The sequence below is a fragment of the Haliotis rufescens genome, unplaced genomic scaffold (genome assembly GCF_023055435.1).
Source record: "Haliotis rufescens isolate VD_foot unplaced genomic scaffold, xgHalRufe1.0.p SCAF_30, whole genome shotgun sequence".
In the NCBI taxonomy this organism is placed as follows: Eukaryota; Metazoa; Mollusca; class Gastropoda; order Lepetellida; family Haliotidae; genus Haliotis; species Haliotis rufescens.
Window position 1 is genome coordinate 4,086,337 of NW_025964002.1, and position 288,358 is coordinate 4,374,694.

The 288,358-nt window shown below is 41.2% G+C and overlaps 4 protein-coding genes across 10 annotated transcripts; 2 read left to right on the top strand and 2 right to left on the bottom strand.

Annotated features, from left to right (window-relative positions):
* The first annotated feature begins 33,078 nt into the window (after nt 1-33,078).
* On the top strand, nt 33,079-172,792 carry LOC124147253 (glycine receptor subunit alpha-2-like). Of its 6 annotated transcripts, none has more exons than XM_046517912.2 (12): nt 33,079-33,204; nt 97,280-97,379; nt 147,581-147,651; nt 148,238-148,305; nt 152,058-152,180; nt 152,640-152,663; nt 157,760-157,986; nt 160,304-160,386; nt 161,609-161,755; nt 162,168-162,568; nt 165,057-165,077; nt 171,076-172,792. In XM_046517912.2, the coding sequence occupies exons 1-12, from the start codon at nt 33,186-33,188 to the stop codon at nt 171,223-171,225; spliced, it is 1,434 nt and encodes a 477-aa protein (XP_046373868.1). In that variant the 5' UTR covers nt 33,079-33,185; the 3' UTR covers nt 171,226-172,792. The 6 variants fall into 6 exon arrangements, with proteins under 6 accessions (XP_046373868.1, XP_046373873.1, XP_046373866.1 ...); XM_046517910.2 differs by lacking the exon at nt 33,079-33,204 and adding an exon at nt 75,083-75,169; XM_046517915.2 differs by lacking the exon at nt 33,079-33,204 and adding an exon at nt 86,986-87,606.
* Nucleotides 172,793-193,609: 20,817 nt separating this feature from the next.
* Nucleotides 193,610-232,151, bottom strand: LOC124147250 (tyrosine aminotransferase-like). Of its 2 annotated transcripts, none has more exons than XM_046517908.2 (12): nt 224,041-224,125; nt 218,203-218,367; nt 209,529-209,633; nt 208,455-208,522; nt 206,646-206,804; nt 205,251-205,442; nt 202,583-202,665; nt 201,566-201,632; nt 200,285-200,413; nt 198,890-198,973; nt 197,624-197,722; nt 193,610-194,642 (listed from the first exon to the last, which is right to left on the bottom strand). In XM_046517908.2, exons 2-12 carry the CDS (start codon nt 218,348-218,350, stop codon nt 194,502-194,504), a joined length of 1,275 nt encoding a protein of 424 aa, XP_046373864.1. In that variant the 5' UTR covers nt 218,351-218,367; nt 224,041-224,125; the 3' UTR covers nt 193,610-194,501. The 2 variants fall into 2 exon arrangements, with proteins under 2 accessions (XP_046373864.1, XP_046373862.1); XM_046517906.2 differs by lacking the exon at nt 224,041-224,125 and adding an exon at nt 232,076-232,151 and having other exon boundaries at nt 193,611-194,642.
* Nucleotides 232,152-232,349: 198 nt separating this feature from the next.
* Nucleotides 232,350-248,291, top strand: LOC124116288 (cytochrome b5-like). Its single transcript, XM_046477563.2, has 6 exons — nt 232,350-232,535; nt 238,314-238,350; nt 239,901-239,992; nt 240,945-240,971; nt 244,754-244,788; nt 247,019-248,291. Exons 1-6 carry the CDS (start codon nt 232,419-232,421, stop codon nt 247,110-247,112), a joined length of 402 nt encoding a protein of 133 aa, XP_046333519.1. The 5' UTR covers nt 232,350-232,418; the 3' UTR covers nt 247,113-248,291.
* A 15,694-nt stretch (nt 248,292-263,985) lies between these two features.
* Nucleotides 263,986-270,080, bottom strand: LOC124116296. Its single transcript, XM_046477572.2, has 6 exons — nt 270,045-270,080; nt 269,286-269,475; nt 267,984-268,097; nt 266,529-266,571; nt 265,639-265,793; nt 263,986-264,153 (listed from the first exon to the last, which is right to left on the bottom strand). Exons 1-6 carry the CDS (start codon nt 270,078-270,080, stop codon nt 264,083-264,085), a joined length of 609 nt encoding a protein of 202 aa, XP_046333528.2. The 3' UTR covers nt 263,986-264,082.
* Nucleotides 270,081-288,358: the final 18,278 nt, after the last annotated feature.

A 288,358-nucleotide genomic window follows, 5' to 3' on the forward strand; every position in this document is an offset into this window, starting at 1 on the left:
TACGCTTTATCATCGCACAACGCAAAATGTCCTGCGTACCGCATTAACTTCCCCGGCGGGACCGACGTGTTGATCGACAGGTCACGCGTTAAGTAGCTGTCCTCAATACATGTCCTTAAATTCCTCTATTTTAAGTCATGTCCACCCATAAAAGGAGGCTTTGTTTGTCGTATGAGGCGACTAACGGGATCGGGTGGTCCGTCTTCCTGACATGGTTGATGCATGTCATCGTATCCCAATTGCGTAGATCGATGCTCATGATGTCTATTTCTAGATTGTCTGGTCCAGATTAGTTACAGACCGCCGTCATATAGATGGAATATTGCTGAGTGCGGCGTTAAACAACAAAACAAAAATTAAGTCGTAAAAACGAAATCATTAATTTTTAGTAGGATAGGATCAAATCGCCTCAAGGGGATTGAAGCATTGGGTTGTCGTGTTGGGTGAAATGTATTTGTAACGCGGATCTGGGATCGGAAGCGCTGAAATGGGTCTTGCAGTGCTGTTTGCTGATATTAGAAAACATATCGATTAACACTAAGGGATTGGAAGCAAGTTCAATGTGTTCTTGATCGTTGTTGGTTAATATGTTGGAATTGCCCTTCCCCACGAATTACTTTCAAGCAATTTCCTTCCATGCTAAGGCCAATTTTCTTGAGGAACTTGAGTGAGTGAGTGAGTGAGTGAGTGAGTGAGTGAGAGAGTGAGTGAAATCCAGTTGTCACATATCAAAACCAACCAAAGTATTCTCTGAAAACCTGTGATTCGCAACATATGTCGGACATGTTAAAACGTTGTGATACAAAAGAACAACGACCTTCACCTATCATGAGGTATGATCAATGTCGCCCTGTCATCTGATCTGTCCCGGATATACTGAAATGAATGTTTACACAATAATCTCCTGTTACACCTTGATATTTGCATCGATCACTCTCAGCATTGTTATTTGTACCCGCATCCTTCCCGAACAGTGTCAATATGACAGCAGCCGTTGTAATCAAATGCGAATGTCGCTTATAATACACAGCACAGTACCAAGGCCGTAGGCCGTAGCTAACCTTTTTTGACAGGAGGAGGTGGTGGTGGTGGTGTGTGTGTGTGTGTGTGTGTCCGGGGGTGTGGGGGTGGGTGGGGATGTGTGTGTGTGGGGTGGGTGGGTGTTGGGGTGTGTGTGTGTGTGTGTGTGTGTGTGTGTGTTGGGTGGGGGGGGGTGTTGGTGTGTGTGTGTGTGTGTGTGGGGGGGGGGGGGGGGGTGTGTGCAAATATTTGTATTAGTATCACTTGTCCCCAGCTTGTATTTTCATGATTCATATAATGAATCGCCAAACAGCCCAGTAGTTAAGGTATCACAAGGACAAGTAGACATTTACCCTTTTTAAGGGTTTTGCTGTATGTTATCATTATAAGGACATCTGGGAAAAATGGGATACTTTCTATCGTGGTATAGATGCTACAATGGCTGTTTATGGACCAAATTCAGTGCTTAAAGACCCCTATATCGATATGTCGTAAATACAAGCACATCCGTAGGAGTTGACAATCAACCTGACATGTTGCAGAGTTTATTATCTTCAGCTTCATCTCTGACAAAGATCGAATATTGTTGTTACTAATGCCATCATCATCTAATGTGAAGGTCATGGCTCTTTATAGAACATATTGACGCCTTTCTTTTAAATATAAGTAGACAATTTTTATCAACGTAAACAGCTGATTCACTGCTTGAAGATTTCCCATATGACTTCACATCGCTGTTAATATAAGATGACTTCATACAAGTAATTAGGGCGGACTGGTAGCCTAATGGTTAAAGCGTTCGTTCGTCACGCCGAAGACCCGGGTTCGATTCCCGACATGGGTACAATGTGTGAAGCTCATTTCTCTTGTCCCCCGCCGTGGGAAGGCTGAAATATTGCTTGTAATGCGGCGTAAAACCATACTCACTCATACAAGTAATGGCGCGGGAAGTGGACTGTTGCCAAGTGTGTGTTATTTATCACACCCTAACCTGCCGACTGCACCATCGTCAAGGAAACCTTCACTCATAATCTGTCTATGTAATAACTAAACACAAGAATATAGACGTAAACATTAGATGGCGATTGGCTGGCTGTGTTTATGGCAACACGATTGGTTTGTTGTTTAACGCCGCACTCAGCAATATTCCAGCTACCGTATTTCCTCTATTAGAAGCCCGGGCTTCTATTTATTTCGGACAAGCCTTTGAACCGCCGTCTATTAGAGGCCCGGCTTCTATTTTTTGCACTGAACTATTGACCCGGCTTCTATTAGAGGCCGGCGTCTATTAGAGTCTCTAATAGAGGAAATACGGTACATTACAGCGGTTTATGCCAACACGCATACAAGCGAACTGCAATATATTGATTTTCGTAGATTATTTAGAATTAGTAATGGCAACTATATTTTTAAACCTTCGGCTAATTGAATAGTTTTCAGTCTCGCGTAGTTAGAGCGTGACTGTTGTTGCTAGTCAAATAGTCGTATTTAGTTTTGTAGAATACGCTGGGGGTCCAAGTGTGAGACTATTGTCGGAACGTGAATGATTATAGCGGTGCCTGAATAGCAGCTTCACAGCCATCCTGATGACACGAGCTTCATGACTTAAACCAAAGACATTTACACGACCCACAGAGCTGTCCATGCATGGACCTATCCAAAGCGGCGTTGACAAGTTACAGCTGAATAAACAGCTGGGCAAAACACGCGATCAACCAGGTTTGATGGTGGCTTAAATGAATCAAGAAATGGTTATTCAATGGTGATGTATTTGATATGGGTATCTTATACGGGTATCATAGTTGTGTTTTGGACCTTACGTTTGCAGTGTTTCGGCTACCGTTATCCGCATAGTGACGTTTTGATAACTTTTGTAATTTTTGGGTCAAATTCAATTTTGAAGTGTATACTTTCTTTTAAACGGCAGTTTGGAGTGAGTGAGTATGGTTTTACGCCGCTTTTAGCAATATTCCAGCAATATCACGGCGGGGGACACCAGAAATGGGCTTCACACATTGTACCCATGTCGGGAATCGAACCCGGGTCTTCGGCGTGACGAGCGAACGCTTTAACCACTAGGCTACCCGACCGCCCCGGCAGTTTGGAAGATATCAACATCACGCTAACGATAGTTCTAACAAATGATATAAAAATATCACGAGTCGATAAATTATGATACCTAAATCTAATATCTAATGCTTTAGTATTCCTTCTGGTAGTTGCTGTCGACAAGGTCTGTGTAATTACTGCTTCACAGCTGGCGCTCTGTATTCACGTGTTGGAAGCGGTAGCAGCGCCCTCATACTCCCGAGGCAAGTGTGTCCACTAGCCTATATCAAAGCCAAGTAAGAAGGAAGACCTTGGTAAAAAGGCTAGTGGACGCTCGGGAGGATGTAGCACCCCGGTTTCCAGCTGTTCGGGAATTACTGAATCCACTCATTCACATCTTAGGCTTACAACAGTAAAAGGCAATTAAGTGTATACCATCATGTAAATACGTCCTTTGAGTACACACTAATCACTGTGATTACACTCAACGACATCCAGCTACATTAGCCAATAGAATACACGGCATCCCAGAACGTACTTTTTTATTTGAAACAAGATGATACGTTTCGGACATTCATGAGAACGCTTTTTAATTTTTCCGACACTTAAAACCAAATGTCAAACTCGCTCGTGTGTTAAACTCTTTCTATACAGCGTTGCATGGTAACGCATGCAATATCTGTATCAGGTGAGGTGAAATGGGGTTTAACGTCGCGTCCAAGATTATTGCACTTTTATAGCGACGTGCATGTACGTGTGTGTGTTTGTGTGTGTGTGGCTGCTTGTACTAGACCGGACTGATGCCGATTTGTAGTGCTCGCTCACTGAGATACCATGCCACAGTTTAACATGAATACCCCACTCAGACACAGTATACTGACTCCGAGCCGACCAGTCCTTGTTTTAGCCCCTTAATGCCGAGCGCCAGACAGGGTAACAACAAGTACCATCTATTAACGTCTTGTGGTATGACGCGGCCGGGGATCGAACCCCGGACCTTCCGCTCTCCGGGCGGACGCTCTACCACTAGACCACGAAGGCGGTCCAATAACTGTATCATGTCGTGCTCACAAGTACAGATACATATTTCCTATGAACTTTGATTGTGTGACAATATCAGATCTGCCGCACGGCCGCCACTGGGTTTGGTGTGGTATCTCGCCGGAAATATGAACAGGGTCTATTATAAAGAGACAAGCATATGACGTCATACGAAACATTATGAGTTTGTTTGTTTGTGTGTGTGTGGTGTGTGTGGTGTGTGTGGTGTGTGTGTGTGTGTGTGTGTGTGTGTGTGTGTGTGTGTGTGTGTGTGTGTGTGTGTGTGTGTGTGTGTGTGTGTGTGTGTGTGTGTGTGTGTGTGTGTGTTTGTTTGTGTGTGTGTGAGAGAGAAAGCTCATGCGTGTGTGTATGAGTATGTGTGTGAGAGAGAAAGCTCGTGCGTGTGTGTATGTGTGTGAGAGAGAGAAAGCTCGTGCGTGTGTGTATGAGTGTGTGTGTGTGTGTGAGAGAGTGGGTAAGTAGGTATGGGGTGTGAGAGCGAGTGACTGTGCGTGGGTGCGCGAGTGTGTGTATTAGTGTGTGTGTGTGTGTGTGTGAGAGAGAGAGAGAGAGCGTGTGCGTGTTTGTGAAAAAGAGAGAGAGAATAAGCGAGCGTGTGTATTAGTGTGTGTGTGTGTGTGAGAGAGAGAAAGCTCGTGCGTGTGTGTATGAGTGTGTGTGTGTGTGTGAGAGAGTGGGTAAGTAGGTATGGGGTGTGAGAGCGAGTGACTGTGCGTGGGTGCGCGAGTGTGTGTATTAGTGTGTGTGTGTGTGTGTGTGAGAGAGAGAGAGAGAGCGTGTGCGTGTTTGTGAAAAAGAGAGAGAATATAAGCGAGCGTGTGTATTAGTGTGTGTGTGTGTGAGAGAGAGAGAGAGAGCGTGTGCGTGTGTGTGAAAGAGAGAGATTTTTTAAGCGAGCGTATGTATTAGTGTGTGTGTGTGAGAGAGAACGTATGTGCGTGTGTGTGAAAGAGAGAGAGAGAGAGAGAGAGAGAGAGAGAGAGAGAGAGAGAGAGAGAGAGAGAGGGAGAATAAGTGTGCATGTGCGTGTCCGTGTGCGTTTGTGTGTAATTGTACATATCATCGACGCTGATCTTCTTGCACCGATATTCTCTGCTTCACCATCACTGCCAATTATTTCGACAAAAAATTCCATTTCTTCTCATTAAAGTAATGTCAAATAGATCCTTGCGCTCCATCGTTATCGAGCGTCTGGAGGACCCGCACAGTTTAACATTGATCATACCATCCTCTTAAGTTACCAGAGCTTTCCGTAAAAACTCATTTCGTCTATTAGGATATATTTAGAAATATCTCATCATTTACAGGACAAAAAATCACTTCCTTGTGGAAGTAACTTGAAGTGTTCTCTGTTTGGGAATCACATCACGGCCGAACTCTTCCATTACCTGGCTTAATCAAATCAGTGTGAATGGTGCAGAAAGGAGAACGCGTTAAGTTGGCCCTAAAGGTTTTACCCCGAACACTGTAGTCAATCTGGCTGAAGAAGCCCAACCTGACATTTCCCGTATAATGTAACTGTTCCCAACAGCCGAGGTGTCACCTGTCTGTGCATCGGGGACTACAGGTCATCGCGGAATGGCCAACGCCGAACATATCGAATTAACTTGTTTTCTGATCAATATCTTAAAAATTTGAGCGGTATCTTTCTAGCTTCTAGGCAACAGGTGTTTTTTGCAAAAAATGTTTTCTAGATCGATAAAATTTGAGATATTGGTGTTATACGGTACTGTTGGATTATGACTGTATTCACATGGTTTATTGTTTCCAAGTTGACCGAACGAATTCGATATGTGTGGAGGTTGGAGGTATAGGAGACTCTTTACCAAGATACAACTACCTATACACATGTAGGAACTATCGTTTACCAACATACAGCTACCTATACACATGTAGGAACTATCGTTTACCAACATACAACTACCTATACACAGGTAAGAACTATCGTTTACCAACATACAACGACGCATTCAAATATTTTTACTGCTGTTAACCAACATACAACTATGTCTTGTTTATACTGTTGTTAAACAACAGACAACTCCGTATACACATGTTTATACTGATGTTTTAAACACACTACGCAGTCACATGTTTATACTGTTGTTTACCAACGTACTACGACGCAAAAAACATTGCCAATCTGTGTAGATAGACTACGGTAATGCTACACCGCCCCACACAGTTAACAACAGTATTTAACCACGTGCAGTGATATAACATTGTCACTCTCTGTAGATAGAGTACGGTAATGCCACACTGCCTCACACAGTAAACAGCAGTATGTAACCCAGTACAGTGATATAACATTGCCACTCTCTGTAGATAGAGTACGGTAATGCCACACTGCCTCACACAGTAAACAGCAGTATGTAACCCAGTACAGTGATATAACATTGTCACTCTCTGTAGATAGAGTACGGTAATGCCACACTGCCTCACACAGTAAACAGCAGTATGTAACCCAGTACAGTGATATAACATTGTCACTCTCTGTAGATAGAGTACGGCAATGCCACACTGCCTCACACAGTAAACAGCAGTATGTAACCCAGTACAGTGATATAACATTGCCACTCTCTGTAGATAGAGTACGGTAATGCCACACTGCCTCACACAGTAAACAGCAGTATGTAACTCAGTACAGTGATATAACATTGCCACTCTCTGTAGATAGAGTACGGTAATGCCACACTGCCTCACACAGTAAACAGCAGTATGTAACCCAGTACAGTGATATAACATTGCCACTCTCTCTAGATAGAGTACGGTAATGTCACACTGCCTCATACAGCAAACTGCAGTATGTAACCCAGTACAGTGATATAACATTGCCACTCTCTGTAGATAGAGTACGGTAATGTCACACTGCCTCACACAGTAAACAGCAGTATGTAACCCAGTACAGTGATATAACATTGCCACTCTCTGTAGATAGACTACGGTAATGCCACACTGCCTCACACAGTAAACAGCAGTATGTAACCCAGTACAGTGATATAACTTTGCCACTCTCTCTAGATAGAGTACGGTAATGTCACACTGCCTCACACAGTAAACAGCAGTATGTAACCCAGTACAGTGATATAACATTGCCACTCTCTGTAGATAGAGTACGGTAATGTCACACTGCCTCACACAGTAAACAGCAGTATGTAACTCAGTACAGTGATATAACATTGTCACTCTCAGTAGATAGAGTACGGTAATGTCACACTGCCTCACACAGTAAACAGCAGTATGTAACCCAGTACAGTGATATAACATTGTCACTCTCTGTAGATAGAGTACGGTAATGTCACACTGCCTCATACAGCAAATTGCAGTATGTAACCCAGTACAGTGATATAACATTGCCACTCTCTGTAGATAGAGTACGGTAATGTCACACTGCCTCACACAGTAAACAGCAGTATGTAACCCAGTACAGTGATATAACATTGCCACTCTCTGTAGATAGAGTACGGTAATGTCACACTGCCTCACACAGTAAACAGCAGTATGTAACCCAGTACAGTGATATAACATTGTCACTCTCTGTAGATAGAGTACGGTAATGTCACACTGCCTCACACAGTAAACAGCAGTATGTAACCCAGTACAGTGATATAACATTGCCACTCTCTGTAGATAGAGTACGGTAATGTCACACTGCCTCACACAGTAAACAGCAGTATGTAACCCAGTACAGTGATATAACATTGTCACTCTCTGTAGATAGAGTACGGTAATGTCACACTGCCTCACACAGTAAACAGCAGTATGTAACCCAGTACAGTGATATAACATTGTCACTCTCTGTAGATAGAGTACGGTAATGTCACACTGCCTCACACAGTAAACAGCAGTATGTAACCCAGTACAGTGATATAACATTGCCACTCTCTGTAGATAGAGTACGGTAATGTCACACTGCCTCACACAGTAAACAGCAGTATGTAACCCAGTACAGTGATATAACATTGTCACTCTCTGTAGATAGAGTACGGTAATGTCACACTGCCTCACACAGTAAACAGCAGTATGTAACCCAGTACAGTGATATAACATTGCCACTCTCTGTAGATAGAGTACGGTAATGCCACACTGCCTCACACAGTAAACAGCAGTATGTAACTCAGTACAGTGATATAACATTGCCACTCTCTGTAGATAGACTACGGTAATGCCACACTGCCTCACACAGTAAACAGCAGTATGTAACCCAGTACAGTGATATAACTTTGCCACTCTCTCTAGATAGAGTACGGTAATGTCACACTGCCTCATACAGCAAACTGCAGTATGTAACCCAGTACAGTGATATAACATTGCCACTCTCTGTAGATAGAGTACGGTAATGCCACACTGCCTCACACAGTAAACAGCAGTATGTAACCCAGTACAGTGATATAACATTGCCACTCTCTGTAGATAGACTACGGTAATGCCACACTGCCTCACACAGTAAACAGCAGTATGTAACCCAGTACAGTGATATAACTTTGCCACTCTCTCTAGATAGAGTACGGTAATGTCACACTGCCTCACACAGTAAACAGCAGTATGTAACCCAGTACAGTGATATAACATTGCCACTCTCTGTAGATAGAGTACGGTAATGTCACACTGCCTCACACAGTAAACAGCAGTATGTAACTCAGTACAGTGATATAACATTGCCACTCTCTGTAGATAGAGTACGGTAATGTCACACTGCCTCACACAGTAAACAGCAGTATGTAACCCAGTACAGTGATATAACATTGCCACTCTCTGTAGATAGAGTACGGTAATGTCACACTGCCTCACACAGTAAACAGCAGTATGTAACTCAGTACAGTGATATAACATTGTCACTCTCAGTAGATAGAGTACGGTAATGTCACACTGCCTCACACAGTAAACAGCAGTATGTAACCCAGTACAGTGATATAACATTGTCACTCTCTGTAGATAGAGTACGCTAATGTCACACTGCCTCATACAGCAAACTGCAGTATGTAACCCAGTACAGTGATATAACATTGCCACTCTCTGTAGATAGAGTACGGTAATGTCACACTGCCTCACACAGTAAACAGCAGTATGTAACCCAGTACAGTGATATAACATTGCCACTCTCTGTAGATAGAGTACGGTAATGCCACACTGCCTCACACAGTAAACAGCAGTATGTAACTCAGTACAGTGATATAACATTGCCACTCTCTGTAGATAGACTACGGTAATGCCACACTGCCTCACACAGTAAACAGCAGTATGTAACCCAGTACAGTGATATAACTTTGCCACTCTCTGTAGATAGAGTACGGTAATGTCACACTGCCTCATACAGCAAACTGCAGTATGTAACCCAGTACAGTGATATAACATTGCCACTCTCTGTAGATAGAGTACGGTAATGTCACACTGCCTCACACAGTAAACAGCAGTATGTAACCCAGTACAGTGATATAACATTGCCACTCTCTGTAGATAGACTACGGTAATGCCACACTGCCTCACACAGTAAACAGCAGTATGTAACCCAGTACAGTGATATAACATTGTCACTCTCTGTAGATAGAGTACGCTAATGTCACACTGCCTCATACAGCAAACTGCAGTATGTAACCCAGTACAGTGATATAACATTGCCACTCTCTGTAGATAGAGTACGGTAATGTCACACTGCCTCACACAGTAAACAGCAGTATGTAACCCAGTACAGTGATATAACATTGCCACTCTCTGTAGATAGAGTACGGTAATGCCACACTGCCTCACACAGTAAACAGCAGTATGTAACTCAGTACAGTGATATAACATTGCCACTCTCTGTAGATAGACTACGGTAATGCCACACTGCCTCACACAGTAAACAGCAGTATGTAACCCAGTACAGTGATATAACTTTGCCACTCTCTGTAGATAGAGTACGGTAATGTCACACTGCCTCATACAGCAAACTGCAGTATGTAACCCAGTACAGTGATATAACATTGCCACTCTCTGTAGATAGAGTACGGTAATGTCACACTGCCTCACACAGTAAACAGCAGTATGTAACCCAGTACAGTGATATAACATTGCCACTCTCTGTAGATAGACTACGGTAATGCCACACTGCCTCACACAGTAAACAGCAGTATGTAACCCAGTACAGTGATATAACTTTGCCACTCTCTCTAGATAGAGTACGGTAATGTCACACTGCCTCACACAGTAAACAGCAGTATGTAACCCAGTACAGTGATATAACATTGCCACTCTCTGTAGATAGAGTACGGTAATGTCACACTGCCTCACACAGTAAACAGCAGTATGTAACTCAGTACAGTGATATAACATTGCCACTCTCTGTAGATAGAGTACGGTAATGTCACACTGCCTCACACAGTAAACAGCAGTATGTAACCCAGTACAGTGATATAACATTGCCACTCTCTGTAGATAGAGTACGGTAATGTCACACTGCCTCACACAGTAAACAGCAGTATGTAACTCAGTACAGTGATATAACATTGTCACTCTCAGTAGATAGAGTACGGTAATGTCACACTGCCTCACACAGTAAACAGCAGTATGTAACCCAGTACAGTGATATAACATTGTCACTCTCTGTAGATAGAGTACGGTAATGTCACACTGCCTCATACAGCAAACTGCAGTATGTAACCCAGTACAGTGATATAACATTGCCACTCTCTGTAGATAGAGTACGGTAATGTCACACTGCCTCACACAGTAAACAGCAGTATGTAACCCAGTACAGTGATATAACATTGCCACTCTCTGTAGATAGAGTACGGTAATGTCACACTGCCTCACACAGTAAACAGCAGTATGTAACCCAGTACAGTGATATAACATTGTCACTCTCTGTAGATAGAGTACGGTAATGTCACACTGCCTCATACAGTAAACAGCAGTATGTAACCCAGTACAGTGATATAACATTGCCACTCTCTGTAGATAGAGTACGGTAATGCCACACTGCCTCACACAGTAAACAGCAGTATGTAACCCAGTACAGTGATATAACATTGCCACTCTCTGTAGATAGAGTACGGTAATGTCACACTGCCTCACACAGTAAACAGCAGTATGTAACCCAGTACAGTGATATAACATTGCCACTCTCTGTAGATAGAGTACGGTAATGTCACACTGCCTCACACAGTAAACAGCAGTATGTAACTCAGTACAGTGATATAACATTGTCACTCTCAGTAGATAGAGTACGGTAATGTCACACTGCCTCACACAGTAAACAGCAGTATGTAACCCAGTACAGTGATATAACATTGTCACTCTCTGTAGATAGAGTACGGTAATGTCACACTGCCTCATACAGCAAACTGCAGTATGTAACCCAGTACAGTGATATAACATTGCCACTCTCTGTAGATAGAGTACGGTAATGTCACACTGCCTCACACAGTAAACAGCAGTATGTAACCCAGTACAGTGATATAACATTGCCACTCTCTGTAGATAGAGTACGGTAATGCCACACTGCCTCACACAGTAAACAGCAGTATGTAACTCAGTACAGTGATATAACATTGCCACTCTCTGTAGATAGACTACGGTAATGCCACACTGCCTCACACAGTAAACAGCAGTATGTAACCCAGTACAGTGATATAACTTTGCCACTCTCTCTAGATAGAGTACGGTAATGTCACACTGCCTCATACAGCAAACTGCAGTATGTAACCCAGTACAGTGATATAACATTGCCACTCTCTGTAGATAGAGTACGGTAATGTCACACTGCCTCACACAGTAAACAGCAGTATGTAACCCAGTACAGTGATATAACATTGCCACTCTCTGTAGATAGACTACGGTAATGCCACACTGCCTCACACAGTAAACAGCAGTATGTAACCCAGTACAGTGATATAACTTTGCCACTCTCTCTAGATAGAGTACGGTAATGTCACACTGCCTCACACAGTAAACAGCAGTATGTAACCCAGTACAGTGATATAACATTGCCACTCTCTGTAGATAGAGTACGGTAATGTCACACTGCCTCACACAGTAAACAGCAGTATGTAACTCAGTACAGTGATATAACATTGCCACTCTCTGTAGATAGAGTACGGTAATGTCACACTGCCTCACACAGTAAACAGCAGTATGTAACCCAGTACAGTGATATAACATTGCCACTCTCTGTAGATAGAGTACGGTAATGTCACACTGCCTCACACAGTAAACAGCAGTATGTAACTCAGTACAGTGATATAACATTGTCACTCTCAGTAGATAGAGTACGGTAATGTCACACTGCCTCACACAGTAAACAGCAGTATGTAACCCAGTACAGTGATATAACATTGTCACTCTCTGTAGATAGAGTACGGTAATGTCACACTGCCTCATACAGCAAACTGCAGTATGTAACCCAGTACAGTGATATAACATTGCCACTCTCTGTAGATAGACTACGGTAATGTCACACTGCCTCACACAGTAAACAGCAGTATGTAACCCAGTACAGTGATATTACATTGCCACTCTCTGTAGATAGAGTACGGTAATGTCACACTGCCTCACACAGTAAACAGCAGTATGTAACCCAGTACAGTGATATAACATTGTCACTCTCTGTAGATAGAGTACGGTAATGTCACACTGCCTCACACAGTAAACAGCAGTATGTAACCCAGTACAGTGATATAACATTGCCACTCTCTGTAGATAGAGTACGGTAATGCCACACTGCCTCACACAGTAAACAGCAGTATGTAACCCAGTACAGTGATATAACATTGCCACTCTCTGTAGATAGACTACGGTAATGTCACACTGCCTCATACAGCAAACTGCAGTATGTAACCCAGTACAGTGATAAAACATTGCCACTCTCTGTAGATAGAGTACGGTAATGTCACACTGCCTCACACAGCAAACAGCAGTATGTAACCCAGTACAGTGATATAACATTGCCACTCTCTGTAGATAGAGTACGGTAATGTCACACTGCCTCACACAGTAAACAGCAGTATGTAACCCAGTACAGTGATATAACATTGCCACTCTCTGTAGATAGAGTACGGTAATGCCACACTGCCTCACACAGTAAACAGCAGTATGTAACCCAGTACAGTGATATAACATTGCCACTCTCTGTAGATAGACTACGGTAATGTCACACTGCCTCACACAGTTCACTGCAGTATGTAACCCAGTACAGTGATATAACATTGCCACTCTCTGTAGATAGAGTACGGTAATGCAACACTGCCTCACACAGTAAACAGCAGTATGTAACCCAGTACAGTGATATAACATTGCCACTCTCTCTAGATAGAGTACGGTAATGTCACACTGCCTCACACAGTAAACAGCAGTATGTAACCCAGTACAGTGATATAACATTGCCACTCTCTGTAGATAGAGTACGGTAATGTCACACTGCCTCACACAGTAAACAGCAGTATGTAACTCAGTACAGTGATATAACATTGCCACTCTCTGTAGATAGAGTACGGTAATGTCACACTGCCTCACACAGTAAACAGCAGTATGTAACCCAGTACAGTGATATAACATTGCCACTCTCTGTAGATAGAGTACGGTAATGTCACACTGCCTCACACAGTAAACAGCAGTATGTAACTCAGTACAGTGATATAACATTGTCACTCTCTGTAGATAGAGTACGGTAATGTCACACTGCCTCACACAGTAAACAGCAGTATGTAACCCAGTACAGTGATATAACATTGTCACTCTCTGTAGATAGAGTACGGTAATGTCACACTGCCTCATACAGCAAACTGCAGTATGTAACCGAGTACAGTGATATAACATTGCCACTCTCTGTAGATAGAGTACGGTAATGTCACACTGCCTCACACAGTAAACAGCAGTATGTAACCCAGTACAGTGATATAACATTGCCACTCTCTGCAGATAGAGTACGGTAATGTCACACTGCCTCACACAGTAAACAGCAGTATGTAACCCAGTACAGTGATATAACATTGTCACTCTCTGTAGATAGAGTACGGTAATGTCACACTGCCTCACACAGTAAACAGCAGTATGTAACCCAGTACAGTGATATAACATTGCCACTCTCTGTAGATAGAGTACGGTAATGCCACACTGCCTCACACAGTAAACAGCAGTATGTAACCCAGTACAGTGATATAACATTGCCACTCTCTGTAGATAGACTACGGTAATGTCACACTGCCTCATACAGCAAACTGCAGTATGTAACCCAGTACAGTGATAAAACATTGCCACTCTCTGTAGATAGAGTACGGTAATGTCACACTGCCTCACACAGCAAACAGCAGTATGTAACCCAGTACAGTGATATAACATTGCCACTCTCTGTAGATAGAGTACGGTAATGTCACACTGCCTCACACAGTAAACAGCAGTATGTAACCCAGTACAGTGATATAACATTGCCACTCTCTGTAGATAGACTACGGTAATGCCACACTGCCTCACACAGTAAACAGCAGTATGTAACCCAGTACAGTGATATAACATTGCCACTCTCTGTAGATAGACTACGGTAATGTCACACTGCCTCACACAGTACACTGCAGTATGTAACCCAGTACAGTGATATAACATTGCCACTCTCTGTAGATAGAGTACGGTAATGTCACACTGCCTCACACAGTAAACAGCAGTATGTAACCCAGTACAGTGATATAACATTGCCACTCTCTGTAGATAGACTACGGTAATGTCACACTGCCTCATACAGCAAACTGCAGTATGTAACCCAGTACAGTGATAAAACATTGCCACTCTCTGTAGATAGAGTACGGTAATGTCACACTGCCTCACACAGCAAACAGCAGTATGTAACCCAGTACAGTGATATAACATTGCCACTCTCTGTAGATAGAGTACGGTAATGTCACACTGCCTCACACAGTAAACAGCAGTATGTAACCCAGTACAGTGATATAACATTGCCACTCTCTGTAGATAGACTACGGTAATGCCACACTGCCTCACACAGTAAACAGCAGTATGTAACCCAGTACAGTGATATAACATTGCCACTCTCTGTAGATAGACTACGGTAATGTCACACTGCCTCACACAGTACACTGCAGTATGTAACCCAGTACAGTGATATAACATTGCCACTCTCTGTAGATAGAGTACGGTAATGCAACACTGCCTCACACAGTAAACAGCAGTATGTAACCCAGTACAGTGATATAACATTGCCACTCTCTGTAGATAGAGTACGGTAATGTCACACTGCCTCACACAGTAAACAGCAGTATGTAACCCAGTACAGTGATATAACATTGTCACTCTCTGTAGATAGAGTACGGTAATGTCACACTGCCTCACACAGTACACTGCAGTATGTAACCCAGTACAGTGATATAACATTGCCACTCTCTGTAGATAGACTACGGTAATGCAACACTGCCTCACACAGTAAACAGCAGTATGTAACCCAGTACAGTGATATAACATTGCCACTCTCTGTAGTTAGAGTACGGTAATGTCACACTGCCTCACACAGTAAACTGCAGTATGTAACCCAGTACAGTGATATAACATTGTCACTCTCTGTAGATAGAGTACGGTAATGCCACACTGCCTCACACAGTAAACAGCAGTATGTAACCCAGTACAGTGATATAACATTGCCACTCTCTGTAGATAGAGTACGGTAATGTCACACTGCCTCACACAGTAAACAGCAGTATGTAACCCAGTACAGTGATATAACATTGCCACTCTCTGTAGATAGAGTACGGTAATGTCACACTGCCTCACACAGTAAACAGCAGTATGTAACCCAGTACAGTGATATAACATTGCCACTCTCTGTAGATAGAGTACGGTAATGTCACACTGCCTCACACAGTAAACAGCAGTATGTAACCCAGTACAGTGATATAACATTGTCACTCTCTGTAGATAGAGTACGGTAATGTCACACTGCCTCACACAGTAAACAGCAGTATGTAACCCAGTACAGTGATATAACATTGCCACTCTCTGTAGATAGAGTACGGTAATGTCACACTGCCTCACACAGTAAACAGCAGTATGTAACCCAGTACAGTGATATAACATTGCCACTCTCTGTAGATAGAGTACGGTAATGTCACACTGCCTCACACAGTAAACAGCAGTATGTAACCCAGTACAGTGATATAACATTGCCACTCTCTGTAGATAGAGTACGGTAATGTCACACTGCCTCACGCAGTAAACAGCAGTATGTTACCCAGTACAGTGATATAACATTGCCACTCTCTGTAGATAGAGTACGGTAATGTCACACTGCCTCACACAGTAAACAGCAGTATGTAACCCAGTACAGTGATATAACATTGCCACTCTCTGTAGATAGACTACGGTAATGTCACACTGCCTCACACAGTAAACAGCAGTATGTAACCCAGTACAGTGATATAACATTGCCACTCTCTGTAGATAGAGTACGGTAATGTCACACTGCCTCATACAGCAAACTGCAGTATGTAACCCAGTACAGTGATATAACATTGCCACTCTCTGTAGATAGAGTACGGTAATGTCACACTGCCTCACACAGTAAACAGCAGTATGTAACCCAGTACAGTGATATAACATTGCCACTCTCTGTAGATAGACTACGGTAATGTCACACTGCCTCACACAGTAAACAGCAGTATGTAACCCAGTACAGTGATATAACATTGCCACTCTCTGTAGATAGACTACGGTAATGCCACACTGCCTCACACAGTAAACAGCAGTATGTAACCCAGTATAGTGATATAACATTGCCACTCTCTGTAGATAGACTACGGTAATGTCACACTGCCTCACACAGTACACTACAGTATGTAACCCAGTACAGTGATATAACATTGCCACTCTCTGTAGATAGAGTACGGTAATGCAACACTGCCTCACACAGTAAACAGCAGTATGTAACCCAATACAGTGATATAACATTGCCACTCTCTGTAGATAGAGTACGGTAATGTCACACTGCCTCACACAGTAAACAGCAGTATGTAACCCAGTACAGTGATATAACATTGTCACTCTCTGTAGATAGAGTACGGTAATGTCACACTGCCTCACACAGTACACTGCAGTATGTAACCCAGTACAGTGATATAACATTGCCACTCTCTGTAGATAGAGTACGGTAATGCAACACTGCCTCACACAGTAAACAGCAGTATGTAACCCAGTACAGTGATAGAACATTGCCACTCTCTGTAGATAGAGTACGGTAATGTCACACTGCCTCACACAGTAAACAGCAGTATGTAACCCAGTACAGTGATATAACATTGTCACTCTCTGTAGATAGAGTACGGTAATGCCACACTGCCTCACACAGTAAACAGCAGTATGTAACCCAGTACAGTGATATAACATTGCCACTCTCTGTAGATAGAGTACGGTAATGTCACACTGCCTCACACAGTAAACAGCAGTATGTAACCCAGTACAGTGATATAACATTGCCACTCTCTGTAGATAGAGTACGGTAATGTCACACTGCCTCACACAGTAAACAGCAGTATGTAACCCAGTACAGTGATAGATAGATAGATAGATCATCTTTATTTCCTCCAGTTGATGAAGATACATTGATATGAGATATAAATATATATATATAACAGCTGATATATTGTATGTACAGACAGTTTCACATCGTTATCAAATAATGTTTCTTAGTAGGTTTTTCCACATTTTAACAGTTTTACATACACGAAGCATGATATTTGCCCATAGATTGTATTCAATTGCCATAGTACTTTCTGTTGGCAAACCGCCAAGTAAAAAGGACAGAAAGGTATCGTCATCATCGTTCCAGATACTAAAAAAAGTTGTCACATCTAGCAAATCAATAATAGACTCAACAAGAATATTTCTTTGTTGTTGAGTCTTTTTACAATACATAAACACATGTTTGATAATATCAAAAGCAAATGTGCCGCATAAACATTCATCAGATTGTATACTGTAGGTGCTAAGGCATAATAAATATGCTAAATCATAGAAGTGTTCCGGCCTTTCAATTGTTAGTAACCAAAGTCTGTGTACCTTAGGTGATCGTATAAGAGAGTATCGTTTTAGGTTTTCTCTTGAATGAATCTCTGCATGAATTATGTTATGGTCACCTACGCTTATTTGTTCTTTAACTCGACTCGCCCATGCATGTTTTGAGGGGAAATGAGAATAAATGGTATATGTGTTTATGTCATTATTGAGTTCATACTTGTTTACAAGTGAAAGCATGTGGTACAAGGGTGACATTTTACATTTATCATCTTTTTCTTTAATTGTATCGAGTTCAAACTGAACAAGTCTGTGCTGAAATAGTCTTTTAAATGCAAAGTTAATGTCACTATTACATAGTCTTCCCAGAAATAAGAGAGCTCGTTGATCAATGTACGCCTGGAGAGAAATTAAACCCAGACAATCTCTGGTGACGACGGAAGGAGTGCGTCTAGACAGTCCTTGAATCTTTTTACAAAAATAACGTTGAATAATTTCAAGCATTTCGTATTCCTTCGGTGACAGTTTACCCCATACACTACAAGCAAATAATCCACATGGTAAAATTACCCTTTCCCATATACGAACAGCTGGGATAGGATTTAAGCCACCAAAGTATAGTCCATGATTATAATTTATATTGACTAACATTCTGAGTTTTTCACATATTAGATGGGTACGTTCTAAGGTTTTCTTTGATGTACTTAGAAGCAATCCAGCATAAGTTACATTTTCCTTTTTAGGAAGTACTTGTGAACCAATGTAGACACATTGATAGACAGATTTGCGAATATTCCCAAACAGTAGAAATGCACTTTTACTGGCATTATATTTCAAATGCCATCTATTAGCATAGGTGTATATATTATTCAGTAGACATTGCAGTCCGTCAGAGGAGCTGCTCAACAGCGTAGTATCGTCTGCTAATAGGATGCCGGGTGTATTACCCCATGGAAGACACAAGCCACGCCCTAAATCATCAAGTGAATACAACAAGTCGTTAATATATAGAGTAAAAAACCATGCCGATAAAACGCGACCTTGGCCAACACCTTGCTTAACATGAAACACATTTGAGGTAAAACCTCCAATGCTTACACATGACTGCATTGAGGTATATATTGTGCGTAGAAGTCGCCATAATTTTCCATTAATACCAAAGTTATACAGTTTGAAGAAAAGACCATTAAGCCAGACTCTGTCAAAAGCTTTCTCGTTGTCGAGAAAAGCGCAGTAAACTGGAGACTGTCTTTCGTTATAATAAGCTATGCTTTCCATTAATGTAAACAGGGCAGTTTCTGCCCCAGCCCCTCTCCTAAATCCAAATTGAAAGCGGTGGGGGAAGCCTTTATATTTGTTTGCCCACTCATACAGCAGTATGTAACCCAGTACAGTGATATAACATTGCCACTCTCTGTAGATAGAGTACGGTAATGTCACACTGCCTCATACAGCAAACTGCAGTATGTAACCACGAGCAGTGATATACTATTGCCACTCTCTGTAGATAGAGTACGGTAATGCCACACTGCCTCACACAGTAAACTGCAGTATGTAACCCAGTACAGTGATATAACATTGCCACTCTCTGTAGATAGAGTACGGTAATGCCACACTGCCTCACACAGTAAACTGCAGTATGTAACCCAGTACAGTGATATAACATTGCCACTCTCTGTAGATAGAGTACGGTAATGCCACACTGCCTCACACAGTAAACAGCAGTATGTAACCCAGTATAGTGATATAACATTGCCACTCTCTGTAGATAGAGTACGGTAATGCCACACTGCCTCACACAGTAAACTGCAGTATGTAACCCAGTACAGTGATGGAGTGACCGGGACCGGATTACGGAACCAACCCTCATCAGGAGACGTAATCAGAGTGGACATATAACTATACATCATGTGGTTGTTCAAGAAAGGTAAGTGGTTTCTGGTGAACATTTGCGTGAAGCGTGATGCCTTTGCTGAGATGCTTCACTTAGTGATACGTTGATGACGTTAACTATTGGGTGTATTGTAAACAGTGTGTCACCTCTCTGTCACATCAGCTGTGTCGTGTTCAGTGGGCCGTGTCCCAGATGGCTGAGTGGCCTTCACATGGCCATGTGTATTTCAGTTGGTTTAAGATAATATATGTTTGTTTTCGTATAAAGGTCAAACTTATTATAAAAGGGAACAATGTAGTAGAACAGTTAATTATAAAACACAGCGATATAATTGTATCTTTCATTGTGTTTGGGATGGAGTTTGATTACAAGTCTTCAATCTGGCCATGTCAGAGCGTTTAGAACTCGCGACGTACAGGTATTGACCGCGGTGGGTGTACAGGGCTGGGATGTTCCAACTGTGGGGAAATATCAGAGGTCTCCGCACTTGTATGTGGAGCGTTATATATCTGTGTCAATCACACCTCATTGGCTTTCTCGTGCTTGCTTCCAGGAAATAGAATATGCACGCATTGGTATATAGCATTGGAAGAGTAGAAACGTTTACAGCTTCGTGATATTTACATTGAGTTCCTTCTCGACTTACAATTAACAACAGATTATTACTCGCCCATGGAAGATACCACTGTTTAATAACAATAAGCTGGCACTTCAGTGTTGAATACCAACGCGCGTGCTTATTTACTGCAGGAACAAGTTTCACTGACAAATATTGAAAACTAACATCTCTGAGCTTATTCAATGGCATTACGTGTAGAGATGATAGATCACAGAGAGGTGATTATATACACCCGATGACCCCAGCAACAGGTTTTTGGTTAAAGTCACATGTCATATTTTCAATTTCACAAGTTACGTCACAAAGTACTGTGACTTGTTTGGTAAGCTTTGAAGTGCAGGGCCCCCTTCCACAAAGCGGCCCCAGCGCAACTTCAGTCGTAAGTCTATGTTAAAATATGGGAGTTACGGCCACCTCAGCGTTACTGTTGCTTTGTGGAACGGACCCCTGAATTATAAAGATAGGCAGTTGTGTGGTATTAAATGAATACTATCAACTTTTAATATGTTTGAAGTATTATTCTGTAAACTGAATTGGATTATGCTGAGCATCGTGTGGATATATATCTGCCAACTATTAAACACGATAGTAACATGGTAAAAAATAATAAATATAATGCTGAACTCGCCCCCGCGTAATACCAATTTTAACAAACGAGTGGATTGTTGTGGTATCTGACGAGCGAAAGATGAACAATACGTCAACTGTAATTCAAGTTGGCTGTTTTAACACGGGGAAAGGGTAAGTTAGGTGTCAGGTATTGTGACAGATGTGGTCATTGTTGGTGCTTACCTGGACCAGGTGAAACTGACAAGCGTTGTTCATTACTGGAGGAAACATTGATTGATTGATTGATCAGTGTATAGATATCAGTGACATTCAACAGATGTGGTGTAACCTTGACGTTAGTCATAGTCGTGATGATTTGTTATACACCAGTATTGAGTAATCAATAAACATATTAGATAATAAAAACCATAATCTCATATTTATAATACATGTTCAAATGACATCGTGTTTGGATGACGTTATGCTAGCCACAGATGGAAAGGCCCTTCCCAAAACCTCACAGGCTTGATATATAGATGACGTCATTATTATTTAATCCTGCTTGCGTTTTATTAAATACTCGGTAACAGAGCTGTTCACCATCAATAAATAATTCATTAACTATAGACTCCCACTGGCACACTGGCAGACAGGGGTAGCAGTGTATAATGGGTTGCATTCTGTTGATTGTAATGTTATGTAAAGAAAGACACATGAGGAAATATGACACTGGTATGCTGTCATTTGAAAAGATCCGTATCCATGTAAAAGACTTATCAAAAACACATTACTTGTATATCCTTTTGTCTGAGTGCTACGTGTTATTTGAGTAGATCGTATACTGACGAGTCGAGCTGTGCTGCTTTTTTCCATCACTCCTTCAATATATTCTCTCCTGATTGTATCTCGTATATTATATTGTCCGCCATATGTTTGTTCGAATTTCTATATTTGTAAACTTAATATTAAAACGAAACTGATATCAGTTTAAAATAATACAAAACAAAATATCAATACAATTTGTACACGTATACCAGTAGATAAGTTTGGGTGAAAGATTATTGCAGTTATATAGCGACGTGCATGCCCGTGTCTGTGTGGCTGCTTGTACTAGTCCGGACTGATGCCGATTTTATTGTGCTAGCCCACTGAGACACCATGCCGCAGTTGAACATGAATACCCCACTCAGAAACAGTACACTGACTTCGAGCCGATCAGTCCATTAAACCCTAAATGCCGAGCGCCAGACAGGGTAACAACAAGTACCATCTTTTAACGTCTTTTGGTATGACGCGGCCGTGGATCGACCACTAGACCATTAGACCACGCGGTCAGGCACAAGTAGATAAAGCACTAGGAGAAGCTTATTGTACGGTATGTTTTTTCTTATTGTTGCATATTCTTATTGTTGAGCCAAAACGTGGAATACCGACTGACATGAAAGAAGACATTGCATGAATCATACTAGTTAATACAAAACAGCGTCTAATGCAGAGCTAAGGCTTCACAAGGATGCTTATAGAGGTACTAATGATACAGAGGCTTATAGAGGTACTAATGGTACAGAGGCTTATAGAGGTACTAATGGTACAGAGGCTTATAGAGGTACTACTGGTACAGAGGCTTATAGAGGTAATACTGGTACAGAGGCTTATAGAGGTAATAATGGTACAGAGGCTTATAGAGGTACTAATGGTACAGAGGCTTATAGAGGCACTAATGGTACAGAGGCTTATAGAGGTACTAATGGTACAGAGGCTTATAGAGGTAATAATGGTACAGAGGCTTATAGAGGTAATAGTGGTACAGAGGCTTATAGAGGTAATAATGGTACAGAGGCTTATAGAGGTACTAATGGTACAGAGGCTTATAGAGGTACTAATGGTACAGAGGCTTATATAGGTACTAATGGTACAGAGGCTACTTGGACCGCCAGCCACCCGGGTATACAGATTTGTTCACACCTTTCATGACCCCCTCAAGTCGGTCTAAGTGCGCCTTCAGCTATTCTAGGCCTCCCTTCTGCATCAATGCCACCTTGATAAAGCATCAGTATTGTTGGAAAATGCGTTACTTCCAACTCAGTAAATCAGGCCTATTGGACTGACAGAAAACCCAATCTGGGAACTCTATGTACGTGTGTTAGCTAAGAAAGGTTTATGTCAGTATGGAAACCCCATGGGACACAACACAACACGTCACCTTAATCGCAATTAACACCCCTTATCGTTGCCGTTTCCCAGCACTGAAACAATTCAAATAGAGTGCTATCGAATATGTGTTGTTTGGTTTCAGGGCAAAGGCATGTTCTTTGCTTTCATCAATCATAAACGCCTTCCAGCATGAGCGACAGTTGAGTGATGACGTCACATCCATGACCATTCGCATCTTAGATCGATGACGATTCTGTCTTAGCTCACATGGGTTATAGTTCAAGAACGGTTTCGTCAATCAACACAATATCACTCTACTGAAACTTTACCCCATCATCACTGAAATACTATCTGAATGTTTGACACAGTAGGACGATTCTCCTGGCCGACTCCTGGTATATGTAGCATCCTTGAGATTCCTGGAAGCACACTGTGCAAATACTGGCCAGCCCGCGCTGCCGGTAAGGTGAATTCAATACAGCTGATGTATGCCGGTCATGTTTAGATTGTTTTGATAACTTATCCTTATGGCATTAAAGAGAGCCTTGCCTGCCAAATCAATTCCGACTGTTGTGTGCACGTAGCAACGGAAAGTGGAATACCACTTAAAGCTATAACGGTTAATTGCTGATGTTCCATGACAGACTCTATATACATATATAGGTGACCATGGCTATGGGTATTCTTAGATTTGTAAAACCCCAGAAATGTTACGTCGTGGTATATCCCCATTGAGGTCGTGCTGGGAACAGACGGCTGTTTGTTATTAGAAAACACATTCAGTTCCACAAATGCATCACACTTCATCCTGGATTAATGAACACATTGCCCTTTTACTGTTTATTTGGGGGTAGTCAGAGGCGGGTAGTGGGGGTAAGAGAGGGGGGTAGCGGGGATGAGAGAAGTCTATTTTGGTATCGTGAGCTGTCCCTGAAGACAACGAGGACCGCCCTTGAGAGGCCTCATGAATACATTGTCTTCCGGGAAAGAAGAAGGTCCGGGATTCGCCCGTCTGGTCGCGTCAAATCAAAAGACGCTTAAGGTCTGTATGGCCCAGACGCGATTATTAGCAGGCCGCTGTAATATAGACAAAACATAGAATGTTTTCTGATTGCGGCGTAAAACGTCGTACGTTCACTAACTCACATGTGCAGTGTCGGGTAACATCATCTTACTCAAGGGCTGCCTTGCTGCATTCGAGATGGGGGTTCCATTCCAAATATTTGTATTTACTTTCGTCATGTGATACAATCTAATACGAGGATAGGCATTGATTTTCACTCGAAAACATAAGACAGTTGACACAAGACAATAAATGACACCGATTTTCTGTTTTCAAAGATTACTAATCTGACTAGGGCAATCACAGGAATCTGAGATGTGCACTGGTATGCACAGTTCAGTACTTCATAGATAAGGTTGAGGGATTGAGTGATTAAGCATGGATATGCTTACCTTTTCAATCATCGTGTACTTTCCCTTTCTTTGTGGAGATGAAATCCTATAACCCGCTTTATTGAATCTCCGCCAACCTGTGTTGTACAGATATACAAAATTCTGTGAGTGTCATCGGAGGTTTCGCAAGGGTATATATTATCCATACGGATTAATCCTGTATTTCTGAAAAAAAACCTGTAAATAATCTATAGTTTAGCACAGGCCTTATCCAAATTAATGACATGTGGATTTCATGCTTCATACCTATATAAACAGCAGTCTGTAACCACTTGCAGTGATAAAACGTTACCACTCTCTGTAACACTACACTGCTTTACACAGTAAACAGAAGTCTGTAACCACTTGCAGTGATAAAACGTTACCACTCTCTGTAGATAGACTAAGGTAATGCCACACTACTTTACACAGTAAACAGCAGTATGTAACCAAGTGCAGTGATAAAACATTGCCACTCTCTGTAGATAGACTACGGTAACGCAACACCGCATCACACAGTAAACAGCAGTATGTAACCAAGTGCAGTGATAAAACGTTACCACTCTCTGTAACACTACACTGCTTTACACAGTAAACAGAAGTCTGTAACCACTTGCAGTGATAAAACGTTACCACTCTCTGTAACACTACACTGCTTTACAAAGTAAATAGAAGTCTGTAACCACTTGCAGTGATAAAACGTTACCACTCTCTGTAACACTACACTGCTTTACACAGTAAACAGAAGTCTGTAACCACTTGCAGTGATAAACCATTGCCACTCTCTGTAACACTACACTGCTTTACACAGTAAACAGAAGTCTGTAACCACTTGCAGTGATAAAAAATTGCCACTCTCTGTAACACTACACTGCTTTACACAGTAAACAGAAGTCTGTAACCACTTGCAGTGATAAAACATTGCCACTCTCTGTAGATAAAATACGGTAACGCAACACCGCATCACACAGTAAACAGCAGTATGTTACCACGTGCAGTGATATACTATTGGCACTCTCTGTAGATAGTGTACGGTAATGGTACACTGCCTCACACAGTAAACAGCAGTATGTAACCCAGTACAGTGATATAACATTGTCACTCTCTGTAGATAGAGTACGGTAATGCCACACTACCTCACACACTTAACAGCAGTATGTAACCCAGTACAGTGATATAACATTGTCACTCTCTGTAGATAGAGTACGGTAATGCCACACTGCCTCACACAGTAAACAGCAGTATGTAACCCAGTACATTGGTATAACATTGCCACTCTCTGTAGATAGAGTACGGTAATGCGACACTGCCTCACACAGTAAATTGCAGTATGTAACCCAGTAGAGCGATAAAACGTTGCCACTCTCTTTAGATAGAGTACGGTAATGCCACACTGCCTCACACAGTAAACTGCAGTATGTAACCCAGTACAGTGATATAAAATTGCCACTCTCTGTAGATAGAGTACGGTAATGCCACACTGCCTCACACAGTAAACAGCAGTATGTAACTCAGTACAGTGATATAACATTGCCACTCTCTGTAGATAGACTACGGTAACGCAACACCGCATCACACAGTAAACAGCAGTATGTAACCAAGTGCAGTGATAAAACGTTGCCACTCTCTGTAGATAGAGTACGGTAATGCCACACTACCTCACACACTTAACAGCAGTATGTAACCCAGTACAGTGATATAACATTGTCACTCTCTGTAGATAGAGTACGGTAATGCCACACTGCCTCACACAGTAAACAGCAGTATGTAACCCAGTACATTGGTATAACATTGCCACTCTCTGTAGATAGAGTACGGTAATGCGACACTGCCTCACACAGTAAATTGCAGTATGTAACCCAGTAGAGTGATAAAACGTTGCCACTCTCTGTAGATAGAGTACGGTAATGCCACACTGCCTCACACAGTAAACAGCAGCATGTAACCCAGTACAGTGATATAACATTGCCACTCTCTGTAGATAGAGTACGGTAATGCCACACTGCCTCACACAGTAAACTGCAGTATGTAACCCAGTACAGTGATGGAGTGACCGTGACCGGATTACGGAACCAACCCTCATCAGGACACGTAATCAGAGTAGACATATAACTATACATCATGTGGTTGTTCAAGAAAGGTAAGTGGTTTCAGGTGAACATTTGAGCGCGATGCCTTTGCTGAGATGCTTTACTTAGTGATACGTTGATGACGTTAACTATTGGGTGTATTGTAAACAGTGTGTCACCTCTCTGTCACATCAGCTGTGTCGTGTTCAGTGGGCCGTGTCCCAGATGGCCGAGTGGACTGCACATGGCCATGTGTATTTCAGTTGGTTTAAGATAAAATATGTTTGTTTTCGTATAAAGGTCAAACTTATTATTAAAAGTAACAATTGAGTATAACAGCTAATTATAAAACACAGCGATATAATTGTATATCTATCATTTTGTTTGGGATGGAGTTTGATTAGAAGTTTTCAATCTGGCCATGTCAGAGCGTTTAGAACTCGCGACGTACAGGTATTGACCGCAGTGGGTGTACAGGGCTGGGATGTTCCAACTGTGGGGAAATATCAGAGGTCTCCGCACTTCTATGTGGAGCGTTATATATCTGTGTCAATCACACCTCATTGGCTTTCTCGTGCTTGCTTCCAGGATACAGAATATGCACGCATTTGTATATAGCATTGGAAGAGTAGATAAGTTTACAGCTTCGTGATATATACATTGACTTCCTTCTCGACTTACAATAAACAACAGGTTATTACTCGCCCGCAGAAGATACCACTGTTTAATAACAATAAGCTGGCACTTCAGTGTTGAATACCAAAGCGCGTGCTTATTTACTGCAGGAACAAGTTTCACTGACAAATATTGAAAACTAACATCTCTGAGCTTATTCAATGGCATTACATGTAGAGACGATAGATCACAGAGAGGCGATTATATACACCCGATGACCCCAGCAACAGGTTCTTGGTTAAAGTCACATGTCATTTTTTTCAATTTCCCAAGTTACGTCACAAAGTACTGTGACTTGTTTAGTAAGCTTTGAAGTGCAGGGCCCCGTTCCACAAAGCGACCGTAGCACAACTTCAGTCGTAAGTCTCTGTTAAAATATGGGAGTTACGTCCACCTCAGCGCTACTGTTGCTTTGTGGAACGGACCCTTGAATTATAAAGGTAGGTAGTTGTGTGGTATTAAATGAATACTATCAACTTTTAATATGTTTGAAGTATTATTCTGTAAACTGAATTGGATTATGCTGAGCATCGTGTGGATATATATCTGCCAACTATTAAACACGATAGTAACATGGTAAAAAATAATAAATATAATGCTGAACTCGCCCCCGCGTAATACCAATTTTATGAAACGAGTGGATTGTTGTGGTATCTGACGAGCGAAAGATGAACAATACGTCAACTATAATGCAAGTTGGCTGTTTTAACACGGGGAAAGAGTAAGTTAGGTGTCAGGTATTGTGACAGATGTGGTCATTGTTGGTGTTTACCTGGTCCAGGTGAAACTGACAAGCGTTGTTCATTACTGGAGGAAACATCGATTGATTGATTGATCAGTGTATAGATATCAGTGACATTCAACAGATGTGGTGTAACCTTGACGTTAGTCATAGTCGTGATGATTTGTTATACACCAGTATTGAGTAATCAATAAACATATTAGATAATAAAAACAATAATCTCATATTTATAATACATGTTCAAATGACATCGTGTTTGGATGACGTTATGCTAGCCACAGATGGAAAGGCCCTTCCCAAAACCTCACAGGCTTGATATATAGATGACGTCATTATTATTTAATCCTGTTTGCGTTTTATTTAATAGTCGGTAACAGAGCTGTTCACCATCAATAAATAATTCACTAACTATAGACACCCACTGGCACACTGGCAGACAGGGGTAGCAGTGTATAATGGGTTGCATTCTGTTGATTGTATTGTTATGTAAAAAAAGACACATGAGGAAATAGGACACTGGTATGCTGTCATTTGAAAAGATCCGTATCCATGTAAAAGACTTATCAAAAACACATTACTTGTTTATCCTTTTGTCTGAGTGCTACGTGTTATTTGAGTAGATCGTATACTGACGAGTCGAGCTGTGCTGCTTTTTTCCATCACTCCTTCAATATATTCTCTCCTGATTGTATCTCGTATATTATATTGTCCGCCATATGTTTGTTCGAAATTCTATATTTGTAAACTTAATATTAAAACGAAACTGATATCAGTTTAAAATAATACGAAACAAAATATCAATACAATTTGTACACGTATACCAGTAGATAAGTTTGGGTGAAAGATTATTGCAGTTATATAGCGACGTGCATGCACGTGTGTGTGTGGCTGCTTGTACTAGTCCGGACTGATGCCGATTTTATTGTGCTAGCCCACTGAGACACCATGCCGCAGTTGAACATGAATACCCCACTCAGAAACATTATACTGACTTCGAGCCTATGAGTCCATTAAACCCTAAATGCCGAGCGCCAGACAGGGTAACAACAAGTACAATCTTTTAACGTCTTTTGCTATGACGCGGCCGTGGATCGACCACTAGACCATTAGACCACGCGGGCAGGCACAAGTAGATAAAGCACCAGGAGAAGCTTATTGTACGGTATGTTTTTCTTATTGTTGCATATTCTTATTGTTGAGCCAAAACGTGGAAGACCGACTGACATGAAAGAAAGACATTGCATGAATCATACTAGTTAATACAAAACAGCGTCTAATGCAGAGCTAAGGCTTCACAAGGATGCTTATAGAGGTACTAATGGTACAGAGGCTTATAGAGGTACTAATGGTACAGAGGCTTATAGAGGTACTAATGGTACAGAGGCTTATAGAGGTACTACTGGTGCAGAGGCTTATAGAGGTAATGCTGGTACAGAGGCTTATAGAGGTAATAATGGTACAGAGGCTTATAGAGGTACTAATGGTACAGAGGCTTATAGAGGCACTAATGGTACAGAGGCTTATAGAGGTACTAATGGTACAGAGGCTTATAGAGGTAATAATGGTACAGAGGCTTATAGAGGTACTAATGGTACAGAAGCTTATAGAGGTAATACTGGTACAGAGGCTTATAGAGGTACTAATGGTACAGAGGCTTATAGAGGTACTAATGGTACAGCGGCTTATAGAGGTACTAATGGTACAGAGGCTTATAGAGGTACTAATGGTACAGCGGCTTATAGAGGTACTAATGGTACAGAGGCTACTTGGACCGCCAGCCACCCGGGTATACAGATTTGTTCACACCTTTCATGACCCCCTCAAGTCGGTCTAAGTGCGCCTTCAGCTATTCTAGGCCTCCCTTCTGCATCAATGCCACCTTGATAAAGGATCAGTATTGTTGGAAAATGCGTTACTTCCAACTCAGTAAATCAGGCCTGTTGGACTGACAGAAAACCCAATCTGGGAACTCTATGTCCGTGTGTTAGCTAAGAAAAGTTTATGTCAGTATGGAAACCCCATGGGACACAACACAACACGTCACCTTAATCGCAATTAACACCCCTTATCGTTGCCGTTTCCCAGCACTGAAACAATTCAAATAGAGTGCTATCGAATATGTGTTGTTTGGTTTCAGGGCAAAGGCATGTTCTTTGCTTTCATCAATCATAAACGCCTTCCAGCATGAGCGACAGTTGAGTGATGACGTCACACCCATAACCATTCGCATCTTCGATCGATGACGATTCTGTCTTAGCTCACATGGGTTATAGTTCAAGAACGGTTTCGTCAATCAACGCAATATCACTCTACTGAAACTTTACCCCATCATCACTGAAATACTATCTGAATGTTTGACTCAGAAGGACGATTCTCCTGGCCGACTCCTGGTATATGTAGCATCCTTGAGATTCCTGGAAGCACACTGTGCAAATACTGGCCAGCCCGCGCTGCCGGTAAGGTGAATTCAATACAGCTGATGTATGCCGGTCATGTTTAGATTGTTTTGATAACTTATCCTTATGGCATTAAAGAGAGCCTTGCCTGCCAAATCAATTCCGACTGTTGTGTGCACGTAGCAACGGAAAGTGGAATACCACTTAAAGCTATAACGGTTAATTGCTGATGTTCCATGACAGACTCTATATATATATATAGGTGACCATGGCTATGGGTATTCTTAGATTTGTAAAACCCCAGAAATGTTACGTCGTGGTATATCCCCATTGAGGTCGTGCTGGGAACAGACGGCTGTTTGTTATTAGAAAACACCTTCAGTTCCATAAATGCATCACACTTCATCCTGGATTAATGAACACATTGTCCTTTTACTGTTTATTTGGGGGTAGTCAGAGGCGGGTAGTGGGGGTAAGAGAGGGGGGTAGCGGGGATGAGAGAAGTCTATTTTGGTATCGTGAGCTGTCCCTGAAGACAACGAGGACCGCCCTTGAGAGGCCTCATGAATACATTGTCTTCCGGGAAAGAAGAAGGTCCGGGATTCGCCCCTCTGGTCGCGTCAAATTAAAAGACGCTTAAGGTCTGTATGGCCCAGACGCGATTATTAGCAGGCCGCTGTAATATAGACAAAACATAGAATGTTTTCTGATTGCGGCGTAAAACGTCGTACGTTCACTAACTCACATGTGCAGTGACGGGTAACATCATCTTACTCAAGGGCTGCCTTGCTGCATTCGAGATGGGGGTTCCATTCCAAATATTTATATTTACTTTCGTCATGTGATACAATCTAATACAAGGATAGGCATTGATTTTCACTCGAAAACATAAGACAGTTGACACAAGACAATAAATGACACCGATTTTCTGTTTTCAAAGATTACTAATCTGACACGGACATTCTGAGGAATCTGAGATGTGCACTGGTATGCACAGTTCAGTACTTCATAGATAAGGTTGAGGGTTGAGTGATAAAGCATGGATATGCTTACCTTTTCAATCATCGTGCACTTTCCCTTTCTTTGTGGAGATGAAATCCTATAACCCGCTTTATTGAATCTCCGCCAACCTGTGTTGTACAGATATACAAAATTCTGTGAGTGTCATCGGAGGTTTCGCAAGGGTATATATTATCCATACGGATTAATCCTGTATTTCTGAAAAAAACCCTGTAAATAATCTGTAGTTTAGCACAGGCCTTATCGGAATTAATGACATGTGGATTTCATGCTTCATACCTATATAAACAGCAGTCTGTAACCACTTGAAGTGATAAAACGTTACCACTCTCTGTAGATAGACTAAGGTAATGCTACACTGCTTTACACAGTTAACAGAAATCTGTAACCACTTGCAGTGATAAAACATTGCCACTCTCTGTAGATAAAATACGGCAATGCTAGTCCGCATCACACAGTAAAGCCGCAGTATGTAACCACGAGCAGTGATATAACATTGCCACTCTCTGTAGATAGAGTACGGTAATGCCTCACTGCCTCACACAGTAAACAGCAGTATGTAACCCAGTACAGTGATATAACATTGCCACTCTCTGTAGATAGACTACGGTAATGCCACACTGCCTCACACAGTAAACAGCAGTATGTAACCCAGTACAGTGATATAACATTGCCACTCTCTGTAGATAGAGTACGGTAATGCCACAATGCCTCACACAGTAAACAGCAGTATGTAACTCAGTACAGTGATATAACATTGCCACTCTCTGTAGATAGAGTACGGTAATGCCACAATGCCTCACACAGTAAACAGCAGTATGTAACCCAGTACAGTGATATAACATTGCCACTCTCTGTAGATAGACTACGGTAATGCCACACTGCCTCACACAGTAAACTGCAGTATGTAACCCAGTACAGTGATATAACATTGTCACTCTCTCTAGATAGAGTACGGTAATGCCACAATGCCTCACACAGTAAACAGCAGTATGTAACCCAGTACAGTGATATAACATTGCCACTCTCTGTAGATAGACTACGGTAATGCCACAATGCCTCACACAGTAAACAGCAGTATGTAACCCAGTACAGTGATATAACATTGCCACTCTCTGTAGATAGAGTACGGTAATGCCACACTGCCTCACACAGTAAACTGCAGTATGTAACCCAGTACAGTGATATAACATTGTCACTCTCTGTAGATAGAGTATTCCACAATGCCTCACACAGTAAACAGCAGTATGTAACCCAGTACAGTGATATAACATTGCCACTCTCTGTAGATAGAGTACGGTAATGCCACACTGCCTCACTCAGTAAACTGCAGTATGTAACTCAGTACAGTGATATAACATTGCCACTCTCTGTAGATAGAGTACGGTAATGCCACACTGCCTCACACAGTAAACTGCAGTATGTAACCCAGTACAGTGATGGAGTGACCGTGACCGGATTACGGAACCAAGCCTCATCAGGAGACGTAATCAGAGTGGACATATAACTATACATCATGTGGTTGTTCAAGAAAGGTAAGTGTTTCTGGTGAACATTTGAGCGCGATGCCTTTGCTGAGATGCTTCACTTAGTGATACGTTGATAACGCTAACTATTGGGTGTATTGTAAACAGTGTGTCACCTCTCTGTCACATCAGCTGTACCGTGTTCAGTGTATTTCAGTTGGTTTAAGATAATATATGTTTGTTTTCGTATAAAGGTCAAACTTATTATTAAAAGGAACAATGGAGTTGAACAGCTAATTATAAAACACAGCGATATAATTGTTTATCTATCATTTTGTCTGGGATGGAGTTTGATTAGAAGTCTTCAATCTGGCCATGTCAGAGCGTTTAGAACTCGCGACGTACAGGTATTGACCGCGGTGGGTGTACAGGGCTGGTGTGTTCCAACTGTGGGGAAATATCAGAGGTCTCCGCACTTGTATGTGGAGCGTTATATATCTGTGTCAATCACGCCTCATTGGCTTTCTCGTGCTTGCTTTCGGGAAAGAGAATATGCACGCAGTTGTATATAACATTGGAGGAGGAGATACATTTACAGCTTCGTGATATTTACATTGACTTCCTTCTCGACTTACAATTAACAACAGGTTATTACTCGCCCGTTGAACTGTAATGCATGTTGGCTGTTTTTACAAGGGGAAAGAGTAAGTTAGGTGTCAGGTATTGTGACAGGTGTGGTCATTGTTGGTGTTTACCTGGTCCAGGTGAAACTGACAAGCGTTGTTCATTACTGGAGGAAACATCGATTGATTGATCAGTGTATAGATATCAGTGGCATTCAACAGATGTGGTGTAACCTTGACGTTAGTGATTGTCGTGATGATTTGTTATACACCAGTGCAACTGTATGTATGTGGTTGAATGACAGAGTAGTGATGACGTCAGCAATGACAATAACAATAACAAGGATGATGATGATAATTATGTACAGATGATCATTTTGTGATGCATTAAATGTTGGTGTGTTGATGATGATGATGATGTAGAAGAAGATGCTGATGTTGACGTACGTGTGAGGAAATCAGCAATGATAACTACAAAATTAACAAGGTTGTTATCAATGACGATAATGATGCAAAAGTGCTGGTATGATGACGACGACGTCGATGATGATAATGACGGTCTTGATGTGACAATGATATTCATGTGACGACGTCGATGATGATAATGACGGTCTTGATGTGACAATGATATTCATGTGACGACGTCGATGATGATAATGACGGTCTTGATGTGACAATGATATTCATGTGACGACGTCGATGATGATAATAACGGTCTTGATGTGACAATGATATTCATGTGACGACGTCGATGATGATAATGACGGTCTTGATGTGACAATGATATTCATGTGACGATGTCGATGATGATAATGACGGTCTTGATGTGACAATGATATTCATGTGACGATGTCGATGATGATAATGACGGTCTTGATGTGACAATGATATTCATGTGACGACGTCGATGATGATAATAACGGTCTTGATGTGACAATGATATTCATGTGACGACGTCGATGATGATAATGACGGTCTTGATGTGACAATGATATTCATGTGACGATGTCGATGATGATAATGACGGTCTTGATGTGACAATGATATTCATGTGACGACGTCGATGATGATAATGACGGTCTTGATGTGACAATGATATTCATGTGACGACGTCGATGATGATAATGACGGTCTTGATGTGACAATGATATTCATGTGACGATGTCGATGATGATAATGACGGTCTTGATGTGACAATGATATTCATGTGACGACGTCGATAATGATAATGACGGTCTTGATGTGACAATGATATTCATGTGACGATGTCGATGATGATAATGACGGTCTTGATGTGACAATGATATTCATGTGACGACGTCGATGATTATAATGACGGTCTTGATGTGACAATGATATTCATGTGACGATGTCGATGATGATAATGACGGTCTTGATGTGACAGTGATATTCATGTGACGACGTCGATGATGATAATGACGGTCTTGATGTGACAATGATATTCATGTGACGATGTCGATGATGATAATGACGGTCTTGATGTGACAATGATATTCATGTGACGACGTCGATGATGATAATGACGGTCTTGATGTGACAATGATATTCATGTGACGACGTCGATGATGATAATGACGGTCTTGATGTGACAATGATATTCATGTGACGATGTCGATGATGATAATGACGGTCTTGATGTGACAGTGATATTCATGTGACGATGGCGATGATGCTACTGATGACGAGGATGGGGACGACAACGCGTGTACACGAATGTTGTGTTTAAAGCACGTCCAAATACCACCATCTTTTCTCTATTGAAGCTCCATGAGGGTTAAGTTGCAGCCTGCTCTAATATGCATTTTACATGTTTATAGCTAATTGTATACTTCATATTAATCTTAATCGATAGTTTAATATAATAAGAAACAAAATATCTATACAATTTGCAAACCAGTAGATAATGCACCAGGAGGAGTTTATTGTACGGTATGTTTTTCTTATTGTTGCATAATATCCTCTATATCCTGGAATACCGACTGACATGAAAGAAAGACATTGCATGAATCATACTAGTTAATACAAAACAGCGTCTGATGCAGATCTAAGGCTTCACAAGGATGCTTATAGTGGCAATAATGCTACAAAGGCTACTTGGACCGCCAGCCACCTCGGTATACAGATGTGTTCACACCTTTCATGACCCCCTCAAGTCGGTCTAAGTGCGTCTTCAGCTATTCTAGGCCTTCCTTCTGCATCGCTGCCACCTTGATAAAGCATCAGTATTGTCGGAAAATGCGTTACTTCCCACTCAGTGAATCAGGCCTGTTGGACTGACAGAAAACCCAATCTGGGAACTTTATGTACTTTGTTAGCTAAGAAAGGTTTATGTCAGTATGGAAACCTCATGGTCGTAAGGTCAAGTACACCCGACAACACGTCCAATAAATCGCAATTAACACCACTTATCTTTGCCGTTTCCCAGCACAGAAACAATTCAAATCGAGTGCAGTCGAACACTGTTGCATTGCAGTGCAATCTTTTGTTTTCATCAAATATTTTATTTTCTATTTTATGGTCTCTGTTACAATGAACCATAATTAAACGCCTTCAAGCATTCGAAGATATATTATTTTTTATTTTCACACTTAAATACATCTCACATACACGGATGACGTTTGTGTCTCATCACCCGACACCACACAGGTGGTCCAGCATGTGGTATGGGTTGCTGTGGTAGGAGGCGACGCGGCCCTGTGTTCAGGATCCAATACTGACCCGGCCACGATGATAACGGTAAATCGTGTCCGCGCCTTATTAACATGATGTGATTTGTCAACCAACTGAGTTAGTTCTCCCAGGGGAGCAGTCTGCATCATTAGCATTCCAGCGTCCGAGATGTTATTAAATCATCAGCCGATGATTCAGACAGTTCCTGGCAATACCGTAACGTGCCTTGAAATATACTTCTCAGGTTAAGGATAACAGTTATCCTACTGTTTTTATTGTTTAACGCCGCACTCAGCAATATTCCAGCTGTATAACGGCGGTCTTTACATAATTGAGACACTCCAGTGATTGACATCATGAGCATCGATCTATGCAATAATTATTGGGATACGATGACATTCATCAAGCAAGTCAGCGAGGCTGACCACCCGATCCCGTTAGTCGCGGATAATGATGAGTGAGTGAGTGAGTGAGTATGGTTTTACGCCGCTTTTAGCAATATTCCAGCAATATCACGGCGGGGGACACCAGAAATGGGCTTCACACATTGTACCCATGTCGGGAATCGAACCCGGGGATAATGATGAACCTCAGATCAGCGTCTTGTTTATTTACACCGAGGTCACGTGTTTAGAAGTCTCCGTATTGTTTACACTCATAGAAACTAGATTCATTAGTTTCCGGGTTCTCCCCGAATACGATCATATGTACGTCAGCCCATGCTGTGTCGGCTGGCTATGACCGTGGGTTCGAATCCCGGTTCACCTTGATAATGTTTCTAGTTTTGTCAGCACCACCCCCGTGCTCGTGGGTATGCATCACTCTGGCGTCCCTCCCACACTGAGCTGACATGCCGTGATATAACTGAAAACAGTGTTATGCCAAATGCACTCACTCACTTATGACGGATGCGGCTTCTGTGTCTGGACGATGAGGGTTGTGGTCTGCTTGGTCTGTTTGACATTCAGTTGTACCGCCGTGTGGTCAGAGTAACTGCTTGCCTTATGAGGCGATTGACTTGGAGACGTGGTTGATCATTGCACACCGACGACTTGGGAATTTGCTTATAATATCAACCACTGGTTTGTCTGGTGTCGATTATTGACCGTATTGATATAGATGGAATACTGCTCACTAGGGGCTTTAGAATCATTGCCCCAGTCTCTGTTGCCAACCAATGTATGTATGTATGTATGTATGTATGTATGTATGTATGTATGTATGTACTGAAGTACTGTTCAATGCGGCGTTAAACCTACCTCACTCAGTCACAGTCTTAAAAGTGGCGGTCGGCTAGCCTAGTGGTTAAAGCGTTTGCTCGTCACGCCGAAGACCCGGGTTCGATTCCCGACATGTGTACAATGTGTGAAGCCCATTTCTGGTGTCCCCCGCCGTGATATTGATGGAATATTGCTAAAGCGGCGTAAAACCATTCTCAATCACTACAATCTTAAAATCTGCGTCTGTGGTGCATATAATATCGAGTATATCTCTCACATAAACAAGTTTTTCTACCGCAATGGCCATGCCGCTATAAAAGTAAGTTGAACATCCCATGACTGTCTAAACATAGTTAGGGGTGGTCGGGTAGCCTAGTGGTTAAAGCGTTCGCTCGTCACGCCGAAGACCTGGGTTCGATTCCCGATATGGGTACAATGTGTGAAGCCAATTTCTGGTGTCCCCCGCCGTGATATTGCTGGAATATTGCTAAACGCGGCGTAAAACCATATTCACTCACTCACTCTAAACATATTTGGAGGACGACCCGAATCAACCAAAGACGGAACCCTTCGCGGATTCAAGTGAACACATATGTATTACAGTAGTCGCGACACGACATTAGCGGCATAAGTTGAATTTAAATTGCACACGTTAACCATCGTATCGAGCTGATATTAACATCAGGACATTAGAATATTCGGAACACGCATGAATTTGTAATTGTTCAATTTGCCGTTTACAAGAGGACAACTGTGACAGGAATCGTTTGATCTCGGAGCGTGGCAATATCATGATTATTCATTTGCATTATGTTACAGCAATGTACTTCGATCAACTCGACGTGAAATTGTTACACATGATCCCAACTGAAAATTATAATTGAATATGGCAGATACGACACACGCATCTGAATGCATAGCCTTATTGGTGGCCAAAAAAATAGCTGACAGTTAGATATGTAAATTTATAGCCGCGTCTCTGTTATATAACAGTGAATTCGACTTGTATGCCTCCTATGTGAATATATTGAAAACAGTCACGTGACTATATTGTTCCGTTGGTACAATTGAATACGTTGAATTAATAAATAGCTATTAGGCCAGTCGATAATGCGCTTGTTTGTATTAGATATACAAACAGGTATAGATATGAATCCAAATATTGGTAAACAATAGCAAACCTTTGGGTAAGATGTAATTACGGCCGCAATATCGCCACCATGAAATGCACTCAAAATATACCCGATCTTACAAGATGTGTACAAGACGTCGTTGTGACGTCATTTCCATGCGCGTTCATAAACGGTGACGTTATGTTGGAAATAGCAAAACAATTGGAAGGAGGCGTTTTTAAGATGAATATATCAAGTGGAACATTCGCACAGAGCTCACTATAAAAAACAACCTTTACTCTACAAACATTTATATATTAAGATCTTTGTTTATAGTTATTAGGATATGTAATTGCCTGAAACAATTGCTTGTTCATTATATATTGTGTACCATATGTAAATATTTCAGGAGATTCCAGCAAATTGGTGAATAAAAAGTCTTGTGACTGTTTGCCGTGACACCCGATAATGTCTTCGTATTAGAGTTGACATAAATCGAGTAATTTCCGTCTCCAAGGCGCCTGAATTCAGTATGGTTTCCGTTAGAGGATTGTATTACACCAGAAACAGTCACATTATTGATCCCTTAGGGCGAGATCGAGTGTGATATAATTTACGAAATTGCAAAAAAACATCCTTCAAGAAAATTGGGTCTTCTTTAAACCCACATGACGTGACACGAGGTTGAGTTAAAGCAAGAACACAAAGCTGTCTAAAAAATTAATTGATAGAAAAGTATTTTGAAAAATGGACCTGATATAATGTTAAATGACTATGTTTTGTATTCTTTCTAGGTTAAAGTCCTGATAATATGTGCAGGCAAGCAAGACATACTTCACGTTTCAAAATTTCTAAGTGCATGCAAATTCAAGGATGTCGAAATTAAAAGATATGCTCGTTTCAAGTATTTATTAATGGCATAAAATGTTTTTCCTTCTCTGCTGATCATACACATTAAAAAATAACTGTTTCACAGCAGCTGAGTAGCGCATCTTGTCAGTCAACAACGACATGTACTATGTAGCACGTGCGGCACCTGTTTGCGCTGTTCCTCCTACTGTTGTGCCCCCCTCCGTTCAAGATGGCAACTTGTTCACGTAACACCATGATAGTTTTTTAAACAATTTTTTTCCAGTGATGGGAATAAAAGTGACAAACAGCAGATATTGTTGGGTACAGGGTGTTCATTGCCGGGTATCGTGTTGACATTTAATAGATTATTCCCGATTTGGAGGAATTTTGCAATTCATATTTCTCATTTGGAGACAAACGGACTTTACATATATTTTCAGTATTATGATGAACTGTAATTTATTAACAAAAAAGTAGATTACCGTAAAGCAAAGATCCGGCTGCCGATATAACCATTATGGCGACTTATAGACAATAAATACTTCAAGGACGACTTTTCACATACAATTAACGTTTCATGGTTTTCTATGCTGAATATTTGAAAAGAAGAATTGTAAAAGAAACGTTTCATGTTTGTTTGCTTGTTTTTAACGCCGCACTTAACAATATTCCAGCTATATGACGGCGTAAGAATAAGATATTATGGATGAACAACTTCTTGATTACAATTAGGAGCAACGTTTCGGTGTAAGTTCTAACGCCGTTATCAAGCCAGTAGAACGGCGTTAGGACCTACACCGAAACGTCGCTCCTATTTGTCTATTTGTCGAATTTCAACTGGTAGGAGACTTTTACCCTACACAATGCCAAGGCTCGCTTAGCACAATTTATATTCTAAATATATCATACTTACTGTAGGGAACACACATGATCCCTATTTAATTCACATTAATGACATATACGGTTTCACCTGTGAACAGAGGCCAGAACAGTGTTCTTCGTTGTTTTAACAACAGGGAAACATTCATCCATTGTCACCAAATTAGGGAGAGGTTTGTTTTGGTATCATTTCCCCTTGCTTGAGATAACGCTGAGATTTGAAGATTGCCTTTTAAGAAACACGGTATTTGACACGCGTCAGATATTGTCAATCTCCAGCTATCATTAATTCTCATGTTTTAGTGCTGGAGAGAAGGATCCATCACACACAACCGGCACTCGGTAAAACGTCATTAGCTTCTGGCAAACAATTTTTGTTTAAAAATCGACATAAATTGTCAATGAAACGTGACGTGATTGAGGTACTGCACCCCAGGGAACTGGTACTATTTGTTCTGTCAAGGAATTCATTGCCAGACCAATCCCAGATGGTATGGAATTGGTCAACTGTTATTGTGTTTTTGTTGTTTAACGCCGCACTCACAATATTCCAGCTATATGACGGCGGTCTGTAAATGATCGAGTCTGGACAAGACAATCCAGTGATTGACATCATGAGCATCGATCCACACAATTGGGACCGATGACATGCATCCACCAAGTCAGCGAGCCAGACCACTCGATCCCGTTAGTCGCCTCTTACGACAAGCATAGTCGCCTTTTATGGCAAGCATGGGTTGCTGAAGACCAATTCTACCTCGGATCTCCACGGGTCACAACTGTTATTGCATGGATGTGATCACAACAGCCTCAGTTTTGTAATTTACAGTTTTGTAGGTTTCATGTTGTTTCCAATTAACAAACTATTGTGTTGTATTATAAAAAATATTTTTTTAGTTGCGGTGTATCCATTATAAATGAGGCACCAGTAGACGGCTTTGAAGTATTCACGTGAATGTGTTTAGCCACTAACCTGTATTGTAGGACTCAGTCGTATTCTTTACAGTATTATAGGATTCTCGTGGTGTTTTCAATCAGAAAGCCGATGTTTTGCAGTTGTGATTGGAGATAACTGTAGTTAAATAATCTGAATGGATCATATTTACACATTTAGACTTTCAAATATTCGACGCGCACCGCACTGTAACTTATACAGATTTAATGACAACTTACTATGCATGGACCAATCATGGCCCGCAGATCCATCCACGCTCTGCGTCAAACATGGTAAACGTTGTTATAGTACAGGAAGAAAAGCTGTGAAGGTCCACACTGGAATTGTGTATGGTATACTATCCCAACAGACATCCTACGCATGGTTCTGCGTTGTGTAATTCTCTGACGTACGTATACGTATTCCAGAAGCTCATGCACTATTTATATGACACTGTATACCAACTAGAGGGGTTGTACTCGACAACGTGCAGTGTAAATATCATGTATAGAGAATATATCATGTAACCTTCATTAGATTTACGGACTGACAACATCAATGCAGCCAAGAATGATGGTCCATGTTCTGTTGGGATTTTCTGCTGTGTGTTTAGGTAAGGAAATCGTATGTCTTTGTTCCTGTTCAACTGACGAATTGACATGTCCATCACAACAGTTTGTATTGACTACATTAGTTTTATACAAGGTCCCGGGTGACAGAAAGTGGTAATTGAGAAGCAGCAATACGTTGTATAAGCTTCCCTTTTCTCTGGCTATATATCTGTTCCAAGTTTAACGATGTGATTCCCTAATAGAAACGCAGATGGTGACTCAGAACCAACAGGTACAGAACCAACTTGGGAGATAGATAAATGACCACACAAAGTCAATAAACAATGAATGAATTATATTTAAACACACTTTTAGATTTGCAGTACAAAACGCAATACAGTGGGCTAAGAATTAATGTTAGTGTCAAGAATGTCCAGTGAACTCAAGAATGTCCAGTGAACTCAAGAATGTCGATAATATTATCATTCTTTGTTTGAATTGAAAGAGGCCTGTCTCAGTTCTAGAATCCAGAATATTGTTGGACTCTTGGTATCCAGTCCGCACTTGGCCAGTAAATAAGACACAAGTCAGGCCGAAAATGCTTCGAAACGTCCTCTTATCGCCCCTATGTGGTAAGTCAGCCTTAAAGAAACATCTAGAACGACCAAGTCTGGTCCGTTCAGGTGAACCAGGGCAATGCTCAATGGTATTTTCGTAATCTCTCTGTGTTCTGTGTTGTCCCGCTTGAACGTGGTGTCAGTATGTTCTGTTCTCTAAAGTAGGCCTATACACTCTGTAAATATCTACATGAACTGTAAGATATCCATGAGTCCGATGCTATCTTGCTGTTCTGGTATTCCCATGTTGTAAGTCATTCATGTATCGCATGCTACACCTCTATTCCATGTGATGGTTTTATTGTCATGTGTTTTTATTATATATATGTATATTCTTTACTGGGGACACGAGCTGCCCATTAGCCATCAGCATTGCTATTTCCTGTGCGAACCTTATTTGTGATTTGATTATCATGGGTTTGAACCCCAGATTCTCATTGATTGTGATTCTGGGTTTGTCAGCACCATTTAATTTGTCTTGAATTTTGCATTAAGGTTAATTGTTACACCAAAGATTCGATACATAACTTTGATGCTTGTGCTCGTGGGTTTCACCAAAGTGGACATTGTCAAAGGGTGTTTACCTTCACGCTGAGGTGATATGCCATGACATAACAGACATGATTTCAAAAGCTCACTCACTCACTCACTCACCCACTCGTTCACCGTAGCCTCCTGCCATATAGTTGTCCCTCTGTTGAATGCTAATTCTATACTAGTATATATTCTGCCCTCTTTTCCTGCTATCTTTTGTCCCATGATATCATTTTGTTCTATGAGGACAGACTGGTGAGTTCTAGGCCTCACACAGAAGGAATTGCGTTATAGTGAAATATTTTATCGTGAACATTACATGATGTCATACAACTTGGGCTGGTGTGAAGTCAGTAAAATAAACAGGGGTCTTTGCCCTTTGGTAAACGGACCAATTTGAGGAATGTGCAGTGATTAATTATTAGTTATTAATTATTATTATCTCAGAAAAGAACCAAATACAATTATGCCAAAGCGTTCGACTTTGTACACAAGGTGGAACTGATACCACGTGAATTCTTAAAATGAATTTGCTTGAATATTTTCAATCTATAAAAAGAACGTAGTTCAATTATGTAAAAACATTTGAATTTTCACCTTTGTAAATCACTATCCCACACCATTTGATACCACTTGAAATTTCGTTAGGATTACAATTACCAGAGTAAATATATTATCTAATTTCGCCTGTAAACGTTTATCATACTCCACACAACCGGCATATTATAAAAGTGACAGAACTGTTTCCATAATCATACAAAATGTCTACTGGAAGCAGAGTCCATGTACCATTCCGAGTATATCACACGTAAGTATGTATATAATAATACGGCTTTTGTTCAGTACGTTTTTACTGCTGCAATAAACTCTTATCCTCATGTCCGTCTCGATTGGGCACAATGTGTCAATAACGAACGCTTGGAGAAACGTGACTGATTGTTGTTATCAGAACACTAATAAATTATAACAAAAAATGAATTGAATCAAAGCAACGGTTGCATGTACGAAAACAACTTTTTCCAAAGAAGCGAGTTACAAAATTTATAAGACGTCCAAATAGCCGCAAAGTAAAAATAATTATTTCATAATTCTAAGGATGCTTTGAACAAAAATATTGAAATCACTCCTGGAAGATTCCCGTCGGCTGCTGTGACTGATTTAATGAAAGTCAGATCACAAGAACCGTGGATGTACAGAAAACTACGGTTATAACGAACTCAAAGGGACCACTTATTTAGTTCGTTATAACCGTAGTTCGTTATAAGCATATATATATATATATATATATATATATATATATATATATAAAGCATATATACAACAAATGGCCGGGACTAAAAATAAGTTCGTTATATCGGTCAGTTCGTTATAAGCGTGTTCGTTATAACCGTAGTTAACTACCAATGTCTCAAAGCGTTCTGCGTCGAACAAAGACACAAAGACACAGATACTAACCCAGGAGAGAAACAAGAGGCAGCTTTCATGTGTTTATGGTGGAATCTGACTACAATTTACTCACAGATTTGTCAGCACCATTTAATTTGTCTGGAGCTTTAGCTTTAATGGTCATACCAACGATTCGACACATCAGCGTTGATACTCGTGCTGGTGTTAAACCTGGTCGTACAATGTTGCTGTCGAATTATTTGAAACGAAGTCGACAACTGTTTCCTGGTGTGTAGGTCGGCAGTGGAGGGCAGTTACAGGACACCACACTGTTGATGGTCGCCCAATAGATGTTCTGTGTTTATGTACGTAATGTTTTGAACTCTTCATTGCGATCTTAGCATTCATAAAGCGCATGAACAAACGTTCAGTTTTAAGGATACATGGTGTATCTCTCTGTCCGTGTAGTTGTGAGTGTAGTGCTTATTTTTCACTTTTAGGAAATCTAAACGCGAACAAAACTTTGTCCATAATCATAAGAGTTTCCATAACCACGTGTTTATGAATCACTTTTAAATAGTGATGACACCAGATGCTCGCGCCAAGGTTGGCGTATCCTGCCCATATTAATATTTCTGCTTTTTTCCGTGTACTACTATTGGCTGTCGAGCATCCCGTCATGCGCCATGGACACACTATATGTAGAGATACGAGACTCGTATGATCAATCCGGTTAACACGTAACACATGGAGAGTACACATATGCGTCACATGTTGTCCTTACAGACTGCACAAAGTTTAATGATGTGATATGTGCATAACTAGCATATTGCACAATAACTGATTACTTTCAAGCACACATTAAAAAGCCATAACTGGTCCCGAGGGATGCTGCACTGTTGGTACCTTCCAGGCATTCAGCGCCAGAACAATTCCAGGAACTTGATTCCAGCTGGTGTGGAATTGGTCAATTGTTATTACATGGCCATGAAATATTCATTCAGATGTGTTTGGACAATGCGCTTCTTCTTTCATTGTAGTGTCATAACAAACTCATATATTTCTTTACACCTTTCACACGATCTATTACAGTTTCCCCTTGGGAATCGGCTATGAAAATGATTGTAGTTGTGTACCCTACCATACCTCATCTGGTTAGATCCGTTTGCATATTTATAAACATTTTACAATCTTAATGCCGGTGTGTATGTTGTCGCAACACAAGGAGTATTTAGCATAAATCCTATCATTCATATGGTATCAATCAGCGTCAAGTCTATTAGTGTACAATGAGCATTACAAATATTTTCTCTACTCTGTCAACCTGAATCAGTTCCATTGACGCTGCTGCTGGTGTATTTTGCCCATAATACCGCCCCTTAATTACTTTACAAGATAATGATATCCCGGTAGCAAAGCTGGTGAAAGTTGTAATGTAGGACTTGGATTAATCAAGTATTATTTTGTATTTACGAGATGACCTGAGGCTCGCGCACACCACGTGTCTGGTTGCCTCTCGCCTCTTCTGTGACGTTGCGGAATGACTATATATATATATAGCATTATTAACAATTTGACACAGCATTTTTTCTAAGCGTAAAAATTTGGACAGGCCTTGATCATGTAGGATCGAGGAAGGTGTTCTGGCATGAAAGTTGTTAACACCATATTTATGAGCAATCATAGAAGGATAAGCTAATAATAAAAGAATAAACAATACCAAACTATAATATTGTTATCATTATATTGGAGAAACATTGTAGTTTTTCTTTGGCAATAGAGTCAAAGTGATTGGAAATAATCAATAATAACACACAGTCAGCATTCTATGTAAGATTCAAGGCATCCTGTAAACCAAAATACGATTCCCACTTTCTGTTATAAGTACAAAGCTTATTATTAGTTTTTGCTGACAGATATTCTAAATAAATAGCATCTTTTAATACTTGTTTAAAAACGTCCATTGAGGGTTTCCTTTTCTTTTAACTAGAAATAAAAATGTGTCTCTTAGCTAACATGGGCGGTCGGGTAGCCTAGTGGTTAAAGCGTTCGCTCGTCACGCCGAAGACCCGGGTTCGATTCCCGACATGGGTAAAATGTGTGAAGCCCATTTCTGGTGTCCCCCGCCGTGATGTTGCTGGAATATTGCTAAAAGCGGCGTTAAACCATACTCACTCACTCACTCACTTAGCTAACATAATAATATGATTATTTGCAGATTTTGCACTTATTTCTCCAAAACATACATTAAATCTTGTAAAAAGTGTATGACAAGTGACAACAGAATTAAAAAAAGACTCCAAGTTCTGCCAGAATTCAAACACATATTCACAGTCATAAAATACATGCATCAATTTTCTTTCTCTATCTTGCAAAATTCACATAAATCATCATCGACAAGTTTCAATTTATACAGTTCTTTTTTTTTGTATATATCATTCTGTGCAGGTGCGGAATGAGTGTTGTTATTGTCGTTGACGTTGTTGACCACTGGTCAGCGGGAACATCTGTAACAACAGATGGATTATTGTAGCTGTGGCCTGATATGCATCCGACGAACCAAAATTTTATTGTGATACCTATTCAATAATGGATATTCTGAAATATACAGAAATTGCAAAATGGCCTATTATGACCATCCTATTATCAGCATATGGCTCACTATAAGGTCATTTTAATACTAGAAACCTATTATATAATTTGGAGGCTGGTTGATTCTGGTTAGGATATACATTTGTCTGAAACAGTTGTTCATCAATTATGTCATGAATATATATATATCACTAGAGATTCTGTGTATGTGACAAATTCCCGCGTTAATTCAGTATCGTTTTCGCTTGAGGATTGTACTCCATCAGAAACCCCATCCTTTTACGACGAGATCGAGTTGGGTAGATTTGGCAAAATTGATAAAAGATGCAAAAGAAATTAAGAAGTTAACAAAATGCACACAGGCAATCGTTTGAATTTTATTACAGAAATACATCTTATAAACAAACGTTACGCGTATGTCTCATGTTACGTGTTACGTGAACAAGCTAATACATACATTTTTTTATATTTCCTATTTGCGTTCGAGACAAATGCACAATAATTTACGATTTCACGTTATATTGATGCAATGATCTATCCTATAATAGCAATATACTCTCCCAGTTATCAGGCGACATTTCACAACATGTATCCGCATAGCTTTTCCCCACGGCATGGATCCCTGCATACTGATCACTGGATTGTCAGGTCCAGACTCAATTGCTGCCAGGCCGTCAGGTGTTTCTGGGTGCGGCGTTAGGCAACAAGGGAACGCTCACTTTGTCAGGACAATTGTGTAAGTGCTGATTTGGAACAAAGTGGAAAGTTGAGGTCAGTTGACTGCTGGAAAGTCCCTCTTGTCAAGAGTCTTGTCGATATGTGTTTGTTGCTTTATGCGGTCAAAGAATAATTCTACAGGGTTTTATGTTAAAATTATAATTTGATTTAAAACCTTTTAAGATTATATGAAGTAGCATAGTACACAAATTCCTACGGGTATCTTAGACATCGTATATTTGCAAATCAATAATTTTGGTACAAATTTACAAAATTTAAACATGATAAGGGGACATGTGGTTGCAAATTCATTTCTTACCCCAGTCTTCATTGAACCAAAATAGTTTTTGCACAAAATTACCCTGCCACAGATTACTTTTTAGAAACTGTTGCAGGAATGAGTGATGGTTAAATAGACATAATCAAATTTAACAACTGTTCTTTCAATATTCAAATACATAAAATAACATCTTCCCGAGGCAAGGGAGTTAACTCACTATGGAGGTCCAGGTTCCACCATTGCCAAACTAGGCTGGAATTTCTGGGCTCGATCGTAGCGCCACCAGTGGCTATTATGCCCCTTCTATGTTCCTCCTATTGACCAATCAGATTCCACCTCTCTTATCACTTGCATTTGCTTCAAACAAAATGACGGCGTTCAGTCAAGACGATCTGATCGACAATCAAGATCTATATTGTAATAAAACGGGTCTTATCTCGCGAAATGCATCAAATGACTTGAACAGGCTGATTAATACATGAAAAAATTTGGAAAATATCTATTGATGCCTTGCAAATCCAGTAATCGACCGCAATCTTCACAACATTTGCTATGCGCTGTTTGATAATATAGCAAAAGTTCCAGTCTAATTCGGCAAGGGTGGAAACTTGAATTTATAATCAGTTAACTCCCTTGCCTCGGGAAGATGATACAAATAACCACGCTGTACTTTCTTTTGTCCCTCCTCAGTTGTGTAAGTCGGTGGAAGGGAATTGTTTATTTCACCATCATTGAACGATTTTAGGTAATCGATATACCCCAAGCTTAAGTTGAACTTCTTGGTCAAATTCCCCAAGCCTTGTTAATATTTTGTCAATCCGAGCAGAAATTCTGACTTATATGCTCAACGAGAAAGACCAGCAGGACGGGGAGTACAATAGGTGCCCACGGGAAACCCGACTTCTTGCCTGAATGTCCTGTCCACAAATGACACATATAGGTTATTTATGAGGACGTCCAGCATATCACAGATGGTTTTGTCAGTAAACTTCAGATGGCATTTCCTTTCATTTTTGACAAATTGTCCTGAAACTCTGAAGATGGTCATGTAACTGTATCTATGATAACAACGTTTACATCCTTTGATCTTTGATAATCTACAAGCTAATTCTTCGTATCTCAAATGCGTCATATGAGTACAGACATAAAACGTCAACGCTAGAGAATAATCAGTCGCGATTATCTGCCGAATCAGATTCCGCTTGGCATAAAAGGCAAAATGGCCGTGAAAATTATGTGAATCACCGAAAATCTGTCATGATATCAGATCGTTCTTCCTTGATTGTATTTAGGGTTATGATTAATTTGTGAGACAGAGGGGGGCACGGGTGGCCCAGTCGTCTAAGGCGCCGCGATTCGCGATTGCCCTGATTATGTTTCTAGGTTTGTCAGCACCATACCCATGCTCGTGGGTTTCACTGAAGTGGTAAACGCCTGAGACCTGCGTCACTTCGGGCTTTCCTCCCACATTAAGCTGACACGTCGTGATATAACTGGAATACTGTTAAAAGCGGCGTCAAACCCAACTCACTCACTCACTCACTCACTGTGACGGAGAGACTTGTTAGCACATTTACAGGACCCTGCAATGTATTTCTGTTTTCACGATTTTTTTATGGAGCTTTGGAATCCAGAACGAAAGAGCAATGGACATGTCTTCGGTCCGTTCTGGTTTTAGCGTCAAGCCAAAAGTTGATAAATAAGACTTAGTGATGCCCGATGTTTTCCTCGGTTAACGTACTGGCCTTACATGTGGCATTATTTGATATGTCACACATAATAAGTTCTTTGATCACACAAATAATGTAGTGATGATAATGTAAAGGATTTTGTCGCTTTTATTTACATATAATAGTTATGGTATTTGTGGCCTTGTCAATGGTAACAACTACAAACGTTTGATGTAGGGCAGTCTTTGGATGAAAGCTGGCTGGGACAGAATGGGTGTATTCGAATTCTGTTCGTCTTTTCAGTTTGTGAATTCTACATCACGCACTGACCGGACCCACTCCGAAAGGTTTATGTTCTCGATTGGCCCATTTTTTCTTAATTTTTCTTTTCATAATTGTCGTGCCCTTCCCTTGTACCAGCGTGCAGGTAACGGCGTCTGTCGTACATGTCAACGGCGTTGTGTGACAGTGTTGTCCAGGGGATTACAAGACATTTGTAGAAATTCCTGAGATAAACCTCAAAGATTAATCGATACGTGTCAGAGGGTCGTTCGCCCGTCAGTAATTCTAAACTCTTGAAGGTGGTCCTCACATTGACAAGCTTACATCCCCACTTGAGTTGACTAATACTGAACATACTTCAAGCGAACATTCTTCAAGTAAACACACTTCAAGCGAACATACCTCAAGCGAACACACACCAAGCGAACTGAACATACTTCAAGTAAACACACTTCAAGCGAACATACTTCAAGCAAACACACACCAAGCGAACTGAACATACTTCTAGTAAACACACTTCAAGCGAACATACTTCAAGTAAACACACTTTAAGCGAACTGAACATACTTCAAGTAAACACACTTCAAGCGAACATACTTCAAGTAAATACACTTCAAGCAAACATACTTCACGCGAATATACTTCAAGCGAACACACACCAAGCGAATTGAACATACTTCAAGCGAACAGGAATCAGTCCTCAAGAATCTCTGGAAAGTATTTTCCAAACAATTTTTGGAAAAGCATCGCAATTGCCCCAAACATAAGAACATAAAGTGCAACAAACCTAACGTACACTGCAATATGATTGACTGGTCCTCTTGAACGCTGTGTTTTCAGTGTGTTGAGTATTTGGTGAATGTGTACTAAATGACAGCAGTCATATACTTCATTCCGAATATCAGTTTCTCCCATGGCCTCCGACTGCTCATGCCGATGCTGAAAACAAACAGGGCCCGGAAATCATCTTATGTTATCTCATCTCATCTCATCTCATCTCATCTCATCGCTGCGGTGGGGTAGCCTTGTGGTTGACGCGTCTGCTAGTCACGTCGAAGACCCGGGTTCGATTCCCGACATGGGTACAATGTGTGAAGCCCATTTCTGGTGTCCCGCGCCGTGATATTACTGGAATATTGCTAAAAGCGGCGTAAAACCATAATCACTCACTCACTACCTAACAAATCATGTAGCACCTATAGTGAAACCGACGTCAAAATGTAGACAAAGATCAATTTAGTTGAAAATATTAAAAATCAGCAAAGCAACCTTAACATATTGCCAAAGATTAATCAGCCCTTATATACATAAATAAACTACACGAATATCGAATTATCATGTATTATTCAGAATTGACTCATTGCCAATGCACTTAACTCTAGGTTCTGTGACAACGACAATAATCATCCTCACGGACCACGAGTGTGCTGCTGATTGCCTGTCAATGATAATTGAGACAAGCGTGCAGCTATGATATTTAACAGTAAACTGATTCCACAAAGGACTGTTTGATGATCTGACACAGCCATCATATTCCACAGTAACGGGATTCTTCTTTTACAGTTAATGTCAGGTATGGTGTCGCTTGTGGAAACGAGTTACTGAAATAATGGTCACATTGCATTAAACATAACTTCAATCATTATCTCCAATGCAGGGAGCGGTGTTTATCTGAATCCATCCACACTGCCTGAGATATTCTTGTGTCACGTTTCCACCATCACCAGTAGATGCTAACGTTCCCGTTACCATTGACTCTGAAATACTGCTCCACTGGGAACAACTAGTGTTTGATCTAACCAGGGCTCCAGTGCCAGAATCATTCCAGATTCCACAAAGCTACAACCTGATACTTGATAGCAGCTTGAGTTCATTGGTTCACCGTTATTGCACAGCCACGGGGTATTCACTGGGACGGGTATACCCACGAGCTAATGCTTGTTTTGCAGGATCATAAACCGATTATGTACTGTAATTTACGCTTTTACATGTTTCAAGGTGTTTTCAATTGAAGATGGAGCCTTCAGTTTTTAAAATGGCGATTGCAGCTGTGGCGTTTACCATCGTTAAGTATCTCAATGGATCATGCTGACGAAAAAACATAAAATATAAACCGTTATAGATTTGTAGCATTGTTGGGATTTGAAACATGATAGTATAGCCTTAACAGACATGTCATCGGGATGTAAAAGGATTAATGTACTGTATAATATTGTTTAATGAACGACATACAGCTTTTACAATACATTACACGCCCTTCCCGATGGAGCCACATATGACTTGAAGCTTCATCCACGCTTAAAGTCGAGTATGATACTCATTGGCTAAAGAAAAAATGTTTGTTGAGTGGAGGTCAATAGTGATAGTGTATATGGACTGTTATCTCAATAGCTACATTGTTTAATTCTCTTAAGTATATATTTGTATTCAAGAGATTGACGCCCATGCACTGTATTCTTGACAATGCACACCAATTAGAGAGCCTGCAATATCAATATCATGTACAGGGAATAGATTGTGTAATCTTCATTAGAATTCTTGGCATACACACTTTTCATCACTCCAGCCATAGCATGGTGGCACGTGTTTGGATGTTGTTTCTGTTTTAATAGGAAATCAGATTAACTTTGTTATGTTAATTCCCTTTCGAATGAGGAATAAACATGTCGATCTCACAGGATATGTGGGCGACATTAATGCAATTTTGTATCTTTTATGAGTCACTGTGAAATGAAATAGTTGAGTGTAGTGGCCATTCCATTGAAGTAATGATTCCGGGACATGATATTAGGTACGGAGCCACTGAATGAGGCCCGAGTGGACACAATGGTTGCCGGTGTGGATAGTCCGAAATTAGGTCACCTTCAGGGATAACCAACTCTGACCAGTCTGTGAATTTCTTGAGTGTCCTGTGAAGATTCCGGGGTAGAATAGGTCTTCAGCAATCCATGCTTGCGTAAAAGGTGACTCTGCTTGTCGTAAGAGGCGACTAACAGGATCGGGTGGTCAGGCTCGCTTACTTGGTTGATGCATGTCATCGTATCCCAAATTGCATTGATCGGTGCTCATGATGTCAATCACTGGATTGTCTGGTCCAGACTCGATTATTTACAGACCGCCGTATTGTTGCTGGAATATTGCTGAATGTGACGTTAAACAACACACAAACACAAGAATTACCTTTACATGAGCAGGAGGATGCTGTAATTGAGCATTGATGATGCTAACAGCAGTGTAAAGCCTGCACTCTCACTCACACGGACCGCCTACGTGGGTTAGTTAAAAGAGCGTCTGCCCGGAGAGTATGAAGGCCGGTGCTTCGATACCCGCTCGCGTCATACCAATAGACGTTAGAATGATTCGTTGTTACCCTGCCTTGTGCTCTGCATAGATAAAACTGGTCGGCACGAAGTCAGTATATTGACTATGAGTTGGATATCCATTTTAACTTGTATCTTAGTGGGCTAGCACCACACAAACGCGACCTTAAACCCCATTTCTCTTCACCTCACGCCACACTGATTATTAGACATGGAAGGGGGATCCATTAAATGATGACTTCCTGTTGCAAAGTAAGATCTTCAAATGTATACTAAGATGGATAAGTATACGACGTGTACAAGGACAGATAGGCTTAGTTCCTTAGTATACCAAACCGACTATGTGTTTAATCGTACGAGCCTTATTTCCGCCGTTACACCGTGATTCCATAGGTAACATGGTCGTGGTTCCTGTAAGAAACGAGGCATAGATTGACAATTTGTCTCCAGAATATTCTGATAAAATATACCAAACTCTATATGTATAACAGGTGTAAACACATATGTTTGTTTGTTTGTCGTTTAACCCACACTCAGCAATATTCCAGCTATTTGACGGCGATGTGTATATAATGACTGACTATGGACTGACTATGGACCAGACTATCCAGTGGTTGACATTATGAGCATCGATCTATGCATTTGGGATCCGATGACTTGCATCAACCATATCACCGAACCTGGCCACCTGATCCTGTTAGTTGCCTCTTACGGTAAGCATGGGTTGCTGAAGACCTTTTATAACCCGGAATCACGGGGTAATAATATATGTAAAACAGAGAAAACTATCTTATAGAATGCATGTGAATGAGTGAGTTGGGTTTAACGCCGCTTTTAACAGTATTCCAGTTATATCGCGGCGTGTCAGCTTAATGTGGGTGGAAGTGATGCAGGTCTCAGACGTTTACCACTTCGGTGCTGACGAACCTAGAAACATAACCGGGATTCGAACCCACGATCATAGGTTTCTGGTGTGCCCAAGGGACGCAACTCTGCACAGCGAATCGCGGCGCCTTAGACGACTGGGCACCTACTGAATGCATGTAAGAGATCTGCTTAGTCGCCTATTTATGGACCTAACGTGCCTTTATCAGTATTTCATATATCTATCACAAAGTGGAAGCTGATTGTGGGAAGAATACCCCCCGTGATGGACTTACACGCATAACACTTGGATGAATCCCTCGAGCACGAGTGCTGTCAACGCACATATTACTCCGATTTGGTTAAATCTATCAGCTTAAAGATGTAGCCTTTACTGTTTACATAATCATAAATATTTAGAGGTGTAGGGTCATATTGCTTCAAGGGGATTGAAGCATTGGGTTGTCGTGTTGGGTTAAATGTATTTGTAACGCGGATCTGGGATCGGAAGTGTTGAAATGGGTCCTGCAGCGCTGTTTGCTGATATTAGAAACATATCGATTAACGCTAAGGGGTCGGAAGCAAGATCAATGTGTTGTTGATCGTTGTTGGTTAATATGTTGGAATTGCCCTTCCGCAAGAATTACTTTCAGGCAATTTCCTTCCATCCTCAGACCAATTTTCTCGAGATTGATCACGGATTTGTTTTTGCCAGTATGTCAAGTTACGGCAGATCAAATTATGTCATTGATTGATTGATTGACTGACTGACTGTACAACACCACACGTTAAAACATAGTATATTGTGCTATCGGGGCGTGAATGATGTATGCCCATAAAACCTCCACTGATACATGTGATGCTGTGATGCTGTGATGCTGAAGAAACCACGGCATATAGATCATGTTACAAATCACTCCACTCCACAGTCAACGTTAAGCTGTGGATAATCGTCAAACTCTGAAAACTATGGAATCACAGAAGGAACAATGTCGCGTTATTGCATTGTCGCGCTTAGAATAATATTGTTTTATTTTACCAAGGGGCGACAAAGCGATAATGCGACAAATGGCAACAATATCGCATTGTCGCATTGTCGCATTGTCGCGCTTTGGTTAATTTTGACAATGTACAGTATCGATGCCACGTGCAGTAATATATCAAGTAATCCTCATTAGACTTCTGAGTCCCGTGAAGATCCGGGGTAGAATAGGTCTTCAGCAACCCATGCTTGCTGTAAAAGGCGACTATGCTTGTCGTAAAAGGCGACTAACGGGATCGGGTGATCAGGCTCGCTGACTTGGTTGATGCATGTCATCGATTCTAATTGTGTGGATCGATGCTCATGATATCATTCACTGGATTGTCTGGTCCAGACTTGATTATTTACAGACCGCCGTCATATAGCTGGAATATTGCTGAGTGCGGCGTTAAACAACAAATAAACATTAGACTTTTTGACAGATAGCATTACTCCAGCTGAAGAATGACGGCACGGGCAGTACTGGGATTGTGTGTTTTATACTCAGGGTATATATTTAGATTTGTTTTTTTTTCAATTCAAAGTTTTCAATGATATACTGAGTCTCATACGTCAGGCTGTAGCACTGAGGGGCTGAGTCTCAGCCTGTTATACAACGTAGGTAATTGTAAGTAAGTTATTCCGCCATGTTACAGTCTGACGTATGAGACTCGATCCCACAATGTTACAGTCTGACGTATGAGACTCTACCCCACAATCTTACAGTCTGACGTATGAGACTCTGTCCCACAATGTTACAGTCTGACGTATGAGACTCTGTCCCACATTGTTGCAGTCGGAGGTATGAGACTGTGTCCCACAATGTTACAGTCTGAAGTATGAGACTCTGTCCCACATTGTTACAGTCTGACGAACGAGGCTCCGCCCCACAATGTTACAGTCTGACGTATGAGACTCTGTCCCACATTGTTACAGTCTGACGAACGAGACTCTGCCCCATAATGTTACAGTCTGAGGTATGAGACTCTGTCCCACATTGTTGCAGTCTGACGAACGAGACTTTACCCCTACAATGTTACAGTCTGAGGTATGAGACTCTACCCCACAATGTTACAGTCTGACGTATGAGACTCCGCCCCACAATGTTACAGTCTGACGTATGAGACTCCGCCCCACAATGTTACAGTCTGACGTATGAGACTCCGCCCCACAATGTTACAGTCTGAGGTATGAGACTCCGCCCCACAATGTTACAGTCTGACGTATGAGACTCCGCCCCACAATGTTACAGTCTGAGGCATGAGACTCCGCCCCACAATGTTACAGTCTGACGTATGAGACGCTGTCCCACAATGTTACAGTCGGAGGTATGAGACTCCGTCCCAGCAATGTTACAGTCTGACGTATGAGACTCCGCCCCACAATGTTACAGTCTGAGGCATGAGACTCCGCCCCACAATGTTACAGTCTGACGTATGAGACGCTGTCCCACAATGTTACAGTCGGAGGTATGAGACTGTGTCCCACAATGTTACAGTCTGAGGTATGAGACCCCGCCCCACAATGTCACAGTCTGAGGTATGAGACCCCGCCCCACAATGTTACAGTCTGAGGTATGAGACCCCGCCCCACAATGTTACAGTCTGAGGTATGAGACTGTGTCCCACAATGTTACAGTCTGAGGTATGAGACTCCGCCCCACAATGTCACAGTCTGAGGTATGAGACCCCGCCCCACAATGTTACAGTCGGAGGTATGAGACTGTGTCCCACAATGTTACAGTCTGAGGTATGAGACCCCGCCCCACAATGTCACAGTCTGAGGTATGAGACCCCGCCCCACAATGTTACAGTCGGAGGTATGAGACTCTGTCCCACAATGTTACAGTCCGACGTATGAGACTCTGTCCCACAATGTTACAGTCGGAGGTATGAGACTCTACCCCACGATGTTACAGTCTGACGTATGAGACTCTGTCCCACATTGTTACAGTCTGACGAACGAGACTTTACCCCCACAATGTTACAGTCTGACGCACGAGTCTACAGATACTGGATATATAGAGCCGTTGCACGTGAGGAAACCAATGCCAGATCTCCAGATACATGGCATCAGTATTCAGTAAATGATTTTTTTTGTTTTCTTGTTAACTTAGGTATGGTACAGACTGCTGTGAGTCAACGAGTTGAACACAGACCAAGACAGACTCATACAACGTGTGCTTCGACATGTTTATGGTGAAGCCGAACAAAGATCGACTTGATATATTATTACCTTAATCTAGACTAACTACTGTCGCAAATTTCCACTGGTGGAATTGCCGTCTAATGTCGATGTTGCGTGACATGTTGATTCCGTGTATCATTTCTTGAAATGTAGACTTGTTCAACCGTTTATTCTGACGTCAAGAGCAGATTCATCACACTTTCGATGTCGATGTATGCGGTGTATCTAATCCCTGTGCAGCTTGGTCTGTGTATAATGCTGGTGTTGCGGATGAAATGCTGTACAGACAGTTGATACGCAGCAAATACTGCCACGTTTGGCATGATCTGTCCGCCCTTGTCACACCATGTCAAACACCCTGTCAAACATTGTCACACCATGTGACACGCTATTACACCATGTCACACTGTCACACATTGTCACACCATGTCACCCGCTATCACACCATGTCACAACATGTCAAATCATGTCACACCATGTCACACCATGTCACACATTGTCACACCATGTCACCCGCTATCACACCATGTCACAACATGTCAAACCGTGTTACTATGACACACTCCGTCAAACCATGTCAAACAATGTCACACCCAGTCAAACAATGTCGAACCATGTCACACCCAGTCAAACAATGTCGAACCATGTCACACCATGTCAAACAATGTCACACCATGTCACACCCTGTTAAACCATGTCACACCCAGTCAAACAATGTCGAACCATGTCACACCATGTCAAACAATGTCACACCATGTCACACCCTGTCAAACAATGTCACACCATGACACACCATCAAACCATGTAACACCCTGCTAAACAATGTCACACTATGTCACACCCTGTCAAACAATGTCAAACCATGACACACTCCGTCAAACCATGTCAAACCATGTCACACCATGACACACTCCGTTAAACCATGTCACACCATGTCAGACACTGTCAAACGATGTCACACCACATCACACCATGGCAGACAAATCACACCCTGTACAGCTGGCTGCCATAAGCCTCAGTGCATGTTGTGATAGCATCAGACGCACTGGTATAGATAGCATCTGTTGGTGACATCTGTGCGAGCAACCACACACAAAATAGTTCATATTTCAGTCAAAGGGATATTACATTAGGAGATTCAAAAGAGATATTGTCTCAGATTTGCGACTAGGACCCCGCCATACGATTTCACATCCGTGATGTAAACCCCGTGTTGACATGTAGCAGCCTCCGCCACCGACACGGGGACACCGTCGACTGCCATGTAGTTACCCTCGTTCATTGGTTCCATCATTTCCCTAGATGGATATTTTCGCCACTAAATGTTTCTGGAGTACATATTCCATGGTAATAATAGCACGCTTCTTTGGGTCATGGTGAAGCACAGAAGATATTGTGTGACACCAGATGTCTCTCGTCAAGATCCCTGTTAAAATGCAGTTGTCAATCCTGATACTGAACACATTTACCAGCCGGTGTTCTGTATTTGAATATAAAACGCCAACACGCAAGAGCATAGTCGTTCTCCATTATCTGACGAAACAGATTCTATTGGACGTAAAAGATAACACAGTGATGGGAATTATATATATTGATCGCTTAAAATCAATGACACCAGGTGGTTGCGAAAAGGAACGTCGATCTAAAAATGCCTATTTTTGTCGGACATATTTAGTTCTCATCTGTTGATTGATGATTGCACCTTTCGTGACATTGACCATTTAAATGATGAAACCAAGAAACAACATCTTGAAAACTATGCTCGGAGCAGCGCCGTCACCATTCATTGTTTAAATCATAATTTAATTTTATAACAGTGTACGTATATGCGCTCCCCTTCTTGCTGATCTGTTCTTTATGCATATGAATCAGAATCTCTGCTCAGATTCGTAAGGTCAAAACAAGGTAATTAGGAAAAGAAGGTTAACTTAAGCTTCAGGTATATCAGTGATCTGATATCCTTCAATATCAATCAAATAGCCAATTCCCTCCCACTGATTTACCCACCTGAACCAGAAATACAGGAGACCAGTGAGACCGCTTTATCTGTTTCATATTTAGATCTGTGTATAAAGATTCAGAGAGACAAAACACTCTCCACAAGACTGTATGACAAGAGGGATGACATCAACTTTCCAATAGTCAACTTTCCCTTTATGTCGAGCAATATTCGTGCAGATCCAGCCCTTGGTGTCTACATTTCACAATTACCGAGGTACAATCAAACCTGCCCTTTCCAGCAAAACTTCAAAGAGAGTCCTACAATTCTCGCTCAGAAGTTCACGATTCAAGGCCTCAGTAAAGCAATTTTAAGAAAGGTTTATGGTGGACATGTTGAGGACGTTTCCAAATGTAACGCATCAGTGACAAAAAAAAAATGCCCGGTGAAATTCACTAGTTTGACGAGTACCATATGATCCCGTCTTTATTCAGGTGAACAGTTGACTTGCCCTTGCATGTGTTTGTGACGAGTGCCACCGGTTGAGCACCTTTTCGCGAACACCTGGTATCATCTCTATTTGATAGAGATTCATAAACACATGCTCATGATGTAGTCAGAATCGTACAATCAACTCTGTTTTTGACATAAATGCCTTATGAATATAGAAAAGGTTTGGTCGCTTTTATTTATATGCAACATGTTCTTTACAATCTCGTTCAAAAGAGGAAACCCACATCAAACCTACCTCTAAAAACACAAGATATTACAATCAAATCTGGAACGGTGGTTTAGTGGTCCGCCCGGAGAGCGGAAGGTCCGGGGTTCGATCCCCGGCCGCGTAATACCAAAAGACGTACATGATGGAACTTGTTGTTACCCTGTCTGGCGCTCGGCATTAAGGGGCTAAAACAAGGACTGGTCGGCTCGTAGTCGGCATATTGTATCTGAGTGGGGTATTAATGTTAAACTGCAGCATGGTATCACAGTGGGCTAGCACTTTAAATCGGCATCAGTTCGAGCAAGTACAAGCAGAAACATGTCGCAATATAAGTGCAATAATCTTGGACGCGACGTTAAACCCCTTTTCACCTCACCGCACAATCAAATCTCGAATAAGATGATATGAGTTTACGGTAAATACTTATTTAATAATAAATTGTATCATGACGTAATCTATGCTATCTTCATCTAATGCCACAAGTGAATCTGGAGGACGCATTAGTATTGTTGGAATCAAAGCTGTTCGTGACAAGACATCTGAAAATGGTTCTATGGTCACACGAAAACATAATCACAACGTTCCAAATGGATACGCAGCACGATAACATCGTCTTATATTTCACACAAACCCACACCTAAAACTGTGCCAATATTAGCCAGGTCACGCTGACCTCTAAGATCCCACGCTCATTCACACCATCTGACAAAACAAGCCTCGCTTCACCAGCTACCGGCGATATCATGTTTTCTGTGAATCAATAATTCATCATACAAAAGGTAGGTAATTTCGGGAATTTGGCGATTGTTTCTGATAGATTTTGAAAGTGTCCACTCATAAATATGACAACATGCCATTAGGTGTAGATTCTAATCGGCCCAACAGACTCTTCACGTCGTGTTTCATCCCCCGTACTTCAAACAGTGATGGTGATGGAAAAGAGATGCTGGTCCTGATACGTGTAACATTTCCAAACTCAAAGTTTAGGTGATAAAGCTTTTATCCCTGTTTGTAGTGCTGTTGGTGGTAGAGGTTATGTAATGTGAGGTAAGTGCGCGTCATGGGGGAGCCACTTGGTCATGCAATGATAACACGGGATTCACGCCTGAGCATCACAAGTCCTGTATGAGTTCTTCGGTTGATCGTGGTCTGGTTGATGTACTTTTTTCCTCTAACTCCATGTGTTAAGACGAGAATAGTGTGGTTCTTGTTGGTTCCTGGAACTTGCGACCCAGGTGTCTTTTGTGGAAAATGGATATACATGGACGCGTTTTGCACTGGAGTCACCTACTGTAGTAAGCAGTCTGAGAGTTACTGCCACTCGTATCGTATTGACAACTAAGTGAGTGAGTGAGTATGTTTTTACGCCGCTTTTAGCAATATTCTAGCAATGTCACGGCGGGAATCGAACCCGGGTCTTCGGCGTGACGAGCGAACGCTTAAACCACTAGGCTACCCGACCGCCCCTTGACAACTAAGGGTATTGAAGATGTGTTTGTTGTACAAGCGTCAAGCGCAGAACGTCCTGCGTTAAGCGTTGTGCTGTCACTGCATCTCGTCACAAGCGACGCTTCGAGATAAAGGTGACAAACGGTAGATTTAACCTTTGGTTAAACATACATCGAGATCGAGTTCAAACAATGGTAGAAGCGATGGAATTTTGGATAACTCGTATTCGAAATAGATTAATGTGAATGTTATGAATATAAAACCATGGTTTAACACCGTGTCGAATTACTCGAATTCGACACAAGAGTCTTCTCAAGGTATCTAGGTATCTAGGTAACTGTCGTGTTTCAAGTAAAGACATAACTGAAGTTTGTGGAACACACAATTACTAAATAACATGCGTCATGTATACATGTGTATTGTCATACAAATGCAGTGTAGCAACAAGTATTGTCCTCAACTCGTTGAGCCTAGGAACTGATCGACAGAACATTGTACTGTTAGTTCCCTAACCTTGTCTTTTAGTGGAGTGACTTCGTGTGCATAGCGTACCTGCTCAACGTGTTTCCCTCAGTCTCAGCGTGCACACCTTACAGCATCTGAGGTCACCCGGTGCACCAGCAACTCTGAACACGGTCACCCCGAGTTGATGACTGTACGTCTATAAATGGCAGCAGATTTGTGAATATGCTCAACAACATACATATATCTCGTGACATGGAAGATTTACCAAGTGTGGAACAGGCACCCGCTTGTGTTGACTGACCTTTATGAACAACACGATGTCAAGGAAAACGCCACTTGTCAGGAGGTTGTGTGTCCTGGGATATTGATTCGATATCACAACTCTGGATCGCCACCATCGGCTTCATAACACAAACGATCAACATGTTTTTCAGAGGTAGGTTATTTCTTCGGTTGTTGGTGACATACGTAACATACGTCGCCGTTATTAACGAAGTAGTTATTCCAATAGTATCTGCGTGTATATCTTAAACGTCGTCGGGAGTATGTATGATAACAATAATGTAATGTTAATATCGGTGGGTGAAGGATCCTACCAATATATACAGGTGGTGGAATGGTGGTCATATTTGAATAGTGTGTGTGTGTGTGTGTGTGTGTGTGTGTGCGCGCGCGCGTGTGTGTGTGTGTGTGCATCATCCCCCTCTCTTTCTCTCTCTTCCTCTCTTTCTCTCTCTCGGTCTCTCGGTCTTTCTCTCTCGGTCTCTCTCTCTCTCTCTCTAGTTCATCTCTATCATCCCCCCCTCTCTGTTTATGTATGTTCGTGTGTGTGTGTGTGTGTGTGTGTGTGTGTGTGTGTGTGTGTGTGTGTGTGTGTGTGTGTGTGTGTGTGTGTGTGTGTGTGTGTGTGTGTGTGTGTCTCTGTGGTTCCGAGGGGCGGTCGGGTTGCCCATTGGTTGAAGCGTTCGCTCGTCCCGCCAAAGATCCGTGTTCGATTTCCGAAATGGATACCATGTGTGAAGCCCATGTCTGGTGTCCCCAGCCGGGATGTTGCTGGAATATTGCTAAAAGCGGCGTAACATCAAACTCATTCACTCACTCTGTGGTTTGGGGTGAGTTTCGGGGGTGTTCCTTAGTGCGTCCGGTTAAAAAGATGTATCTGTGTTTGATATGCTTATTTTCATTGTTTCGTTCGGGAACGTATTTTTATATGAGAATTGACTTAACTATTGTAACCGTTTATGGATGTATAACCTTAAAACCGATGTATTGCGTTCAGTTGTCGCGCTTCGTGGTAGTAATGAACTACATGCGCTTATACACTTAAACCTCCGTTGTCCGGACCCTGTTAGACTGGAATCCCCTCCTCCCGGACATAAACTGTAAGTTTGGTCGTTTTACGAGGGTTCATTCCTGAGATCGGTTGGTTTGGTTGGTTTGTTGTTTTACTCAGCAATATTCCACCTATATGACGGCGGTCTGTAAATAATCGAATCTGGACCAGACAGTCCAGTGATTGATATCATGAGCATCGATCCACGCAATTGGGATCGATGACATTCATCAACCAAGTCAGCGAGCCTGACCACCCGATCCCGTTAGTCGCCTCTTACGACAAGCATAGTCGCCTTTTACGGCAAGCTTGGGTTGCTGAAGACCTATTTTCCCCTGGACTAGTTTGTTGTGGACGGTACATGAGGTCATCGAGGTATATCTACAAACACTTTTGTAAATGGAGCAAATCGTTTCACTGTGACAAGTCAGTAAACCACACACTGTCTGTGACCTTTTGAAAATTGACAAACTTGAGGAACATGTCGGATCTAGTACTTGCAGAAAAGTACCTAGCTCCAGAAGCCAAGCGTGGAGATATGAGTTCAACACTACGGAAGGGAGTGCCTTGAAGGCGACCACTGTCCTAGAAGGCTGTCACGTCAGCAACACCGGAAATGAACCAGAGAATCGACATCGAGATGACCGTCCACTATCACAGAAACTTTGGCAATGACGTATCAGCTCGTTGGGTTCTGTTAACATCTGATGAATAATGCACCAGGCACAACATATCTCGTGAAAATCTAGCTCTGTTTGAAGCTGATCCAGAAAGGTTCTTACAACAATTTGTTTCTATGGACGAAACCTGGGTTCACCACTTCCAGCTAAAGTCCAAACAACGATCAAAGTAGTGGAAGTGTTTGACATCACCACTACCAAAAACGCAAAGGCTGTCCCATCAGTTGGATAGGTTATGGCATCCATGTTCTGGGATGCCGGGGATGTCATCAAGGTGGACTATCGTCTAATAGGTCAGACAGTAAACGGAGCATATTATGCAGCACTTTTGAGGAAAGTAAGACATGAGATTATTCCTATGAGACGTGGGAAGCTGAGAAAAGGTGTGCTCGTCCATCGGGGCAATGCTCCAGTACAACAAAACGTCATTGCCATGGCTACAATCCATGAGTGTGGCTTTGAACTTCTTGAACACCCACCTTCTTCTCCTGACCTGGCACCTTCAACGTCCTTTGGTACCCATATATGACAGAAGGTCTAGTCGGAACCCCTTCAACTCAAACGATGACGTCATAGCAGCCGTGGAGAACATTTTGAGAAGAGGACTTCTCTCAAATATTTGGCAAAAGTGCATCATTGTTAATGTCTTTAGGTCGAGTCGTTTTGTATGAGGTTCAGACCTTATCAGTCACTCCTCGTACATATAAAGGGGGATAACTCCATACCTCTTATTCACTATTATTGAAAATATTAATCAGGGATAATTTCAACAGGAATGATACCGAATTAGAGGATTTCACTGGATAGCAATACGACTTCTGAAGTATTTAGGGGCACGAGTGGCTGGGACGATCAGTATGTTTGACAGGTGATGCAGGGGATGACTACAGGTGATAACTATGGTAATAACTGTGAAGTCCCTGGTGACGGGACCAGTATGCTCAGTTGTCTAAGGGGCGGTCGGGTAGCCTACTGGTTAAAGCGTTCGCTCGTCGACATGGGTTCGATTCCCGACATGGGTACAATGTGTGAAGCCCATTTCCGGTGTCCCCCGCCGTGATATTGCTGGAATATTGCTAAAAGCGGCGTAAAACCATACTCACTCACTTCAGTTGTCTAAAGTGTCGCAAGACACAATTTGTTCCTCAATTAGTGAGTGACATGAGTTTTACGCCGCTTTTAACAATACATCAGCAATATCACGACCAGGGACACCAAAAATAGGCTTTTCGCAGACACGTCGTGATATAAATGAAATACTCAAATCGGCGTTTAAACCAACTCACTAACTCACCACTTATTAATAATCAACGAAGAGCTCTTTATGGTCTGGCGATTTAATGACTGTCCCTTTGTGACCTCGGAGTCTGTTCCAGATGGCGTGTTCTCGCTTTGTGGTACATGATGGTTTGATGGCACGATGACAAAAGTCTCCATGTTATTCCAGCTAAATAATCAAACTAATGGATACTATACCTGTTCAATCCACGCTTGTTCATTTACCTCAATTTGACGCGTCATTTAATCTGTTGTTGTAAATGACAATGATCAATTTCATGGAAGACGTGATTTAGTTTACACACACGCGGAAATAAATATCAATATATATGTGTCCGCACTTCACAGCTGCACCGCGGTCGTTAATAGCCAGATGTAGACCTCATCACGGAACAACGTAGTTGATTTACAGATACAGACAGTTCAGGCACGAATGAAGTTAAAAAATCAGGCTGCATCATTGTATAACCTACGTTAAGCAGGCGATACTTCATGGCCACGCGAAACAGCTGTTCCTAGCGATAACTGGTGATCAGGAAGACGAATGATTAACAGAAAGTGGTCATCCGTTGGTTGGTAAAAACCACATGCATAACATACATAAATAACAAACGATGCTTGATGGTAAGCATAGTATTGAGAGTACACGGTCAATCCTTGGTAAAGAGTTATTTAGCAGCTATAATTATTACTCTTTTCATCCGCTGATTTTAACTTTTCGAGAATTATTTACTCATTCAATAGCTGATGGACCTTAATCTCGGCTCTAAATCTATATTCAATTTTTAATGTGTTTCTTGGTAATAATAATAATGATGATAATAATAATAATAATAATAATAATAATAATGATGACGATGACGATGATGATGATAATAATAATAATAATAATAATAATAATAATAATAATAATAATAATAATAACAACAACAACAACAACAACAATAATAATAATAATAATAAAGTCAATGTGTAAGGTTTATATGTGTACTTGTAACTTGGAATATATTTTACTTTTCATATGCGCCTCTGGGACTAGGGCAACCGCGTACATAAACTTTCTACCATCTTCTCAGTCAACTATTCATGTACTATAATAATCAATGTGTAAATCAGTGAACAAACCCATTATTTCTTTTTTATGGAGAGCAACAATTTGTTACTTTTTTCTATTCTTCGTCACGGCATTTCAGAGTCCCGTCATCAGGTTAATGCTTCGTAAGTGTTTTTGTTTCGTTGTTTGTTTATTTGTTGTTTCACGCCGCAATCAGCAATATTCCAGGTAAATTCAAACAAATGGCGAAAGAAGATCCAAGACAATTTTGGAAATACTTTTTAAAAAAATCAAGAGTTTGACAAAAATATATCAATTGACCAACTATATGCTTTTTTTTAAAGTATTTAACGCGAATGATGTTGATGAAAACAAAAAAATGAGTGAACACCAACTATAGATCTCCAATCTGATAATGAAGAACTTAATAGGCAATTCACGGTTACAGAAATATTACTGGCAATCAATTCACTTAAAAAGAGAAAAAGTGTTGGAATTGATAAGATAGAAAACGAGTACCTGACATGGAGTAAAGACGTAATGATTAACGTTTATCACGAACTGTTAAATTTAATTATTGAAAGTGGAAAATTTCCAAACTCATGGATGGTTGGTATGATCAGACTTATTTATAAAAAGCAAGGTGACCCTTCCAAACCTGAAAATTATCGCCATATTACCATATTATCGTGTCTTGGTAAATTGTTCGCTGCAGTTTTGAACAATCGCTTGACATCTTTTACAAATGATAATTATATTACTTCAGAAATACAAGCTGGCTTCAGGAAAGGTTACAGTACTGTTGACCACATTTTTGTACTCTTTGGTTTAATAGATATTTTAAGGGCGAGTAAAAAGAAATTGTACTGCGCATTTGTGGATTTCCAAAAGGCCTTTGACAACATTTGGCGAATCGGATTATGGCAAAAGCTCATATCATATGGTATCTCTTGAAGAATATTTAATCTTGTTCACAATATGTATTCAAATATAAAATCTTGTGTTGTTCATGATGGAGACATATCAGGCTATTTTACTTGTAACAAGGGAGTTCAGCAGGGTGAATATCTGTCACCATTACTGTTTGCAATATATTGAAATGATGTTGAAACCTTTTTGAGAGCCCACAGCTGTAAAGGTGTATCCCTTGAAGCTTCTGTTGGGGTTTTGCAACTAATGTTATTGTTGTACGCAATCGATACTGTAATATTTTCGGAAAACCCTATTGACTTAGAAAATAGTCTAAACGTCTTCGTAAAATACTGTGAAGAATGGAAACTGAAGGTTAATCTAAAGAAAACAAAGATAGTAATCTTTGGTTCTGGCACCCCCAAAAAGAGTAAACTTTGACATTAAATTTAGAAATAAAATAATCGAAATAACAGACTGTTATACATATTTAGGAATTGCTTTCAATAAAAACAGATCTTTTACACAAGCCATCAAAAGGTTAAGAGAACAATCTCTAAAAACCTCGTTTGCTTTATTATCCAAAGCCAGAAATGTATGTCTCCCAACAGAATGTCTACTGGTCGCCTTTGACCACATGGTAGCGTCTATAGCAATGTATGGTTGCGAGGTGTGGGGTTTCAGTGACCTCACTTGCGTAGAAGGATTTCATAAAATGTTCCTAAAGTATATACTCCATTTAAGAAAAAGTACTTCGTCATGGGGAGAATGGTAGCACCCCTCTAACAATTAGTATCAAGAAGCGAATGGTTGCTTTCTGGTACAAAACTGTATCCTGTACGAATAATAACAAGCCTACCGTAATCATCTATAAGATACTTTACCAGATGTATATCACAAACAATTACCATTCTAAATGGATCAGGTGTATCAAGAATATATTGGAGTGTTGTGGTTTAAGCTGTGTGTGGTTAAATCAAAGTGTTGGCAACAGACAATGGTTGTTGTCCACTGTAGAAAGTAGGCTTAAAGACCAGATTATACAGGGATGGCACAACGGCCAAACTGTCATCAAGAGGAAAATTGTACTCTTGATTCAAACCAGAGTTTGGCCTTGAACCTTATATTTATAGTTACCATTGACTAAGTTCAGAACCAGCAATCACTCTCTACCTGTTGAGAAGTGTCGATGGATAGATTTACCCTATGTTGATAGGATCTGTCCACGTTATAATACGTACCTCTGTCGGTGACGAGTTTCACTACTTGTTTGAGTGTACACATCTAGAAACGGAGCTCCAGCTCTATCTTAAAAAGTACCATTATGTCAAGCCCAATTATCATAAACTTCAACAACTATTTACTACTCCTAACGTCTCGGTGCTAAGAATCCTCAGCAGATTTGTATCCTGTATACTTAAAAACATTTAGTGTATATTCTCATACTTATAATCATGCGAATATCCTCTGTTACAAAATGACTTTCTTGCATTTATGTCCATGTACCACTGGTTAGTTATGGAATAAACTATGTCTATGTCTATGTCTATATGACGGCGGTCTGAAAATAATCAAGTCTGGACCAGACAATCCAGTGATTGATATCATGAGCCTGACCACCTGATCCCGTTAGACGCCTCTTGCGACAAGCATAGACCCCTTTTACGACAAGCATGGGATGCTGAAGACCTATTTTATCTCGAATCTTTACGGGTCGCTTAGTAAGTGCATATATATATAACGACATGTTTACACAACACAAGGTGGGATGAAAGTACAAAGATAACACTATAACGACACAGCCTATGACATAGGATTAATGTACAAAGATAGCAATGAAATGACGAAGCTGAAGGGATAGGATTTATGTATAAAATAAAAGAAGTTGCTAGCTATAAAAAATGTCATGTTCTCCCAACTTCTAAATGTCTACCAAGGCAACAAACTCGTGTTTGTTTTGTGTAAATAGCTCCTGTAACCTTTCTACGTGTGCTTGTTTCCACTGAAACAAGATGATTTTGCGAACATTCCCGAAAGAAGAAGGTGAGCTTCAGAGCCTTGCGGCTCTTTGTTCACCAGAGAAACAGTTGTGTCATTGTATTCATGAATGTTGTGAATAAAAATACTAAGTGAATGTAAGGAGCTGTTTTCAATTTACCCCCAAGGTAATTGTTTCGAAATCGAATTCTAGAAGTGTTTTCCTTTGAACTGAGCAGCATTGTTTTAGCGGAGATTACTTTAGATTATGGACTGGGTTTTGTCGCTTTTAAATGCATGGCCTGTGTCCTTAGGCTGACAACAACTAATATATCGATTTATAACACGGTGTTGTTACACAGTGCTGCAGCATCAGCTCCATCCGAACCACGTGGAGAGGCGAGATGTATCTTTTTTTATTTGTTTTTGTTGCTTGATGCCGCACTTACCAATATTCCTGCAGTATGACGGCAATCTGTAAGTAATCGAGTCTGGACCAGGCAATCCAGTGATTGTCATCATGAGCAGCGATCCACACGATTAGGATGCGATGACATGCTTCAACCAAGTCAGCGAGCATGACCACCCGATCCCGTTAGTCGCCTCTTACGACAAGCATAGTCGCCTTTTATGGCAAGCATGGGTTGCTGAAGACCTATTCTACCCCGGATCTTCACGGGTCCTCATGATGGAGTTATGGCTTGTGGCCAGCTTCATATTATACTATGTAAACATGCTTGGCTGTGACTGTGGCTTGGCTATTTAACATTGATACCTTTACCTGAGGTGAACTCGTGTCGTTTTATCACAGATTGCTTTCTTTCTTACGTACATTGCGAGTGGCGGGTGATACCTTTAGAGCAGGTAGGGCTGACCCTTTTCGCGAACACCTGGTGTCATCATTGATTTTCATTGACCCATTCATATATTTTTCACCACTGTTTTGCCTTTTGCGACCAATGGAATCTGTTCCGGCAGATAATCGAGACTGGTTATTATCTGGTGTTGACGTTTTCTATGTAACCCTGAGTGCAACGTTAAATGTGTCAGAGTCAATATTGAACTAAATTCCCGATTACGTACTTATGGCGGGAGTTTTGACACAACTCTATACAGTTGCGGGTCGGGAGAAGCTCATTGTAGAGAACGTTATCGAGTCTTATGGATCTTAAATTGAAATCAAACACAAACACACTCGTTTTAATTTGTATTGCCATGGTTACGGGGCGTTTGTCGCGATGTAGGATTGTTCCTGCAGGAGTGTGCCCATTACCCGGCTCCAATGGCTGTGAGATCGAATACTCCCAAAGCCGATTTCCTGACTTCTGGAATGAGTTTGTGTGTCTCTGCCGGAGCCCATCACGTCCCCTTTATCAATTGGTGTCCGTTTCTCCAAAGACTGCTTGGTACGTCAAGCATCAAGTGATCAGTCTGCTTGGGACGTCAAGCACCAAGAGATCAGTCTGCTTGGGATGATTGACGATTACCTCGGGTGACCCCATGACAAGGACACTGACAGTGTTCTCTGAACGGATCGTATAGCTTGTGATGTATATATGATCACGTCAGTCAGCCTGTTGATAGTGTACATACAGTTTAATTGTTTTGTTAGTTGCCTCTTACGACAATCATAGTAGCCTGTTATGACAAGCATGGGTTGCTGAAGACATATTCTAACCCGGATCTTCACGGGTCGTACATACAGTACCTATATTAATAAGTCATAATGCTGTATACACCTGGAAAAGTTAAGCGCCCCTTATTGTATATTTCCATGCACAATAGCCGTAGTAAAGCTTTCAAAATGTTTTATGGAACATGTGGAGGACATTTCCATCTGTGACAAAAACAATGTCTGATGCGATTACAGTCAAACGCCGTTGTGTCGAACTTTGATGTGTCGAATTTACGGTTGTCTCAAAGTAATAGCTTTGTCCCTGCGTGTTCCTTCTTTAGTAATTATTTTCTGTTGTGTCGAACCTCGCATAACTCGAAGTATTTACATAACTAGGTCCCTTCAACATCTTCGGTGTTTGCCTGTACCTGTTTTCCCCGTGTTTCATCAGGTGAACCATTGCCTTGCCTTTTCATGTGTTTGTGACGGGTGCCACATGTTGGGCAGGACACGCTCACCGGTTCGTGAGCACCCGGTATCATCACTAATTGAAAGTGATTCATAACCACAATGCTTATAATCTAATCGGAATCGTACATTCGTATGTTTTTTGTGATTAAAGGTTTTGTGGCCTTTATTTAATCGTATCCTGTTTGCCTTCATGAACCAAATGTGTTTAGTTGACGAGGTAACATGCGCATACTGAAATAAAAAAAACTGAAATTGATTTTGTAATGACATGTATTGTAATTGCTCCATGACAATAGTTAGTCGACTACGCTTTACGTTGTTTCGCCTTCTACTTTGCATACACCACATGCCTCAGTAATTGCGGCCATCTGGCGGACGAAAACTAAAATCAATCGGCCAATGTCATGTATATATTTCCAAAAGATCAACATTCGCAATATGTGAAAATTGATTCCATGACATTTGTTAGTCTAACGAAGCAACTGGTTTTGAGTGTATGCTTCCATAAACCGAATTATAGTTTAGACCACGCCACTGGCAGTCTAGTTTACTGACTGGGGGTTGGGGGTTGGGGTGGGTGTGGGTGTGGGTGTGTGTGTGTGTGGTGGAGGGGGGGGGGGGGGGGGGTGTGTTGGGGGGGGCTTGTATTGTATTGAACGATGTCACTGATATTGTGTCGTTGTCTACAGTTGTTTGTGTTATTGGCTAAATAAGGAGTCTGTGAAGTTATTATTGTTGATTTCAATCTCGCGGATCTACGCAGTGTGCGCACAGGGTATTACGATGATACCTAATATAAACGCAAAACAGTATTGAAGTCAATTCTTAAGGAGGTGGTAGAGCGTCCGCCCGGAGAGCGGAAGGTCCAGGGTTCGATCCCGGGCCGCGTCATACAAAAAGACGTTAAAAGATGGTACTTGTTGTGACCCTGTCTGGCGCTCGGCATTAAGGGGCTAAAACAAGGACTGGTCGGCTCGGAGTCAGTATACTGTGTCTGAGTGGGGTATTCATGTTAAACTGTGGCATGGTATCTCAGTGAGCTAGCACTATAACTCGGCATCAGTCCGGACTAGTACAAGCAGCCACACACACACATACACGTGCATGCACGTCGCTATATAAGTGCAATAATCTTGGACGCGACGTAAAACCCAATTTCACTTCACCTCACCTTAAGGAGGTGCTACTTCATCTAACAAGTTGTACATGTGGGTGAGTTAGGAAATGCTTCCGTAACATGCACACGTGGTATTGAGAGTCGTCATGGTCCACTGGGCAGAGTTGTCTCCCTTAGCCACCAGGATCCTCTTCCCATAGGTTCGTATCCCAAATAGTGATATGCGGCTAGTCAGTACCATGCCCGTGTTCGTACTAAGTGAAGATCGGCTTTACTTCTAGCCTTTCTAGCTCGCGCCTTGTAGCCCTTATACGGCTAAAATAATAATAAAAGTGACCCAAACACATTCACTCACTCACTGAGGCAATAAAAATGCCGTGACATCATTTTATTATAAAACCATTTTGGTCCGAATTCAAACTCACTCAGTCACGCGCTTATGTTCATAAAAAGTAGATTTTGACAAGGCTCATTTAATTTGTATTCAGATTCACGTTGATAAAATCACTTCTATCTTCTAAATAATTTCAATTTTGTGTCGTTCATCACATATAAACTGAAACGTACTTTTCAGAATCACATTCGGCATTCGCCACAGCGGTTAAGCAATTACTGCCCAAACTGGGTAATTATTCCGGCAGTAATTACCCAGTCCTTGGTGCTAATTACCTCCATCCCATCCTGGGTTGGATTGGTATCAATTCGCCTACACTCCATTGTGCCTACAGTCTCATAACGACACGTTATGGTCTGATAGTCCGCCTATAAACGGGGCGGTATTCCATCAATGGACGTTGTGACATCATATAGGTGTGACCATAACAAAAAATAGAAGATGTTATCCAAACAAAAGTGTCATGTATTCATGTTCTTCCAACCTCTGAGAGCGGTCGGGTAGCCTAGTGGTTAAAGCGTTCGCTCGTCACGCAGAAGACCCGGGTTCGATTCCCGACGTGGGTACAATGTGTGAAGCCCATTTCTGGTGTCGCCCGCCGTGATATTGCTGGAATATTGCTAAAAGCGGCGTAAAACCATACTCACTCACTCACTCACTCACTCACTCACTCCAACCTCTGAATACCAACTGACCACTTCAAAACGCAACAGGCGACCGAGTCAACGTGAAAATAGTTTGGTTATACAGCCAATTACTCAGATATCATCAGCACGTATTAATACCAGGGGAATAGCTCCACTTGGAGAAGATCGTGATTACTTTGAAGTTGTGTTCAATGTCCTCGGCTATTCAGTCAGTATAATGTGTAGAGCCAACCACGATGGAGTTCGGGAAGCCGTCGTATGTTGGATACTATCCACTTGTAATTTGACGTGTTTGAGGACTGCAGTCATCATTGATACAGCGTCAGACAAACCGGTGATTGATAGTATCAACAACGCCCCATCCTGGAGGGGTACGATGACACGTGGTCTACCAAGTCACCGATTTAGCCCCTCCTGTCGGGAGGGACCCATTTTGTAACGCGAAACCATTTCTTAACAGCACAAACATAGAATCACACAAACCCTACTAAACTGCCGGGAAAACGAAAGTAAACACCCTTGTTTGATGGTGACTACAAATGAACCAAACAATTAATGGTCATTCGATGGTGATCTATCTGATACGCGTAACGCAGTTGTGTTTTGGACCTTGAGGTTGCTGCTTTCAGCCTAGAAACGTTTTGATGACGTTTTTATTTTTTACTTTAAATCAAAATTTTAAGTGTATACTTTCTTTTGCCCGTCAGGTGAGACGGTGAAATGGGGTTTAACGTCGCGTCCAAGATTATTGCACTTATATAGTGTATGTGTGTGTGTGTGTGTGGCTGCTTGTACTAGTCCGGACTGATGCCGATTTATAGTGCTAGCTCACTGAGATACCATGTTTAACATGAATACCCGACTCAGACACAGTATACTGCCTCCGAGCCGACCAGTCCTTGGTTTAGCCCCTTAATGCCGAGCGCCAGACAGGGTAACAACAAGTACCATCTTTTAACGTCTTTTGGTATGACGCGGCCGGGGATCGAACCCTGGGCCTTCCGCTCTCCGGTCGGACGATCTACCATTAGACTACGGAGGCGGTCCTTTGCCTGTCAGTTTAAGTGGTGTTTGTATTTCTCACTGGCTATCTTCTAAATGACACAAAGAAGGCTGTGGAGGCTTTCACATCTACTTTTAAAAGCGGCGTTAACACAACTCACTCACTCACTCTTTCAGAAAGCGGTCGGTTAAGTAGGCTTGTGGTGAAAGCGTTTGCTCGTCACGCCGAAGTCCTGGGTTCGCTGCCCCACATGTGAAGCCCATTTCTGGTGCCCCCGCTGTTGCTGGAATATTGTTGAAAGCGGCGTAAAATCATATGCTCAGACTCCATCAGAAATTATAAATCAAATTATAAAAACCCGACACCCAATCAAGTAGTTAAACAAGCAAACTGTCTCGTTGTGATTGACTATTATTTACCCCCTACGGTGGCTTCGTGATCGCCGACATTGATCACCTTGATTTGTTGCATCACCGGGGCGACATCAGCAGCACACCTGCGACGCACGACACCATCCACGTCCTATTGGGAAGTCGGGGCAGCTGTTGTAGTGCTTCTGTTGTCGAGACTGGACATTCACTGAATTATCCGCGGATGTGTGCACAGTCGTTCTTCACAAAACATGGCTTCCAGTTACAGTTACAGTAACAGTAAGTTATATCCGTGTGTATTTTATGTTCACGGGGACTATGACATGTTCGTTGCAAAAGAATACGAGATTTACAGAAACTATATCTGGGTTTTTTATGCTATTAACACCCAGGTTGCGATCTGTCCTTGAAACTAGGTCTTGATCACTGCTGATATTACTCTTCCGACCTGGTGCAAGACAAGGACCAGATCACTATTGATATTATTTTTCCCATCCTGAGCAAGAGAAGGACTAGATGACTATGAGAGATTTGAGATTATGTTTGTCACCTGAGAGATTTGAGATTATGTTTGTGGCCTGCGAGATGTGACATTATGTTTGTTACCTGAGAGGTTTGCGATTATGTTGGTTACCTGAGAGATATGAGATTATGTTTGTTACCTGAGAGATTTGAGATTATGTTTGTCACCTGAGAGATATGAGATTATGTTTGTTACCTGAGAGATTTGAGATTATGTTTGTTACCTGAGAGATTTGAGATTATGTTTGTTACCTGAGAGATTTGAGATTATGTTTGTCACCTGAGAGATTTGAGATTATGTTTGTCACCTGAGAGATATGAGATTATGTTTGTTACCTGAGAGATTTGAGATTATGTTTGTTACCTGAGAGATTTGAGATTATGTTTGTTACCTGAGAGATTTGAGATTATGTTTGTTACCTGAGAGATTTGAGATTATGTTTGTCACCTGAGAGATTTGAGATATGTTTGCTACCTGAGAGATATGAGATTATGTTTATTACCTCAGAGATGCGAGATTATGTTTGTCACCTGAGAGATTTGAGATATGTTTGCTACCTGAGAGATATGAGATTATGTTTGTTACCTGAGAGGAGTGAAACATTGTCGAGATAAGTAGGTTTGAGGTTAGCGTTCTAGTTCTCAAGGTGTCAATGTTTCTCTCGATGTAAGTTACATATCGGGGGAGTAACATTGATTCAAACACTGTCATGCAAGGGTGACTACACTCAAAGCTGAAAAGAAATCTTAAAAATCAGTTAGTTCGTTCTTCTGAAATTCAAAGAAAACTCTACTCACATGACAACTGTTATGGCAAGCATCAGCTAAAACCTCCAAGTGCAGATTACGTGTCCTAACCGAACAGGATCAGCTGATCATGAATTCGAATCCTAGAATCGCCTCGTTTAAGAAGCTAGATCTATCTACTATACCGTTGCTTTCATAAAGCGATACTTGTTGATAGCTCGCGTCGTTTGGTGTTTCTACCTGGAGTTGTAATTGGAATAATGTTTAAAGCGGGGTTAAACACTCTCTCACTTCCTGATCCATCACTACCCCGTCTTCCACTGCACCACGCAAATGCCACGGGGAGGGATGCTACTACAGCTACTACGACTACTACTTCTACTACTACTACTACTACTATTACCGCTACTACTACTACTACTTCTATTGCTATTATTACTACTATTGCTTCACTCCTACCGCTTCCACCACCACTACTACCACTACTACTAATAATACTACAAATAAAACCAATAAAACTTCAACTACTTATATTACACAGACTACTACCACAACCACCACAATGATCACCATCACCATCACTACTCCTACTCCCAGACTACTACAACTACTACTGCTACTACTACTACTTCTACTACTACTACTTCTACTACTACAACTTCTACTGCTACTACTACTACTTCTACTACTACTACTGCTACTACTACTACTACTATTACTGCTACTACTACTACTACTACTTCTACTGCTATTATTACTACTATTGCTGCTACTCCTACTACTACTACTACTACACCACAACTACCACTACAACCACTACCACTGCTACTGTTTCCTACTGACTTGAGACTAGGGTACTGGCCTCCGGTGGAGGAATTTTGACGGCTAAGAATGAATGCAGTATCAAAACTCCATTCCCCGAGAAGCGTCGAGCCAACGTCAATATTATCGACTTTCTCGAAAAAAGGTTTTGTTACGAAAGTCGTAATTTGAGAATGTAATCATAAAGAGAAGGACTAGAATTCCCGGTTTATTTATCATCTCAAGTTGCAGCAACTCTTTTCTTTACATAACGCTTATCGTCGGCGATTAGATGGTCTGGCGAAAGGTCCATTTAGTTAGTTCTGAAGGAAATCGTTTGAGTGATCATAAACAACTTTGTATTCTGTGGTTGATTCTCAGTGTATGATATTGGAACATTGGATTTCGGGGTTTTTTCCCAGTGAAATGTTTAAATTACTTCGATGTTCTTTTGAATCAGTCATATATTCTGTGATATTTTGGGGGGATACAAGTAGAAGACATCATTATGTCATCAAAATACTTACACATGTAATATATTCCCGTTGTATCAAACTGATGCTCGTCGTGAGACGTAATGCTGAAAGTGTAGGCCCCGTTTCACAAAGCGATCGCAGCGCTGAGACGATCGTAACTCATATACTTTAACATAGACTTACGACTGTCGCAGCGCTACGATAGCTTTGTGGAATAGGACAAATGGATTGAGGGGGAAACGAGAATATGGGATTTTATGGACGATTCAAACAATAGACTGCGTTTCGTAGACGAGTACACTACTACTACTACTACTACTACTGCTACTACTACTACTACTACTACTACTACTGCTGCTGCTGCTGCTGCTGCTACTACTACTACCCCTGCTTATTTCATGTCATCGTATCCTAACTGCTTATATCGATGCTCATGATGTTAATCACTGTGAATTGCGGAGTGCAGCGTTGAACAACAAACAATGAAGTAAACAAACAAACGTGACTATAATAATAATAACAACAATAATAATCCCTACAATACTACCACTGTTACTAATGATACCACGCCTACTACCACTTATACTGAAACTACGTCTAATGATGCTAATGATGATTGTCCATTAATACAGCTATAATTTCATATGGATGAAGTGCTCTAGGCGCGTGACATTTCACTATATAGGTTAAAGGTTCAGATAGCGCATAATAGTTTATTCTCAACTCCCTGGGGACTATACAACTAAATGCATAAATTAGTCGCTGAATGGATTGCAGACTTTCATACACCTACAAACTCATTGGCACTTTTGAATAAATTCTGTTCGAGGAGGGTGCTGCCGGTAGAGCGGGAATGACACCCTGTTCGCGAACACCTGGGCTCACTGGCACAAAGCGATCTTAGCGCTAAGATGATCGTAACTCCCATACTTTAGTATAGGCTTACAATAGTCTTAGCGCTAAGATCGCTTTGTGCAAGTGGGCCCTGGTGTCATCACTGATTTTCAGTGATCCATTCATATAATTTACATCACTGTGTTGATTTTTAAGCCAAATGGAATCAGTTTCGGAAGACAATCGAGGCTGGGTCTGGTGTTAACGTTTTGAATGTTATTGTGGAATTCCGTAGGGATCCCGGATCCCTGGATAGTCAGTCAGTTGTTTTACGCCGCCTTTAGCAATATCGTGATAGGGGGCACCAGCAATTTGGCTTCATATGCATGTACTATACATACGTGGGATTCAGAACCCGGCCATGGGCGTGATCAACTCATTAACTCTCACCATGCTGGTCGCGTGAGTCGACTACAGGACAGTGGTCAGGATCGGTCAACTGATTGACTGCGTTGACTGCTTGACGTTGGCGTGCACTGTGGTGTAATGGTTTGTTTGTTTGTTTGTTGTTTAACGCAGCAATCAGACATATTCCAGCTATATGACGGCGGTCTGTAAATAATCGAGTCTGGACCAGACAATCCAGTGATTGACATCATGAGCATCGATTCACGCAATTGGGATACGATGACGTGCATCAACCAAGTCAGCAAGTCTGACCACCCGATCCCGTTAGTCGCTTCTTACGACAAGCATAGTCTCCTTTTACGGCAAGCACGGGTTGCTGAAGATCTATTGTACCCCGGATCTTCACGGGGAGGTATAATGGTATAATAGATTGCCTAGTTTGCTTTGTCCAAACTCGCCCGCCGGGATACAGATACACTAGTGCTGACTGTAGTAGCGTTAAAACATTCACCAAATCACTAACTCAGAGCAGATCAAGACCTTAGAGAGTGTTGCAGCACTTTTTCGCCAACTGCTTACATTGCTTAATCTCGCTTGTAGTGATAAATGTGCGCCTAGAGTATTTTATCATGTTTCGCTAGAGAACGACTAGCTGATGAAAATTCAGTATCAGTACTTCACTCGATATCTGATATAGATAAGTTTCAGAACGAGCAATATTTACACTGGTCGTGCCTTGTGGGTGTGAAACACTCATTAATATTTAGTGTGAAGCTGACAGGATTGGCCCCCAGCACCACCGCTGTCCGTAGGTGGTTGTCCCCTAGCCCTCACTGTAGACAGTGTTCATGAATTATTTACGGTGTGTGTGGGCTGGGACAGATTGAACTGGGACAGGCCCCTCACTCATTTATATATTAAAAATATATAGATATTGTGTGACCTAAATGTCGTACTAGTCAGTCTGGGAACCAGCCCACTACAACAAGGTCAAAACCCATCAGTCAGTTGATAAGAGATTTGTCGCAGATTTTACGAGCGCTTTCGGCTAATACGACTTCGCTCACTGTGATCGCATCGACGAGTGAAGGTAGTATTCTTCGACAAACATATTTTTGTTAGGTCGGCTTTGATTATCACAAAGTCAATACAGCAGTGCAAGACATGTTGACAGTTACCACAATTAACTTCAATTCATTTTTTTATTTTTTTATTTTATTTTAAAAACCAAACAACAACAACAACAAAAAACACTCCAATTCATTTCGTGCCAAATTTTAATAGCAATGACGTTAATAACCATCCAACGTTTAACTATTGTTTGGTCATATGATTTATGGCGTCGCTGAGAGTGGCGTGTACCGCAATGCGTAGTCTAGGTTGGGGGCTAAATTGCTTCTTAGTCTTGCTGAGAAAATGACATAATGATTATTTATGTAGTTTCCACACCGTGACAAAGGTCGTTGACATTTCGTAATTAAAAAAGACACAAGCACATGCACCCTGCTGGTATGTTAATGGAGACGGGAGTGTTTTCTCTCGAACCCGTTGTCTTCTATAGCCCCGAGGGTCTCGTCACAACATGAATGAAGTTGAAAATAATAAGTTAATATGTTTTGGGGGTAGGGATTGACAGCCCATTTAGTGTCTATGTAATGTGTAGTCTTTGTAGATTTGTACACGACGATGGTTAGGTTACCCTGGCGCCAGACATTTTGGCATGCGAGGGTTACTAATGAGCTTGATCATAGAAGCATCAAACGCTGGGATTTTTTATGCACAAATAAAAAGCGACAAAAACATTTCCAAAAACGTTTAACATTTCTAGAATTTCGCTATTGGTTGAAAATAGAAATTGAATTAACTTTCGTTTTTCTGCTTCGGAGAGTTTTGTTGACACCTTCATTGCAAAAATGTCCTTAATACGAACAACAGCTACTTCTTGGAACTGTTGCCGTTCTGAAATACCTCGATATAGAACGAGTCCTTAATACGAACAACAACTACTCCTTGCAACTGTTGCCGTTCTGAGATTCCTCGATATAGAACGGGTCCTTAATACGAACAACAACTACTCCTTGCAACTATTGCCGTTCTGAGATTCCTCGATATAGAACGGGTCCTTAATACGAACAACAACTACTTCTTGCAACTGTTGCCGTTCTGAGATACCTCGATATAGAACGGGTCCTTAATACTAACAACAACTACTTCTTGCAACTGTTGCCGTTCTGATATACCTCGATATAGAACGGGTCCTTAATACTAACAACAACTACTTCTTGCAACTGTTGCCGGTCTGAGATACCTCGATATAGAACGGGTCCTTAATACTAACAACAACTACTTCTTGCAACTGTTGCCGGTCTGATATACCTCGATATAGAACGGGTCCTTAATACGAACAACAACAACTACTCCTTGCAATTGTCGCCGGTCTGAGATACCTCGATATAGAACGGGTCCTTAATACTAACAACAACTACTACTTGCAACTGTTGCCGTTCTGATATACCTCGATATAGAACGAGTCCTTAATACGAACAACAACAACTACTCCTTGCAATTGTCGCCGGTCTGAGATACCTCGATATAGAACGGGTCCTTAATACTAACAACAACTACTTCTTGCAACTGTTGCCGCTCTGAGATACCTCGATATAGAACGGGTCTTTAATACTAACAACAACTACTTCTTGCAACTGTTGCCGTTCTGATATACCTCGATATAGAACGGGTCCTTAATACGAACAACAACAACTACTCCTTGCAATTGTCGCCGGTCTGAGATACCTCGATATAGAACGGGTCCTTAATACTAACAACAACTACTTCTTGCAACTGTTGCCGTTCTGATATACCTCGATATAGAACGAGTCCTTAATACGAACAACAACAACTACTCCTTGCAATTGTTGCCGGTCTGAGATACCTCGATATAGAACGGGTCCTTAATACGAACAACAACTACTCCTTGCAACTGTTGCCGTTCTGATATACCTCGATATAGAACGGGTCCTTAATACTAACAACAACTACTTCTTGCAACTGTTGCCGTTCTGAGATTCCTCGATATAGAACGGGTCCTTAATACGAATAACAACTACTCCTTGCAACTATTGCCGTTCTGAGATTCCTCGATATAGAACGGGTCCTTAATACGAACAACAACTACTTCTTGCAACTGTTGCCGTTCTGAGATACCTCGATATAGAACGGGTCCTTAATACTAACAACAACTACTTCTTGCAACTGTTGCCGCTCTGAGATACCTCGATATAGAACGGGTCCTTAATACTAACAACAACTACTTCTTGCAACTGTTGCCGTTCTGATATACCTCGATATAGAACGGGTCCTTAATACTAACAACAACTACTCCTTGCAATTGTCGCCGGTCTGAGATACCTCGATATAGAACGGGTCCTTAATACTAACAACAACTACTACTTGCAATTGTTGCCGTTCTGATATACCTCGATATAGAACGGGGGTCCTTAATACGAACAACAACAACTACTCCTTGCAATTGTCGCCGGTCTGAGATACCTCGATATAGAACGGGTCCTTAATACTAACAACAACTACTTCTTGCAACTGTTGCCGCTCTGAGATACCTCGATATAGAACGGGTCTTTAATACTAACAACAACTACTTCTTGCAACTGTTGCCGTTCTGATATACCTCGATATAGAACGGGTCCTTAATACTAACAACAACAACTACTCCTTGCAATTGTCGCCGGTCTGAGATACCTCGATATAGAACGGGTCCTTAATACTAACAACAACTACTACTTGCAACTGTTGCCGTTCTGATATACCTCGATATAGAACGGGTCCTTAATACGAACAACAACAACTACTCCTTGCAATTGTTGCCGGTCTGAGATACCTCGATATAGAACGGGTCCTTAATACGAACAACAACTACTTCTTGCAACTGTTGCCGTTCTGAGATACCTCGATATAGAACGGGTCCTTAATACTAACAACAACTACTTCTTGCAACTGTTGCCGTTCTGAGATTCCTCGATATAGAACGGGTCCTTAATACGAACAACAACTACTCCTTGCAACTATTGCCGTTCTGAGATTCCTCGATATAGAACGGGTCCTTAATACGAACAACAACTACTTCTTGCAACTGTTGCCGTTCTGAGATACCTCGATATAGAACGGGTCCTTAATACTAACAACAACTACTTCTTGCAACTGTTGCCGCTCTGAGATACCTCGATATAGAACGGGTCCTTAATACTAACAACAACTACTTCTTGCAACTGTTGCCGTTCTGATATACCTCGATATAGAACGGGTCCTTAATACGAACAACAACAACTACTCCTTGCAATTGTCGCCGGTCTGAGATACCTCGATATAGAACGGGTCCTTAATACTAACAACAACTACTTCTTGCAACTGTTGCCGCTCTGAGATACCTCGATATAGAACGGGTCTTTAATACTAACAACAACTACTTCTTGCAACTGTTGCCGTTCTGATATACCTCGATATAGAACGGGTCCTTAATACGAACAACAACAACTACTTCTTGCAATTGTCGCCGGTCTGAGATACCTCGATATAGAACGGGTCCTTAATACTAACAACAACTACTACTTGCAACTGTTGCCGTTCTGATATACCTCGATATAGAACGGGTCCTTAATACGAACAACAACAACTACTCCTTGCAATTGTCGCCGGTCTGAGATACCTCGATATAGAACGGGTCCTTAATACTAACAACAACTACTACTTGCAACTGTTGCCGTTCTGATATACCTCGATATAGAACGGGTCCTTAATACGAACAACAACAACTACTCCTTGCAATTGTCGCCGGTCTGAGATACCTCGATATAGAACGGGTCCTTAATACTAACAACAACTACTTCTTGCAACTGTTGCCGTTCTGATATACCTCGATATAGAACGAGTCCTTAATACGAACAACAACAACTACTCCTTGCAATTGTTGCCGGTCTGAGATACCTCGATATAGAACGGGTCCTTAATACGAACAACAACTACTTCTTGCAACTGTTGCCGTTCTGAGATACCTCGATATAGAACGGGTCCTTAATACTAACAACAACTACTTCTTGCAACTGTTGCCGCTCTGAGATACCTCGATATAGAACGGGTCCTTAATACTAACAACAACTACTTCTTGCAACTGTTGCCGTTCTGATATACCTCGATATAGAACGGGTCCTTAATACGAACAACAACAACTACTCTTTGCAATTGTCGCCGGTCTGAGATACCTCGATATAGAACGGGTCCTTAATACTAACAACAACTACTTCTTGCAACTGTTGCCGTTCTGAGATACCTCGATATAGAACGGGTCCTTAATACGAACAACAGCTACTTCTTGCAACTGTTGCCGTTCTGAGATACCTCGATATAGAACGGGTCCTTAATACGAACAACAACTACTTCTTGCAACTGTTGCCGTTCTGAAATACCTCGATATAGAACGGGTCCTTAATACGAACAACAACTACTTCTTGCAACTGTTGCCGTTCTGAGATACCTCGATATAGAACGGGTCCTTAATACGAACAACAACTACTTCTTGCAACTGTTGCCGTTCTGAGATACCTCGATATAGAACGGGTCCTTAATAGTACGAACAACAACTGCTTCTTGCAACTGTTGCCGTTCTGAGATACCTCGATATAGAACGGGTCCTTAATAGTACGAACAACAACTGCTTCTTGCAACTGTTGCCGTTCTGAGATACCTCGATATAGAACGGGTCCTTAATACGAACAACAACAACAACAACTACTCCTTGCAACTGTTGCCGTTCTGAGATACCTCGATATGGAACGGGCCATATACATATATAGTATAAAGATTCTGCGGTTGATTGGTTACCAAGTTGTATGTCGACATGTGCAATATTTGAACAGTTCGAAAACCATGAATGTATTACTGACACTTGGAATAGAATCCGCACTTAAGTCACTACAGACGAACGCACCAACCATAGACCCACCGACAACTGTCGAACAAGCTTGAAAAGAAAATTCACAAGATAGGTACAGGTAAACACACGTGCGAATGTATCTAATACTGGGTAAAACGGGAATGACGCTCATTCACCATCAACTTAAAAACCATTGTGTAGACGTTTCCGAATTAATTCAGAAAAGGATTTAAGGAGCAGAAATATGACCATGAGACGTTTCCATAAAGAGACATTGAATTATCTTATCTGAACTGCCTTCCATCAATGCAGATTTTGATAAGCTGGAGTCAAGAACGTGACCTGATGGATAATGAAAAAATATAATTCAATACTAGCATTCAGCGCGAACTTCTGGAACCGTGCAAGAAGATTCTATCACACAGTTTTTTAACATGTGGTCTCACTCTCAGTTAGCAAGCTTACGCTGCACAATGAAACATGTTTTTCGTTTAATAAATGGATACGTATGGTGCGTAGCATCAGTTTGTCTTCAGGATAAATGAGTTGCGAGTATCCCCAGGGATAAATAAATAAAGTAGAGTTTTTTCCTTTATCCAAACTAATTTAACGGAGATGATTGTCAGACTTGAGGATTTCTGGGACAAAACACGTTCACTAGAAGGAAACTGTCTCCTTGAACTCTTATCACACTAAGTCCCCCTCCAGAACTCACGTTGACATATATTTTGTAGCCTTCGCTTGTCATCTCACTGAACAAAGCAAAAAATATTTACAGGCAAAATTACAATTTGTCATCAATACATATGTTCGTGTGACTTCTACCCGCACAAAACAATAAAAAAATGTTATTACTTCTACGAGTAATTACATGTTATAGCGTTCATTGTTCAGCAACTCGGGCACGTATTTGATTGCTTCCATGTAAAGCTATCAGTTGGCCAGGTATTTTCTTTGATATCGCTTGTCAATCAACAGTTTGGACGCTGAACTGTGTAGGGTAAATGGCATGATGAAACCTGCCTATATTCCTGTGAGTGTACAGGCGTTCAAACCAACTGGAATACCTGCGAGCAATCTGTTTTAGTTGATTACTGACAAATACCTATGTTTGCAGTCGAACGCGGGTTTAAGCACTGATCAATACCTAGCTGACTTGATGAGATGGTTAACATTGGCACATACCCGTGGTAGTCATAGCAGAACGGTTTATCAGAACCTCAAAGTATTGCCCAGGCTACACAGCGCTGGATTAAGTAAATATGTACAAATAACAGGGGAATAAATAAAGCTTTTAAAAGCATGGACGCGTGTCATCTTTTTGCAAATGTTTGCTAAGTATAGGAGATTAATTATGGCAATGCGTGAGAAACTGTTTCCTCGTCTCCTCTGCTGTGTTTACCTCATGCCGCGAAGTGCAATCATCCAACGTCTAATTGATGCATTACGTAAACAGCTATACCAAACCAGCGTGTGATGAATGATTCAATAGTAATATCGTGTGTCGCAGATGCTGCGTCGTGGAATGAAATTAATATAGACGTCTGAGTCAGATACGATAGATCTACAGCTCATTTGAATCCCACGGGTCCGAGACACGCATAACCATTTAAGTAAAAGTACAGATCAAGCTGCCTATATGAGACACATCCCGATAAGGTTTTAGTCGAGACATATATATGTCTTCATTTACTGCATATTTGTGGAGCTATTTGAAGGTATTATCCCCATTTAAGCGGCTTAGCGAGGGATAGACTGACCGTTGAGGATGTGTTCGGTGTCGTGTAAACAACAGAGATGGGTAATCTTCTCAGTAAAACATACGACAGATACTACGAGATGACTGTGGTCAGACAACTACATCGCGATTGACTGATGCGGAGATTGCGTGCGCCTTTTAAGTCCTTGTTTATGAGTATGAAAAGACGGGATTCGTGCCTTATCTTGAACGTAGAGCTGCTGTAAGCTACTGTTGGCATTTGACGGTGGATAACATGAGAGGTAGTATTTAGGGGCAATATTTGTATTTCGTTTGAATATACATGTGCACGATTCTGATCTTATCTTTATAAGAATTACACGTATTTGTTAAACAAACTCATTTCTGTTGTCCCCGCCGCGATTGACTGGAATATTGCTAAAAGCGGCGTAAAACCATACTCATTCACTCAACTACATATATGACTGATTAAATGTCCTATTAAGATCAACACGATCTGTAGGCGTGGAACGTGAGGATTATTGGAATAACGCGATGCAATCTGGAGAAAGAACGGCACTGACAAGTTCACGCCAGGTTTTCTGCGTTCTCTGAACGCTCGCTGTCAGGTCTGTTATCCGGCGTCAGGTTCCCATTTCTCGGATTGTCGAGTATGGGAGTAGCTGCATCCTCATCTCAGTGCCAATCAGCTGTCGTGCTGGTGCAGATTCCATTGCTCCTGGAGCTGTGATGTTTATGTTGACAGTTCCGCATGTTCTGCGACCACGTGTGTGTCGAGTCCTCGTGCTCCACGCGCCGTTATCTGTAGTGCACTCTGTACGCGATGGAAGCCGTGGTGTATCCCGTGTGTCGGTGCACGCAGTGATATAACACTTGTGTCCGTTAAAGACGGTGTGTTGAACACTTGTGTTCGAATAGAAGCCGTGGAACCACATTGGAAGCAGATGAAAAACCTTTCCTGTATGCATGTATCTATCTGTTTAGGGGAAACCCGACAAAAGGATTATACAGGCAACAGCTACACGTGATTCTTCCTTCCTAGGAACAAGGGCACTTCTTTTGTTGTTATTTTATCGGAGAAGCGACCAGTTGATGCTTACGCTATAACGCTGGGGCAAGGTTGCGAGTTTATTATTTCACTGGACAATACACCTGTTTCATCACTAAGTGGACTTTGTTCTCCAGAACGTCTGCATCGGATTACTATTGTTTACCTCCATCCAATCAAGACAGGTGTGCTAGGTAGCATTGGTTCACACGACAGGTAAGCTAGGTGCTTCAGTGTGCAACTGTTTTATGTAGATTATGATTTTATTGAGTGTACGTTCTGGTTAAAGTAATGGGCTTCTTTATTTGTTGTTCAACGCCACACTCAGAAATATTACAGCTACATGACGGCGGTCTGTAAATAATCGAGTCTGGACCAGACAATCCAGTGATTGATGTCATGAACACCGATCCACGCAATTGGGATCGATGACATGCATCAACCGAGGGAGCCTGACTACCCGATCTCGTTAGTCACCTCTTACGACAAGCATAGTCGCCTTTTACGGCAAGGATGGTTGCTGAAGACCTATTCTACCCCGGATCTTCACGGGTGTAATTGTCATGTACCAGATTCAACGCTAACCCTAACGTGAGTGGACAAATCGTAGAAAGGGGAAGTTATGTCACAAAAAACATGTCGGAGTGTCATCGATATTGTCATCAGTGTAGTAACGCTCCCAGATAGTAAACTGGTATATTGGGAACTCCTAGAAATTTTTTAATTCATATATATAATACGCTCACCGTGATATGAAAACTGTTTATTGCCATTCTACCTGTACCACCAACATATGTGTATGTATATAAATATATGTAATATATAATTATTACAACACCAACAAATATCTCTTAAACGTCCCACGTATCTCGGTACCAGCTGTTCCCGCGGCCTGACTACTGGAAGCCTACATATAGCAAGTGTACAGGTCACAGATAGCAGATGTCAGCATATATATATATGCGTATTTTACCGCAGTGATATTGTAAGGTAACATCGGTAATGTCATTGCTTATCGTGGGCACGGGTGGCCCAGTCGTCTAAGGCGCCGCGATTCGCTGTGCAGAGTTGCGTCCCTTGGGCATGCCAGAAACCTATGGTTGTGGGTTCGAATCCCGGTTCGCCCTGATTATCTTTCTAGGTTTGTCAGCACCATACCCGTGCTCGTGGGTTTCACCGAAGTGGTAAACGTCTAAGACCTGCATCACTTCGGGCTTTCCTCCCACATTAAGCTGACACGCCGTGATATAACTGGAATACTGTAAAAAGCGGCGTTAAACCCAACTCACTCACTCACTCATTGCTTATCGTGGTTACACATCTGACGGAGGAGTTTTAAAGTTCACTGCGCTACCCCAATCCGTGAAGATCCGGGTTAGAATAGGTCTTCAGCAACCGTGCTTGCCGTAAAAGGCGACTACAGCCTTAATACCACATTTAATAACAATATCAATACTAATAATAAATACGTGGTAGCAGATACGTTTACATCAATATTAATTATTCGTATAGAATTAGTATTGGTATCAGTAACATATGAATTTTTAATATTGACATTGATATCGTCCCATCAGTCTGGTTTATTGGGACCTGTTTCAATGATTGTTCAAACACATCTCTTTCTGAACGAGAACCTTGGATAGGTTGATGCCCTAGGGGGATGCGGAGATCAGTGTCAGCAGCAAATAAGAGTCGCATAAGATCATTAACATATGAAATTACATATAACGAGAAAAGATACTTGTTAATAAGACATTCGGGATTAATTTTTATCGATTTCTCCGAAAAGGGTTATATTGTATGCCGCCTCTCACACGGCGAGGTACAGATAATCACTCCATCAAACTTGAATGTTGAAATTCAACAGCAATCCCACAAACCAGAACACTGACGATGCTTCTGAGATGGAACCAATACGTGTATTTACACAATGACCCACTTATGCCGATAACGACCTATTTCACGACTCGGTGAGTTGCAAAGCGACATCAACTCAACCTTATGGTTTTCACATTATCTCGTATGCCCCACAGTGCTTGCTTGTATTTCCACAATCATGGCGGAAACATTGGAAAAAAATGAAAGTATTGTCACAGCGGGTCGTGAAAACAAGCGTTATTTATTTTCCTGGTCTATCTATAAAGAAAACATTTCGATCCGGATCATTTCACTACCTACAGCACGTTGTACAACACAATGATCGTTGTTTACATGCTATACTACTCAAATGAAGTTAAGGAACTGCCCATTCTTTCATGCTGCTGTAGTTAATTTGCAATGTCATGACCCGATTTTTGATAGCATGACAGATTAACCATAGTAATATGAAAGAATCGGATTTTCTTAATTTCATGTAAGTAGTATATTATTTTGAAGATGGAGAGAGTTTTCACGCACCAACTCAATGATGAGATAGTCAAACATGTCTAATACCGTTTTTCCTGTAGGGAAATATATGGAATTTGCTTTGTCAACAATTGTTTTTCTTCACAACTTTGTGATTCCCTTAATGCATAAGGGTACAGCAGCATACATCCAATACATGACTGTTTTCTGCCCGGGTGCCCTTGTGTTGCGGTAACTGTGCCTTGAAGGCGGTTCGTCACATTTGACTAATGAATTGTCAAATTTCACATTTGACTACTGGTAATAAAGGATAAGTGGAATCAACTCACAAAACGCGTTTGAGACAAGTAGGCGGTGCATAGAATTTGGGCAAAGATATTTGGTTTGTCACAAGCACACGTGTTATGCACGTGCAGGTCATGACGGTGACATTGACAACGCTCACGTTGACACACGTGTTGCTCTTAATGCTATTAAGAGGTCGGTCTGACAAGTCGATGGCAGAATTTTCTTAAAGTCGTTAAAAAGAAGTAAATTACGAACGAATTAAGTCGAAGCTAGGTTGGCATGACCTAATCATAACAAACTCAGGCTCTAGAACTGGCCTATAATATCATACATCACATTATGATTAATTAAGGATTTTGACATTTAGTGAACTATCACTACGTTAAGGTCTCAGCCTTTGATGAATGACATGACACTATTTCATTATTGACCTCAACCTTCACAATCATTTGATGAATGACATGACACTTTCATTATTGGTCTCTGGGGGTAAAAAAATGTATTCCACTTTTACAGCAAATGACTTCCCTTCATTGTCACGATATTTCTCAATTGTTGTCATCTATGAAAATTTGCTGTCACCGTTTTCACAGCTCTCTGGCACCTCACATCTGCACGTCCTATTATGTGTTATTGAACTTGCCCCTAGAACTCGTTGTTAGCCGAGACAGGACACGCACTACTTGTCGCGGACCACCCGCTACCCCTTTCACAGTGGTAAACGCCAGTGGGCGGATCTCATACATCGTCATACGGGGTTAGTTGTCATGTGACAAATGAACACATCATGGCTTACCACTAGTTTTATGTCGCTGTTTAAATTTTTCAGTCTGTCAAATTGTAGTTTTATCACGGTTGACTTCACTCTTGATTGACCGCCTCCGTGGTCTAGTGGTAGAGCGTCCGCCCGGAGAGCGGAAGGTCCGGGGTTCGATCCCCGGCCGCTTCATACCAAAAAACGTTTAAAGGTGGTACTTGTTGGTACCCAGTCTGGCGCTCGGCATTAAGGGGCTAAACCAAGGACTGGTCGGCTCGGAGTCAGTATACTGTGTCTGGGTGGGGTATTCATGTTAAACTGCGGCATGGTATCTCAGTCAGCTAGCACTATAAATCGGCATCAGTCTGGACTAGTGCAAGCAGCCACACACACACACACACACACACACCTCTCTTGATTGTCACTTCAACCCTTTGCTATTGAACAATACACCTATCACGATTCATAGCCGCCCAGAATCGGACAAGGTTATCCCCTGACGTCATAACCTAAATTGTTACCCCCAAACTTGCATGTTAATTAGTGCCCGCGCCATTCTATACCGCACAGGATCAAGCAACGACAGGAACAGCACCATATACTTTTACCTGGGCACATCAGATCAGACTACACATGCACATATCTATCCATATACAGACGAACACAAAACGCCACTGTTACCTTTGAATAACAATGCGTTGTTCAGTACACAAGGGGCGGTCGGGTAGCCTAGTGGTTAAGGCGTTCGCTCGTCACGCTGAAGATCCGGGTTCGATTCCCGACATGGGTACAATGTGAGAAGCTAGAATATTGCTAAAAGCGGCGGAAAACCATACTCACTCACTCACTCACTTACACACTCAGTACAGAAATATGAGGTTATATCTAATTGTGACCCTGTGTTTTAGCAAGTAAGCAAGTTTGAGTGTGCGCATGCATCATGTACTTCAACACAGCTGGTTTGTAAACGCTTGGACTGAGGGAAATGGCCCGGACGTGTCTCCACAATGTGCGCGAACGTGAGTGTTGTTTGACGGCTCACTCAGCAATATTCTAGGTATATGACGAAAATTGAATCTGGATCTGGCGACTGATGGCGACGGCGTACAATGCCACGTTATGAACCAATTTAAACGTATTCGGATACACGGGATCACTTTGTGTGGCCCTTTGCCACCCATTCTAACACAATATCTCCAACCGACCGACTCCGCCTGTGTGTTTCAGTGACATCTGGAAGTATCTTCACAGCGGTATCTATAGCCTTTGTGTGTTTCTGTGACATAGGGACGTGTCTTCACAATGGTATCTATAGTCCTTGTCTGTGTGTTTCAGAAACATCGGGACGTGTCTTTACAATGGTATCTTTAGTCCTTGTCTGTGTGTTTCTGTGACATAGGGACGTGTCTTCACATTTGTATCTATATTCCTTGTCTATGTGTTTCAGTGACATCTGGAAGTGTCTTTACAATGGTATCTATAGTCCTTGTCTATGTGTTTCAGTGATAAGGGACGTGTCTCTACAATGGTATCTATAGTCCTTGTCTGTGTGTTTCAGTGACATCTGGAAGTGTCTTTACAATGGTATCTATGGTCCTTGTCTGTGTGTTTCAGTGACATCTGGAAGTGTCTTTACAATGGTATCTATAGTCCTTGTCTGTGTGTTTCAGTGACATCTGGAAGTGTCTTTACAATGGTATCTTTAGTCCTTGTCTATGTGTTTCAGTGACATAGGGACGTGTCTTTACAGTGGTATCTATGGTCCTTGTCTGTGTGTTTCAGTGACATCTGGAAGTGTCTTTACAGTGGTATCTTTAGTTCTTGTATGTGGGTTTCAGTGACATAGGGAAGTGTCGTTACAGTGGTATCTTTAGTCCTTGTCTGTGTGTTTCAGTGACATCTGGAAGTGTCTTTACAATGGTATCTTTAGTCCTTGTCTATGTGTTTCAGTGACATAGGGACGTGTCTTTACAGTGGTATCTATGGTCCTTGTCTGTGTGTTTCAGTGACATCTGGAAGTGTCTTTACAGTGGTATCTATAGTCCTTGTCTGTGTGTTTCAGTGACATAGGGACGTGTCTTTACAATGGTATCTTTAGTCCTTGTCTGTGTGTTTCTGTGACATAGGGACGTGTCTTCACATTTGTATCTATATTCCTTGTCTATGTGTTTCAGTGACATCTGGAAGTGTCTTCACAATGGTATCTATAGTCCTTGTCTATGTGTTTCAGTGACATCTGGACGTGTCTTTACAATGGTATCTATAGTTCTTGTATGTGGGTTTCAGTGACATCTGGAAGTGTCTTTACAGTGGTATCTTTAGTCCTTGTCTGTGTGTTTCAGTGACATCTGGAAGTGTCTTTACAATGGTATCTTTAGTCCTTGTCTATGTGTTTCAGTGACATAGGGACGTGTCTTTACAGTGGTATCTATGGTCCTTGTCTGTGTGTTTCAGTGACATCTGGAAGTGTCTTTACAGTGGTATCTATGGTCCTTGTCTGTGTGTTTCAGTGACATCTGGAAGTGTCTTTACAATGGTATCTTTAGTCCTTGTCTGTGTGTTTCAGTGACATCTGGAAGTGTCTTTACAATGGTATCTATAGTCCTTGTCTGCGTGTTTCAGTGCCATAGGGACGTGTCTTTACAATGGTATCTTTAGTCCTTGTCTGTGTGTTTCAGTGACATAGGGACGTGTCTTTACAATGGCATCTTTAGTCCTTGTCTGCGTGTTTCAGTGCCATAGGGAAGTGTCTTTACAGTGGTATCTTTAGTCCTTGTCTGCGTGTTTCAGTGCCATAGGTAAGTGTCTTTACAGTGGTATCTTTAGTCCTTGTCTGCGTGTTTCAGTGACATAGGGACGTGTCTTTACAATGGCATCCATATTCCTTGTCTATGTGTTTCACGGACCTCTGGAAGTGTCGTTACAGTGGTATCTTTAGTTCTTGTATGTGGGTTTCAGTGACATCTGGAAGTGTCGTTACAGTGGTATCTTTAGTTCTTGTATGTGGGTTTCAGTGACATCTGGAAGTGTCTTCACAATGGTATCTATAGTCCTTGTCTGTGTGTTTCAGTGCCATCTGGAAGTGTCTTTACAATGGTATCTTTAGTTCTTGTATGTGGGTTTCAGTGACATCTGTAAGTGTCTTTACAATGGTATCTATAGTCCTTGTCTGTGTGTTTCAGTGACATCTGGAAGTGTCTTTACAATGGTATCTATAGTCCTTGTCTGTGTGTTTCAGTGACATCTGGAAGTGTCTTTACAATGGTATCTATAGTCTTTGTCTGTGTGTTTCAGTGACATCTGGAAGTGTCTTTACAATGGTATCTGTAGCCTTTTTGTGTTTCTGTGACATCTGGACGTGTCTTCACAATGGTATCTATAGTCCTTGTCTGTGTGTTTCAGTGACATCGGTACGTGTCTTTGCAACGGCATATATAGCCTTTGTATGTTTCGGTGACATCTGGACGTGTCTTCACAATGGTATCCTGAGTCCTCGTCTATGTGTTTCACTGACATCTGGAAGTGTCTTTACAATGGTATCTATAGTCCTTGTCTGTGTGTTTCAGTGACATCTGGAAGTGTCTTCACAATGGTATCTATAGTCCTTGTATGTGTGTTTCAGTGACATCTGGAAGTGTCTTTACAATGGTATCTATAGTCCTTGTCTATGTGTTTCAGTGACATCTGGAAGTGTCTTTACAATGGTATCTATAGTCCTTGTCTGTGTGTTTCAGTGACATCTGGAAGTGTCTTTACAATGGTATCTATAGTCCTTGTCTGTGTGTTTCTGTGACATCTGGAAGTGTCTTCACAATGGTATCTATAGTCCTTGTCTGTGTGTTTCTGTGACATCTGGAAGTGTCTTCACAATGGTATCTATAGTCCTTGTCTGTGTGTTTCAGTGAAATCTGGAAGTGTCTTTACAATGGTATCTGTAGCTTTTTTGTGTTTCTGTGACATCTGGAAGTGTCTTTACAATGGTATCTATAGTCCTTGTCTGTGTGTTTCTGTGACATCTGGAAGTGTCTTTACAATGGTATCTATGGTCCTTGTCTGTGTGCTTCAGTGACATCTGGAAGTGTCTTTACAATGGTATCTGTAGCCTTTTTGTGTTTCTGTGACATCTGGACGTGTCTTTACAATGGTATCTATAGTCCTTGTCTGTGTGTTTCAGTGACATCTGGAAGTGTCTTTACAATGGTATCTATAGTCCTTGTCTGTGTGTTTCAGTGACATCTGGAAGTGTCTTTACAATGGTATCTCTAGTCCTTGTCTGTGTGTTTAAGTGACATCTGGAAGTGTCTTTACAATGGTATCTATAGTCCTTGTCTGTGTGTTTCTGTGACATCTGGAAGTGTCTTTACAATGGTATCTATAGTCCTTGTGTGTGTGTTTCAGTGACATCTGGAAGTGTCTTTACAATGGTATCTATAGTCCTTGTCTGTGTGTTTCAGTGAAATCTGGAAGTGTCTTTACAATGGTATCTGTAGCTTTTTTGTGTTTCTGTGACATCTGGAAGTGTCTTTACAATGGTATCTATAGTCCTTGTCTGTGTGTTTCAGTGACATCTGGAAGTGTCTTTACAATGGTATCTATAGTCCTTGTCTGTGTGTTTCAGTGACATCTAGACGTGTCTTTACAATGGTATCTATAGTCCTTGTCTGTGTGTTTCAGTGACATCTGGAAGTGTCTTTACAATGGTATCTATGGTCCTTGTCTGTGTGTTTCAGTGACATCTGGAAGTGTCTTTACAATGGTATCTATAGTCCTTGTATGTGTGTTTCAGTGACATCTAGAAGTGTCTTTACAATGGTATCTGTAGCCTTTTTGTGTTTCTGTGACATCTGGAAGTGTCTTTACAATGGTATCTATAGTCCTTGTCTGTGCGTTTCAGTGACATCTGGAAGTTTCTTTACAATGGTATCTATAGTTCTTGTCTAGATGTTTCTGTGACATCTAGACGTGTCTTTACAATGGTATCTATAGTCCTTTTCTGTGTGTTTCAGTGACATCTGGAAGTGTCTTTACAATGGTATCTGTAGCCTTTTTGTGTTTCAGTGACATCTGGAAGTGTCTTTACAATGGTATCTATAGTCCTTGTCTGTGTGTTTCAGTGACATCGGTACGTGTCTTTGCAACGGCATATATAGCCTTTGTATGTTTCAGTGACATCTGGACGTGTCTTCACAATGGTATCCTGAGTCCTTGTCTATGTGTTTCAGTGACATCTGGAAGTGTCTTCACAATGGTATCTATAGTCCTTGTCTGTGCGTTTCAGTGACATCTGTAAGTGTCTTTACAATGGTATCTATAGTTCTTGTCTAGGTGTTTCTGTGACATCTGGACGTGTCTTTACAATGGTATCTATAGTTCTTGTCTGTGTGTTTCAGTGACATCTGGAAGTGTCTTTACAATGGTATCTATAGTCCTTTTCTGTGTGTTTCAGTGACATCTGGAAGTGTCTTTACAATGGTATCTGTAGCCTTTTTGTGTTTCTGTGACATCTGGAAGTGTCTTTACAATGGTATCTATAGTCCTTGTCCATGTGTTTCAGTGACATCTGGAAGTGTCTTTACAATGGTATCTATAGTCCGTGTCTGTGCGTTTCAGTGACATCTAGAAGTGTCTTTACAATGGTATCTATAGTTCTTGTCTGTGTGTTTCTGTGACATCTGGAAGTGTCTTTACAATGGTATCTATAGTCCTTGTCTGTGTGTTTCAGTGACATCTGGAAGTGTCTTTACAATGGTATCTATAGTCCTTGTCTGTGTGTTTCAGTGACATCTGGAAGTGTCTTTACAATGGTATCTATAGTCCTTGTCTGTGTGTTTCAGTGACATCTGGAAGTGTCTTTACAGTGGTATCTATAGTCCTTGTCTGTGTGTTTCAGTGACATCTGGAAGTGTCTTTACAATGGTATCTATGGTCCTTGTCTGTGTGTTTCAGTGACATCTGGAAGTGTCTTTACAATGGTATCTGTAGCCTTTTTGTGTTTCTGTGACATCTGGAAGTGTCTTTACAATGGTATCTATGGTCCTTGTCTGTGTGTTTCAGTGACATCGGTACGTGTCTTTGCAACGGCATATATAGCCTTTGTATGTTTCAGTGACATCGGGACGTGTCTTCACAATGGTATCCTGAGTCCGCGTCTATGTGTTTCAGTGACATCTGGAAGTGTTTTCACAATGGTATCTATAGTCCTTGTCTGTGCGTTTCAGTGACATCTGGAAGTGTCTTTACAATGGTATCTATAGTTCTTGTCTAGGTGTTTCTGTGACATCTAGACGTGTCTTTACAATGGTATCTATAGTTCTTGTCTGTGTGTTTCAGTGACATCTGGAAGTGTCTTTACAATGGTATCTATAGTGCTTGTCTGTGTGTTTCAGTGACATCTGGAAGTGTCTTTACAATTGTATCCTTAGTCCTTGGCTGTGTGTTTAAGTGACATCTGGAAATGTTTTCACTATGGTATCTATAGTGCTTGTCTGTGTGTTTCAGTGACATCAGGCCGTGGCTTCATGGCAGGACCAATCATGCCCGTGCTGGTCAACTTGACCCTCTTCTCCTCGATTCCCCGGATGTCCTTGGGTCAGGCCAGGTAGGAACAAAACCTATTATCCACGTCATACCATGTGCTAATTTTCAGCCAAGGATCCAATGACTCACTTTAACATTGCTTTTTGAACGAGGAAACGCAGATAATAACCATGCCAGTGAAACATACATCCGACCACACGACGCATCTATTGTATTTATTCTGAAGTAGTAAGTATATAAACTTCTTGGTAAAAATACATTATTGAGACAACGCTTAAGGGAAACTAGTTTTTTAATGTCCTGCAGCTTAGCAATATCCTCGACAGTATTTACGTCTTCTTTGATAGGCATACAGAAATATTTACTTCTTCTTTGATAGGCATACAGAAGTATTTACTTCTTCTTTGATAGGCATACAGAAGTATTTACTTCGGCTGTTGCTGTTGATCTTGAAGGTGATATCTAATGCTGTGTCTAGGCAAGCTGGCCTTCAAAATATCAAAGTACTAGGTTATGTGCAAGGTTTATCTTCATCTCATCTTCATCAACTGCAAGTCTGTCTTCAGGGATGATATATAGGTTCACGCCAGCAACTTATGTTATACAAACTGCAACTCGGTTGAAATAGGACTAGGATGGATTGAATTTTTTTTATCCACAATCCACATCGTGTTTAAGTTAACTTGTCGTAAAATGAGCTTTACAAAACTCTTCAAAGCATCTGCATTAGAATAACAACGCATCAACACTGACTGAATATTGCATTACGCCGCATCAGGAATCATGCTTGGTGTGTCTTCTACGTACTCTGAAGGCGAAGGTCACCCATTATCGATTAGTGAAATATCACGGTCACAATGTTTTGTGTGTTTATGGTAGAAAGCAATATAACGAAACGGGATCTATTATCAGGCGGGATCAGACGCTGATTTGATATTGGTCAAGGTCAAGGTTACCTGAGGTCAGAAATAAAACAAGGCGCAAATTCACCCAACAAAGGTTGAGTCGACCTAATTTCAAGGTTGAGGTCAAGGTCAATTAATAGTTTCTGGTATTTCATTTCGTGTGTTTAAAGGTGAAGGTCGGTAAATGTTTCAGGTTTTTCTACCATTACGAATCCAATTTTGTCTGCGTATTTCACTTAATATAAATCTGTTTTTCGGGTCTGTTCGGGACAATATCAATTACTGCATACAAAGCGTGTAATCAATATAATACATATGAGAAAACATATCACGCCAATATGAATATAAAATAAACACATTCACATTACGTCGTACAATCAGTATTAATAATACATGTTTTGCTTTATACAAATATGTATTCCAACATGCAGGAATCCCCCATGATGGGAGTTCATGTGTCAAAACATTGCCACCACGTTACAATTAACAGAGCATAGATGTTCGCATTTCGATTAGATCTCGACCTTTGTTGTCACACAGTAGTCCCCGGAGACAGGAGATTATTGCCAGACTTTAGCCATCGATTCCACCCTTCACAACGTGACTATGACTAATAGCGATGCATTATGTGATGAGTGCTATAGTGGGGATCCATGTCCATCCCATGCCGTTGTTAACAAAAGACACAATACATCAGAAGTAACGGTAGTTTAGTCCGTTTAACAATATCAACATAAGCTTTATTATATCGTAAATGATTTGAATAGCATAAGCGTTGTATTCAATTGTCTGTTGACATAATAAACGAGGAGCATTAACAGCTATATGTTGGACCTGTTGCGAACATTTTCACATTTGACGCCTCAGTGAGAAAAACGATTTCCGATGTAATTCCCTGATTTGACTGTACCATATGACCCGTGTGTTTCCAGTTGAATAATTGACTTGCCTATGCATGTGTTTGTGACCCTTTCTGTTGGATGGGGCAGGATAGGCCCACCTTTCCGCTACCATCTGGTATCAACACTATTTGATAGTTATCTATTAACACATGCCCATGGTTGTTTGTTTGTTTGTTGTTTATCGCCGCACTCAGCAATATTCCAGCTATATGACGGCGGTCTGTAAATATTCGAGTCTGGACCAGACAATCTAGTGATGGACACCATGAGCATCGATCCACGCAATTGGGATATGATGACATGCATCAACCAAGTCAGCGTCCCTCCGTTTAGTCGCCTTTTACGGCAAGCAACCTTTGATTGTACAATGACGGAATTGCAGACTCAGCTTTTGGTGGATATTTTGACCATGGAAATGTTTTTGTCTTGTTTATTAGTACCGAAGTATTCCATTTAAAAACACTTTGAGCAGAGATTTCTGATGATTATGGAACAGGTTTTGTCGCTATTGTTTTTGTAATAGAACTGCGACTATGATTCCGTTATGCTCCCGGCGTTTTAATGCCCTGTTTGATGTCAAGTATGTCCTTATAAAACATATGCTTGTGAACGTTGACAATCAATAATAATTTTGACATTTTAATTTCTAAACTTTATATTTTACCCAAACTACCAATATTTAAAATGAAAACTGAGTGAATGGTTATATCACTTGAAATAACTGTACCAAGAACCCGTTATTTATGATCAAACTCAGACGGTTTCCTTGATCAGGACGTCGTGGACTCAACCACGTCGTGGCTCAGGATAAACCAGTCACCAAGACCCTCAAGTCTATTCTGTGAGTGTGCGGCCAAGGGTCATCGTTGATCAGTGAGACTAAATACGTTGTTCAAAGATCGGCTATTTTCATTACAGTCAGTGATGTGAGCGCACGCGCCTAATCCAATCTGCGGACACGTGAGGGATGACCACTGCATCACACTAATGATTATCCCGTGGCTGTACATGAAGCGTGGCGCATCAGTGTGGTCACCAGTCGGCTGAATCATCTTTCATCTCAACCATCACTTGCATCCCCAATGTTATCTCCATCATAATTCTGATGACAGTTTACACGCCGCTGTCTAATACGACACTTAACGTTGCGTATGTTTGAGAACGTGCTCGTATATGGTGTCACCACAATGAAATCTCATCATGATGAGCTTATATGTCGAGCGGCCATTTTAGGTTGAATTTTGTTTGATCGATATTCAATATTGATGTAGTTTGTAGTTGTCGAACGGCCATTTTAAAATGGATTGAATTAGAGTTTAGAGACCACGAAGCCACTTAACTTAACCCAAGAGGGACAACATGTCTATAAAACCATTTAGAAGTATTCTACGATACATTCTACAAAATACCGTTACTTTCTCACCTCCAAATGTTAATGCGTTGTCGGCGTGGCACAATGATCTATTTCTGAAACGCTTTTAGAATAACGATGATGGATTAGTTGTGAAATATCTCTTTGTGACAGTATACCACAATTATTATCTTACCATCCGTGCATGATCCTTCTATAAGTAGTCGTTGTCTAAGGTCTGTATGATATTAGGTATATAGTTATTGTACAGAAATGTACGTCAAACATACAATGAAATTACAGTATATGCTCCTATTCAGGGATGAACGTTACTTAATGTTTGAAATACCACGTTTGTAAAGTGTATTAATAACATAGATTTTACTGAATACAATCTGTCTGTTATGTAATAGTTTCTTTAAAATTAGCGGAACAGGCTATACGTTACAACCGATCATTATATCTCAGTTGTAAACAGTGAGTGAGTGAGTGAGAATGGTTTTTCGCCGCATTTAGCAATATTCCAGCAATATCCCGGCGGGGGACACCAGAAATGGGCTTCACACATTTGTACCCATGTGGGGAATCGAACCCGGGTCTTCGGCGTGACGAGCGAACGCTTTAACCACTAGGCTACCCGACAGCCCCCAGAGTTGTAAACAACACTTTAAAGCATTTACGAAGTCAGCTCAAAATAACTATTCCAATGAAAATGTGTGCAAACATATTTATCATAAAGATTCACCGCGTACAAATAATTCATGCATGTTGGAAAGAAGGAATCATTTTGTCTGTTCGAAAATACAATATATTACCTCCCCAAGGGGCGCTGCTATCAATGATAAGGATTTCGCCCGGGACTGTCAATACCTTCCTAATTTGCTCAGTATAACTACAGGCAGTTCCCCGGGGTTTCGTATCATTCTGACCAATCAAATTAACTGTCGACAAACCACGTTACTTGAGAGCATCTGTCACCATATCGCCGTGCTCCACACCCGCTGGGTCACGCCGAGCCACGCCCATCTCAACAACACGGCATAATGTAATTGGTGAAAGATTTATTAAGGTGTCAATGTCATCTCCGAGACCGTAAATTATATTATTTCAGTGTCATCATGTCACTCGAAAGGGTTTTATTTTGAAAGAAAAAATGCGAAAAAGAACTAGCTTTATTTTGGGGACGCTTGGCATCCACCGAATGCAGAATAGGACTTAAACAATAATTAATACCATGTTTTTCGGGTTTTTTAACATTCCTCAGACAAGTGAAGGTCCGGGGTAGAATAGGTCTTCAGCAACCCATACTTGCCGTAAAAGGCGACTATGCTTGTCGTGAGATGCGACTAACGGGATCGGGTGGTCAGGCTCGGTGACTTGGTTGATGCATGTCATCGTATCCCGATTGCGTGGATTGATGATCATGATGTCCATACTCGATTATATACACAGGCCGCCGTCATATAGCTGGAATATTGCTGAGTGCGGCGTTGAACAACAAATAAACAAACAAACAAATAATATTCCTCACATTGATCTTCTTATTTAATTTATGTTATTTGATTTAAATTAGTGAGAATAATTTGCTACTTAACAATCTGGCAGGAGCGTCCTCTCGACTGATTTTATCATTGTAGGTGTGGTGTGGTGTGCAGAAATTATACATTTGGCGAATGCGATTTCCTTCTGCTAGAAATGACCATTCAGGAAAGACCATTACATTTTACAGTCAGCCCGTCTATCATTACATGCACAGTAAACTACGGTTATAACGAGCTCAAAGGGACCACTAATATTTGTTCCTTACAATCGTAGTTCGTCATAAGCATATATACGGCATAACTACAGCAAATAGTCGGGACAAAAAAATAAGTTCGTTATATCCATCAGTTCGTTACAAGCGTGTTCATTATAAACGTAGTTTACTGTACATACAGTCTTGTGGTACATGTACTTTCATTGTTCTGTCTTTAAACTATTCGACACACGCTGTCCAACAAACATGAACCCGCTGCACAAAGCTATCTTAGCACTGCGGGGGCACGGGTGGCCCAGTCGTCTAAGGCGCCGCGATTCGCTGTGCAGAGTTGCGTCCCTTGGGCACGCCAGAAACCTATGATTGTGGGTTCGAATCCCGGTTCGCCACGATAATGTTTCTAGGTTTGTCAGCACCATACCCGTGCTCGAGGGTTTCACCGAAGTGGTAAACGTCTGAGACCTGCATCACTTCGGGCTTTCCTCCCACATTAAGCTGACACGCCGCGATATAAGCCTTCGCAAGGGTTAGAATAGGTCCCTAGCAACTTAGTGGATCGGGTGGTCAGGCCGGATGACTTGGTTGACTGCGTGGTTCGTTGCTCATAATAGCAATCACTGGATTGTCTGGTCCAGACTCGATTATTTACATGCCGTTGTCATATAGCTGGAATATTGCTGCGTGCTGGGGGTGAAATAATCAATAAACATTTTGTCAAATGTGGTAGTGTCTTAATAATAATAATAATAATAATAATAATAATAATAATAATATCAAATCGGCCCAGAGTGAGTTTTTCAAGGAGAGGCTATCTGAACGACCACTACATCGTGTCTATGTGCAGTGTGTTGAGAGGGTCAGCAGCCCTGCAGAGTCCTTCGCTTGGATGAGGTCGGCTTGCCTGGAAAGTGAAACAGAAGGCTTTCTGTTTGCTGCTCTTGGCCCCGTTCCTCAAAGCGATCTTAGCGCTAAGGTGATCGTATTTCCTATACTTTAACATAGGCTTACGATCATCGTAGCGCTAAGATCGCTTTGAGGAACGAGGCCCAGGACCAGTCACTTCCGCCTTGAAACCGTCAATGTGTGATTTTGCATCAAAATGTGAATATGAAATGTAGATTATGTAATGAATTTAATGAGACTGTCCAACACATCGTCAGTGGATGCCCAGCTTTGGCACAGACACAGCATCTTAAGCGACACGATGGCGTGGCTCGATCATTTTATTACCGTTTAATGTTTTATTACTTGTGGTTTTTACACAGAGGTCCATTCATGGTACGACCCGGAATATGTAGAGGGAGTCATGGGAAATGATAAATACAAAATCCTTTTGAATAGGCCCGTATGCAGCCTCAGACGTATCCAGGCCAACGAATCTGATCTTGTCCTTTTTGATAAATCCAATTAAATCATTTATGTCTTTGAATTTTCTGTCCCTTTTGACACTAATGTGATTGACAAGATTGAGGAAAAACATGGGAAATATGCAGACCTCGCTTTCGAAAGGTCACGCTTGCAACCCAAGTACCAAGTTGTCCGACTCCCAATTGTTCTCGGTGTCTCAGTTTGGTACCTCCCAATCTGTTGACTGACATTGGGAGAGTACCCGGGTTTGCTACCAGGAATACAGCCCTTCTGACAATCTGGGTAATGCAGAAGGCTTCAGTGTTGGGTAGTCTTCACATTCTCCAAATGGTTCTGGGTGGGTTTGACTTGGCAGCGCTTCCTAGGAGAAATCCCATTCGCTGCGTGTAGAGGGGGCAAGGGCCCTGAGCTGATGATGAGCCTAACCAGTCTGACTGTGCCAGAATCACCCAAACCCTCTTTGCTGCATTTTTTATTTTTAATCTGTAAATAATAATAATAATGATGATGATGATGATGATATTAAAAATAATAAATGAAGCAATCTTCTTGAAGCCATCTCCTTTGTGATTTTATGAATCGCTGGTACTTGACTGTAAAGCAAGACATAAACTATTCACCATAATTCCGTGCCACATTAATGAGTACAGTATATGTAAATATAGTGTAATTGGTTTCTCCTTACCGCGTAAAGGTGTAGAGATACGCAAGAAATAGCGCCCGTGTCAAGTAGTGTGTCTGGCTTACCGACAGCAATCGTATGATGGAAGAAACACACTAATGACGAGTGTACATGGCCTATCAACGCAACCATGACACAGAACCACTTAAAGAGATGTAGTAGTGTTCTATTAACACCAGCTTGTTACGTTGTTCGTTGGATGCTTAATTAACATATCGAGTGTCAGGAACACGGGGTAATGATGACAAACGATGTGAGTGTGTATCGAGAAACAGTGTTGATAGATGTCATGCTCGCACAGAGTTTAAGGGCTGGCACTTCATCTAATGCTATTACATACTATACATATCCTGGCAGTCTCTACCTGCGTATGGCATATCGGTCCCGACATCTACAATAAGGTCTACAGATACCGGGCATACCAGTAGGGCTGGCTGGGATACCGGGAGTTAATAATCAGCTCCAAAGTATCAAATATACATCATCAAGCAGTCCGTTTTTAGTAAATGCCACACACATTTGTTTGTTTGTTGTTTAACGCCGCACTCAATAATACACCGACTATAACTGTCTGTAAATAATCGAGTCTTGGCCACAAACCAGTGGTTGATATTATGAGCAACTACTCCAACACCGTCGGGGTACGATTAAGCGCAGTCATGCACGTCATCGAACCAGACCACTCGATCCTTTAAGTCTTACAACAAGCATATACTTGATACCAATGCTAACTCGGAATCCTAACGGCGACATACTATTACATGTTTTGTTTCTTGCTCTCATTGTAGATCGCGGAACCAGTTTATTTTAACTGACCATCATATGGCTGAAATCTTGATTTAGCTTGTAAGCATGCTGTTTGACTCGTAGTGGTTGAGTTCAAAGTCGGGATATCGCTGGCCATTATTCCAATCACGGAACTCTGGATATTGATGACTATTTGGGTCCGTCCAATCTCACCCGTCTGTCAATCTATAACAGTTCTAGGTGTGTGTGGTAAACGTCTGAAACCTGCATCACTTCGAGCTTTCCTCCTACATTAAGCTGACACGCCGTCATGTGAGTGGAATACTGTACAAAGTGACTTTAAACCCAACTCACTCACAATGCAGTTAATATTTCTACACTTTGTTACTCAGAAATCAGGTTAAAGTCACAAGACTTTGGGGGGCACGGGTGGCCCAGTCGTCTAAGGCGCCGCGATTCGCTGTGCAGAGTTGCGTCCCTTGGGCACACCAGAAACCTATGATTGTGGGTTCGAATCCCGGTTCGCCCCGATTATGTTTCTAGGTTTGTCAGCACCATACCCGTGCTCGTGGGTTTCACCGAAGTGGTAAACGTCTGATACCTGCATCACTTCGGGCTTTCCTCCCACATTAAGCTGACACGCCGCGATATAACTGGAATACTGTTAAAAGCGTTAAACTCACTCACTCACTCACTCACAAGGCTTTGAATACCCCTCTACATGCACACACTCGCCCTTTGACAGAAACAGCCATTACGTGTACACAGTAGCAAGAAGCACGTAGTTTCATGGTCAGCTGATATCGATGCTCTGTCTGTATTAACTAGTGCCATCAATGTATTGTGTTCATTAATACTAATATCAAATAACAGTTATACAATGACCCAGGTGTGCCAGGTTTATTGCACTCAACTTTCGGCATAGTCAGTTAGTCGAAGTTGCAATCATATACGGTTGGTTTGACTTTCCTGACAGCATCGTGAATGTATTGGTCTGTATGTAATGAAGGGCTTCATCATGGGAGGACATACACTCCTCAAAAAAAGAAACGCGCAGGTGGTATGTAGTTCATTGTACCTGACTACACAAAAAATCCGGTATAAAAATTGGATAAATGTTATTGGACAATATTAGTGGTCAGATATTCGACAAACGGTGCGTCAAAATTGTCGATTTGCAGTGTCTTAAACGGCATTGTTTTCACACTTGTTAAAAAAATGTCATGGAGGAAAACAGTAAAATGCACGTGCAAGTTATGGCATTCGTAACTCGTGGTAGTGGCTATAAAAAGGCAAGCACTCCCACAACTGGCCAACGCGTTACAAGCAGAATGGCGCACACTTCGTACACTTATCCAGTCAGTGCCGCGAGATGCAGAGCCGTGATTGCTGCCTGGGGCGGTCACACGAGCTACTGAGTTCAGCGGAACCTTGTGGCCTCATATGACATGACAATGAACAGTTTTCAATGACTTTGTACAACGACAACATGTGACTATCGAGCTCCAAAATTTCATATTTGTATCTATGATATTTAATTAAATATTTCGACTTTATTAGGTACAACAATTTTACTAAAAATCTACCTGTGCGTTTCTTTTTTTGAAGAGTGTATGTGTTTGCTTGCATTAATACAGGTCCGGCGGTGTGAACGTATAGTGTATATGATGTACTGAAACAATGCCATGGAGAGGTATTGCCACCAATCAATACAGAGCTTCACCTCCAAATCCCATTTAAATCAGTTCTGACGACAAGTAAGAGGTTCTTGGAACCAATCCGATTATCCTCCGAAATAGGCAAAATTGAGTTAAAAATAATATGAATTGATCATTTAAAATCAGCAACGACACCAGGTCTTCGTGAAAAGGCACAGCCTTTCCTGCTCTGCTGGTAGCATAAAACATTTTCAATTATGATTAGCATGTATACAAAATGTACAAATGTTTCAACAACATCGTTTTATCGTTGTGGAAGACTACATATTATATTATTGTAGATACAAAACTTGAATTTCAAACGGTTCCAATTCTTCTTAACGTGTCACATCACCTTGTGTTTATTTTGACTATTCAACCAGATAGTGAGATAACATTACAGTTTTATGACTGAAATAACATTGAAATACACTGTTTGATCTGCCATTCTTCTTCAAGTTACATGTAATCAAAAACTGTCGCGAAAGTCCATTATCACCACCTCGACTGCCACAGAGATGCATCATTGTCTCTAATCAAGACTGACGAGGATGTAACTATATGGACGGATTTCACCCCTACTATTAAGCCAATAAACACCCAAAGTGCTTCAGTATTGGACAAGGTGATACATCATTGTGTAAAGTGCCCACTTCAGATAAACACACATGATCAAGGTGCTCTGTGATTGTGAACTGTGTCCTTTATCATATTATTATCACATATTCATCACCAATTCATAGAACTCACACTAATACATAGAACTCACCCTAATACGTAGAACTCAATTCGTCGACGTATAAAGAGTCTTGTAAATTCAAAGACGATGCCCTTGGGATCTCAATGATGGAGATGATAATACAAATACTTTCGGAAACGAATCGTGATCACAATACACCTGGTGGTCCATGCAAGCAAATGGGAGAGATCCCTTACAATGAACATATGGTTCATGCATTATTGACATTATGTAGTATTGACGTATTCCGGCCTCGACAGTACCCTCACACAAGAAGGTTTGGGTCAATAATCAGAATTTATTCTGAATCCGTCGATGTCTAAATATTTAGTGAGTAAACGAATATTTCTTTAACTCGCATCAGAGTATGTGTAGTTTGCCGCCAGGAGCGATGCCGTGTGCTGATGGAGATGCAAGTATGTGTGCAGTGTGCTGACAAAGATGCATGTGTGTGTGCATTGGGATGTTGCTGTAGGCAGCTGCACAAGGGGGTGTTACTGTTCACTAGGAAACGCGCCAACTCACGTGATGACCTTTCGTTTTTTATGACTTATTTGTAAAATAAAAACCGACAAACCCTTTCCGCAATGTTCTAAAACAGTCCACAGTATGATTCCGTCTATATCATGTGTTTATGAATCACAATCAAAGAGTGATGATACCAGGTGTTATCCGTATCCTGCCCCACCGGTGGCAGCCGTCACACACACATGCAAAGGCAAGTCAACACGGGAACATATGATACAAGTCAAGACAAGGAAACACATGGCACGTTTTTTTTGTTTTTTTTTTGTTTTGTTTTTTCAATTCAATTCTTTATTGTATGAAAGGCCACAGGCCCATATACAACGGAGTTACATAACATATTTTATAAAATATGATGTTTGTCACTGATGAGTCCAACTTGAAATGTCCTCCACATGTTTTCCAGAAAGCCTACTGAGTCCTTGAATGTTATAACCCTGATCAAACAACAGCAACAATTATGGATTTCAACTTCTGTCAGTGCTAGGTTTCTGCACGGATGCAAGTTGGAATCATACAATGGACTCTGCTTGTAGCAGAGATTTCTTATAATCATGGAAGTTTTGTCCATTTATTTGCATGCTGTTTGTTCCCAAGTCAGTATAATACACGGACCTAGACCAGTATATTGCTGAGGACTATATGACGTCGTGTTGAACATATGTGTGCATAATATGTATACTTCTCAAAAGGTGTTAAGGAACTCCCAATTCTTTCATATTACCACAGTAAATCTGCCATGGCACTTACACCTAATTGACATATTATGTGTTAGGTTCCTTTTAAGTCAAACTTGAAAAAACTAATATTTATTTCCAATGGCCGCACGTTTTTGACTTGTGATAAAAGCACGTAAAATGGCATGGGTGAGGGAGTGCTTTAACGCCGCTTTGATCAAGCGTGGCAGCTTAATGTGGAAAGCCCGAAGTGATGCAGGTCTCAGACGTTTACCACTTCGGTGAAACCCAAGAGCACGGGTATGGTGCTGACAAACCTAGAACCATCACCAGGGCGACCCGGGATTCGAACCATGAAATTCTGGCAGGCCTAAGGGACGGAACTCTGCATAACGAATTGCGGCGTCTTAGGCGACTGGGACATGCCCCTCATGGGTAAAATAAATGAAAAAGGACGAACGAAGAAATAATGTGACATAAACATTCTTTGATTTCAAGCTGATGATCTTTCGGTATGTGGGTAAAGATAATTCAGGCACACTTAGTTCTTGTGACATTTAATCTTTGATTGCCGATTTTCTCATAGCAAAATGTTTTCAAAAAAAGTTTAAACCTTTTTAACAATTATTTCCCCGAATGATATCCAAAACGTATATTTGAAAAAAAATATTTTTAAAAAAAAATTTTAACCTTGCCTTTTACTGGGTATTAAATACCCTTATTAAACCATGTCCTTTATTTTTCGAAATTAACAAAATAAATTAAACATATCGTGTTCAATAAACCAACTAAAAACAAAACTGGAAATGTAAAATTGTGAAAGACCGATAAGTTTATTTGCTGTGGGGGATATGTTCTCCAGACCCAGGATATCTGTTTATTTATTGGCAAGATTCCAAAAGAAAAAAAATAACTTCATCAACCCCAAAGAAAACATTTATATCACTTAATCAAACATAAAGTCAAACTGTTATTCCATATCCGTCTCAATGACGCAACAACCCCCTGGCGGAGTCAGAACACTGCATGTCGATCCTGGCATTGGCTTTCAGTCAATTAGGGTTGGCAGTCATTGGAAAAGAGGGATGCCATACCGCCCACTAGATGGCGCCTTCCATAACCACTCCTAGTTGTAGATGGCGCCACCGCCGCCACATTGCCCTATGACTTGGTAAACACTTCTCAGGTGTAGCAACGAGAAGTCAATGTATTTGTTACCAATTTATCAATTACCTGTCTTCCCGGTTACAGAGAGTATGTGCTTCTATTTCCGAGTGATGTCCTCCAGACGCGACAATGGTTCTAGAATCAGGTGTCCAGATTTCATACAGTACAACCCCGCTTATCAGGACAGTATCGTTCTCAGTTATATCGCCGCCCGTATTAACAACATTTCGAATTAACGAATCATTGTATCTTTGTACTTTTTTAAAAGGCAAATGCTGGTAGTAGTATTGTTATGTAAACAGTAAACTATGTTTATAACGAACACGCTTATAACGAACTGACCGATATAACGAACTAATATTTTATTTCCGACCATTTGTTGTATAAACGCTGTATATATGCTTATAACGAACTACGGTTAGTGGTCCCTTCGAGTTCGTTATAACCGTAGTGTGTGTGTGTGTGTGTGTGTGTGTGTGTGTGTGTGTGTGTGTGTGTGTGTGTGTGTGTGTGTGTGTGTGTGTGTGTGTGTGTGCTGTTTGACGACGGCCTGTAAATAATTCAGTTAATCCAGTCAATCATTCCTAGATACCATCTTCTTGGTCAGACTTTCATAACCTTTGCCAACCTCAGGATGCGTAAGTCGTTCTGTAGTTTCCGTTTCTCTTCCTCCTCCTAGTTGATGAATTTGTGGAGCTCGTTCCTCTAGTCCCACAGGTCCTCGATGCATTTGACCAATTCGTTGTTATAATTTTGCAAATCCAGACAACCGAGTGATTGATATTGTAAGCTACGATCCACGCCTTTGGGTACTGAGTCACCTAGCCTGATAACCCATTCAGACGCCTCTTACAACCAGCATAGGTTGCTGGGGAATAATTCTCACAAGGAGTCCCCACTGTACATAAAGTGTATTTGATGTCCGGGGGACACCAGAAATGGGCTTCTCACATTGTACCCATGTCAGGAATCGAACCCGGGTCTTCGGCGTGACGAGCGAACGCTTTAACCAAACAGGCTACCCGACCGATATCAGGAGGCATTCTCAGTTTTCCTGTGAATCATATGTCCATTATAATAATAATCGAAGTCGTAAAATGTTTTTTTTACGAGTGTATATAGAGAGATGGATGGATCGATGGGTCGATGGAATGACCATGAACACATTTAAACATGACATTTTGTGCCAGAAGAATATTCGCCGAAAGAACTGTCAGAGAAAACAGGTTTAATGAGTTGTTAAAATGTATGGAATATGTATTGCACGGAAATTGTGACATTGGATGTTGAGCAGCACCGACGCGGGACGTGCATCATGCCCATTGCTTTATCACACACATGCTACTAAATACATACGGAATTATCCCCAATATCCCCATGATATTCACTGTCTGAAACCACGGACTTGTATCTACCCATGAGCCTCTGCGATCTTAACTCACTCACTCACTCACTCTGCGATGGCCCCCCGCAGAGTTGGATAAACATTCTGCGGTAGCGCGGCGGAGATCACAAGAGACTGTCTGTTGCGTTTCCTACCCAGCTTATATAGGTCTCTTTATGTTTTTTGTTTACACAAATAAGGATTCAACTGCGAAAGACCATTGAACTGCCGCCTTTTCTGTTTTTAAATGCTGTTTCAAGCTGCATACTCAAAGCAGTAAAATCGCATACCTGGATGAAGAGATTTGTTTTAAAAGTCGGTCTCGCTGTTCGATGTAGAATATTAAAGCAAATCTTTCCTTAGACTTGATTGTTTTGACCCAAATAGTTGATATTATTATTATAATATTCTACAATCAAAATTGTTCAGCAAATGTGAATATTGCGGATTACACTAATGGGCGAACTGACATTTCGAATACTGCATGAATTCAGATAGACGTAATGATCAAACACCCAGTCTGCAGGTTTATTTCTAAAAAATCAAAGCGACAAAACCCTTTCCGTAATCAATTGACTCGCCCTTGCATGTGTTTGTGACGGGCGCCACCGGTGGGGCAGGATACGCCCACCTTTTAGCGAACACTTGGTATCATTACTATTTGATAGTGATTCATAAACACATGCTCGTTATATTGTCGTATAATGGACTCTATTTTTTGCTAGAGATTTCTTATGAATATAGACAGGGATTTGTCGCTTTTATTTGAAAGTTAACCAAACTGTTTTCTATATCACTGAGCATCAAGTCTGTTAATTCGAATCCCGATTAAAGGTGTTAATGTCGGATACATGTATTTGATACCTTAGAGGGAACAATCAGAACTGAGTGGTCTTAATAGATATGTATGATGCATGTGTGTTGACGTGGCTTTTAAATGTTGTTTCGATGTATTGTTGTCTGTAGGTAACGTACCGACAAAAATGGTAATTCTCGCTGAATTGGGCTCATTTACGAATATATGGTGAAATATAAACTCTTGATTGTCACGACCAACGGGTCATGTCGCTTTATGCTTACTGCGGAGAGGGACGAAGGCCAAATAGTCAATATCAGCTAATAATCCTATTTCATCATACACGGAAATACGTAACTTTAGAACACAATACGTTATGTTTCAATTTCTGAATTGTCTTGTCGTATAATACAAAACGCCAACGCCACAGACAAATCACTCTCGTTTATTTTCCGAAATCAAAAGCGGTGAACGTCATATGAATGAATCAGCAAAAATCAGTATTGGCACCAGGTGTTCGCAACAAGGGGAAGCGTGTCATACCCTACCGGAAGCACTCGCCACTCACACAAGACACGAAGCAAAATGTGCTGCAATACAACTGCCTCACCTAAGCTCGTATCAAAGCTTGCAAACACACATCGTGACAGTTGTTTCCAGGGAATACAAACAGCTTCCCAAGAACTCACATTTCGGTATCCCGTATTGAAATGCCATCTAGGGTTAACTTACAACCGTTAGGGCCACCCAATAATACAAAGCACCATATCCGAGTCGTTATTTCCAGTATTTGATATAGAGCTCAGCTCGACTCATTGATCAGGGGATTCATTGGTATTTGCGCGAAGATGAAGTGTTGACGCAAGGCTCATAGCTCGGTGATGGGATGCAATAAAGTCTGTTACCAAATGTCGAGTTCTTTGCCCACACTTAAGTTCCGAGGGACGCTTCTATTGTGCCCTGTAACTAGACGACCCTTCAAGTGTAAGGACATCTGAAGTAAAGTGTGCTTGTGCCTCACTAAATTAAAACGTCAGTGTTTTATGTCTTCCTATTCATCACTGAACATGACACGATGCATGTAGCGCAGGTCGTGTGTGAATGTATGGTTACTTATCAGACGGACGCACATACAGACTCACACTTGTTTGTTTGTTGTTTTACGCCGCACTCAGCACTATTTCAGCTATATGACGGCGGTCTGTAAATCTGGACCACACAATCCAGTGATTGATGTCAAGAGCATCGATCCACGCAATTGGGATACGATGACATGCATCAACCAAGTCAGCGAGCCTGACCACCCGACCCCGTCAGTCGCCTCTTACGACAAGCATAGTCGTATTGGTTGCTGAAGACCTATTCTAACCCGGATCTTCACGGGACAGATAACGTCACAGACAAATACACAGTCAGAGACACAGTTAAACAGACAGACACATATATAAACATATATACAGACAGACAGATTATACACAGACATACACACATACAGACAGAGAGACAAACACACAGTCACCCAAACAGACATATAGGCAGACACACAGACAGAAACACAGACAAATTAAAATCAGACACACCGACAGACACACAAACAGACACATAGACAGACACAGACAGAAACACAGACAAATTAAAATCAGACACACAGACAGGCACACATGCAGACATACACACAGACAGACACACATGCAGACATACACACAGACAGATGACCAGTTTCGCCGACAATTTAGACCAAACAGGAATACATGAGTATACAGGTAGTTATAATGATTGAATTAATTTTCAATGTGCGGGAAATTCATTCCCCGACCAGGAGGTGAGGTGAGGTGAAATTGGGTTCAACGTCGCGTCCAAGATTATTGCACTTATATAGCAACGTGCATGCACGCCCTGCTCCAGGAAGTATGCAAAGTGCAGTATTACGATCATTCCCGAGTGATTGAAAGCTCGCCACATCATCAGTCGGTTTCAAGTGTAGTAAAGTTAATCCTAGTTCAGATGCCCGGAAAATGAGTTAAGTCTCGTGCAAAGCTTGGGAAACGTGACAAAATAATTATACGGTGGCCTCGACGAAAGTGTTTATATTTATAGAAAGAGATTTGTTCATGTCTTGTCAGTTACTGGTTGTCAACTGCCCTGGATGACGGACGACATCGCGGTGTGTACATGACCGGTTGCTATGTAGTGATGCTGCAAATGTCCAGTGTCTTCATCAGTTTGATGCGCATCTGATTTGATCATGCTCCAGTTGCATCCGCACCAGAACTTGTCATCACCATTATCCGTGGCTTGCATCCATGATGCCCATTGTGGCCATGATGAAATTTCAGATTATTCAGTTTGATATACAATCACCATCCTGGCTGCGCCATTTCTATGTGTCCCAGCCAATCACAGATTCATAAGCACAGCGGGTGAAACGGTACACCGTGGCGTGATGTGCATGGACTGCAAATTGCCTATATTGCCGACGTGGGATAATGCATTTCATAGATTTTTACTACATATATGCACGTTCTAGATTGTCTAGTCACGACTCGATTGTTTACAGACCATATTGATGTGAGGCGTAGGCAATAAACACTTACTTTTTTTGCAAATTATGTGAATCACGGGTGCAACTTGTAGTGCAGGACATGCTTACCCTTCTCGCGAACACCTGGTGTCATCACTGATTTTCAGTGATCCATTCATATTTGCACAGCTATTTTACCTTTCAAACCCAATGGAATCGGTTTCGGCTAATAATCCTGACTGATTATTTTATATTTACCGTAAACTACAGTTATAACGAACTCAAAGGGACCACTAATTTTAGTTCGTTATAACCGTAGTTCGTTATAAGCATATATACAGCATAACTACAGCAAATAGTCGGGACAAAAAAGTAAGTTCGTTATATGCGTCAGTTCGTTATAAGCGTGTTGGTTATAAACGTAGTTTACTGTATTAATCACTCCTGATGAGTATCAATAATCAGAGAAAACCTCATTGGACGTTATGGAGGAGGTACTTTGCTAGGCCGTTTGAAGAAAAAGAATCACACCAATGGAAAATAATTTTTGTGGAGGTTCAGGCAAAATTGTCCCTCCGACAGATTCAATGATTCAATGATTCATACTCAGGGGTAATCATCCGTGAAGGAAAGAAAACAAAGTGCGCAAACTAAAAACCAAACAACAACAAATCCATAGAGACTGCCACTCAGGATGTATATGAGACACCAGGTTGGAGAGTTACTTTGAGTTAAAACACACTGGTGATAAATATCAGTCGGTCCAGTGTCCACAGTGAATTGTATTCAGCCATAATGGAACCAGGTTCCTCTTCCTATATCTGTCGTAAACATGTTACCGCAGCTGTACGCTACACATCTAGATATCCTTTACATCATTAGTTTTCAAAAAGTATTTTGACATTCACCGAGAGTTGAGAAGTGAGCCATGGTGTGTTAATGCATCCTGTTATTGTCTTTCGTTATGCAATTTCACATAAAAAGCTTTAAGTGTGTTTTACATGAGACAAACTATTTGGTTAACAGCATAGCGCGACGATTTACATGGAAATAACTTGACAGAGTATTCACTACCCAAGGAGCGTCTTATTTATGTAAAGTTAAAAACATGTTAATCAGGCTGTACCGTTTGGCGTGAAATATCACTAAGTGTGTCCTCGTGTATGCGTGCTTTCGTGTGCGTGCGTGCGTGCGTGCGTGCGTGTGTGTTTCAAACAGAGAGTGCCGGGAGTGTGAGTTTTCGATCAAGGACATTGATATGTCTATGCCCACACAGAAACAACAAAGCTCCCTAATGCCTCCACAGAAACACTTCACTGTCTGCAATACTCATTATTGGGGTGTCGTCACGGATACAGAGTGGAGCAAGTCAAGGAGATATCAGGCATGGCAAAACATCTGCGACTCAGTTGCTGCAGTTATTTACTCCGACGTGCCATTTACTGCTGGGGAGAAATTTAATGCACATGTGCCGGAAGGCGTCTCAAGTCAGGGATAGACCCATTCCACAGACGTTCTTGCAGCATGTAATCTACAAAGGCATTGTATGTAATATACAACCATGTAGATTCTCAATTTGTTCCCACAGTGTGTGTAACAGGTTAAAGTGTACATAAACCCCTGCATGCTTTACAGACGTTCGACTCAGTGGTCTAGTGGTAGATCGTCCGACCGGAGAGCGGAAGGTCCGGGGTTCGATCCCCGCTCGCGTCATACCAAAAGATGGTACTTCTCGTTACCCCACGGCATTCAGGGGCTAATACAAGGACTGGTCGGCTCGGACTCAGTATACTGTGTCTGAGTGGGTATTCATGCTAAACTGCGTCATGGTATAGCAGTGGGCTGGCACTATAAACTCGCATTAGTCCGGACTAGTACAAGCAGCCATACCCACACGTGCGTGCTCGTCTCTATATAAATGCGATAATTTTGGACGCGACGTTCAGCCCCTACAGCCGTTCGAAATGTTGCTCACACAACACAGAAAACAGCAAGTTGTTACAACATTAAGAAGGGTGGTAATAGTGATTTACAACAGGTTAAACTGTGTATGATATACAACAGACAATGAAGACACATATGCGTGCTACTGAGGGAATAGGTGTGATGGGTTTTCTACTAACATATTGTGAGAGGTAATATCACTTTTTAGCTTCCCATATATCACGGAAAATTAAATTCTTCTTTCAGTGTGGTTAATTATCTTCACGGGTCAGTCGGGTAGCCTAGTGGTTAAAGCGTTCGCTCGTCACGCCGAAGACCCGGGTTCGACTCCCGACATGGGTACAATGTGTGAAGCCCATTTCTGGTGTCCCCCGCCGTGATATTGCTGGAATATTGCTAAAAGTGGCGTAAAACCATACACACTCACTCACTCACTAATTATCTTCACAGGGATTTATTCCCCTCTGCCCACAACACTGCGGCATTGATAACGGCGGGCGCGGGAGAGTGACGTGAGTATGGGTGTGGACCACGCCTGGGCGTTGACATGCTGACACTGGATCCTGCACCACTCAAGTTATGTAACCGACAGAGCATGCGGCTAATTAGAATATCTTCTCGAGACTAAGCGTATCAACTATGCACCTAATAACACCAAACACCACCATCATTAGAGGGATGTCACATACATTTACTGCTTGAAATAGCAGAGTCAAACATTACATACAAAATACCTCGCTGACGTAACCAACCATAAACCAAGATTAAATGTCTATAAAATGTCATATTTTAACAGACTTCTCGTATATATAATTAATAAATAAACGACGACTGGGAGTTGTTTATAGCACATTATAAACCTATCACCGTATTGCCCTATATTGCATTAGGTTCCTGGTAACGTCGGGTAAACAGTGCGGAAGTAAATTTGTAACTAGCTCATCTTCCAAACCTACGTTTTGAACTGGGTCACTGCTAAACCTGCTTTGAGGTTCACATTTCAATTGTAAGACCTAGGTTGTTGTTGTTTTTTGGGTAAAACTCACACATTTTTTACAGGAATATTCCATGACGGGAATCGAACTTTCATTCTCAGATATATCGTGTTATGTTTTGTGACCTATTTTTTCCACTTGGCCATGAAACGATGTTCATTTCAGTTGTGACTATACTGCACGTGGTATTTCACACGCTTTGATCGAATTCCTTTTATACCACTACACACAAGACATGGTTATTCGCTGATGATGTATTTCATAAATGTGTTATAGACCTAAAGTTGGCAGTGCTTCGTTGACTGCTTTCAGCTAGTAAGAACAGGAAAATGTCCGAAATCTCGGGATTATTTTCGCACGTGAAGCTTGGTCGAGGCCGTAGGGCCGAGAACAAGTTTCACGTGCGAAAATAATCTCTAGATTTCGGACTTTCTCCTACTTAAAACAAAGTTCGATCAAGTTAATGCCTCAAACTAATCTTCAAGTGATATTCACTATACTATGCTATACTATGGGAGACCGCCTCCGTGGTCTAGTGGTAGAGCGTCCGCCCGGAGAGCGGAAGGTCGGGGTTCGATCCCCGGCCAAAAGACGTTAAAAGACGTCAAAAGATGGTACTTGTTGTTACCCTGTCTGGCGCTCGGCATTAAAGGGCTAAAACAAGGACTGGTCGCCTCGGAGTCAGTATACTGTGTCTGAGTGGGGTATTCATGTTAAACTGCTGCATGGTATCTCAGTGGGCTAGCACTATAAATCGGCATTAGTCTGGACTAGTACAAGCAGACACACACACGTGCATGCACGTCGCTATATAAGTGCAATAATCTTGGACGCGACGTTAAACCCAATTTCACCTCGCCTCACCTCCTATACTTTGGGAGGGTGACCGCTCTTGTTTAACTATGGGAGGGGAACCTTTCAAGGAAGACAATGGGACGATTTAGTACCCATACTCAAACTATTGGAGTGTTAGCAAAATGATTGCGCGAATGCGTCTATCCAACTGTCATTAAAGTTCACATAACTTTGTTTCAACATTTTGATAACGGATGTAATCTGTTGATCTAATCCAGTGTTCAAGTGTCTACTTTCTTTTTCCCGGCGGTTTTAATCAAGTGCTGAGTCATATCGTATGCTCAAAGAACCTGGGAAGCAATTGTAGTCACATCAATATTGCTGTGGAACAATTACAAAGAAACCTCAACGCCATAGAACAAATATCCGACGGAACAGATGCCATTGGGCGCAACAGACAAAACACGCACTGTTATTTAGAAACATCGAACCATGTTATAGACAATCGATTTCCATTTCAGTTTTCCTATACTGACACTTTGCAGACAAACACAAATGCGTTTCCACAGAACATTGATACAGGATACAATTTATAAAAAAGTGGCAGTTCTGTTTGGAAAGTAATTAGTGGGTAAACTCTTTTCCAGGACTTCAACTTGTTTTATCTTGTTGATTGTATCTGTGTTGGAAGCGTTCAATGGACCTGTGTTCTAGCAGGAGTTTTGGAGGGTTTTCATCGCTGTTATTTATGTATTATATGAATAATCTCGATAATATATCTTGACACCTTGTCAAATCGAATTCCAGTAGAGTGTGTAGCCCAATGGTTAACGCGTTCGCTCGTCACGCCGAAGACCCGGGTTCGATTCCCCACATGGGGAGAATGTGTGAAGCCGATGTGTGGTGTCCCCCACCGTGATATTACTGGAATAGTGCAAAAAGCGGCGTAAAACCATACTCACTCTCTATACCTTCATAAACCTAAAACATATTGAAGTCAGTTCTTAATTGAACAATTTCCTTCAAGAACCAGCTCCGTTTATTCAGTGCCATGATGTGTTGTTCAATACAAGCCTCGTGTAACTCTCTATTCCATGACCCAACATTGTAATGAATCAGAGTATGTCAATATTGGAAGTTGACCGACATCCGGGAGGATCCGACAAACAGCTGATCAATGTCTGATGCTTGCCAGACAAGTGTCTCGGGTTTCTTAAACATCGATTAGTCTCAGCAGTTAGGTGACGTTTAGTAGCCCAGATCACTAAGTATGTTCGTTGTTGGCGCAAACTGTATGAAGTGCGTGAACGTGTAAGCTGTGTTGAATTCAAAGGTTCTACTTGCCATGCACTCGCGATGTAAATTGCCCTTACTTGGTACATTCTGTCGACATTTCATTTCTGTTATGATGATATTGTAAGTTTCGATATGTAATACTTATCATATCTAATACATATGTATATCTACAGAGACGTATTCAAGTGGATGAATTGCATCGTGACCGCACAAATGTTGGATGTCACCACACGACGTCACAATTGAACGACATAGGTTTTATCGCATTCGTGTCGAATTATAGAATTAAATAACGCAGGTTAACACCCAACGATGTCACACGTCGAATCAATCACAGAAGACCAAATACCACGTTTTATCTCGCCCATATTCTGAAACAGCCTGCAGCCTGTAGCTACACAATGTATCGCTTACTATAGGAAATATCATCACATTTGTTTCATCGGTTGTAGGGGGCACGGGTGGCTCAGTCGTCTAAGGCGCCGCGATTCGCTTTGCAGAGTTGCGTCCCTTGTGCACGCCAGAAACCTCTGATTGTGGGTTCAAATGTCGGTTCGCCCCGATTATGTTTCTAGGTTTGTCAGCACCATACCCGTGCTCGTAGGTTTCACCGAAGTGGTAAACGTCTGAGACCTGCATCACTTCGGGCTTTCCTCCCACATTAAGCTGACACGCCGTGATATAACTGGAATACTGTTAAAAGCTGCGTTAAACCCAACTCACTCACTCACTCATCGGTTGTATTTTAACTACGGTTGATATTTCCCATAGGAAATACTCATTACGACTCGTCTATTTGACATTTTACATCCTCAATGGACATGTACAGCACATGGGCGTGAAGGACGCTCATAAACAAGGCTTATTGCCTTGTCCTTTCATCGGCCCGAGTAGACACGGATTCCGGAAACTCCATGTTGCATGTCCTGTTCGATTGACAGAGGATTGGTTGTAATTGCTGATATTATGGGGACCAGATTAGAATAGATTTTTAGTGCTTGTCTTAAGAGACGGCGTGGATGTTACTGAGCGGTAGCATATCAATCATTGATTTGCCGCGTTCAAGGTATAGCTTTAATTTAGTGATGTAAAACTACAAACATGTGCAAACATACCCATGGTGCATGCCTACAACAACTTGAACTGCTGACAAATGGTGATTCCTCACCCGATATGTATTCACATACACTGACACACTTTGAAAGAACAAATTCGACTGTTTGTAATATTTGGTAAAATGGCCACAAAAATCAAATTAAGTTGTTCTCTGTATTTAGGCACGAGGTAATCAAACACAGCAATATCGTCATATAAAAGGCTAGCAATCCGTTATAGCACAAACGCATCTTGTCTGACGCTTCAAGAGATGATAATGCGTTTTGATAGTGTTTCAGTATATGTGGGTATAACAGTTGTTTCGGTTATTTCATTGTCTATCTTCATCATCTGGGCGGTCGGGTAGCCTAGTGGTTAAGCGTTCGCTCGTCACGCCGAAGACCCGGGTTCGATTCCCGACATGGGTACAATGTGTGAAGCCCGTTTCCGGTGTCCCCCGCCGTGATATTGCTGGAATATTGCTAAAAGCGGCGTAAAACAATACTCACTCACTCACTCACTCATCATCTGATAAAAGTTTCTATTTTGCCAATGCAGTTCATGTACATTGCACCTTCTGCTCCTGTGTCCTAACAGAAAGCCAACATCTGATGAAATATGGTGACGTTAATGAATGCCACCAAAGAGATATGACCACTTGTGCTACAATCAACTGCCATTGATTTTATGTTAATATAATAACGGCTATTGCCCTGGTCAAGTGTGTACAGTAATAACAGCTTGACCCACGAGGCTATATTACCTTGTTCGTTATGGCGTCGTGATGCAGTATTGACACAAGCCTGCCCAGACAGACTGACATTAAACTCGACATCAAACCGACACTAGTATGCTCTAAACGACCCAACTAATAGAGTTGGGCTACAGATGGTCTAACTACATCCCTGTACACACTGATCGAGAAATGTTCTAGCTCATATTTATTTCCACTATGTTCAACTACGACCACAATTAAGGAAGAGAATTAATGTCACCCGATGAAGGAGTAAGTATATACTCGGAAACGTTGTGTTTCCTCATAATAAAGAAGTTAACGTCCATAAATTGTGTTCCTTATATGTATCACTTCTAAATGCCTTTCAAAGACTTACGACCACAGCTGATATTTTCTTCTTCAGAATACCCCAAATCTTAGATTGTTTTTAACGCAGATGTAAAGATATTGGCCACCCAAATGTTGTCAAAATAATGGTTTCCAAGACTTGGCATTACCATGCGCACGGACCGAGATGATTGGATAAAGCAAGCATACCCATCTGGATGGCTATAATACAAGTAGTCGATCATGTAGAAAACACCATTAGTCTCACTGATCAACGATTACCGAAAGTCTTCATGCCACAGTGCAGACGAGATGGCCTGTCTCATGTCGAAGTGACTGGTATAGTACACGCGTCACATATAAGGAGACCTGAAGATAGTTATATTATCCTTATTAACTATCTGAGCTTTGTGGCCTACTTGTCGTGAGTGCTTGGATTCTGTAAATGTAAAACGCCAAAGCCAGAACAGATTTCATTTTGAGTAACAGGCAAATGGCGGTGAAAATTATATGGCGTTAAGACATCGGTTTAGATAATGTGAACCAAATTGTACGATATGTCTCAAAATGGATCAAGTTAGCTAACGAGGAGATATATTTTTCTTGGATTCTTTTTAAGGTTCGGCGTCAGTAGTTTGACTTGTATGGTAGATCGTCATAAATCCTTTGGGTGAGTGAGTGACTGAAGTAGAACATCGTAGACATGTATCATCTGTGAAACCCACGAGGTCGGGTATGGTGCTGACAGACCAAGGACCATAAGTCTGTGACAACCAAGGGACGCAACGCTTGGCATCAGTGCATTTGAGCAATGGGGATGTTTATATGACGTTATCGGTTAACGCTGCCGTCCCGTTTCTTATGACGTCATAGTAGTTGCATGAGCCCTCTCCATATACCCATAAGCCCGTTGTCAACGTTGACTACAAAATCAAGGTTTAAATTGTTCAAGGGGCAAGTACACAACATTTCAAGAGAAGCGTAAAAAGAATATGCTTTCACTCTTGTGAAGTTATTTCAATTCATTTATATAAGTGTATTTATGTAAATCATATGGAGATGCCATTGAAATATATAAATAAAAATCTATTTAATTCAAGCATGAAGTAACGGTATTCTTGTTGGTATCGTTGTCGCAAGGAGGAACAGGGTGTTGAAACGGTTCCTTGGAAATATTTAGGAAAAAGCAAAGATTGGTGCCAGAGATCGAAGATGGTATCAATTCTGTTTTCGCACTTGTCAGTTCTGCAGACTGCTCTGTGTTTCTGTCTATGTGTCAATTATATATTATATATTAAACCTTCGCTGACATTAACCACACTCATTATGTATATTGACATTCTGTACACCAATTACAGCCCCGGATATTTGTGTTGTAGCCCATTGTCCCTTGACATGAGGTCTGGAACCGTGTTTATAGCTCGAATATCGATGAAGTTTCCACTCGCCTTTAGTAGGGGTGACACTTACAAATAACACAGACAATATGTCCTGTATAATCTTACTCGTTCTCGTTTTTCTTGTACCAGTATGGATACTTTAATCCCATCACTGCTCGACATGCGAGGGAAACACGTAACTCATGTCAATTGCAATCAATACATTCGCGTGGTATTTTTCGGTTCGGGCAATAATTGAGCGAATTCTAAACTACATCTAAACGCCGACGATGTAACGACTATGAAGTGGAAACATCCTATGTCATGTCACGACCACGTTAGGTTTTAAAAGAAGTATTTATTTGTAAAGTTAATCATGAAAAGAAACAGGATATTGGTGTAGAAAGAAGATCATGGTGATTTGAAACAATTTCTGATATATTATAAACAAAGTCCAACAATTACTGACATCATTTGAAAACTCTCAACTGATTTTGAGTATTAGACTTTTTAGGTCATGGGATGACAAAGTTGTCCTAATGTCTTTTTTCTTTTACTGTGTTGTCGTGATCACATTGCATGTCAGTGATTAGATATTAAGTTTATTAATTATCAATTTATTGTGACGTAACCATGCCACAAAATATCAGGTTATTGTTTGTGGGGATTCGGGGCAAGATGTGTGTGATCGTGCCCTGAAGGCGTGGGGAGATGCTTGTGTAGTCAATCACAGCATCTTTCACTCACTCAAATACTATATTTGTTGTGTAAATCACAGAAGTAGCAACATGATACCAGCCAAAGTGAAACCTCATTTGTCCGGACTCAGTTATCAGAACTCCCGTCTGTCCGACCCCCTTCAGTCCAAACCCCCTTCAGCCCAAACCCCTTCAGTCCATACCCCCTTCAGTCCGAACTCCCTTCAGTCCGAACCCCCTTCAGTCCAAACCCCCTTCAGTCCGAACTCCCTGCAGTCCAAACCCCTTTCATTCCGAAATCCCTTCTGCCCAAACCCCCTTCAGTCCGAACTCCCTACAGTCCAAACCCCTTTCATTCCGAAATCCCTTCAGCCCAAACCCCCTTCAGTCTAAACTCCCTACAGCCCAAACCCCCGTCAGTTTAAACTCCCTACAGTCTAAACTCCCTACGGCCCAAACCCCCTTCAGTTTAAACTCCCTACAGCCTAAACTCCCTACAGTCCAAACTCCCTACAGTCCATCCCCTTTCATTCCGAAATCCCTTCAGCCCAAACCCCTTCAGTCCGAACTCCCTACAGTCCAAACCCCTTTCATTCCGAAATCCCTTCAGCCCAAACCCCCTTCAGTCTAAACTCCCTACAGCCCAAACCCCCTTCAGTTTAAACTCCCTACAGCCTAAACTCCCTACAGTCCAAACTCCCTACAGTCCGAACACCTTTCAGTCTTAGACCCTTCCGTCCGAACCCCCTAAGTCCGAACCCCCTCCAGTCCAAACCCCCTTAACCCCCACCTTTAAATTATGTATATCCCAATGACCATCGCTCAGGAACTTGTGGAAACCAGCATGTTTAACTGGAAATGGTACCGAGAGGATTAACGAAGTTTCACTATATATATAAAGTTGAAACTGTGTCTTTTGATACCACAATTCCATACTCTCCATTATTTTTCAAAAGAAATCTCTGCTGATGGTACAATTCCGACTATAGCAAGAGCACGTGTTTATGAATCACTGTCAAGTAGTGATGATACCAGGTGTTCGCGAAAAGGTTAGCGTATTTGGAGTAACCTTCCCGCAACTCAACAAATACATGACAGAAACAATATAAAACACGTTGGACTTGCTCATTGGTCACATCTGTGTAACATTTGGTAGTATGACATTTTGGCAAGAAGTAGGCATCCCCATGGGCACCAGTTGTAGTCCCGCTCCTGCTGATCTGTTCTCAGGCACACGAATCGGAATCGGCAAAATCTAAACAAAGGTATTTGTCCAAGAGGTTTAGCTTACGCTTCATGTATATCGGTCAAATAGCCAATTCACTGATTTACCCACCTGAACTAAAAATAAAGGAGACCAGTGAGACCGCCTCATCTGTTTCATATTTACATCTATGCATAAAGATTCAGAGTGACAAAACGCTCTCCACAAGACGAGAGGGATGACTTCATCTTTCCAACAGACAACTTTCCATCCCTGCATCTCCAGCCTTTGGTGGTGACATTTAATAACGTTTGAGGTTCAATGCCGGCATGCTCTCATGTGACTCTGGCTCAAAATTTATTTTGTTAGGATTACAAAATTCAAGGCCTCAATAAATTTTCAAAAAGATTTCTTGTCATTTATCTCATTTTCAGTGATCCATTCACCACACTCACCATGTGCTCCTTATGAGCTGGTATTCACAAGGCAGCAAGCAGACGTAAACGAAATAATCGATTCTTGTCACAAATTTATGAGTCAAAACACGGTAAGGTCTCCTACAATCCGTGTAGCCTCATATCATGGTGTATGGACTATCTGAATATGTCAACCACTTTGTCGATCTGAACAGTACGACGCTGGAACAGGTAGACAAATATGTGGATCAATGTATCCCAACGCATGCCTGTTTGGAAATATGTCAGTCCACAGTAATAAGCTAGCAACTCGACGGTACACTCTAGAGACTAGCCGCAGGGTCTGTCAGCCACGGTTAAACTATCTGGTGTGAACATAAAGAAGCGTGGTTCTGTGCTGTACGTATACCCCTGTATCATCAAATAAACTGTCCTCCCTGCCATATTCTCCTCTACTGGTTTCCTCCTCCATCACATCACACAGCCATCTTGTCGCTCCAGCTACAGCCTCTTGAACGATATCTAATAAAAAGGCCACTCTTTAAAAAGTAAAAAGCATTATTTGCATTTTGTTACCGCTGCGTGACTGACTTTTATAACTTGATTGAAAACTTAAAATTCCAACGCTTTCATATTATCCAGCGAGCGCACTATTTCCATTTTGAAAATGGACTAAAAATATTCTGACCACCTTCGAGTTTTTACAATAACTTTTTTCCCTAAAACTGTTCAGTGAACATAAAAAACCATTGTCCAATGAGGTATGATCCATATGCTGATGCTGGGATGACGATGGGGGGGGGGGGGGGGGGGGGGCGGGTTGCTTTCATTCTGTGTTGGCCTGCGATAAGGCGATGATGAGTATTGATTGTACAGGATATAAAACAGCAGATGAATGATAGTTTTTTCTAGTTCTGGAGAATACGACACGTATTGCATAGCGGCACGTTTCCATCAAGCACATGTACATAAACAGGTTATTAAGTGCAGGAGATACATGATGTAAGTCGAGTCTAAATGGAATATCAATACACATTGGCGGCAGTAAGGGATACTCTAGCGTTGATGACAACATTACAGATGATGTAGACAGTCATGACGTCGATCAGAATGCAGGGCGATACACTCATGCATACATGCGGTCACCGTGATGTTCATTGTTGATTGTCTGCTTCAAGTAACTACCAAGTAATTCGACGCTAACATTAACTCCACGGGATGTTTTTCCGGGATACAACACCCAAAGCCTTCAAAGGGTGTTATACAAAAATGTGGACATTTCCAAATTTGATGCATCAGTTTCCGTTTCGTCAGGTGAACACTTGACCGCTTGAGTTGCCTGTGCATGTGTTTGTGACGGGTGTTACCAGTGGGACATGATACCTTTCGCGAACATCTGGTGTCTTCACCTTTTGGTTCACAAACACATGCTTATAAAATAGTCTGAATCGTACAATGAACTATGCTCTTTGCACAGATTTCCCATCGCGATCGTGGAAAGAGTTTTGTTACCTTTGCTTACTACTACTTACACCCCTAGCGACATACACATGTACAGACAATACCTAGTAATTCTCTAAAGGGTGTGGTACGTACCACCCAGACCGCTATTGCCAGTGTGCAACACCAAAGAGGAAACAGAAACTTAATACTTTAAAAAATTGAAAATAGAAATGTTGATGACAGACATTCCGACTATCTTTTTTTCTGGATATTATATTGCCGTTGACGTCGCAAGGATTAAATCACAATGATTTTTTCTAGTGTCATGTGAATCTAAAAGCTATTGTGACTCTTGAGACTTCAATACTTTCGGAGGGCCAAACAACTAACAACCCGCTATGTTTTTTTATTTGGTTGTGGTATCGCCCTGTTAATGGCGAGGTTTGTTTACAGCCAATCCCGCTATTTATTTAGTTGTCTCCGGGGTGGGGTCAGACGGAGACAGCAGATGTGACGTCATTCGATGCACTCTTGACAAAATCCCACTCACGGGTTATATGCATACATTTATAATAATGGCAGCTGTTGACAATGCACAGGGAAAGGAAGGCTGGAATCTAATATGTGGTATTTGCAACAATATATCAATCATTCCAAAATTGAGTTACAATATTCATTTTTAAATTGTGTTATGTTATTATATGATGATATGTATATGATTCATAAACACGTCCTTATGATAAAAGCGTAATTTTGTTTTAGTAGAGAGTGTTTATGATTATGAAAAGTCTTTTATCGCTTTTATTAATAGGAACAGGAGTAAAAGTGTAATATAATACTTTTACCAACCATAATATGTTTGTTTCGTACAGACCGGTAATATCCCGGGAGGAAAACATCACAGTGCGTGCTTTGAAATAACACTTGGAAACCGAGTTCCATACATTTCATTTGTTTTTTCAGTTTGGAAACTTGAGGTAGTTGCCTGGCCTGGCATTTATTTTACAGTGTGTGTGTGTGTGTGTGTGTGTGTGTGTGTGTGTGTGTGTGTGTATGTGTGTGTGTGTGTGTGTGTGTGTGTGTGTGTGTGTGTGTGTGTGTGTGTGTGTGTGTGTGTGTGTGTGTGTTGTGTGTGTGGTTGTGTGGTTGTGTGTGGTTGTGTGTGTGTGTGTGTGTGTGTGTTGTGTGTGTGTGTGTGTGTGTGTGTGTGGTTTTTTTTTTGTGTGTGTGTGTGTTGTGTGTTGTGTGTGTGTGTTGTGTGTTTTGTGTGTGTGTGTTTTTTGTGTGTTTTGTGTGTGTGTGTGTGTGTGTGTGTGTGTGTGTGTGTGTGTGTGTGTGTGTGTGTGTGTGTTGCTATATCATGTGGGTAGGCATGCTGATTATCTGAACATGTATTCAACATGTGCTACACTCGATCTTTCGGTCCAAACGTGGGAACTCATGTGTTGATTTACTTTTTATTTTGCACATAAACTTCCGGGCATGAGACAGTATACGGAAAGTATACAAAACTGTTTGATGGTGGCTAAAATGAAACAAACAAGAAATGGTTATTCAATGGTTTGTTTGTTTGTTTTTTTGCTTGTTTGTTTGTTTGTTGTTTAACGCCACACTCAGCAATATTCCAGCTATATGACGGCGGTATATAACCTAGTCGGCACCAGACAATCCAGTGATTGATATCATGAGCATCGATCCACGTAATTGGGATACGATGACATGCATCAACCAAGTCAGCGAGCCTGACCGACTGATCCTGTTAGTCGCCCCTTACGACAAGCATAGTCACCTTTTACGGCAAGGATGGGTTGCTGAAGACCTAGTCTACCCAGGATCTTCACGGGTCTTATTCAATGGCGATGTATTGATACGGGTATCATAGTTGTCTTTATGACCTTACGATTGCAGTGATTTTCGGCGACTGTTTTCAGTCTAGTAACGTTTTAAAAACGTTTGTAATCTTTTGGCAAAATCCAATTTTGAAGTGTCTACTTTCGTTTCCCCGGCAGCTTAGTCAACATCTTCCCGAGGCAAGGGAGTTCACTGACTGACCAGTTTCAACCCTTGCCGAACTAGACTGGAATTTCAATGCTCGATCGTAGCACCACCAGTGGCTATTACGAGTTGTGTTCTAAGCTTCTCATATTGACCAATCAGATTCCACCTCTTGGTGCGGGAACTGGACTTTTAAAGTCTGTTACCTCACTTGTCTCGGGGAGATGCTTAGTCAAGAGCTGAGTCATGACATATGCCGTAAAGAAGCTGGGAGGCAATTGTAGTCACTTAAATATCGCTATGGAACAATTACAAAAAAATCAATTTTGGTCAAATCAAATTTTAAAGTCAATTCTTGTTTGTGCCCGGTACTAAGTTCTTTTCTCAAATACTAACAGACACAGTTGAAGCAAAGTTCCCTGTCACAGCTATGAGGGGTATGACATTTAATGGAAAACACAAAGTAACGTTCAATTCACAGTCAGTACCATATAGATACATAAATCCAGAAGATAAAACTGGATTGAGGCTACTTTCAGAACAATTTGATATAGCTGGAGACAATCGATATGGCTTGTGTATTCTGCTATCAGTGTCACGTGATGCCTATTAGTGCTAGTCAGTACAGTACTGTACTATGCACGGGTACAGGCACTGTTCCTGGGTGAGTCTGTATCAACGTGTTGCCGCCCACCAGAGTATAGGTCTCGATATCCCTGGATTAGCTGTGTACACTGTCACTATAACCATTTAATCACGGGACCTGCTGGGTCTTGTTTCACAAACTGCCCTTGTCTATGGTGGTTGTGTTTGGCTTTTCTGGTCATTGCTGGTCCATGCTTGCCTGTTTGGTCTGTACTGGTTTGTGCTGGTCCATGCTTGCCTGGTGGGTCTGTACTGGTTTGTGCTGGTCCATGCTTGCCTATTTGGTCTGTACTGGTTTGTGCTGGTCTATGCTTGCCTGGTTGGTCTGTACTGGTTTGTGCTGGTCCATGCTTGCCTATTTGGTCTGTACTGGTTTGTGCTGGTCTATGCTTGCCTGGTTGGTCTGTACTGGTTTGTGCTGGTCCATGCTTGCCTGTTTGGTCTGTACTGGTTTGTGCTGGTCCATGCTTGCCTGTTTGGCCTTTTCTGGTCATTGCTGGTCCATGCTTGCCTGTTTGGTCTGTACTGGTTTGTGCTGGTCCATGCTTGCCTGGTTGGTCTGTACTGGTTTGTGCTGGTCTATGCTTGCCTGGTTGGTCTGTACTGGTTTGTGCTGGTCCATGCTTGCCTGTTTGGTCTGTACTGGTTTGTGCTGGTCCATGCTTGCCTATTTGGTCTGTACTGGTTTGTGCTGGTCTATGCTTGCCTGGTTGGTCTGTACTGGTTTGTGCTGGTCCATGCTTGCCTGTTTGGTCTGTACTGGTTTGTGCTGGTCCATGCTTGCCTGTTTGGCCTGTACTGGTTTGTGCTGGTCCATGCTTTCCTGTTTGGTCTGTACTGGTTTGTGCTGCTCTATGGTTGCCTGGTTGGTCTGTACTGGTTTGTGCTGGTCCATGCTTGCCTGGTTGGTCTGTACTGGTGTGTGCTGGCCCATGCTTGCCTGGTTGGTCTGTACTGGTTTGTGCTGGTCCATGCTTGCCTCGTTGGTCTGTACTGGTTTGTGCTGGTCGATGCTTGCCTGGTTGGTCTGTACTGGTTTGTGCTGGTCTATGCTTGCCTGGTTGGTCTGTACTGGTTTGTGCTGGTCTATGCTTGCCTGGTTGGTCTGTACTGGTTTGTGCTGGTCTATGTTAGGTCCCATATTTCTTTTATTTCAATGTTCACGGATTTTGTGAAAGAGTAAAAAATGAGATTTTTATTTCCCTTTGTTCTTCAATCCAAACAGTTCTCTGAATATGTTTACATACGTCACTGTTAGTTAAGCGTCTCTCGGGATTTAATCTATTGTAAATATAAAACGCTAAGGTCATAGAATAAGCAGCCTCGATTATCCGACGACTCAGATTCCAATGGTCGTAAGGGGCAAAATAGCTGTGCTTATTATATGAATAGATCAGTAAATATCAGTGATGACACCAGGTGTTCGCGAAAAGGGTACACGTGTCCTTTTTAGGTGAATACATCACTTGCAATCGGTGAAATATAAAAACAGTTCATCCTTCTCCTGTTTAGATGTTCCAAGTCGAATGAATCCCCATGTAACTAATTTAAATAAACAATCATTGTATGTGCTGCTCTATACGCATGGTCTATGCGCTGTGTGCTGGCCTGTGCTGACCTGTGTTGGCCTCTACCGGCTGTTGCAAGTCTGTGCTGGTATGTGCTCGTCCTTGCTTGTCCATCTCGGTCTGTATTGGTCTATGCGCTGTGTGCTGGCCTGTGCTGACCTGTGTTGGCCTCTACCGGCTGGTGCAAGTCTGTGCTGGTATGTGCTCGTCCTTGCTTGTCCATCTCGGTCTGTATTGGTCTATGCGCTGTGTGCTGGTGTGTGCTGACCTGTGTTGGCCTCTACCGGCCTATGCAAGTCTGTGCTGGTATGTGCTCGTCTTTGCTTGTCCGTCTTGGTCTGTATTGGTCTCTGTCTCAGCCGATCTATGCTGGTCAACTTTGTCGGTACTGGTATGTTCTGGTTTATGTTGGTCTACGTTGGTCTATGGCGGTCAAGGTCCATCTTTGTTTTTCCAACACCGCTGTTCCACACCTAAATAATTGCCAATGCGTCCCACACATGTTGATATTGACATGCAAAGTCATTGGCATTTAAACTGAGTTACAATAAAGCGATGTAACGCAACACGTTTTTAATAAAGTTTTGGAGTTTTTCTCTTGGGACTCCGCTAATTGTTGCGTGCAGGAAAGTCACACAATCACAAAACGAACACTGTCGCCACCTTCACCGGATCGCCAGTGTTGGTCAGGTGCCTATCATTCCGATGCCCACCCCGGAGGCACGTTTTTTCAGTGGCAATAACTCCTTGATATTGTTGGTGGAGATAAAGTTACTTCAGAGGATGCTGGGCGATAACAAAGTAGCGTGCTCCCATCACAGATATAACGGCGAACATTAAAGGATAGCTATCGATATATCATGCCATGGAAACAGTGGAAGGGGCATTTGCTTTGAAGGTACTCTAATGTTGCAGCATTTTCTAAATTAAGAAGAACTATTATATCAAATATAAAAACACTCACAAAGCTTTGATGAGTAATGTTTTTCTTTTTCTGAAAGACAGAAGCTGCTTTCAACGTGTTCTGATCTGTAACTTGTCTCCCGTCCATGCGCATGTGTGTGGCAGTTACGTTAAATTACATTACGTTCAAACAGAAGACAGGTAACAGTCTGTTTGTGATATATTAACTTCAAACGATCTGGGGCGATTTATCACGGCAAAATTACATTTGTCCTTCTATCTTGCGACCTTTACATCGTCTAGTCATCTTCCTGTCTACCATCGTTCTATCAACACTTCTACAGCCTTCCATTGTATCACGGGACGGTGAGGTAGCCTAGTGGATAAAGCGTTCGCTCCTCTCGGTGAAGTCCTGGGTTCGATTCCCAACATGGGTACATTATGTGAAGCTCATTTGTGGTGTCCCCGGCCGTGACGTATATAAATATGTATTCTATAATATCATTTGATTTCTATTGATTCCTACATTACTTATTTGTTGTTACCCTGCCTGGCGCTCGGCATTAAGGGGCTAAAACAAGGACTGATCGGCTCGGAGTCAGTATACTGTGTCTGAGTGGGATATTCATGTTAAACTGCGGCATGGTATCTCAGTAAGCTAGCACTATAAATCGGCATCAGTCCGGACTAGTACAAGCAGCCACACACACACACACACACACACGTGCATGCATGCACGTCGCTATATAAGTGCAATAATCTTGGACGCGACGTTAAACCCAATTTCACCTCACCTCACCTACATAACTTATTTATAATTTAATAGTATATGTAATAATATTGTTTACTTACCAATAGGGATATCACAAATGGGTTGGACGACAATAATGTAAGGCTATTTGCTTAATCTAAAAGCGGTTATACAATCCAATTATACTAACTATGGAACGTATACAGTTTAGTGTCCATCGTCACAATAACGTAGTGTTGAGGGATAGGAGTCCAAGTGACACCACCCCCTCCCCGTGCTGCTCACTGCATTCTGCTCTGTCATTTATCTTCACGAAAAGCGTTTCTAAACGCCCCTGGGTCCACTGCTGGAATAATTGTGTGTTCTGATGTAATCGTCCGGGTGAACCACTCCCATGGAGTACTTGTGTGTTCTGATGTGATCGTCCGGGTGAACTTAGCCGTGAAACTACTCCCTTGCTTCAGTGTGTTCTCAGTTAAGAGGAAAATGGGGCACTTGGGGAAAGTGCCCAAAGTGTCGTTTTTTAACAAAACATTAACTAATAGGTTTACCAGGGCAACTGTGGGGGACATTTCCCCAGACGATGAATCATTACATGAAGTAACAATGGCTTTAGGTTAAGCCATGTAGGACCAACCAGACCTCACAGCTCATGCCTAATTAAGTTACATTAAGTGAAGTAAACTGTTCGTCTGTCATACTTAGACCCATCCATTCCTCTCAATAACTCACTGTTTACTAGAATATGTGCTTCGTGAGAACAGCTCCTTACAAAGCCCATATTGCACAATTCGTTAACCTGCCCACAATCAACCGTTGTTGAAATATTGTGATCCAGACGGTATGCCATTTTCACAATCAACCATGATTGACCAACATTCTTTGGACGCTTGGAAATCTTTCAATGCGATCCCTTTCATGTATAACTCCAATCAAGTTTTCTGCCACGTTATATATCTCTCTATACTGGCCCAGACAATATCGATCTTCATGGATGAGATGGCGGCCAGTGAGGTTTGCCTTGACCCACAGTTCAATCACTGATTTCTTTGGGATTTCGTTTGTATTGTGGATGAAATTAAAAACTGTTTTCATCAAAGAAGAAAAGACAAAGAGCATAACCCAACTGTATTCTGATAAAGCCAAGTTTCATTAGTAAGAATTGAAAATGTATGCCATTTCAAAGACGAAACACAAAGAAGTGTAAATAATTTCTTTCCAGATATCTAAAACATAGGTGCGTGACAGGACACGAAACAGAAACTAACTTAAACTTATTTGTCGAATTATTTGAATTTATTCTGTTTACCGCGTCGATATAGTTATGGCGTGACGTCAAGTACAGTTACAAGTTTTGACCCATCACCATTACGTGGGGACATCCTCATGACAATTTATTCCCCAGATGAAGTTGTCAGGTGTCATCTACAGTTATACCATCCATCGTTGCCAGTCCCTGAAGCCCATAAGTCCTGTGCCTGAACAAGACCATTGTAGCTCTGTCACTATCCATGGACGATATCCCGTCACGAAATAGGATTGATGTCTGTGATCGTATTTACTCTTGCAGTAGCCTCACGTGAGCCTGCTTATAACGTTGTTGTCATGATAATGCTAATCTGTCGGAGGATGAGTATTGCTCTACCAACATGAATACGCACGCACACACACACACACATGTAATCTGACAATATGTAGCCGTGGTGTATCTATCAGAGCTCACCTATCCAGACATACTGAGAATTGATAGTAAACCTTAATGAAGACGTGAGATTCAGCAGATAGAACTAATTTGAAAACGAATCACCATCATAGCAGGATTGTGAAGATCACAAAGATGACAATTATTCACAACAAAGAACTATCTTCACATAAAGGAAGATTAAAACCGAAGGGGAAACCTGCCTTGAAGATGATTAGGTTTCAGCACAAAGACCACGTGTTAGCTCCAGGAGAAATCACGAAGTAAGGATCAGTGGCTTCCTTACACTCCGATGTATGGGCCGTGTGACACGAGAGGAACACAATGACAACAATTCCTGGAGCCGTACAGTACATGTGTGGGTAATGGACATAGCATCTGACATCTGATTGGTTGTTTCACATGTCAGTCACCAGTGCAAGTATGTCAATAATTGTAATCAAGAACATTTTGTCAAGAATAGACATGCTGCAGGAAGACCTGCTTCTGGATTGAATATACTGGACGGATAGCATGTCTCACCTGTTCACGAACACCTGGAGTCATCACTATTTGATAGTTATTCATAAACACATGGTGTCATCACTATTTGATAGTGATTCATAAACACCTAGTGTCGTCACTATTTAATAGTGATTCATAAACACATGGTGTCATCACTATTTAATAGTGATTCATAAACACATGGTGTCATCACTATTTAATAGTGATTCATAAACACCTAGTGTCATCACTATTTAATAGTGATTCATAAACACCTAGTGTCATCACTATTTAATAGTGATTCATAAACACATGCTTATGGTGTAGTCGGACTCGTATAATGGACTCTGGGTTTTCTCATGGTGATGGGAATGGGTTTTTCGCTTTTATTTACACAGTTAAAGCAGTTTCAGCCATATAAGATATAACAGTCAGCATATCTTACCACTTTATCATTGCTTGCGAATACCGTATTCATCCACTTGGTGATTCCAGGGTAGAACTGGTACCTAGTAGCCCCAGGCGAGTAAAAGGATCTTCGCATTTGGGATACAATGCCATGCATCAACCAAGTCAGCCAGCCTGACCACCCGATCCTGTTAGTCGCATGGGTTGCTGAAGACCTATTCTACCCCGGACAGTGACTTGTGTATTGGCGCGGAATGGGTACATCTTCGCTCATGCTTCTTGGTTGGTATTTGTCACTGGTTTGTCTGGTCCAGACTCCATTATTACATGTGGCGTTCATATATTTGGAACAACGCTGATTGCGATGTTTAACAACATTCGCTCAATCACTGATTCAAATATTGGGTCACATGCGTTATGTCCTTGTAAGAAAATGTGACAAAAAATATTGATAGCTGGATATGACGGAGCCATGCAGTTCGGAACAGATCAGAAAGTATCTATTGTGAAGAGATATTGTTACAACAAACACTCGAGGGGACGCTGTCGTTTGTTTGTTTTCTGTTTAACGCCGCACTCAGCATATTCCAGCTATAGGACGGCGGTCTGTAAATAATCGAGCTTGGATCAGACAATCCAGTGATTGACATCATGAACATCGATCCACGCAACAGGGATACGATGACATGCATCTACCAAGTTAGCGAGCCTCCACCCAATCAAGTCGGCTAGCTCTTACTACGAGCATAGTCAACTTTTACAACAAGCATGAGTTGTTGAAGACATATTTTTCCCGGATCTTTACGGGTGAGGAGACGCTGTCAGAAACGGCTGACAGTTTGTGCAGCTGAAAGGAAAGTAACTAAATTATTACCAAAAACCTTCATGCCTATAATAAAAGCAATTGTGAGGATCTCTGGCTGCTTAGATGACATGACATGACATGATGTGGTATGTGGCATGACATAACATGTCATGACATACAAAAACGTCTGTATGTTGGCGTGACATGACACGATACAACACTCCTGTAATACTGATATACTTAATGATGGATAGCCTGTGGCCATGATTTACTGTTCACACAACGTGTCCGAGGGTGACAATATTAAATACTGAACACAACAAGTTAGGGCCCATGAACTGTTTTGGGGATATTGTGTTGTTCGTCTTCACTACAAAAAATATCCCAAAAATAGTCATGATCTCCAACTATTTTGTTCAGTATATATGTTGAGTGAGTGAGTGAGTGAGTTGGGTTTAACGCCGCTTTTAACAGTATTCCAGTTATATCACGGCGTGTCAGCTTAATGTGGGAGGAAAGCCCGAAGTGATGCAGGTCTCGGACGTTTACCACTTCGGTGAAATCACGAACACGGGTATGGTGCTGACAAACCTAGAAACATAATCGGGGCGAACCGGGATTCGAACCCACAATCATAGATTTCTGGCGTGCCTAAGGGACGCAACTCTGCAAAGCGAATCGCGGCGCCTTAAAGGACTGGGCCACCCGTGCCCCCCGTATATAGGTTGAAAGTTTATTAGCGCTAGGTACCATTGTTTGGTTAAGAGACACGAGAAGCAGCCTGTATGACCTCAGGATTATGGCAGTATGCATTAGGTTTACGTCAGCAATAAAACTGTTATACTGCTTGGTCCGATATCGATAATCTAAACCAGCAATAGAAGAGGGTTGATCAGGTCGACAATACCACCTCCTCCAGATAGTCTGATGCTACACTGCCGGGCAAAAGAAAGTACTCACTTGAAAATTGGATTTGACCAAAAAAGCACAAACGTTATGAAATCGTTACAAGGCTCACCTGTTGTGAGAAACTCATTATGATGCGTGTAAAATCGCTGATGCTACCCGTATGAAATACATAATCTTCGAATAACCCTTTCCTGTTCGTTTTAATTCTAGACCCCATCTGACATAGATGTATACTTTCTTTTGTCCGGCACTTTAGCTAACACGTGGGGCTTGATAGTCAGGAGACATGCAGGGAATTTCGGGTTTTTTATGTCTTCACTAATTCGCACCCCATGACATTTCAAATTTGACATTTTACGCAATCGCTAATGGAGCAATTTGACATAACTCATTTTGTCAGTTCGTATTAGTTCTATGTTGTTGCAGACTCTCATGAGCCTGACACTAATTGTTCAACAATCTCACACAATCGCATGGCGTGGCCTTTTTCCTTTTACGTGAGGGTTCTTGTCTACTGGGGATGGTCAAGTGGTTATAACCCTGCCACAAACTCAAGAGCCAGATATTGCAGTGGAATTAATTCTGGAAACATTTTTTCACCTTTCACTTCCCATACGAGGGCATATAAAATATAGTACTTACGATAGGAGGAAGTGTTATCGTAATAATACATTAAACTTTGGGCAAATGTGATCATTTTCTTTTAATTTGAATTATAGACATCCAAAAAATATGATTAATATTTGCAGATTAAAATAAATAATGCAGCAAAGAAGGTTTGGGTGATCCTGACACAGTCAGGTTGGTTAGGCTCGTCACCAGCTCAGGGCCCTTGCCCCTCTACACGCAGCCCAGACAGCGAAGGGGACTTCTCCCAGGAAGCGCTGCCTAGTCAAACCCACCAACAACTTTTCGGAGAATGTGAAGACTCCCCAACACTGCAGCCTTCTGCATTACTCAGATTGTCAGAAGGGCTGTATTCCTGGTAGCAAACCCGGGTACTCTCCCAATGTCAGTTATTAGATTGGGAGGTACCAAACCTAAGGCACCGAGAACAATGGGGAGTCGGACAACTTGGTAGTAAGGATGCAAGCGCGACATTTCGAAAGTGAGGTCCGCTTATTTGCCGTGTTTTTCCTCTTGTCAATCACATTAGTGTCAAAAGGGACAGAAAATTCAATGATATAAATGATTTAATTGGATTTGTCAAAAAGGACAAGATCAGATTTGTTGGCCTGGATACGTCTGAGGCTATAAACGGGCCATATCTAAAGAAATTTTATATTAATCATTTTCCATGACGCCCTCTAAATATTCTGGGTCGTACCATGGATGGACCTCCGTGTCAAAAACACAAGCATTGCGAAGACGATAATAAAATCGAGCCACTGCATCATGTTGCTTAAGATACTGTGTTTGTGTCAAAGCTGGGCATCCACTGACAATGTGTTGGACAGTCTCATTAAATTCATTACATAATCTACATTTCATATTTACATTTTGATGCAAAATCACACATTGACGGTTTCGAGTTGGAAATGACTGGTCCTGAGCAGCATACAGAAAACCTTCTGTTTCATCCATGCGAAGGACTCTGCAGGGTTCTCAACACACAGCACACAAACTCGATGCAGTGGTCGTTCAGATAGCCTCTCCTTGAAAACCCGAGTCTGGGCCGACTTGATATGGCACTTCGCTTGGTTGACATGCATTTCTGTACCGTCCAGCAGTACAGAACCAACAACAAAATCAACACCGACATTGAGATTATGTCCTACATCCTTTGCTCGTTTACGGAAACTGTGGAATGCCTTGTTTTCATCATGAGTCTTGACATGCTTCACAAGAGGATCATCAGACAAAAAAATGTGTGCAAAAGTGCACAAACAATTCTATCATGAAGAGCTCCAAACCACGTCCTCCCAATATGATTGGTAAATATAAGGGAAGGGCGAGGGTGATGGGATCTATTGTCTGACATGATTCTTCGTGTGAGGGTGTCAATACCTGAATTTCCTGTTTATTATTATTCAACCCCTCAGTATGAATCTGCTACACCGTGGACGTCATGTACATAGACTTGAGTTCATGTCTGTGGCAATTCAATTACACTGATTGACGGTTGTCAGTAGTACACGGATATTCGATTACTACCTACTTGCAAAGTGTTGCGTCAATCTTTATTCTGCAATCGCGACTACATGTGTCTGGTTACACAGGGGTTTCAGCCACAATAACACGTGGTTAAACAGCGGAGTTAACTGTCGCTTTACGAGAAACTCATTTGTAACAACAGAACGCCATTCTGTCACTCATTTTGTCGCGTTAAAGTTCATTCTGAAAGGTCGCCGATTCAAGTAAAATGTGATTTAAAAACATACGACTATGTGCCAGTATTCACGTATAATTGTAGTTACATGTCGCCTTAAAAAACTCAAGGTTCGAATCCCAGATTTGCTGCGAATATACTCATTGGTCTTTGAGAACCAGGGGCGGTCGGGTAGCCTAGTGGTTAAACCGTTCGCTCGTCACGCAGAAGACCCGGGTTCGATTCCCGACATGGGTACAATGTGTGAAGCCCATTTCTGGTGTCCCCCGCCGTAATATTGCTGGAATATTGCTTAAAGCGGCTTAAAACCATACTCACTCACTCACTCACTCACTCACTTTGAGAACTACAGCCGTGTTCGTGGGTTTCACTAAAGCCGTACACGCCTACGATATCGATCTGCATCACCAAGTCGATAACATATACCATACGAAGTGCAATTCTCTACAATCAATCGGTCATCAATTACAAATATACATATACAAATATATATATAACACAAAATTCTAAGTGACAGTGACGAGACCTCCTATGAATATTCCATGACACGGACCCCATGGCATCCAGCTTAGTGATGTCACCTCGACCCGTGAAGATCCGGGTTAGGATTGGTCTTCAGCAACCCATGCTTACGTAAGAGGCGACAAACAGGATCGGATTTTCAGGCTTGCTGACTTTGTTCATGCAAGTCAATTGCGTGGATGATCATGATATCAATCACTGGATTGTCTGGTCCAGACTCGTTTATTTGCAGACCGCCGTCATATAGCTGGAATATTGTTGAGTGCGTCGTTAAACAAACAGACAAAATCGGTGGGACGTATGTTTATCGAGTAAGACTTTCAGAGATATAATATACACATGCACACATTGCTCAATTAGTTTACGCCAGTCGTTGCTCTTGTTATAGGAGATCTATAGTGAGATGTTTACTCGAATGTCTGGGCACAGCATCCTTCGTCAAAAGAATCTCGATATGGTCACACGTGATGCTGTGAAACTCGATATCAAACAAGCAGCGCTTAAAGACCATAGGTGACCGAAATAACATCTGGGTATTTAAAGAGAACATAGATTCTAGAAATTGTAAACCTGAAGATCACTTTTTATGTTTCTGTGTCCAGTGTCCAATGTTAAGAGCACAATATCTGAATAACTATTGCTACCACAATCCAAATGCCAACACATTTTCTAAGTTAATGACGTGTGATTGTACAGAAACTGAATATAGGAAAGTGTAGGAATTTCTAACACACCCAGACTATAGGCCTTTGGCTTCATCAGCATCATGAATAAAGATGGATTGACTAATTAAAAGAACATTTTTTTTCTGAGAGTACTGTGTCGGAGTTTTTTCATCAAACATATACCGAACCATGATACAAGTCCAACTCTCACATCTAACATTCAAACCCATGCCATGGGAATAAATATTCAACAGAAAAAATTAAACCAATAACCTTTATGTTAGTTCATGTATTCGATATCAATGTCGTGGCAAGATTGAAACTGGGCTTTATGTTGTAAATGCCTTTTCGCGATCACCTGGTATCATCACTATTGGACAGTGATTCATAAACACGTGTTTGTCATATAGTCGGAATAGTACAATCGATTCTGCTTTGGCAGAGATTTCTTATGAATATGGAAAGGGTTTTGTCGCTATCATTTCACTATTGTGTCACAACTTGTAATGATAAAAGTTTCATATTAAGTCTCGGACCCGAGGGTTTGCGCTGAAAAAAAAAAAATTGTAATAAAATATTCATCGGCATCACCTGTTGTCTATTAAATGGACTCCAATTGGTAAAGTTAGATCCCGTTATATCGAGAACCACGGCTCAGATCACTCCACGTTATAGTGAGGTTCATGTTTCTACACATCCACCATCGGCTATATACTGACACACTATGTTGATTGTGTCATGTAGAACTAGCGATGGAAAATGGCATCCAATGTCAGCAATCCGCTACAATTCTGCAGCTGTGGTCATCAGGGGACCAGTTCCACGGTACCGATGCAACTCGGTTCAGGGTTCTCGGAAATCGTATAACGGACTAAATGATCCGAAACAGGGTTCAACGTGGCGTCCAATATTATTGCGCTTTTATAGCGACGAGGGGCGGTCGGGTAGCCTAGTGGTTAAAGCTTTCGCTCGTCATGCCGAAGACCCGGGTTCGATTCCCGACATGGGTACAATGTGTGAAGCCCATTTGTGGTGTCCCCCGCCGTGATATTGCTCGAATATTGCTAAAAGCGGCGTAAAATCATATTCACGCACTCACTCATTTGTAGCGACGTGCATGCACGTGTGTGTGGCTGCTTGTACTAATCCGGACTGATGCCGATTTATAGTGATGGCTCACTGAGATACCATGGGGCAGTTTAACATGAATACCCCACTCAGACTCAGTATACTGACTCCGAGCCGACCAGTCCCTGTTTTGACAACAAGTAGCATCTTTTAACGTCTTTTGTTATGATTTTATTTGTTTTTAACGCCGCACTCAGCAATATTCAAGCAATAGGACGGCGGTCTTTTGTTATGACGCAGCCGGGGATCGAACCGCGGACTTTCCGCTCTCCGGGCGGACGCTCAACCACTAGACCACGGAGGCGGTCTGTTACAGTGTCATGTGGCCATCTTCATTGGTGTGCCCTTGGTGGAATTGAAAACGAGATACGAGTTACGGTATGAATAAGGTTATCACCGGTGGCATTTGCATAATGCTAATCAACAGTTGACCGTGACCAGGTGTGTTGAAGGGTTCGTGTTTATCTACGATCAAAGGCCACAATCATCATAATTCACAAACATCATTATATTATTCCTAATTGTGGAGAAGTTAGTGTTTACCTGCCAATATAACTTGCATTTCAGCGAGTGACTGACTACTGCACAAAGCAGCCGTCAATATTATTCAGGGTATGTCAGAATGATATCTGTTGATCGAGTATTTGAACAATGTGGCGAGACTGGTTTGTCGAAGTATGTAACTACATTAAACTACGGTTATAACGAACTCAAAGAGACCACTAATTTTGGTTCGTTTTAACCGTGGTTCGTTACAGACATATATACAGCATAACTACAGCAAATAAACAGCAAATGGAGGGGTCAAAACACATTTCGTTATATCCGTCAGTTCGTTATAAGCGTGTTCGATATAAACGTAGTTTACTGTATTTAATTTCACCCACAACACAAAACAAATCTGTGGTTAAACTGTTGGTCAAGGCATCCCTCGCTAGTTGTATATCAACACTGTCTGGACCAGATGGGAGAGACATGTAACGTTCAAGAACATGAAAGGAATCGCACTGAAAGATTACTTAGCGTCCAAAAAATGTTGGTCAATCATGGTTGATTGTGAAAATGGCATATCGTCTGGGTCACAATATTTCAAGAACTGTTGATTGTGGGCAGATTAACGAATTGAAGAAATGCGACTTGTAAGGAGCTGTTCTCACGAAGCACATTTTCTAGTAAACAGTGAGTTAGTGAGAGGAATTGATGGGTCTAAGAATGACAGACGAACAGTTTACTTCACTTAATGTAACTTAATTAGGCATGAGCTGTGAGGTCTGGTTGGTCCTACATGGTTTAACCTAAAGCCATTGTTACTTCATGTAATGATTCAGCGTCTGGGGAAATGTCCCCCACAGTTGCCCTGCTAAACCTATTAGTTAATGTTTTGTTAAAAAACGACACTTTGGGCACTTCCCCCAAGTGCCCCATTTTCCTCTTAACTGAGAACACACTGAAGCATGGGAGTAGTTTCACGACTAAGTTCACCCGGACGATTACATCAGAACACACAAGTACTCCAGCAGTGGACGATTACATCAGAACACACAAGTACTCCAGCAGTGGACGATTACATCAGAACACATAAGTACTCCAGCAGTGGACGATTACATCAGAACACACAAGTACTCCAGCAGTGGACGATTACATCAGAACACACAAGTACTCCAGCAGTGGACGATGACATCAGAACACACAAGTACTCCAGCAGTGGACGATTACATCAGAACACACAAGTACTCCAGCAGTGGACGATTACATCAGAACACACAAGTACTCCAGCAGTGGACGATGACATCAGAACACACAAGTACTCCAGCAGTGGACGATGACATCAGAACACACAAGTACTCCAGCAGTGGACGATTACATTAGAACACACAAGTACTCCAGCAGTGGACGATTACATCAGAACACACAAGTACTCCAGCAGTGGACTCAGGGGCGTTTAGAAACGCTTTTATGTGAAGGCAGGTGACAGAGCAGGATGCAGGGAGCGGCACGGGGAGGGGGTGGTGTCACTTGGACTCCCATCCTCAGCACTACGTTATTGTGACGATGGACACTAAGCTGTCTACGTTCCATAATTAGTGTTATTGGATTGTATAACCGCTTTTAGAATAAACAACTATATTTTTGGTATTGTCGTTTTAACCTATTTAAATATTACAAAATATAGTTTATTAAAATTTATCCAAATGTGGACTGAGTGACTATTTAGGTGATGGTGATATGTAAATGAAAGCGGTGACATTATTTCCATATGCAAAAATAAATCTCTGCTAAAAGCAGTTCAATTGTACGATTCAAATAGTGATGATACCAAGTGTCCGCGAAAAGCTACCGTCACAAACACATGCAAAGGCAAGTCAATTGTTGACTTGAACAAGTACGGGAACACAAAGAGTGAATTGTTGGAACACTATTTTTGTTATCAAAGCGTCACATTTTCAAGTGCCCGTCCTCATACCTTCCATCAACAACTAAGGCCTTGAATGTTGTGATCCCCATCGAACACAATTTGAACAAGCGTCCTTCGAAGCTGTTTAAATTCGTCGTAAAAAGATTCTCCTCGATTGTAGAGATGGCAATAATGACAGACGCTTGCCATAACATGTTCATACAGTCCGATCAAATTCAGCTTGTAGATATGTCGTAGAGCATTCATGTCAGGTTCATTTAACCTCATTGGTCAACATCAGCTTAGTCCCCAGCTTAGGCATAAACACATGATTTCTTCCTGCTGTGAAATAAATTTGATGCCACAACCCTCTCTGTTTCTTTGTAGGATTCAATTTATGGCTGGTAAGGAAAGACCAGCATATTACAGAGGGTGCAGTTCATGGCATGCATGGAAATCTATTTCAATCTTACTGATAGATAATCATTCGACCTCAGTTGAAAGATAATTTGATTGCAAGACTGAAAGAGAAAAAAACTGATTTTGCAGGAAGTAATTTCTTGAAGACATGCAACTGTATGGATGACGCATTCTCTATTATTTCTCTGTGACGTTTCCGGGCAGCTTGTTACTGGCAACCATAACGCCCCGTGTCCTCATGTGATTACTATTAATGGCTGCTACAAAACTTTGGATTTTCCATATTCTGTGAGCGTTTGAAGTGTTAGCAATAAATATGCTTCAATATTGCTCTGTTATGTCTTTTTAATCTTGTAGAGGTAATGGATGTTTTTGTCCGGAAAATGAAGAGGTCAAGTGTGATCTGCGGGTATAACTATCATATTGATGTTAGTGAATATTCGTAATGGACCTAGTCATAAATATAATAATAAATAAAAGCGACAAAATCCTTCCCATATTCTTTAATGTGTAATTGACTACAAATGTCACTTAAGTAATTTACAAAAAGCCTAAATATTTCAGTCATCACAACTTGACAGAACAATCTGCCCGTTTATTTCATTATTATCATAAAAGAGATAAACCTTTTCCATATTCATAAAAGTCGAATAAGGAATTCCAAACATGTTTTGTTGAATTTCACCCATTGGTTGAAAATGTTAGGATTAAAAGGAAACGAAAGTCAGTGTATATTTCTGTTTATGTGTTGGCTTCTAATCCTTGGGGGCACGGGTGGCCCAGTCGTCTAAGGCGCCGCGATTCGCTGTGCAGAGTTGCGTCCCTTGGGCACGCCAGAAACATATGATTGTGGGTTCGAATCCCGGTTCGCCCCGATTATGTTTCTAGGTTTGTCAGCACCATACCCGTGCTCGTGGGTTTCACCAAAGCGGTAAACGTCTGAGACCTGCATCACTTTGAGCTTTCCTCCCACATTAAGCTGACACGCCGTGATATAACTGGAATACTGTTAAAAGCGGCGTTAAACCCAACTCACTCACTCACTCTAATCCTTGCATAATTGGTCTACGTGGATGTTTTTAAGCTCTTTTGAACTTCTTAATAATTGGTAGTCACTCTGTCAAATAAATGTACATATATTTCAGTCACTTTGGAAATGACTGAAATATTTAGGCATTTTGTAAATTGTAAATATACAAACGTAAAGTGAATCACATTCTACACATTGACTGGAAAATATACACATTTAGTTACCGTTATCACGTCAATAGAAGACCAATCAAAGAATTACGTCTCTGGAATCCCATGCTTGAAGTGAGGGTATTTGGATGGATGGCAGCGTTCTTCAGCTTGACTCCTGATCGATTCTAGGGCTTGGTCCTGCTCCACACTTAAGCACATGTAGCACATGTAGCACATATGGTGTCTCCTAAGACAACAAAGCTCTTTCCATATCCAATGAAAACTCTACATAAAGCAGAGTCGATTTAGCGATTCCGACTATATCATGAACAAGTAACTTTGTTCGAAATATGCCTCCGTTCAACCAGCAGTGAATGGGTACCCGATAGCATTTGACGGTTAACCAACTAGCGCCACACAAGACACTTTAGTTGTATAGTCCCCAGGGAGCTGAGAAACAAACTCGAGGGCGTACTGATCCTTTGCCCGGGTAATAAAGTAGATCTATCATGCTCTTAGCGCGTTTGGTGAGTTACAAATAGGAAAGTACGATATACAAATTCATAATTTATCTAATTGAATTTATTAGCGTAGATCGATAGCTTGTGTGTGGCACTGCCGTGTTAACGACGCTGGTTTGCCAATCCTAGATGCGATTATTGTTTCGCAGGTATATTTATATGGAATATGACCTACAACATTGACTCACGTAGAGGGTATAACAAGTTGTTATCTAATATACCACAACGTATTTCTCAGTGTGTAGACATGGACTGCATGTCAACCCAGCAGCAGGATGCAATCAATATGTATCTCATGTTCCCTGGTACGTTGACATGCTGAATATCATTTTCATCGACAATGCTCAGCCTCCGGCTTCAGGTATCTCCCAATAATCACTCTCGTTAGGTTCTCGTCAAATATGCATTGGCATTAAAAGTGGCATCGTGTGTCATCTTTAACATATCATGTGTCGATGGTAAATGTTGATGTGCTTGGTGAAGAATGTTTCAAGGTCTCAATTTCTTTTCAATGACACACGATGGTTTTAAGGCTGATTTCGATCTCTGTTGAAGAATATCCTTAATTCTCCGTGTATGATTAAGTGTCTTCTAGGAATAGGAATAACCATTGATGTTTCAGGCTATGGCCGTGCGAATGTATCAAGTTTCTAATCAGTGGCATCTGATGTTCAGATGAGAATGCACGAGTCAGCGGAGATAGGCAAAACGAAGTTTATAAACTTTAATAAAAGTAATTCATTCATCAGCACATGTTGGCAGAGAAAGTGGAAGCCTCCCAAACCAGCTGTTAATAATCTCGGCAATGCGTTGTAATACAGGGAGCGTCAGGAGTTGTAGCTAACGCAATAAACCTGTGATGTATTGCTAGCTTGAGTATGTCATTTTGTAACAGAGAACTTTTTTCATGTTTTACGTTTTTCTAACCTAGGTAAGTGTACATTTCCATCACTTGGCGCTTCATAATCAACCCTTTCCACAATGTTACAATGGATTTGACGTTTCCAAAAATGTTACAAAAGGATTTGATATAAGCCACAAAATTACAATGGATTTTACGTAACCCACAATGTTACATTGCAGTTGTCATTTCCCTCAATGTTACAATGAATTTGAGGTTTCCCATGGTTACAATGTAAATGACGTTCCCCTCAATGTTACAATGGCTGTTACATTCCCCACAATATTACAATGGATTTGACCTTCCCCACAATGTTACAATGCAGTTGACATTTCCCTCAATGTTACAATAGACATTTCCAACAGTGTTGCAATGGATATGACGTTCACCTCACACGGTATTCCCTGCTAATGATATTGCCTTGTGTTCCAGGCAGGACATCCTCACGCGGTATTCCCTGCTCATGTTATTGCCTTGTGTTCCAGACAGGAGATACTGAAGGACATCCTCAACAATGGAACCTATGATCCCAAAATTGCACCAAACTTCAATGACAGTGAGTATATGCATACAGTAAAATACGTTTATAACGAACACGCTTAAACGAACTGACGTATATAACAAACTACTTTTCCCCGTTGGTTTGCTGTATATATGCTGTGCATATGCTTATAACGAACTACGGTTATAATGAACCAAAAATAGGTGCCCTTTTGAGCTCGTTATAACCGTAGTTTACTGTATTACAAAACACAGAATGTACGCGCATTCGAACATTTTTTTCTAGAATGCCACCGAAAAAACAACTTTATATCAGACATTCGAGAAAAACGGTGTCAAAAATCGTAGCAACATTTTGTTAATCCAAATTAAAGTTTTGTGAAAAGTTTGTTTGAAATGAGTAGACAATTTGACGTAAACCAGAGTAGACAGGGTAGATCGTCATCTGTACGTTGGGATTTGTGAGTCAATACGTTGGGATTTGTGAGTCAATACGTTGGGATTTGTGAGTCAATACGTTAGGATTTGTGAGTCATTACGTTGGGATTTGTGAGTCAGTACGTTGGGATTGGGTCAGTACTTCAGATTGCACGACATTGGACAGGACCAGTTGAAGACCAAAATGACGTATTTCATTGCAGATTTCCCCACAAGAGTGATGGTTCAACTGTTTGTGCTCAGTATAGACTCCGTGGACGAATCGGCTATGGTGAGTACAGTGTGTGACGTATGTAGATTGCCTTTGTTGCCATGGTGACGATAGAGCTTGGTGACGTAGCTAAATTGTGCTGTCATGGTGATTTGTTAATCGCTTGAAAGAATGTGTCATCTTCATTGGTGTTGGAAACGCCACGGCCTTCTGCAAGTGAAAGCTGTCTACCTACTTTACACAGGACTCTTGAAAAAGATTTGATATTTTGTTATCTGCTGCTATGACAGGTCAGTAACAAGTGCTATCGTGGATATCAGACCAGACGTCGAAATTTGAAATTGTACATCCGGATCTTTGGAATGAACGCTCAATTAGTAGGCTATCCAGACGCCCTTCTGACTTATGTTCTGGCCACATCTCAGTGATGTCATTTTCCTATGCTTGGATGGAGTATATTGTCTAGGGCCATATGTGAGTGACCTTTGCATCGAGTAGAGTTGGTTCCCATTTGTTGGCCCCTTATTGTTGCCATATAGCAGAGATAGTGTGAATGAAACTGGATCATTGGCTGTTGTGAAATGCTCTGCTAGGTGACAAGGAGCATGTGTTTTAGTGAAGGTGTCATCAGATGAAGATTTGCATATACAGACCTGATAATACCATGACAACATACGATACAGATGGCGTTGAGACGAACTGTAGCAACGAAAATGGACCTGATTCTGAGGTCATGTTGACGTGGTTCAGCCGTGCATGTTTGGTTCTGCATCTTGTTCTCTACAACATCTCTCCTGTTTATCCTGACGTCTTTAATCACTTAATGGTTATTTAAAACGCCAGAGAGATTCTCATGCTGACCCACTTTGTAACAAGGCCCCCTCTCTACCTCTGTCTGAAACTCTTTGTCTTGTAGTCGTCTGTGTCTTTCGAAGTGATGACTGCGGAAAGTGAAGTGTGCAGATTGTTGAAAGGTGAAGGACAGTGTCTGCTATAAATAACATTCTCATCTCCGTTCTCAGGGTGTCAGACACCTGGTATCGGGTTGTGGGTATCATGGTGTCAGGGGTGTCGGTGACGATTGTTTGAATTACACATTTTCCGTTCTCGAGACTACGATGTAAGCGTTTGATGTTGTTGATTCCAGTGTTTGGGAATTCTTGAAACCAGTGGCATTAACAACAATGCATGCTTTGTCACGGTAGCTAGTAGTGAGTGTAGAACACCGGCCACACGAGCTTGCATGTATTAGAAGCATGAGTGTTATTCACCACGTAGTGCCAAATGTCCTGAATAGCAAGACCACAATTAGTACCCCTTAGACGCCTGTCAAGCTACATTATCGACCTTACAATTGTTATGCTCAAGCTACTAGTAACAACAGCCCAGAGACTCATTATCACGTACGTATGAAATATTCCACTCCAAGGTGATATATAATGAGCATTATGTTTTGCCTTAGCTAGTTGGACCGCCTCCGTGGTCTAGTGGTAGAGCGTCCAGCCGCAGAGCGCAAGGTCAAGGGTTCGATTCCCGGCCGCGTCATACCAAAAGACGTTAAAGGATGGTACTTGCTGTTACCCTGTCTGGCGCTCAGTATTAAGGAGCTAAAACAAGGACCGATCGGCTCGGAGTCAGTATGCTGTGTCTGAGTAGGGTATTCATGTTAAACTGCGGCATGGTATTTAGCACTATAAATCGGCATCAGTCCGGACTAGTACAAGCAGCCACACACATACGCACGTCCATACACGTCGCTATATAAGTGCAACAATCTGGGACGAGACGTTATACCCAATTCACCTCACCTCACCTCACCTCACCTCACCTCACCTCACCTCACCTCACCTAACCTCACCTTAGATAGTTGTAGCCTTACATTAAGTCTCCATATGTTTGAACATCAGGAACATCTCCTAAAGCCAAGAGATGCAATAGCGAAGGCCAACCTAACTCTATTTCTGAGAGATGGACAGCTATTCGAACGTATATAAACAGAGCAGCCAAGGATAAAAATGGAATCATATCAATATAAGAAAATAGAAAGTATATCAATACAAAAACAGAAATTATGTGAACACCAAACTCACAATAGATATGTGTACCCTACTCACACACAGGAGTCCCAAAGAGGGACAGGTCAGCTGAAATTGCCTAGGCAGAAGGCGACCTGTTAAACACTTAATGCAACAACAACAACAAATCAGGACCATAAATCGTTTCCATATCTTATAGGGGTTGGTTTCAAATGAGACGTGGTGACGGTCTATATGTCGATCACAATGTTGTTAGACGATTGTGGAGGCATGTAAATAATGTATTGATTGTTGTTACAAAAACAGCATTTCACACTCCTTCACAAGGTATAAATGTGTGTGTTGACAAAGTTCAAGTTCAGAGGTACCACATGACATAACAGCACACCCCGTGACGATATGAGTCAGGATTGGTCTTCAGCAACCCATTCCTGTCGGGATCGGGCGGTCATCGGGCGGTCAATCACTGGATTGTCTGGTCCAGACCCGACTGTTTAAAGACCGCCGTCATATTAACTGCCGAGCAAAAGACAACCTGCACTTGAAAACTGGATTTGACCAAACAATTACAAACGTTATGAAAAAATTATTAGGCTGAAAACAGTCGCCGAAACACTGTAAACTTAAGGTCCAAAACATAACTTTGATACGTGTATCCAATACCTCATCATCGAATAATAACAATGTTTTGTTGTTTCATCTTTTGCCACCATCAAACATGGGTGTATGCTTTCGTTTGCCAGACAGTTTATCTGGAATGTTGCGAGTGCGGCGTAAAACAACAAACAAACATGACAGAACACATACACCACCATGCATAGACACATGGCACGTGGACACAAATTAGGTACTAAGGTCAACAGAACGTGTAGAGCTAGACGGTTGTCCTGGTAGTCCTGTAGAAGAGGGTGTTTGTATGTTTCCATAGAGGAGGTTACCCCAACGTCATCATGGATTGACTGGACTTTAAATACAATGAATTTGACTTCATATGACAGAAAATACATCTTTTTTATCAACTTGATGATGAGGTAAAACATTTGTCTCGGAATACAATGCCATGAGGATACCTAACGCTTCATGGAAACAACAAACATCACCTCATGTATGGTGCATGGTGATAGAGAGAGCAGGAAACAAACAAAAAGTATTCTCTGGCACGTGTTTCTCGCTGTGAGGAGGGAAGTAGAGTAATTTGTATTTTCTATATATTAAAAACATAAGTGAGGAGGGGATGGACAGTTCTTTTATTTATTTTTTGCTCACCAAACACAACTGGGAACACTGTTATACAATTGTTAACAAAGCATGACTTCAACCCTCCCTAGTGTCTGCTGAGAAGACTTTTTATTTCAAAATGACTGACGCGCAGGAATATAGTAATATATAACAAATATGATACATATTTTCTCCTAATAGACCAGATAACAACCAATAGCAAAATATTTACTGAACAAGTCAGGATTGTGACTTTTGTAGGTGTAGATGCTTATATGTGGTGCACCACAGCAGTGACTAGCCAAATGTCGTATCTTTAGCGTTGTAGTATCACTGTTGTATGTTCTTCTGAAGCAATACGCCAACCACAGAGTGAATGATCTTGTATATACTGTTCTTGCAAACCTTTTTCTGTACATATAGACCTGCCATATGCCTGTCCATGCTTAATTACATCAATAGAACTCACATAGCAGTTAACCCCTTTGAACCCCACACAACCTCCAACTGAACCGCTGTAGCCTGTAGTACACCTTCCCTACATCTTGTTTGCCACAGGGAAGTGATGGGAAGCCGTGCATGCGTAAACAACCAGCCGTCACAGCAGGCCAGAACGAATGGGTTAGCTCAGTTAATGACCGATCTTCCTCTAAACGTAATATTAGAAACTATAGAACAATGGTGAGTATATTCACATGTGTCGTATATTGAATTATATCGTGGTAGCTGCTATCGCCCCATTCCTTTGTAGATTTTGTTTATTTTCATATATAAAAATCATTTGACAGAATATATTTATAAATTCAAGCGATATCGAACTCACATTGCCGTTAATGTTTGTATGAAAGATTGTAATACAATTTTCAACCAAATATGAGATGTGAATACATTTGTTAGAATGTTTATATAATTTTACACATGACACGGAAAATATATCTTTCATGTGGTATCCTAAGATAAGATAGGTGAGAGATCGACAAAAAAGATATTGTTCTGAAACCCTAAAGTCTTAAACTCTCAAGTAGTGAAATGGTATTTTGATAAACAAATGTCGAAAACTATGGTGTAATTTAACGCTATACTAAATCAGCATCGTATACAATGTACATTATCTGTGTTATCCTACACTGGAACACACAGCCGTTGCCTGGTAACGGGAAACAGGTGAGGGCTTCATAGATAGTTGCTGTACCCGCTGTGCTAACCTTATCTGGATGTACTGAGTTTTTTTTCTAGATGAGAGAACTATTTTGCTTATACTTATCATCTTAATGCTATACCTCCGAGCTCTAGGGATGGCATGTTCTATTATATTTGTCCTATAAAAGTTTGCTGATTTTTTTCTTTGCATCCTTTACATGGAAATAATAGAACAGAAATCCCACTCGACAGATTTCAAAATCAAATAACAATTTATCACAGTTAATGAAACTTTCGAGGAATATATCAGAGTACCTCGTTTACCAAGTCAAGGCGTTCCAACCACAATACTAGGCCACAATATGTTAGACAACAAAATATATAAATACGATAAAAACCGTTTAGAAGGATCTCGATATGTTGGTTTGCACAAAAAGATAATTAAGTTACAAAAGTATGTCATCATTTTAACGATTTGATTTGAATGGTAATTGAATAGGAAGCTATTTAAAATTCACACTGTAAGTTCTAAAAGACAATTTGATGACAAATGCAGGTCGAAAAAAATATTTTAATCCTAACCCAAAGTTACTTTCCCACATATTCTCATATTTCTCCCTAATGTTAATCATAAGAAGCATTGTGACATACATTGATAATGCAACAGTTAAGATATCATCTAAATACACTTTTATGGATTAGTAATATGTCAAAACAATCTACATGCTTGTCCTTGAATGATACACAACGTGTGCCTGCTTTCTCGATCTTTCTCCTTGCTTCCAGCGATACACTGTCCAACTGCATGTGTGTGTGCGGCTAGTTCAGCAATCTCTACCTTTCTAACAAAATGGCTGTAGCAACCACTTGGTGATTCTCCATGAACACATCTCTAGTGTTGTCTGTTCCATGTGTCGTACAAAGGTGATTTGTGTTGATAGGCTCACGAATACTGTATCCAAACAAACACAAAATCATAATTTCAACGTATTTGCTATGAAAATGTTGAATTTACTGCAAAAAAGAAAACTCGAAAGTTTAAAATTCATTATAATAAATATGGTAGTGCGCAAAAGTGGTTTTATGATTTCTTGAAAGGAATGTAATGTCAGTAGATGAGATTTGCCTTTAAATTGAATTATTTCTGTTCAAACTTCAAGCTAAGAGTCTTCTTCTTACAATGAAGATCCTCTATCAGCATGTGCTTTTCCTTCATGCCTGTTTCTCTGTTCGTTTATTTCAAGGATACTGCGGCGAAAGCTAAACGCAAATCAAAATACGGCTTTGCTCCATCAACTATGGTACGATACTTTTTTGTCAGCTTTTCTGAACCCAAAGATGTATTTCGTTTCTTTAGTTCCACCCTGTTTCAGTTAACCAGTGTGTGTCCTTTTCTGTGTCTGGTTATCCAAATGCTATAACATATTGACCAATAAGTCATTCAGACAATTTTTAAGAAATATTCATCAGATTTGTCTAAAGGATTGATTATATTCGAAAATGTTATGCATTAAAAATGAAATGATTTTGTATTCTTTTCATAAAACAGATCACGGATGCTTATAGCACATACATAATATATATATTTCATATAGTATGTGTGTTTGTGTATGTCAGGGTTTCACAGTTTCCTCAATACAAGTGTCGCAAAAAAAGCTGTTTTTTAAATCGCCCAATTTGGAAAAAGGAGTGTAATCACCACACTGTGTATATCCATGTACATTACCATACTTATACTACTCAACTTTTGATAGAGATAATCAGATTTGTCATTCTATTTGAAAATAAACGTTGTTTTGTGTTTCATGTGCATTAAAGATGTATCCCTATCAAGGGTGGAGTAGTATAGACTACCTTAATGACAGAAACATGTTTGAAGGATTAGCACGTGTTTTAAACTATTGAGGATTTTGGGACCTACGTTTTCTTGGGAAAAATACGTTTTCCTCATGTTTTATCAAAGGACGTAACGTTTGTCCCGAAAATGATTATAATTATTACGCTTCTTGCTAAAGAAAATATCGTATGTGTCCGAAACACACACACACGCACACGCACACGCACACACACACACGCACACGCAGTTCACACACACGCACACACGCACACGCACGTACACACACACGCATACGCACGTACACACAAAGAGATACCGAATATTGAATTGTAGATCACTTACTTACACAATTGTAAATGAGTACAAGTAAGAAACACAACATGATATATCAGATACATGTATAGGGATCGGGGGATGTTTAGGATTCACAAACTGGCAAAATGCGTCCATTATACAATGTCAAAATCCGTGAGTATTTACACGCATAATTGACACGTGGACACAAACGCTTTAAGACAATCTGCCAGGTTTGAATCATGGTGGACGACAAACCCAATTTGTTTCGTTGTGCTACAATTTGAATTTATGAATATTTCACTTTCCATAATAAATATTCCTCTTTCCTGCGTTCCGTCGAGGCACTACATTAGGTCTTACTTGCCTACTTCAATCAGCCAGTGTATTTAGACGTAGAAATGTGTTCTTAATAACTACGTTTTATTTACGAGAGCAATCTTGTATAGTAGCATCGGCCCAAAGACTTGAACGGTTTCAAAATAGTAGATATTTTGCCATTTAAACAATTAATAGGTTGCGATTAAGTGAGTGAGTGTAAGCTGTTTTCCGCCGCACTCAGCAATATTCCAGTTATATCACGGCGGTCTGTAAGTCTGGACCAGACAAGCCGTAGGGTTACGATTTCACGTAATCAAATACGTCAGTGAGCCTGACCATCTAATCCACATTCGCCTCTTAGGTTACTGTTAATAAATTCTCTCTGAGAACCCCACACGAGCCGTTGCTTCAGTCTCCAAGTCAGAATGATGAGGTTCGCGTTATGTACCTATCAATGACTAGCCCCTTCCATCTGTAGTGCGGTCGATACGGTCGGTCATCAATGGTCATATCTAGACGATGTTGAACATACGCCTTTCCTCCTCCCAGAGCAACAGGCGCCCCGGTTCTCTGAATACTCACCAGAAAATGAACAGACAAACTGAAGCATTAGGCATTTCACTAGGAAGGTATTATTACAATCTGCTATTACAATTTATTATTAAAATCTATTGTTAAAATCAGTTATTGCAATCTACTATTACAATCTATTATTAAAATCTATTAGTGCAATCTACAATAACAATATATTATTAAAATCTATAATTAAAATCTATTATTAAAATCTATTATTATAATCTATTATTAAACTCGAGCCTTCATGATCAGAATACGATATATACAGAGATCCACACATATATGGTCAGACTCGATGACTTGGTTGATGCATGTCATGGTATCCTATTTGCGTGGATCGATGCTGATGATGTCAATCACTGGATTGTCTGGTCCAGACTCTATTATTTACATACCACCGTCATATATCTGGAATATTGCTGAGTGCGGCGTTAAACAACAAACAAACGTAACCGTCGACATATTGGATCGGGTAGTCAGACTCGATGACTTGGTTCATTGCGTGTCATCGTATACTTGGATACTGATCATAGGATCAATCACAGGATTGTCCAAAACTGGAATAGTCAATGTATTGCCGGGAGCAGCGTTAAACAACTCACAAACACACTAGCACCATACCCTCCAGTTTATCTTCACGTGTATAGTGTGACATGGTCATTACTGATAACACCTTGTGAATATCCGGACAGAATAGGTCTTCAGAACACAAGCTTGTCGTAAAAAGCGACTATGCTTGTCGTAAGATGCGACTGACGGGATCGGGTGGTCAGGCTCGCTGACTTGGTTGATGCATACCATCGTATCCCAATTGCGTGGATCGATGCTCATGATGTCAATCACTGGATTATCTGGTCCAGGCTCGATTATTTACAGACCGTCGTCATAACGCTGGAATATTGCGGAGTGCGGCGTTAAACAACAAACAAACAAAACATTACTAATAACACCAGCATCCTGTGCATTGTTTATTCTGGCAGCAAGTGTTAAAGATAAGCATGTTTCATCATTAAGGTCCTCAATCCGCATCACTTCGTGTCCATGTTTCTGAAGGCTGTGAGCGTTGCTTCTCTAACAGCATGTACTGTCGGTTTGGCTTGTATATCCAAAGGCTGAATGAGCGCATAGTGTGGAGACATCTGTAATCAATGTGACAATAACGATTTGAAACCAGTTGTTTGTCTGTATTTTGAAGTAGTGTTAAAACGGTAGTATCGTATTTCTTTACGTCATTTATTTTCTTGATATTAGTAAAAGGTACTGGCCAGAATAACAGTAACAGCAAAGTAGATTCAAGTTATTCAACTGGCACTATATTTATCTCAATTTGTTTCAATATTAAGCTATCCAGCATTGATTCATAATGTGGACACTGTGTCTGAAGTCTACACATGTCTAATGTTTCGACCAACATTCCTGTCTACGTAGAAGAGAGGTATTCAGTTTTGGTCCTGATATTGAAACAGTAGTGTAATATTAGACGCACACAATGCCGATTCTTTCGACATGCTTACAAATATTGTCATGATGGGGTATTGGTGTTCGTTGACAAGGAACCTGGGCGTGAATGTAGTTTGATCTATTATTTAAAAGCGGTTGAATTTGATTCTGCATCACTTATAACAGTATTTCATTTATTCGTGTCAGTTTAACGTGGGAGGAGATCCAGACACGACAAAGGGAGGCAACTCTGCTCAGCCTTAGGCGACTGTGAATCCTCACTCCGGGATTTCCTCCTCATTAAGCTGAAACGCCGTGATATAACCGAGTTTATATTATCTCGCTAGCATATTGTGAAGTAGCTTATACACAAGACCATCAATGTCTTCCCCTTTATTATAATCATAACGCCCATTGATGACTAAACTACACGTCACTGTGAACACAGTAGCTTTCACTTCACTTCAATTTTAATAATAATAATCATAGTCATCCCAGTAATAATATAACATGCACATTTGAAGGATCTAATTCCACAAAACGCATGTTAACATCCCAGTCAATGGAGGATGTAGATTCTCTACTCCCTGGGGAGAGTGTCCCCAGAATGCAGATCTTGTTTCACCCATCTGAGCCCTGTATTGACTTCCAGGAGTATTCAATGAGCATCTACTTGCGCCAAAACTGGACGGACGGCAGACTCTTGTGGTCGGACCACACCAATCTCACCCGGATAGAAGTGGACACCAAGCTCATGGACAGGGTCTGGACACCTGATCTGTATTTCGTCAACGAAAAGCAGGCAATTATGCATGACGTGACGGTGGCTAACAAACTGCTACATTTGTATCCCAACGGAACGGTGCAGTCGAGTATCAGGTAGGAGGATCTTGTTTGGTCGTCTTCTTGACGTGTACCATATGTTTCCATGCTTTTTTCATGTGAACACTTGCTTTGGCTTTGCATGTGTTTGTGGCGGGTGCGCCTGTGGGGGCAGGATGTTTTTAGAAAGTCTGCAGAAAGTCTATAGATAGTCTGTAAAAATATGTAGAAAGTTTTAGAAAATCTGCAGAAAGTATGTAGAAAGTCTGTAGATAGTAGTAGAAATTATGTAGAAGGTCTGTAGAATGTTTTTAGAAAGTCTGTACATAGTCTGTTAATAATCTGTAGAGAGTTTGTAGATAGTAGTAGAAAGTATGTGGAAAGTCTGTCGGAAGTCTTAGAATACGTGTAGAAAGTCTGTACATAGTCTATAAAAATCTGTAGAAAGTCTGTAGATAGTAGTAGAAAGTCTGTAGAAAGTCTTAGAATACTTGTAGAAAGTCTGTAAAAATAATGTAGAAAGTCTATAGAAAGGACAGAGTCAGTTATTGATGAGACGTCGAAAGTTCATTATGCGAATGGATCCTGGAATTATACCCTGTATAAACGAGGATGATGTCTCTGCGGCCATGGTGGTATAAATAATTACCAGCAATGAAAAAGCAGTTTCCAGCATGGTGGGTAGATCGTACTCACTAGATCCACAATGAGTAAGTGAGTATGGTTTTACGCCGCTTTATCATGATTTAGGGTATATCACGGCGGGGTATACCCAAAATGGGTCTCACATATGTTTCCATGGGAGAACCGAACCCAAGTACTCGACGCGACGAGCTAACGCTGTAACCTCTAGGCTATCACCACCGCCATACATACCATGATTAAAGCAACATAGACAATACGTACGTATTTAGATAATAAACTATTTATCACCTGCCGTTCGTGTCTTCCGTCTGGAAAAATAAAGATTAGATTCGTATTTTGAATCCATGACTTCACCTTGTAACGTAGATTAATGACAGCTGTCAAGCCAAGCCATGATGTTCCCGAAAGCAACAATTGGTCATAATAGAAATGAAAACACATTACTTAAAATCTCCCCAGGGAATACTGTGCGAAGAGCAAGAAATTAATCTTTCATGACAGTTATTTTGTTATTTTTCCAGTTTATGGTCATTTGAGATCAGCGGGAAGATGTTTCAAGAGTTTATTGTGTGAACTGTCGAAACACTAGTTGATGCATTCCCGTCAAGGGATGTATAAATCTTTTTTTGTAACATATGATGCACTTCCTAGTCTTGACACTGAGGTCATGGCGATGATGTATCTGTGATGGGTGATGATGCTGAGAGGGGATAATGCAGTTTGTACAAAGCTTTATCTCGGAGACTTCTTTGAAGGGCACTTGACGGGAATCCACGCTCGTAAAGAGGACCTCAAGGACATGATGTCTTCACTGCCTGGTTTTCTCAGAATAGTTGACGGTGTGCCATTCCGAAAGTGATGAGTTCTACCAGACTGTTTCGAGTTTTACTGTTCATGAAGTGCCGGAACGTAATTGATGGAAGTCCATCGCCAATATCAAGTATTGTGCAGGTTGCACAATATCATTATTTTGACCCAGGAAATGAAAAAGACCAAAATGACACACATAACGGTAGTTCGTTATAAGCATATATACAGCAAATGCCGGGACCAAAAAACTGTTATATCCGTCAGTTCGTTATAAGCGAGTTCGTTATAAACGTAGTTTACTGTACTTCGATTGTCTGCACGTAGGGTAACCGCGTAATGTGACCACGTAGTCTGATCCAGTCGTGTACGTTAAAACGACAAAACCCTTTCCATTTTCATAAGACATATCTGCTTATAGCAGAGTCGGCTGTACTATTCCGACCATATCATGAGAATTTGTTTGTAATCACTATCAAATAGTGATAATGCCAGGTGTTCGCTAATAGGTGAGTGTATCCTGGCTAACCGGTGGCAGCCGTCACAAACACATGCAAAGGCAATCAATGTTCACCTGAAAACCACGGAACATTATGCAAGACGAGATAGGTATAACATCGTACATATTTTTGGTCACTGACGCGTCAAAGTCGGAAATGTCTGAGTCGTACGACATTCTTTTGTAATCTTCATAGAAAGAGCATGTAAGATAGTACCTCAAACGTTGTAAAATGTAGACGCCAAAGGCCGGAGCTGAAGGAATATTGCTCGGCATAAAGGGAAAGTTGGCCATTGGAAAGTTGAAGTCATCCCTCTCGCATGCAGTCTTGTGGAGAGTGTTTTGTCACTCTGAATCTTTACACATTAATCTAACAGATGAGGCGGTCTCACTTCTCATCCTTATCTCTGGTTCTGGTTTCAGGATTTCCATGACCCTGAGCTGTGATATGTACCTACACAAATACCCACACGACCAGCAGACGTGTTCCGTCAACATCAGCAGCTGTAAGTACAATGTGGCAGTATGATAGCATTTTCCCGAGCCATTGGAGTTAACTGACTGTAAAAGTCCAGTTTCCACCCTTGCCGAACTAGGCTGGAATTTCTGGGCATGATCGTAGCGCCACCAGTGGTTCTTACGAGTTATGTCCCTTGTATGCCCCTCATCTTGACCAATAAGATTCGACCTCTCATATCACTTGCATTTGCTTCAAACAAAATGGCGGCGCCCAGTCAAGACGATCTGATCGATTATAAAGATATATATTACCTCGCGACGTGCAACAAATCACGTGAGCACCTTCATTAAAAAACATTAAAGGTTATGAAAATAGCTGTCGTCGCCCAGTTGACGGTACACATCTTTTGCAAATCCTGCAATCTGAAATCCATGTTGTTTACGAACCGGATGTCGATTTCGTTTCGCGATTTTGATTGGACTGTGCATCGACTCGTTGGTCCAGCCAAAATATTACTGGACTTTTACAGTTCTTGCCTCGGGAAGATGGTATGGTAGTCACACAGACCAAGAAGTCCTCAGTCGCTCTCGCAATTGCTCTGTCACTTTGTGAAGGTAGGCGTGTACACGTGTCAGTCATGAGCGGTATAAGAGGTAGGTTGAATTGTGTCGCGGATAATGACGGTACTTAAATCGCCGACTGGAACCGCCAACCAAACCAGTAGCAGGGGTAAGCGTACCATGTTCTGGCATCTGTCAATGTGTGTCAAGTCGTTTTCAAATTCCATGTATACCAGTTGCTTGAAAACCAATCCATACCTTACAATATTTCAAAAGAAAGGTTGGGAATTCTCTACACAAAATTAATAAACTGCCGGGCAAACGAAAGTATACATTCTAAAACTGGATTTGATCAACAAATCAGAAACGTTATCAAAACGTTACAAGGAAGAAAGCAATCGCCGAAAAACTACAAAGGTGAAGTCCTAAACACAAGTATGATACCCCTATCAAATACTTCACCATCGAATAACCATTGCTAATCTGTTTAATTTTTAGCCAACATGGGTGTATATTTATAGTTTGCCCGACTGTTTAGTATTGTTGAGAAAAGCAAGGTTACCCAGGGAGGATCCAGCAGTTTAAAAAGGGAGGGGGCCCAAAATATCAAAATTAAATTTACTGCCTACACAAAGCTTGTTTCCTATACATCGGACAACGGACAAGAGGAAAACCACTCCGGTGACAATGTATTTCTTTGTGTTGCAGACAGCTATACGGCCGACAACGTGGTGTTCAAGTGGCACTCCACTCCGGTGATAATGCGAGAGGGCATGACACTCCCCAGGTTTGTGGTTCAGTACAATTCAGCAGGCAGCTGCGAGTTCAAGAATTCAGCAACCAGCATGATTGTAGGTAAGGCGCATTCAGTACTTTCATATAGCGCGGGCCTTCAGTTCGCTGTCCAGAGTTGCTTCCTTTAGTCTTCGTAGAAACATGACCGTGGGTTTGAATCCCGGTTTCCCATGATCTTGTACGTTTCACCCAAGTGTTAAAATCTGCATCACTTCGGGCTTTCCTCCGACATCAACCTGACACGCCGTGATATAACTGTTTGTTTGTTAGTTTGTTTGTTGTTTAACGCCGCACTCAGAAATACCCCAGCTATTTGACCACTGCATGTAATAAACACGTCTGGACGAGACAATCCAGTGATTGGTATTGTGAGCAACGATGACAACGTATCAAGCAAGTCCCCGGGCCGGTCCACCCGCTCCAGTCGCCTCTCAATAACTAATTTCACAAATGTCGAATTGTCTCCTTCCAGGTAACTTCTCATGCATCACGGCCGAGTTCGAGCTGACGCGGCTCTTCGGGTACTACATAGCTCAGGTATACTTGCCATCCGTGCTCATCGTCATGTTGTCGTGGGTGTCGTTCTGGATTGACATCGACGCCATCCCCGCCAGGGTGTCCCTGGGACTGCTAACGGTGCTGACCATGACGACACAGAGCACCGGCGCCCGCAACTCCCTACCCCGGGTGTCGTACGTGAAGGCGATAGACGTGTGGATGGCCATGTGTCTGGGGTTCGTGTTCGCAGCCCTGTTGGAGTTCGCCTACGTCAACGTTCAGAACAGGGTGGAGAGACGACGTCGTATGTCGGTGATGGAAGGGAACGAGGGCAACGGCAATGTTAAAGAGGATTCGAAATTCAAAAATAAAGAGGTAAGAAAGAACGACATTTTACCACCTTCGATCTCTGTCATTAAGTCTGTAATAAGACCAATGACAGTCAATAGTCGTGAAGCTAGACTCAATTGGCAGTCCTGGTAAGTTTAACTGTAGACCTCCAGATGCCTCGTTGTCTGTCTGGAAACTCAATTGCTATGATATTTACCAATCTAGAAGGTAATCGTTAAGCTACTTACAGCGTGGCAACACCTCTGTCCTTACATATAATGGAAACGGACTCCAGGCAATGGGACATCGACCCCCTATTTTTTAAAGGCGAGCTTCGAGCTATATGAGATAGAGGTATCTTCTACTGGCACCCCTGTCCTCACAGGAGTGGCATGGAGCTATAGTGACAAGTGAACTTACTAGGGTATGTATAATAATGAAGGGGTATAAAGCTTTCTCTGCTTGACGTATAATGGGGGACATACAAGGAGGAAATGGAACTCGCCTTCAATACGGTTTCCATGACAATGTGTATATAACACTTTCGGATCAACTGGCATCTTTAATCCTTCTTGTTGGATTTTTTCAACTTTTGGGATGACGAAAGAACCTTACAAAATAATCGCAGTGAATCCTTACAATTAAATAATTCAGTAACATATTTTTTTTTAAATCTAGAACAGACTTACAACCACTATACAAATTCAAAAACTAAGATCTTGAATTCTTTGAAAAGATAATACCTAAATATTTGTAATAGGTTACAGTTTTCTTTTTAACTCCTGAATAAAACCACTTTTCTAAGTAGGTAACCACCGCTTCTAAAACAAGTATTTTGGACTTATTAATATTCACCTCTAGATCCCATTTCTGACAAAAGTCATTCATAAAGTCTAATTTCCTTTGAAAACCAATTACTGAGTCGTCCACCAGAACCACGCCATCTGCAAATAAAAGCAACAAAAGGTCCTCAAGAACCAATATGCCTTTTAATCCACTGTTGTTACCCTGCCTGGCGCTCGGCATTATGGGGCTAAAACAAGGACTGGTCGGCTCTGAGTCAGTATACTGTGTCTGAGTGGGGTATTCAGTCTGGACTAGTACAAGCAGCCACACACACGCACACGTGCATGCACGTCGCTATATAAGTGCAATAATCTTGGACGCGACGCTAAACCCCATTTCACCTCACCTTAATCCACTTTGCTTAAACCCCGAAACTAATTCGTTTCTGAAAAAGAGTAAATAAAACTGGACTCAACATGCATCCTTGACGGACCCCTGATTGAACAATGCAAATTTAAGGACCAAAACAGTTTATATCAACAATGTGTATAATGTCATCTTGTAGCAATATTTATAAATATTGTCGTAGTGTACAAACTCAAGTAATATGTACAAAAGACCAAGGAGGGACTGTTTCTTTTAAATGTAAATATTGACAATATTCAAGTCAACTCGTGCAAACTCTCCTACCCTGTCAGACTGGCGTACAGCACCAATTATGTCATTCGTCAACACTCGCTTCTTTCCGCAGCCTGCCGGCATGTTCCGGAATGACACGAGTTGGTCTTGAATGCAATAGTCTATGTGCACGTCCTCTATCCCATCTGGTGTTGCTTAACCTTTGACCATCAGTATATATCAGTTTATACTTCTTAGTCTTTGCTTCCTTACTTTCCTTTTATTTTCTGTTTATATTATATTTTTAAATTGTATATCATATATTATATTTGTGAGAGTGGGTGGGCGGAGCATAGTTAAACTATACACTAAATTATTATTACAGTATTCAAATGTATTGCATGATATATAAAGTGTTATCAATTAAACAAAAGCTATAAAATCCATTCCATAATCATAAACCAGAAATATGAACTCAGAGGCGAGTCCATTGTGAGGAAGCCATGCGAACCATCTGCATTATAATGCCATTATAATTGGACGTACATGGTCAGGTAACTCGTCGATTGGTTGTCATTCTTGTCTGTGGGGATATGTATCTAAATGGCAAAGTACGAAAACCTAATGGTTCCACGTCGGTGGCATAATTTCTTGTATTTTCTCGTTATGTTGAATAATTGCAAAAATATCGAAATTTCAACATTTTTCTCGTAATGTCAGTTATTGTCTCGTTATTTCAATTATCATCTTCTTTCGAAATTTCGAATTATTTTTTCGTTACTTCGAGCATTTTCTCGAAATTTAGATTTTTTTCTCGTTATTTCAAATCGTTACTTAACATAACGATAAAATAATTGAAATAACAAGAAAATAATCGAAATGAAGAGAGAAACAATTAAATATTTGAAATAACGAACAGAACTCGATTTTAAAAAAAATTAATTATGCTTCCAAAGTGGCACCATGAAGGCTTTCGGACCATATCAATATAAATTTTCAAATTAAAATAATTCAGGTGTTACTAACTGTGTAATTCGGTATGACGTTTCAAAGTTCATTCATTCAATTTCTTCACGTTAAAGTTCTCTACCGTGGAATTTGGTAAGGTATATATTTCGTTTTGTTGCAGCTAAGAGGCTGTGAGAACAAGGTACACTGCTTTACATATTGGCAACGCCCACCCGTTAGAAAGACACACCCACTTGTTATTGGCACTAGTGTCTTCAGTGTTGTGTATTTGTGCGCACCACACCCACTATTGCCGACACCCACAGTATTGTTTGACCAGCTGTATGTTTGACCATTTATGTTTGACACCAACAGGAATGATAACCCGTGTGAGTGAGTGAGTGATTGAATTATACTAAACCGGAAACAACCTGCATGACACGTGATGCCTTAAGGGTTCAATATACCGTTAGCATATTGTTTGCACAACCGGCCCTTTCTGAACATTTGGTAGAGGCACAAGGGTCGTTCAGTATAGCAGAGCATTTGTATCAGGATCGGCCGGTTGTTTGTTCGAATCAAAGAGACACGCCGATTATGATCCTTGGTTCGTCAACCTGGGTTTAAATGGTAATCGGGAGCACGGCCCAGTCGTCTAAGGCGCCGCGATTCGACGTGCAGAGTTACGTCCTTTAGGCACGACAGGAATCTATGATCGTGGGTTCGAACAACGGTTATATTTCTTGGTTTGCCATCGCCATACCCGTGCTCGTGTGTTTCACCAATGTGCTAAACGTATGAGACCGGCATCATTTTTGGTTCTTCTCTCATATTAAGCTGGCACGCCGTGATATAACTGGGATACTGATCAAAGCGGGGTTAAACCCAACTTACTTACTCATTCATGCGACAAGTTGTCTTACTTCAACACATCGTTGATACACCGAATTATGATTGAAATACTGCTCAGAGTGGAATGAGATCCCACTGACTCACTCACTCACACAACCCTTCATCATTAGCGTCATGAATGTAAAAGAAGTCCGTCTACGACTGTGTTATTATTTATATTCACAGGCTAATACATGTAGATGAAATAACAGCTTGGTCTTTTGTCTCATCCCATTGTCATCCAAGTTCAGATGACGTATGTTTTTAAGACAATATGTAACAATGGATGAAATATAGAGTAACGGTTTCGCTCTTTAAGTCCACGAAGAATGGATGTGCCACTCATGTGCCAATCATGATGGACGTTCAGCTGCCAGCTCAATGATAGACTTCTTACTGTAACATTGTACATTAGAGTAGTTAAAATTTTTTATTCAAGTGTCAAATCTACCATTACATTGACGCACAAGTGTAACCTGAAATTGACATGTCTGCAAACACTCAAAGCATACGATACTCTCAGTCCTAAATATTTAATTGAAGGGGGATTTAACGCCGCTTTGGGCAGTATTCAATTCCACCACAGTTGTCGGCTTCATGTGGGAGGAAGCCAGGGTGACGCTTCCCACTTTGGTGAAACCCACGAGCACGACACAGGAGCTGACGTGCCAAGGATCATACTCTGGTATTCGAACCACGGCATGATCCGAGCATCTAAGGGAGACAACTCTGGACGGGGTGTTACAGTATTTGGACCAAGGGCCGCCCCTACCTCTAGTCAGAGAAGTACGGTGGAATGTGGATGACACAACACATTTCTGGCCGTCAGAGTGTGTTACCAACCGAATAACACACATACTTGTCCCATATCACGCTACGTGTGATGTCGTGAACCACGTGTGTTTATTTATGTAAATTACGTCAACGTCAAGTATGAACGATGACGTCGAGTGTAATGTATCTTCTGGGCCAAATCACCATTTAAAAACAGTTTGTGTATAGGAAAAACTCAGAGGTGATGTGAGTAGCGCCTCTTCATCATCAGTGCAATAGACTCTGATGGATATTAGGCTGATTGGATGTTACATGGTGTCAATTTGCGGAAGCCAATGTCGCTCTCAGGATGCACGAAATGGAATGTAGACGGAATTCAGTCGGATGGGGTTCACGTTCTGGAATGAGGACGGTGGGTGTCCTGTTGGTGTATTTGCCGTCACGGTAGTTGTAACGTGAAACGCTGTTTGCAGAATGAGCACGTTGTGTTGTGTTGGTGTATTGACCGTCACGGTAGCTGTGTGACGTTGTTGTGTTGTAGTGTAGTTGGAATGCGGACAAGAGACTGGGTTTAGCACTGATATACCCCGTCTCTGTGTGCTCATGTATGTGGTAGTGTTAAGGGCCGATCATTTTATCTTGGGGAATATGGAGGACAATTCCGAAAAATTACAATAAACATCACATGATCAAAGCAGATCAAATAAAGATATTGATACACATGTAATTAAACCAATCTCGTTCATAACAAACTACAAATATTGTCGAAGACACGACATTACCTCACTCCTCTATTTGAAGCTGAAATGATGGGCCCTAAAGTGTCAGATGATGATATTAATGTTCATTCACTGACACGATAGCTAATAGAACATTACGCATGATTGGGACCTAACACAAGACAGTAGGAACTTCTTAAGACATAGAAGACTAATCCATTTTGGCGTTAAGTCTTTGAAAGGCATTTAGATGTGATGCACATAAGGAAGAGAAATTTATGGATGTCAACTTCTTTATTATGAGGAACACAACGTTTCGGAGTATATGCTTACTCCTTCATCAGGTAAATATATGCTGCGAGGCAGAGAAACTATACTCAACAACAAAAGTTCCTGTGACACCAACATTTTAGTGTATTTTTCAAACAAGTAAAGTTTAGTTTTCAATATTGTAATACATGTATGGAATCAAGTCACAAAAACGCAACTGCTACAGAAAAGCATGCTTTCCATGCAAAAGTTGACTTTTATGCAAGCTCCATGCATTTCACTACCCAAGAATGGGTATAAAAACATGTGCGTAACGGGATTCCATATGCATTGTATAGCATCGTGCTGACAACAACCACTCAGAAAAACAACAAAATTACGCAATTATTTAACATTAGGAAATGCCACGCCTGTCCGAAAATGAGCGTCTGCGAGCCATTGGTATGCTTGAAGCAGGATCGAGTCAACGTGATGTTGCAAGACAATTTTACATCCACAGAAACACCATATGGTGTTTTTGGCAACGTCGGCAACAGACAAATGCAGTCAGAGACCATCCTCGGAGTGGCAGGCCACGCGTAACCAATAATCGACAAGACAGCTGGATTCGAACAACACACCTACGAAATCGATTCCGGCCAGCAACAGTGACTGCAAGAAGCATCCCTGGCATTCGACGAATATCTTCACAAACCGTACGTCGCCGCCCCGCATGTGCAGGGGTTGTCGCCAGAAGACCCGCCAGATGTCCAATTTTGACAGGAAACCACCGTCAAGCACGTCTACAGTGGTGCAGACAGCGTCTACGCTGGACGGCCATGCAGTGAGGACAAGTTCTATTCACTGACGAGTCTCGTTTTCACCTCAGCCACAGCACGGGTTCGACGTCGAGGTGAACGTCACGTAAATCATTGTGTCATGGAAGAAGATCTGTTTTGGGGCGGCAGCGTTATGGTATGGGGTGGTATTACAGCAAAACAGAGGACCCGTTTGATAGTGGTAGAGGGAAATCAATGGACAGCGCTACCGCGACGAGATCATCGGCGCTGTTGTTCTACCGTGTTTGCGTCGTCATGGCCCAGGCATTACCTTTCAACATGACAACGCCTGGCCTCATATTGCTCGACTTGTTCAGGATTCTCTTCAACAAAACAACGGGAATGTCATCCCCTGGCCGGCTCGCTCCCCTGATCTCTCACCAATCGAGCACATGTGGGATGAGATGGATCGGCGCCTTCGACGTCAACCACGTGTTCCACAGACACTCCAGGAACTTCGAAACATGCTCCAGCAGATATGGACAGATATTCCACAGGACTTTGTGCGACGCCTGGTCCATTCCATGAGACGAAGATGTGTTGCTTGCATCGCAACCAGAGGTGGACATACACGCTATTGATTTGTAAATTTTGGCATGTTCATGATTTTTATGAAATCACGCATTTTCTGAAGTCAGTATGGCAAATTAAACCATTTGAACACTTACAGGAGTCTTTTATCTGTTGCAAATCGAAATTGTTTCAGATTTGGTAAAAAACATAACTTTGCATTAAATCTTATACAATGTCACAGGAACCTTTGTTGTTCAGTATACATATGTTCCTGTAAGAACAACAAAGGTAACAAGAAAACAAAGGTGGAACTCTGCCTCGTAGCATTTATTCACCTGGTGGAGTAAGTATATATTCCGTAACGTTGCGTTCCTCATGGTAAAAGAAGCTGACATTCATACATTTCTCTTCCCTAACGTTTCGGTTCCTCACTGCTCGGTTATCCCACTGTTTATACGACAATGTGCGTCAGTAAAAGTTATATAAATAATGCATTTAAATATATTGTTTTCGGTTTAAGGTTTTGATCAATAGACAGTGTCCAGTTTCACTGGCGCCAGGTTTTAAAGTACCATTCATACCTTTGTTTCAAAGAATTGACCTCAGAATGTATATTCTGTTTCCCGTATTCCACATTGTGTCGTCATATTCAAATAAACGCCATTAATACAGAACCTCGGTATTCCGGACATTAGAGCTGGACAAAGACCATTACCTCGCTAATACAGACACTTGATAATCCGGTACTAATCCGATCCGATTTGACTGTCTGCATGTATTTGCATGTACTCAAATAAACTGTTATCTACTCAGTATCATACCGTATTATTCAAAATGAGGAGTAGAAATAGTTACTGTAGTTTTTCAAGTTTACCTTTATATTTGTTTTTTGTCTCGACGGTTTGCATGGTACTACAAAATCTTTGTTTGCGAACAACCTTTATCATACAAAACTGGCTCCCACGGGAGATATCGCTTGGATGAGCCTCGGAATTTTTTCACTTTTATCAACTCGTGTTGATATATTTGATATCAAAAGACACTCGGGTGAGATTCTCTATTTAATTATCCGACATGCATCCCCACTGGGTGTTACAAGGGGTTTGTGCATGCATCTATCAACAAGTCCTCTTGGAAAATGAAGTAGATCAAGGAACCTTCAGTCTTTCGTGTTCCCAATACAATGCATCACGAAAACACGTGACTTTAACGTGTTGAAACCCAACACTTCCCCTAGATCACGTTGTCCTTGTCCTTGTCCTTGACCTTGCGGTTAATGTTATCAACTGATTGTACAACTACCCTTTGGTGTTTCTGTCATAATGCTTTCACATTGTATTGTGGTATCAATAGACTTGCTTCAAACAAGGTTGCAGTTGAAATTCAAATGAATAACATTGTTCGTTGAGGGCGAGAGTGATAATAATTTTGCTCGAGGTTTCCGCAACATTAACTTCACCACAACATCAGGCGTCCCCTCATTTGGCCTGTGACAATGGTCTCCAACGCCTTTGTCTCTTCAGCTGAAATGATGAAAGCAGTCCGCAATTGTTACAGTGAATGAAACTGACAATCAGCCTGGCAACGTAATTCACATACATGAATCAGTCGATGTGAAGTTCCCCTCAGAGCTATTGTTACAATAAGACCATGTTCTGTTAAGGGAGTAAAGAATTGTTTGAAAACGACAATGACGTTAATACATGTAAATGCAATTTGCGGTTATAACTGTTAAAACGTACTTTAACTGTAAATGACATTTTTCTTAACTGTAAATGACTTTTTTATAACTGTAAATAACGGCTATAAATGTAGAAAAAGGCCTATAACTGTAAATGACGTTTTCAACTAATGACGTTTAAAACTGAAAATGACGCTGATAACTACAAATAAAAAACTGTATAAATGACGCTTACATTATATCTGTAAGTGACGTTTATACCATTAACGTTTATAACTGTAAATGACGTTATAACATTGACGTTTGTAACCGTAAATGACGTTATACCATTGACGTTTATAACCGTAAATGACGTCATAACATTGACGTTTATAACCGTAAATGACGTTATAACATTGACGTTTATAACTGTAAATGACGTTTATACAATTAACGTTTATAACCGTAAATGACGTTTATAACTGGAAATGCCTTTAATGACTGTACATGAGATTATAACAATAACGTTTATAACACTGTATGTTTTAATTCCAGATATCCTTCAGCTCCAATAGACGGATAGTGTATTTACAAGACAGGTTGAAGCGTCAGCGTGCAAGAATGGCGGACAAGATCTCGAGAGCAATGTTCCCTATAATGTTCTTTGTCTTCAACATTGTCTACTGGTTGGTGTACTGTCTGTGATTCTGGCAACGCAGGGAAGTTGTAACGTTGCGACGTCATCATAACTGACTATGATGGCCTCCGATTTCGTGACTAGACTTCGCCAATTTCCGTGGACCCAACCACGCCATGTACCCAGTCCGGAGTTACACGAGTGGTCTCGGATACGTCGACAGATGTTTTCCAATGCCACATATTGATACAGGAGCAAATGTCTGAGAAAGATTAAAACCTGTTGGCACTCCTGTAGCCTTATTTGACAGGTGTTGAAAATCTTGGAATCTTGGCTTTACATTGAGATTTTACGAAGCAGTATTTTAGCCTCATATGGCGCTTGGAGACAACGGAGTATTCTGTGCTTCCATGGTCTTGCCACGGTCGTTAAGGAATGCCAATGGCTGATAGTAGAGGCTATGTTCCAGCATAACGCCTCTGTTGATAGCGATTAAGGAACTCGAACGATGTATATAATACTGAAATCATGCCATTTCGCATGTCCTATCGTGTCCCATGTGCATTAGCCCCATGTTGTATCAGTAATTGTCAAACACTAGGGAGGACTCTGAAGATGAATGCATCAAGGGGGGACTGACTATGTGCATTGGCCCCATGTTGTATCAGTAATTGTCAAACACTAGGGAGGACTCTGAAGATGAATGCATCAAGGGGGGACTGACTATGTGCATTGGCCCCATGTTGTATCAGTGATTGTCAAACACTAGGGAGGACTCTGAAGATGAATGCATCAAGAGGGGGAGAGTCGAGAAGAAACAAAATGGTGTCACGGTGACAATCACAACCAGCCAATCCACTCGGAGTGTTGTAGCCCATGGCGCAACACAGTGAGGGTGCATCATGAATGCTGTGCACGGTCTGTAGGTGTGAGATTGTAGCACAATCATCAAAACACTACTGTGTCTTAACTGTAATTGTTTATTGACTCCACGGTTCGTTGTATATAGTATGGTGAACGTGTTTGAATCGGGTGAGACATCGTTGCACTTAAACATAGACATCGCCCGATAATTCCAAGCGCTCATTAATCCCAAAACATTATCTTGCTATTTTTAGCGTCACGGGTGTTCTACACAGACATCCTGCTTGTTATGACACGGGTACCCTGTGCACAAAGGGAATCCATTGTGATCTTCAGGTCACGTGTTACTTTAGATCTTCCAACCTTTGGGTGTCGCTCCATAGTTTCCTCCAATTATAAATCTAGGGACACTTACACACTGTATAGCTGATCGGGTTACTTTTGTAAAGGTGCGGACAACCTAACATAATTTTGAGGTTGGCTGTGAGGTTCAGACAAATTGTTATCGCTGGATCCCAATGCCGTATTACCAGGTCTTAAAGGGGAACTAGACTCTGACAAACTGGCAGTCATCAGCGGGTTTGATTCAAGCCTCCCACACATTGGTTATCTGCCTGCTAGCTGAAAGTTTACGATGTTTATACAGAGCTCCTGATAACGTTTTGAGCAATTGAGTTTTTACTCTAGGGTTTCTATTTTAATTCTGTTATTACATTTGTCATTGGGTAACCAATATTTTTTCACTCATCAATACATCACTCTATTGGGTTTTTCCCAAAATTGGTATACATTTTAAGATTTAAAAAAAATAAAATAATATTTTAGATGTATATAACTGTTCTTAATATATAGGCTTGACTCGGAAAGTGAATTAGCTCGTAATTGTGTTTCGGAAATTAGCTCCTTTGTACGCATGCTGAAAAAGCTTCATTGGGTATTTACGCGAGCTGTTTTTATACATTTGAGATTATCTTTTAATTCATGCGTTTCTTTACGCAAGTTAATTGACAGTAATTGGGTTTTGAATATTTTGGGGGGTATTTTACACAAATACGCTGCTTACCTGTAGCTCTGTGTATAGATCTAATAGTTAATGATTACCCCAATGACAACGAGATACCTTTTCAGTTTCACTCCAAGCACTAATTGTAACGTCTCGGTCTATATTGAATACGGGCTCCAGACATTAGAGCAGAGTCCCCCTTTAAGTATTAAACCCACGCAGCTGTGTGCGTCACTGGCTGGTGACTCCTCAGTCACTGAGTGGTAAAGGGAAAAGAGAACGAGCATATGTTTCATCAAAACATGTGTACAAAGCCCTTTGTTCTATGCGTTTGGCCTTTCTTGATTTCCCAATGGTACATGTAGCAGACAGTGTCTAAATACTCAATCTAAATGTTTCCTGCACAAATATCATTTGACAGTGATGGCATGCTACCTTCCTTCCACTGTCCAGCTCACGTCCCCTTTACTGTGGGCAACACGAGGCTGTTTGGGGCAACTTGAACTTCTGATCTGTAGAGGAGATTGGACGCAGCCGTTCTATTGCTAACACTGACACACCTAATGCCTCTGAGCTCAACCGTTGCAGAAAATGAAACATCAAAGAGGTGAATGGATCTGGCAATGGTCTGTGAGATAGGGTGGCACTTTATCGGTGTTAGGTGAAGTCTGATAGACGCCCGGAGTCTGCAGTTACTGACGATTTATGAGACTTCAGAGATGTCCAATAATGGTCACGTGGCCATTGATGCCACTAAATCACGTGGTATGATAGCCTCTGTTGCCTGACAGTTTCTACCAAATCACAGGGTCCGGGGTTTGTTTGTTTGAAGTTTATCGCCAAACTCAGCTCCATGACGGCGGTCTGTAAATATTAGAGTCTGGAGGAGACAATCCAGTGACTGATACGAGCAATATTCCTCGCTTGATGACACGCTCTCAACCAAATCACCGAGTATGCTTCTCTGAAACCCTCTCGGGATATCTTTTCCATCTGGGGGTTGTTCATGAATAGCTGACTGTTTTCATAGTCACACGACCCGTGAAGATCCGGGGTAGAGTAGGCCTCCAGCCATCCATGCTTGTCATAAGAAGCAACTATTCTTGGCGAAGGCGACTAACGGGATCTGGTGGTCAGGCTCGGTGGCAGGTCATCGTATCCCAATTTCGTAGATCGATGCTCATGATGTCAATCACTGGATTAGCGTGTCCAGACTCGATTGTTGACAGATCGCCGTCATATAATCTGCCCAGCAAAAGAAAGTATACACTTGAAAATTGGATTTGACCAAACGTTATGAAAACTTTACTGAGCTGAAAACATTCGCCGAACCATTGTAGAAGGTGTTTGTATGGACAGTATGTACAGTAGTGGACTTCAGACTAATAATTCTGAGTGCGGCTTTGAATAACAAACAAAGAAACAATATATAATAAGAATCTCTCGACCCTGATGGTAAGACTGCATTAATATGAAAGACACTCTTCGACCATATAAATATAGGCCCCGTTACTTAGTACACAGAGATAATACACTTTTTATGTCATACCATTAACTGTTTTTTCGGGTATAAAATCAGTATGTGTCTTGAGAGGACCTGGTTATGTGGTTGCTCTTACATATTGACGAATGGACATTTAGATTTCAGTGTATTTTTATCATTCTAGCACCCGAACACCCAGAATTCAGATCAAACTGTGTACATACGTAGATAGAAACACTACACGGGGTAGCATGTTGTTGTCAGTACTTCACAGGTTTGTATGTACCACGTTCCTCGTGTCTTTCCATCACCAAGAATACACACCCCAGCTCCTGTTTAGTCACTATGTTTCACCAACGAGTCAAGCCATGGCCTGGTTATCGCTTCAATATCAGCCAACCGTCATCTCCCCGAGTCCAGGGAGTTAACTAACTATAAAAGTCCAGTTTCCATCCTTGAAACTCCGACTTAGGCTGGAATTAGGGAATTTATGTTTTGGCTGGACTAACGAGTCTATGCATAGTCCAATCAAAATTGCGTGACGAAATCGACAGGTTCGTCAACTGCCGTACAGATTTCGGTCGATTGCAGGATTTGCTAAGCATGTGTACCGCCAACTCGGCGTCAACAGCTCGCCTGATTAAATCACGATATAGATTTTGAGAATCGATCTGATCGTCTTGACTGGGCGCCGCCAATTTGTTTGAAGCAAATGCAAGTGATATGAGAGGTGGAATCTGATTGGTCAATAGACGGGCATAGAAGGGACATAACTCGTAATAGCCACTGGTGGGACTTCGATCGAGCACAGAAATTCCAGCCTAGTTCGGCAAGGGTGGAAACGGGGCTTTTTCAGTCAGTTAACTTTCTTGTCTCGGGAAGATGGCAACCGTAGGTTAGCACAAAGTTCATGCATGGAGGAGGGCTCATTAGACTTGAGTTGTACAAAGTCTCACATCATTACTTAACTAAAACACACGTGACGTCGCCGTGTGTATTCAAGGGTGATGGGAAAACGTCGTGCATACAAACCCATGAAGTGGAAGTAGAAGCAAGGTTACAGTTATCTCAATAAAATCAGATCGGTTCCCGCTACTGCTAAATATATGAGGACATCCCATTACGGGTCACGTCAGATCGACCTTTCGCGAACTGTGACCGACAAATGAAATGACTAAAAAGAAGTCCATATCAGCCAATCAGAAAAAAAGCTTTTTCGAGCTTTACGGCGATTGTTTCAAAATGGCGACTTCCATTCCTGACTACGCTTTGAAATATTATCGATTGAAAATTTGAAAAAGGAACAAAAGACAATTCTGGAATGTCTATAGAAAGTCTCTTCCGTTTCAAATGGGTTTTTTTCTAACTGAAACGAAAGATAGACGTACAGCCCGTAACTGTCTTTCGAAGTACCCCGTGTAATTACCTTTACGAGGTTGCATGATTGGAAAATATATTCCGTCTGTCGATTTCCCAATCTGGTTATCGACGCCCTGATTGGTCGGATGAAAGGTCGTTCTGACGTGACCCGTTATCTAGTGACCTCAGATCTTTCTGTAGCGGCAATAAACTTTCCTAGTCCCGTGATGGGATTCGAACCACGGACCTTCTGATCAGAGATCGGACGTCTTGTCCACATGACCGAAGAGGTTAGCCCCGTAAGCAAGTTGGTTGCAAGCCCTGCTACATTGGTTTAGCGGTAGCCAGAACTAAGATCTGATTTCAGTGAGATTGAGTTACATTGCCTATGTGGACCTTGTTGATTATGAACACATTCCATCTTTTAGACGTAACTTGTTTATACCTTCTCAACAACGATGTCCACTGATGACGGAAGTTTCTGATGGGCGTTTTGTGAATGATGAAATCCATTCTTATTTTGTATTTTGCATATTGTATATATTTCAAGTGCCTACAGATTCTATAAATGTGATCTTAATTGAATATTGTAATCTCTGAAAATAGTTTGTGTGAATCTGCTTCCGTGTATTTTGAGTGTGTATTCTGCTGATATGATGAAGTCACATTTAGGAATGTAATTCTTTGTTGTGGTGTACTTTGCAGCTGATATAAAGCTTTGCCAAGTGACCGTTTAAGGCACCGCACATTAAGGTGCATACTTGTAGTTACTTCCCTTACCTTTGACAGGATCAGTTGATCATGGGTTCGATTCCTTGGTCCACTATGACTATTTTGCTGGGTCTGTCACCACTAAACCGTCTTGTGGCTCTCACCAGAGTATTGGCCTGCGTCGATTTCGGCTTTTCCCTAACAGGTCGTGATATATCTGAAATACTGTACTAAGTGGTGTTAAACCTAGCTCACTCACTCACCTTATGTGTGTCTATGGTGCTTTAGTCCGACATGCACCGTTGTGCCACTCAGTCGTCGGATCCTGCTGGTCCAGGTTCAAATCCTTATGTCACAGTCAAAATTTATATAGTACAAAACTGGGAATGTTTCACAACATTTTGCACTTGCGTCATCTCCATTTATCTCACAACCTTTTCACATTGTGTACTCCCCCACCACATTGCTGAAGTATTGCTGAAGCGACATGACACTCACACATTATGTACTCTGCCACCACATTGCTGAAGTATTGCTGAAGCGACATGATACTCACACATTGTGTACTCCGCCAACACATTGCTGAAGTATTGCTGAAATGGCGTGACTGACACATTGTGTACTCCACCACATTGCTGAAGCGGAGTGACACTCACACATTGTGTACTCCGCCAACACATTGCTGAAGTATTGCTGAAATGGCGTGACTCACACATTGTGTACTCCGCCACCAAATTGCTGAAGTATTGCTGAAGCGACATGACACTCACTCACACATTCTCTCACCTCACCCCAAAACCTTGGCTATTAAATATAGCAAAGTAAAGCATAGTCCGTGGGCCAATCACGTTTGTTACAGGGTCATTTCAGATGTGTTCTTTCTTGTTTAAATTTAAATTTAAAACATTAAAAAAATGTTATCTTTGACTTGTTCACATACATTTATATTTGAAGAAGATTCACAAACTGACCTTTTTAAATATATTCTTGCAATGCTTATTAAAGGAGCATACTTCATATTGTTATTGTTGGTTGATGATTATAACAAATACCAATCACTAACATTTGTTTACATATTAAAATATATTTATTAAGACATATTCCAATAATTATTGAACTCAATCTTTTGTATTGATAAATTAGTCATTATTTGTCTTACAACAATGTTATCTTTTTTGTGGCTTTCGTGAAATTTGAGACATCATTTTTTCATTGCCTAGGGTTACTTATAACAAATAACCTCTGAAATAACAGGGGGCACGGGTTGCCCAGTCGTCTAAGGCGTCGCAATTCACTGTGCAGAGTTGCATCCCTTGGGCACGCCAGAAACCTATGATTGTGGGTTCGATTCCCGATTCGCCCCGATTATGTTTCTAGATTTGTTAGCACCATACCCGTGCTCGTGGGTTTCACCGAAGTGGTAAACGTCTGAGACCTGCATCACTTCGGGCTTTCCTCCCACATTTAGGTGACACGCCGTAATATAACTGGTATACTGTTAAAGTGGCGTTAAACCCAACTCACTCACTCACTCTGAAATAACATAAAGGCTACATTTAGTCCAATCTTTGTTCAACATACCAGTGATTTGACACCTCTTTGTATGCGCTACAACCCTTTACCAGACACAAACAGGTAATTCAGGGCACCCGGGGCATCTTATGATGAGACACCATCAGCCAACAGTTTGGGTGAAAAGAAAGATCAACCTACTCTTTGTTCCTACTCTGTTGATCCTCCCTTTAAGACTGTTGAACTGTGTCAAGTGGTGTACTCTCTTGTTATGAGGGGCGGTCAGGTAGCCGAGTGGTTAAAGCGTTCGCTCGTCACGCCGAAGACCTGGGTTTGATTCCCGACATGGGTACAATGTGTGAAGCCCATTTCTGGTGCCCCCCGCCGTGATATTGCTGGAATATTGCTGCAAGCGGGGTTAAACCATACTCACTCACTCTTGTTATGCAACATCAGATTACATTTCAACTCCAATCCCATTTAACCTCGTCAACTTCAATCCAATGACTTCAATTATAATAGACAGGTGTTACTTTCTATTATTTGTAGTCATATGATAATTATTGTAACTACCTATTATATACATACTTTCACAACGTCTGTCAAGTCATGACACATTAACTATAATCATATGAAAAAACCCTGGATGTCCTTAAACTCTTTTCAGCAGTATATTAAAAGAATGGCCACACAAAAATACTCAAAAACACAAAAAATCTGTTTTAATCAAAATTATTTGTTGCATAATGGACGTTCACAATTGCTAATCATGGCAAATAGAAACACCATCAGTTCGCTGTTGTTGTGTGTCCAATCACCAGCGTTACAATCTTCAGTTTACAATAACCAGGGCCCACTTGCACAAAGCGATTTTAGCGCTTAGATAATCGTAACTCCCATACTTTAATATAGGCTTACAATAGTCGTAGCGCTAAGATCACTTGGTGCAAGTGGGCCAAGAACTTGGCGTGTAACTTGCGTTACTATCTTCAGATTACAGCAACCAGTACTTGGCGTGTTACTTGCGTTACTATCTTCAGTTTACAGCAACCAGTACTTGGTGTGTTACTAGTGTTACTGTCTTCAGTTTACAGCAACCAGTACTTGGCGTGTTACTAGTGTTACTATCTTCAGTTTACAGCAACCAGTACTTGGCGTGTTACTTGCGTTACTTTCTTCAGTTTACAGCAACCAGTACTTGGTGTGTTACTTGCGTTACTATCTTCAGTTTACAGCAACCAGTACTTGGCGTGTTACTTGCGTTACTATCTTCAGTTTACAGCAACCAGTACTTGGCGTGTAACTTGCGTTACTATCTTCAGTTTGCAGCAACCAGTACTTGGCGTGTTACTTGCGTTACTACCTACAGTTTACAGCAACCAGTACTTGGCGTGTTACTAGTGTTACTATCTTCAGTTTACAGCAACCAGTACTTGGCGTGTTACTTGCGTTACTTTCTTCAGTTTACAGCAACCAGTACTTGGCGTGTTACTTGCGTTACTATCTTCAGTTTACAGCAACCAGTACTTGGCGTGTTACTTGCGTTACTATCTACAGTTTACAGCAACCAGTACTTGGCGTGTTACTTGCGTTACTATCTTCAGTTTACAGCAACCAGTACTTGGCGTGTTACTTGCGTTACTTTCTTCAGTTTACAGCAACCAGTACTTGGCGTGTTACTTGCGTTACTATCTTCAGTTTGCAGCAACCAGTACTTGGCGTGTTACTTGCGTTACTTTCTTCAGTTTACAGCAACCAGTACTTGGCGTGTTACTTGCGTTACTATCTTCAGTTTACAGCAACCAGTACTTGGCGTGTTACTTGCGTTACTATCTTCAGTTTACAGCAACCAGTACTTGGCGTGTTACTAGTGTTACTATCTTCAGTTTACAGCAACCAGTACTTGGCGTGTTACTTGCGTTACTTTCTTCAGTTTACAGCAACCAGTACTTGGTGTGTTACTTGCGTTACTATCTTCAGTTTACAGCAACCAGTACTTGGCGTGTTACTTGCGTTACTATCTTCAGTTTACAGCAACCAGTACTTGGCGTGTAACTTGCGTTACTATCTTCAGTTTGCAGCAACCAGTACTTGGCGTGTTACTTGCGTTACTACCTACAGTTTACAGCAACCAGTACTTGGCGTGTTACTTGCGTTACTATCTTCAGTTTACAGCAACCAGTACTTGGCGTGTTACTTGCGTTACTTTCTTCAGTTTACAGCAACCAGTACTTGGTGTGTTACTTGCGTTACTATCTTCAGTTTACAGCAACCAGTACTTGGCGTGTTACTTGCGTTACTATCTACAGTTTACAGCAACCAGTACTTGGCGTGTTACTTGCGTTACTATCTTCAGTTTACAGCAACCAGTACTTGGCGTGTTACTTGCGTTACTTTCTTCAGTTTACAGCAACCAGTACTTGGCGTGTTACTTGCGTTACTATCTTCAGTTTACAGCAACCAGTACTTGGCGTGTTACTTGCGTTACTATCTTCAGTTTACAGCAACCAGTACTTGGCGTGTTACTTGCGTTACTATCTTCAGTTTACAGCAACCAGTACTTGGCGTGTTACTTGCGTTAATATCTACAGTTTACAGCAACCAGTACTTGGCGTGTTACTAGTGTTACTATCTTCAGTTTACAGCAACCAGTACCTGGTGTGTTTCTAGTGTTACTGTCTTCAGTTTACAGCAACCAGTACTTGGCGTGTAACTTGCGTTACTATCTTCAGTTTACAGCAACCAGTACTTGGCGTGTTACTTGCGTTACTATCTTCAGTTTACAGCAACCAGTACTTGGTGTGTTACTAGTGTTACTATCTTCAGTTTACAGCAACCAGTACTTGGCGTGTTACTTGCGTTACTATCTTCAGTTTACAGCAACCAGTACTTGGCGTGTTACTTGCATTACTATCTTCAGTTTACAGCAACCAGTACTTGGCATGTTACTTGCGTTACTATCTTCAGTTTACAGCAACCAGTACTTGGCGTGTTACTTGCGTTACTATCTACAGTTTACAGCAACCAGTACTTGGCGTGTTACTTGCGTTACTATCTACAGTTTACAGCAACCAGTACATGGCGTGTTACTTGCGTTACTATCTTCAGTTTACAGCAACCAGTACTTGGCGTGTTACTTGCGTTACTATCTTCAGTTTACAGCAACCAGTACTTGGCATATAACTTGCTCTACTATCCACAGGTTACAGCAACCAGTACTTGGCGTGTTACTTGTGTTACTATATTCAGTTTACAGCAACCAGTACTTGGCGTGTTACTTGTGTTACTATCTACAGTTTACAGCAACCAGTACTTGGCGTGTAACTAGTGTTACTATATTCAGTTTACAGCAACCAGTACTTGGCGTGTTACTTGTGTTACTATCTTCAGTTTACAGCAACCAGTACTTGGTGTGTTACTTGTGTTACTATCTACAGTTTACAGCAACCATTACTTGGCGTGTTACTTGTGTTACTATCTACAGTTTACAGCAACCAGTACTTGGCGTGTTACTTGTGTTACTATCTACAGTTTACAGCAACCAGTACTTGGCGTGTAACTAGTGTTACTATATTCAGTTTACAGCAACCAGTACTTGGCGTGTTACTTGTGTTACTATCTTCAGTTTACAGCAACCAGTACTTGGTGTGTTACTTGTGTTACTATCTACAGTTTACAGCAACCAGTACCTGGTGTGTTACTTGCGTTACTATCTTCAGTTTACAGCAATCAGTACTTGGTGTGTTACTTGTGTTACTATCTACAGTTTACAGCAACCATTACTTGGCGTGTTACTTGTGTTACTATATTCAGTTTACAGCAACCAGTACTTGGCGTGTTACTTGCTCTACTATCTACAGTTTACAGCAACCAGTCCATGGCGTGTTACTAGTGTTACTATCGTGTTACTTGTAATCCTGTTGTACAGTGAATTCACCATTCCAGTCCGGACTTGAGGAAAGTCACCTGTGTGAAGATATGTTTTATTTTTGTATGTTTTGCAAGTGAATTGTGCTTTTAACTGATTAAAAAACTACATCGTTAAAGTGACTTTTATCTTTATGCCAGCCCCTATACTGGAGGGCGGTAGCCTAGTGGTTAAGTGTTCGCTCATCACGCTGAAAACCTGGGTTCAGATCCAGACATGAATACAATGTGTGAAGCTCATTTCTGGTGTCCCCCGCCGTGATATTGCTGGAATATTGCTAAAAGTGGCATACAATCAAACTCACTCACTCACATTATACTGGAACCAATGTTGTTGTTGTTTGTTGTATAATGCCGCACTCAGCAATATTCCAGCCATGCGACGGCGGTCTGTAAATAATGGAGTCTGGACCAGGCAATCCAGTGATTAATATCATGAGCATCGATCCACGCAATTGGGATCAATGACATGCATCAACCAAGTCAGCGAGCCTGACGACCCGATCACGTTAGTCGCCTCTTACGAAAAGCATAGTCACCTCTTACGGCAAGCATGGGTTGCTGAAGACCTATTCTACCCCTGAATCTTCACGGGTGTGGAACCAATGTCATCACGTGACTCATCAGCTGTCCTGATCAGTTCTTATGTAATGTTGCCAACACCATCATTGGTTTGTGTTTGTTGTTTAACACAGCACCCAGCAATATTCCAGGTATTCGTCTACATGACATGACCTGTAAATAATCGATTTAAAAAAAACCATGACGCAATGGATGCAAATCTTCACACTGAGTTGAGTGGCCCAATGTGTTTTGAATGTAGATCTATGTTACATGTAGATTAGATCTATGTAACACGTAGATTAGATCTATGTTACATGTAGATTAGATCTGTTACATGTAGATTAGATCTATGTTACATGTAGATTAGGTCTATGTTACATGTAGATTAGATCTATGTTACATGTAGATTAGATCTATGTAACACGTAGATTAGATCTATGTTACATGTAGATTAGATCTGTTACATGTAGATTAGATCTATGTTACTTGTAGATTAGGTCTATGTTACATGTAGATTAGATCTATGTTACATGTCGATTAGATCTATGTTACATGTAGATTAGATCCATGTTACATGGAGATTAGATCTGATACATGTAGATTAGATCTATGTTACATGTAGATTCAACAGCGATATGCTGATGTTGGAATTGATCGCAGCATGATCTAGTCATCAAATCAGCTGTCCGAATCAGAGGTTGTTATAGTGATTTGAGTGAGGAGTCAAAATCAAGTATATTCCCAATTTCATGGTAGAATTACAGTTTACAAAAAACAAGGCATGTTCTTAACATTAGTTTATTAAAAATAAACCACACAAAAACAAAACAAGGTCTTCTACACAAACAGACTGAGTTATTATGAATGTTAGCATGTGTGTCACCAAGTCAAAGCAACAAAAAGGAAGTTTGTCAAAATATTGTTCAACAATCCTGAGCAGGAAGACCCCGACATGAGCACTTCTGTTTGATAGCTGCCATATGATGGGCTTCGGGGCCCTGGTCGATGTTCCTGACATAAAGAACTCATAAAACAGTAAACATCTGGGTGAGTGAGTGAATGAGTGAGTTGGCTTTTTTACCCATTTGAACAGTCTTTCAGTTACATCTGAGTGTTTCAGTGAGTGAGTGAGTGAGTGAGTTGGGTTTAACGCCGCTTTTAACAGTATTCCAGTTATATCGCGGCATGTCAGCTTAATGTGGGAGGAAAGCCCGAAGTAATGCAGGTCTCAGACGTTTACCACTTCGGTGTAACCCACGAGCACGGGTATGGTGCTGACAAACCTAGAAACATAATCGGGGCGAATCGGGAATCGAACCCAAAATCATAGGTTTCTGGCTTGCTGAAGGGACGCAACTCTGCACAGCGAATCGCGGCGCCTGAGAGGACTGGGCAACCCGTGCCCCCACCGAGCGTTTCAGCTTGAAGTGGGAGGAAAGCCCGAAGTGATGCAGCTCTCCTCGACTTGAATGAAACCCATGAACTTCAAACTTGCCGACAAACCAAGAAACCAAATATAGGCGTACATGGGATTCAAACTCAGGATCATGGGTTTCTGGAACACCTTTGGGATTCTGAAGATGACTGGGGCACCTGTGATCCATCTGTGGACACGAAAGATGGGCTTTGTCCACCAAGTATATAATGACTGGGGCACCTGTGATCCATCTGTGGACACGAAAGATGGGCTTTGTCCACCACGTATATAATGCACCCAGCCCACCCAGGAGCAGGGTGGAGTTTTACATTCATCCCTGAGAACAGATCGTCACATTGGAATCTTATTCTGAAGGTTCTTTACCAAAGGTTCTTCAGTTGCCTTGGTGATGAGGGTGTTCATGCAGCAGAGGAAGCAATAGAAACAGTAGTCAAATAACTATTGCCTTGGGCATTTCCAAAACATGTCATTTGATAATAAATTTCAGTTTCTGGAATGAGTATGTCACTTTGTAAACAAAAAAAATGTCCTTTGACATATAATTATGAAAAAGTGTTTAAAAATTTTTTCAAGTGCATATTTCTCTAAGAAAATAAAGGAGTTTTAAGTTTGAAAATGACTTATTGTAGTTTTTTAGTTTTTTATTAATCTTCAAAAGCCGCTCCCACCATGATTCATGGATTCATGGATTCATGAATAAAACACTCCGTGAATGTGTCATACATTGCATTGTGCACGGATATCTTCATCAACACTCCAATGTTATCAGGTATTAAGTATCAACCATATATAGATCATCTTATTTTGACAAACTTCACATTTACACATAAATATTAATACCAGTACTCAAAACAACCCATTCCCATGTTAACACTCTAAACTATACAACACACAGTTGATACATGACAAGCGTACAGAGCTGCCCAAAACCTCAATTCATCAAACACATTTTCAAATTTCAAATATTCTGACCAAGCAAAATGCATGTATAAAGGGTAGATTGTCACACACATAAAAACATTATTATGAATAACCAATTTTAACTAAAAAGCAATAATAAATGTACATGGGGTGTTTCTTGGATAAATCATAAGAAGTATAGATAGCATTATCACAATTGCAAATTAATACTCTTGTCACTAAAATCAGTTTTCTTGAATACAGTATACGCTTGCATAGCGTTTTGATTACTACCCAAGTAAATATAGACGTATAGTTCTCTATGGTGGAATGATTTGGGCACAGTTCAATGTCCAATATTAATTTGAAAGTATCACGGTTCCGTTGATGGGCACAGAGAACCTTCCAGAACATTTCTCCACCTACAAGCATCAACAAGTTCCTAAGCAGGATGAGGTTCAACTTCAAGAGCACCCTAGTCCCCATGGGTATCATGTTTTTTATCAACAGATGGTCAAAACCTCAAAGTTAAAAGATAAAAAGGCAAATTGTGACATTATCCTTCTTGTTTTGGAATATATACCACTCGGTTTTTGCTAAGGGTATTCCCATATTTTCAGGACACAAACTATTCACTGACAATCTGTACATGTAAATAGACTGAAACAGCGAGCCGTCCTTATCAAGAGTGGAGTAGTAGATATATATTTATATATAAAAACAGACAACACTGTTTTCTAGTGTTTGCAATGTATCAGCTGTAAGGACAGAAAGACTTCAATGTTACAGAATATGACAGAAAGACTTCAATGTTACAGAATATGACAGAAAAACTTCAATGTTACAGAATATGACAGAAAAACTTCAATGTTACAGAATATGACAGAAAAACTTCAATGTTACAGAATATGACAGAAAGACTTCAATGTTACAGAATATGACAGAAAGACTTCAATGTTACAGAATATGACAGAAAGACTTCAATGTTACAGAATATGACAGAAAAACTTCAATGTTACAGAATATGACAGAAAAACTTCAATGTTACAGAATATGACAGAAAGACTTCAATGTTACAGAATATGACAGAAAAACTTCAATGTTACAGAATATGACAGAAAGACTTCAATGTTACAGAATATGACAGAAAAACTTCAATGTTACAGAATATGACAGAAAAACTTCAATGTTACAGAATATGACAGAAAGACTTCAATGTTACAGAATATGACAGAAAAACTTCAATGTTACAGAATATGACAGAAAGACTTCAATGTTACAGAATATGACAGAAAGACTTCAATGTTACAGAATATGACAGAAAGACTTCAATGTTACAGAATATGACAGAAAGACTTCAATGTTACAGAATATGACAGAAAGACTTCAATGTTACAGAATATGACAGAAAGACTTCAATGTTACAGAATATGACAGAAAGACTTCAATGTTACAGAATATGACAGAAAAACTTCAATGTTTCAAAATATGACAGAAAGACTTCAATGTTACAGAATTAACAGAACTACGTCAATGTTTCCATATCCCTAACAAATATTGAGAAGTATATATTCCAAGTTTGTTATCTTTAAAATACATCCAGTGATCTTCAAGATGAATACTTTTCCCACAATAAATCTATATCTTTCACATATATTCACAATACTGATATTATTTCATGATACAAGTCATGTTGTCAGAGATTGTCTACCTGTAACACCAAGTCGTGTTGTCAGAGATTGCCTACTTGTAACACCAAGTCATGTTGTCAGAGATTGTCTACATGTAACACCAAGTCGTGTTGTCAGAGATTGTCTACTTGTAACACCAAGTCATGTTGTCAGATATTGTCTTCCTGTAACACCAAGTCATGTTGTCAGAGATTGTCTACTTGTAACACCAAGTCATGTTGTCAGAGATTGTCTACCTGTAACACCAAGTCATGTTGTCAGAGATTGTCTATTGTAACACCAAGTCATGTTGTCAGAGATTGTCTACCTGTAACACCAAGTCATGTTGTCAGAGATTGTCTACTTGTAACACCAAGTCATGTTGTCAGAGATTGTCTACATGTAACACCAAGTCATGTTGTCAGAGATTGTCTACATGTAACACCAAGTCATGTTGTCAGAGATTGACTACATGTAACACCAAGTCATGTTGTCAGAGATTGTCTACATGTAACACCAAGTCATGTTATCAGAGATTGTCTACATGTAACACCAAGTCATGTTGTCAGAGATTGTCTACATGTAAAACCAAGTCATATTGTCAGAGATTGTCTTCCTGTAACACCAAGTCATGTTGTCAGAGATTGTCTATCTGTAACACCAAGTCATGTTGTCAGAGATTGTCTACCTGTAACACCAAGTCATGTTGTCAGAGATTGTCTACCTGTAACACCAAGTCATGTTGTCAGAGATTGTCTACCTGTAACACCAAGTCATGTTGTCAGAGATTGTCTACATGTAACACCAAGTTGTGTTGTCAGAGATTGTCTACTTGTAACACCAAGTCATGTTGTCAGAGATTGTCTTCCTGTAACACCAAGTCATGTTGTCAGAGATTGTCTACTTGTAACACCAAGTCATGTTGTCAGAGATTGTCTACCTGTAACACCAAGTCATGTTGTCAGAGATTGCCTATTGTAACACCAAGTCATGTTGTCAGAGATTGTCTACATGTAACACCAAGTCGTGTTGTCAGAGATTGCCTACATGTAACACCAAGTCATGTTGTCAGAGATTGTCTACCTGTAACACCAAGTCATGTTGTCAGAGATTGTCTACATGTAACACCAAGTCATGTTGTCAGAGATTGTCTACTTGTAACACCAAGTCATGTTGTCAGAGATTGTCTACATGTAACACCAAGTCATGTTGTCAGAGATTGTCTACATGTAACACCAAGTCATGTTGTCAGAGATTGACTACATGTAACACCAAGTCATGTTGTCAGAGATTGTCTACATGTAACACCAAGTCATGTTATCAGAGATTGTCTACATGTAACACCAAGTCATGTTGTCAGAGATTGTCTACATGTAACACCAAGTCATATTGTCAGAGATTGTCTTCCTGTAACACCAAGTCATGTTGTCAGAGATTGTCTATCTGTAACACCAAGTCATGTTGTCAGAGATTGTCTACCTGTAACACCAAGTCATGTTGTCAGAGATTGTCTACCTGTAACACCAAGTCATGTTGTCAGAGATTGTCTACATGTAACACCAAGTCATGTTGTCAGAGATTGTCTACCTGTAACACCAAGTCATGTTGTCAGAGATTGTCTACCTGTAACACCAAGTCGTGTTGTCAGAGATTGTCTACATGTAACACCAAGTCATATTGTCAGAGATTGTCTACCTGTAACACCAAGTCATGTTGTCAGAGATTGTCTACATGTAACACCAAGTCATATTGTCAGAGATTGTCTACTTGTAACACCAAGTCATGTTGTCAGAGATTGTCTACTTGTAACACCAAGTCATGTTGTCAGAGATTGTCTACTTGTAACACCAAGTCATGTTGTCAGAGATTGTCTACATGTAACACAAAGTCATATTGTCAGAGATTGTCTACCTGTAACACCAAGTCATGTTGTCAGAGATTGTCTACTTGTAACACCAAGTCATGTTGTCAGAGATTGTCTACCTGTAACACCAAGTCATGTTGTCAGAGATTGCCTACATGTAACACCAAGTCATGTTGTCAGAGATTGTCTACCTGTAACACCAAGTCGTGTTGTCAGAGATTGCCTACATGTAACACCAAGTCATGTTGTCAGAGATTGCCTACATGTAACACCAAGTCATGTTGTCAGAGATTGTCTACCTGTAACACCAAGTCGTGTTGTCAGAGACTGCCTACATGTAACACCAAGTCGTGTTGTCAGAGATTGTCATCAGTCTTTCCAGGAATGCCAGTATCCTGGTCAGGTCAATACACTAACAACCCTATGAGACATATATAATACATTACACACCGGGACCAGTAGATTCATTGCACAGCATCACAGCTCAGTAATCTTCACTACTTACTACAGATAACAAAACACACACGACTGATATTAAACAAATTGAAACTTCAAAACTTGTGTACGCATATATAAATATATATATATGATGGTACCGGTATTTAAACAAAGTAAACGCCTGCATATTGAGAGCATCTTAAAACTAATACAATGTAAAAAGATCATATTTGCAATCTTTGGTCAGTTGCATTTGTTATCACAAGTCTTCTGTCCATATTTCAGAACAACAGTTCTTCCAACTTCTAAATACCTATCAAAGAGTCCAGATCATCTTACCTCTGATGGCCTGTATTCTACTAGTTCAATTTTAATATCTGAATAAGATATATTTTGCATTGACTTTTAAAAAGAATCGAATTCAACCTTACAGGTACATGATGTTACCCTGCATATACATATACGTAACCCAACTGAGCACCCACCCACCATGGTTAGTGTGTCATTACCACTGCTACACCAATAATTATGTGCATATTAATAATACGATAACGCCACACCCTAAAGCACGCTCTAAAAAAACCCATTATTACCCCAGTCAATGGATCAGTGTGCACTCAATTTTCTTTCTCAGCTCCCTGGAGAGTATGCAACCTGATACCTTATATACAGCTCACACTGTTCTGCCATTGTGAAGCTTCCAGCACAAGGGGGATGCTGAGCATGATCAGTAGGGGAATCTAGGACTCAAACCCATGATCAGCAGATCCTGACACGGGTAAGGGAGACAACTTGTGGCATGTTAAATGATTGAGTCACCTGTACCCCATATCACCTGTACCCACTGGCATAACAAAAAATGACATTGGTCATGCCCTCGTAACATGCCAACAGAGAGAAAAACAATCATATCATAATTGTACTGTATGAGAAATCTGACATGTCATAAATTAATGTTATATCACATTGACGGCTTTACTTCTAAAAAATAACACAGATATTTAATTGCAAAGCTTGTAAATTCTCTATCACAATAAGATACTCAGAGCATCATGTTTTAACAAAATAAACTGGAACCGTCTCCACAGTTCTGATATGCGGACTTGGAATGCATCACTATCTGGAGGAGCAACATGATGATGATGACAAAACCAGGCTACACTTACTTGCCATACCAAAGTTAGTCAAAAATAATCAGGCAAATATCTAAAAATAACATGCTATGAAGGACTACAAAAATAGTGGAGATGGATCCACAGTATCAATTCACAAAAAAATCCACCCTTACTCACATATTTTGGAGGTTATTTACATATTACCCATTATAAATGTCAAAATTCATACAGAAAATGCAGAAAAATGGTATTGGTATCAAACCCACATTACAAAATTTCCTCAGCATCAATCTGGTCTAACCGAAGGACATTAGCAGTACATGACAACACACTGATATCACTTTGTTCTGTTCAAGTAGTCTAAGGCCACACTGTTGCCAGTTAAACAGAGAATAGGAAATATATTACACAAAAGAAGTTAAGAACACCCGATTTTTTAATGAGCGAGTGAGTATGGTTTCACACCACTTTTTAGCAATATCACGGCTGGGGACACCAGAAATGGGCTTCTCACATTGTACCCATGTCGGAAATCGAACCCAGTCTTTGCCTTAACAAGCGAACGTTTTAACCACTAGACTACCCCACCGACCGGATTTTCTAATATTACTATAGTTAATCTGTCATGACAGAATAACCATAGTCATATGAAAAATCAGGTGAGGTTTTTTTCTTGTGAAAAGTATGTTATGATCTGTGTTCTGGTCAATAGTATGTTTGCCAACAGCGTAATTCTACATTGGCAGAGGAACATGCCTTTTACAGAGTCAAAGATAACCTTCACTTTTGTCAAACTTATCATGAGAGATGGAACATACAACCAGTGTTTAAATGTTTAAGTAAGCTCTCCTTATTAACTACACCTTCATTCTACACATATCAAATGGTGATATCACACCTCAAAATTCAAAACACAGCAGATACAACACAAAGTTCAGATCCTACATATGTATATCGTTATTAAAACACGATGTTGTCACCGTACGCCTGCTAAATCTTCATAACTCTGATCACAATCATATTCATGGACTGTCTTTGAAGATATTTATATCACAATCATTTCAAATCATACTTCATTGTCATAATAACCTCCTAAATATAACGTTAAGGAGCAAAATAACGATATGCAGAAGTCATTTCAACTCAAACTCCCTCAACTGGAAACATTGATAAGGAATATAATCCCATTGATAAAATACTGTAAATCTTGAAATTAATGCGTCTCCAAATTAATACGAATGCTGAACCCTAGCCAAAAATGCGACTCAATACCAGTGTGACTCCCCCACCCCATCCCCAGTGGAATGATACACATCCTTACCTTAATCCAATCAAACACAAATAGCACCACTTATAAGAACTGAGTAAAGCACTTGTAATAACTATAAACAGTGTTTTCCTAAAAACTACACACAGTTTATATGTTTACTCTGTTGACTGGCATTAAGAAAGTTCAAAGGCAATAAAATAATTGAAACAACAACAGTTCACTGATTGGAGTGGTCAATGATGCCTTGTTTGACACGAGTGGGTAGAACTCTTGACCCCAGCAGTGATAACTCACTGGATGTCCATTGTGTAATTCCTATTCTTTAAATTACATTTCTATGTGCTTTAACAACTGCTGCTCAATAAACCAATGCGAAGTTTCATTAATGTGAATAAGTGAGTGAGTGAGTATGGTTTTACACTGCTTTTAGCAATATTCCAGCAATATCACGTCGGGGACATCGGAAATGGGCTTCACACATTGTACCCATGTCGGGAATCGAACCCGGGTCTTCGGCGTGACGAGCGAACGCTTTAACTACTAGGCTACCCGACCGCCCCTAATGTGAATAAAGACCACTTGCATTTCGCACATTTTAATCACTCTCACATTAATTTCAAGATTTACAGTATATCGTCACTTGATTCTAATAATAATACTTTGCATGGTTGACTCACAAAACATTCACGATCCCCATGAAACTGAATTAACAAGGAGTCATTGTACTTAGTATCTTGGTACAGCCGCACTAAACATGGATTATGATAAAGATACTAAACAGTATCAGCAGCGATAAAAGAGTTGTTTTTTCCTAATAATATGCAAAAAGTTTTGTCTGAAAGTCAGCAAGAGAAAAAAAGTGTTAATTTTAATTATTTTTCTAAATAATTGTTGAAAAAAGGATCTGTGGATCTGCATTCCAAACACTAACAACTTAATGGATTCATATCTTTTTGAGGACAATTGTTTTGTTTCTTAGAAACAATTGCCGTTTAGGCCATAATAATATCCAGTAGTTGTGTGTAATACAAGCTCTAAACCTACATTTATTTGCAGCTGTAACTGACTGTTTGACAAATCTGCCGATTGTTTGACTACTTTGCCAATTGTGGACAGCTGGGTTTGTGATACGCTATCCTAAGAAAGTTGTAGTAATACTCCATCCTTTCATGTAACAATAATACTTTTAAAAACTCAGAAAACATGTTAAAAAAACTTCAGGCAAGTTTCTCAACTGATAACAAACACATAAACTTAACATTTCAATAAAATATCATCATACTAACTAACAAACTCAACAATTCAAATGTACAGGTCTTAAACCTTGACATTTTTAAAATAATTATCTTGGTGTAACAATTTGAGAATTCAACCTCATTTTGTGCTAGGCAAGGAACTCCAACGTTTTGTGCGTGTAAATTTGCATAAAAAAACAATTTAACCCATGTCACACATAAGACCTTAGGTTTAAAACAATACTGATCAGAAAAATCAAAGTATTACTTGAAACATAGCAAAAAAAACACCATCAAAATAATCAGAACTGTTTCACTTTTGAACGCCGCACTCAGCAATATTCCAGCTGTATGATAACGGTCTGGAATAATCGAGTTGGACCAGAAAATCCAGGGATTGACATCATGAACATTGATCTAAGCAATTGGGGTTTGACGAAATCCACCAGCAAACTCAGCAAGCCTGACCACCCAATTTCCTTAGAAACATGTTCATGTCTTGTCTTATACATTTCACTACATAATACATGTACATCATCCACAGCGGCACCGCTCACAACTACATCGTCCACGGCTACATCATGGACATCATTGTAATCAATCAAGAGTAAATAGAGAAGATGCATCAAAATATCAAAGGCACTATAATACATGCATAGGTCAGCTGGAATATCAAAAATATATCATTTGCACAAAATAATAGATTAATATATTTTACAGACTTGCTGCGGTGATACCTTCAGAAATAGTGATACTTTCACCAACTTCAGTGCAGCATGACCTGTGCTTGTGCTAACGAGATGTATAGAGTTTTATAGAAAATATACACTGGAGCACCTGTTAGTGTGTTGAGGTACATGCCTGTAGCAATACTTCATGTGTTCATCACGAGCGGAAAAAAGACTTCTATAAGAATATTATTTTATGGAAAATAAATATTTGAAAAAATAGTTCAAAATCCATCTATTTCTAAAATTACAGAATGTTTTCCATGATGTCCTGAAGAATGTAAATATACTACTCAAAAGAAGTTAAGGATCACCCGATCCTTTCATAATGGTAAAGTTAACCTGTCATGACATGAGAGATTAACTAAAGTAATATGAAAGAATCAGGTGATCCTTAACTTCTTTTGAGTAGTATATAAATTGTAATGACACAGGAGAAAGGCCGCTAAAAAGACAATTTGTTATCAGTAATATCCCTGAACAAGTGAATTGTCCCACTGTACAGGAAACCCCTTTGTACATGGCAGGATCATTGCCCCAAACTACATTCACCATCTACATCCCTGTCTGCATGTATCCCCACAGCTATACATTGGCAGATCTGTGACTGGTGCCATCAAGAATCAAACAGTGCTTATTCTATGCTCAAACACAGTTTAATCTATGCATAAACATGTCTTAACTCACACTCCAACACAGCCTAAACTATGTTCAAGAACTGCATAATCTAGGCTCAATCACAGCTGAATCTATGACCAAACCATACAAAACAGTCGTTGATCATTCTTAAACATGTTTTATCATGGCTTGAACAGTGCTAGTCCATGCTTGAACAGTGCTGGTCCATGCTTGAACAGTGCTGGTCCATGCTTGAACAGTGCTGGTCCATGCTTGGACAGTGCTGCTCCATGCTTGAACAGTGCTGGTCCATGCTTGAACAGTGCTAGTCCATGCTTGAACAGTGCTGATCAATGCTTGAACAGTGCTGGTCCATGCTTGAACAGTGCTGGTCCATGCTTGAACAGTGCTGGTCCATGCTTGAACAGTGCTGCTCCATGCTTGAACAGTGCTGGTCCATGCTTGAACAGTGCTGGTCCATGCTTGAATAGTGCTGATCCATGCTTGAACAGTGCTGATCAATGCTTGAACAGTGCTTATCCATGCTTGAACAGTGCTGGTCCATGCTTGATAAGTGCTGGTCCATGCTTGAACAGTGCTGCTCTATGCTTGAACAGTGCTGCTCCATGCATGAAGACCACATGATCAATGCTGGTGTCCGTTGACACCATTCAGCACATCGGTGTAATGGTTGCTGCAGAACTCTTGGATCCGGTCGCACGCCTCAGTCACCTTCTCTGTGGGCACGGTCAACACGATGCGGAAGTAGTTGGAGTACTGGAAACACTGCAGGGAGAGAGTGAGGATGTCATGTTTATAAACCTATTCATTGGGATCGCTATTAAGTAAGAGACTTCTTTCTATAGGCATTAAGACCTATTGTGAGGCTTTACTTTCCAGTCGGGTTAAATCTCATAAACAGGGACGTTGTAATGTCCCTGGGATTTTATATAATATCCCAGGGATTTTATATAGTGTCCTGGGTATTTTATTAATATAACTTCCGTTCAGATTGTAACATGTAATGAAAAGTAAAATCAAATAACAAATGTTTTCTTTATATTCCCGAGGATCGAACTCGCAACCTTCATATCTGTAGCCCAGTGAGTGTACCATGAGGCTACAGAGGTATTGATAAGCCTCACTGGTTTTTAGAATGTCCTTTTCAAGATCCGTACGCCAGCAACAGATATTTTACGAGCGTTTCTTAAGGTTCGTGGAAAGTATGTTCAAAACAATGTTGATAAATGTTGTTTTAAGTTTATTTTTTTGGTTTATAAGCATGGAAAAACACTTTCCCTCGGTTTTGGTAGACAGAGCATGCCCTTGGGGTCGGGAAAAACCGTGGGGGCTTCGCCCCCTTGGTTTTTCCCTCTCCTCAGGGCATGCTCTGTCTACCAAAACCTCGTTAGCGTGTTTTCTCCAATACTTAATGCAGCCTCCTGGAATGTAACAGCTGCACAAGTCAAAAGTCTATACAAGCCTAAAATACTCATATCCCCAACAAATATGACACGTCTGGTTGTGTGCAAGGCAAGATATATTGTATGGTTTTCAAGATCTGTTCCGGAAACAAGCACTGGTGCCATTTCCAGTATAAGTCAAAGTCGTTGCCATGGAAACTCGAAAAATAATTTTTTCAAAAATTTGTTAACTATCAAAAGGCAACAGTTCACCATGAGACCTATGAATGTGACAAGTTTTGTGAGGAAATATTATACCGTTATCAAGATCTGCTGTATAGAAACGAGCACTAGCACCCTTTTCAGTTTAAGTCAAAGTTGTTGCCATGGAAACTCTAAAATTAATTTTTCAAAAATCCCAAACTATCAAAAGGCACCAGTACACCACTAGACCCACCAAGTTTGGTTAAGATATCTCTCATGTTTTTTTAGTTCTGCCCCAGAAACGAAACATGATGGACGGAAAGACGGACAGACAGGACCGATTCCTATATCCCCCTTCCACTTCGTGCTGGGGGATAATAAAAGTCAGGGATGCCTCTAAAGCATGGAACTGTACTTTACATGCATGTGATGTATTGTCACGGTCAGTGAATCACACCCTACAAATACAAGGGTAGTGATTAGTTCTGAGCCTCACAGAGAGAGAAACTTGACCTGAAAGATATTAAAAGTATTTATTTTACACCCAAACCCCCTTCCATATTGATTTTATCCCAGTTTAGTAGAAGTCGTTCTCCTGCCTGTCAAAGACATCATCATTTGAGTCAAATTGTAACCATGGTAATGACTGACTTGTGTACTGGCCTACTGTCCTGACGGACATGTCTCATAGGTATAACCTCACGCTGTACTTTCCTCAAAAGTGCTGCATAATATGCTCCGTTTATTGTCTGACCTATTAGACGATAGTCCACCATGATGACATCCTCGGCATCACAGAACATGGATGCCATAACCTATCCAACTGATGGGACAGCCTTTGCCTCTTTTGGTAGTGGTGATGTCAAACACTCCACTACTTGTCATTTTGACTTTAGCTGGAAGTGGTGAACCCAGGTTTTGTCAGTAGTCACAAATTGTTGCAAGAACCTTTCTGGATCAGCTTCAAACAGAGCTATTGTGCCTGGTGCTCTTTTGATCAGATGTCTTAGGGTCAGGAACCAAACAAGCCGATACCTTCTTCATTGCCAAATGAACCCTGATAATGTCCTCAGAAATGCCTACTGAACTAGAAACAAGACGCTCAGTCAGTCCCAAGGCAGTCATCATTATATCATGGATTCTCTCGATCATTTCTCTGTTGCTGATGTCACAGGCCTTCCAGGATGGGGGATGTCTTCATGGATCGCCCTGCCATTCTTAAATCTGCTGTCCACTTCTTAACGGAGACATCTTTCCCTTGTGTTGTACTCCCATCTTTAAGGATTACTTTTGGTGTTAAACCCTTTTACTGCAAGTACTTGATCACTGCATGTTCCTCAAGTTTGTCCATTTCCTAAAGGTCACAGACCCCTGACTTGTCACAGTGAAAAGATTTGCTCAATGAACTCAAGTTTTGTGGATATACCTCCATGACATTATTTAATAAAGATTTCACTATTACACAATTCCTTCAATGTGAGGCTCCGAACTCATCCATCAACCGTTGTACCCTTCTACCCATCCCACCTTCATCAGCCTCATCATTGAAACACATCTACCAAGGATGGTGAGTGGGTGAATCTGGTCTCATGCCATGTGTACATGGCATCCATGGTGAATACTAAGAACGGTTTTGTTGTACCACATGGGATTAGAACTCACATATGTCAGAGTATCTCAGATATGACGTTTTTACAACCAGAACTTGACCTAGACTTCCAGTGTACAATCCATTTCAGAATGGGGTACACTGATGTTGGATATGAATTGATGATGATATGTAGGAATGAGTTTCCTCACCTTGACACTAACTTTTCTTTATTTGTTAGTTTGTTGTTTAATGCCGCACCCAGCAATATTCTAGCTATACGACGGCGGTCTGTAAATAATCAAGTCTGGACCAGACAATCCAGTGATTGATATCATGAGCATCAATCCACCTTATTGGAATACGATGACATGCATCAACCAAGTTAGCAAGCCTGACCACCCGATCCCCGTAGTCGCCTCTTACGACAAGCATAGTCACCTTTTATGGCAAGCAAGGGTTGCTGAAGACCTTTTCTACCCTGATCTTCACGGGTATCAGATGTAAATATATATATGAGTACAAGGCATAGATGGATACATTCTTAATCCACACGGGTCCATGACACTTACAGTGGAAGGTAGACAGAAGACACTCTGCTCTGTCACCAGACTCTGTGTAAAGTCAATGTCTGTCTTGAATTCGGGGAACAAGTCCTTGTCGTACCCAACCTGCAACAGTTGGAGAAAATTCGAAAACTACTCGCTTCACATCAAACAACTGCTCAGCAAAACCACTTCTAATTCATATGCGGCAGAAATGTTTCAGTAAGTAAACAGCTAATTTGTTTCACCATTGACATTAAAGATAATGTAATATCTGTGGCAAGATTTACAAATATGTATTCCATAGCGAATTAGACACATCTGAATGCCATCAAGACGGGACTTTTCTGCATGAGTAAGTGAGTGAGTGAGTATGGTTTTACGCCGCTTTTAGCAATATTCCAGCAATATCACGGCGGGGGACACCAGAAATGGGCTTCACACATTGTACCCATGACGGGAATCGAACCCGGGTCTTCGGCGTGACGAGCGAACGCTTTAACCACTAGGCTACCCGACCGCCCCCTGCATGAGTAAGAAAAGAGGGCAAATTTACATGTATTCATTTAGTTTGTTTGTTTGTTGTTTAACGCCGCACTCAGAAATATTCCAGTTATATGACGGCGGTCTAAAATAATCAAGTCTGGACAAGACAATCCAGTGATTGACATCATGAGCATCGATCCACGCAATTGGAATCGATGACATGTATCAACCAAGTCAGCGAGCCTGACCACCCGATCCCGTTGGTCGCCTTTTACGGCAAGTATGGGTTGCTGAAGACCTATTCTACCCCGGATCTTCACGGGACGTATTCATTAAGTGAGGCATTCAGGACTGGGGACTATGTTCGAGGTATCGGTACATTAGAGATGATGGTGTTTGAGATAAATGGATTGAACTGTACCTAATTTTAATAGTATTTGGACCAATCGAAATTTCAGTGCAAGGTAGAATTGTTAATATTACTACTGGTTCATGATTACACAGTGTATGTTGTTTGTTTGTTGTTTAACGCCACACTCAGCAATATTCCAGCTATATGACAGCGGTCTGTAAATAATCGAGTCTGGACCAGACAACCCAGTGATTGACATCATGAGCATCGATCCACTTAATTGGGATTTGATAACATGCATCAACCAAGTCAGTGAGCCTGACCACCCAATCCCGTTAGTTGCCTCTTACGGCAAGCATGGTTGCTGAAGACCAATTCTATCCCGGATGTTCACAGGTATCACAGCGCATGTGATGATATCTCCTTGAAGACTGAGTCAGTGTTGAATACATTACCATCATATACATGGCACCCTGCGGCATGACCGGAACCAGCCCCGGGACGGCAGACAGACGCTCATAGAACACATCGGCGTTCCTCTGTACAGATACGAACATGGAGAGACATAAACATCCAGCAACGGGGGAGTAATGAGGGTTGTTTAATGCCAAGGTCAGCAGACGTACATCGGTACCACGATAAACTAGTGGTTCATTGCACAAGTGTTTAAAATAATTTTAAAACATAAGCAGACAGTAGGGCAGGTGACCCATTAGTGTTGCCTGCCCATCTTCTAAGTTACCTGCCTGCATTCAGAGTGAGTGTGTGAGTATGGTTTTACGCCGCTTTTAGCAATATTCCAGCAATTTCATGGCGGGGGACACCAGAAATGGGCTTCACACATTGTACCCATGTCCGGAATCGAACCCGGGTCTTCGGCATGACGAGCGAACCCTTTAACAACTAGGCTACCCGTCCGCCCCCCTGCATTCAGACATGATAAATATTGAAAAATTAGGAAACACAAGAGACAAATCGTGTCTTCATTTGGTTGAAATAATGCAAACAATTATTTGTAAATCTCGGAGAAGTTATGATAAGACTGAACACGTAAGTAGTCTTCAAATTATCTACCAGACAAGTGGGCATGTGGAGGAATATGTCAGACAGCCCGACAGAAAAGTTACCAGCCACGGGCAGATGGGCAGACAAGATAGCACAAGGAAAGGACTAGTGTCTTGGTAACTGAAATGAAATCTCCAACTCCTGTGACAAGTATGGAGTACTGGGTGTTTCTTCCTTGGAATCTCCACAGATGCCAACATTTCTGGGTGAATCCAGCATTGGACCTTAACCCAGAATAGGGCAATGTTTTGTTTGATGTTTGTTTGTTTGTTTGTTGTTTAACGCCGCACTCAGCAATATTCCTGCTATATGACGGCGGTCTGTAAATAATGAAGTCTGGACCAGACAATCCAGTGATTAATATCATGAACATCGATCCACGCAATTGGGATCGATGACATGTATCAACCAAGTCAGCGAGCCTGAGCACCCGATCCCATAAGTCACCTTTTACGACAAGCATAGTCGCCTTTTACGGCAAGTATGGGTTGCTGAAGACCTATTCTACCCCATAATCTTCACGGGTCGTTTTGTTTGATGATGAACAACATCATGTTGTAAATGAATTTAAGTTTTATTCATACAAATGATCATGTCCTGCTCAACTTTACACGTATCTAAATCTGTCAGGGGGTGTTGAGTTCTAGTTGTTGTTAGATGCCAACCTTCAACTGACTGGCACTTGTGAATGAAAAGATTCTTGTAAGAACGTTCAAGACATGAGATTACTTAGAAAATAACATTATCTTAAACATTCTTTTATTTCTGATGCTATTACACCTCACCTTGATGTAGTTGAGAGTTTCCAGGTAAAATGAGGCAGGTGTCTTTTCTAGTATATCTGGTACAGCTGCTTGGATGAGAGAATTGGGTCCAAGGATCCTCTGTGACAGGCGGACCAACCCAGACTTCACCTACAACAAGACAGAGAATCAGCAAGCGTCATCTTCCTGAGGCAAGGGAGTTAACTGACTATATAAATCCAGTTTCCACCCTTGCAGAGCTAGGCTGATATTATGAAGTTACATTTTGGCTGGACTAATGAGTCTATGCAGAGTTCAATCAAAATTGCATAACTAACTAGACATCTGGTTTGTAAACAACGACATGCAGATTTCGGTCGACTGAAGGATTTGCAAAGCATGTGTACCCCCAACTGGGCGTCGATAGATATTTGGCAAATTCCTTCATGTTTTTGATGAAGTGCTCACATAATTTAATGCTTTTCGCGAGGTAAGACCCGTTTTATTACAATGTATATCTTGATTATCTAACACATCACCTTGACCATGTTGACGGGGCACTGCCATTTTGTTTGAAGCAAATGCAAGTGATATGAGTGATGGAATCTGATTAGTCAACAGAAGGGGCACAGAAGGGACATAGCCACTGGTGGGGCTAAAATTCAAGCCTAGTTCAGCAAGGGTGGAAACTGGACTTTCATAGTCAGTTAACTCCCTTGCCTCGGGAAGATGGCAGCAGTCAACAAACACCTTGACTAGTCCCCTGTCTCTGTTGCACCTGCTCACTAACGTTACACTTAGTGTAGCAAGATAGATGAGGCGACACGCCTTGGCAAGGCATAAGGCAAGAGGTCAGTCTAACAAACACACTACCACCAGCAGTAGAAGGGAGACAACTCTGTTCTAGCTAATTGCTTACTCAAAAGACTCATGGAGTCAAGTGGTAAAAGAAGATGTAATACATTTTAGTAAAAAGTCAGAAGTTATCGGACAGCTGTAGAAACTAACATTTTCAGCCCACTAGATGGGATTAATGTCATGACTTTAGTTTTACTGACAGTAGTGTTAACCTCATTCACTCACTACACGTGTCAAGTTTGTCACTTGCAAAGCAGTTGTAAATGTTTTAAATGGCCCTGAAAACTATTAACAGCAACAGAAACTAAGAGTTTTAGCCCACTAGTCCTTAGAATGATAACATATAGCAAAACCCTTAAAATGGGCAAATTTCTACTAGTCCTTATGATACCTTAACTATTGGGCAGTTTGGCAAGGACTACAAGACTAGTGTCAATTTCTAACACTGTTATCGTATTAACTTACTTGAGTAAGTACATCGTGTCTGTCATTGATGATAATCCATCCCAGTCTCCAGCCCGGCACCAGATACCTGTAGGTAGACACAGTCACTGAACACAGCTGTATGTAATAATCCCAGCTTACAATCTTACACTGTCACAATGTTATCATATTACATCCAACTTGATCCAAGCAACATTATTCAGTGGACAATGTGAGCAAATGTTGTGATATGTCATTTCTACATGGTCTCAAAGTCATATTGGAACGTTGTAGTTAGGTTTTGGATACATATTTTATGTTGTGGCAATGTTATAATCTGACATCCATGCAACATTATTCTGTGGACCACCATGGACGTTGCCACAATGATGTGAACTATTGTGTCAGTACGTTGAATATATGCCGTTATTGTATGGACTCCCATGGTGTCGTTATGTAGTAAAACAATACATCATATATATACAGTATATATACGTCCATACAAACATATCCTGCAATTCCAGAATGGGGAGACTGCATCTATGGTCGAGTGGATAGAGGGTTTGCTCAGAGAGAAGAGGGACAGAAGTTTAATTCCCTGACGTGTGGTACCAAAAGTTTGTTTAATTGTTGTATAACGCCACACTCAGCAATATTCCAGCTGTATGACAGCGGTCTGTACATAATTGATTCAGGACCAGACAGTCCAGTGATTGACATCATGAGCATCAATCTACACAATTGGGATATTATGATATGACCACCCAAACCCCCTAGTCGCCCCTTATGACAAGCATGGGTTGCTGAAGACCTATTCTAACCCAGATCTTCACGGGTATCGTACCAAAAGACTCTAACAGGTGCTACAGGTGTACCCTGCTACCCTACCTGGTCCTCAGCATTTAGAGGATAATCCTGGTCGGCTCAAAGTTAGAGTGCGTGGGGTAGCTATGTTAAACTGTGGCACGGCAAGGGGAACAACTCTGCTCACATCAAACTGAGCACATGACTTGACATGTTTCCAAGTGATTTAGCCAGCGGTACACAAACAAACCTCACCTCTTAGTCAGTCCTCCGCAGGAGAGAACAGGGACGTCCTTTGTGAGTGAGGCGATGGGGTGGTACTTCAGGCCCGGGAACACCTGTGACCAGAGGAAATACATGAACACGGCACAGACTAATTCTTGGTTTCAGATTTTTTGTGGGCAACATGTTTACCGACCTTTTTTTTCTATATTATTCGTAAAACAATATCATTCTGAAAGACTTGCCCTCTCTAAAAAAGGATATTGAGTAATGATCCCAAGGTAATTCTTCAAACAAAAACTGTATTCACTGACTCAGACAGAAAAGATTATTCTTGTTTTTTTGTCTTCTTGCCGAGATTCTTAATTGAGAAATAATCACATGATGCAACATATGTTACTACATATATCACACTCTCACTGCGTATCAAATTTCACATCGATACATGACTAATGACAGTCATGGGCTCAAATGATTTTTTGCAACTCGACAACCATGGTCATGATAACTGCCATGCTGGATTGGAATTCTGTGAGCATGTTTGAGATGTACCATTACTGGGATCACCCAAGCAGGCCTGGTGTTTACAGTTTGTTTGTTTGTTTGTTTGTTTGTTGTTTAACGCTGCACTCAGTAATATTCCAGCTATATGACAGCGGTCTGTAAAATAATCGAGTCTGGACCAGACAATCCAGTGATTGACAACATAAGCATCGATCCACACAATTAGGATCGATGACATGCATCAACCAAGCCAGCGAGCCTGACCACCAGATCCCGTTAGTCGCCTTTTACAACAAGCATAGTCCCTTTTTATGGCAAGTATGGGTTGATGAAGACCTATTCTACCCCACGGGTCTTGTGTTTACAGAGGAGTGTGGACATTGCTTAAGTAAGGGAGAGAGTAAGGCTTGGTTTAATGCCGCTCTGAACAGTATTCCAGTTATATCATGGCATGTCACCAAAATGTGGGAGAAAAGCCTGATGTGATGCAGGTCTCAGACGTTTACCATTTTTGTGAAAGCCACAAGCACAGATAAGGTGCTGACAAACCTAGAAACATAAATGGGCGACAAGGAATCGAACCTACAGTCATCTGTTTCTGGCATGCCCAAGGGACGCAACTTTGCAAATCGAATTCAAGAGATATCAGATTGGTTTGATGCACAACACGAACAAACTGTTATGTTGTATGAACCGACTCTCATAAACAAATCACATGCGACATCAAAGATCCATGACTCGAGACGTACCTTTTGCCTTGTGCAAGATTAACATGTAAAGTTTGGAAATCATGTGCAGCATAAAGACAAAGTGGTAACACTTGACTGATTGTTAGTTTTGACATTAAGTGGTACACACTGGAAACATCTCTTCTTAACGTACATACTTCTCTATATGTTTCTATGGTTCGTGTTTCTTTTGGCGGTGAGTATATATCTATTTTTACCCAAGTAACAGTTTTATTACATTCATTGTCTAGGTTTTAGGAAGATTCTGAACACTGCACAAGCCTTATTGGTTGAAACTAGACTCTCGTCTTTTTGCATCATAAAGGTGTGGCAAGGCAAGCACAGTCAGAAACCAGTCTACAGGAGGGTCTTCATTTCAGCATATGCACATTCACTGTGTTAATTTAGTCTCAGGGCACGATTTCCGGAAATTGATTTAACTTGCACTAGGTGAATGTTGACATGAAAACCTAGTTGCACAGAGACAAAACCAGGCTGCAAACAGGATCCATAAATTAATCTAATAAATAAAATCTTAGATCTGTGATGACTCTCATGATTTTAGTACAGTTGGTACTCACTGTTACCTTGGTAACAGTACTTATGTGGCAATGTCATCAATGGCAACCATCATATAATGCATAATGATTATCATTAGTTGGATAATCTAATTATCATATCAGAAAACTGTGGTCAACTTGAGTTATAGATCAGCTACAGTACAGAACATAATCTATGTACCCACAGTTTGATAAAGTCAAGCCCAAGAAAGCATAAGAAAGAAATTAGTGATGTTGTATGATAATATCATGATAAAGCTTCGAGGTATTGAGTGTTTTGAACGACTGATGTTGTGTGGACAACTAAGGGATGGCAGACACAAATTAGGGTTGCGACCGGGTACGAAAACTGAACTCGAGTACCCGTAGTTCAATGTTGTCCCACTTGTTTGTAATGCTTTTGCGAAAAAAGGGTCATAAAACATCTATTGATCTATTCTAAGGTATTATGTTTTTTATTAAATGCCTGCATGGCTTACCTAAAACCACAAGTGATGCAGAATATCAAAGTAAATGCTCTTGTGTTTAAAACTTCCTGCGTAGCTGATACATATGCCACAGAGACGCCATTTGGTCTTTTTCTTTGTGTCATCAAGGTCAAAATACGCCCAAACATTTGAACGTTTGTCCGCTTTGTCGTCCATTTTGAAGTGACTTACGAGTTATCTGCCCTGAACGGGTACTCGAGTCCTGAAAATTGGACCAAAGCTGAAAATTGGACTCGAGTCCTAGGCTACCCAACCCGTAATCAGGTACTCGAGTACCTGTCGCAACCCTAACACAAATTGGAAACATTTTGACCCCTGAGTGTTCAAGTAAACATACTACACAATCATGAAATACATCTAAAAATAAACATGGGGCAAGAACACAGCAATCGGAGAATGTGTCTTTTAGGTATGTACTCACAAAATGCTCGTATATTTCGTCTGCAATGATTGGCAGCTTGTACTTGTTCGCTAGCGCCAATATGTCCTCCAGGTGGCGCTGACTGTACACGGAGCCGCAGGGGTTGGAAGGGTTAGTGACGATAATGGCGGCGGTGTTGACGTCGATCAGCTCCTCCATGTGACCCAGGTCAGCCTCCCAGGACTTCTCCGGCTGGAAGACACAGAGACGTCACACATTCTTACACTATGATGTCCAAAGCTGAGACCCAACCTCCCATCAATATCGGAGAAAGAACATCTCAGAGACCTCTCACATACTTACACTATAACGTCCAAAGCTTAGACCCTACCTCCCGTCAATATCGGAGAAAGAACATCTCAGAGACCTCTCACATCCATACACTATAACGTCCAAAGCTAAGACCCTACCTCCCGTCAATATCGGAGAAAGAACATCTCAGAGACCTCTCACATCCTTACACTATAATGTCCAAAGCTTAGACCCAACCTCCCGTCAATATCGGAGAGAGAACATCTCAGAGACCTCTCACATCCTTACACTATAATGTCCAAAGCTTCGACCCTACCTCCCGTCAATATCGGAGAGAGAACATCTCAGAGACCTCTCACATCCTTACACTATAATGTCCAAAGCTTAGACCCTACCTCCCGTCAATATCGGAGAGAGAACATCTCAGAGACCTCTCACATCCTTACACTATAATGTCCAAAGCTTCGACCCAACCTCCCCCTAATATCAGATAAAGAACAAAATGTTGCAACTTGAACTGACTTGTGTTACAACTGACATGATTAAGACATACAAGAAAGCAATGTCATCCCTATCTCCTGACATGGGGCTGTTTAGAAGTTTGTTTGTTTATTTAGTAGTGAACATAAATTATAAAAAAAAAGAGTCCTATAAAGCCTTAAGAAGAGATACACACTTGGGCTGCTTCATGTTGTCAGATAAAATGGTTAAACAAGAAATTAAAACACACAAAATGCCCCTTCTCTGGAAAACATAACTCAGTTTCTGTGAAAACTTGTCCCCATTTCACACAGTATGCACCAAGTTGAAAAGCACGGAGCAAGGGACATAACTCTTTACAATTACAAAATGAATTTATGGGATCAATTTTCATACTCATTTCAGTGTAATGAGGGGTAAAGGGCTCAAAGTGTGTGTGATGGGGGGGGGGGGGGGGGGGGGGGCGGGGCGGGGGGAGGAGAGAGGTGATGCACCAGGAATGGCAGTAACCCAAAGTGACCCTGGTGTTTGCTGGTGCCAACAGCCAACAGGCCCAAGATCATAACCAGTGTCTCATACTGATCCGGGAATCTTAGCTGAGATTCCCATTTTGGAGGGATCCACTCGACGGTCTTTTTTTTACACTTGTTGAGAAGTACTCACAATAAGGTCGTACATGAGGATGCTGATCCCGAGGGACTCGGCCAGCGTCTTGTAGATGGAGAATCCTGGTCTTGGGATGAGGATGTTCTGACCAGGGTTGGCCAAACATGTGATGCAAAGGTCAAGGGCACTGGAGCAGCCGCTGCACAGAATGACATCCTGGAACAACACCACGCTATGAACAACCGTGAACCGGTGACTTCTCTTACTGAGGCCCTTTCCATTCCGATTCACCATCTTAGTGATATCACTATATTCCACACATCTGCCGTGCAGGATAGTGCTGATATACTGTTGCAAACAGTGGCTACTGGCTACTATTCACAACTTTTCTATACTTTTGCCTACTATTCACTCCCAAGTTAGCCTTTTGGCTACTATTCCTGTATTATATGTTTGGCTACTATTCACTCCCAAGTTAGCCTTTTGGATACCATGCACTCCCAAGTTAGCCTTTCAGCTACTATTCACTCCCAGGTTATACGTTTGGCTACTATTCACTCCTATGTTATATGTTTGACTACTATTGACTCCCAAGTTATACTTTTGACTACTTTTCACTATGTTATACGTTTGGCTACTATTCACTCCTATGTTATATGTTTGACTACTATTGACTCCTAAGTTATACTTTTGGCTACTTTTCACTATGTTATACGTTTTGCTACTATTCACTCCTATGTTATACGTTTGGCTACTATTCACTCCTATGTTATACATTTGGCTACTATTCACTCTGATGTTAGCGTTTTGGCTACTATTAACTCCTAAGGTAGCCTTTTGGCCACTATTCAACCCTATGTTATACGTTTGGCTACTATTGACTCCTATGTTATACGCTTGGGTACTATTCACTCTTATGTTAGCGTTTTGGCCACTATTCACCCCTATGTTATATGTTTGGCTACTAATCACTCCCAAGTTATATGTTTGGCTACTATTAACTCCTAAGTTAGCCTTTTGGCCACTATTCACCCCTATGTTATATGTTTGGCTACTATTCACTCCCAAGTTATATGTTTGGCTACTATTCACTCCCAAGTTAGCCTTTTGGATACCATGCACTCCCAAGTTAGCCTTTCGGCTAGTATTCACTCCCAGGTCATACTTTTGGCTACTTTTCACTCCTATGTTATACGTTTGGCTACTATTGACTCCTATGTTTATGTTTGGCTACTATTCACTCCTTTGTTAAATGTTTGGCTACTATTCACTCTTATGTTAGCCTTTTGGCTACTATTAACTCCTAAGTTACCCTTTACTATTCACTCCTATGTTATACGTTTGGCTACTATTCACTCCTATGTTATACGTTTGGCTACTATTCACTCCTATGTTATACTTTTGGCTACTATGCACTCCCAAGTTAGCCTTTTGGCTACCATGCACACTTATGTTAGCCTTTTTGCTACTATTAACTCCTGAGCTATCCAGTTGGCCACCAGTAAAGTGCCAAGTGACAGATCCTGTCCAACCTTCCTTTCAAATTCATTTATATTCTACCAAACAAAAGTATCCTTAAAATATATTAAATACTGAACCATATAATATACATCTTTTTTCCTTTTCCTATGTACAAACCACGATTATTACTAATATGTTACCATGACCATGTAAATTGCAAAAAAAACATTGTTTATTGAAAGATTTGTGACATATAACATTTGATCAAAAAGTAAATCTGTCTCTCTGAAAAGAAACCCAATTTTCAATTCAGTGCCAGATTGCCATAATGAGAATGTACATAGTCCATTCCAGCAGGTGCGTGTAGGTGATGTCAGTAATCAATATGTACACTATGTCCCCTACCTGTGCTGTCACTGTAGCCGACGGGGTCGAGATGTGCTTAGCTACAGCTTCCCTCGCCATCTTGCAGCCTGCAACACAAACTCACAAGTGTCATGACCAATTTGGGGGTTAGGGGCGGAGTTAGGGGGTGGGGGTGCTGGTTGGGTTGGGCGGGGTTAGGGGGCAGGGTTAGGGATTGGGGTTTCTGGGGCGGCCCCATAGTTAAATCATTTGTTCATCATGTTGAAAACCCGGGTTCGATTCCCCACATGGGTACAATGTGAGAAACTATTAGTGGTGTCCCCTGCCGTGATATTGCTGGAATATTGCTACTCAGCACCCACCCGACCTGGGTACTGAGTTACCCGTCCGACCCCTAGTAATAATGGAAAGTTCCAAATACAGAAACAAAGTCGCTCTATAACTTGTTGTGTATATTATATACATTCAGTGACATCTGAGAGCCCTGGCATCTACCCCCATATGACAGAATTACTGAGGGCATAGCTGCACTCTGGCAGATTTCCCATCCTGAGATCAGAACTTCTGAATTGAGGTGGAAAGAAATGAAGCCAAATAGTTATAGAAAGGGGACATCTGATTGGCTCACCCTTCATTTAGACTGGGTGGTCAAAGTTCACTCAAGACTTTTTTTTAGATTGTTTCATTCGGGGTTTACCGGATACAACTGGGATGGAGCTGTCGTCAGATCTTGATTGACACACAGAGGTATCGGACTAAGAGTACAGGGTCTGATTTTAATGATACTGTACAGAGAGGTATCATTTCTTCCATAAGGTAATACCAGTCATGGATACCTAGATAAGGTCACTCCAAATCCATGATTAGTTGTTCATGGTTATAATCCCCAAAAGGGGATCTGAGAACACATATCTTCAGAAGAAACATAGTCCAGTTAGAAGAATCTTTCGGGACCACATAACTGGAGACAGTTCCAAGGCTCATTACAGGTACAAGACAAGTATTTTGACAATATGGTTGATGAAGACATTCACTGCATGGGGAGATGGAAACTTCCCCTCCATGCCTGAAGGAGAAACGCATATAATCCATAAGCTTCCACCTCTGTCTTACCTACAGATGGGCCATAGCCATTCGACTTCCGCGCCCTCACAGCCGCAATAACAGCCTCCTCCGCCACCTCGGGGTCTGGGAGGTTGCCAAACACTGTTGGGTCTCCTGCAACAGCAACAACAGACATTAGAAGTCACACAAACACAGGTAACATCAGACATTAGCAGTCACACAAACACTGGCAACATCAGACATTAGCAGTCACACAAACACTGGCAACATCAGACATTAGCAGTCACACAAACACAGGCAACATCAGACATTAGCAGTCACACAAACACAGGCAACATCAGGCATTAGCAGTCACACAAACACAGGCAACATCAGACATTAGCAGTCACACAAACACAGGCAACATCAGACATTAGCAGTCACACAAACACTGGCAACATCAGACATTAGCGGTCACACAAACACAGGCAACATCAGACACTAGCAGTCACACAAACACTGGCAACATCAGACATTAGCGGTCACACAAACACAGGCAACATCAGACACTAGCAGTCACACAAACACAGGCAACATCAGACACTAGCAGTCACACAAACACAGGCAACATCAGACATTAGCAGTCACACAAACACTGGCAACATCAGACATTAGCAGTCACACAAACACAGGCAACATCAGACATTAGCAGTCACACAAACACAGGCAACATCAGGCATTAGCAGTCACACAAACACAGGCAACATCAGACATTAGCAGTCACACAAACACAGGCAACATCAGACATTAGCAGTCACACAAACACTGGCAACATCAGACATTAGCGGTCACACAAACACAGGCAACATCAGACACTAGCAGTCACACAAACACTGGCAACATCAGACATTAGCGGTCACACAAACACAGGCAACATCAGACACTAGCAGTCACACAAACACAGGCAACATCAGACACTAGCAGTCACACAAACACAGGCAACATCAGACATTAGCAGTCACACAAACACTGGCAACATCAGACATTAGCAGTCACACAAACACAGGCAACATCAGACATTAGCAGTCACACAAACACAGGCAACATCAGGCATTAGCAGTCACACAAACACAGGCAACATCAGGCATTAGCAGTCACACAAACACAGGCAACATCAGACACTAGCAGTCACACAAACACTGGCAACATCAGACATTAGCAGTCACACAAACACAGGCAACATCAGACACTAGCAGTCACACAAACACTGGCAACATCAGACATTAGCAGTCACACAAACACAGGCAACATCAGACACTAGCAGTCACACAAACACTGGCATCATCAGACACTAGCAGTCACACAAACACAGGCAACATCAGACATTAGCAGTCACACAAACACAGGCAACATCAGACATTAGCAGTCACACAAACACTGGCAACATCAGACACTAGCAGTCACACAAACACAGGCAACATCAGACATTAGCAGTCACACAAACACTGGCAACATCAGACATTAGCAGTCACACAAACACAGGCAACATCAGACACTAGCAGTCACACAAACACAGGCAACATCAGACATTAGCAGTCACACAAACACAGGCAACATCAGACACTAGCAGTCACACAAACACAGGCAACATCAGACATTAGCAGTCACACAAACACTGGCAACATCAGACATTAGCAGTCACACAAACACAGGCAACATCAGACACTAGCAGTCACACAAACACAGGCAACATCAGACACTAGCAGTCACACAAACACTGGCAACATCAGACATTAGCAGTCATACAAACACAGGCAACATCAGACATTAGCAGTCACACAAACACAGGCAACATCAGGCACTAGCAGTCACACAAACACAGGCAACATCAGACATTAGCAGTCACACAAACACAGGCAACATCAGACACTAGCAGTCACACAAACACAGGCAACATCAGACACTAGCAGTCACACAAACACAGGCAACATCAGACACTAGCAGTCACACAAACACAGGCAACATCAGACACTAGCAGTCACTCAAAACACAGGCAACATCAGACATTAGCAGTCACACAAACACAGGCAACATCAGACATTAGCAGTCACACAAACACAGGCAACATCAGACACTAGCAGTCACACAAACACAGGCAACATCAGACACTAGCAGTCACACAAACACAGGCAACATCAGACATTAGCAGTCACACAAACACTGGCATCATCAGACATTAGCAGTCACACAAACACTGGCAACATCAGACACTAGCAGTGACACAAACAAAGGCAACATCAGACACTAGCAGTCACACATACACAGGCAACATCAGACATTAGCAGTCACACGAACACAGGCAACATCAGACATTAGCAGTCACACAAACACAGGCAACATCAGACATTAGCAGTCACACAAACACAGGCAACATCAGACATTAGCAGTCACATAAACACAGGCAACATCAGACACTAGCAGTCACACAAACACTGGCAACATCAGACATTAGCAGTCACACAAACACAGGCAACATCAGACATTAGCAGTCACACAAACACAGGCAACATCAGACACTAGCAGTCACACAAACACAGGCAACATCAGACACTAGCAGTCACACAAACACAGGCAACATCAGACACTAGCAGTCACACAAACACAGGCAACATCAGGCATTAGCAGTCACACAAACACAGGCAACATCAGACATTAGCAGTCACACAAACACAGGCAACATCAGACATTAGCAGTCACACAAACACAGGCAACATCAGACATTAGCAGTCACACAAACACAGGCAACATCAGACATTAGCAGTCACACAAACACAGGCAACATCAGACATTAGCAGTCACACAAACACAGGCAACATCAGACATTAGAAGTCACACAAACACAGGCAACATCAGACATTAGAAGTCACACAAACACTGGCAACATCAGACATTAGCAGTCACACAAACACTGGCAACATCAGACATTAGCAGTCACACAAACACAGGCAACATCAGACATTAGCAGTCACACAAACACAGGCAACATCAGACATTAGCAGTCACACAAACACAGGCAACATCAGACATTAGCAGTCACACAAACACAGGCAACATCAGACATTAGCAGTCACACAAACACAGGCAACATCAGACACTAGCAGTCACACAAACACAGGCAACATCAGACATTAGCAGTCACACAAACACTGGCAACATCAGACATTAGCAGTCACACAAACACAGGCAACATCAGACATTAGCAGTCACACAAACACTGGCAACATCAGACATTAGCAGTCACACAAACACAGGCAACATCAGACACTAGCAGTCACACAAACACTGGCAACATCAGACATTAGCAGTCACACAAACACAGGCAACATCAGACACTAGCAGTCACACAAACACAGGCAACATCAGACATTAGCAGTCACACAAACACAGGCAACATCAGACACTAGCAGTCACACAAACACTGGCAACATCAGACACTAGCAGTCACACAAACACAGGCAACATCAGACACTAGCAGTCACACAAACACAGGCAACATCAGACACTAGCAGTCACACAAACACAGGCAACATCAGACACTAGCAGTCACACAAACACAGGCAACATCAGACACTAGCAGTCACACAAACACTGGCAACATCGGGTGGCTCCCAGTATTACTGTATACAGGTTGATATATACATACAAAAGCCCCTATGTGCCAGGTCAGCACATAGTGGTAGTGGTTGTTGTCTTGGTGCCCCGGAGCACCCAGCCTAACTCTAGCTAGGCTAAGGGTAAGACCTTTCTTCTCTCTCTTTCTCGCTCTCATGTTCATCTTACTTATATTGGTGATTTTACGTGCGCTTTCCGACTGTGCATGTCGCACACGGGCCCGCCAGGCCATTTAATGTGTTTCCGAGAGGGGGAAAAGGAAGTGGTGGTGCAACCCAGGAGGGGGGTTTAAGGGTTGCTTATATAGTAATTTTGAGATTTTGAGATTTGGAATGAATGCCAAGAGTGGGTAGGGGGCGAACTAAGGGAGCTGTGTGTGGTGGGTGGTGTGTTAGTTTATGTGATTTTGGTTTTATTAGTTTATTTGGAGTTTAAATGCGACTAATTAGTCCTGTTTTAATTAAGTATATGCCTAAGGCTTTGAATTTTTCTAATTTATTTTGTGGATTTAGGATTGATTCTAGAGTAAGTGCAGTATTAAGATTTAGGGTGGTCTGTAGTGTTGTTCGGTGTGTTTGGTAGTGTGTGCAGTGAATGAGTACATGTTCTGGTGTTTCTTGTTTGTAATGTGGGCAGGTTCCTGGTGCGTGTAATTTACTTATTTTAAGGTGGTTATTTAGTTTGGTGTGGCCTGTTTGTAGTTTAGTGACAGTCATGTTCATCTCTGGACCAAGGCTTATATAGCCAAGGTCATCTAACATTTAGTAAGTCAAAAATATAAACAACAGTAATTCTTCAGTGACATACTTGCACATCTCGTTCATGATGGGATTAACAAATAGGATTAGCATCTTATAAATAACAGCAATTAAGTGTTTCAAGGCATATAGATGGCATGGCTCCAGGGTTATTAGCCTTTGGAATTAAATGTTCATTCAGACAATGGTTGTCATAAATCAGTCGCTTTGACAGATGGACGCGGAGGGATCCTGTTTCTATGCCCCCAACCCCCTCCCCAAGTTGAGTTGATTGGTTCGACTGTGTCATATGGCCCTGTGACGCAGGGGTAGCATTATGCAGATGGCTGTTACAATGAATGCTCGTTCCACCCGTGACGCACAGGTCTGGTTGTTGATGAAATATAGTGACAGCTAAATAGACAGATTTTTTATTCATGCACCGATTGTCTTTAAATGTAATATCCAGTTACGTATGACTATTTCAGATATTGTAGTAAACGTCCAGACTAAAGCAGTCACACAAACTCAGGCAACATTAGACACTAGCAGACTAGCAGATACTCAAACACAGATACTCAAACACAGCCCCCCCCCCCCCCCCCACACACACACACACACACACACACTCTTTGTGGCGGGGCTAAGTAGCCCACTGTGAGGGCAGGTTAATCTGTCACCCCTGCAATATTTGTCCTGTCTTTCATCATGCCAAATATATGTAGGCCAACGAGCTAGGCTAACAGGCTGCCAGGGCTGGAAATATTGCCTACAGCATGAACAACACTACCTGTCTCAAGAGTAACTGAATTAATTGTTGTGAGTATGTCTCACCAGGCAGTTCTTGACAAAGAACAGAACCAGAGGTACAGAAGCTCACCTTCACTAGACATCCCACATGAGTGTATTGTGATACTTTTGTATAAATTTTAATTTTAATTATCAATTTTCAGTTATAGATAAGTATACTCCCAGCTGAGGCAGTACTTAACAAACCTACTAGTAGTACTACTTATCTTGTCCCTACTGTTACCTACCAACTTCTAAAAATTCCAATCAAGCAGTTCAACTACTAATTTCCTTTTAACTGGAAAAAACATAATTTGAACAAACAAAAAACATTTAATATAGTGAGTCAACTGGTTACCATGGTTACACAGCATTAGAAATTAACTCTGTGCCACGAAATAACAAATTTCAAATCACAAGTAGAATGTAAAGGAATGTTTCCATCACATAGAAAACTGCATATTACCAGGTCTTGTTCTTGTTTGTTTGTTGTTTAACGCCGCACTCAGCAATATTCCAGCTATATGACTATATAGTCTGGAACAGACAATCCAGTGATTGACAGCATGAGCATCGATCCCAAATGCGTGGATCGATGACATGTATGAACCAAGTCAGTGAGCCTGACCACCCGATCCCGTTAGTCGCCTCTTACGACAAGCATAGTCACCTTTTACGGCAAGTATGGGTTGCTGAAGACCTATTCTACCCCGGATCTTCATGGGTCGCATATTACCAGAGTGGCAAGTTTTCTTGGATGAGTATTTCGTGGTGATAAATAGCAATTCTAGTTGCTTCATCACACACTGTATTCAGTCAGTATGCATCTGGGGGTGACTAATGGTCTGGAAATCACTGTTGCGATAACTATTTATATTGAAAGAAACTATTGCGATAACAATTGATACTCGCTCATCACGCCGAAGACCCGGGTTCGAATCCCCACATGGGTACAATGTGTGAAGCCCATTTCTGGTGCCCCCCTCCATGATATTGCTGGAATATTGCTAAAAGCAACGTAAAACCATACTCACTCACTCACTCACTCTTTAGCAAATGTTGAACTGTATAGAAGAACATTCAAGACACTTGAGACTTGTTCAATATTACAATTAGTCTTATACATCAGAAAATATTGGTTGAAGTTCACAGTGCAATCTTCATCTGATGGGTCTAACTGGATTTTTAAAAGAAGTACTTTTACCTTATTACGTGATCGACAATACTTTTACAAAGTTTACAAGATCCACTTGAAATATTATGTTTCTGAAATTATATTTCTTTTCTGACCCCGAGTATTATAATGGTAAAGATCTGTAAATTGCGTGTGTGACTATGTGCCTCCAAACATCCAGTTCGCAATATTAGAACACATTTTCTACCATGATTTTGAGGTAGTTGATTAATGAACAATTTGCATACTCGTATATGCAAGGGGCCGACGTATGGGTCCTTTAGGAAGTGACAACTTGGAGACGATGGCTTGCGGTATATACAATTTTACTTTACACAGGTAGATACATACATACAAAAGACACTATGTGCCAGGTCAGCACATAGTGGTAGTGGTTGTTGTCTAGGTGCCCCGGAGCACCCAGCCTAACCCTAGCTAGGCTAAGGGTAAGACCTTTCTATAATCTTTTTCAATCTCACTTACTTACTTACTTTGGAGATTCAACGTGCGCTTCCCGACTGATGCGTATTTCGCACACGGGCCCGCCAGGCCATTTAATGTGTTTCCGAGAGGGGGAAAAGGAAGGGGTGGTGCAACCCAGGAGGGGGCTTTAGGGGTTGCTTATATAGAATTTGGGAATTTTGAGATTTGGAATAGATGCCGATGGGGTTGGGGAGGAGAACTAAGGGAACTGGTGGATGTTTGTTTGTTTATGTGATTTTGATTTGGTAGATTATTGTGTTTTTAGATGCGTTTTATTAGTTCCGTTTTGATTAAGAATACGCCTAGGGCCTTGAAGTTTTCTAGTTTATTTTGTGGGTTTAGTATTGCTTCTAGAGTGAGAGCCTTGTTTAGATTGAGGGTGGTTTGTAATGCGGTTCGATGTGTTAGGTAGTGTGTGCAGTGGATGAGTGCGTGTCCTGGGGTTTCTAGTTGTTTGCAGTGTGGGCAGTTACCTGTAGTGCGTTTTTTCATTTTTTTTAGGTGGTTATTTAGGTTGGTGTGTCCTGTTTGGAGTTTAGTGATTACTCTGTAGATTTTTTTTGATGGATGGAGAATTTTTGGTTTGGTTAGTGGTTTGCTGAGTACTTTTTTGATTTGGCTATTTGAGTTTAGATATTGGTTATGCCATTTTTGGTCATTTTTTGCTTGTTTACACTTTTAATTTCTGATTTTGAGATGGGTAAGTTTAAACTTATTTCTGGGATTTTGAGGGATAGTTTAGCTGCTTTATCGGCGTTTTCATTACCGTATATTCCTACGTGGGCGGGTATCCACAAGAAGGTTATTTGTTTGCCTGCCTTAGTTAGGTCGTTGGAGCTTTTAAGTATTTGATTGATTAATTTAGGTCGGTTTTTGGTATTTTTGTTTTGGAGGGCTTGCAGTCCACTTAGGGAGTCGGTAAGTATTAGGATTTTTTTGTGGTTTTTGGATTCTTGATTATGGAGGGCTGAGGCCATGTCCATTAGTTCTGCCGTGAATATTGATTGGTTGTTTGGGAGTCGGAAGGATTGTGTGGTTTTAGTTGGTTGTGTGGTATGGACTCCGAAACCTGTGTGTTTGGAGGTCGGATCTGAAGATCCGTCCGTGTAAATGTGACACCAATTGGGCCAATTTTCGTGTATGTATGCTAGTGTGGTGGTTTTAGCTATGTTTGGGTCGGTTTGTTTATTTATTTGGCTAGCTAGTGTTGTGTCTATTTTGGGTATTTTAAGTTTAGGGGTGAAGATATTTGATTGTTTGCAGTTTTGTTTAAGATTTTTAATTTGGTGTAGATTTTTAATTTAGGTAGTTTGTCAATCTCTCTGGACCAAGGCTTATATAGCCAAGGTCACCTGACATTTAGTAAGTAATAAATATAAATATAAACAGTAATTCATCAGTGACATACTTGCACATCTCGTTCAGGATGGCAGACGGTCGATGTACACAAAAATGGGGATTAACAATTAGGATTAGCATCTTATAAATAACAGCAATTAAGTGTTTCAAGGCATATAGATGTCATGGCTCCAGGGTAATGAGCCTTTGCAATCAAATGTTCTTCAGACAATGGGTGTCGTAAATCAGTCGCTATGACATAGCTAAACAAACAATCCTGGGAATGGCACACGTGGATCAAGTTTCACTGTACACTGTACAATTTGAGTTGATAAAAAAGGCAGGCTTTTGTTTAAATGACTTCAAGCAAACTTGCACCAGAGACCATATAATAGATTATATGGTCTCTGCTTGCACAGAGTCAAATTTCCAAGCCTAGTCTCCCAATAGTATTAAATGTCTTCAACTACGAATGACCAGCTTAGTATAATCTACAGCATGTATGAAGGCATAACAGAAGGCATTTTCACAGATTTTCAGTCATTCCTACCTATGGACAGGGCGATCATTTCCTTCTCTGGGTTGGGGGTGAGCTTCATGCTGTCCACGATGTTTCTGATGGGGTTGAAGGTTTGCTCTGCAATCGTTGAGGCTGGGACGTTCCAACATGTCTTCGCCTTCTTTGTTTTGGGATCCATTCTTCAGTGGAGTTGAACTGAAAAAAATACTGGTAAATTGCAGCAGTGTCGAAGGGGAAAACAGAGCAGTGTAGAAGGGGAAAACACAGCAGTGTAGAAGGGGAAAACACAGCAGTGTAGAAGGGGAAAACAGAGCAGTGTAGAAGGGGAAAACACAGCAGTGTAGAAGGGGAAAACACAGCAGTGTAGAAGGGGAAACACAGCAGTGTAGGAGGGGAAAACACAGCAGTGTAGAAGGGGAAACACAGCAGTGTAGAAGGGGAAAACACAGCAGTGTAGGAGGGGAAAACACAGCAGTGTAGAAGGGGAACACACAGCAGTGTAGAAGGGGAACACACAGCAGTGTAGAAGGGGAAAACAGAGCAGTGTAGAAGGGGAAAACACAGCAGTGTAGAAGGGGAAAACACAGCAGTGTCAAAGGGGAAAACAGAGCAGTGTAGAAGGGGAAAACACAGCAGTGTAGAGTGAGTGAGTGAGTCGGGCTTAACGCCGCTTTTAACAGTATTCCAGTCATGTAGAAGGGGAAAACAGAGCAGTGTAGAAGGGGAAAACACAGCAGTGTAGGAGGGGAAAACACAGCAGTGTAGAAGGGGAACACACAGCAGTGTAGAAGGGGAACACACAGCAGTGTAGAAGGGGAAAACACAGCAGTGTAGAAGGGGAAAACACAGCAGTGTAGAAGGGGAACACACAGCAGTGTAGAAGGGGAAAACACAGCAGTGTCAAAGGGGAAAACAGAGCAGTGTAGAAGGGGAAAACACAGCAGTGTAGAGTGAGTGAGTGAGTTGGGCTTTACGCCGCTTTTAACAGTATTCCAGTCATATCACGGCGTGTCAGCTTAATGTGGGAGGAAAGCCCGAAGTGATGCAGGTCTCGGACGTTTACCACTTCGGTGAAACCCACGAGCACGGGTATGGTGCTGACAAATGTAGAAACATAATCGGGGCGAACCGGGATTCGAACCCAAAATCATAGGTTTCTGGCGTGCCTAAGGGACGCAACTCTGCACAGCAAATCGCGGCGCCTTAGACGACTGGGCCACCCGTGCCCCCCAGCAGTGTAGAAGGGGAAAACACAGTAGTTTAGAAGGGAAAAACACAGCAGTGTAGAAGGGAAAACAGCAGTGTTGAAGAGTACAAACACAGTAGTGTAGAAAGGGAAAACAGTAGTGTAGAAAGGAAAACAGTAGTGTAGAATGGGAAAACAGTAGTGTAGCAAGGGAAAACAGTTGTGTAGAAAGGGAAAACAGTAGTGTAGAAAGGGAAAACAGTAGTGTAGAAAGGGAAAACAGTTGTGTAGAATGGGAAAACAGTAGTGTAGAAAGGGAAAACAGTAGTGTAGAATGGGAAAACAGTAGTGTAGAATGGGAAAACAGTAGTGTAGAATGGGAAAACAGTAGTGTAGAAAGGGAAAACAGTAGTGTAGAAAGGAAAAACAGTAGTGTAGACAGGGAAAACAGTAGTGTAGAATGGGAAAACAGTAGTGTAGAAAGGGAAAACAGTAGTGTAGAAAGGGAAAACAGTAGTGTAGAAAGGGAAAACAGTAGTGTAGAATGAGAAAACAGTAGTGTAGAAAGAGAAAACAGTAGTGTAGAAAGGGAAAACAGTAGTGTAGAAAGAGAAAACAGTAGTGTAGAAAGGGAAAACAGTAGTGTAGAATGGGAAAACAGTAGTGTAGAATGGGAAAACAGTAGTGTAGAAAGGGAAAACAGTAGTGTAGAATGGGAAAACAGTAGTGTAGAAATGGAAAATAGTAGTGTAGAAAGGGAAAATAGTAGTGTTGAAGTGGAAAACAGAAGTGTAGAAAGGGAAAACATTAGTGTAGAATGGGAAAAGATTAGTGTAGAATGGGAAAACAGTGTTGAAGGGGAAAACAGCAGTCTAGAAATTGAAGGGCAAAACACAAGTGAACATGGTGAAGAAAGGGGAAACACAGAAGTATAGAAGTAGAAAAATTTGTTTTTAATTTGGTTTTAATAAGTGTCCCCATTTGTCAAAAGTATGGTGCTCAGAGCGCTTATTACGGCCAATACAATAACTGATCTGATAGCTCCGTCAATAACAGTGTCACATTTATAGTGACATGCCGAAAAAATATCCACATTTGACATTTCAGATAAACACTACCAGAAAAAATATTTGTATTTTTAAGCTTCTGAAGGGCCTGTTTTTTTACACCAATTGGCCCAATATCTACCCAGACAGTAAACAAAGCCCTCATGCTTTGCTTCAAGCCCAAGCTACAGTGACTCGGACAAGCCAATCTGGTGGATCAGTTAAAACCGTCTTAGTACAGCACCTTGGAGCCTGTTCTTCAGGATACCTGCAGCATCACATCGTCCCGGGGCAAGGGAGTTAACTGACTGTTAGAGTCCAGTTTCCATCCTTGCTGAACTAGGCTGGAATTCCAGAGTTACATTTTGGCCGGACTAATGAGTGTCACATAGTCCATACAAAAACATGCAACAATACAGACATCCGGTTCGTATACCATGTATACAACATGGATTTTAACGTGCAGATTTTCGTCGACAGCATGATCAGCAAAGCATGTGTACTATCAACTGAGCGTCAGCAGATAATTGCCAAATCTGTTCATGTTTTAAATAACGGTGCTCAAATGTTTTCATGCACTTCGCGAGGCAAGACCTGTTTTATCACAAAATAGATTTTGATTATCGATCAGATTCCACTAAGGTCATCTGTACCTTCAGTGGTGGTGGGGACACAAATCACAACCACGATGTGTAACCATTATTAATTTTACATTAAAAACCAACTGAACATGTTGTCATGGTACCATTTTCAAGTTTTTATTTTTTTAAACTGCAAAAAGGGGCGTGGTCAAACCCAGGACCCCACTCTGGACCTGCCCCGAATGAACACTAGCTCATCACATGTATAGAAACACGATACAAGGAAAGTATTTCCAAAAAATACATTCTATCATGCTTGTGACAAAGACAACAGTGTTTACAGTCATAAGGCAATATTAAACACCCTGTGCAACACTACTGTTCTGAGATTTGAGATGTGAGTAGTATACTTTGTTTTGTTTGTTTGTTTGTTTGTTTGTTGTTTAATGCCACACTCAGCAGTATACAGCTACGTGAAGGTGGTCTGTCAATAATCGTGTCTGGACCAGACAATCCAGAGATTGACATCATGAGCATCGATCTACACAATTGGGATACAATAACCTGCATCAACCAAGTCAGCAAGTTGCTCTTTACGGCAAGCATGGGTTGCTGAAGACCTATTCTACCTTGGACCTTCAGGGGCCAAGATTATATAATACTCAAACAAGTCAAAGAACACCTGATTCTCTCGCATTGCTATGGTTAATCTGTCATGGTATGTCTCTCTCTGTAATAAGGTGGCAAGACCATTTCCATGGCAATTTGTAAACACATACCATGTCACACATCATGCACATGTCATGCACACATCATGCACACCTCACACAAAGTGCATAACAAATGGGTCAGAATGAGGCACAATCTGAAAAATGTCGGCAAATCGGTTCGACATGTTTGAAGCCAGGACAATTCCTTGACTTTCTCTGCATATGAATCGCCTAACTTCTGCCCTTCTGCAGGCCTACTATATAGGGCAGGCTCACCAAAACATGTAAATTTCTAGATGAGGGTCATAAAAAATAATACATATATTTGGGGAGGGTCATGTCAAAAGAGACATATTATAATAAAACATAAAGTGCTTTTACATTTTGTGTTCTCAGTGAAAGTCATGAAAAAAATGAACAAGGACATGGGGAAGGTCATTCGAAAATATGACAAGCATTAAGGGAGGGTCATTATTTTCAGTACATTAGCGCATCAAAAACCTCCCCCCCCCCCCCCCCCCCCCCCCCCACCAGCTACAGACAGCAGAGTATTTGCGTAAAATACCCCCGCAAAATATTCAAAACCCAATTACTTTCAATTAACTTGCATACAGAAACGCATGCATTAAATGAAAAACTCAAATGTATAAAAACAGCTTGCGTAATTATCCAATGAAGCTTTTCCAGCATGTGTACAAAGGTGCTAATTTCCGAAACACAATTACGAGCTGATTTACTTTCCAAGTCAAGCCTATATATATTTAAAACAGTTATATACATCTAAATCATTATTTCATTTTTTTAAATCTTAAAATGTATACTTATTTGGGGAAAAAACAATAGAGTGATGTATTGATGAGTGAAAAAATATTGGTTACTCAATGAAAAATGTATTAACCCAATTAAAATAGAAACCCTAGAGTAAAAACTCAATTGCTCAAAAAGTTATCTGAAGCTCTTGACTCCTATAGTCTAACATGCTAAACCAAGTATTCATGCCACATTGCGATGGCTTGTAAGTATCAAACAAATTGTTTTACCAGAGGTGACTCAAAGCATGGACAGAATTCCTCACCATCAGGGTACTATTATGGTTCTGTTCTGATGTACAAAACCGTCCAAATGGCGTGCTGGTTTTCTTGGGGGAATTAGTCAGCAAAGAGCCGGAGTCACAGGAGACTAATTACAATTTTATTTACAAGAACAATGAACAATTTACAATATCTAAAAAATATAGCTGAGGGTGCCACAGAGAGTCGGTACAACCCTCTGGGCTGTGAGAGAGAGGTCTGCTTTGTTAGAGCGACAAACCCCTTCTGCTTAACATTTTGCTTCTGTATGTATTTAACAAAACTGATTGGTTGATACAAAATGGTGTGTGCCCATGGTTTATGAATGACTAGACAGAGGGGAATACTTAATCATATTTGACTGGCACTAATCTTGTTGACATATTTACTGGGTGCTTGGAAAGAGATTATGGTATCACTATAGACGAGCTTGTATGGGGGCTAATCCTTAATGAGTCTAAATTGAAGTAATTGCTGAATGTTATTCTAATATAGGTGATGACAGCAATCTATAAAAATCTGTAGACATAACTTTTGTCTTATTGAATAGTATGTCTGGGAGATGGGTTCCTGTTACCTTAGGCTAGCATCTATCTGAAACGCTGTAACTGAAACTACTATTATTTTGTATCTGCATTTTTCCTGGATCCTAATATGTATTACTTGCTGTTCTATAATCATATTAAATTTTGTACAAATGTTACACCATGATAACTTATAAAAGCACTTGCTGTGGATCTGATTATTATATGAAAACTTAGTATAAATGTTACCGTATTTGACATAATACGCGCCCAGGGTGCTCTCAAAATTAGAAATAGGGGGCTCTTATTAGAATATAATTTTGGTGAAAGAGTTGACAGATCGTAAATTTCATGGTTTATGCTTACTGCTTGAAACGACACACAAAAAAAGTCTGTGCGTATTATACACGACAGATGTATTTCCAGAATTTAATTTCCGTAATTAAGGGTGCATATAACACACCAGTGCGTATTATACACAAATAAATAAATCGTGTGTACATTGATCGATCGGAAGGGTGCTAATTGGGATTGTTCACTACCCAAAATATATAGCAAATATCGCCATGGACGCTTATTAGAGCAGGCGCTTATTAATTCAAATACAGTGTATCATGATAGTACAATGACAGCTAGGCGCCCAATCCTGGGTACCTACACAATGCCCATGTTAGCTGGATCAGAGATATGCGTGAGTTACAGTATGAAGCCAGTGTTGGCAGTATTTCAGCTACACAAATTAGGGGCTTACCTCGCTGAGTACCCCCTGCTGCCACCTGCACACTTCGTCCTAAGGCTAGGGAGCTTTAAAAGTCCAGTTTCCACCCTTGGCAACCTAGGCTGGAATTATGGAGTTATATTTTGGCTGGACTTATGAGTCAATGCACAGTCCGATCCAAATCAGGTAACGAAATCGATATCCGGTTCGTAAACTGCCGGATAGATTTCAGTCAAGTGCAGAATTTGCATAAAAATGTGTACCGTCAACTGGGTGTCAACAGATATTTTCCAAATGTTTTCATGCTCACCTGATTTGATGCACTTTGCGAAATACAATCCGTTTTATCACAATACAGATTTTGACTGTAGACTTTAGAACAGGTTGTTAAATATTTCTCAACCATGCAGTTTCAAGAGTATATATATGTATATATATACTGTAAATCGTGAAATTATTGAGTCTCCAAGAGAATGCAAACGCTGACCCTTTGCCAAAAATGTGACTCAATATGAATGCGACACCCCCTCCTCTCAAGCATCAGTGGATATGTTATCTAAAGAAATTGTCCTCTGTCAGGTTTACAGGAGAATCCTCACCTTAATCTAACCTTACATTAATCCAATCACTCACCAAATAGCACCGCTTATTAGCGCTGAGTAGTGTACTTTCGCTTAAACAATGCATGAGCGCTGGCTCGTGTTGGCCTTTGACGCAGTCGCAAAGAACAATGACCCTGTGTTGCGTGGGTGGCGTCTGTACGGACTTGCAGGTGTGATCAGTGATGACATAAGTGAGTAGAACTCTTATCTTGAACCCAGTGACAATTCACAGGCTGTAATTAGTGTTTGAATGACATTGTTTATATACTTCTTACAAGTGCTGCTCAATAAACAGTGATGTGGAAAACATAGCTGTTTCTTTTCAGCGTATGTCTAACATGTCTAAGTTGGTATTTCTGCTATCCAAAATGTCTTATTGTTGATATGAATGCAACGTTTAATAATGTGAGCCAAGACCATTCGCATTTTTCGCATTTAATTCATGCTCGCGTTAATTTCACGTTTTACAGTATATATAGTGCCATGGTGATACATTTTCACATGTCACAGGGGATTGGTCAGTTATAGTTATCAGAAGCTGGGGCACGTGATTTAGAGAAGGCTTCCGTCCATAACCCCCCTCCAAAAGTTATATATAGTTACATTATAGCATGTTTCTTCCAACTATATAAGCAGCAAAATTATCCCTTAAACTCCCAGAAATAAGCTTAAACTTACCCAGCTCAAAATCAGAAATCAAAAGTGTCACTAAAAAAAAATCAACAAAAAATGGCAAAATATGTACCAAAACTCAAATAGCCAAATCAGGAAAGTACTCGAAAAAAAACTAACTAAACCAAAAATACTACACCCATCCAAAAAAATCGACAGAATAATTACTAAACTACAAACAGGCCACACCAAACTAAATAATCACCGTAAAATAGCTAATCTACATACAACAGGAAACTGCCCACATTGCAAACAACAAGAAACACCAGAACACGTACTCATTCACTGCACACACTACCAAACACACCGAACAACACTACAGACCACCCTAAATCTTAAAACAGGACTTAAACTAGAATCAATCCTAAATCCACAAAATAAATTAGAAAAATTCAAAGCCTTAGGCAGATACCTAATTAAAACAGGACTAATTGGTCGCATTTAAACCCCAAATAAAATAATAAAACCAAAACTACCTAATCTAGCAACCACCCAACACACACAGCTCCCTTAGTTCGTCCTCCACCCACTCTTGGCATTCATTCCAAATCACAAAATTTCAAAATTACTGTATAAGCAACCCCTAAAGCCCCCCTCCTGGGTTGCAAAAACTCCCTCTTCCCCTTTTCGGAAACACATTAAATGGCCTGGCCGGGCCCGTGTGCGACATACGCTTGCAGTCGGAAAGCGCACGTTAAATCTCCAATATAAGTAAGTAAGTAAGTGTGAGCGGAAGCCTTACCGTGACTTGGAGAGGCAGTCAAGGAGCTGTGCGCAACTGATTGCTTTCTTCACCGGTCCCACCTCATCAAGGCCTCTACGCATCACAGGCTCTGTAGCCTTTGCAACTGACTATCTCTGTTCCCAATTGTACAATGAGTGAAGTAACTCACTTTCCACCAAAGTCAGCAATATTCCAGCTATGTCAAGGTGGCCTCAAGATAATCAGTTCAAGCCAAGGCAAGCAATTCCACAGAATGACATGTACTCACTGACTTACATAACAGTGGTGCAAAACTCACCAGGCCATCGGCACCGTCACATCTTCATGCTTACTGACCAAATAAATCAGTTTCCCAAAAGATTAAATGGTGATGTTATTTGGTGACTATTAGACTTGCACAAGTCTACTTTGGCAATAATTATTAGCTTAAATCACAATTTCTAGATATGTAATAATAAGAACAAGTTGTCCCTATCTGCATATCTAGACTTGCCTATTAGGAGGATAGAATTACGACACATCCATGGATGTATCTTTCAGTACAGCCTTGGAGCAAGGCTAGGTGAATATGGCTCTAACTAGATGGGGGCGGTCGGGTAGCCTAGTGGTTAAAGCGTTCACTCGTCACGCCGAAGACCCTGGTTGGATTCCTGACATGGGTACAATGTGTGAAGCCCATTTCTGGTGTCCACCACCGTGATATTGCTGGAATATTGCTAAAATCGGCGTAAAACCATACTCACTAGATGGACAATACAGGCATGAATATGATGAAGATTAAGTCAATTCTAACACAATCTTAGATGACACTACATATAATGTTTGGTTTGCAGTTTAGACCGACAGGAGCCCAAATTGAAAATACAATAAAAGTCGAGTAAATTTATTCTTATTTGCTCATCAAATATTATATATTTGATAAGTTTGAGAACAGAAACGACAGCAAGAAGGCTATGCAATGCACATGAGTTTTTCTTGAATATTTGTGTTAAAAGGTCACAATAAGAGGGTAAACAAAAATAAGAAACAGTTGTTTCGACACAAAACAGAGGTTACTATGCTTGTCGTAAGAGGTGACTATGTTTGTCGTAAGAGGTGACTATGCATGTCGTAAGAGGTGACTATGCATGTCGTAAGAGGTGACTATGCTTGTCGTAAGAGGTGACTATGCTTGTCGTAAGAGGTGACTATGCTTGTCGTAAGAGGTGACTATGCTTGTTGTAAGAGGTGACTAACAGGATCGGGTGGTCAGGCTCGCTGACTTGGTTGATGCATGTCATCGATCCCAATTGCATAGATAAATGCTTATGATGTCAATCACTCGATTGTCTAGTCCAGACTTGATTATTTACAGACCGCCGTCATATAGCTGGAATATTGCTGAGTGCGCTGTTCAACAACCCAAAACAAACAAAACAATACCAACAAACAATACAAACAGCATCAATATTCACATTCAGAATGCCAGAGAAGTGAGAGGGTAATGGCAAAAGGACAGTACAATGCAAACAATCTAGAGACAATGGGGGTATGTGAAGGTCAAAGACAGTTGTAGGATCAAATATCAAAATCTTCCAACAAAGGTATCACATGTTATTATGCATACCACATATATACTGCATACCAAATTTCATAATGATACTTGCCCAATTGGAAGGGTGGCCTTACATTAATGGCTGATGGCGATGTTTAAAATCAGAGCAACTTTCAGAGACACTATGTATGGGGTCATCAAGTTTCAGCTTCTAAGACATGGTGGATCTGGAAGTTCAGGTGAGCTAATAAAACAAGACATGTTACTTAACTTATCTCATAATAACTTTCTTTAATTCTTTGTTTTGACCTTCCCAAGAAAAGGGCAAGCAAAACCTAATAATGTGTCCTTTAACAGAGTAACCATGGTAACAAGAAACCAGCAAATACATCTAGGTTATTTACATTTTTAGTCTAATTTGAAACAAAAATGAAATAGTTAAAAACCAAAACTAAAAATCGATATATAAACATGCTAAATGTAATGTTTGTCGTGAAATTCTAAATAATTGAAGCTGCTGAAAATAATATCAGTGTACATCAGTATATCAGTGTGTATATATCATGACAACTAACCACAATACATAAATTGGGAATTTACAGTGATATGTGACCCAAGTGGATCTGAGCAGGTCTAGATCACTCCCTGCAATATACGTCAACTGTATGTTGATACTGTCGATGTACTACCAGATACCAGGGCAAAAAAACAATGATATATTGCATGTGACACGCTCCATATCCTCTGTATTGCCAAGCAAATATATAAAAATATTCTATTGCACTTACCTACAAACACAAACAAGTTGTCCGTTTTAATACTAAACAGAATTACAGCTCCGTAAATCATATATACTGTTCACATGAATATGTGTTTTGAATTTACATATTTACCCCCATTGACGCGTATATGATTGAACAGGTGGAATACCCACTGGGGCTCCACTGTGAAAAGTGATTGTCAATATCAATGAAATGGACATCTGTTGTGCATATCATATCATAATAATTTTAGATACATCTAGCTCTACACTGAAATACATCATTTCAATCTTGTGATGTTACTTTATTTTCATTTATATTACAAGTTCAATTAATATGGCCTATGTCAATTTGTAACAGCTGCTTCATCATGTTGATATTTTGTTGTTTTATGAATAATACAAAATGTAATTAGGTTATCATGTATTTCAGTTTATTCCAAACAGTGTATTTACCCACCTGTCCGCACCCTGTGACAAGGGTTGAGATACAAGTAGGTGGTCACAAACAAGAACACAAGCTGGAGCTACGTCTCAGAGATAAGTATCAACTGCATATTCAGCAATTTAATACAAACGCATAAACAAAATGGACCCGCAAAATTGTTACTCTCAAAGAAACTCAAAGCACAAATTTATAACTGCACTGGTCATTACTTTCGTAACAGATGATATCAATAGGAGCAGCATGTGCTCAGATTAATATCAACAGATTATAAAATATATTTGTGGTGTAGTGAGTGAGTGAGTATGGTTTTATGCCACTTTTAGCAATATTCCAGCAATATCATGGTGGGAGACACCAGAAATGGGCTTCACACATTGTACCCATGTCGGGAATCAAACCGGGTCTTCGGCGTGATGAGCGAACACTTTAACCACTAGGCTACGCGACCGCCCCTGTTTGTCATGTAAGGGTGCCATGTATTTAATATACTACTTTAACAAAGTTAAGAACCACCTTGGGAAGGAACTAAAATCTTTGATGCACGTTTATACAGAATGCCACTAATAATAGACATGTTTGAACTTCTATGTAAATCATTTTGGACACAACTAGACAGCTATCTCAATAATAGTGTACCTTTTGAAATTAAAAAAAACCCAGATACTATAGGCCATCAATGACAAAAACTCTAAATTAATTTATTATATTATTGTTTCAAGTAAAAGATATATCTATACTTCTAATATTAACAATGATTAAGAAGGCATAAACAACACTAATTGCTTTCATCAAAATTGTGGAAAAAAAGTTTGATGTCAGATAAAAGAAACTATGAAGATATTTGACCATGGTGACATCAAAGAGATTTCCAAAAAGACACCACATTAACCACAGCACCATTGAAAGTGGTGGAATAAAAAACACAACAAAAGGAAAGTGTTTGAACTCCATCAAGTAGCACAATCTTTCATGTATTTCGTCTCATTTACCTTTGATCTTGATAACAGGGATCTGTTCTTTTCAGGGTAAAGGAATTAAGATAAGAGAGGTTGTTTATTAACTAGAACACTGCAAAATTGATATTGTCAGATGGTAAACTCCTACACATGAGGAATTAAGAATTTTGTCTAACAAAAAACTTGTGAATTGTTTTGTTTGTTGGCATTACTTAGAAGTCGGCGGATGACAAAGTAGACACAATTTATGGATAACAACTTCTTTAATACTGTAAAGGCGACATTTCGGTAGAGATCCTTTTAAGTCCCTACGTACAAGAAAGGGGCTGCATGGTGGTACTCGTGGACAAGTAGGGCACTTATATAGAAGTCAGGGTAACTAACGACACTCCCACCTCATTCACACTTATCTATGCTTACGCAATTTCTTTCAAATTATTGAAATAAGTACTTTATCCTCACTAAACATGTATTTGCAAAATTAATCTTTCAGCAATATCGGATTAATTAAAGACCACTATAGGTTTAGCGTTCCAATCAGCACTCTTAATCTACACAAAATAATAATAAATCTTTTCTTCAATCTGACATCGAAATCCCCATTATTGATAGGCTTATGGTTTCTCAGGATAAGCTGTGATATGACATTAGTTAAAAATTGGGAAATCAAGTAAAACATGACATATCGCCATCTTAGACCCAAAACATTTACTCCTATGTCAGTCTCTGACCTTAGCCATTAGTCGGTTGAAATTTGGTTCAGGACAAGTGAGATCAGCTGATGCTCAAAAATTCATGATAAGACTAACATCTACTGGGACTAATGCAAAGATACAGCTTAATTTGGGCGGGTTTGTTGTCCACTTGACTCAACAGCCCCTATGGTCTAGTAGTTGTAGAGTGTCTGCCCGAAAGAGCAGGTCTAGGGTTCGATCCCTGGCGGTTATAAATATGATAAATGACGATACTTGTTGCTACCCTGCCTGGCGCTCATCATAAGGGAATTATATAAGTCCGGAAAGCTCAGTCAGGCATCCATGTTAAACTGAGGCATGGTATCTTCATGGACTAACACTATAAACCGGAATTAGTCCGGACTAGCTCAAGCAATCTCACACACACACGGCATTCATGTCATTATATAAGTGCAATAATCTTGAACGCAACATTAAATCCAATATATACGATAGCTACGCGATAAATCGCAAAGAACAATGAAGAATGAAGTGTGGTTTATTTCATAATAAAACATTGTTCTATCATGACGTCATTTCTAAAGATTCAAACATGCGCTTGCAACTTAATGACGTCATATATTGGACATTATTTTTGAGAGGGGAGTGTCAAGTGACTTTTTTCCCATAGATGTAGCTGGACAGCGCAGATAAACACAACGGGAGAGATATGACAATCAGTACTCGGGGAAAAGGTAAAGTTAGGTAGTCGACATGAGGATTGGGAGAATATGCGGGAAATACCCACCTGTGCATAAAATGGACTTGTCCGACATTCCAGAGGTTAGATTCTATTCAGGGAATCATCATTATTAAAATACGGGTAAATATTTTTAAACCTTGTGCATTTTATCGTCATCCTCAAAGAGGCTGTACACAATGTTGATATGTCATATAAGAAGTAAATGACTCGTTGTTGTAATTTCTTAAATAAAGGATACTAGTATCTCATTAAAATGGAATGTTCTCAACCTTACAAAATCACAGAGTTTTACAATGCATAAACAAATAAACATTCATTCATGGCCCTCCTCAAAAACTATTTCAATTTGGGTGGGACCTTTCAACAAGTTGTTCTAAGACCATGGGTACACGCCTTGTGTTGTAAATCCAAATGATGATGTAACTTAGCTGCATATGTCAACATTCTAAAACAAACTAAATAACTATCCATTTCTATATATTCAATAAAAAAAAATTTTTTTTTACTGGATCGGATGTAATTACCAGTTCTACACAAGAAACCACACACAAAAAAAACCTTCACCACCCTACGTCAGACTCGGTGACGCACGGGAAGTCAACGACCTTTCCTTTTTTTATATAACTGTTAATTACCTGCTGCCAGAAGCTCATCAAAGCTTGAGACAGCTGATTAACTCATATCACAACACACACATCGTTATGTAAATATACAGATTAAGAACACATGGACACGTGGACTTGTTGACATTTGATGAATATTGATCAGACAGCCTGATTGTGGTATAACAACAGTTCGCGCCTGGATGGACACAGAGACAGAACGGTACAAATACTGGATTGACAAGATTTTGTTTCGTTTCCCATCCACTTGAAATAGACGAAAGACCAATATACACCATGTACGATGGCAAGAAATTAAAGAATAAGTCTTACCTGTTGTTACAAGACAATTGAAAAGTTCCCGAAGTAGATTGTGGGTGCGTGTTTACAACGTGCAATAGGTCACCTTGACCTCTAAACGGCAGCAGTAATTTGATTGGTTGTGTTTGTGGGCAGGTGCGCATATACGTATGTGATTGGATAATTAGTCATTTCATGTGAGCGAGTGAAAATTTACCACGCGGTATGATTCTTGTTAAAAATAATCCTCACGTATAACACGAGTCAATCTTCACACACAGACACAAACTGAAGCATTCAATTTTATCTACCCAGAAACCACCACAGCCGCCATTTTGTGGACTCAACTTCCTCCAGTTGCACTAGGTCAAGAATCATGGCGGAGAAACTTAAAACGTACCGACTGTCCGAAATAAAACAACACAAGGACTCAAAGTCGACTTGGCTTGTCATTCACAACCAAGTGTATGATGTCACCAAATTTTTGGAAGAGGTAAGACATATTTAGCGTGCAAGCAAACCTCTTGATCTCATTTGCCGAGTCCAGATCTGCATAGTCATCTCATTCCATTCAATCATTGACGAGTTTGATACTGTTTTGTTTCTTTTCGAAATTTTCAATGCCCGTGTCATGTGCTATGTTAGAAACAAAATAGTGTGCATTGTGTGATATTAGTGATAGATGCATTAGTATCATAGTTTTTTCAACTAAATGTTAGAACTGAAGGTGATGTGTATGTGACATATGTGGGCACGTGACTTAGAGCATGTCTAGATAAACAAGAATACGTGACTCAAATATGTTCATTCGTATGGAGCTTGACCTCCGTGGTTCTGTACACATGCGTTGTCAATGGGGTGATTTTCCGCTTTGAATTGGCCAAACTGTTGCGACCATGCACACCTATTTCCACCAAGGGCTCGAAACATGATGAAATCAAAACCGACGGATTGAGTGACAGGTAAATGTCACTAAAAAAAGTAAAAGCAATCTAAGGGATATGTGTGACACTTTCCTGTCACCTAATCTATGGTTTTACCAGTTCATTTGTCATGTTTTATATCCTCAAAACATGGTTATCCCAAATAATTTTGTCCACATCACAAGCCTGGTAATAAGATAACACTTAATGCATAGTTAACGCATAGTTATAATCATGAACACACAGGTGCTTTAATTTTACAATTTTGTTTGACTGTAGTGCCACGTAGGGCTGGGACTAGTGTGTGATGAGATATGTATCATGATACTTGTGCTCTTATTTGTGGTACGCAGAGCTCCAGATAAGCTGCGTATCTGCGTGAAATACGCATCAGAAATGCAGAAATACGCAGTAAAATATAACGAACATTACAGATACGCTACAAAAATAAAATTTGTGCGTATCATCAAATTATTGTGAAGTAACCCTGCGTTTCCGATTAGCAAATCAGCAACTTATTTTGAAATTATAAACGGGCATTCCGTCAACCTTGCCAAACTCCACGATGACAGTTACATCCTGATCATTTGCCATAACACTTTCGTGTGGGAGTATCGTGGTATTTTTGAGTCCTATAAAGCTCTCGAACCCACACGAAACCAGTTTGCAGGGACTAGATGAATAGTGTTTTTAAATATTTAACTTAAATACCCACATGTGTAAAAACTAGTGGGTAACAGAAATTTGAATACGCAGATAGAATTACTGATACCCAATGATTTTAAAATGCATCGGTAAAATACCCACAACACCAAAAGCTTATCTGGAGCTCTGGGTACGTACACCATCTTTTTCATAGGTAGGATGGCCAAGTACCTGCCATACTGATGATTTACCATGTTTACAGCTGGCACGATGTTTAGTCCGACTTGCTGTTTCCTCATACTGCAAAGTTAACAAACTAAATCGTGTCAAGAATGGATAATGTCTAGCCACTTACTGAAATTGGGTTAAATTTTTTGGCTCAGCTGAAGCACTAGAAGGGAAGTAACTCTTTTCCAACTGTGTAGATAATAACTGATAAGTAGTCAAGTGTGTGCCCCTGTCAACTATTGCTGTGGATGAAATTATTTTACGTTTTCATTTGGTGTGACAGTTATTAAACTAAACATTTGTTTCATGTGAACGAAGATACATGTATGCAGTTGGCATAATGACAGCACTATTTTTGTCTGTCCTTACCAATTTTCAATAATGTAACAGAAACCACAGATAATGTTATATTACATTGCAGTGCATCCATGCAATACAAGTCTGTGCCAATAGCTTGGTTTCATTTTCTGTAGATTGTATTATTAATTTGTGTACTGAGTTTACTACACAAAATTAAAATGATTCCTAGACTATAATTTTAGGCTATGTGAACCAGTGAATGAAATCATAGGCTGCAGTATGTTAATACAAAATGTTCTTCACTTTGTTTAATTTTGTATTGGTACAATTCACCATGTTGTCTCACTTGTAGACTAACATCTAGTCTCTGAAATGAACACATCTTACATAAAAAAAACCAGTTGTTCAGTTATCTTAATAAAAATATAATAAAAAGGAGCCCAGTGACTCTCTTCATTCCTGATACTGCAGTGATCTAGACTTGCCAAACATTATAGACTTGCATGGGCTGTATTTGATATATATTTGTATCAGGGTCTGTAAGACTATCTCACTTGAAACTTTCATTCATACCAAAAATGTTGTGGCTATGCAATTTTCTACTTGGCCACTAAACCCAATTTCAGAAAAAAATATGTTTTTCTCATGTACATAACTTGATTAAGTAAGTTTGTTGATTTAATGTCCATACATTAAGACTAAATTTTATCTCCCAAAAGCAGGTTCAGGCTAGCAGTAGGTTTCGGAATAGACTGCTTCTAGTTCTAGGCTTCATAGCCATATCATTTTAATGTGGAGAATGACATATAATGAAATGAGTTCTTTGAGCATGTTTGATGGAATGTCAGTCTTGTCTTTGAAAGGTATTTCGAAGTGATACACTTAAGGAAGAGAATCTTTATTATGAGGAACACAACGTTGTAGAGTATACACATACTCCTTTATCAGGTCAATAAATTCTATGAGGCAGAGAACGTTTATATATGCCTGTAAGAACAACAAAAATAATATGATAACAAAGGTGGAAACTTCACAATGGAAGCCAACAGATAATTGGGGCTGATAAGTGATGAGCAATGGACATATGGAAGTCAACACTTAACTTATCACTGATTGGTAATGGGCAAACGGGTGGACGGGGCCTGATTAGCACTGATAGTTAATAGAATGGAAATGACAATGGACAAACGGGTGGACGGGGCCTGATTAGCACTGATAGATAATAGAATGGAAATGACAATGGACAAACGGGTGGACGGGGCCTGATTAGCACTGATAGTTAATAGAATGGAAATGACAATGGAAAAACGGGTGGACGGGGCCTGATTAGCACTGATAGTTAATAGAATGGAAATGACAATGGAAAAACGGGTGGACGGGGCCTGATTAGCACTGATAGTTAATAGAATGGAAATGACAATGGACAAACGGGTGGACGGGGCCTGATTAGCACTGATAGTTAATAGAATGGAAATGACAATGGAAAAACGGGTGGACGGGGCGAGATTAGCACTGATAGTTAATAGAATGGAAATGACAATGGAAAAACGGGTGGACGGGGCCTGATTAGCACTGATAGTTAATAGAATGGAAATGACAATGGACAAATGGGTGGACGGGGCCTGATTAGCACTGATAGTTAATAGAATGGAAATGACAATGGACAAACGGGTGGACGGGGCCTGATTAGCACTGATAGTTAATAGAATGGAAATGACAATGGACAAACGGGTGGACGGGGCCTGATTAGCACTGATAGTTAATAGAATGGAAATGACAATGGACAAACGGGTGGACGGGGCCTGATTAGCACTGATAGTTAATAGAATGGAAATGACGAGGGACAAATGGGTGGACGGGGCGAGATTAGCACTGATAGTTAATAGAATGGAAATGACGATGGACAAACGGGTGGACGGGGCCTGATTAGCACTGATAGTTAATAGAATGGAAATGACAATGGACAAACGGGTGGACGGGGCGTGATTAGCACTGATAGTTAATAGAATGGAAATGACGATGGACAAACGGGTGGACGGGGCCTGATTAGCACTGATAGTTAATAGAATGGAAATGACAATGGACAAATGGGTGGACGGGGCCTGATTAGCACTGATAGTTAATAGAATGGAAATGACAATGGACAAACGGGTGGACGGGGCGTGATTAGCACTGATAGTTAATAGAATGGAAATGACGATGGACAAACGGGTGGACGGGGCCTGATTAGCACTGATAGTTAATAGAATGGAAATGACAATGGACAAATGGGTGGACGGGGCGTGATTAGCACTGATAGTTAATAGAATGGAAATGACGATGGACAAACGGGTGGACGGGGCCTGATTAGCACTGATAGTTAATAGAATGGAAATGACAATGGACAAACGGGTGGACGGGGCCTGATTAGCACTGATAGTTAATAGAATGGAAATGACAATGGAAAAACGGGTGGACGGGGCGAGATTAGCACTGATAGTTAATAGAATGGAAATGACAATGGAAAAACGGGTGGACGGGGCCTGATTAGCACTGATAGTTAATAGAATGGAAATGACAATGGACAAATGGGTGGACGGGGCCTGATTAGCACTGATAGTTAATAGAATGGAAATGACAATGGACAAACGGGTGGACGGGGCCTGATTAGCACTGATAGTTAATAGAATGGAAATGACAATGGACAAACGGGTGGACGGGGCCTGATTAGCACTGATAGTTAATAGAATGGAAATGACAATGGACAAACGGGTGGACGGGGCCTGATTAGCACTGATAGTTAATAGAATGGAAATGACAATGGACAAACGGGTGGACGGGGCCTGATTAGCACTGATAGTTAATAGAATGGAAATGACGATGGACAAACGGGTGGACGGGGCCTGATTAGCACTGATAGTTAATAGAATGGAAATGACAATGGACAAACGGGTGGACGGGGCCTGATTAGCACTGATAGTTAATAGAATGGAAATGACAATGGACAAACGGGTGGACGGGGCCTGATTAGCACTGATAGTTAATAGAATGGAAATGACAATGGACAAACTGGTGGACGGGGCCTGATTAGCACTGATAGTTAATAGAATGGAAATGACGATGGACAAACGGGTGGACGGGGCCTGATTAGCACTGATAGTTAATAGAATGGAAATGACAATGGACAAACGGGTGGACGGGGCCTGATTAGCACTGATAGTTAATAGAATGGAAATGACAATGGACAAACGGGTGGACGGGGCCTGATTAGCACTGATAGTTAATAGAATGGAAATGACGAGGGACAAATGGGTGGACGGGGCGAGATTAGCACTGATAGTTAATAGAATGGAAATGACGATGGACAAACGGGTGGACGGGGCCTGATTAGCACTGATAGTTAATAGAATGGAAATGACAATGGACAAATGGGTGGACGGGGCGTGATTAGCACTGATAGTTAATAGAATGGAAATGACGATGGACAAACGGGTGGACGGGGCCTGATTAGCACTGATAGTTAATAGAATGGAAATGACAATGGACAAATGGGTGGACGGGGCGTGATTAGCACTGATAGTTAATAGAATGGAAATGACGATGGACAAACGGGTGGACGGGGCCTGATTAGCACTGATAGTTAATAGAATGGAAATGACAATGGACAAATGGGTGGACGGGGCGTGATTAGCACTGATAGTTAATAGAATGGAAATGACGATGGACAAACGGGTGGACGGGGCCTGATTAGCACTGATAGTTAATAGAATGGAAATGACAATGGACAAATGGGTGGACGGGGCGTGATTAGCACTGATAGTTAATAGAATGGAAATGACGATGGACAAACGGGTGGACGGGGCCTGATTAGCACTGATAGTTAATAGAATGGAAATGACGATGGACAAACGGGTGGACGGGGCCTGATTAGCACTGATAGTTAATAGAATGGAAATGACAATGGACAAACGGGTGGACGGGGCCTGATTAGCACTGATAGTTAATAGAATGGAAATGACAATGGACAAACGGGTGGACGGGGCCTGATTAGCACTGATAGTTAATAGAATGGAAATGACGAGGGACAAATGGCGGCCAGCTAGATAATTAGCACTGACAATGATGTGTTCCTCATAATAAAGAAGTTGACATCCGTAAATTCCCTCCCTAATATCCGTCTTGTTGATGTGTTTCAGCACCCAGGAGGGGAGGAGGTTTTGTTGGAGCAAGCAGGTAATCTACACAGCCTTGTGCATTTGTTACATAGGACCACTTTCTAAATGGCATTGTGTGTTCATAGTTTGGGGGATGGTTGCCGTGCCAATTTACACTTGTTATAGGGGTATGCAAAGTACGTGATCTAGACTACCAGTTGTCGGACTTTCATTTTTGTGGAAGCCTCTGTGGCTGAGTGGGTCAGGTTGCTGACTTTGTGTGCTGGCAATTAGGTGCCTTACTCTGGCAGTGTGGGTTTGAATCCCGGATGGGACTCAACCCATGAAAGTATGAGACTCTGTACTTTACAAGTGTTATCCCAAATATAACATTTGTTACATTTGACCACTTTCTATATGGCATTGTGTGTTGAGCTGTTGGATGTCACCATGGTCACATGCCTTGCCTAATTAATGAAGTTCATTACGTTGCAGGCTCACGTTGCAACCTGTCGCAGACTTGCATACCTAATACTAAACTCAAAATTATACAGTTCATCTCCAGGTCACCATTCAGAAGTTATTAAATAATCTCAACTGTCATCTTCATCATGTTTATTGTTAATAAATTTTTTTATCAAAATCAACTTGATCAATATTATTCTTTAGATCTAATAAATATAAGGATGTTATTATGCGAGCATGTGACTCACACTGATGTTATGACATGATTGTCAGAATTTTGTATAGAGCCGGTTTTTAATGGTTGATGTTGAAATTCGCCTTCCTGTAATTTTATGTAATTCTTTTTTAATTACAAGAGCAAATTTATATCTATTGTGTAGTGCAATTAATGTGATATGAAGATCTTGTTTGGGTGTCGCCTTATTAGGCCCCCACACCCAGGTCTCATTCCAACCCCAGCAGTGTGACTGTACTTGTCCTACAGTCGCGAAATGACAAACATTCGGTCAACTTGGGATATTCACAGCACCACTTCTATCATATTCACAATTCACCATTTTATCCGTTCATTGAGATACTGTCTTGGACACATTTTTAAACGTGTGCTAATGTGAGTCCATTCATGATTGTGAGTTTTCCTATAGGCACACAGAGTTCACTCTAGGAATTTTCTGACATGGGGCCTTTGTGTGAAATTTTCAAATATTCCAGAGGTACACCCATAAAGCACTATGTTAAAATGCCCCATTGTATTTGAAAATGTGGGCCTTTTTTTTAAATTTAGGGGCTAAAAGCACAAGGTCCCACCCTAAAATTATCCCTGGGCGCACACACTTTAGCTATTGTGTGCATGAGAATCACATGTTGTTCATCCATGATCATGATCATGTGAAATTTCATTGTGATTAGATGTTGTGATCTGATGCAATGTCATGGTATTTTAAACATTCACCTCAGCGATAGCTGCATACAAGTCATTTGTTCTATTTTTGACCTATGTCATGTTAAAGTATGATCAGAATGTCTACAGCTTCAGTATGTTGGCACCATTTTTAACATTGAAATTAACCTTTATATTAACATGATTGATGAAAAATGTAGTATCACTATCAGCATGTTCTTATTTTGATACTGTCAGCTAATATATTCTCCATATTCCTACAGGTGATGATGCCACAGAGTCTTTTGAAGATGTAGGACATTCGACAGATGCCCGGGAGTTGATGAAGGATTATTTGATCGGGAACGTGCATGAGGTGGGTAGTCTGAGCCTTGAGGAGGAGAGAGGAAAATAATGACTTAAGACAAAGCCCATAACAATCTGCCCTGTTTTCAGGGAAGTTAAAGTATCTTTCTAGCAATTAGGAATCTCAAAGTATACATGCATATGATAATTTGTCTGGAATTGCAGGGTTGATATTTTACTTCGCTCTAACATGACGGGGGATTTAAAGCCAGGCACCAATAGCTTTTTGATATGCCCATCAATTTTGTATTCAGATATTGTAAGCATGGTAGATGTGATCTGCTTTGTATGTTGCATTACCTAAGGTTTATTGAAATAAGTACCCATTAACACTTGCATCTTGAGGGTCTTCTTCAGTGTTTGAAATTGAATGAGTATGGTCTTACACCGCTTTAAGCAATATTCCAACCATCACGGCGGGAGACACCAGAAACAGGCTTCACACACATTGTACCTGTGTGGCGAATTGGACCCGGGTCTTCAGACAAGCGAACACTTTAACCACTAGGCTACTCCGAATTAGATGGGTCATATTTCTTTGAGCATGTAGACGTCAGCTGCTTAAAAATTTAATCCTTATTCTGGGGAACCCCCAAATCTTCAATCTTCTGAGATAACTTAGAACACTTGTTCCTTCTGAATTAACATTTTGATACATAGATAGATAGATAGATAGATAGATAGATAGATAGATACACACTTAGGTACTGTTTTTCAACCAAGATGCTATGACCAGTGATTTTTGAGGGTCAAATGACATTAGAATGCTCATTACTTAGAAAAAACCTGAAGTATTTTGGGGATATTTTTGATATCAATCAGTTAATGTCCAAGATAATGAACCAGTCTGAAATCCTGATATATATATATATCAACATGCTGGGTGAGAGAATTGATTACAAGAACACCTGGCAGCAATTTGAGTAGATCCTTTTACAATGGTGTTTTTCTTCTTCTTCCAGGATGATAAGAGTAACAAAAGTGTCAAGGTGAGTGACAGTTCAATGGAGCCTTTATCCTGTTTATGATGCTAGTTAGGACACCAAAGTGGGGAGACCCGTGAAGATTCCGGGGTAGAATAGGTCTTCAGCAACCCATGCTTGTCGTAAAAGGTGACTATGCTTGCCGTAAAAGGTGACTATGCTTGTCGTAAAAGGCGACTAACAGGATCTGGTGGTCAGGCTCGCTGACTAGGTTGATGCATGTCATCGATCCCAATTGCGTGGATCGATGCTCATGATATTAATCACTGGATTGTCTGTTCTAGACTCGATTATTTACAGACCGCCGCCATATAGCTGGAATATTGCTGAGTGCGGCGTTAAACAACCAACCAACAACCCAACCAACCAAAGTGGGGAGCTATGTACAGTTTAATGGAGCCTTCATGATGCTAGTTAGGCCACCAAAGTGGGGAGCTATGTACAGTTTAATGGAGCCTTCATGATGCAAGTTAGGCCACCAAAGTGGGGAGCTATGTACAGTTTAATGGAGCCTTCATGATGCTAGTTAGGCCACCAAAGTGGGGAGCTATGTACAGTTTAATGGAGCCTTCATGATGCTAGTTAGGCCACCAAAGTGGGGAGCTATGTACAGTTTAATGGAGCCTTCATGATGCTAGTTAGGCCACCAAAGTGGGGAGCTATGTACAGTTTAATGGAGCCTTCATGATGCAAGTTAGGCCACCAAAGTGGGGAGCTATGTACAGTTTAATGGAGCCTTCATGATGCTAGTTAGGCCACCAAAGTGGGGAGCTATGTACAGTTTAATGGAGCCTTCATGATGCTAGTTAGGCCACCAAAGTGGGGAGCTATGTACAGTTTAATGGAGCCTTCATGATGCTAGTTAGGCCACCAAAGTGGGGAGCTATGTACAGTTTAATGGAGCCTTCATGATGCAAGTTAGGCCACCAAAGTGGGGAGCTATGTACAGTTTAATGGAGCCTTCATGATGCTAGTTAGGCCACCAAAGTGGGGAGCTATGTACAGTTTAATGGAGCCTTCATGATACTAGTTAGGCCACCAAAGTCGGGAGCTATGTACAGTTTAATGGAGCCTTCATGATGCTAGTTAGGCCAACAAAGTGGGGAGCTATGTACAGTTTAATGGAGCCTTCATGATGCAAGTTAGGCCACCAAAGTTGGGAGCTATGTACAGTTTAATGGAGCCTTCATGATGCTAGTTAGGCCACCAAAGTGGGGAGCTATTTACAGTTTAATGGAGCCTTCATGATGCTAGTTAGGCTTTTGTGTTTACATATTTAGATGGGTGGCCACTAGGAAGAACAAACTTTCACTTGTGACCATGGTAACCAAGGATTATCTCTCTCAGACTCCCTGTTAACTAACCACTGGCATGTTTGGCTGATCTCTCACTATTACCATAACATCGCTCCATGTTTCCACTCTTTCACTCATGTATAACAGAAACCAATCTCATTAACATCTGATCCGCACCCCTCATGGTTTATTCTCCCTACAGTGTTTTATTGTACGATAAACAACTCCCACTCGTCGTTTATTTCTTATATGAGATGTCAACATTATGTACAGCTTCTTTAAGGATGATGACATGTACAAGCTTTAGAAATATTTACCCATATTTAAATAATGACGACTCCGTCAGTAGAATCCGATGTCAGCAATGTCTGACAAGTCCATTTTATGCACAGGTGGGTATTTCCTGCATGTTCTCAGAATCCTCACATCGATTACCTGTACCTTTATCCCAGTATCGTTTTGATGCGATCGTTCGGCTGTCGCGTTTATCTGCATAGCTCAGCTACATCTTTTGGGAACAACTCACTAGACACTCACCTCTTAAAAATAATGTCGTCCTATACACGATGGGGCGGTCGGGTAGCCTAGTGGTTAAAGCGTTCGCTCGTCACGCCGAAGACCCGGGTTCGATTCCCGACATGGGTACAATGTGTGAAGCCCATTTCTGGTGTCCCCCGCCGTGATATTGCTGGAATATTGCTAAAAGCGGCGTAAAACATACTCACTCACTCACTCACTCCTATACACGACATCATCAAGTTGCGAGCGCATGTAGAATCGCCAGTAATGACATCATAATAGAACAATGTCTGTATTTCTCTTAGTTTTGCTACATACGCAGCATGTCTAAAGGAATCCTGATCTTGTCGTGCCCTGTACCCTCTCTGTTTCATTTGCAGATAGTGCAATTCTAATTCTGGAAGCATAAAGTTGCCTTCAGTTTTATTTCGAAAAGTACTTTTTAATGTATTTTCTATGTGGAACTTAACTATAGTATTTATATATGCTGTCCTATTCATGCTGTAGTGATCAATATAACTGAATTTACAACGACATGAACAAGAATAGGATTTAACTTTGCATTGCCTCTACAATACTCTGACGTTCAACACATGCAATCAGACAGGTGGTTATATACCTTTACCTTCACCTGTCTATGCTGTAACCAAAACTTTGGTACATTACTGTATGCAGAGACACAATAATTAGCAGCATGTTCCTTAAAATTGTGAACACTGGCTGAGGATCAAAAGACCTTTTCTAAACACACACACCCAGTGCTGTGAACAATATTTGCAAAACAAAATCATGTAAATTATAGACAGTTACCAAACTGTATCTGTGCTGTTACCACTATACCAGATTGAGCAAAAACCTGCTCACATCCCTGAATTATAGACAGTTACCATGGTTACCAAGCTGTGTCTGTGCTGTTGCCACTATACCAGATTGAGCAATCCAGTAAACAGTACTCAATACCCGAGACTCAGATACTCATATCTGAAGCCAAAACATCTCTTCCCGAGGCAAGGGAGTTGAACGGCTATAAAAGTCCAGTTTCCACCCTTTCCGAACTGGACTGGAATTTCTGGGCGCGATTTTAGTGCAAGCTGTGGCTATTACGTGTTATGTCCCTTCTGTGGCCCTCCTATTGACCAATCAGATTCTACCTCTAATATCACATGCATTTGCTTTGATGAAAACAAAATGGAGGCACACAGTCAAGGCGATCCGATCGATAATCAAAACTTTTTTTGTGATAAAACGATCTTACTTCGCGAAGTGCATCAAATCAGGAGAGCACCTTGATTAAAAACATGAAAAGATTTAGGAAATATCTGTTGATGCCGAGTTGGCGGTACACATGCTTTGCAAATTCATCAATCAACCGAAATCTGCATGGCAGTTTACGAACTAGATGTCAATTTTGTTTTGCCATTTTGATTGGACTATGCATAGACTCGTTAGTCCAATATAACTCCATAAAATTCCAGCCTAGTTCGGCTGGGGTGGAACTTGGACTTTCATAGTCAGTTAACTCCCTTGCCTCGGGAAGACGCAAAAGCAGGAACAAAGGCATTGTCATTCTATGTTTCACGAACACGTAATTAATATGATTGAAAAGATTTATTCATATTGTTACAAAAATTCTGTTCTGTTACTATACTATGTTAATGCTGTTATTGACAGATTGGTTTGTCATCAAATAAAGGGGCTGTTACCAAGAACTGTAATCCAGTGTGCACCGTAATGTTTTGATAAGGAGTATTATCAAATGTAGATATTTAAAGCCAACAAGCCAAAAAGAAAATTCCATTCTATTTGAAACAAGTTTGACCAGGAGAAAAGGTCTGACCATTGCAGACATGTCTGTGCTGTTACTTTGGATGGCAATTTCTTGAAAACCTTTCAAGCAAATGTTCCAAATTTAATGATATAGACACGTTAGATACTTTTTTGCTTTGTCACACCTGTTGTCATTTTCTATTTCAGACCAACACTGGTCCACAAGTTGGAGTTCAAAATGAGTAAGTTAAAAAAACATTTTTATTGCGTTTTATGTGCTCTTGTTTACTGCTATTCAAGTTACTTGCATACAATTAATATCCCCCTCCCCCTCCATTAAAAGCGTTATGAGGTTGACACTGGAAATGACATGTCAACAAACGTGTTACTACTGCTGTTAGGGCTGTGTATTGACCTTGATTTTGTATTGCAATATATTGCTATACTTGAGCCTGCATTGCAATATATTGCCAATTTACATTTATATCAGCCTTGGCTCGCCTATTTGGGATGATGTTGAAATCATCTGCCATTATGTATCCCAGCAACAATCAAGGGAGATAATATGGTCACATGATAGCGCAAGCTCCTTCCCATCGCGTGACACCTTCGTCATACTCTCAATATAGAGAGCTCCGCAAACTGGCTATCACTGTGAGGAGCTTGATAGTCGCGATGTGTACACACTAGGGCTGCAAGGAATAACCTATGAGGCAAATGTGATTCGTATGGCGAATATAGGGTAATGAATACGAATATTAATTCACGAATACAATAATAAGTCAGTAGTTGATGTATTATTATTATATTCAGTGAAACATTAACAACTTAAATTATTTGACATGGTTTGTTAATTATCTATATTATACATGTACATTTATATACTGCACTTGTCCAGGTACTTAGTCTTAGTATCTGCTCAAATGCTACAATGACCAGTGACTAAATTCCTGTCAAATTAAATATTATAAGAGTGTTGTCTTTAAAGAAATCTATGCATGTCATATGTTCTTATGGATGTTTTAAGTACAGGGTATGTAAATGCACATGATTGCATATTCATAAATATTCGATTCTAGTGGCCACAAATAACGAATTCAATTCATGTATGGATACTGTCCTAGTACACACTATTTGATAAAAAGATCGTCGGAGGCAAGTTGTATCAGAAAGATACTATTTTCCATCTCCATATCAATAAGGAACTCATAAATATACTTATTTATATTTGCCCCAATAAATTGCTACATTTACAACCGTATCACAATACGTATTGCTGAAGATTTGCACCACAATATCCTGGTGTACCTGTAATACCACACACCCTTAACTGCTGTAATGTAATATTGGTGTTGTGCATGTTATCAGATTTTTCATCATATGCATTTCATTACTGTTATTCATCTGTGGACAATATTTTCTCTGTGGGAGACGACCACCTCCGTGAAAATCCCCAGTTGTGTCATACCAAAATACGTTAAAAGATGGCACATGTTACCCTCCCTGGCGCTCAGTATTAAGGGTCTAAAACAAAGAATGGCCGGCTCGGAGTCAGTATACGGTGTCTGAGTGGGGGTATTCATGTTAAACCCTAGCATGGCATCTCAGTGGGCTAGCACTATAAATCGGCATCAGTCCGGACTAGTACAAGCAGCCACAAACACACATGGATGCACATGTAAGTGCCATAATTTGGATGCAACATTCCCTCTTTCACCTCACCTCACCCCAATGGGAAACAATGCCACTTGGCTGTGATGACAGGATGAACTCACTGTGTTATCACTACTGTGTAGTGGTAGCTGACTTGAGCCTGGATGAGCAGTGCTTGTAACATTGATATTGCCCCATTGATTGACACACTGGCTGCTGGTTTAGTTCATGGGACAATACCATGTGTTACACTCCACATTGAGGTTGAATAACCAATAATGGGTGTTCAAACTGGAGGTGGAACAGTATTCAGGTATTACAGGTTTGAAAAGGCCTTAATTTTAAGGTCCCTCTTTATAAAGATTTGAATTTTAGTGTCAACTTTGAAAATCACCAAAATTGCTTGAAAAACCTTATCTTTGTAGAAAATGACATATCCTTGTTAAAAATGTATGATTGTGGGTTTGAATCCCGGTTCGCCCTGATTATGATTATAGAATTGTCAGCACCATACCCATACACACACACACGCCGTGAAATAACTGGAATACTGTTAAAAGCAGCATTAAACACAATTCACTCACTCAAACACTCGTAGGGGCGTTCGGGTAGCCTAGTGGTTAGTGTGTTCACTCGTCACGCCGAAGACCCGGGTTCGATTCCTGACATGGGTACAATGTCTGAAGCCCATTTCTGGTGTCCCTCGCCATGACATTGCTGGAATATTGCTAAAATTGCCGTAAAACCTCACTCACTCACTCAAACACTCAAACACTCAAACACAGGTAACATGACTTAGTTCTGAGTTTTTTGTTTCAGAGGAAGCAGCTGGACAGGGTGGCTACTTCCCCTTGGTATCGCCATCGCCGCGGCCCTTGTGTATAGGTTCATCATTTCTCCAGCAGCTAACTAGACCGCTCAGTTCCACATAATACAACACTAGTGTTAAGACTCAATGAGGACTTGGCGTTAACCCTTTTACACGTGTCACTCTTCCAAGAGGCCATCATAAATTGTAAGAACAAATATCTTCATTCTTATGTATTCATTCCAGTTGCTCAGCTACTGACAGATTCCTTGGGTGGCCGTGTAAAGGGTTTGCTAGGTTTAGATGTATTGTTGAGAGGGCAACGCAACACATTTATTGGGATCAAATTGATTAATGAGTGAAGTGATTCAGAATAACACTGTGTTCAGTACAATATTTTTTGAGGATAATTTTCAGATATTATCTGATATAATGTAATATTGTTGATTTTGTGTAGTGCCATACCTTTTATATTTTATGTTTCACGGATATATTCCATCTTTTTCCACACAAAGTTGGGCTAAATAAAAATAAAAATATATAGCCATGGCAATCATTTATTTATTTATTTGTATGAAAATCATTCTGCCGTTATGTGAAACCTGCAGCTGGCACTTGAATCACTGATGGTGATGTAGACATGGAATTAATGTATACAGGTAATACTTTTTAACCTGGGTCTATATTACTAGCCGGAGACTAATAATATTTTTATTTTTTTTTCTGGCGGCTTTTTAGTTGGGGCAGAGGGCCCGTGAAATGAAAATATAAAATGTGTGGCCTGAGAAAATAAAAGATTAAACCACAATCCAAGTTTTTCCTTTTTAATCTGTAACCAAAAATAAGGGATGTATTCAGATAGAATGTAAGTCTTCCTTCCACTGCACTGATTTGGCTTGCTTCATTGACAGATGGTTGGCAATCTATATATATGACAGGTGTATACAAGTTGAATGTTTGACAAGCGATTTTGTTGACTGGTGCTGTGTGAACTATGGTAATAGTGTTGTGATCAATTTATATTTCACATTTATTCAGAGCTTTTAGTATTGAGTCCTTTATTTTCTATGTGTCTCTTTCAAGTAGGTTTCTCAGGTAGCGTCATCCTATGACTGAAGTAGATAATGATTATCGTTGGACACTATGCTTGATACTGATACCTGCAGGACTTAGTGTTTCTTGACTCCTGTATCACTGATGCTGTTTTAGCAGCAAACTATGGACTACTGAAATATGCCTTGTGTAGAACGGTCATCAATATGTTGATAAATCATACCAATTTTACATCAGCGTTGTTGTTTATTGTAAGAGGAATCGGGGCGGTCGGGAAGCCTAGTGGTTAAGGCGTTCGCTCGACACGCCGAAGACCCGGGTTCCATTCCCGACATGGGTACAATGTGTGAAGCCTATTTCTGGTGTCCCCCGCCATAATATTGCTGGAATATTGCTAAAAGTGGCGTAAAACCATACTCACTCACTCACTCACTGTAAGAGGAATCACCACTGAGGCAGTTCCAGCTTCGGTGCAAGACATTCATGCATCTTCAGTTTGTCCCCTGCTCTACCTAACTGTTGATAAGATCGCCGCCATGGTCTAGTGGTAGAGCGTCTGCCCGGAGAACGGAAGATCCAGGGATCGATCCCTGGCCACATCATACCAAAATATGTTAAAAGATGGTATTTGCCAGGGATTTGCTAAAAATGTTCCCAATCGGACATTTTGAGACATCTCCTGAGACCTACAGTGGGTACCCGGGTTGGCTCGGGTCATAGGGGGTTGGGTACCCGGGTAGTAACTTTGGACTCGTCCCAGCCTTAGCATGTACGTCATGAAGTACTTTTAATGGTGCGCTATGTAGTACACCTGCTACATTTCTATGGTGACTTATAGTTTTACCAAACACATCTCACCCAATAGTGAGTGAGTATGGTTTTATGCCGCTTTTAGCAATATCACTTCCGGGGACACCAGAAATGGGCTTCACACATTGTACCCGGGGAATCGAACCCGGGTCTTCGGCGTGACGAGCGAACGATTTAACCACTAGGCTACCCCATCGACCTTTCACCCAATACCTAGATCTACACCTACACACAGTTTACCTGAAACGTATACCCAGTGAAGATCGGGATTCATCAACCCATGCTTGTAAAATGCGACTAACGGGTCGGGTGGTCAGACTTATTCGAAGCATGTCATCGTTCCCCAGGTGCGTAGATTGATGGTCATGATGTCAATCACTGGATTGTCTGGTTGAGACGTGATATAGTTCAGGGTTCATATAGAATTTCTTATCAATGCCATGTCTGAGACATTGGATAGAACCGGGTTAAATTAGGTCTTCAGTAACCCAGGCTGGCCGTAAAAGGTGACTGCTTGTCGTAAGAGGCGACTAAGCGACTGATCGGGTGGTCAGGCTCGCTGACTTGGTTGATTGATGTCAACGTATCACAATTGCGTGGATCGATGCTTATGATGACACTCACTGGATTGTCTGGTCGATTTTTTACAGACCGCCGTCATATAGCTGGAATGTTGCTGAATCCAGCGTGAAACAACAAACAAAGATAACATTACATCTGATGAATTAATATTATTTTTGCAGAACTTAGCTACGGTGGCCCATAAGGGACATGGAGTCTGTTTTTCAATATTTTCATATTTCCCTTACTGTTATCGTACCCTTTTACAAATTAACACGATTTGTCATACAAATATGTGATAAATCATGTCTAATGTAGATATTGAATCGCTGAAAAGGGAAGCGAAAAAGTCAAAAGCAAAAAGGTCAAAAACTTAATTTAAATGTCAAAAGCTAAAACGAAAATGTCAAAAACAAAAGCGAAAATGTCAAAAACTAAAATGAAAATACAGAAAAGTATTTGCAAAAGGTAACGATAAAAGTAAGTGAAATATCAAAATATTGAAAAACAGCCTCCATGTCCCTTATGGGCCACCGTACTTGGCTATGCATATTTCTGAAGAAAATTAATAAGAAGGGGTACCAGCTGAACGGGTCTGAATCAAGCAAAGTCATTCTGTTCAGCTTTCATAAACAACTGACCGCCTCCGTGGTCCAGTGGTAGAGCGTCCGCCCGGAGAGCGGAAGGTCCGGAGTTCGATCCCCGGCCGCGTCATACCATAAGACGTTAAAAGATGGTACTTGTTGTTACCCTGTCTGGCGCTCGGCATTAAGGGGCTAAAACAAGGACTGGTCGGCTCGGAGTCAGTATACTGTGTCTGAGTGGGGTATTCATGTTAAACTGCGGTATGGTATCTCAGTGAGCTAGCACTATAAATCGGCATCAGTCCGGACTAGTACAAGCAGCCACAAACACACATGGATGCACATCGCTATGTAAGTGCAATAATCTTGGACTCGACGTTAAACCCAATTTCACCTCACCTCACCTCATAAACAACTGCGGATCGTCCTATATCTTGAACGTCGCTATATAAGTGCAATAATCTTGGACGCGACGTTAAACCCAATTTCACCTCACCTCACCTATATCTTGAACGTATTTATGACGTCAGACGATAACAAAGCGGACTGGTTCAACTGTCCTTCGAGTGTAGGTCGCACGCGGACTGATCAAACAGTCAATGTTGAAGTTTCTGGGTCGTCGGAGAAGCTTGAGAATCAATATGAAGTTGGTTATCATGTAACTATTATACACGCGCACTGACCGAACAGGAGTTTAATAAACCAGCTTTGTAGTCTGTATGAAGTGTGTAGGTACTGGGCCGTATATATATGACAGTTGATTTAGATCGTGTATATACATTCTCGAAACGTCAACGCAGGCTGTCCCCCAAAAGAGTCGGTATATTGATAAATATGTATACTCCCGTCATGTAACTTATAGCTGATCAGTCTCTCTGTATATATACGTATGTATAATTTGTGTACTGTTACGTGTCTATTCCCAGATTAAAAGAATATGTTAACCGAGAAATTTGTACGCGAAAAAGGTTTGTGTGAAACCAACAACCAACCAACAAGCGGTATACAATCAACAAATCATTTAAAAAATAACTAGGTTTACACGTCACAACAACATCTACATATAGTAACTTCCTGGCGACTGCTTACAATTAACAGTACTGCATTCCTGACGAATAATCATTGTCCAAATAAAATGCAATGAGCGTCTGGCTAATCTCAACAGAAACAATGTAATAAAGTTACTATCATTGATCAACAATAAGATACACTGCCAGGTAACAGGACTGAGAATCATTCCTGTAGTTATTTCATCTTGAAACTTTGCACACATCGTAATGGTCCCCTTTTTCATTGTACAGACCGCCTCCGTGGTCTAGTGGTAGAGCGTCCGCCCGGAGAGCGGAAGGTCCGGGGTTCGATCCCCGGCCGCGTCATACCAAAAGACGTTAAAAGATGGTACTTGTTGTTACCTGTCTGGCGCTCGGTATTAAGGGGCTAAAACAAGGACTGGTCGGCTCGGAGTCAGTATATTGTGTCTGAGTGGGGTATCCTTTATAAACTGCGGCATGGTATCTCAGTGTGCTAGCGCTATAAATCGGCATCAGTCCGAACTAGTACAAGCAGCCACAGCCACACGCACGCGCACGCGCACGTCGCTATATATAAGTACAATAACCTTTGACGCGACGGCTAACCCCATTACACCTAAGCTCACCTCATTGTTCATTTTACCATTTCTACTTATCTATGCCTTGCTCATGAAATCAAGTTGACCTCAACATGTTTAACAAGTATTCTACCATGAAGTTGGAAAATACTCGATTTTGATTGGTCAATCAAAGGTTTCAAATCACAATAACCACCTCCGATTGAAACAGCTGATTTGACAGCCGCCCATCACCACGGAAGCTCATGTTTACAGTCTGTACTTCTCCCGTGTCTGCGCGTTCGGGTTCAGATCACGTCAGAGAAAGGTGACACACGAGGGCTTGTACCGTCAGATGATCAGAAAGATGGGTTGTGACTTCCAGTGTTATAGTACTATAGTGACCATACATTTTGCTTCGCGTTACAAGCCCCTGTACTCGCTACCCTTTTGACATAATTTAGAAAAATCGGTTGCGCAGCGATCGATGCTCTGTACGGAAGCCTTTTAGGGCCATTTGTTTTTTTAATTTTTTCGATACTATCTTGAAATTTCAAGATACAAAGTTGAAATTTCAACTTAGTATCTTAAAATTTCAAGAAAGTATCTTAAAATGTCAACTTAGTATCTTGAAATTTCAACTTAATATCTTGAACTTTCAAGTTAGTATCTTGAAATTTCAAGTTAGTATCTTGAAATTTCAGCTTAGTATCTTGAAATTTCAACTTAATATCTTGAAATTTCAAAATAGTATCTTGAAATTTCAAGATAGTATCGAAAACAATTTAAAAAACCAAATGGCCCTAAAAGGCTTCCGTAGCTCTGTGACGTCAGTCTAGCAACAAGGCTGCTGGTACATAGGCCCGTGAAAAAGCTCAGAATCATTGTCTCTAGCCCCAGTAAAAAGATGAGATGAAGCCTTTGTATCATGCCACTTCAGGTTCATGGCAACACTAAATACATAGTTGCTTTTAGGGGTCTTCAGGAAGAGTTTTTCCTAATATTTACACATGAGCAACTCTTTCACCCAAACTGAGTGAGTATGGTTTTACGCCGCTTTTGGCAATATTCCAGCAATATCACGGCGGGGGTCACCAGAAATGGGCTTCACAAACTGTACCCATGTCGGGAATCGAACCCGGGTCTTCGGCATGGCGAGCGAACGCTTTAACCACTAGGCTACCCGACCGCCCTCACCCAAAATGAGTTGCGTAGTTGATGTAGTTAAACACAGTACAGGATTTGCTTAGAGTTGATTTGCTAATAGTTAGATTTCCATTTGAAATTTGAAAACAAATCATCTTTTGTCACGGACTGCTATTCCTGTGTATAACAATTTGATCACGCCCGACGTCCACAAGATAAACGTCAAGATGTCTCCCACTTGAGCGGATGTGCTGTTTGCCAGAGAGGGTTTTAGCGTACCCCGTCTCATCTTCCCGAGGCAAGGGAGTTAACTGACTATGAACACTGGACTTTTATAGTCAGTTAACGCCCTTGCCTCGAGAAGATGACCTCTTTATACTTTTGTCAATTTTATGAACCAATTGGAAGTTGAGTGTGTTCAGGGAATCAAACCGATCAATATTTCTACATGAAACAAGGGTCATTTGAAAGTATGCCATGTCGTAAGGGACGAATCATTAACTGAAACAGCTGTGTCATCCCAGCTTAGTAGTACCGGGCAGCTCTTGTGTCATCTGAGTAGGATAGTGGAGATATTTTTGCAGAGTCAGCCATGACATACACATCGCCACATGTGACCTTCACAGCGTTGGGATAATGAGTGTCTGGTCCGTGGACCTGCGTGGCATTGCAGTCAGGAATCATTACGACGCTTATGGGCACGTATGTACGGAAGCCTTTTAGGGCCATTTGGTTTTGTGTCTTTCATTTTTTCTTGAAATTTCAAGATAATATATGGCAATTTCCAAATGCAATGCTGAAATTTCAAGATACATACTAAGTTGAAATTTCAAGACAATGACTTGAAATTTAAGATTATAACTTCAATATCAACTTATTATCTTGAAAATGCTTTGTTGAAATTTCCAGATGATAATTTGAAATTCAAGATGCAATGTTGAAATTAATAAGATAATTAATTGAAATTTCAAGACATATACAAAGTTGAAATTTCAAGATAATGATCTTAACATTTCAAGATATATACAAAGTTGAAATTTCAAGATAATGATCTTAACATTTCAAGATATATACAAAGTTGAAATTTCAAGGTAATGATCTTAACATTTCAAGATAGTGATCTTGAAATTTCAAGGTAATAAGTTGAAATGTTAAGATTTAAACTTGAAATTTCAGCATGGCATCTTGAAATTTCAACTTACTATCTTCCAAGAAGAAAGGGGGCGGTCGGGTAGCCTAGTGGTTAAAGCGTTCGCTCGTCACGCCGAAGACCTGGGTTCGATTCCCGACATGGGTACAATGTGTGAAGCCCATTTCTGGTGTCCCCCGCCGTGATATTGCTGGAATATTGCTAAAAGCGGCGTAAAACCAGACTCACTCACTCACTCCAAGAAAAAAGAAGTGTCCCTAAAAGGCTTCCATACGTATGTCCCAAGTCGCATTTTCCAACGTAGGCCAGCACAGGGAATAGGTCACGCGATAATGCGACAGATAATGCGCCATGTCGATCTTCAAACACTACCGTGGCTGGGTCAATATGACCTCAGTGTTGTGTGGACACCCGGGTCAACGTGATCTATGTTGTGTGGACACCCGGGTCAACGTGATCTGTGTTGTGTGGACACCCGGGTCAACGTGATCTGTGTCTGTGTTGTGTGGACACCCGGGTCAACGTGATCTCAGTGTTGTGTGTACACCCGGGTCAACGTGATCTATGTTGTGTGGACACCCGGGTCAACGTGATCTGTGTTGTGTGGACACCCGGGTCAACGTGATCTATGTTGTGTGGACACCCGGGTCAACGTGATCTGTGTTGTGTGGACACCCGGGTCAACGTGATCTATGTTGTGTGGACACCCGGGTCAACGTGATCTGTGTTGTGTGTACACCCGGGTCAACGTGATCTATGTTGTGTGGACACCTGGGTCAACGTGATCTGTGTTGTGTGGACACCCGGGTCAACGTGATCTGTGTTGTGTGGACACCCGGGTCAACGTGATCTGTGTTGTGTGGACACCCGGGTCAACGTGATCTGTGTTGTGTGGACACCCGGGTCAACGTGATCTGTGTTGTGTGGACACCCGGGTCAACGTGATCTGTGTTGTGTGGACACCCGGGTCAACGTGATCTGTGTTGTGTGGACACCCGGGTCAACGTGATCTGTGTTGTCTGTACACCCGGGTCAACGTGATCTGTGTTGTGTGGACACCCGGGTCAACGTGATCTGTGTTGTGTGGACACCCGGGTCAACGTGATCTGTGTTGTGTGGACACCCGGGTCAACGTGATCTATGTTGTGTGTACAGCCGGGCCAACGTGATCTATGTTGTGTGGACACCCGGGTCAACGTGATCTGTGTTGTGTGTACACCCGGGACAACGTGATCTGTGTTGTGTGTACACCCGGGTCAACGTGATCTGTGTTGTGTGTACACCCGGGTCAACGTGATTTATGTTGTGTAGACACCCGGGTCAACGTGATCTATGTTGTGTAGACACCCGGGTCAACGTGATCTGTGTTGTGTAGACACCCGGGTCAACGTGATCTATGTTGTGTAGACACCCGGGTCAACGTGATCTATGTTGTGTAGACACCCGGGTCAACGTGATCTGTGTTGTGTAGACACCCGGGTCAACGTGATCTGTGTTGTGTAGACACCCGGGTCAACGTGATCCCAGTGTTATGTGACACCAACATTAAGAAATCTAGTTAAGTCTATGTAAAAAATATACTCTCGTCAATGAAGAAATGATGGTATAGTCAGTGTAGAAATTATAGACTAGAAATACTATATGTAGTCTCGAAAATGTGCTGGGGGCAAAAATAGTTTGAGAAAATAGGAACTCTTTGTTCCTCCTTGCGGTCCTCTATGTTCTCTCACTCTCTAACCCCCGTGGACTTCACGGCTCTCTGTTCCAGGTGGTCCTCACGACTCTCTGTTCCAGGTGGTCCTCATGACTCTCTGTTCCAGGTGGTCCTCACGACTCTCTGTTCCAGGTGGTCCTCACGACTCTCTGTTCCAGGTGGTCCCCACGACTCTCTGTTCCAGGTGGTCCTCATGACTCTCTGTTCCAGGTGGAATTCACGGCTCTCTGTTCCAGGTGGTCCTCACGATTCTGCCACTCTCTGTTCCTGACTCTTTGTTGCAGTTGGTCCTTGTGACACTCTGACTCTCTGTTTCAGGTGGCTGTAATGACTCTCTATTGCAGGTGGTCCTTCTGACTCCCACGACTCTCTGTTCTTCGTGTCTTTAATGACTCATAGTTCCAGGTGTCGTCGAGAATTCTGTTTCAGGTGGCCCTCTAGGACTACGCTCTCTGTTTCAGGTGGCCCTCTAGGACTACTCTCTGTTTCAGGTGGCCCTCTAGGACTACGCTCTTTGTTTCAGGTGGCCCTCTAGGACTACGCTCTTTGTTTCAGGTGGCCCTCTAGGACTACGCTCTTTGTTTCAGGTGGCCCTCTAGGACTACGCTCTTTGTTTCAGGTGGCCCTCTAGGACTACGCTCTTTGTGTCAGGTGGCCCTCTAGGACTACGCTCTTTGTTTCAGGTGGCCCTCTAGGACTACGCTCTCTGTTTCAGGTGGCCATCTAGGACTACGCTCTCTGTTTCAGGTGGCCCTCTAAGACTACGCTCTCTGTTTCAGGTGGCCCTCTAGGACTACGCTCTTTGTTTCAGGTGGCCCTCTAGGACTACGCTCTTTGTTTCAGGTGGCCCTCTAGGACTACGCTCTTTGTTTCAGGTGGCCCTCTAGGACTACGCTCTTTGTTTCAGGTGGCCCTCCAGGACTACGCTCTTTGTTTCAGGTGGCCCTCTAGGACTACGCTCTCTGTTTCAGGTGGCCCTCTAGGACTACGCTCTTTGTTTCAGGTGGCCCTCTAGGACTACGCTCTCTGTTTCAGGTGGCCCTCTAGGACTACGCTCTTTGTTTCAGGTGGCCCTCTAGGACTACGCTCTTTGTTTCAGGTGGCTCTCTAGGACTACGCTCTTTGTTTCAGGTGGCCCTCTAGGACTACGCTCTTTGTTTCAGGTGGCCCTCTAGGACTACGCTCTTTGTTTCAGGTGGCCCTCTAGGACTACGCTCTGTTTCAGGTGGCCCTCTAGGACTACGCTCTTTGTTTCAGGTGGCCCTCTAGGACTACGCTCTTTGTTTCAGGTGGCCCTCTAGGACTACGCTCTTTGTTTCAGGTGGCCCTCTAGGACTACGCTCTTTGTTTCAGGTGGCCCTCTAGGACTACGCTCTGTTTCAGGTGGCCCTCTAGGACTACGCTCTTTGTTTCAGGTGGCCCTCTAGGACTACGCTCTTTGTTTCAGGTGGCCCTCTAGGACTACGCTCTTTGTTTCAGGTGGCCCTCTAGGACTACGCTCTTTGTTTCAGGTGGCCCTCTAGGACTACGCTCTGTTTCAGGTGGCCCTCTAGGACTACGCTCTTTGTTTCAGGTGGCCCTCTAGGACTACGCTCTTTGTTTCAGGTGGCCCTCTAGGACTACGCTCTTTGTTTCAGGTGGCCCTCTAGGACTACGCTCTTTGTTTCAGGTGGCCCTCTAGGACTACGCTCTTTGTTTCAGGTGGCCCTCTAGGACTACGCTCTTTGTTTCAGGTGGCCCTCCAGGACTACGCTCTTTGTTTCAGGTGGCCCTCTAGGACTACGCTCTTTGTTTCAGGTGGCCCTCTAGGACTACGCTCTTTGTTTCAGGTGGCCCTCTAGGACTACGCTCTTTGTTTCAGGTGGCCCTCTAGGACTACGCTCTTTGTTTCAGGTGGCCCTCTAGGACTACGCTCTTTGTTTCAGGTGGCCCTCCAGGACTACGCTCTCTGTTTCAGGTGGCCCTCTAGGACTACGCTCTTTGTTTCAGGTGGCCCTCTAGGACTACGCTCTTTGTTTCAGGTGGCCCTCTAGGACTACGCTCTTTGTTTCAGGTGGCCCTCTAGGACTACGCTCTTTGTTTCAGGTGGCCCTCCAGGACTACGCTCTTTGTTTCAGGTGGCCCTCTAGGACTACGCTCTCTGTTTCAGGTGGCCCTCTAGGACTACGCTCTTTGTTTCAGGTGGCCCTCTAGGACTACGCTCTCTGTTTCAGGTGGCCCTCTAGGACTACGCTCTTTGTTTCAGGTGGCCCTCTAGGACTACGCTCTTTGTTTCAGGTGGCCCTCTAGGACTACGCTCTTTGTTTCAGGTGGCCCTCTAGGACTACGCTCTCTGTTTCAGGTGGCCCTCTAGGACTACTCTCTGTTTCAGGTGGCCCTCTAGGACTACGCTCTTTGTTTCAGGTGGCCCTCTAGGACTACGCTCTGTTTCAGGTGGCCCTCTAGGACTACGCTCTCTGTTTCAGGTGGCCCTCTAGGACTACGCTCTTTGTTTCAGGTGGCCCTCTAGGACTACGCTCTTTGTTTCAGGTGGCCCTCTAGGACTACGCTCTTTGTTTCAGGTGGCCCTCTAGGACTACGCTCTTTGTTTCAGGTGGCCCTCTAGGACTACGCTCTTTGTTTCAGGTGGCCCTCTAGGACTACGCTCTTTGTTTCAGGTGGCCCTCCAGGACTACACTCTTTGTTTCAGGTGGCCCTCCAGGACTACGCTCTCTGTTTCAGGTGGCCCTCTAGGACTACGCTCTCTGTTTCAGGTGGCCCTCTAGGACTACGCTCTTTGTTTCAGGTGGCCCTCTAGGACTACGCTCTTTGTTTCAGGTGGCCCTCCAGGACTACGCTCTTTGTTTCAGGTGGCCCTCTAGGACTACGCTCTCTGTTTCAGGTGGCCCTCTAGGACTACGCTCTTTGTTTCAGGTGGCCCTCCAGGACTACGCTCTTTGTTTCAGGTGGCCCTCTAGGACTACGCTCTTTGTTTCAGGTGGCCCTCTAGGACTACGCTCTTTGTTTCAGGTGGCCCTCTAGGACTACGCTCTCTGTTTCAGGTGGCCCTCTAGGACTACGCTCTTTGTTTCAGGTGGCCCTCTAGGACTACGCTCTTTGTTTCAGGTGGCCCTCTAGGACTACGCTCTTTGTTTCAGGTGGCCCTCTAGGACTACGCTCTTTGTTTCAGGTGGCCCTCTAGGACTACGCTCTCTGTTTCAGGTGGCCATCTAGGACTACGCTCTCTCTTTCAGGTGGCCCTCTAGGACTACGCTCTTTGTTTCAGGTGGCCCTCTAGGACTACGCTCTTTGTTTCAGGTGGCCCTCTAGGACTACGCTCTTTGTTTCAGGTGGCCCTCTAGGACTACGCTCTTTGTTTCAGGTGGCTCTCTAGGACTACGCTCTTTGTTTCAGGTGGCCCTCTAGGACTACGCTCTTTGTTTCAGGTGGCCCTCTAGGACTACGCTCTTTGTTTCAGGTGGCCCTCTAGGACTACGCTCTGTTTCAGGTGGCCCTCTAGGACTACGCTCTTTGTTTCAGGTGGCCCTCTAGGACTACGCTCTTTGTTTCAGGTGGCCCTCTAGGACTACGCTCTTTGTTTCAGGTGGCCCTCTAGGACTACGCTCTTTGTTTCAGGTGGCCCTCTAGGACTACGCTCTGTTTCAGGTGGCCCTCTAGGACTACGCTCTTTGTTTCAGGTGGCCCTCTAGGACTACGCTCTTTGTTTCAGGTGGCCCTCTAGGACTACGCTCTTTGTTTCAGGTGGCCCTCTAGGACTACGCTCTGTTTCAGGTGGCCCTCTAGGACTACGCTCTTTGTTTCAGGTGGCCCTCTAGGACTACGCTCTTTGTTTCAGGTGGCCCTCTAGGACTACGCTCTTTGTTTCAGGTGGCCCTCTAGGACTACGCTCTTTGTTTCAGGTGGCCCTCTAGGACTACGCTCTTTGTTTCAGGTGGCCCTCTAGGACTACGCTCTCTGTTTCAGGTGGCCATCTAGGACTACGCTCTCTCTTTCAGGTGGCCCTCTAGGACTACGCTCTGTTTCAGGTGGCCCTCTAGGACTACGCTCTTTGTTTCAGGTGGCCCTCTAGGACTACGCTCTTTGTTTCAGGTGGCCCTCTAGGACTACGCTCTTTGTTTCAGGTGGCTCTCTAGGACTACGCTCTTTGTTTCAGGTGGCCCTCTAGGACTACGCTCTTTGTTTCAGGTGGCCCTCTAGGACTACGCTCTTTGTTTCAGGTGGCCCTCTAGGACTACGCTCTGTTTCAGTTGGCCCTCTAGGACTACGCTCTTTGTTTCAGGTGGCCCTCTAGGACTACGCTCTTTGTTTCAGGTGGCCCTCTAGGACTACGCTCTTTGTTTCAGGTGGCCCTCTAGGACTACGCTCTTTGTTTCAGGTGGCCCTCTAGGACTACGCTCTGTTTCAGGTGGCCCTCTAGGACTACGCTCTTTGTTTCAGGTGGCCCTCTAGGACTACGCTCTTTGTTTCAGGTGGCCCTCTAGGACTACGCTCTTTGTTTCAGGTGGCCCTCTAGGACTACGCTCTGTTTCAGGTGGCCCTCTAGGACTACGCTCTTTGTTTCAGGTGGCCCTCTAGGACTACGCTCTTTGTTTCAGGTGGCCCTCTAGGACTACGCTCTTTGTTTCAGGTGGCCCTCTAGGACTACGCTCTTTGTTTCAGGTGGCCCTCTAGGACTACGCTCTTTGTTTCAGGTGATGTTCCAAGTTTTGTTTCAATTCGTCCTCGTCTATAATTACCCTCGTACATCAAAAGTAAATAACATGCCGTGTCAGGCCCCGGCTAGTAATACACATTAATTACACGAACTATTGGTGAAACGCCGACCACTAAACGTCCTGCAAACCAGGTTAGGCCCACAGTTGACGTTTGAGTGACAGAAACGTCATTGGAATATTTCAATGATTCGTGAATAGAATACTGTGGAAATTCACCCAGTCGTATCGGTCTCGTTAGAAAGGTCAACTTATATATATGACTTCAGTACACCTCCCAATCTCTATAGACTTTGTGACGACGCCGGATGACGCCGCGGACCCTGACACCGCCCTCGTCGGCAAGTTCAACTGATATAACTGATAGCTGTATTGGAAAACGGGTAACATGTAACAGACACTCCCCTCAGTTAGGGTTGGTTGGTTGGTTTGTTGTTTAACGCCGCACTTAGCAATATTCCAGCTATATGACGGCGGTCTGTAAATAATCGAGTCTGGACCAGACAATCCAGTGATTAATATCATGAGCATCGATCCACGTAATTTGGATCGATGCCATGCATCAACCAAGTCAGCGAGCCTGACCACCCGATCCCGTTAGTCGCCTTTTACGACAAGCATGGGTTCCCCAGTTAGGGAAGGGTTCACAAATCTTAATGTTTCTTAAGACATGGGTTTAAGAGGACTGCAAATTTTTTTTAATCTTTGATAAAGTTATATTTTATCCCAACTGCTACCTTGGGAGAGTACGGTTTAACGCCGATGTTAGCAAAATTCCAGCAATATCACGTCGGCGTGACGAGGGGCCGCTTTAACCACTGGCGTATGTGAACTGGGTTAGCCAGAGCGTCAGAGAATCGTAATATTGTGACAGGGATGTGTGCTTGTGTAGACATGTGAAGCTTAGTGCCGCATTATCTCGCCCCGAATACATGATATTCAGAAACTAGTTAGAATACATATATATCGTACATTTTAACTGTTTATCACACACCTAGGCGTCCCTTAAGCGTAACTGATTTCTATGATCGTGGTTCGAATCCCCGATTCCCCCTCATCACGATTCTTGGTTTGTCAGCACCAGGTGCACCTGGGTTTCGACAATAAACATCTAAGACCTCCGTCACCATGGCTTTCCTCCCTATGAAACTAACACGTCGTGTCATGCTCTTTTCAAAGCGGCGTTAAACACAAACTCATTGTGAGTTTTATTTCACAAATAAACCATTCGCTTCCAGTAAGTTTGGTTATTTGTGTCGAAAGCATGTGGCCAATATGCCGTTGGTGTAACACTGTTGGATTGTTATCGTTCAACTGTCTGCCCGCTCAACGCAGTTGGCTGGCTCTCAGCAGGGAACGGCTGACGAAATGTATTTTAACTAGGCCATCACGTCGACAAAGTTGTTGTTGTCCTATTGGAAATCTGAACTAGGTGGTTAGACAGACAGTGTTAGTTTGTTTACCTGACCTAGTATATATTACTACCTGATTACGTAGCTTAATTCGTTAATCATGTTTTGCCATTTTTCTCAAAACAACATATTTTTAGCAGGTTGTTGTGGTGATAGCGATTTGTGGTAGATATGCTAGATTACAGATGGTAAGGTTACCACTGTGAAACGGCTAGCCACCTCACCCCCAAAGCTACCCCCCACCCCTCCAAGGCCGCGTGTTGTGCAGGCTAAAGCGCAGTTGTCGGTTGTCAACTGTTGAGTTTCTGACCTTTGTCGAACGTCAAATTGACATTTATCGTGACAACACAATTACGTACATCCGTTTCTTGTTCAGAGAGTGAATGTCATTTTACGTTCGCTTCAACTACTTACATGCACGATATGCATGAATATGTGGGGGTGGGTAGTCCTGCACCATGACCGTGGAATATATTTATTTTATGAAAAAAACATAATCTAGAAATGCATACAAAAGCAAGTCTAGCCAGCTCAAGCTAGCTCTATAAATGTTAGTCTAGGGGGTGGGGTAACCTAGTGGATATAGCATTTTATCATACAATGAGTAGGTTTCCCGGCAGGATAAAGCCAACGGATAAAAACGATATCCGTTGGGGTCATATGCGGATAGAGATGCAAATATCAAAGGTCAAGTAGGGACTACTTTCAGTGTTTTATAAACAAACATGGCGTCGCCCTTGTCATTCGGCAATCGAGTCAGAAATAACCATCGGGAATCTGGATAAACTACAGAGATAATTGCTATCATCATCAAAAGAACAGTCTAATATACTGAAAATCAGTGTCTAACTGTGACGTAGCTAAGGCATTTTATAAGTTTTGGCAACTTTGGAGATATAAATTTCGAAACAATTTTGCGAGGGCACTAGGCCTAGCCAAGCGGGATCAGTAGCCATATCTGTGCTTGTAGACCTCTGCGGCTTGAAACCTTTTCCGCAAATTAAAATAGTTGGATTTGGCCGAAATATGTTTGAATTGTTACCTTGTTTCGTTTTGTCGCTGTGTGTACATCTGACAGCACTTCTTAACGTTATGACAGGACAGGCCGACTGTCAACAATCTCTGAACGCGAATGCAAGTGAAAACAATTTTGTTTTGCGTATATGTTGCTTCGCCACTGTGTAAGAAACGGATTCCATTGGAAATATATTGGCTACTGTCACTGTCCGAGTGACACATCACTTACCCTGTGACGTAATAAATATTAATGCGCGCATTCCAGGAAAACTCGCAATTTTTCGGTAATGTTTGTGAGAGAGGGAAAGCGATTTTCAAGCACAGAATTAAAGAATGACATTATATGATAAAGAGGTTATCACGCTTGTGTGTTTGGGGATGGTAAATATCCTGTATTAGGAATAAACACTATGTATTTAGCTCGCCAAGGCCCGCTAAATACAATGTTTATTCCTAATGCAGGATATTTACCATCCCCAAACACACTCGCGTGATAACCTCTATTGCTCGTCACCCAAAGGTTCGGGTATTACTGGAATATTGATATTAACAGCGGCGTTAAACCAAACTCACTCACTCACTCGCTAAAGGTGAGGCTGATATTTCAGTTTATGAGTGTTTAGACAGGAACGTGAGGTGTCTAATTTCATTTAACTTCTTTACATGCGCTAAAATGAGTGCGAGTTTTTTATGTTATAAAGTCATACATTCTGTTTAATATTAATCTCACATGGATACTCAGCTTATGAAAACAAAAAACTACAGTTAAAGAGGATTTGTTGTTTTATGCCGTACTCGCCTGGGCAAAACAAACCAGTGATTGATACATTATGATGAACGATCCACGCGTCGGGGGTCGATAACACGCTATCAACCAAGTCAACAAGCAGACCACTCGTTCCGTTTGGTCACCTTTTACGACCAGCATCGGTTGTTGGGGACCAACTGTCTAACCAGGGATCCCCAGGGGGTTGTTGAAATACAAATAATGAACGCATTGGTGGCAGAAAAACAATCTCAGTCAAGCACACACCTGGTTGAGTGAGTGAGTGAGTATGGTTTTACGCCGCTTTTAGCAATATTCCTGCAGTATCACGGCGGGGGGACACCAAAAATGGGCTTCACACATTGTACCATTGTCGGGAATCGAACCCGGGTCTTCGGCGTGACGAGCGAACGCTTTAACCACTAGGCTACCCCACCGCCCCCACAGACCTGGTTGAGCCACATGTACAATCTTAGTTTATTTACACGACAAAAATCCAGGAACAGAATAGACATGAGCCACGAGGAATACCATGTCTATTTCAGGCTGCTAGGTACACCACTCACTGGTTGTCACCTGTCACCCTGTCAATCATGTTCTTCACGGCCTTCATCTGCACGCCGTCCCTCGTGTCTGAAACATACACAGTGAAGCAGATCGTTGACATGGATTCGCTCAGAAAATTAATTGTAGTAAACAATGGAATGTGATAGATCACACACTTACCAATCCCAGCAGTACGAATTTAAGTTTTCTCTGAAATAAAGAAATCACGGGCATGCTTTGACATTACTTTCGTCGGAATAAACAGTGATTTGGTGATTTCTCCGACATGTCATGTTATGATTGATATATAAGGTCTCTATAATTTTGCTTAATGACCTATAGTTGCGTCGGTTCTACTTGGTTGAATGCAGTTCAGAATGGCCAGTGAACTCCGGGCTCAGAATAAACAGCAACAACAATAGCGTGACGTCATCACAATGGGGTAACGACTCAACACAGGTTGATCGGGCATTGACCGGGTAATATACAACCGATAGACCAAGCGTGAATATATCCGTTAAGTCTGAAGTAAAGACGTCTGAATTAACGGAGTCTGTGCCGGGACAAATATGCTCTGAAAGCATGAACCCAGTCAATCACATTCATCAACCTGTAACTGTCTAACACTCTTTTAATGAGGTGTTCTAACAACTCCCACCATCTACGACTTGGTCTGGTCTGGTCCGAATTGACTCCGCCCAGAGTGAGTGAATATGGTTTTACGCCGCTTTTAACAATATTCCAGCAATATCACGTCGGGGGACACCAGAAATGGGCTTCACACATTGTCCCCATGTCGGGAATCGAACCCGGGGCTTCGATGTAAAGAGCGAACGCTTTAACCACTAGGCTACCCCACCGCCCCAACTCCGCCCAGATGTCGAATCCGCCGATGCAGTTACTTACATATAGGCGGATCCAGAAAGGGAGTGGAGGGAAGGGTCCCGGGGGTCCATACCCCCTCCCCCTTTTGAAAACCAAATTTAGAATTGTATATTATAGGCAGTAAAATTATCTAGAGTCAGGATTTTGAATTTTTTGGACTTTTTAAAATGCTGGAACCGCCCTTGGTGGCAGGTTGATGGATGTAGGCGTGACCAATTCTTAGTCAAATAGCCGTTGGTTGCGAAAAGAATAAACTGCTCGAAACTTTGTGTGAGGCATTTCATGCACTTCGGATACCCATTTTTTTGTTCCTCAGCAAAGGTGCCAAGTATCTCATGTGTGTCGTGTGTAATTATTTTTGTAAATAATATGAATTTTTTGTTGTTTTACTATCATATCATGCAAATTATCAAATTGAAGGTATTTTTATAAGCTTTCACACAATATTCTATATTGAATGATATCATGAATGTAAAACAACAAAATTTCATATTTACGTAATATTGGCGGTCCTCTTAGAAATGGCGGCCATTTTGAAAATGCCATCAGGGAAAACTTGGGGTATCAGTATGACTTTCTGAAGATCTCCAGAAAAATTCAACTTTCTGTTTTTGTTCAGGTTAAACTAATGCTCTTTGCCAGCTGGGTGTTGGAGGGAATGAGACAAGAAACTAGCCAACAACTGACCGTAGTTTGCTCCAGTGTACGCCCACCAGTCCCAGCAGCCGTTGGGGTTGGAGATGCTGTCCGACTTTATCTGGGGGTACAAGATGATGATGTTGTTGAGCTCCGCCACTTCGTTGTACCCGGCATGCTTTGCGAACACATCACCGATTGTCTCCCTGTGTCAACAAAGATAGATTGAGGGGGTCACGAACGTCCGGTGCTACGATATGGGTGTCTTATCTGTAGATCATGTATCAATACCAAATGATGTGAGTGACCCGGGAAGATTCGGGCGTTAAACAACAAACTTCAAGGTGAGGTATGTGAAATGTTTGTTTGTTTGTTGTTTAACGCCGCACTCAGCAATATTCCAGCTATATGACGGCGGTCTGTAAATAATCGAGTCTGGACCAGGCAATCCAGCGATTGACATCATGAGCATCCATCCACGCAATTGAGATACGATGACATGTATCAACCAAGTCAGTGAGTATTGACTTGTCACGTGATGAATATTGACTCGTCTGCTGGAAAACAAGATGGCGTCTGGTACGAACACTTCACGGTTCGCAGCGAAGTTACAGAGGACAGTTTAGAGACTTCATAAACATTAAAGTGAATTTCGGTATAACAAAACGTATGATCACTCTTGACGAGATCAATATGCGAGAACAAGGACCGTCAGACCTGACCTATGCGGCGGTCTGACCGGACCTCACGGTTCGGTCCTCGAGTCCTTGTTTTCGCCTCGTCAAGAGGAATCATTTGTATAATGTCACATAGAAGCATAACAATAACCAAGAAATTCCTAAGTCAAAATTTTCTGATATCCCCTCGTATGTTCTTATATAATGCCTAACTTAATTACTGACACTAGGAATATAGCAACAAACAAACAAAGTCCCACGTACCTTTGCATTTTGCATCCATGGAAGACAACATGAAGCTTGCAGACTGTCGAATAATCAAGCAGTAAAGTAAGGGGGCGGCCATTATCTACCCCGGGGGTGATTCCGGGACGGGTGTTTTTTCTTACCCCCACAATATGAAATGGTACATCTATATCTAACTCAAGAGATCAGTAACTATGAGATTTAAAGTATATGCAAAACTATAAAAGTTTATCTACGGATAATGTATCAGTAAAATTCGGTGTTTTATTGTGCAAAAGAGTGAGTGAGTGAGTTGGGTTTAACGCCGCTTTTAACAGTATTCCAGTTATATCAGAGCGTGTCAGCTTAATGTGGGAGGAAAGCCCGAAGTGATGCAGGTCTCAGACGTTTACCACTTCGGTGAAACCCACGAGCACGGGTATGGTGCTGACAAAACCTAGAAACATAATCGGGGCGAACCGGGATTCGAACCCACACTCATAGGTTTCTGGCGTGCCCAAGGGACGCAACTCTGCACAGCGAATCGCGGCGCCTTAGACGACTGGGCCACCCGTGCCCCCTTGTGCAAAATAAGATAGCTACGCGATAAATCACAAAGAACGATAAAGACTGCCATCTCAGAAAACCACAATTGTCCCAACACATCTTCAGCTGGGAGGTTCTGTCTTGTGTGACATCTTTCCGACCTTACGTCACAATAAGATTCGAATGACGTCATCAATGCTGTCCGGATGACGTAAACAATACACTGGTGCGCGTGAAGAGATCTTTGCCCTATTGCACAAACGAATGTTATGAACTGGGTCATTTCATACACCGTGGGAAATAAATAGAGGATATTATATTCGTGTTCATGTCATACTATGTTTACGACACTCGCTGTCGCTCGGGAACTACTGGGATTTAGGCACGAGTGTCAGACTAGAAACGACGTCGTAGCTGAAGATTGTTGACGTCATTCGACAAATTGTGGTTCCGCTGCTGTTGCGATTTGCTGTCATAGGTAAACACTAAAATTCGTCTCTGTATGTAGACATCTTCTTCGGCGATAAATAGAACATTATATTCGTATTCATGTCATACTATGTTTACGACAATCGCTCTCGATCGGGAACTACTGGGATTGAAACACTCGTGTCGTAAACATAGTATGACATGGACACTCATATGATATCTTCTATTATATAGTGATTCATAACCCCATGCGTATGATATAGATCAGTAGGGTTTTGCAGTGGATTAAGATTTTTAAGATTATGGAAATGATTGTGTCGCTTGTTAACTATGTAACAAATGTTACATTTGGGATTACTCTTTCTTAGTAAAGTACTAATTCTATTACTTTTGGGGGATCTGGGATTCGAACCCACACTCTCAGGGTGAGGCTCCCATATCGTACTAGAATTTGTGCTAATAAAATGTTATTGGCATTGTGTATTCACCCTAGTACAATGATGATGAAGCAAACCATACCAACGGTGCTGTCGTAACAGCCAGAGGGGATGTAGGCGTAGGCGGTGCTGTCCATGCTGTGTGACGCCCCTGACCCACTCAGGCTTGGGAGGGACCCTCCGATGCCTCCGAAACCTAAGGTCAAAGGTTAGAGTAATTCTAAAACAGTTTTTATTTTTTTCATGCATATTTGTACACAGGAAACTTGAGTATATGTTGGTAAATGTGATTTTTGTGTGTGTTTTACGCAGAATCGAACAACATGTAGTTAATACACATACGATCGGCCAAAAGCTGGTGTTTAATCATTCCCGTTTATACGCGTCAACATTTGAACACACATCAAGTAGAATACACTCTATAAACAAACGGCCCTACCCCAATTGTCAGACGCCCCAGGGTGGTAGAGATGACTTGTCAAAACACATGAGATTTACCCTTTGTGGTGATGGACAAGTCCTAATAGACCTAATTATTTATTTGATCTTAATTACACATCTTGAAGCATTAAGCTCTCAATTAAGATCAAATAAATAATGACGTTTTAATTTAATGGGAAAATAATTGATCTACTCAATTACAATAGGATTATATATATTTTTGGCATGATATTAATTTATATTATTTGTGAAGAACATAAGAAAGTCGTCAGCAACCCATGCTTGCTGTAAAAGGCGACTATGCTTGTCGTAAGAGGCGACGAACGTTATCGGATGGTCAGGCTCGCTGACTTGGTTGATGTATGTCATCGTATCTCAATTGCATGGATCGATGCTCATAATGTAAATCACTGGATTGTCTGGTCCAGACTCGATTATTTACAGACCGCCGTCATATAGCTGGAATATATGCTGCGTTAAACAACAAATAACCTAACCTAACCTAATCTAACACAGATAAGTGTGTTTAAAGCAAAATGAACCTCGAGATAATAACATAAAAAAAGAGGAGCAGAATCAACATGAAAAAAATGTGTTTCAATCATTTCTCTATGTTATTGATGGTGTTGAAATACAGAAGTGAAAATTCTACTTGGATAGTGGAGAACTCAACCGTGGCTTTTCAGGTATCTAACAAATGGGGTATTCAGTTGTCACAGTTATGATGTGCATATCGGACATATATTCTAAGAGCAATCACTACAGTGAGAATAAAGATCTATCATTTTTAAAAACAAAATAAAAAAAACAAAATAATAAAAACAACAACACAAACAACAAAACAAATGGGGTATCTGGCAAATGGGGTGATACCAAACAAACAGCACATCAGACAGATATTTCATGACTGCTAGCTGGCCCTCATTGAGCACGTGCACTGTACCGTTAAAGAACTTTTTCCACCAATCCCAGATGCTGGTCGAGGCGGCAATCCCCGATGTGAGCATCGTCCCCACCATACTGCTCATGGACGCGTACGCCTTGAGGGGGGACATGAGGAGACTGTCTGGCACCAACAGGAACCGCTTCTTCGTGGAGCTAGGTAGAAACTCCGTCTGGTTGTACTCGATAAACTATCGATATAGAAATACAACGCATAGAGTTATTCATTGTCTCTACGAGTGAGTGAGTGAGTGAGTGAATGAGTTGAACGCTGCTTTTAACAGTACACGTCATATCAGCTTAATGTGGGAGGAAAGCTCGAAGTGATGCAGGTCTCAGACGTTTACCACTTTGTAGAAACCCACGCCCACAGGTATGGTGCATACAAACCTTGAAACACAATCGGGGCGAACCTAGATTCGAACCCACAATCAAAGAACGAAACTCTGCACAGCGAATTGCGGGGCCTTAGACGACTAGGCCACCCCTGCCCCCTGTGGGGCTCTGGAGTTAAACATTGACTTGTCACTGAAAGAACTGGGTTCGATTTCTGACATGGGTGCAATGAACAGTATCTCCAACCGTGATATTGCTGAAATATTGCTCAAAGCGTCAACAAGGCTCACTCACTCACTCACTCACTCACTGAACACTAATACACTAACCCAACCGTCCTCGTACCCGCGCACCGTATCCCTTAATACCAAGCAATAGTTTAAAGTTAATTTTGTGTCTCCAACCTCCTATTTCGCAAACATACGGAAGCGTAGTAGGGCCAATCTTCTACGAAGGACATAGTATCTCCTACGTAGGACTTACTATCTCCTACGTAGGACTTAGATAGTGATTCTAGGCCATACTAAGTCCTACGTAAGAGATAGTAAATCCTACGTAAGAGATAGTAAGTCCTACGTAGGAGATACTAAGTCCTACGTAGGAGATACTAAGTCCTACTTAGGAGATACTATGTCCTACGTAGGAGATACTAAGTCCTAAGTAGGAGATACTTAGACAAAACAAATTTTCACCGTGGCCCTACTACGCTTCCGTACAAACAGGGAACAGCTGATTAGAGTTGCATTTCTTTGTAAAATGGATAATGTTATTAAGAATAGATGTAAACCACAAAGTCAGTCTCAGATAATCTACAGTCTCATAGTAAATGTGTACAATGCGAAACGCTTTATAACATCCCAGCTATTTGATAGCTGACTGTAAATAATTGATCAGACGACTCGGTGATTAATATCATCAGCAACATCCCACGCGTCGGGAAACGATCATAGGCTATCAACCAAGTCTTTGAGCCTGACCACACATCTTAGTCGCCACTTTACAGCAAGCATAGATTGTTGGGGGCTGTTGCGGAAGATCTTCCCGAGGCAAGGGAGTTATCTGACTATAAAAGTCCAGTTTCCACTCATGCCGAACTAGGCTGGAAGCGTGGAGTTATATATACTCTTAAAAAAAAAAGAAACTTGACACTGACTTTCAAAATGTAATATAAGGCGATTGTTTCAAAATAGGACACAGAAACCATAATTGAAACACTGTTTGAAGATCAATGTACACAATGTTCAAAACATTAATCGTGTCACAGACACACGTACACGATACAGTTAATGTCACAGGGGTACAGAAAATGTCAGTATCGGTTGTGCCCACCACGTGCATCAATCACCGCTTGACACCGACGACCCATGGATGCAATCAAGTTATCAATAACACGCTGTTGGATGTGGTGCGATTCATGCTGAAGTGCATCAAGAAGCGCCGGAAGTGTTTTGGGCGGTGGATTCCTTCTGCGAACGCGTCGATCCAACTCGTCCCACAGATGCTCAATCGGGGACAAATCTGGTGACCGGGCTGGCCAAGGTAATATCTGGATGTTGTTGTGCTGTTAGAAGTCCTGACAAACACGTGCAATATGCGGTCGAGCGTTGTCCTGCTGGAACTGTCCGCCATGAACGTTGACGTGAGGAAGAACGTAAGGATGTAGGATCAAGTCTCTGTAACGCACACCTGTCAATGCACCTGCCACATGCACGAGAGGCGTCCTACCACCGTGATGAATCCCGGCCCATACCATGACACTCCCGCCACCAAATGGGACAACCTGCTGCACACAGTTGGGGGCGTAACTTTCACCCCGACGTCTGTAGACACGTGCGCGCCCATCAGCACGTGTGAGTAGGAAACGGGACTCGTCAGTAAACAGTACATTTCGCCACCTTGCACGTGCCCATCTAACCCTCTGTTGGCACCAAAGCAGACGGCCCGCCAGATGACGTGGGGTCAATACATGACGTCGAACAGGTCTTCGTGCAAAAAGTCCAGCCTCCCTCAGTCTGTTGCGTACCGTTTGATCTGATATTCTGCTTACCCCAGGGATCTGTGTGGTTGTAGACGTGGCTGTGGTAGTGCGGTCTCGGAGGTGTCGCAGCCGGATGTATCGATCTTGTGCTTGGGTTGTCACCCTTGGTCTTCCTGACCTTGGTCTGTCGTCAACTCTGTTGGTGTTGTTGTATCGGGTCCACAGTTCGGTGATTGTCTGTCTGGATGCGCCAAAGTGCCTGGCCCTGGGGATCCTGTGCTGCACGTTTTTTACAGGCGGTTACGTTTGGATGAAGCTGTAAAATTGATCCCCAAACGCTATGTTTATGTGCTTTGCATGTGTTTTCGCGAATTATAGACACATCATCTTTCTGTTTGACTTATTTGATTCTCTTTTAATGTAATTAGTTTAGATATGAGGCAATATTTATTACATTGTTAACCAACCATCTTCACATACTGAACAACTGACGTGCTACACTTAAACTGATCGCTATATAGCGCCTCACACACACAAGAGCAACTCAGAGAAATACATCCACGTGAAAAGACAGATCACGTACTTGCTTTGAGTTGGAACCCCTATACCATGATACTTTCAATCATGAAGCAAATGGTGCGTGTACGAGGCATCAAAACAAACCTGGTGATCATGGCAAGGTTTTTGAGTGATTTTCATATTCATTGTAACCAATGACAAGATAGCGGCAGATGCTCAACTTCTGTACTACAATTGTTGACAGGTCTCCAAAATCCTTATGAAGCAGATACATTTGTATTAAAGAACTTTATTATCTATGATGTCGGGTCATTTGTGGGAACATGCTGTACATTAAAGTACACTGCAAGCAATACAGGACTATGTCCAATATATGTATTAACTAAAGACAGCATTTTAGAAGGTCATGTGGCACATCAGAAATGCATCCTTTCAGGTCACATTTCCGTAAGGTCTGTTTCGGCCGATATTCGAGACTGGTTATTATCTGGGGTTGACGTTTTTAAAGATCAAATATTAATATTTGAAAGTCTGAACATATATGCTGAGCTCATGATGTTGTTCTCATTTGACATAAGACCAAATACTTTTTCAAACAGTGTTTATATTTCTTAAGGTTAATTCACACGCTTGTATTCTTGCACAACTAATTACATATCAAAGTATACACTGATACATGCTTACACGGAAGAGAAACAACCAGACACAGTTTCATTTTCCCACACGGACACCGTTTCATCCACGTTGTTCAATTACAGGAACGTGTTACAGAACGTGGGCAAGGTTGCTCAGGGTGTAAATCCCATTACTTGTGGCTGCAACGACTCATCTTGCAGCATACACCTGTGATATAGTGACTTTTACATACGCTTGATCCAGTTAACAATATCCATTTGATCGACCCACTATGTATACTCCAATGAATGTTACCTTTCTATTACTAAATGTCCTGGAAACTTGGATGTGTTAAAAATACATGTTAAGTTTTACATATGCTTGGCCCACTAAACAATGACCACTATTCCTAACATATGTGCCATGAATACCACGTGATGAATGTTATGATTATATCTTATGCGTGTAAAATACATAAAGTTTAAAATCTGCAATCTGCATAATTAGTTGTCAGCACTGGAAAGATTGTATGAAGGAAGTACTGTTTAACTTCTGTCTGACGCAAACCTGTTGATAACGCGCAATGACGCATTTGTGAAAGGTGGGCATGTAAAATATTCCCATTCTGCCGTTGGTACTGTGTTGATCGCGAGATAAACCGAAGAGACGCAAGTGGTGTTTAACCTGGGAAGGAACTTGCCAGGCATATACACGATTGAAAACATTAAAGGGCATGGGGCAAAGGTTTAATACAAGTACGACGGAGAAATATATGTTTGTTTTTTCTTTTTATGTCTCACACCGCACACAGCAATAGTCCAGCTATGTGACGGCGGTCTGTAAATATTCGAATCTTGACAAACACGAGCATCGATTCACGCTATTGGGATACAATGACATGTAAATCAGCCAAGTCAGCGAGCCAGACCACCAATGGCCACTTACAACAAACACAGATTGCTGGTGATCCCCGTCCTTAACAAAATGTCTGGGTGTTCTAACGCTGTTGAAACAACAATATACTTTCGTCACTGGCTCATTCCGTGCGCACGTCATACCTTTTACCAAACAGTATTGCGAGAGAAAAAGAGTTTGTAGCCATAGCATATTCTTAACACATGCGTTCCTTATGTCTTGATGTCTTTTTCTCATATATATCACAAAGGCATGATAATACAAGAAGCCCGATAAGATGAGAAGACATTAATTAGGATGTTATGCTGAATGGATGTACGAAAATTTCATTTGAATCTCATTCCGAAATGTGGAGTGTTCAAATGAAAGACATTTCGTACATCCATTCAGCATACATCACGCAAAATTTAACAAAACGTGATATTTATGATCTAATTGTAATATGAAAGTTTTTTAAAATCGTGTCGAGGAGGAACTCATTCATTAGAGCATGATGCAACTGAACTGTCATCAGCGAAATGTGTCCACGTGCTTACCATCGGCGAAATGCATGACATGGGATGCCGCGAAACCAATCACTGGTGTCAAGGTACTCCAATTATGATTGTTCATTTTTCCAAAGGAGTGGTCACGCCTTCACAAAACATTCATAAATTAAGTTCTTTCTCACAGTTCTTCTTTTATTTTGCAATTGAAAGGCATGTGTATCTTCAAAATACGCATAATCAAATTAAGGAATACGTATATATTTTATTACCCCTTTCAAAGATAGTGTTAACTCGCCTGTCGAGTCAAACTTTATTGAGGCCAGAGAGGTTAGCAATCTTCTTCATCACGATACCAATAACATTTACACCAGGGCCTTACAGGTATGCCATTCAGTGTCGTCAGTGTGAACTCGTCTCTTGGGAACATGGTTCAAGATTTCGGACACCAAGCCATTCTGGAAGTGAACGGATGACATGCTCCAGGGTACAAACAACTGTAACAGTAAGTGGGCCTAATGTGTTTTCATTTATGTATGTTAATGTTATTATCATATAATGTTAAGATCGGTTAAGAGTTTTGCAAACTTTGCGGACGATACACCAACCACGCTTTACATTGCTACGTCAGTGGGGTAAGGAGGTAATGTTGAATTGTAGATTTGTGTTGTTTGTGAATATTCTTTATTGTCTATTGTCTTACGTCGAAATAGTTAACTCCCTATTTGGGTTTGATTTTGAGAGGTTCTCATCCACAATATCCTGTAAAGTTTTCACATCAAGTGACGGACAGGTTTATACTTTGACGTCGGTAGTGCTGGTGATACTGGCTGCACTGCCGGATTCAGGGTCCGTCTCAGAACATTTTTCAGTTTCAACACCTGTTTTTGGTAATAATAACATAATTATGTGGGTGTATGAAAGTATTAACAATTATAAACAAAGTAAGAGTTGCAATAAATGAGTTTATTTCTCCCTTAGAAACTGATTTTGTTTTTTGTTCTTTTGTCAAGCCCAAGCAAATTACATGTTTATGATTGTGTAATTAATGGTCCAAGGTAAGTTTTATTTTCCTTCAATGTCTTGAGTCATCTCAGGAAACGCATCCGATTTCACAACATGTCCATCTGGTCCTCATTGGTAAGGATTAAAAAAATAGTTCCATTAATGAATGTGTAAATCTACAGTGATGAAACAAAAAATGTAAGTGATATCATGCTCATTCGACAGCATTTTCAACTAATCAGATCAGAGAACATACCTACTTTCAGAATATAATTCGAAATAAATCATCATTGACTTTGATGCTGGCATGTTTTGTGGAGTCTCGACGGTAATGAAGGAGAGTGCCACAAAGTTGTTGTAGATTTGTCCACTTGTTGTCCATTTCTTCCACAAGACTTTCTTCCCATGGTTAACTTGGACCATGCAGTTAGGGTAACAACGCCATAGGTAACATTCCCCGAACAATGCTCAGTGTACAGATTAACACCACCTTTGATTAAATCAATACAGAGAATCCAGCCGTCGATGTGGGTCCAGAATAGGTAGGTACTGGACACGGGGTCTTCAAACAAACCATTATAACACCACCCGCCATTATTATCTGTGGCCCTGTCAAGGGTGAGAATCTCTTTATTTTAGACATTTAATTAACCTTCCAAAGTTTTAAGCTTCCCAGAGATAACCCCACTGTGTTTCAAATGGAGAGGTTTCAAAAACAATAAGTTTGCATAAGTAACGTGTGTTACGATTAGGATACGTACAATTAATTTCTCATTAAATGAAAACAGCAAATCTTATACTAAACTGAGTAACAAAAAAGAAAAATATATCTTCAGTATTATATGTTATGTTCAACATATTAGAATAACTAAAAGCCTGTAATATGATTATTATTCTTTAAAAAGGTCAGATGTGGATGAACTGATCGAACCATGTCCTGTGTTTGTCCCTTGCCCTTTTATACCGACAGGACAATACATGTACCTACTTCGATTATTTTTTGGAAATTATTAATGCAATTTTCCATGATGTTTCCAAGCACTTGTACAATGTCAAAACACTGGGCAGGATTCTTGTTTGTCATAAACAAATGAAAGCAGACAACGTATGGGAGAACAACGATACCAATGTAACATTATCAATCACATTTATTATTAATGTTTCCTGCTTCCATGTGTACGTATACGCCTCCGTGGTGCAGTTGATCCAGCGTCTATCCAGAGAACAGAAGGTCAGTTGTACTGTCCCCCTGACCGCGTCATACCAAAATGCATTCAAAGATTGTATTTGTTCTTACCCTCCCTCTCGCTCGCCATAAAGGGGTCAACACAAGGGCTGTTCCACACGGAATCCCTACAATTTGTCTGTGTGGCGTATCCATGTTAAACTGCGACACAGCATCTCAATGAGCTCTCATTATAAAGTTGGAAAAAGTCCGCACACCCAAGCCCACCAACCCCAACCCCTCACACACACACACACACACACACACACACACACACACACACACACACACACACACACACACACACACACACACACACACTAGCAGCTAAAGTACATCGGTTGTAGGCGTGTACAAGGCTTCGACCCAAGACAAGTGGAACGTGGTGGGTAATGGTCACCAATCATTACAGTAAATTGTGACGCTTGTCACTTGAAAGCAGTGATATGAGTTGAATTACAATGTTGTAATGCAGAAAAGAGCAAAACAGTAGCTAAAAAATGAACTGAACAGATTATTATTGCGTTACAAAGTTTATATGTATTTCTGATAGTGTGTTGTTTATGACAAGTGATGCGCCATATAATAACCCTAAGTCCTGGCGAAAAACACTACTCGGATGCAAAACAGATAATATATGAAATACAACACAACTGTTGTTATTTGAGGCTTAACATTCAGGCATGCAGGCAACTACATGCATATATAACACGAGTAGAATGTTGATGTAAATTGTACACCTGGCGGACGGATTAGATATCCGCCATTTGGTATGTATTTAATGCTGTATCTGTCTGATTTGTGTGCTGTATTTAAACTCCATATCTCACTTGAGTGAAATACCACTTCATGTCTGAACTTTTTTTCAGTCTTCCTTGGTGACTGTAAGCCTTTCACTGATAGGTCGTGAAGTTCACTAAGAAAATACATTACACACATGTTGATACAAGATGTAATGCTTTCTTGTCAAATAGCATGGTTAGCGCATTTCTTTGCATGACAAGGTTGGCATCTGCATTTGTAGCGTCACCACCTATTAAATATCCCCCATATATCCGCCATAAATCTCTTGCATAGCTGGAAACAGTTATCTTGTAACATATCTACCTGTACTGCACAAGCAACTGATAACAACCTCAGTCAGAGTCATGTGTCACAGATTGGATAACGGTTATCATTTCAATCAGTGAACAAATAATAATCAGATCCTTAAACTATGCGCTTTAAAGAAAAAAATACTCAAAGCTGAATCAAAACTGATCGCGATTTTATGTTCAGTTTAAAGCATTGTGGTTTTTATCATACGTGATACGCTACTTATCGAACCAATCCGTCCCGCACGTGCGCCACACGAGGTGATCGCCAGCTGGGAAGGATTCCGGTCATTGTAGGAACGCGCGTGCATAAAACAGTAAGTGAACGGCAACTGTATTCGTTTGGAGTTTATTACACCATGGTAGCGGGATTGTGAATGCTAAAGAAGTTTCATTAGAAAGATGTATTCAGGTGGAGACTGATACAAGACGTGGATGCATTTCATTGTGCACATACTTGTAGCGTTTTGGGTTCTACATACTCATTCTAATTATTTGGACAAGACGTGATGCTGGAGGGAGACCAAGACAAGAACATCAGGACGAACAGAAACACAAGACGGCGTGCCGGCCGGACATTTAATTAACGTCTGAGAACGAGGTACAGGTCACGGGATGTCCGGGTAACAATACATTACATCTAACAACGAACAATAAAATTATAACATTAAAGCGACTTCTGCTGAACACTAGAATACTGATTCACATATTCCCTGGGTTAAAAACAAATGTAAGTATTTTTCAGATTTATATCAAACGTATTATACATAAATTGTATCTGTGAGTTTGGATATATTATGTATAGACACTGTGTAGATGTTTATATATGGATTAGCTTGAATTCAGTGCTCTCTCAGTATCATTGCATTTATATGTATGAATCACGACATGCTACTCTTAGCTGGTGCTTGTTTTTAGTGTGTTACATTTATCGTATTAATCCCTAATCAGTACACGGAAGTAATTCGTATCCTTCATTTATCCACACTGTCAATGAAGTGTCAGTCATACCTTGTGGGGAGGCCTCCAATCAAATTCAGCCAATCAGAATCGCGTAAACAATTAGACACGCAAACATATGGCTGATGTTATTGTGGACTTGAGGCGAGTGTAACGTTGATATTGGTTAAACCAAATAGTAGTGACTGTTAAGCGCCGTACTCAGCAATATTCCAGGCATAAAACATACATAAGACCTTCCCTGGTATCAATAGACGGGATAATAGATCATTAGTGATTTGCATTTTTTAAACTTTGTAAATATTATTTAATTAGTTACATTTATTTTGTAACAGTGATATGATGGTAAGAAACATTGTTGGTGATGCATAATACCAATTGCAAATAAGGTTCGGGTGGGTTACACTAAAACACGATCCTTGATATCAAGACTTGCAAACAAAGACAAACCACAATAACCCTTTCATAAAGACAATTTCATTTTAATAAAATCGCAAAATAATCGGTTTTAGTCGTGCCATATAGATCCATGAATGTTCAGAATTGTCTTCAATATTGTGTGTGTAAGCTCGCCTGACGAAAGGGAAACGAGCTGATGTCGTTTTGATTTGATATTTTGTATGCAATTTCCCATCTATATGCATATAAAAGCACAAGAGCGAGGTGGTGATCACCAAGGTTTTGTCTATGTCGATGCCTACTTCATGGCCAAATGCTATTTTCACAATATTTTCAAGCGCCCAAGGCCAAGTGTCCAAATTTCTTCAAGGTCCATTTCACTAAAATTCCACACAAAGAAAACAAATTCTTATGTTTGTTTTGTGATTTTGTGATACACAGTGTATTTTATAAGACTCTTGCTCAGAAGTTGTTTGATCAATGTTACAACATTCAAGGCCTCAGTAAATCTTTCAAAAAGGTTTAAGGTAGACATGTGGAGGACATTTCCAATTATGACGCATCAGTGACAAAAGTGATGTCCCATGCAATTCCCTTTATGACTTGTACCATATGTTTAAGGGTTTTTTAGGTGAACGATTGACTTGCCTTTGTATGTGTTTGTGATGGGTGCCTCGGGTGGGGCAGGATATATACGATCATCTTTTTCGCGAACACCTGTTATCATAACTATTTGATAGTAATTCTTAATTACATTGCCATCATATAGTCGGAATCGTACACTCGATTCTGCTTTTGGCAGATATTTCTTATGAATATGGAAAGGGTTTTGCCGCTTTTATTTCCAAGTACACCGTGCATGTCAACTAGAACTAGGCATGGTTACAGCCTGATTACCTGGAACCCCTCCTTCTCACAACGTTGTTCATGATATCAACAAAAGGTTTGCCGATCCAAACTCGATATGCACTGTGATACATATTTGATATTTAGAATATATATTAAAACACGCAAACACAAATATTAAGTGGTCGGTCCATAATGCATGCACGGCCCATACATGCAAGAAATGTATTTTATTATACACGTTCCATGACTAAATTAGACGTGTATTGTGATCCACGTCATTACCTTGGGTATTCGCACGATGAACTCAACTGTAGAACTAGTTGTATTTCATTCAGTTACAAGGCATGTGTACTGATATCTAACCAACAGCTGCCCCGTGAAGATCCGGGGTATGATAGGTCTTCATGATCAGCAACCCATGCTTGTCGTAAGAGGCGACTAACGGCATCGGGTGGTCAGGCTCGCTGACTTGGTTGATGCATGTCATCGTATCCCAATTGCGTGGATCGATGCTCTAATGCGATTTTTTGTCTGGTCCATACTCGATTATTTAAAGACTACCTTCCTACTGCTGGAATATTGCTGACTGCGGCGTTGAACAACAAACACACAAAAAAACAACAAACAGCTAATCAACAGCTGTTATATCTATGTTGGAACCATTTGATACTTGTAATGTTATCATCAACGCATATTGTAGAAAATCAAAAAATTTTTTTTAATGAAACATTGAAAATGTAATTTGTGTGTGTGTGTGTGTGTGTGTGTGTGTGTGTGTGTGTGTGTGTGTGTGTGTGTGTGTGTGTGTGTGTGTGTGTGTGTGTGTGTGTACGTCTTTGTTAACTGACATACGGGAGAGAGAAAAGTGAAGAATAGAATAAAAGCAACCATTACAATTTGCATAGTCATACGATTTCTCTCCATTGTATTATACCGACTACATCAATTGTGGGTTATTCTCTGGCGTTATGTTATAAATCGAGTAGTAATGATACCACGTTTTTGCGAAAATATGAACATATCCAGGACCTACAAATACATGGTAAGACAGCTCAATTGTTCACCTGAAAACACGGGAACAATTTGTACAAGACAAATAAGTAATTTCATCGGGCATTATTTTTGTCACTGATTGTCACAAAGGTAAAAGCGACAGAAAAAATTCCATGTTTACAATAAATCTTTGCCAAAAGCTGAGTCGATGTTACGGTTCCGACTATATCATTAGCATATACATGAAAGGCCGTCGTCAGCAATATTCCATTTATATCATGTTGGTTTACTTGATGTTAAAACAATTCTTCAACGCACGAGCACAATTGCTACATATTAGTTATTTCGTGCCAGTGAAATATGTATTTGTGATCAAATAATGGGCAGCTGTGTTATCAATATCCTTTTGCGGCAAATCGGTCGAAAATGTCTTTGCGATTCGTCACATCAGACAAACAGATCAGAATTAAAATTAAACCTAAGGCATAACTCACAAGTGTCCTCTGATAACTTGAGAAGATATACAGTATTGTCCTGATTGCATCTGAAGCAAGTACAAACGTTTGGAAGGAGGATGTTTCAATACACACTTACCCTTTATTGTGCAGGGTACAAGGTCTGTTCATCAGTGACAGCATTATGTCTTGTTCAATTCCCTATTTTGGGTTTTATGGACAATTGACTTGCCTTTGCATGTGCTCATCTTTTCGCGAACACCTGGTATCATCAATATTTTATATGGATTCACAAAAACAAGCTTCAAATAGTCTCGAAATCGTACAATATAGATTTCTTATGATAATGGAAAGGATTTTGCAGCTTTATTTTCGAGTTTTGCATCGTTAGTGTATTAAACGTGATGACGGAAATATATGTAACTGTCATGTTGATGTTTCATAACGTATCACCTAAACCCTTACTGTTAGCTCTTCTAAACACAACAGTGTCCAGTAGAATCAATAACTCAAACTAAAACACAGCTGATCCATTACTACTCTCAACAATCCATTTATCTGCCTTCCGTCTGTATCACATGGCGAATGATAACATCGTGTTTTCATGACAACACTTTCCAGCTACCTCGCAGTCTGGTGTGAAGATTCACAAGTAGTGTTAGAGACGTAAATGGTGACACATACACAATGATGATTGTCTGACACTTCAACCATGAGCCCATCTACAGCTGTTATATCTGTTTATACAAATTGATATTTGTAATGTTATCATCAACGTATATTGTAGATAAACAAACGTTGAATATTATTTTGTATAAAACATTGAAAATCTAATATTTTGTGTAAGTATGTCTTTGCTAACTGGCAATGGGACAGAAAAGTGAAGAATAGAACAAAAGTAACAAAACAATTTCCCTAATCATTAACAAAATGTGTACTATACCGACTATATCAGTTGTGGGTTATTCTCTGTCGTTGACGTGTTATTTTATGAATCAGAAAGTGATGATACGATTTTTTTTGCGAAAATGTGAGTATATCCAGCCCCATTAATATTTGGTGACACCCATCACAAGCACATGCAAAGGCAAGTCAATTGTTTACCTCAATTCACGGGAACTTACAGTACAAATCAAAATAGGGAAATGCATCGGCAATATTTTTTTGTCACTGATAATGACAAATTAGGAAATGTCCTCAATGTGTCCATTATAAACCATTTTAAAAGCTTTAGTAAGGCTTTGAATGTTGAAACTATGATCAAAAATCTTTTGAGCAAGAACCGTATGACATCTTTGAAATCTTCGATAAAAGAGCATGCTCGAATGTACATGTACCTCAACAGTTAAGAAAAGTAGACACCGAACGCTGGAGCTGCTTGAATATTGCTCGACATAAAGGGACATTTGACTTTTTGAAAGTTTAAGTCATTTCCTTATACAGTCTTGTTTAAAGTTTACGTTTGTCCCTCTGAATCATTATGCATAGAATTATGACTTTAAGTATAACTCAAACAAGATGGTTTCATTGGTTTCTTTTATTTCTAGTTCAGGTGGGTAAGTCAGTGGAAGGGAACCGGCTATTTGATGGTTATTGTTTTATATCAGACCATCAGTATACCCGAAGCTTAGACTTTTAACTCGTTTGCATAAAGATGCAGATCAGCACGGGGGAAGCACAACTTGCGGTCATGGGGATGCCTCTCTGTTGCATAAATATCATACCCCCAGCTGTCACATATATGCTTTAAATGAGTACAGCTTCAGTTTTGACAATTTGTCATGAACCAAATGCATGTTTCAAAGGGGGACAGTATTTTTATGGTACTGTAACTCCCGTCGAGGACTTTTAGAGTGCAGGCAACAGTGGATAGTACTGGTGCATGGTTTTGTCAGAGTTTTTCCTCAGTTTACATACCGGTCTTACATGTGACATTATTTGATAGGTCACGTGTACCAGGTTCTTGGATCAAACAACTTATGTCGGGATGCTTGCCATATGATGGTTATGTTATCTAAGGACCTTGTCAGTTGGAACAACCTACATACTTTTCGTACAGGGCTGCCAGACATTGGATGGCAGCTGGCTAGGACAGAATGGATTTACTCCAACTCTCAGACTGTGTCTTTTCTTTTTCAGTTTGCGCATTCTATCCATTTGATCAATGACAACATCACGCACTGACATAACCCACTCTAAAATACATTCAACCGGTTCATCTTCTCTGGACGTCCCTTGGGCACGCCAGAAACTTATGCTTGTGGGTTCGAATCCCAGTTCGCCCCGATTATGTTTCTAGGCATCAGCATCATACCGGTACTCTAGGGCTTCACCACAGTGGTAAACGTCTCAGGCCTGTATCACTTCGGGTTTTCTTCCATTAAGTAGACACGCCGGGATATAGCTGGAATACTGAATACTTAGCGGCATTAAACCCAACTCACTGACTAATTCATGGTTATTGGTTTGTAAATGCATGTCCACGTGCGTTTTCGCTGAGTGTAATATTCTTCAAGTAAATCAAATAGAAAAGGTGTGTGTGGTATCCCAATTTGTCATCTAATTTGTGAAGTCATCTATTTTAAACGTTGACGACAAAGAATAATCAGTCTTCAATATGAGATTCCATTGGGCGTAAAAGGAAAATAGTGATGAAAATCATATGACAACATCACTGAATATCAGCACATTTCCATAAAAGGGTAAACATGTCCTGTTCTATCATTCAGAATCTATGCAAATGTTCCAGCAAGCAGGTTCTAGCCCTGATATGGATGCTATACTTTTTAAAAAAAGAATGCGGATACTTTTGGCAATAAAAGCAAAATTAGCGGACCAAGAGGTGCACAATGAAGAGGTTTATTGTGTTATGGTGTCAGTGACAGATTCTTCCCGGATCAAAGTGATCACAACAAGAGTACCAAACCTTTAGTCGGGAAACACGCACCGTGTGCATTAACAAAAGGACCCATGGAGCTGCACGTACTGCACGTGTAGCAGCATTATGAACGGTATTAAAGTGCAGGGTTTTTATTGCCTTGCATCTGCGTCAATCGAACAGTGACAGTTCAACAACATGCCAAGATTAACAGAAGTGCAAAGAAACAACGTCATGGGCCGCTTGCAGGCAGGGGAATCCCGATCAGCTGTAGCCAGGGTTTTCAATGTAACGCCCAGCACCATCAAATACTATGGGATCGGTTTCAACAGCATGGGTCAACACGTGATCGGTCAAGATCGGGACGAGAAAGGGTAACCACCCCGCAAAAGATCGCTACATCCGACTGCGCAACCGACGTAAAAGGACGACCACGGCAACCTCAACCGCATCCCAAATACTCGGACTGTGCAGAATCTCCGACCAGACGGTACGAAACCGTTTAAGAGAAGCAGGTCTACGAGAAAGACGTCCTGTTCGACGCGTCATATTGAGTCGTCAGCAACGACTGAATTCGTGTCGTCAACACAGGGTATGGCCTCAACTGCGATTGAGAGATGTCTGTCTCAGCGACGATTCAGGATTTCTCGACCGTCGAGGGGATGGAAGGGAACGGGGCTACAGACGTCGGGGAGAACGTTACATCAGAAACTGCGTACAGGAAGTGGACAGGTTTGGTGGGGGTAGCGTTTTGATGTGGGCGGCTATCTCTCATCATGGCAGGAAAGGTTCGGTCCATATCCAGGGTAATCTTATAGCTAAACGATACTTAAACGAAATTCTCCTACCACACGCCCTCCCAGTCGCAGCCACCGGCAACGGTGTATTCCAGCAGGACAACGCTCGACCGCATACAGCACGGATCACAAGAGCCTGTCTATAATACCAACGTTGATGATCTCGCCTAGCCCTCCAGATCTCCGGATTTGAACCCGATAGAGGACCCGTTGGATGAATTGGATAGACTGTTACGCCGACGTCAACCACAACCCCAGACGTTGCAGCAGTTGGCTTTTACTTTGCAGGCCAAGTGGGCTACCATTCCCCAGGATGTGATTCGAATACTCGTCTCTTCCATTAGCAGGAGATGTCAGACCGCTGTCGATTTCAACGGGGGACATACGCGTTATTGATGGTAGCTGACATTCACCTTTGACCTTTTCTATGTACCGATAACTGAGATGACTACTATTAACAAGTGTTCTCACCACAACATTTTGGCTGAATACCTTGTACGGTTTCTTGTATTAATTTTTCCTACCTAACACAAATCTGGCTTTGTGTTTCTTTTTTAAGAGTATATTACAACTGGAACCAGCGGAGATCATCTTGCAGGTCAGGAGTAGAGACCTTACTCCACAAAGTCATAGCACTTTCCATGACCGTTGACAGACGGTCTATGACCGGTGGCAGACGGCATCGCAAGATTTCAGCAGGGAAAGGAGGTTTTCTCCAGTAACCTTGAAGATCCTTCATGTGGCCGTCTCGCCAAAGCACCCATGCCTAGCCAAAGTTCTGAGGTATATGGTATGGAAGTGTCAAGGCGGAGTTCTGTGAGAAAGCCCAACACTGTGGAGATTTGACCGTCGGGTCCTCCAGTGTGATGAGGGGAATGTCCACCAGAGACATGACCAAACCCAGGAGAATATGGAGGGGAGGGTACCAGGCCAAACAAAATCCAGGGCCCCTCGGCCAATCCCATTTAACTTAGCCCAGTGGAGTGGTACACAAGAAACCCCATCCACCCGAAAGACCATTGCGTCCATCTCTCAGTATATGTCTTTTGAAAAAGAGGACAGTCTCTTGTCTGAAAATTAGCTGAAAATGACAACATCATGGAAGGGATAGTCCTTGCCTTTCATCCTCAAATCCAGGGATATCAGGGATATCAGTGGCTCAGATACTAGTATTAACGGGGCTCTATGGATCATTGCTCCAACCGGATGTACCGGGAAACACTCAACAAGTACTAGGAGAAACTCCAGATGTGTCCGTTCGATCTGTGCAAACCGCAATTTCAAATTCTAAAGTGGAGTTTTACTCCACAGGATGCTACACAAGCACAAGTGACTCGCAACATGTTTCAGTTTCAGTTATCTAGTCACTATTCTTTCACTACTTCAAGTCGAACTTATCAGATCATTATCCCCAAAATATAACCTTTGGTATTGTGTATCCTGAAAAGTATAACAAAAGTTGATTTTAAAGCCAATGTTCCAGCCACCAATCTGATGACAAACATGGAAATACTTGATGCACCAATAATGGTGCATCATTGTCTGTACATTATTTTAGCCTAAAACGGTACCCTATCCCTTCTACAAGTTACTATCACCTACACCTACATTAGTTATGCATTCTTCCCTGTGAAGATACGGGTTAGAATTGGTCTTCGCGTTTGTCGTAAGATGCGACTATAGGGATCGGGTGTTCAAACTCGCTGACTCTTTGTTCATGCTTGCCATTGTATCCGAATTGCGTAGATCATGCTGTCATGAGCAGTTTCTAGCTCGCTCACTATCTGGTGTGAAATGTGTGTGTGTGTTGTAGAGATGTGACAATGCACCTGTGAACATAGCTGATGCAAACACGATACTGATTGTCTGACACCTGCACAATCAGCGCCAATCGATCGACAGTCGTTTTGTCTGCGTTAAAACAAACAGATGTGATCAGCGGCCTGGGTATCTGTATCGCTTATTTTGGAAAAGTTGATATTTTTTGTGTATGAAACACTGAAACCGTAACTTTGTTTACATGTCTTTACTAACTTACATGTAGAACAGAAACATGAAACATAGAAGCTATGCACTGATAATGAACATTGATATTGGTTCATGCATGTATGTCCACAAGTGTTTTCGCTGAGTATGATACATTCTTCAAGTAAAACGAATAGAACAGTTTGTGTGTGGTATACAAATCTGTCATCTCATCGGTTAAGTCATCTATTCAAAACGTCAATGCCAAAGAACATTCAGTGTCGATTATATGCCAAAACTGATTCCAAGGACATTGTATCCGCATTGCGTAGATCTATGGTCATGATATCAATCACTACATTATTTAGTCAAGACTTTCTTGTTTACAGAGCGTCGTTATACATCTGGAATACTGGTGAGTGTGACGTTAAACAACGAACAAACAAACAAAACAATACATTGCATACACAAACAAACTCATACAAGTGTGCTATCTGGACTCTACACAGTGTTAATTATTTTGGTTCAGACGCATTATATGATTAACATCGATATTCCATTAATGCTTGTGGACATGGGTGTATCATACGATCAAATATGTCACACCTTTGCAATATGTTTGCAAATGCAAGATATCCTGGCACCATAAATCTGACATTTGCTCTGATCTGACCAGCTCTCGCTGCAGGGTCTAGTCACAAAAATCAAGTACACTGGAATCCTTAAACCCGACTGGAGACAGTGGAACGTCAGCTTCTGGCTTTCAATGAAAGAACAACACGTAGCAAAAGCAAGTGTTCAAAATCTTGCAAATATATAACATAAAAAACGTTTCTGTAGGAGACCTGATAACTACATGTACGAGTATATGTATATTGTGCATCAATGCGAAGTCCAAATAATAAGTCTGCGTTTCTTATCTCCACTCCCTTCACCCTAACCTTCGAGTCAAGACCAGGCAAGCAGACACACAGAGAAACCTTAGCGGTACCGAGGGAGGAGGATTTTCGTGATCTCCCCTCTATCAGGAACTCTAAACAGGTTCTTGGTCTCCCGGGATGGTTGGGCAACATGCTTCTCCAAAAGCAAGTCTCTCAGGGAAGGAACGGTTTCCCGACCTCAGAGGGAACCCATATCAGCCTATGAACAGCTTACTACAGTTACTGAAAGTATCTGGAGTAGGTTGTGTGAGGCTGTGCAACTGTTCCAGCTAGAGTTCCCCAAAATATAACCTTTGGTAGTGTGTATCCTGTATAGCATAACAAAAGTTGATTTTAAAGCCAATGTTCCAGCTACTCTGATGTGATGACAAACAATTTTCAAAATATGACAAAATGACCAATGATAACACAAAATCAACTTTGTGTTTAAATTGTATGAGGTCATTTTACAAATAGATTCACATGATCCATTTCAGGAAATGTCTGCTCTTGAAGGCATATTTGAAATAAAACATGACACATTTTACATGTTGTTATTTGTTTTTGCCATAAGGCGAAAAACGTTTTGAACTGAAGTTCGATTTACATATATAATTTGTATGATTTGCCTTCGAATGTTTTATTCGGATGGACATAGAAATTGAAATGGTACAGGTCTGAAGGTT

What these genes read in the sequence shown, in the direction of transcription:
- LOC124116296 (XM_046477572.2), bottom strand. Translation starts at nt 270,080, where the DNA reads ATGTCCTTCGTAGAAGATTGGCCCTACTACGCTTCC. An exon ending in ATTGGCCCTACTACGCTTCC is followed by an intron (nt 269,476 to 270,044) that starts GTATGTTTGCGA and finishes CTATATCGATAG; the next exon opens with TTTATCGAGTACAACCAGAC. An exon ending in GTGGAAAAAGTTCTTTAACG is followed by an intron (nt 268,098 to 269,285) that starts GTACAGTGCACG and finishes CTTTGACCTTAG; the next exon opens with GTTTCGGAGGCATCGGAGGG.
- LOC124147253 (XM_046517910.2), top strand. Translation starts at nt 75,142, where the DNA reads ATGGCTTCCAGTTACAGTTACAGTAACA. An exon ending in CAGTTACAGTTACAGTAACA is followed by an intron (nt 75,170 to 97,279) that starts GTAAGTTATATC and finishes TGTGTGTTTCAG; the next exon opens with TGACATCAGGCCGTGGCTTC. An exon ending in TAAGAGGCTGTGAGAACAAG is followed by an intron (nt 165,078 to 171,075) that starts GTACACTGCTTT and finishes TTTTAATTCCAG; the next exon opens with ATATCCTTCAGCTCCAATAG.
- LOC124147250 (XM_046517908.2), bottom strand. Translation starts at nt 218,350, where the DNA reads ATGGATCCCAAAACAAAGAAGGCGAAGACATGTTGGAACGTCCCAGCC. An exon ending in TCCTCATGTACGACCTTATT is followed by an intron (nt 205,443 to 206,645) that starts GTGAGTACTTCT and finishes TGTGTCTTCCAG; the next exon opens with CCGGAGAAGTCCTGGGAGGC. An exon ending in AGGGTGCCATGTATATGATG is followed by an intron (nt 197,723 to 198,889) that starts GTAATGTATTCA and finishes CAACTGTTGCAG; the next exon opens with GTTGGGTACGACAAGGACTT.
- LOC124116288 (XM_046477563.2), top strand. Translation starts at nt 232,419, where the DNA reads ATGGCGGAGAAACTTAAAACGTACCGACTGTCCGAAATAAAACAACAC. An exon ending in TCACCAAATTTTTGGAAGAG is followed by an intron (nt 232,536 to 238,313) that starts GTAAGACATATT and finishes GATGTGTTTCAG; the next exon opens with CACCCAGGAGGGGAGGAGGT. An exon ending in AGAGTAACAAAAGTGTCAAG is followed by an intron (nt 240,972 to 244,753) that starts GTGAGTGACAGT and finishes TTTCTATTTCAG; the next exon opens with ACCAACACTGGTCCACAAGT.